Genomic DNA, 249,545 nt, shown 5'->3' with positions numbered 1-249,545 from the left:
GTTTATCTGTCAATTGACAACCCTCCAACGATAATATAAAAATGCTACGATAAATACTTCGTAATATTGAATATTGGAAATATGTTGCAATATATCAATAGTGTCTTACCCCAACTACTTTATTCCCGAGCCTTCAAAACATGATTAACACACAAAGAAAATACTACCAAGCGAACACGAAAAACAACGTAAATTTACGTGAAATTGAATGTTTTCACTGGTTTAGGTAAATAATACGCATATAAATAGGTGAAAACAACGCAAAAGCGTACGAGTATGATATTTAATATCGGTAAAATTCCCTTAACAAAAGTAGAAGAATTGGGCTGTTTAGCTATATCAGTTTTTATATCATCTGAAAGATCTGCATTTTCACAGTTCGCCCATATATCAACTGTCATTGTAGCGATTAAGAGCGATTTTTTATTCTTCATTTTAAAATCGAAGGATAATGATATAAGGTTTTGAAAAATCAAGTTTTGCTCAGAAAATTGCTTTCTTTCAGATGACATGTAAAAACGGAAGACCGTCGATAGCTAAAGAACTCAATTCAATCATTTGAAAGTAAATGTATTTTACATCGAGAACAAACTGTTGTTATTTCTATATGTTATTATGGTATGTTTTTGTATGCTATTGTTTGATCCCACTCTGTTCAAATAAGGTTACCCAAACAGTAGAAAAAAATCTTCAAATCTTCACAAAATCAGCTGTAAATAGTGACAACGGTAACTTCTACTGAAGTAAAATGCGGGGATCGTCAGCAAAACCGATATTTTAAAAAAAAACAAGCTCTTACAACAATACAGTGCTTTTTCGATTTTATCACGGTCAAAAAAACCGTGAATTTGGGGAAATGAGAAAAACCAAGATTATTTTTGTTGAATACCACTAAAATTCATAATATTTTGAGTAGAATAACGCACTTCATTAGTTCAATAATTTTATTATATGTTTAAGATACATTATATAAAAAAATTACTTCATAATATTTTTCTCCATAGCATTTTCACGAATTTTCCTTAATGCAATCATATATTCAATGTCAATTTCATTCTGCTCTGCCCATTTTACAACATAGTTAAGTGAATTAATGCTTGTTTATGTGAAACTGTGGAATCGCAAGATTCGCCAGCATAATTGGCATCGTTTTCACTAGTTTCAATCGGTGACTCACTGACAGTAGCATCGTCAACATCATCTTAAGATTCATCGTTTGATTCTTTTTCTCCTAAAACTATTCTCACGATTTCGCTATCCGTCAATCTTTTATTGCAGAGCCTTTCCTCTTCGCATTCTACAGGAATGTCTTCTGTGTCACAGTCTGATATTCCAAGCCATTCAATCAAAGGAATTTCATCTTTGTCAATAAATTGGTCGCCTCCAATGACCCCAAGTTTTTTTTCCAAGATCCTTCGATACATTTATCACCCACAGCTTCCCAAGATTCGAATAACCAAAATATGACATCTTTTAGGTTCACTTTGTTGATAACTACTGGCGACGTCTGAGCCTAAATATCGAGAGAAATCTCATGAAATATTTAAAAAGAGCACGATTAATTATCCTTGGGTCACGGTGTGTAGTTCCAATTTTCCTCAGTATAATAACTGGATGTTTTGTATGACGCCTTGATCCATAGGCTGGGCAATAGACGTCACGTTAGCAGGAAAGAAAAGAGTTTCAATGAACCCATCGTCTGATACCAACTTATCACGACAATGATGGGCACTACAGTTATCCAGCTATAACAAAGCCTTCGAAGGTATACCCATTCTCACCGAAAATTGTCTGACTGCAGGTATGAAGCAATCGTAAAACCATTCACGAAATAATGAACGATTCATCCAAGCACTACGGGATCTTCAATAATAAATATCTGGAAGTTGAACAATCTTGAAACATCTTGGTTTATGTGATTTTCCAATTATTATCAGAGGAAGCTTGCTAGTGCCCGATATGTTGACACATGGCATAAATGTTATTCGATCTTCCATAATTTTCCCACCTGCAGCACTTGGTTCATCCAAAATCAAATGTGCTGAAATTTTTTTTTTAATCGAACGTCTCACAATAATTTACCAGAATGAACGAGGGTATCACGTGGCAACATCCTAAAGAATAATCCAGATTCATCATAGTTGTAAACTTGATGAATTGTAAGCTGATTTTCTTCTATTTTGGAAAACAAATCTTCTTTGAATTTGTCCATTAAACTTACGTCTGCTGAAAGCTTTTCGCCACAAATTTTTAACACAAACACTTATAACGCACAATGGAAACAAAAACGGATTAACAGTTTTTAAAAACAAGTATAAACACGGATCAGCTGCTTGACAAGGCTGATGTCCCGGTTAGAAAAATTGAGCTTATTTTTTCTTCTGGTAAGATACTAAATTTTTCAATGCAACGAAAAATAAGATCATTTTTTATTTTTGATTGCAAATATTTTCGAATGCTTTATATATTCGTTTATGTTTTTAGCGAGCATAACAACATAGAAACGATGCGAAGAATACTCTAATATGATGAATTTTGGAGGAATGGAATGTTTAAATTAATATAAACGATATTCAATTACATATGACAATTTTTCTCCTATCCAACAAAATTAGCAATTAAATTGAATTCATAAAAGACATGCACTACGAACACAAAACACAAGTGAAAATTATATTTTGAATACATTTTGTACAATTGGAAGGATAATTTTCTTGATTTCGATTTTCTTTTTTTTTGAAAAAGCATGATTAAAACGAAAAAAGCGTGAGAAAATCGAGCGTGAATTTGACAAGTAATAACAAAAACGACTGTTGATAGAAGCGAAAAAGCACTGTATTAAAAAAAAACAAGATCTGTACTATTACAAATTTTGCACGTTTATATACAACCTCTATTTTTTGCATCACAATAGTGAACAACCAGTTTACCAACTGCAAGGAAATAAATAAACTGGGTGAATTCCGATACAAAATCACGTTCTCATCCACACAGGAAGCTAGAAAAGCTAGCGGATTGAATTTAAAGAAACACAATTTGAAGAAAGTTACGTACCATGGAATTGGAAACAAACAGTTGGATTAGTTAAAGGTATTCCACCGGAATATACGGACGAAGAACTATGTCTACAACTAAACAGCAGTATCGAAATGTCTAAAGTTGAAAGAATGCTAAAAAAATAGAGATGGAGAAATAATACCTACGTGGAACATTAAAATTACATTTAAAGGTCGGAACATACCAAATAACGTCGATCTATATGGATGCAAATTCAGAGTAGATTTATATCTGTTTTCAGTACGGCAGTGCCAAAATTGTTGGGGCTACGGACATCGATAAGACAAATGTAGAAGACAAAAAAAAATGCAAAAACTGTGGAGAAAATCATGAAAATGGAGTATGCGAGGAAATTTGCAAAGGAAAGGAAATTTAAATTGCAAAGGAAAACACGATGCTACACACCGTGAATGCCCTGAGTGGAGAAAACAAAAGAAAATAACGGAACTGATGCTTAAAGAAAAAAGTTCATACGAAGAAGCAAAACTACAGTATCGAACACAAAACCAATTTGAAATCCTACATGAATCAGACGAATTTCCAACTCTCAATAATAATAACGAACATAGAAGATGATCTTCTATGTTCGTTATTATTATTCACAAATGAGAACAATCTGGAGACCTAAAAGCATGATGTTCGTTGATTCTGTTTTACCGTGCATGTGCGCAATTTTATGATTTTTTGTGTCTCTCAATCCAATCAATACAAAAATTGTGACAAAACGTAAATGAAAATGCTTGGCTTTTGTAACATGTGGAGAAGATTTGGATCGCGAATTAATTGAAGAAGAGGAACTCAATATTGTTGGCTGCAGTTACTGTCTCGGCTTTCTATGTCGTCGTTATGCGACTCCATCAACAGCATTCTTTTCTAGTTATCTTGTATAATCTTCTTTTCCTTTTAGTTTCAGTTTTTCTTTCAGAAAAATCGTCTCATTAAGAAAAAATGCATTCCTAACAAATTTCTCGATTTTCAATCAATTATCACCAAAAACCGTGACGTAATTAAGGGGGGGGGTCAAGCAAGTTGTGATAGCTTGTGACAAGGGGGAGGGGGGGAGTTAATTTTTTCCAAATTTTGCGTGACATCATTAATGGATCGTCCCCAAGTAGCACAGGTAAAAAAGGAGGACTGCCAAAAAATAAAATCGATCAAATTCGTGGAATTCGTGGAGGTACTGAATAGAAAAAAGGACCACTTTGCACCAGGTTATGATAACATTTCATTCGAAATTCTGAAAAATCAGAAACTAAATATTCAGAGTGAGGTATCCCGCATAATCAATAACCATAAACGGATGATAATCCATATGGTTTAACGATACCCCATACAGTCGGGACTATAACCCGAACTAGTTGTTAGGCACGTTTTATGGTTATTGATTATGCGGGATGCCGCCAACTGAATACAGTCTGGACAAAAAAAAAATTATCCCCGTCAAATGGAGAACAAGCAAACTACTTTTAATTTAAAAACCTGAGAAAGACCCAAATGGAAGAATCGGGAAATCGTGGGATCGCACCCATGAATGTGTTTTTGAAGATAATAAACACCGTAGTAAAAGATCATTTGTATACAATGGCAGAAGAAAATAAGCTTATCCCAAAGCTTTCCTTCGGATTCAGAAAAAATCATTCGGCTATCAGTTGCGTCAATTACATGGTAAATATAATAAAAAACGAAAATAGAAAAAAACACGCAATAGTAATTTTCCTGGACATTGAACGCGCCTTCGACACGGTCGACTGCCAAAAACTGTTATGTACATTAAGAGACAAAGGAATACCAGCTGCATTAATACAGTGGTTACATGAATACCTAAGACTCAGAGTAATTCCACCGTGTCTTGCCAGGCAAGTACCATTGCAACTGTACAAATTCAAGCTCTGAACTGCCCCCCGTTTCTAGAAACACCTGCTTGAACCCGCCGTCTGGACCACGAAATCGCCCCACGGCTACAAAGGTACGGGTGGATAGCAGCAAAGCGGGACTTTCTTCCGATTCAGTCTTCTCTGTGTAATACCAGAATGTCAGAGGCCTTCGTACGAAAACACACGACCCTCGATTACGCCTCTCCAGTTGCGACTACGACGCTATTGTTTTGACTGAAACATGGCTTCGGCCGGATATTCCGGACTGCGAGCTCTCTCAGGACTACCAAATCTTCCGATGTGACCGCAATGAGGCTTCAAGACATCTATCCAGAGAAGGTGGTACACTCATAGCAGTCAAATTACAACACCACAGTACCCTGATTCCGTTGCATGATTGTGATTTGCTTGAGCAGGTTGTTGTCCAGATTAAGCTGAAGAGTCGCCTTATGTTCATATCTGGAATCTATATTCGGCCTACGTCTAGTCCAGAGGTGTACAAGTTGCATACCTCAGCTGTACGGAACATCGTCGAGATGTCCACAAACAATGACATCATCTTGACCCTGGGCGATTACAATCTACCCGATTTACACTGGAACTTAGACGAGGATATCAACGGATATCTACCTTCGAATGCATCAACCGAACAAGAGGAAACTCTCGTGGAAGAAATGCTTGCAAATGGTTTGAGCCAGGTTAATTCTTATGCGAACGCAAACGGTAGGCTGCTCGATCTGGCCTTCACATCGGATTATGACATTGTCTATCTCATAGAACCAGCCGTTCCCTTACTCAATATCGATGTTCACCATAGACCATTCATACTAAAATTCGACGTCGAATCTCGCACACCTGACTGTCAGCATGCCCCTGCTGTTTTGGACATCAAGAACTGTGATTTTATTCTCTTGAACGACCTTCTCAGCAGAGTAGACTGGAACAGGCTCATGAACGGTGACTCAGTGGATGTCATTACTGATAGATTTTACGAAAAACTCAATGAAATCTGTCGCGACCATGTCCCGCTCCGTCGATCTCCCTCCAACGGCACTGAGTAAGCCTTGGTGGAACGTTGAACTTCGTACTCTACGCAATAAACTCCGCAAGGCCCGTAAGCAATACTTCATCTCCAAATCCAAGACAGTCGAAGCTCACTTCGTTTAATTGAAAGTCGGTACAGCTCGCTACTTGAAACCAGCTTCAAAGATTATGTCGAGAGAACACAGTCCAACCTCAAGAAAAACCCTTCGATGTTCTGGAACAGTGGTTTTCAACCTTTTTCAGTTCATGCACCCCCTTTTGATAATTTACACAAGCTTTTCCCCCCTATCGGACCCATGAAAGAAAAGCTGTAGTAATTGAAAAATATAAGGCTTTTTAAACTTTAATTTTAAACAGGTTTCAAGCAGGAGCAGGAAAACACCAATACACGGGCATTTTCAGCATCACTTGTGAAGGTGTGTGTTACGATTTATCGTCAACAAGCATATAGAGCTTTCTGAGCCAGATCTCACCAATACAGGCTTAGTCGTGTATCCTTATAAAATCGATTTGTTTTCAACCAATCAATTAGCTGATATTCAATTTCGAAAAATATTTCACTTATGAATCCTAGTTCATTCGTGTTACCTGTTTCAACAAACTATGTTTTAGTGGAAACATAAATGAAATAAAACTAAAAATCGGCCTACAACTTGAATAAAAGTTCGGGGCATGAGGAAATTTTTTGTTATCACCAGCGTGTTGATTATTTGTGCCCAAAAATAAAACTTGTATTAGTGAAATCGACCACTAATACTAGCGCAGATAGAAAGGTCTATTTGACGTATGCCTATAGAGCAAAATAATGCGCAAAAACCGGTGCATGGGTTTTTTGCGAGCGAATTCATTGGACACTGAAAAAAAATGTCGCACCACCGTCAATCATAAAATCGCATTACATGTGAAATTTTTCCACTCGCGATTCCCCCCCTGCAACGGTCAAATTCCCCCCTAGGGGGGAATTCCCCCCCGGTTGAAAACCGCTGCTCTAGATGGAACAACGGCAAACTCTCCCATCGAGGTGGCAAATCTGTTTGCTAAGTTTTTCCAGTCCATTCATAACGCAAGCACCGCACTTCCTGTGGCACAAAGAGTTAATGGTAACGCGGAACATGACGTGAATTTTCCTCCGCTGAGCTTCACACCAGACGACGTTAAAAAGGTATTAGCCAATCTCGATGCTACTAAGAGCCCTGGACCAGATGGTATCTCTCCGCTCTTCTTGAAACACTGCGCGCGCTCACTTTCGCTCCCGATTTCCTGCATATTCAACCGTTCTTTGTCGGAGAAGTCTTTTCCTAGCCTTTGGAAAACTGCATCTATTACACCTATCCATAAGTCCGCTAATCGTAATAATGTCGAGAACCCTTGATATCGGAGTTCCAACACAGATTTGTGCAGCGTCTACAACCACGAACCTGATGTGCTACACAAATACGTTGTTCCGAGAGATTGAACTACGCAATCAAATTGACTCAATCTATATTGATTTTGCGAAAGCGTTCGACACGGTTCCACACCATCGTGCTTGCGACAAACTAAGAGTGTTAGGTCTTCCTGATTGGCTGGTCGATTGGATTCGTTCTTACTTAACCAATCGATACGCTTTCGTGAAGATACAATCGATTTGTTCCGAATCCTTTCCAATCACGTCAGGTGTTCCACAAGGCAGTGTCCTGGGGCCACTGATTTTCGTATTGTTCGTGAACGACTTGTGTTCTCGTATATCATCTTTCAAGCCGCTGTTTGCAGATGACCTGAAGATCAATCAACGAGAAAATCACAATAAGCAGAATTCGATCAAACCATTGCAAACCAAAGGAACGAAGGTTCCAATGGAAGAAAGAACAAAGTGATTTATGTGAGACATGCAAAGTATCAGAAAACAAAGAACACATTCTGTACGAATGCACAGACAAAATTCTAACGGTACTACGGTACTCAAAAATAAAAAACCTCTTAAAGTCATTTTTGAAGAAAATAAACTAGATGAACTTAAACAGAAAACATGCTTCCTGAAGGAAGCAGACATAACAATATGAAGACAACGCAACATAAAAAACACGAAAAAACATGCAAACAATATAAGAGACAACATAAAACGGCGAGTTGGATCTGTCAGGTCTGAGCCGAGCAAACACACACACACACAAAAAAATATATGGGTGTCTAGCCCCTAGATTCCAACCACCCGTAATACGTTACCTCAACTAGATATCCTTTAACACTCAGTTTTAATTGTTTGTCAAATGACAACATTGCGCGACGTTTGCGAAAACACAAAACAAAATCGGTACAAAAGAGCAAAATAATCAGCTAAAGTAATAAGCAAAGCAGAAACAAAAAAAATCGACTTTGGATTTCTATGGTTCCAGAGTGTGACTGATGGTCATCATCGTCGTCGTCGTTGCAAGTGTCAAAAGGGAAAATTCCTACTGGCAGCAAGATTTTTGATTTCGTTGAACGGGCGCTCGGGAGTGCGACACATTGAATTCAGCTTCGACAGTGCATGTGTTTTGTTTTTCGTCGTGCGATATCCGAATCGGGAAGCGGTGATCCGAGGTTCACGATTTGAACTGTCTGTTGTGGAGGAAAGTTACTGAAAAGTGATAAGTTTGGGTTTTTGTTTCACAAACTGGACGTCGGTCGGGAGTGTTTTTGTTTTGCGACGTCGGTCGACTATCGTCTTGGTCTTATCAAGTGCTGTTTGCGATATTCCGTTTCAGAATAAATCATTCGATTGCACATATCGTGTTTATCAGTGCTGTGTGTGCATATCATTGGTTCACCTGTGCGAAAATTTGCTCTACCGTTCGTCAGTCGGCAGCAGTCACAAACATTGAGCTGGAGAAGGAAATCGATCGCAGACAGTGTGGTAACCGCTGCTAGGAACAGAAAAAGAAAAGCAATCACAAGGTGACAAATTAAATTGTGACTCTCGCCGTCGTCGTTCAGGTGCTAGAGGATACCGCTGGAAATTGTGACTGTTGCTACCTTGTCCAGTACCATCGACGCTGTTCTGTTTTAGGTTTTGAGGGCTCAGCATGGCAGAGCCAGAGGTGGCAACTGCACCGCAGGAACCTGCCGGGCCTGCCGGACCGGATCCGGCTCCGAATCGGAACAACGATGCCAGAGGCGGTGGTCAAGGTGCTGCTCCACCTCCGCAACAACCGCAGCCACAGCCACGAGCTAGGAATAATGCGCAGGTATGAGCTACGCACTGTTGCAGAACAGTTCGGAGAACTTTATTTTCGGTGATGACTTATGCTTTTTTTCTTTTTAGAACCCTCTAATTAATGTTCGGGATCGGTTGTTTCATGCTTTGTTTTTCAAAACTGCTATCGCTTACGCTCAGTCAGTACCGAAGTGAGTATTTTTTTTTTTCATCTATAATTTATTTGACACGGCACAAATACAATTTAATGTTTAACGGCGCCAATTATATCTGGTAGCTTACTTTCTAAAGTATCTTAATAACTAGAAGCAAATTTTTCATCCTCGCTGCCGACTACGAGCTGAAACTAAATGTAACTTAAGGCTATAATATTTTGCATTAAAAGCACTGGTTTACTGTATGATGGTTTTCATTGCCATAGGTAAGCACATGTTCCGCTGCTGGGCCAAGATATTACGGACTGGCATATTGGGTTGTCTTCCTCGGGACCTGAGAGTATCGTGCGGGTCTAGTTGCTGTTTCCGGATCCGGGGTCTTAACGTGTTCTTGTCGTTTGGTTGGATGTAGGCGGAAGGGAATAGGATTAAACTGGGGCGTGGATGGAATTCAGGAAAACGTATATAAGGGACATGTAGGATAGGTCACGGCTCGCCAAGACATCACGAACAGGAACAGCCGGCTGCCTACTTTCGGCCTGCAGGGAAGCTATTAATTTAGACCTGGCGTCACGGTGTACAGGGCAGGGCACAGGCACAGATACCACTTTCCCCGAGCCCAACACGACGGAGATGCGCGTCAAATCTATAGTGATTGGACATAAGCCGGGACATCACGCAAATGAAATCCCGACCTACATCCAACCCCTTGAACCACCGGTTCGTCGACACCTTGGGGATTATGGAAATTAACCACCTTCCCAGTTCCCCTCTGGTCCAAGCATTTTGCCAACTGATGATCGTATTCTGACGCACAAATGAGAAAAATTCATTAAAGGCAAATGGTCTTTCATAAATTCCACCGTTTGTTGCGCCCACCTTAGCCAAAGAGTCCGCTTTCTCATTGCCCGGTATCGAGCAGTGAGAAGGGACCCACGCTAAGGTAATCTGAGTAGATTTTTCGGATAAAGCACTCAGATGTTCCCGTATTTTCCCCAGGAAATACGGAGAGTGCTTAACATCTTTCATCGATCGGAGAGCCTCAATGGAACTGAGACTGTCCGTAAAGATGAAATAATGGTCCGTGGGCAGTTTTTCGATAATCCCTAGGGTGTACTGAATTGCAGCCAAATCTGCGACGTAAACAGAAGCAGGATTATCAAGCTTATGGAAGACGGTTAAATTGTTATTGAAAATACCGAAGCCAGTGGACCCATCAAGAAGTGATCCGTCAGTGTAGAACATATTGTCGCAGTTGATGTTTCGATATTTATTGGAAAAAATTTTGGGGATCTGCTGCACGCGTAAATGATCCGGGATTCCACGAGTTTCTTCTATCATGGATGTTTCGAAAAACACAGTAGAATCAGAAGTATTTGATAAGTCGACACGATTTGGAATATTCGAAGAAGGGTTAATATTATGGGACATGTGATTGAAATACAATGTCATAAAACGGGTTTGAGAATTAAGTTCGATTAACCTTTCAAAATTTTCAATCACAGGAGGGTTCAAAACCTCACATTTGATAAGAATACGAGAAGACAGGCTCCAAAAGCGGTTTTTCAATGGTAGTACTCCAGCTAAGACCTCCAAACTCATCGTATGGGTCGACTGCATGCAACCCAAGGCGATACGCAAACAACGATATTGTATTCGCTCCAGTTTGATCAAATGTGTGTTTGCTGCGGAGCGGAAGCAGAAACACCCGTACTCAATGACAGACAATATCGTTGTTTGGTAAAGCCTTATAAGGTCTCCTGGGTGGGCTCCCCACCATTGTCCGGTTATTGTACGAAGAAAATTCACTCTTTGTTGACATTTTTTCATCAGATACCTAACGTGACAACCCCAGGTGCCTTTAGAGTCGAACTAGATATTTTTGTACCAAAGCCTGAGAAATCGTTTTACCCATTAATTGTGTTTGAAGCTGAGCAGGTTCATGCTTCCTAGAAAAAACTACTATCTCAGTCTTCTCCGGAGAGAATTCGATACCTAGCTGTAAAGCCCAAGCAGACAAATTGTACAAGGTATCTTGCAATGGTCCTTGCAAATCGGCAGCTTTGGCTCCTGTAACAGAGATTACACTGTCGTCAGCAAGTTGTCTTATCGTGCATGAATTTGCCAGACATTCGTCGATGTCATTTACATAAAAGTTGTAAAGAAGGGGGCTTAAACATGAGCCCTGGGGAAGACCCATGTAGCTAATGCGAAAAGTTGCCAAATCGCCGTGCGTAAAATGCATGTGCTTTTCGGACAGCAAATTGTGCAAAAATTGTTGCAAAATCCTTGTCGGTGAAGTTTACCCGAAAGAATGTCAATAGAAACGGAATCAAAAGCCCCCTTAATGTCCAAGATCGCAGACGCCATTTGTTCTTTGCGAGCATACGCCAGCTGAATATCTGTTGAAAGCAACGCAAGACAATCATTCGTCCCTTTGGCACGGCGGAAGCCAAATTGAGTATCTGATAGTAGACCATTTGATTCGACCTAGTGGTCTAAACGACGGAGTATCATTTTATCCATCAATTTCCGGATACAGGATAGCATTGCAATCGGCCTATAAGAGTTGTGATCAGAAGCTGGTTTCCCTGGTTTTTGGATGGCGATCACCTTCACTTGCCTCCAATCCTGCGGTACAATGTTTTGCTCCAGGAACTTATTGAACAAGTTCAACAAGCGCCTCTTGGCATTGCCGGGTAGATTCTTCAACAAGTTGAATTTGATTCTATCTAACCCAGGTGCGTTATTGTTACAGGACAGGAGGGCAACTGAAAATTCTGCCATCGTAAAAGGTGATTCTATCGCGTCGTGACCCGGAGACGTATCACGAACAAAGTTTTGCGCAGGAACAGAGTCCGGACATACTTTCCTGGCAAAATCAAATATCCACCGACTTGAAGACTCCTCGCTTTCGTTGACCGTTACGCGATTCCGCATTCTTCGGGCTGTGTTCCAAAGAGTGCTCATCGATGTCTCCCTCGACGTCTCGTTCACGAACCGACGCCAATATCCGCGTTTCTTTGCTTTAGCCAGGCTTTTAAGCTTGGTATTAAGCTCCGAATACCGTATATAGTCGTCGGGTATACCTCCCTTCTGGAAGGCCAAAAACGCGTCGGATCTTTGCGTGTAGACATCGGAGCACTCTTGGTCCCACCACGGAGTTGGAGGCCGCTCTTTGATCGTTACGCCGGGATATTTCTTCGTTTGGGCTTGCAACGCGGCGTCGAGGATTAAGCCCGCGAGGAGGTTGTATTCTTCAAGTGGTGGGTAATGTTGAATCGACTCGACCGCTTTTGAAATCATTTCCTCGTATAACTTCCAATCGACATTCCGTGTGAGGTCATACGGAATGTCAATTGGTCGCATGCGAGATGAACCGTTAGTAATTGCAATAAGAATAGGCAGATGGTCGCTACCGTGAGGATCGAGGATTACCTTCCATGTGCAATCCAACCGTAGCGACGTCGAACATAAGGATAGATCCAAAGCGCTTGGGCGCGCTGGAGGTTTCGGGATACGTGTCATTTCACCGTTGTTCAAAATAGTCATGTCGAAGTCATCGCAAAGGTTATAGATTAAAGAGGAGCGGTTATCATTGTAGGGGGAACCCCAAGCCACACCATGAGAGTTGAAGTCCCCCAAAATCAAACGTGGCGAGGGAAGAAGTTCTATTAAATCAAAGAGCAACCGTTGCCCAACCTGTGCTCTGGGAGAAATATATATTGAGGCAATACAAAGCTCTTTACCTTGTATTGTCATTTGACATGCGACAACTTCGATGCCTGGAATCGAGGGGAGGTTAATACGATAGAAAGAATAGCACTTTTTAATCCCTAAAAGTACTCCTCCATATGGGGTGTCTCGATCAAGGCGAATAATATTAAAATCATGGAAGTTGAGATCAATATTTGAAGTAAGCCAAGTTTCACAAAGGGAAAATGCATCGCATTTGTTTCTATTTATTAAAACTTTAAATGAATCCATTTTTGATAAAATACTTCTACAATTCCACTGTAAGACAGAGATAGAATCCCTCGTATACGCAGATGAATTAGGCATCGAAGGATACAATCGCTGCAAGGAGGGGCCATTGGGCAGTCAGCTGCCTCAAAAATGATCTAACTGTTGGGAGGAATGCTGTAAGAAAAATTTTGTGCCGTTGACAAGAGACACAGACCGCAATTGCTTGCAATCTATGATCTTTACTTTTACGTCGTGACACAAAGCATTTTTGAAGCAGCCAAAACCGCTTGCCAAGATACACTCGACCGACAGACTCGAATCGGTTATGACACCGGCGATCTCCACGTCTCGTGCGGGTATATAAAGGCGATACTCGCGTGTGAAAAGCTCGGAGCGAGCAATAGCGTTGGCCTGTTCCAGGTTGCTGACCACGACACGGAGCTTGTTGGGTCTGACCATGGAGATTTCGGTCACGGCCTTGTACCCCTCCGTCAGGTCTTTCGAAATCTGCAGGATGTTTAACGGTTTCGATTTCGGTCCTGCTTTTGGCCGAAAGAAAACAGTAAAGCTGCCCTGAGATCCGTCCGGGTAAAGCCTAGGGCGAGTGGGGACTGGAGAATTAACAGAGGAAGGGTTGGCAGGAGGGACAGGGTCGGAGGGGCTCGGGGATGGTGGCACGGGAGGCGAGGGATCTACATCCATCGCGCTAAATTTAACGCACTAGCGCCGACAGAACACGTACCTCTTTACTTCTCCTTTCAGCAGGGTTGGTTGTCCGAACGGTCGAAGCTGCAGCCGTTACAGCCAGCAGCACCAATACAGCAGCTCCAAACAGCCACCAGCAGCGAGCCGGGTGTGTGATCACTCAGCACAGCGACACAACTCGCTGTCAACTGTTGGCTTCTTCTTTTTCCTCCTTTGTGTTGAGATTCTCGTCCACTGCTGTAGCACAAATCACTTAGCAGCCAAATCGGCTTACGCACCAGCAAACAGCCACGATGCGAAACAGTTGCACAAAGGCGAGCGACCTTGAACCTTCACTCGACCAGGCAAACAATGCCAACACTTGCTCGCGCGTCTTCTGTTTTATATTCTATCGGAGCGATCACCAAACACGTCCTATACTGATGCGTGTTCGGCACAGAATCTGAAGTGAGTATTGTTTACATTGTTGATTATCAAAAAGTACTCAGTTCGTAAGGGGTAAGGCAACTTCCATGAGCAGAATACATTAACGTGTGTTTGTTCCGTGGAAATTATTATCTTCTTCTACCAGTGGTTTGGACTTTCTCAATGAGAAAAATCTCTATGTTAGAAAACTCTTGAACTTTCATCGATTTGAAAGTATTCAAAATTTGGGCATAAATTTTGCGTATCGTATCGAATTAAATTGATATGTTCGAATTGAAGACTATGTTTTATTTTTCACATACATTTCGTTCTGATGGAAAGTAAATACTGTGAAAATTTTAAAATAACATACTATACAAAATCATGTTAAAGCTCAGAACCATTTTCTTTTATTACGCTCCAACAGTTTGTACTTTTTCTTCCGCAAACCAGAACATGCACGGAAATTGGTGCTTCTCATCACCATAACAAAGCTTTCATCACAGACAAACAGACGTGCCCCTTTGAAGAAAAATCCTGAAAAATCTTCGTTCTTATTCGAAACGTTACACTCATGCGCCACCCTTTGAGCTTATTGACTACTAACTTATTTCCGTAAAACGGTTTTTGTCTTTGCTAATGGGTGTGCACGCTTGCTTAAATCAACACCAGCGGCGTTACTGGCGGTTTTTGTCTTTGATAATGAGTAATAATGACATTATGTACTACCCACTAAGCAAAAGATAAAAAAAATCGTCATTTTTCTGTTCGATAAAATCGTCATCGAGGGGCACGTCTGTTGTCTGTGCTTTTATCATATATTAATTTTTGACATAATCGGAAAAGTTATGTCCAATTTTATTATGATAAAAATCATGCACAATTTAAAAGCCAATTCTCGAGAACCGCAACCACCTTTACAAGGGAGGTTGTATGGAATTTCTCCGATCAGACTGAAACTTTCGTGGTTTGTTTATCTATATAACAGAACAATGTTTTGCATAATGTCAGATTTTTTGAAAATGGGTAAGTGGGGTAAAAAAGCATGTCAAAAATTGATGTCCAAAAGTTGTTAAAAACGTAAAATTGTTATAACTTTATGAAAACTGAATCGATTTTCATGAAAATTGGCATGTTTATTCTACTATATCAAGAGAACAAAATGAGGGTTATTGGAAGTTGCTATCGGGAATACATAATGAGATATTCGCATTTTTCTAAAAAATGAAGTTTTAAATGTTTCGGGAAAAGAACGACGAGTGTTTTAAGTGCCTTTCTATTTATTTATGCCTTTGTTTTTACTTGTATTTCTCGTTTTTCATGTTTGGTGTTTTCTGCTCTTATTTTACCTTGCTTTTGATGTTTTTTTTTCAAAATTTTTGTTCGTTTTCATTCCTGACTTTTCCTTTTTTCTCTTGTTTCTTTTGTTATTTTTTTTGCTTGCTTTTTTGTCTTTCTTGTCTTCATCGTCTTTCTGTGCCTCTTGTTTTCACTGTCTTTCATGTCTTGTTTCTATTGCACTTCTCATCTGTTGGTCTCTGGTTTTTGTTGCGTTCTGATTTTTCGTCTTTCTGTCATTCTTGTTGTTGTCTAGTTTTCTTGTGAGCTTCGTCTTTCCTAAATTGTTCCTATTGTTATTTATAGTCTTTCGTGCTTTTATTGCCATATTTTTTTTGAGTTGGCCTTTCTTATATTTACATTATCTTTAACTTATTGTATACCTTATATTTCTAGTCCTAAGCTTTTTTCCATCGTCCTTCTTTGTGTTGTCTCCTGTTCTGTTATTTTTTTTTGTTTTGTTTCCTGTTTTTGTCTTGCTTACATTTGTTCATTTTTTTTGTATTTCTTGGCTTTCTTTTGATTCGTGGCGTTCACTTTTTTCATTTTCGATTTTCTTGTACAATCTTGTTTTATGCATGTTTTCTCTTTGTTTCTATAGTTTCTATATTCCCATCCTTCTTGTCGTTTGCCTTTTCAAATTTCTTGTTTTTTCTCAGCTTTCTGTTTTTTTTGTAATTTTTATTTTCTGTACATTTCTTGGGTTGCTCGTCTTCCTTTTATCTCTGTTCTTTTTCGAGTTTCTTGTCTTTTTTTTCTTTTTTTAGTGTTGACGACAACTTTCTTGCGTTTGCTTGCTTTTTTGTCTTCTTGTTTCATTCTAATTCTAGCGTAATTTTTCAAAAGGTCCTAAGTAACAATGAGAGATTCTCTCCTCTCTCATTTTATTTCGTTAATAACGTCGTCATTATAAATATTTTCCAAGCTTTCTTCCCCTTAATCGAGAGATTGTAATACTGTCTTGCATACTATGCATTGAGTGTTATGAAATATAAAAAAAAAAACATTGTTATTAATGAAAGAGAGAGTAAACAAAGAGAATCTCTCAATGTTAGATAGGTCCTTTTGAAAAATTACGCGAGAATTATTGTTTTTCTCTTTTTTTTTTTGTTTTTCTCCAGAAATCTCTCTAGTCTTCCCTGTTTTGAGACCTTTTCATCTATCTTGGTTTATTATGTCTTCCTACTTATCGTAATATGTGTAATATTTTAATTCTCGTCGATCAATTTAGTTCTTGATGTTCATATCATTAGGGTTTTTTTACTTTATTGAGTCTGTATTTTACCTTCTCAGTTTCTTTTTCAGGGTGGCGAAAACCTGGCGAATTAGAGACTGTCGGGGAATTTCTTTTGCGATCAGGGGAATCAGGGAATATAAGGGATAATTGAAAACCAATTTACATTTACACTTGAGATATATGTAGTTATATGTTTTTAAAACGAATTTCTACAAAAACACAGTAGGCACAATAGAAAATCCGGATGTTGAAACTTACATTGAGATTTTTATTCCTGCAGAGTCGGTGCGGTGGCAGATTAGGCAATCCGAAGTTTTTTCTATTGGGTGTGTCTTTGGAAGTTAACACATAATAAATTTGAAATAATTTCAAGCCCCTTTTAAAAACAAACTGGTTCATAATTATTTTTATTGACAATAAACACAAAGTAAGAACACAAAATACTAATAAATATCTCTTCTTCCAGACCTGTTCGTCGCGCCATTGAACTCATACTGCTGCTGAAGGCATTAACGGCATTTTTCATATTGGTATACATTCACGTACGTTTCTCCCAGACTCCAACAACCTGTTTGGAGCACGTCAAAAACGATTGGCCTCGAGATGGTATCTTACGGTACTAACACCCACCAGATTCCTTTATTTTTTAGCAAAATTCTAATGTCATTTTTGTTCGCCTTGCAGCGTTGAAATCCTCCGCCATAATCCGACCGTTCCCCCGGCGGTTGAGTTGAAAAATAAAAACAGCGACCTGGACGAAACCGGCGAAGTTGGCATGCTACGAAATACGCACAAGAACGGCATGATCAGCATCGACCCGTCGACGACGTTACCGCACGAGCAGGAGCAAAATCAAAATCCAGAGTTGCTCCTGGTGCAGAGTTATGCTAACAGCAGCCCATGGTCGGCTCAGCAGCACCAGCAGTCGCAGGAGCAAATGACGTCGGAAGTGTTTCAGTCGTCGAAAACGGAAATCGTCGCCCGGCCGGATGATAGCGCCGTGCAGAAGGTTGAAGTGAACATGCCGATCGAGAGTACGCAGTTTCTGGGTGAACAAACTCGAATGGATGTGCACGAGCAGAAGCTTCCAGATGAAGCCCTGCTGCATAAGGATTACGGTGATAACGTTGTTATCTATACTAACGAGACAATTATGAAGAACTTGGAAAAGATGGAGGAAGATCGTTTACCCAAGAGTGAGTTAAGGACTGATGTACCGGAGATGGAAAAGTTGAAAAATGCCCGTGAGTATCAAAAATTTTTCATTTTATTACCAATTGGACTGACAAACTCGTTTCAGTTTGGAGCGAAGAGCAGTATATTGTGGAGTACTCGCTTGAGTATGGCTTTCTTCGACTGTCGGCGGCAACCCGACAGCGGCTCAATATTCCGGTGCACGTGGTTACTTTGAATCCGCAGGAGAATAAGTGCTTCGGTGATTCATTAAGCCGATTTATTCTAAAAGAGTTTCTTGGCTACGATGACATTCTGATGGCATCGGTTAAGGTCCTAGCTGAACAGGAGGACAACAAAGGCTACCTGCGCAATGTGATCACCGGGGAACACTATCGGTTCGTTTCGATGTGGTGGATGGCCCGTGGCTCCTATTTTGCGCCCTTTTTCATCATGATCTTGTTTGTACGTGACGTAATTCCCACGCTCGTGAAAAATAGAAAAAAAAATAAAACTAACATTTTTCATTTACTTTTGCAGACCATTTCGATTTCTATGTTGCTGAGGTACTCACACCATCAGATTTTCGTGTTCATCGGTAAGTACCCATGGCTTACTGGTAGCATATCGTGCTTCAAGCACGAAACCCGAAGCAGTCAAAATCTCACACAGAAACATAGTCCCAACAAAGTGTGAACATCGTCTCTTATTTCCCTGGAGCTTTTGTCATGCACGAGCACAGAGGAAAAAAAAGCAATTAAGTTTCCTTACATGCTCGCACTTGTTATCGTAGAGATGTTTGTTCCTACCTCGATGAGAGATTCATTTTGGGATTGTCTTTTGAATCGAGCATAGTGATAGGTTGCGTTCGGCTAAACACTGTGTGCACAGCTGTTTTTTAGCTTTCATATGTCCAAAAGGGATTAGTTTGTTACGTTTATGATGAAGTGTTTTTTAAGCTCGCTTTGAAAGTGTTCAGGCGTGACTGATTTTCTGAGTCATGATTATGAATAGTACGAAATCCTTGTGTATGAACTCATGATTTGTTCTTTTGTACAATCTGTATCTGTTCTCTAACCGTAGTATTTATTAATTTCCTCGTTCAAAATTTCCAGTATGAAAGATTTTGCGCCAAATCGACTGAGGGGCTGACAGCACCCTCTTAGAATTCAATGTAATTTTGTGGGTGTGTAGGCCTTACTACCCTCAGCAACTCTGCATATGTTTTTTTGAAAATTTATCTGTGCTAACACTCGAAAAGGATTGAGTTTTTTTATAAATCAATATACCTGAATAACGACAAGAGATACAGTAAAGATGTCAAGGGATGACTTCTAGAGAATTGTCTGAGCCTTATTTTAAAAATATATTGAAAAAAATTGGGGATACTTCACTGAAAAAGATTGTTAAAAAACGAAAACTTCGATATTTAAATGCTGTTTTGGAAAAAATCGTTATTTTTTCAAAAGTTATCTTTTCCTAAAAGTTATTGACTTCATATACCTATTCCAAAAATTTGTTTTCCAGTACGTACACTGATTGTTCAAAAATATATTTATGCATTTTGAGTAGGATTGTTCAATATTTCGTATCCAAACTTGTGAGCAGCCATAGTAGAGAAAGGGTTAAAATCTCATTAGTTTACTTCTCGTATGTGCAGTTTGAATGTGGAGGAACAAGTATTTACTTTCACTCATTCATTGTTTAGTACTGTAATCCATGGGTCAATTAGGATTAGCTATAGGAATAGGCTGTAGAATTTCACACTAACTCTCTCAGTTGTCACTCTCAAAATTGTTATGGATTATTTTTCAGTTAGTAGATGGACAACTGGAAAAATTGAAAGATTATAACTTTAACTATTCCTATGATTTTGGTACTCCTAGCCAAGTCGGAAGTGCGTAATGTCTTCAGATACTTGAATGAAGTATTAAGCAAACGTAGAAACGACGAACCCGGAGAGCAATTACTCTGCGCCTTTTTGACGCATTTCTTTCCTTGCTAGGGGCAGGAAATTTCACAGGAATGGTTAAAAAGCTATATTTCATTTTTTTAATTCAAACTCTAGGGCATTTTTTCCGCTTTGTCGACCAGTGTTATCTGTGAAAAAAAAAAATCAGAATTTAAGAATAATATGCTTTTGGAAAAAATACATTTCATTATTTAACCAAAATTTTGTATATCCTCTAGATTTTGGAGCCGTCCATATTACACGTGAACAGAAAAATCGCAATTTTAGACCCATGGGGATGGGGCCCCCTCGTGGACTTTGATAAAATTATCTCTCCTCCCTCTTTGTTCACGTGGATTCAGTGATTAAACGTAAAAAATATTGACAAAAGAATAACAGAAATAATTACAGATTCAGCTCAAACCACCTAAAAAGCAATATTTGAAAAAAAAAAATCCCATTAAAATTCAGTATAAAAGGGCTGAGAAACGCATTAAAAGATCGGAAAAGGGAAAAAAAGAAATTGATTCTAAGTTTCGCTGTAGATGGTTGCGAAGTTGGAAGAGACTAAAAACAAAAATCATTTGAAATACTGCTGGGAATTTTTGCTAAAAAAGAGCTAAAATAATAATCTCATATTAGTTGTTGCAAAAATCTAATAACCTCTCTTCAAACCAGTTAAGAAATATATATATATATATATATATATATATATATATATATATATATATATATATATATATATATATATATATATATATATATATATATATATATATATATATATATATATATATATATATATATATATATATATATATATATATATATATATATATATATAATCACAAGTTATGTTTTAAATGATTGAAAACACTCCTAAACGCGAGAAAAACAACACAATAGACTCCAAAATCTACTCTAAAATGAGATCTAAAATTGGAAGCCAAACAGAAAATAGCCAAAACTTAGCTTAGAATTCCTGGAACCATGGAATGATCAGAACAAAAATTAGTTTCTAATGTACGAAGAAATCAAATAAACGAGAAAAAAACCAAAAGTATGCAAAAGTAAGTATAATATGGCAAAACGCTGCTGTAGAAGCTGGAAAGATAAAAACTACAAGTAAGAATAGATTCAAAAAATAACAAATACATCATGTTTAACACAAAATGCATAAAAACCCTCCGAGAATCAAACTGACTAGAATTATTTTGAACAGAACGTAAAAATAACATTACTTTAACTTTAGTTGAACTAGTTCTCAGGAGAACAAGAAAATCCAAAAAGTTGAGTATCAGGAAATCGCCAAAAGCTACTATCAAAAATTTATCTCAAATTAGCATCAAAAAACTTCAAAACGTCTCTAAAAGATAGAAAGTAAGCATATAAAAGTTTATGCAGAAAAACATCACTATAACCAAGAAAAAGTCGAGAAGAAAATAATCTTGAATTTAACTTTAAGTGACTAAAGTTGAGGAACGAAATAAAAATTCTAAAAAGCATGGAAGTTACTAAAAATCGAAAATGAAAGGAACTATAAATTTTACTCTAACCCAGTGGTTCTCAATCTTGACGGACAAGAAAAATTGCTTTGTCCGTCATTGCTGATTTTTCTTTCGCGTACCCCCTGAAGGCGTTCGCGTACCACTAGAGGTACGCGCACCCCAGGTTGAGAACCGCTGTTCTAACCGGTTCAAACCTTTTTCAAATAAAGAAAAGTTCTAATTCCAGTCTAAAAAAAGGAAACTACTTTTAAAAGACAGTTGAAATCAAAAACGAAAATTATCCTAAATTTGTTTAAAATAATAGAGTAGGTAATACTAACGAGAGAAAAAGGCCATAAAAAAGCAACTTCAGTTGGAGGACGCTTCTGAATAAAAGAAAAGGCCTACGATTACAAATTGAAATAAAAGTGGTTTCGTAGATGGATGCGATTAATAACAAAACTGATTCTAAATTTAGCCCACAGCTTAGTTAAGAGTGACTAGAGTTAAATCAACAAAGTTGATGAAAAATTATTTCAATTAGCCAAAAAAAAACTTAAAAGTAAATTATCTTATTTTACCTGAAATTCATGGAGGGATCTCAACATGTGCTCAACATGTCTGAAGAATCTTTAAAAAAAAAGAGGCCACGGCTAACATGATTTCACATTCCGCGTCGAACACTCGACAGAAACGGACGTGCAAAGTGGTCGTTCTATTACAATCCGGTCCGTGTGTACGAATAGCCAAACAAAAGAGTGTATTATTCGCGCTAAAGGCCAACTAGATTGTGAGTTGTGTCGCTACGTTCTGTACCCGGCTCGCAACTTTGGCTGTATTGGTGCAAAATACCAGCTGCAGTTTTGATCTGTGCACAGTGAATAGATCTTTCTAATTCAAGGCCATCAGTTTACAGTCGAGTCGCGTCGCTGTGCTGAGTGATCTCACACCCGGCTCACTGCTGGTGGCTGTATTGGTGCTGCTGTACTGGTGCTGCTGGCTACTTTGGGTGCAGCTTCGAACGATCGGACAACCACTGCTGGAAGGAAGAAGAAAATAGGTACGTATTCTTGTCGGCGCTAGTGCGCTACATTTAGCGCGATGGATATAGATCCCTCGCCTCCCGTGCCACCATCCCCGAACCCCCCTGACCCTGACCCTTCTGTTACCCCCTCCCCTGTTCATTCTCCAGTCCCCCCTCGCCCCAGGCTTTACCCGGACGGATCTCAACAGGGCAGCTATACTGTTCATTTTCGTCCAAAGGCAGGAGTGAATTCAAAGCGTTTAAACATACTGCAAATTGCTAAAGACCTGACGAAGGGGTACAAGGCCGTGACCGAAATTTCCAAGGTCCGACCTAACAAGCTCCGTGTCGTGGTCAGTGATCTGGCACAGGCCAATGCTATCGCTTGCTCTGAGCTCTTCACACGCGAGTATCGCGTCTACATACCCGCACGAGACGTGGAGATCGACGGTGTCATAACCGATTCGAGTCTGTCTGTCGAGTGTATCCTAAAAAGCGCAACCGGTTGCTTCAAAAATACCGAAATACAGGCGAAGATTTTGGATTGTAAGCAATTGCGGTCCATGTCTCTCGTCGGCGGTAAAAAAGTTTACACTCCGTCAGACTCGTTTCGCGTTACGTTTGCCGGATCTGCACTCCCTAGCCACGTCTCGATCGACCGGGTTCGTCTGCCTGTGCGATTGTATGTACCCCGTGTTATGAATTGCACCAATTGCAAGCAGCTAGGCCACACAGCTGCCTACTGCTGCAATAAGGCACGATGTAGCAAGTGTGGGGAGACTCATGCGGAAGATTCTTGCAGTGTTAATGCTGAAAAATGTATTCACTGTGGGGAAAACCAGCATGAGCTCTCCACATGCCCGGTGTACATGCAGCGCAGAGATAAAATCAAGCGGTCACTTAAGGAGCGTTCAAAGCGTTCTTATGCTGAGATGCTGAAGAAGACCGTGACCACTTATACCATAACATCGAACCCCTTTGATCTGTTGTCCTCTGATGAAACCGATTCTGACGATTCATCAGCGGGAACATCATATGCCAATCCTGGGGAGTCTAGGAAGAGGAAAAATGTTTCTTCTCCTAAACTTCCCCGTAAAGGTCCTAAGATTTCCCAAAGTGTAATGAAAAGTACGAACAAACCAAACAGTGCAGCGGAAAAACCGAAGCAAACTCCTCCTGGGCTTGCAAATTTTAAGTCCCAGAAGGAGTTCCCAGCACTGCCAGGAACATCTAAAACCCCAGTTGTTCCTTTTGCACATCCAGTTGATGAAACAAACTCTGGATTAGTGAAATTTTCTGACATTGTGGGCTGGATTTTTGAAAATTTCAATGTACCCAATCCAATTAAAATTTTTGTTACAGCATTCCTCCCAACAGTTAGATCATTTTTGAAGCAGTTGACTGCCCAATGGCCCCTCCTTGCAGCGATTGTATCCTTCGATGCCTAAATCAACCGCGTATATGAAGGATTCTATCTCTGTCTTACAGTGGAATTGTAAAGGTATTTTACCAAAAATTGATTCGTTTAAAGTTTTGATAAATAAAAACAAATGCGATGCATTTTCCCTTTGTGAAACTTGGCTTACTTCAAATATTGATCTCAACTTCCATGATTTTAATATTATTTGCCTTGATCGAGACACCCCATATGGAGGAGTACTTTTAGGGATTAAAAAGTGCTATTCTTTCTATCGTATTAACCTCCCCTCGATTCCAGGCATCGAAGTTGTCGCATGTCAAATGACAATACAAGGTAAAGAGCTTTGTATTGCCTCAATATATATTCCTCCCAGAGCACAGGTTGGGCAACGGCTGCTCTTTGATTTAATAGAACTTCTTCCCTCGCCACGTTTGATTTTGGGAGACTTCAACTCTCATGGTGTGGCTTGGGGTTCCCCCTACAATGATAACCGCTCCTCTTTAATCTATAACCTTTGCGATGACTTCGACATGACTATTTTAAACAACGGTGAAATGACACGTATCCCGAAACCTCCAGCGCGCCCAAGCGCTTTGGATCTATCCTTTTGTTCGACGTCGCTACGGTTGGATTGCACATGGAAGGTAATCCTCGATCCTCACGGTAGCGACCATTTGCCTATTCTTATTTCAATTAATAACGGGTCAACTCGCATGCGACCAGTTGACATTCCGTATGACCTCACACGGAATGTCGATTGGAAGTTATACGAGGAAATGATTTCAAAAGCGGTCGATTCGATTCAACATCATCCACCACTTGAAGAATACAACCTCCTCGCGGGCTTGATTCTCGACGCCGCGTTGCAAGCCCAAACGAAGAAATATCCTGGCGTAACGATTAAAGAACGGCCTCCCACTCCGTGGTGGGACCAAGAGTGCTCCGATGTCTACACGCAAAGATCCGACGCGTTTTTGGCCTACCAGAAGGGAGGTATACCTGGCGACTATATACGGTATTCGGAGCTTGATACCAAGCTTAAAAGTTTGGCTAAAGCAAAGAAACGCGGATATTGGCGTCGGTTCGTGAACGAGACGTCGAGGGAGACATCGATGAGCACTCTTTGGAACACAGCCCGAAGAATGCGGAATCGCGTAACGGTCAACGAAAGCGAGGAGTCTTCAAGTCGGTGGATATTTGATTTTGCCAGGAAAGTATGTCCGGACTCTGTTCCTGAGCAAAACATTGTTCGCGATGCGTCTCCGGGCCACGACGCGATAGAATCACCTTTTACGATGGCAGAATTTTCAGTTGCCCTTCTGTCCTGTAACAATAACGCGCCTGGGTTAGATAGAATCAAATTCAACTTGTTGAAGAATCTACCCGGCAATGCCAAGAGGCGCTTGTTGAACTTGATCAATAAGTTTCTGGAGCAAAACATTGTACCGCAGGATTGGAGGCAAGTGAAGGTGATCGCCATCCAAAAACCAGGGAAACCAGTTTCTGATCACAACTCTTATAGACCGATTGCAATGCTATCCTGTATCCGGAAATTGATGGAAAAATGATACTCCGTCGTTTAGACCATTGGATCGAATCAAATGGTCTACTATCAGATACTCAATTTGGCTTCCGCCGTGCCAAAGGGACGAATGATTGTCTTGCGTTGCTTTCAACAGATATTCAGTTGGCGTATGCAGACGACAGTGTAATCAGGTTACAGGAGCCAAAGCTGCCGATTTGCAAGGACCATTGCAAGATACCTTGGACAATTTGTCTGCTTGGGCTTTACAGCTAGGTATCGAATTCTCTCCGGAGAAGGAGAAGACTGAGATAGTAGTTATGTCTAGGAAGCTTCAAACACAATTAATGGGTAAAACGATTTCTCAGGTTTTGGTACACAAATATCTTGGTGTCTGGTTCGACTCTAAAGGCACCTGGGGTTGTCACGTGAGGTATCTGATGAAAAAATGTCAACAAAGAGTGAATTTTCTTCGTACAATAACCGGACAATGGTGGGGTGCCCACCCAGGAGACCTTATAAGGCTTTACCAAACAACGATACTGTCTGTTATTGAGTACGGGTGTTTCTGCTTCCGCTCCGCAGCAAACACACATTTGATCAAACTGGAGCGAATACAATATCGTTGTTTGCGTAACGCCTTGGGTTGTATGCAATCGACCCATACGATGAGTTTGGAGATCTTAGCTGGAGTACTACCATTGAAAAACCGCTTCTGGAGCCTGTCTTCTCGTATTCTAATCAAATGTGAGGTCTTGAACCGTCCCGTGATTGAAAATTTTTGAAAGGTTAATCGAACTTAATTCTCAAACCCGTTTTATGACATTGTATTTCAATCACATGTCCCAAAATATTAACCCTTCTTCGAATATTCCAAATCGTGTCGACTTATCAAATACTTCTGATTCTACTGTGTTTTTCGATACACCCATGATAGAAGAAACTCGTGGAATCCCGGATCATTTACGCGTGCAGCAGATCCCTAAAATTTTTTCCAATAAATATCGAAACATCAACTGCGACAATATGTACTACACTGACGGATCACTTCTTGATGGGTCCACTGGCTTCGGTATCTTCAATAACAATTTAACCGTCTCCCATAAGCTCGATAATCCTGCTTCTGTTTACGTCGCAGAATTAGCTGCAATTAAGTACACCCTAGGGATTATCGAAAAAATGCCCACGGACCATTATTTCATCTTTACGGACAGTCTCAGTTCCATTGAGGCTCTCCGATCGATGAAAGATGTTAAGCACTCTCCGTATTTCCTGGGGAAAATACGGGAACATCTGAGTGCTTTATCCGAAAAATCTACTCAGATTACCTTAGCGTGGGTCCCTACTCACTGCTCGATACCGGGTAATGAGAAAGCGGACTCTTTGGCTAAGGTGGGCGCAACAAACGGTGATATTTATGAAAGACCAATTGCCTTTAATGAATTTTTCGCATTTGTACGTCAGAATACGATCATCAGTTGGCAAAATTCTTGGACCAAGGGGGAACTGGGAAGGTGGTTACATTCCATAATCCTCAAGATATCGACGAACCCGTGGTTCAAGGGGTTGGATGTAGGTCGGGATTTCATTTGCGTGATGTCCCGGTTTATGTCCAATCACTATAGATTTGACGCGCATCTCCGTCGTGTTGGGCTCGGGGAGAGTGGTATCTGTGCCTGTGGTGAAGGTTATCACGACATAGAGCACGTTGTTTGGTCATGCCCTGTACACCGTGACGCCAGGTCTAGATTAATAGCTTCCCTGCAGGCCGAAGGTAGGCAGCCGGCTGTTCCTGTTCGTGATGTCTTGGCGAGCCGTGACCTATCCTACATGTCCCTTATATACGTTTTCCTGAAATCCATCCACGCCCCAGGTTAGTCCTATCCCCTTCCGCCTACATCCAACCAAACGACAAGAACACGTTAAGACCCCGGATCCGAAAACAGCAATCAGACCCGCACGATACTCTCAAGGCCCGAGGGAGACAACCTAATATGCCAGTCCGTAATATCTTGGCCCAGCAGCGAAACAAATTTAATATGCTGCTTACCTATGGCAATGAAAACCATCAAACAGCAAACCTGTGCTTTTAATGCAAAATATTTTAGCTTTAAGTTAGATTTAGTTTCAGCTCGTAGTCGGCAGCGAGGATAAAAAATTTGCTTTTAGTTAAGATACTTTAGAAAGTAAGCTACCAGATATAATTGGCGCCGTTAAACATTGAATTGTATTTGTGCCGTGTCAAATAAACTATAGATGAAGAAAAAAAAAACAACATGATTTCAAATTTATCTCAAATATTTAATGAAATGTGTGCAATTTTAGTGGGGTTAATGTTCAGCAAACAGGGTCATGTCAAATTTCTAAAGCCGTACCATGTATATTTTGTTCATTGGCCCAAAAATGATCTGTGAAAAATTTCAGCTCATTTGGAACCACAAATTGAACAAGACGCTCGTGCAAATGGGTTTCAAGCCATCGAAGAACGACTGTTGTCTCTACGTCAGGAGGAGCGATGGAAAAACCGTTTACATTGCTGTGTACGTTTGATGATTTTGTTATAAAGGGTGATTTTTTTGCTATTTGGTTTTTCGCAGAGGGGATTCACTGCTGTCAAATTTCATATATGTGTGTGTTATCGCAGATCAACTCTGGTCCATGACGTTTGTTGGTCCATGATGTTTGTAACTATGAACAATAATGGGGGAAAAATGTGAATAGCTAAACAACATTCATGAAAGTTTTCCGCGGTTTCTCGAGTTTCGATGAAAAACATTCCAATTCTATAAAATTTCACATCGATCAATTTCATGACCAAAAGGAACAAAAACCAAAACAAACACCATGTTGCCGAATATGTTGGTTACACGATTTTTGACAGATAGATCCCCCCTGGTTTTTCGTGTATTCAGATTTGACAGTTCACGCGGGAGCTCTGACAGCTGTCAAAGTCTAATGTATTCAGTTTGACCTACTGACCTACCTACAGACCTACTGAGCAAGCTATTCAAGCTATTGTGACGAAATTTCAAACAGGTTTTACTCTGTTGGTCATAAACCTACCAACACGTATACATAGAGTGCGTACAGAAGAAAATATTGCTGCCGTATCAGCCAGTGTAGTGGAAGACCGTGAAATGTCAATTCGACGCCGTTCGCAGCAATTGGGCTTGTGTTATTCGACTACATGGAAGATTTTACGAAAGGATCTTGGTGTAAAGCCTTACAAAATACAGCTCGTACAAGAATTGAAGCCGAACGACTTGCCGCAGCGTCGAATTTTTGGTGAATGGGTTTTAGAACAACTTACCGAAAAACCACTTTTTGACCGAAAAATTGTGTTCAGTGACGAAGCTCATTTCTGGTTAAATGGGTGTGTTAATAAGCAAAATTGCCGCATTTGGATCGAAGAGCAACCAGAGGCAATACAAGAATCGCCAATGCACCCAGAAAAATGCACTGTTTGGTGCGGTTTACACGCTGGAGGCATCATTGGTCCGTACTTCTTCAAAGATGATCAAAATCGCAACGTTACGGTCAATGGCGCTCGTTATCGCGCGATGATTTCTGATTTTTGTTTTTTTTTTTTTTTTGGTCACAACATTTATTTGACTCGGCACAATACAAGCTAATGTTTTACGGAGCCAATTAAGTTTAATGCCTTATGGTCTAAAATATCTTATAAGCTAAAGGCAAATTTTTTATCCTCGCTGCCGACTACGAGCTGGAACTAAATCTATTACTAAAACTAACATGGTTTTCTTTTTATCCGAGATTCGTTTCGCTGTTAAATGGGCACCTTGATGCTCTTTAAATAGCTGTAAACAAGTAGCATATATGGCAAGTTTCGCTGAGCGAGGATATCACGAACTGGCACATAGGGCTGTATTTCTCGGGCCCTGAGGGTATCCAAAAGTAGAGATCTGGCGCCGCGGAATTCAGCACACACCTAAACCACGTGTTCAATGTCTTGATACCCCAATCCACAAACGCAATGATTACTGCTCGCCAGCCCAATACGCAGGAGATGTGCATCTAACCCGTAGTGGTTGGACATAATCCGAGACATCATGCGAATGAAATCTCGTCCTACATCCAACTCCCGAAACCAAGGTTTGGTGGAAACCTTGGGGATGATGCTGTGTAGCCACCTCTTCAATTCTTCCTTATACCACGAGGCCCGCCAGTTGACAAGTGTATTTTGACGTGAAAATTTTAAAAATTCATTGTAGGCAATTGGTCTGTTGTAAATATCACCGTTTGTTGCGCCCACCTTAGCCAAAGTGTCCGCTTTCTCATTGCCCTGAATGGAACAATGAGAAGGGACCCACACTAAGGTAATCTGAGAAGATTTTTCGGATAAAGCACTCAGATGTTCCCGTATTTTCCCCAGGAAATACGGAGAGTGCTTAACATCCTTCATCGATCGGAGAGCCTCAATAGAACTGAGACTGTCCGTAAACATGATGTAATGGTCCGTGGGCATTTTGTCAATAATCCCTAAGGTATACTGAATTGCAGCCAATTCTGCGACATAAACAGAAGCAGGATTATCGAGCTTGTAGGAGGCGGTAAAATTATTGTTGAAGATACCGAAGCCAGTGGACCCACATTCTGATTTTTGTTGCTGAAAAGGGAAGAGCCGGGTCTTGTTGACATGTGGTTTCAGCAAGACGGAGCAACGTGCCACACATCGCGCGAATCAATGGACATATTGCGGAATGAGTTCGGTGAGCAATTCATCTCACGAAATGGACCGGTGAATTGGCCGCCTAGATCATGCGATGTAACACCGCTCAATTATTTTTTGTGGGGCTACGTTAAGTCTCTCGTCTATGCGGATAAGCCGACAACAATTCCAGCCTTGGAAGACAACATTACACGCGTTATTCGCGAGTTACCAGCCGAAATGCTCGAAAAAGTGACTCAAAATTGAACTTTTCGTATGGACCATTTAAAACGTAGCCGTGGCCAACATTTGAATGAAATTATCTTTAGAAAGTAAATGGCATAAACCAATTTATCGGCTCAAATAAAGATTTCATACAGTTTTGTAATTTTTATGCTTTTTTTTTAAAGAAAAACTGAATTCTAAAAAAATTACCCTCTATATGTGAGTCTGAAACCCGCCAGAGAGCTGGATCAACGGATCGCAGAACAGCAGGAGGAAGGAGTGAAAGACATGAATGGGCTGTGGGGCAGTATCCACGGCGCCATCGAAACGACTGCGAGAGAGGTGGTAGGTACGACGCGTGGAAGACAGCCTAATGGCTGGTTCGATACCGAGTGCCAGAGAGCGACAGATGAGAATAACCGTGCCAGGAGCCGCATGCTCACTGCGGTTACGCGCCAGAACAAAGAGAGAGGTACAGGGTGGCAAGAGCTGCCGGAAATATAACCCACCGTCAAAAGAAGCGCGAGTACGAGGAGCAGGTGCTCGCCAGCGCAGAGGACAGCTATGCTGAAAACGATGTGCGGAGATTCTAAAGAACTGTCAACAGAGTCAGAAGCAGGAATTTCCCTGTGCATGTCATGTGTAATGACAAGGACGGCAACCTGCTTACTGATAAACCGTCGGTTGCAGCCAGGTGGAAGGAGCATTTTCAGGCGCTATTGAACGGTGAGGAGCCGCATGAGCAGAGCAGGAACAGGATGACGATTATGAGTGACAAACAAGCTGTGGAGCCACCAACACAGGAGGAGGTGAAAAAGGCGATTAGTGAGCTGAAAAACGGCAAGGCCGCTGGGAAGGACGGTATCTCGGCCAAACTTCAGAAAGCGGGAAGCGAGCGGCTGTACTATGCGATCCACCAGATAATACTAAGGATCTGCGCGGATGAACAAATGCCGAACGACTGGTTGGAAGGCCTCATATGCCCTATCTATAAGAAGGGCCATCGATTGGATTGTGGCAACTATCGAGGCATAACGTTACTCAACTCCGCATATAAAGTGCCCTCCCGTATACTGCTCTTCAGATTGAGACCGTTAACGAAACCCTCTATTGGCGAATACCAGGCTGGTTTTCGACAGGGGCGTTTCACGACGGATCAAATCTTCACCCTGCGACAGATCCTCGATAAGTTCCGGGAGTACAAATTACCGACTCACCATCTGTTTGTGGACTTCAGGGCGGCATACGACTCAGTGAAAAGAAACGAGCTGTGACAGATCATGCTGGAACACGGTTTCCCTACGAAACTAATTAAGTTGAGTCGTATGACGCTGGAGGGATCGAAATCGTGCGTGCTGATGAGACATCAGCCGCGTCCGTAACGTTGGATGGACTGAAGCAGGGGGATGCGCTCTCCAACTTACTGTCCAACATCACTTTTGAGGGTGCAGTACGAAGAGCAAACGTGAAAAGAAATTGTACGATCATTTTGCGAACGACATCGATATCATTGGTATCAACCGTAAGGCCGTGGAGGAGGCCTTCGTACCTTTTAAGAGGGAAGCAGCGAGATTGGAACTTGTCATTAACTCTGCCAAAACGAAGCACATGGTAGCTGGCAGAGAGCGTGGGAGTCCCCGTGGTGTTGATGCTGAGGTGGAGATAGATGGGGAACAATTTGAAGTGGTTGACGAATTCGTTTATCTTGGTACGCTTGTGACATGTGACAACGATATGAGCCGTGAAGTGAAACGACGAGTTGCAGCTGCGAACAGGGCCTTCTACGAACTACGTAATCAGCTAAGGTCCCGTAGTTTGCGAACTCGCACAAAACTATCGCTGTATAGGACGCTGATACTCCCGGTGGCCCTTTACGGCCATGAAGCATGGACGCTGAAGGAAGCTGATCGACGAGTGCTCGAAGTTTTTGAGCGTAAAGTTCTGCGATCGATGCTTGGCGGTAAATTGGAAGATGAAGTGGCGCAGACGCATGAATCACGAGTTGTACCAGGTATACAGACATGCTGATACAGTGAAGGTAATACAGCGGGGCAGGCTTCAGTGGACTGGACATGTATCTATCTTCAGTAGAGAACCAGGAAGAGGCCGTCGACTCCGTGGAAGGCCTCGCACGAGGTGGAAGAAGATGCACGATCTGCTGGTGTACGAGGAGACTGGAGAACGGCTGCCCAAGACAGAAGAACTAGACATCTCCAATTCATGCGGCCCTAGACCGGTGAACGGTCCGTTAGCCAACAAAGTAAAGTAAGTATGTGAGTCTGAACTGGAATACGAGGGCATCATCAAGCAGCTGAACCAAAACTTCAAGATAACGTCTCTCGGGGACATCAAATTATTCCTCGGAACCCAAGTTACCAGTTATAACGAGTACGTTACACTCAATCAGAGAACGAAGCAAAGCCGTGTACAATATCATTGGATCCTGGTCACTTGCATTCCAAGGAGAAGATTCCGCTGCCGAATATTCAAGCTTGATTGGAGGATTGCTGTACGTAGCCATGTGTGTCCGGCCAGATATCGCCGCAGCTGTATCTATCCTGGGCAGAAAAACTAGCTGCCCATCGCAAGCTGACTGGGTGGAGGCGAAACGTATTCTGCGGTATCTTGGAGGTACTATCAACCACGAGTTAGTTCACTTGGAAGGGAATAGATTCCACGCACTTGGAAGTTTCCATTGGCCGGTCCATTGGTATCCAAGGACCGGAAATCAGCCACGGACTCTTTGATCCGGTACGCAGGTGGGATGATTGGATGGTGCTCCAGGAAGCAAGATTGCGTAACATTAAGCAGTTCCGAAGCTGAGTATGTCGCTATTACGGAAAGCTGCGAAGAATTCTGCTGGATATTACGCCTATACGACGATTTGGGAATCCACACTCAATTACCTGTTATTGTAAATGAAGATAACCAGAGCGCCATAAAGCAACTTAAGTGCAACTCTAGTGAACGCCGCGATAATAAGCGTTGATACCAAATATCACTATGCACGTCAACTGAAGCAGCAACAGTACCATCCCACGAACGAAATTCTAGATGACCTACAACGTAACAAGCAAACACTGTTTTGTGTTGGAGCTAGGATTCTCCCGTCGTCCCGTGTTGGAGGTGTAAACCTAGCAAACGACGAATAATCATTTTGAAGACATAGAATAAATTTTAATAAACGTTCATTCTAAGTTTGTTAACACGTATTTCCATTAAGTAGTATATTCGATCTACGGCCACCACTCAAGCACAATAAACTATGCAAAATGTACGATAATATTCGAATTGTGCTCAACTTAGTTGCATTTCAAATATACTGTCCACGTGCCACCCTGCTAGAATAAGACGTAGTCCTATATAAAAAATGCGAAGAATAGTAATAAACATTTCCTAGAACTTCTGGCTGCTAAATGCCATATCAACTACTCGCTCCGATTTCTGATAATGGGCGAATCCTTACGGTAATCAGAATATAACGAAAATAAACAACCGCGTCCGTAACACCTCGCCCACCGGGTGCCAAGTTGGCGACAAGAACAACGTATGGAACAACAATAAATTGCTGTCGAACGAATGCGTTCAATTTTGTTGTTTACCTTGGCTTGCGGCTGTCGCACGTTGCAGGAGAAAAAAAGACAGCCCCATTAATAGAAAACTGTATCATGGTCCCGAATCCTGTCCGCCTGTTTGTCCGTTTGCATCCATCGTCACGGATGCGTTCCTTCGGAAGAGCTCTGTCAAGCGGAAGAATCATCATGATTAAATCAAAAGTGCTTCACGGCTAGCATCTTTTCCACATAAGGTCAAACGTGTGTTTTCGGGTAGGTTTTTCGACGGTACGAAAGAAAATATACACTGATGTGAGGAGGGATACCCGTCGGACATTTCGTGCCGTTTGGTCGTTCTGGAACTTTGCGTCTTTATATGCGCCGTCTGGGTTCTGGGTGACATTTCTTGTCGCCTCGACAACGACTTTATTTGGATCTTGGACGTTTCGCTCTGGAAAATAATGATATGATTTTATTTATTCTCGTCTGGAAAAAGTTTAACGCCGATTACTTTCAAGAACCAGTTACCTATTGAATCTAGGGATTTTCGACCGTTCGACCTATCCCGTGTGGATTGATTGTGCAATTAGTGACGGATTCGAATTAACTTAATGATCTCATGATTCATGATCTCTGTTATGCGATTACCGGAATAAGGACCAATTTTTTTCAACTTGTTATCCGGTAGATCTTAAGTTTTTTATGAACACCCTTTTCGAAATAACAACATTTAAAACATCAACTCTAGGCAGTGTTTGTTTAAATTGCCAACAATTTTTGAAAAATATCAAGAAATTTGAAAAAAATGTAAAATTTAAGAAGCAATCGCAAACACTCTGCAACTCTATCAGTGTTGCGAAGCTCGCACTCTTTTAACCTGTACTATTCACACGCGAGCATTTCTTTGTACTACCACACACGCATGAGTATTCTCATACCGATTCCTACCACACATCTTCGCCCGCACGGCAGCGTTGCTTCGAGAACGTGTGCTAGCCAATCAGCCATCGTTCGCACTCGCATACTCGTACTCGCAGGTGGTACTTTATTCGCGAGTGCTCACCATCATGCCACGGTAAAACAAAGACGATATATTGACGAGAGTGCGAGTTGGATTTTATGCACACGAGGCGCTAGGTGCTACGTGAACGAGTAAGGCGATCGTATTTTGCTTTCCACTAACACACCAACCGTATCCATCATTGGCTTGATGGCATGAAATAATATGGGTATTCATGTCGAGCTCGTAAACAAATACCCAGCCGTAAAAATACTCACCTCTATTGACGAGTAATGGAAGATACACAGTTTACGGCTGGGTATTCGTATACGAGCTCGATGTGAAGACCCCTAATATTTCATTCAGGGATACGCAGATTTTTCTGCAAAGTGCAGATTGTTTTGATACCTTTACTTATTTTTTTACAAACGCAATCATTTTTATGAGTCGAATATCTACAGGGTTAAGTGTGTCAGTTGATGGGCAAATGTGTGTTGATATCAATATTATTGCAAATTTCCGCTGAAACGCGAATTACAGACAACTTGCAAGCAAAATGCAAACAACTTGTACGTCAGATTTATCGTATACCAGCATACGAGAGTGAACGCGATAGACTGTATAGATACGATTAACAAAGGCATTCTTTCGCGTTCGCTCTAGTAGATTGGTATACGATCAATCTGGCGTTATCTGAATTTTACTTGCAAGTTGTCTGTAATTCGCGTTTCAGATGCAATCAGCAATATTTAGGTTTAGCAATTACATTGAATGTTTAATAGTGTTAGCGAATATTAGGTATCAAAGAACTTACAAAAAGTTGTTTGTTTAAAGAGTAACTATTTTTTACAATTATTCCATTAACCCGTATTAGCACAGACACCTGAAACTTAAATGGTTTTCATATTTAAAATAATTGAATAATTAAATGTCATCAATTCGATATTTTGCACCTGAACAAATACCGGTACTGTGCATGAAAAAAACGATAACTGTAAAATGGCGGCATAAGACATGATGAACCCCACTGACAAATTTTGCTCACCCTATCCTGTACCTATAAATTCAATTTGGAGCCGACTTTCGTAGCTCACATATGTATTTACATACAGTAGTGTTTTCTAAATAGACATCAAAACACTAATATCGTTATAAATAATATATATATATATATATATATATATATATATATATATATATATATATATATATATATATATATATATATATATATATATATATATATATATATATATATATGTATATATATATATATATATATATATATATATATATATATATATATATATATATATATATATATATATATATATATGTATATATATATATATATATATATATATATATATATATATATATATATATATATATATATATGTATATATATATATATATATATATATATATATATATATATATATATATATATATATATATTTATATATATATATATATATATATATATATATATATATATATATATATATATATATATATATATATATATATATATATATATATATATATATATAAATCGCAGAATTTCGGATTCGAAACACCGTGAAAATTGAAATTTATAACTGTACTACAATTTTACAATCCCCAAGTTACAACATAATGACAACTCCGAACTGCTTTTCAGTAAAAAACAAAAACACAATACTGAATTCAAGAAGACTGCACTCAGAATATTTTTCACGTTATTGTTACGTGAAATTTCCTGTACTTATTCCTTTTCGGTCATTTTGCATGATTTATGTGACAAACTTAACATCTACGTGAAAATCACATGCATACTATGTTTTATCACGTAGCATCTACGTCAACTTGGCAACGTCAAACAGAATGAAGTATCGCATGAACTCTCCGTGCAAAAAAACATGGAAATCAAAATGGCGAAGCTGTTGTCTGATGTTGTCTTTGAACACGAAAGGAATTCCTCGATGACTTCCCAATAAGTGAGCTTAAGAAAAACCATAAGAATCCGGTATCGAGATTTCACACAGATTCGGTTCAAATTGCGAGAAATTTTCTGAACATAAACAATTGCAGCTAACAGTGATTATCACCAGCGATTGTCGCAATATCATTTTGCCATTTTGTAGGTATGTCATTTAATTCATTTACGAATTGGCGATTTTGCATGCCCGTGCAACTTATCAAGCAACATATTTGGATAATTTCTCAAAACTATTCCTAGTCTCTCGAGAATTTGGGAAATCACTATCAGACAATCAGACAATCAAATGCTTTTCACTTTACCGGTAGTTAAATTTTACGTGAAACTCACATGAAATGCATATGTCTACTGAATAAGATTCACAGGTTAAATCATCTCACCAGCTCATGATGAACTCAAATGACAATCGCGTAAAATCTACATGAAAATGCAGTGGAAAATATTCACATAACTGAAAAATATTTTGAGTGTATAATAGCGCTAACAGCATCGGGACTACTTTGTTTTATATAAAATGCATCAAATGTTAAGCGGGTATTACACAAAGTAAATATATGCTTGAAATGATGATTAATATAAGTTTGCCCGTGTGATATCAAAATATTCGCTGGAATTTTTTGTTAAAAAATATTTGCCGTTGTATTTGCTTATGTGCTAGTGATACAGCTCAGCGAATATTTGCTTGAGTTTTTTTGTTCATGCTGAAATTTGGTATTAGCAAAAGGCAGCAAATGGATGTGAATGTGTTACTTACTTCACCTCAAATTTTTTGATTCTATATGATTGGAGTAGTCCTCGTAGTTTTCAGTACATGTACATGAGACTGATAACATTATTCAATTGACAAGTCATTCTTCATTTAATTATTATTATTTAATCTTTCTTATTTTTAATGACTATAATGCAAGTCAAGCTATTTATTTAATTTTTATTCAATTTTGAAGATTTATCGACTTAATCAGTCTGTGTAAAAAAGCTAAAACACCGAAACAAAGAATCGTTTTGGTTTCTATACACGGACTGATTGAGCCGTGAATCTACAAAACGAACCGCTACAGTCGACAAACAAACAAATATTTTTATTTAATTTCTTCGTGGAACTTGATAACATAATAGCAAGGTTCACTTTTAACAATAATAAAATGAAAATTGACCTAAGGGACCATCCATTAATGATGTCACGCGTTTAAGGGGGGAGGGGGTTTCAATTATTGTGACATTTTGTGACATATGGGGGAGGGGGGGTTAGCTTGAGTGTGACATCACATTTAAACTCAAAAAAAAAAATTAATGAACAAAAAGGTAACATACCTAATCACAGAGTTCAACTCAGAACTATTTATGTTATTTGCATCATTCATTCATAGTTCTACGATCCCTTTTTTTTGCTTAAGATTTGCTTTAGATAAAATAAATGACATTTTTTTTCACGTTGAAAAGCATAATGTTCATTAATTCTGTTTTACCGTGCATGTTAGTTTATGAATGACAGCGCAATTTCATTAATTTTTAGTGTCTCTCAATCCAATCCATTCTAAAATTGTGACAAAACGTAAATAAAAATGCTTGGCTTTTGTAACATGTGGAGAAGATTTGGATTGCGAATTGATTGAAGAAGAGGAACTAAATATTGATGATCTTTCAAAAATCAGAAATGATGCTGCAGTTACTGTCTCGGCTTTCTATGTCGTCGATATGCGACTCCACCAACAGCATCCTTGGACTTAGAACTAAACGCCTTTTCTAGTCATCTTCTATAATCTTCTTTTCCTTTTAGTTTCAGTTTTTCTTTCAGTAAAATCGTTCTTATTAAGAAAAAATGCATTCCTAACAAATTTCTCGATTTTCAATCAATTATCACCAAAAAACGTGACGTAATTAAGGAGGGGGGGGGGGTCAAGAAAGTTGTGACAGCTTGTGACAAGGGGGAGGGGGGAGTTAATTTTTTCCAAATTCTGCGTGACATCATTAATGGATCGTCCCTAGGTTTTCAAAAATGCGATTTGAAATAAATACTTTATTTAAACTCCAAGTTCAAGTTTACTTTCTTTCCTATTAACAATACGGATACAATTATATAATTCATCAAAAAAACCGTCGAATGACGGAGAAACCTGAAAGTTCATTACCCAAAACTCCTATACAAAATGCTGCTTTATAATTTATAGAGATACCCGCGCAAGAAGTTTTTGATTTAATAGTGGTACTTCATCAGTTAACCATAGTGTAGCTCTTTGCGCACCCACATGCTATACATTCGAAGACGCTCCTTTCCCGTAGTTGGCAAGCATAACCAGAAGGTAAACTAAAAACATTTTCTCTTTTTTTGCGATGAGCAATTGGTCGATTATTCATTCTCACATCTACTCGAGGTAAGAACGGAATTTTTAACAAAATTGCTCATGGTTCTCACCCGAAACAGAATATATAATATTGCAACGGTAGCCTTTATGAACCAAAACATAGAAATTATATTTTCAAAAGACAGATGGAATATCGCTCGATAATGTAAACTAGATTTGCAATATTTTCTACGCAGTTTATTTTTTGAAAATAATTTGCATCGTGTAATAACCGTAATAACACAACAGCCGGCTAATGGAAATAGCAGCAGTTTTAAAACAAATCACGAAGCTCGTTCTGTTTGTACCTGGGATATGAATCATCGTGTTTACTCTATCATCCAGCCACATGCACTCGCACTCGCACTCGCGAGTGCTAGCGCTCAAGAATCCGATATGCACAAGCGAGAACGAGTATAGATGTGCACACTCGCGCACGGCGCAAGCATCAGCCACTCGCGAAATATTTCTTTCCTTTGTGAACTGTTCGTAGCGGCCGGCAGAAGAGTGAGAGTAAGGGGACATACTTCTCATATTCACATGGGAATGAATAGGACACAGCTGCTTCTCACTCTCTTAGCAACACTGCTCTATTGAAGGTGAATGATTTCGCTACTTTAACAAAATTTCCTGGGCATTTCTCGACCACATTTCATTAATAACTTCACTATAAAATCTTTGTGGTTTAAATTGGATGTCGACGTCGAATAAAATTTTCTGTAATTTAAATATTGCAGATTAGCATTCTAGTATCTCCAAAAAACTCGTTAGATCTTATAAGAAACTCATAGAAAAATCTTCGAGCGGCCACTTGAACAGTACTGACATTGTACGGCGTTCTCACCCCTCCCAGTAACACGGCTTCCATACAGACAATTTATTGCACTGCCGTTGTTTTGTTGCCGTTGTCCTTTCTTCACCTTGTGTAACCTTACACCTATAAATATTACGTTACCGGCCGGGTATACGAAACCATCCCGCACGTATCCGAGCGTAGGGGGGGCGGCTCGGGTTCTATCGTTGCCGGTTTGCGATACATTTCATCACCTCCGCAGTACACACACCCCCGGGGGTTCTGGCGTTCTGACATGGCCGGCCTACAGACCGTGGCATACCTTGTTGTCACGAGATGTGTTGTTTGCTATAATAGGTGAAATGAAGAAGATATTTCGCTCTGTACACCGACCCGGACAGAGAGCGAGTCGTCGCCATTCTGTCTGGGCTCACCGCAGGGCAAGTCAAGCGACACGCAGCAAATTCCAGGGCCGACAATGTGCGTCTGGACCCTGACGAATCATCGCTTCACATGTCACACCAAAGGGCAAACGTAGAGCACTGGTTGTCTGCTGTCCTCATTCGTTCCAGCATTCCCTGCCACTGGCCTGGATTGGATAGTCGGCATTATAAACGATGGGGGATATATGTCTTATCATTTATTAGATATGTATTACGATAATCAGCGTAACAAGTGTCGTGTGCTAGAATTGATAAGGTGAACTAGAAACCCGGTGAGGATTATTCCCAATGCGGCACGTCTATGGGTCTATCGGCCACATAGGGATGGGAAGTGTGAGCGAGGTCTCATGGCAGTTGTCAATATGACACCCACTCAAACTCGTGTGTCGTTATGGTTGCTGGATATACTTTTTTCCGCTCAGCGATAATGATGTTAACAGTGTGACCCTTCCATCAAGCGCTATCATCATCGTTTCGGGCTGCGCGGAGGGTGTCGAAAAGCGAAGGAAATTTGCCGGCACCGCAAAAACGTATTGTGGAGTTTATAAGTGTGTACATGAGCATTCGGCCAGTGCTTTAGCACATTTCAGATTTGAGCCTTCGTTCGGTTTACAAAAGGTTGTCCATTTCTGGTTGGTTTGATTTGATGGAGTTGTTTTCATCTTTGCTGGCAGCGTTTGCATTATAACATTGTTTTTGTTTTATTTGTTACTGTATAGGATGTGTATCCGTTTGTTTGAACTGTCTAGGCTACCCACGTAAAACTCTCCATATGGTGATACACTTTAGCGTATCTTAAATTTTTAAGTCATTCTTGATATCTTGCTCAGGGTAGTGCTTGGAAAAACCTTACACCTTGAAACTTACGATTTTTAGCAATAGAAAATGTGCAAATCAATTCCGAGTTTTGATTCTTTGGTATTGATTGGGTGATGAGCATTTTAAAATTACAAGCCCCCTCTTCACTAATGCATTGGTTGAAGGTCTTGGTTAGCTTCAAATCATGAGGAACCCAAGTTACTTGTTTTCGAATCATTCCCAAAGCACGCAATCGCTTGGCGGATAACGTTCAATACCGAAGTTCCTGCGTGCGAGCAATTCTTTCAATTCAGCATTTTCGAAGGTTTTTTTGCCTTTCTCCATGCGGACAGCTGTCAATATAGAAATTACCGTCTTTAAAGTGACGGGAGTAATTATTATTTCACTTAAAGTAATATTTCCATAAACTTTTTTTCAACTCTCGATGCGTTTCAGCTACTGTTTTCTTTAAATGAAGTAGGGAAAGTAACACTCCTCAGTAACCAAATGATGATTACACAGTTCAACAACTTTTTAACCTTGGCTTCTATGTATGATTTTTGGATGAAGTTTGATGCGAAAATAAATTTACCCAAGTTTGAACATATTTCAACTTAAGGGGCAACAATGTCGCCATTTTGGATTTTTGAGAAATCGGAAATTTTTGATGTTTTTTCGACGCAATTTTGTTTTAAGACAAAATATCAAAATTCTATGACTTTGTCCACATATTAGCATCCTCTTACCCATCTTTAAAAAAACCCAAATTAATCCACCTAGCGGTAAGACCCAGCCTATCTCATTCAAACTTTTTATTTGCTAAAATAATTTCACACGAAGGGACCATTGAGAATGTCGCTGTAGAGAGATTTGTCACTATATGAATTGTCGTAATAGAGAGATTCGACTGTATGTATGAGCATTAATGGTGATGCGCTAATATCTGAAAGTGGTAGTCAAATTATATCTTGTATTGAGTAAAAAAGTCTCAGAAATCGTGTAGCGTAGATAGTTAATAGATAGTAAAATGTAATTAACATTTAGCACAGTGTAGAGTTGGTGACATGAACTTAACATGGTACACCCAACCGAACCATACCAACTTGCTCGAAAAAGAAAGTGATGTAAGAAATTCACGATCAAATCGAAGGCTATCGAAACGTCATCGTATTCTTCCGGGATAGGCACACAAGCGTGAAGCAGCAAACGACAAACGTGTCTCAAGTTTTGGAATCCAGGGAATTACGGGACCCACATCACGAACCCAAAGGCAAATCGCAGCAGGAAACGCCAGAAGCGCGTTATTAGAAGAGCTATTCGAAACAAGCTCGTTCAACTTATTGAGCTGACCCCATAATGGTGAGTTGAAATACTTAGAAGCAAATGGAAAATCGAGCTGAGGTTAATCCTGTTTTCGTAGGGCCCTTCTCCGGGATTTGTTCTGTACTCTGCAGTCCGTTTGCTTGCCCGCATTGGATTAAGTCACGCGATCCTCGAGAGGCGAATAATCCGAGGATCAGACGAATAGAAGGTTCTCCAGTGAAACGAAGAGACCGGTGGAGCACCGAGTCGGAAATCGCTTTGCAGAGAGACGAGTGACACGGCCTCCCGGACGCACTAGTGGATGCATCAAGACAGTCGTGAGTAGACAGAGTTGGAGAGATAAGAAGAAGTAGGGAAAACTAGATATGGCAAGATGTTGAAAGAGTAGCAGTTTGGCATGCCTAGAATAGAGTGGAAAAAGAGATAGGACGAAGGAGGAAAGTAGGAGAAACAGAGTGAAAAGAACGTGCCTGAGAATAAGCAGGTAATGAACAAGCCTGCGATGAGTGTGCAGGAATAAATATGTTAATGTCAAATTTTGGTTACGTTTTGCTTTGTTGAGCAGCCGAAAGCTTTTTAATATTACAATCGGTGTTTGATCTACGTAAAATGTCAGCAACATGTCGATTTTGCCCCGATTCCCCTACAACAGTAAATAGGTTTATCTAGTTGTTAAATTAACTTATTCGAAATCTGTTTAATGTAATATCAAAAGTGTAAGCGGTACCAAAGATGACTAGAACAAGATACCTGACACTTGCAGGATTCATCGGACATGATTGTCGCTGCGCGTGAGCAAAAATCGAACTTATTTATACACTGTTAATATGATGTATACTTAACGTCAGAATCAACTGACGACAAGGCCAAGACATGACCACTGAAAGGTTGAACATTTTTTTCAGTATCCATGTGGACGACTGTACGGTGCTGCCATCCGAAAAATGATAATAATGTGTACGAATGTTTAGTTCTCAAACATGAAGCTTTCCGAAAGAATCAAGAATTATCGGCGCATTATTTAAATTAGGCGTACCCTCAGAAATTACTGATAACCGCAATGAGCACGCTCTACAGCTAAGTTTTTCACTCTTGCCGAGGTTAATAAAGCAAAAATCGGGTGCCCCGGTGAACCGGGCTCCTGGTTTTGATAGAATGGGACCTGAAAATAAATATAACTCCTCAATATAAACCCCGACTCTGACAGTCAATTTCACACTTTTCTTTTCGTACTTTGAAGTGACAATATCATTAATCTGCATGTTATCTTAAGCGTCGAGCTGACTAAACTGTTCAACCTTTTCCATATACAATCTTAAACAACTCAACGATCGATGACGGACTATGCACGACATATCGGTTTTGCTCACAGTGACAATTTTTTGAGAATTTAAGTCATAAGATGGCAGCACTAACCGTCGGAAATCGGTCGTGTTCAAAATGTATGAAAAATATGGAAGTTACGTATCTTGTTCAGGTTATCTTTGGCAGTACTCAAAGATACAATAACAATTTGGCTTCACATGATCCTCTCCTTTTTGCGGGGAGAGGGTCGTATTTGACTTTATTGAAGACGCGATGATTCTGTCTCATAGCTGAAGCGAGATTTTTATGCTTTGACGGGTCCTGGCCAGGGTTGCCACATTTAAATCTGTGTTTTCCCTTAAAAAAATCTGAACATCTGTATCTGGAACAAAAATATCTGTAAATAAAATCTGTATTGTTTAAACACAAAGAGCTTTGTGTTTTTTAAGTTTTTATGATACATAAACCAAATGTTTAGCTTAAAACGTGTGAGGAGTTGAAAATATGTTCAATTTGCTCAATATTTAATGATATAAAATTTGGATTGTTTTTAAAAATTATTGTCAATTTCGAAAAATCTGTAAATCTGTACTATTCGACGAAAATCTGTATATCTGTATATGCAGATTCTGTACCGTTACTTCGGCCAAAAATCTGTAAAATACAGATTAATCTGTACATGTGGCATCCCTGGTGCTGGCCAAAAATGCAACCCCCTCCCCGCAATAAGGGGTGAATCATGTAAAGACAAATTGTTATTGTATCTTTGAGTATTATTAGGTATCTTTGATATTACATTAAACAGATTTTTAATAAGTTAATTTAATGTCGAGATAAACCTATTTTAGTATTGTAGGGGAATTGGGGAAAAATCGACATGTTGCTGACATTCCACGTAGATCAGACATTTACCAATCGATTTCTGAGGCTTTTTTACTCATCATAAGATATATTTTAACTACCATTTTTAGATATTAGCGCACCATTAATTCTTATACATACTCCATATTATTTTGCTCTGTGAAATATACTGAAACCATGCCAAAACCGGTTTCGTACAATCACCGTTTTGAGCCCAGTTTTTGCCCGATCTAAGATCTGTTTTTTTAAAGATGGGTAAGAAGAAGCTAATATGTGGTCAAACTCAAAGAATTTTAATATTTGGTCTTAAAACAAAATAGCGTCTAAAAACATCAAAAAATTTCGATTTCTCAAAAATTCAAAATGTCGCTGTTGTTACCCTTTAAGTAGAAATATGTTTAAACTCGGGGATATTTGGTTTTGCATCGAAATACACAACAAAATTATGTATAGAAACCAAGGCAGAAAAAAAAGTCAATTTTTGTTCCACGGCCTTATTTATAGTAGGATTTTTCTTCTGTTTCAAATATGACATTCTTTTCACAACTTTTGAACCACGTGTTAAATCATCATATTTCACCAGTTAACCCTCAACTAGTCCGTTCATTTGATACCAATATTGTTCAAATCGGTTGTGTAGTTTCTGAGATAATGAAGTTTCGTGATTATCACATTTTGATACATTACAGACAAAGTCACAGACCGATTACAGTGAAATTCAATAGGGTGTTATGGGGCAGCTAGGCCTTTCATTTGACTCTAATTTTGTGGAAATCGGCTCAGCCATCTCCGAGAAAAGTAAGTGAGTCTAAGTAGTCTTCGGAATATGTTTCTTTTCAAAGCTGGATTTCACATTTTAAAACATAACAGGTGAAGTAAAAATCCGATTGCAAAAAAATCAATAGGGTCTTATGGGTCTTATAAAATCGGTCCAGCCATCTCCGAGAAATATGAGTGAGATTAAACACTCTTCAGAACACGTTTCTGTCAATAGTTTTTGAACCACCACAAGTCTAATATTTATGAAATCGAAAAGTTAAAGGTTTTTTATTTAGCCCCTTTAAAGCAGAGCCTTGGTGCTACATTCTGTATCGGAACTCGACCTTCTGTTTATTATACACAGACTTCGCAGCCAACTGTGAAGTGTACAGGACAATTGCGGGGCTAGCACTACGATCCTACTGACACTAACAGTCTCTCCCGAGCCGAGACTCGAACCTACGACGACTGGCTTGTTAGGCCAGCATCGTACCTCGAGACTAGCTGGGAGAGTTTTTTGAATTTAGCCCCTTCATTTTGTTTAAATCGGTTGAGTACTTTCTGAGATAATGATGTTTCGTGATTTTTACATTTTTAAACATAACCTCTAAACTTAAAACCCGATTAAAATAAAATTCAGTAGGGTCTTATGGGAAAACGAGACCTTTCATTTGCAATTAATTTCATGAAAATCGGTCCAGCCATCTCTGAGAAAATCGAGTGAGATTGGGAGAGCGTTACACACACACACACACACACACACACATACACACACATAACACACACACACACACACACATACACACACACACATACAGAAAATGCTCACCTCGTCAAACTGAGTCGAGTGATAAACGACCTTTGGCGCTTTTGAGCACTTCTATACCTTTAGTTTTTGCAGTGATTGCTATACCTTTCTAGGGGAACGGCAAAACAGATCTTAAATCGGAAAAAACTGAGCTCAAAACGGTAATTCTACGAAACCGGTTTTGACATGGTTTTAGTATATTCTAGAGTAAAATAATATCGAGTATGTATGAGCATTAATGGTAATTAACTATTTCAAGAATGTACTGAATACCAAATTGTTTGATATTTTCAAATTTAGTACTGGTGTGCATTGAGCAAGATATTGTCACTACTTCAAAAGTGTAGCATCAGTTCTGCTGTTTTTACAGGTGCTTTAAAATTTTCATATCAATCATCATTCCGGGGTGACTTCGATCACTTCATTGTTTTGATGAATTTGAAGTTAAACTTTGCTGCTTTAACAAATTTGAACAATTCAAAATGACTTAAATGGGATAATAAATATGAAAAGCAATTCAGGGGCTATTCATATTCCACGTCAACAGTTTATTTTGGCGAATGTCCAAGGTTCATACATAATTTTAGAATATACATGAACGACTGTCCACGAAGACGAACGGGGGTCTGAAATCACCAAAAACTAGTCCACATGGAATATGGCTTACTTAATAGTCCAAAGTTGCATGTTACGTGATGTCTTGGGTTGTCGTTAAGAAGAAAAAACATGTAATACACTATTGAGATTATTGGGACTCAACATTTCCTTTGAGATAAAATTAGAAATACAATAACGTAAATTGTATTTTTATTTTTTTTTATCCTAAGAACTAATCTGGGCACAAAATAAATCAACTTTACGTATTGCAGCTTGTTGTTTTGTATCTACTTAAACCGATTATTTGTATGCAATAAAAATCGCTCAAAATCCACTTTATTTTTAAATTAATATTTTAGCACGAAAAACACTCTTTTAATAGCAGGAAATGCATGGATAGTAGCAATGTAGACATATCTAAACACAATCAGTGAAGACTACGACAAATATCAAGCTCTTCGAGCGCTTTTATCACAAATTCAAAAAAGGGGTAGAGTGATCAAAGTCACCCCGCTGATCAAAGTCACCCCAGTTTACGGGACCAAGATTTTTCAAAGTATTGTGTATGGTGCAATTACAAATGATGGAGAAGTTGGAAGTGCAGGACTGCAAGTTGGTCCCTTAAAAGTCACATTTTTCTTCAGCAGTCAATTTTTTTACCAAAAAGTCACTAAACTTACCTTTTTTGACCCGCTGACCAGCTGACTACTTTTATCAGTCCTGCTTTTCAAATGAAATAAATGTTGACACCAAATGTCTTAGAATAGCATAAAACGTCGAAATCTGGTGTTATCTAGAAATCTGTTTTTAGTGAGAGAATCAATCATAAATTCTCATATGTACAATAGAAACTGTTTCAATTTCCAAGAGCAATGCAAAATAAGTTTCACTGTACAATATTACTAACATTAATAGTTATTAGTAGTTATTTCAATAAACAAATATAAGTGGCACACAGTTCTGATTCCCCAGTTTTTCAAATAAATTTTTATTTCAGCTAGTCCTTTAGAAGAAATATTTGGCGAACTCTAGCGAAACTAGCTACCATTTCCGCTTAGAAACTCAATGCTGTTGAAAACTTGGGCTTGGGACGAACTTGCTATGCGGAGCAGTTAATTGAAAAAAACATTAAAAACTTGCCACAAAATAGAGCAAACATTATTTCGGAATTTTTTGAAAAATAAATTTTTGTACATATTTCAAATTCGTATTTTTTTCTGTAAATTATACAATTTGACTGTAAAAAAACTATTTTTGATGTAAATACAATCAGAAATGCTCTTAGAAAACAGCATAATCGTTTGCGAGGTTTTTCAAGAAAATATTTTATTTATTTAATTTGTTTCTGCATACGACTTTTTACATGCTTTTTGTTTTGTAACTGGTCTCGGGTTTGAAGGGTTTCTTTTTTGTTAACAGTGATGACGTAGAAGTCAAAAAACAATGTCCAAAAATCAATGTCCAAAATCAATGTTCGGTACATTTTTTTCAAGAATTTTTCACAAGTTATGACAGTTTACGGCTGAAAATGCCTACCTGCATCGTTGAACAATGCAAAGTACCGTTCAAAATGGCATTTGCTCGTTGACCGAGATCTACGTCACAACCCCAACACGTGCTTCTGTTTACCTTTTTTTCGTTACTAATACAAACAAATGTCTTCTTCTTCCTCACCTTTGGTCTCAGGGTACGATGCTGGCCTAACTAGTCAGTCGTCGTAGGTTCGTCTCTCGGCTCGAAAGAGACTGTTAGTGTCTGCAGCATCGTAGCGCTAGCCCTGCAATCGCCCTGGCTGCTAAATCTGTGGCCAATTAACAAAAATACTTTAAATATTTTAAAATCCAAAATAATTAGCTTGATTGGTGTGATGTTTCCAGCAAACTGTAGATGGTAGTTCTATTTAAAAAATTGATTGAATATCTCAAAAAGCTTATTTTTTCTAAGCTGCCAAATGTTACAACGTTGATTATTTGAACACGGAAGTAGTTGAAATTTCTGAAGATTTTTTTTTCGAAACCAGAACGATTTGTTTGATTGGTGCAATGTTTTCGGCAAAGTTGGGGTTGAGGCAGTAGTTGAATATTAAAAATATTCTAAATTAAACATTTCAAAGAGCTGATTTTTGAAAAATATTAATATATTTTTTAAAAACTGCATAATGTAAACTGAACATTGATGATGATCATGGAAAAATAAATACTAAAAATTCTTTAGAAAAATCCTAATAAAAAAGATTTGGGAAAATATCAGGAATTTTTTTTTAAAAAGTTTAAAAGAAATTAAAAATAAATTTGTTTCTTTTTCAACGGTTTCTGCAAGACATGGTCGTGCAGTAAAAGACTTTTGATTTGTAAAAATAGTAATTTAAGATCATTTTTTCTGATTTCCAGTTTTTTTTTAAAGTTTCAAAATCACCTATTTTGAAATGTTGGTCCCTAATATCATTTTTTTTATCAGTTTGACCATTTTGAGCGCTGGATGCAAACAAGTTGAAGATGTTGGCAGATGACCAGAGAGATGCAACTTTGATGGACTAGCAAATCAAAATGCTAAAAAAGTTGTGAATTCACTTCTGAAAAGTTTTTAGAATCTGTGTAATGCGTGATAAACGAAATACAGTTAAATCGCAGTATTTTTCCTGAACATTATAACATTATCTTTAATTTTAGAAAAAAAAACGCAAATCTATTATTTGTTTGTCGTTGTTATTATGCGTTGAATAAAAACGGTGCTGATGTCATATTTTAAGAAGACAGATAGACAAACATAATGAATGCACAAAAAAGCTAACACGATTATTGACTGCTTATTGGAAGATTTGCAAATTTGAGGAAATCGCAATAATTATATTTAACCTGTCTACCATGGGAAGGCAAAAGTATCATTTTATGTAACTAATCAACTGTTTGTGTAGAATTTCCCGAGCAACATAACCTAGTTACCGTTTTTGACAATCGGGAATTTCTTGCCATCATGCAGGAAAAAGTCGGGAAAAATGCGGGAACTCGAAAATGTAAAATGAGTGGCCACCCTGTAGAGTCGATTTCAGGTCTCTGGGCATTATCTCGATTCCGAACGTACTTATATGAAGTGGTATTTGGTCATTTTCGACTGTTTTACAGAAACCAGAAGTCACCGTCTTGAACATCAAAATGGCGTTTAGAGTTGATTTCCGGCTTCTGGGCTATGTTGGATGATATTTGGCCTTGTTTTCTACTCTGATTGATCGAAATTAGTGTTCAAAACAAGGCTTTTCTACACGTATGATACTCTTACTTAGAGAAAGCTTGTTGTATTTGCTATGGCAAACGCGTCGTCCATATATTTCTGTGCAAACTGGGAAAAGATGAATTACTGAAGCTAAATCGATATTAAGTTGCACCTTTTTCAGAACAAAAGGCAACATTTAAAACACACCTTGTATCTACTGGTCCTTTCTTTTCGCAATCAACTTGTACCAGCTTTTCAACACGTCAATTTAGCTCAGAAGACTCCCAGAGGAAAAGGAAGATCTATATACACGCCACCCAGCCCGGAACGGACCCCATTCGTCCTCGCCACCATAAAACCAGCCAACCTAATTACACACATTCATGCCACCCGGCTATCATGTTTCACTTTCAATTCACTTTGGCCACATTTTCATGGTAACATATTGATACGAATCCTTTTATCGGGCTATTCCTGTTGCGCCGCTCCAGCAGAGGGGGGCATCATCCTGAAATGCGTCGAGAGCCTTGGCCTTCCTACCCCCATCGCGTAAACGGAATGTAAACGATAGCCTGCTCATAGGTGTGTTCCGGAGAAGAAGAAAAAAACTTTTATTCTAACGCAATCCATATACGCTTCCAACGATATTGCTAGTAAGTTACTGGACAGGCTGGACAGACTAAAGAGAATGTCCTGTTGTGTTGAGGTACAGCAAAAAAAAAAACACCTTTTGTGTGGCCGGTACGTTTTTTCGTGTGACGAAGGAAAACAGATCATTGCCTGTAGCAACATATCCTTTTCATCAAACTTTAGCCAGTTTTGGACGAATAGTGGCGTAACTTAACCCACCCGCATCAGCAGCTTTCGGGGTGGTAGTCTTTCGGCAGAGGTGTTGTAATTGTGCCACGATGTGGGCAACATACAGTGTAGAGAGTAGGAGAAGGAGGGTTTCCATTATGTGTGGATCGATTCTTTTATGAGCCGTGTCATTGTCGTAGAACAGATACTATGGTAACTTGTTTGATTGAATATCTATTTCAGAGGTGCTGCTTCCCGAAAAAAATGTTTTGACATTGATCGGTCGCACGCTGTCAGTTACTAGGTTTTTTCAACCCTTAAGTTAGTGCAAAAATGTAATCTTGATTTCGCTTTATATCAATTTTATTATTTTCGTGTCTAATATCAACCAATAAGCTTAATCATTTACCCTAATGTGTGACTCGGACGGCAATTACAATAATCCCTCAATGTCTTTCTCTTTACAGTGGAATTGCTCCAGATGTTGGAATTCAACATTCCGGTCCGTTTCCCAGCGGCGCCACTGTTGACCGTCATACTGGCGCTAGTCGGTAAGTACTGCCGTAGTTGCATTTCGGGTACGCCGGGGCATATTTGCTTGTGATCCTAATTTTCGTCGCTCGCTACCACAAGGCTACAAAAAGAGCGGGCCCTTCTCCCCATCCAAAAAAAAGTGGGCCTACGCGTTTAGCGACTGAAACGAGCCATGAAAAAACGTGTGGCGGCTTTCAGGCAAGCATTTTATCACCTGAATTATGGGACTCGTTAATTCGCCGGACGATTTGTTAACTACATGCACATTATCCTGTGCCGTTTCGACTTTCTTTTTTCTGCTTTTTATTCGGACTGGTATGCTACAGGGAAAAACGTTTTTCCTTGTCCAGGTGAGTAATGATAATTAACTGGTTGGCGTCCCGCCCCACTTTGTATTGAACTTGGAGCGTGTAAAGTTTATGATTATTCGATAGAGGTAACACGCGATCAATAACATACAGTTAAAAAGAGGGGGGCATTAGTTCCTATTTTGGTCTGAAACCCTATATTCAGCGTACCACTATTGTATCACTAAAATGTTGAACTGTATTATTCTGACAATTTATACTGTGTCTAATAGGAACTGCGCTTTAGTCACGCTAGTTAATTAGTTCCCATTTAGCAGTAAAGCCGATTCCCGTCGTACTTAGTTGATACAAATAACACAAAACGATGTCTCTATATGTGGGCGTGTACGAGATGTTATAAAAATACCGTTTGCAGCTGGGCTTCTACTCAACCGAATGGCGTTTTTCGGCTCGCACGTGTGATTTATTGCCGTAGATTTGTGGGTTTGTATGCGTGAATATCAAAGGATAATGGAGGATATTAATTGCGACGTTTATTGAGTGACATTAATGTTGATTATATGTTTGTTGATTTATTTGCCCGGCCAGCTATCTCGTTAATTGACGGGGATCATTGAGGTCATATTTTACAGAAAAAAAGGCACTGAAAACGCGAGGTAACATCTTTATTATCTAATATATAGGTTCAAAAGTGGGTAGACGAAACTGGTGGAATTCTGCTCTAGTCCGAATTGGCTTCGAAGGGTGGGCCCGGAAATGCACTTCGTGAATATGGTTTCGTTCTGGTTGAAATTTCAATCTTCCGACCACAAACCAACGTTGAAACCACAAAACATTTCTCATTTGAAAGCTTGCTTTCCTGGTGAGCATCGCATTTACACCCAAATTTGCTTCTTTGGGTGATGGAAGCGCGTATTTTAGAAAACTGCTGATTGAGGATTGTTGACTCTGACAACTGAATCTTTCGAGTTTACTCGAATAATGCTGATTTTGTTATATACTAACTGAAATTCATTTTAAAATATCTGCAGTATTTCAACTGTAGTCTATCTTTCCAACCTGGAAAAGGCTAGAATTAGGCTTTCGAAATGCTGCTTTTATTGCTGAAGATGAAAAAAGTATTGGAAAAAATAGTAAGGTCACAGCGTTAATTCTTTCAATGCAGGTGATTGAATATTGTCATTTGTCATCCAGTTGGAATATTGCTATCTCGTTGCAGAAGTATTTTTATAGTTTCTATTTCATTTTATTTCAAATGTGCTAGCGAATGATGGTAACAATGGGATAGATTTGTTTTAATTGTTTCAAAGAAACTGAAACGCACCTGAATGTGCTATGAGATAAATAACCGAACTGAATCAACTGTTTCTTATATTCATATTATCATTGCAAAAATCAATTCACTTTACCTGAAAAAAAATGAGAGAGTCCTGATTAATAACACACTTTATATCACTAAAGAACGGTGCTCACACAGACAGTTATTCCGAAAAATGCACCAAAGGACTGAGTACACCATTCGATTCGTAAGGTCATACTGCATCTTTGGTCAGAGTTTCAAAATCGTCGTACGGTATATTTTTGAGTAAGGCTTTTTTGAATGGTGTAAAGCACAAAAAGTGATAACAAAATGACGCTAATCTCATTTGAAGTACATTTTTCAATCACTATTCCAAGAAACTACTTACAAGACGTTTTCTACTCATTCCAAGTAATATATTTCATGTTTTTCACAATTGGTGGAAAGATTTGTTTGCAAATCTCGCAGTGCACAGTGGTCAATTTTCCATATACCAGATTACTTTCTTCAGCAAAGTTGTGAGAAAATTCAAAAGAAAAGTTTTTCGTTGAACACTTCTCCCCAAAACTAGTTTTTTGTCTATAACTTTCTCCGTAATTCTAATATATTTTGCGAAGTTGCGAGTGGGGCTTAGCTGAATGGATATAATCTTAGAACATTTTTAATTGTTTTAACCTTCACAGAGAAAATTATAGACAAAAAACTAAATTTGAGGAGAGGTGAAAGTGAAAATTACAAATTTTCTCAAATACCTATTTCGTTATTCTTATTTTTGAGCTTGAGCTTGAACGACTGCATATTTCGTAGTTGCTCCTCCGTGAAGGATCTATACTAGTGAAATTGTACATAGAACCACATATAGACGGCTATTTGGAATTAATTTACCATCTTCAATGTGCAACAAATTAGTAGCATCCGCTTCGTAAAGATCGACTACGGCGCCGGAAAATGTAACAACAGTTGTTGCCAGAGACCGAGTTTACGTCTGCATCTCTATTACGGGAAAGGATGGTACTTTTTGTCACCGTGATCAGTGGCAGAGTTTTATACTTTTACCTTTCCCTCTACACGCCTATTTTTGAAGATTCTACTGCTATTCTTTCCGAACCTTGTTTTTGAGTTACCCTGCAAAGTATCGGCAAACATTACTGCCTGTAGAGGTTTCATTCAACTGTTTGACTTTCTTTATTTTTCGCCCTGTGGGCCCTGAGGGCGGTTTGTGGGCAGCCAACCACTGAGACACTAAATATTTGAAATCTTGTCATAATCGATCATTTTTATTTACTTATTCACGCTGAGCGAATTATTCTATTAATAGTTTTGCCTTTCTCCTAGAAAGGTATAGCAATCACTTGCAAAACCGAAAGTATAAAAGTGCTCCAAAGGGCCGAATGGCATATATCACTCGACTCAGCTCGACGAGCTGAGCATTTTCTGTATGTGTGTGTGTGTGTGTATGTGTGTGTGTGTGTATGTGCAGATTTTTATTCTCACTCAATTTTCTCAGAGATGGCTGGACCGATTTGCATGAAATTAATTGCAAATGAAAGGTCTTGTTGCCCCATAAGACCCTATTGAATTTTATTGTAATCGGATTTTTAGTTTAGAGGTTATGTTTAAAAATGTGTAAATCACGAAACAACAATATCTCAGAAACTACACAACCGATTTGAACAAAAGAACGGGCTACCTAAAAAACCCTTAACTTTTGAATTTTATGCAGATTGAACATGTGGTTCAAAAGTTATGAAAAGAAACGTGTTCTGACGACTGTTTAATCTCACTCATGTTTCTCAGAGATGGCTTTACCGATTTTCATAAAATCAGTGTCAAATAGAAGGTCTAGTTGCCCCATGAGACCCTATTGATTTGTTTGCAATCGGACTATTACTTTGCCTGTTATGTTTAGAAATGTGAAATCCAGCTATGCAAAGGAACATATTCCGAAGACTACTTGGACTCACTCACTTTTCTCAGAGATGGCCGACCCGATTTCCACGAAATTAGTGTCAAATGAATGGTCTAGCTGCCTCAGAAGACCCTATTGAATTTTACTGTAATCGAACTGTAACTTCATTTGTAATGTACCGACTTTTGAAAATCACGAAACTTCATTATCTCAGAAACTACACAACCGATTTGATTAATATTATTATAGGATGAGCGGGAGTTAAGGGTTTACTGATGAATTATGATTGAACACGTGGTTTCAAAGTTTGGCTGCCCTACACGTTCCCATTTCATTTGATTATAATCGAACTTAAGCAACCGTTAAGTATTAAATTGTTAATAAAATAACGAAAGTCTATTATCTCAAAGATTACATGACTTATTTGAACATAACTAGTGTCATACGAACGAGTCATCTATCAAACTTACAAATAACAAACTTCATAACAATTTGATATGAGGCTCAAAAGTTATGGAAAGAAGAGAAATTCAAAGACTATTTAAAACAATACCTGCTTTGATCGATATATGTGGCCTCAACATAATTTCAATGTGGTATCGTACTATTTGAACGTTCCAAATTCATTGATTCCTTGCAATGTGTTTAAAGTCTGCAAATGCACGACGAATCGGTCATAGGATATGATCGAAGTCAAATAACAAACCGTTTGAAATGATTGGTTTTATTGAAACGACAATATTCTCAACTTTTGGCTTCTGTACATCGCCTTAATTCTGAATATATTCATATTGGGTGGTATTCTGTCATTTTCAGCAGACTTTCTGGCATCAATCTGACACCGGAAATACCCAATTTGGGAGGTATTTTTGGTTATTTTCCAGAAACTAAAAGTGGTCGTCTTTAAATTCAAAATGGTGTCCAGGGTCAATGTTTGGTTTCTATGCATCATCACGTTTACGGAAATATCCATATTGAGTATTATTCGGTCATTTCCGACTGTTTCCTAGAAGTTGCAATCAAGCAATTTAAAATGGTGCCTGAGGTCAATTGTTAGCTACATGCATTATTCTGGTTCCAGAGATACTCATACTGGATAGTATTTGTTTATTTTAGGCTGTTTTTCACAAACCGGTAGTCGCCATCTTGGATTTCAAAATTGTATTTAGGATACTGGTTAAAGAAAAACGCATATTGGGTGATACTTTGTCACTTTGGACTGTTTTTCAGAAGCCGAAAGTCGTCATTTTGGACTTTAAAATTGCCTCTGAAATCAATTTCTGTCATCTGGGCGTAATTCTGGTTCCGAAAACATTCATATTGAATGGTATTTGGTCATTTCCGGCTGTTTGCCAGACACCGGAAGTCACCATCTTAAAATTCAAGATTGTGTCTGTGATCAATTTTTAGCTTCTGTGCATCTTTCTGGTTCCAGAAATACTAATATTTAATGGGAATCGTCCATTTCAGGCTGTTTTCCAGAAACCGGAAGTTGCCATCTTACAATTCAAAATGTTGTCTAAAGTCGATTTGTGGCTCCAGTGCATCATTACGGTTCCGGAAATACCCATATTGGGTAGTATTTGGTCATTTGCCGCTGTTTTTCCGACACCGGAAGTCGCCATTTTGGATTTCATAATGGCATTTGGAGACAATTTCTGGATTTTGAAAGGCATACTGTTTAAAGCAAAACTAATATTGGGTGGTATTTGATCATTTTCAGCTGTTTTCAGAAACCGGAAGTCGCCATCTTAGAATTTAAAATGCTATCTGTGGTCGATTTTAGCTCCTGTGTATTATTCTAGATCCTGATATTATTATATTGGGTGGAAATCGGCCATTTTTGGCTGTTTTCCAGAAACCGGAAGTTGCCATCTTACAATCCAAAATGTTGTCTGAGGTCTATTATGAAACATATCTGTTACCACTAAAAACATTCACCTGCCAATATGGTTCCATTTAGTTGATTAGTTCGCGAAATGTGCAGAAATTTGTGGAGAAACATGTACTTCCAGAAGAGGGAGGGGCGTAAACCATTATGGACATATTTGTTACCTCTAAAAACATTCACATACCAAATTTGGTTGTATTTTCTTGATTGGTTCTTGAGCTGTGCGAAATTTGTGTTTTATTTTCATGGGATCCCTCCCTTATAGAAGAGGGAGTCGGGTGTCAAACCATCATGTACATATTTGTTACCACTAAAAACATTTACCTGGCAAATTTTGTTCCATTTGGTTGATTAGTTCTCGAGATGTGCAGAAATTTGTGTTTCATCCAACTATTATGGACATATTAGTTACCCCTTAAAACATCCACATGCCAAATTCGGTTTCATTTGCTTGGTTTGTTCTTGAGTTGTGCAGAAATTTATGTTTCATTTGTATGGGACTCCTCCTTTCCAGAAGAGGGAGGGGTCTCAAACTATCATAGGAACCTTTATCGGCACCAAAAACCCCTACATACAAATTTTCACGTCGATCGGTTCGGTAGTTTTCGGGCCTATATGGATCAGACAGACAGACATACTTGATTGCATTTTTATATGTAAAGATTACAAAATCAATATTTTAGAACCTAAAGAGTGAATATATATTTATTGGATTGAAGCGGTCATGTAAATCTATGTTTACAAATAAAAAATTGAATGAGAAAGGCTGGGTCTGACCGCTAGGTGGATTAATTTAGGTTTTTGGTTAATTTGTTCACACTGATCATCTGACTTACTAAGAAAATCAGTACAATTTGATCGATGTGCACAATCGATGAACTCAATTAACACTATGATACAGCGATTTAGATCTCCTGGTGTGACCTAGTGTGGTTGTAAGTCTTGTTGAATGTTACACGCTCACACTAGAAATTTTCAAACATCCCTATAATTTGAAGTTATGATCAAAATACTGTAGATCTCAGCGCATACATTTTTAGATATTAGAAACAAAAAAATATATATTTTTTAATTTTGTAATTAATAAATGCAAGATGAAAAAGTTCGAGCTAATATATTTGATGATTATACTGGGCACAATCATAGCAGCGCGCGATACTGTCGGTAAACTGGAGATTTTTTCGCAAGTAAATTATTTTCGAGCAAATCTAAACTGTTTAAAACTTGACCTGAGTCACATTGAACCCGCTAATTTTTACGTGTGGACGCATATGTTTTTCCCGCTGTTTTTGACGTAGGACTACGTCTATCTGAAAGTTGGAGCCACAAGTTGAAAAGCTAACAATTCAACCGAGGAAAAAGTCAGAGTTTGAGCGTTCATATTTGAACTATTTCTTATCAGATTCGCGAGTTTTTGGCATCAATTAATCATAAATTCTTTTACGGTTTAACTCTGGTTACAAAAACCAATCGATTGATTGAGATACACTTTTAAAAAAATAGTGAATTGCATGGATTGTGTAAACCAAAACGATTACCAATTACTAAATTTCTTCCCCACCTCGGTCGACACTAAAATATGCGAACGATTATTGTTTTGCTCGCTTGAGTGCACAATGACGTGCACACCGGAAGTATTACTCTCAATAGTCACGAATAAAAGCAGGCATGCACATCTTTAGTCTTCATTTTTTATCCGATCACTGTTGCAAGAGGATTTTATACTAGAGATGCCCAGAAAGAGAGAGAGAGAGAGAGAGAGAGAGAGAGAGAGAGAGAGAGAGATAGGCGATGAAAAAACGCCAATCTGACAATTGGGTTTCACACGTCAGAGGTGCCAGATCTCTTCTCAAAGCGCAATGTTGGCTAACTTTTCATTCGACTCGAATAATCGGTGGTGACGATGAATGTCCTGGGGAATAATAAAGTGCATCGCAAAAACTGTGAAAGTGTTTAATTTTGAGTTTATGCTGAATTTTATACATTTTCACCACAATTGATCATTATTTCGTCAACCATACGAAAAATTTGTGACCCTCCGGTTAAGAATCACTGTGATAATGCAATTTTGGATTTTTTTGACTTCATTGTTTAGCAATAGAACAAGACGTATGAAAATTAACACGTCTTTTGTTGCACCTAATTACAGTACCTCTCAGTGTGTTACTTTTTTTGTTCGTTTGGCTTACAATATTTCTCTCCGCATATCTAGAAACTGGATCGACCAACAGCAAGCACTAATTACAGCGCAGCAGGTGGTGTTTTCGAATCTAAATATTTGTATGGAGCGATTCCATGCCAAACGACCTATGGACGAAAAAAAACTTTGAAAATAAAAAAAACACTTTGAAACTTAACTTTTGAATAAAATTTGTGTTACAAATTTCTCAACTTGAAATCAAAATAATTAGAGAATGGATGCTTTCACGAAGTTAATTATTATAAACTTTTCGGTTTAGAAAGATAATTTCATTCGTTTAAAATTATTGCATTATGAATATTTTGAAACATACTGAATAAATTTTTTGTAATTAAACTAATTTGTTTTTTATTTCTCCTTCATGATTTTTTTTTCACCAAATACAGGTCGGACTCGATTATCCGGAACATCAAAAATTTTTTCATTCCTGATAATCGAGTTTTCCGGATAATCGAATCACACAAAAAATGCTGAAATTTTGCGATTAACGAACATAAAATAAAAATTTCTTTTCTTTATTTTACTTGTATGATGCAGTGGCGTAAACAGAAGTTACTTCTGAAGCGAAAGGGGGTAAAATCTTAAGAAGCAAAAGAAATAAATTGGACATTGATTATTTTCACTCAATTCGAACTTGTCCCAAACATGCCGGAAGTTACTTAAATGGTAACAAATATGCCAGAAGGGATGGTAAAGGCAAAATTTCGGAATAAAAATTGAAAACGGACACCAAAACAATGTAATTCCGGATAATCGAGTCTAAAATTCCGGATAATCGAATTCCGGATAATCGAGTTTCCGGATAATCGAGTCCGACCTGTATTGCGATATTACTTCAAGTTTCTTAAAAAAAACTAATTCATTTTTTTCATTTTGTAAATTAAAATTTAGTGTTTATGAGAATTTTTTTTTCGTCAAAAAAAAATTTATTGTGCATATTTTTGTTTTGTAAAGCTCTCTTAGTTTCCTACAATTCATTCTTAGACAGTTTTTATGTACAACAATGGCTACAATGCTTTAAATTAAACCTAGGCCAAAATACATACGCCCTTAAAGGAAATTAGTTCATCATCGTCGCTGTTCACTAGTGACATGGTACTGTAGCTACAGGCTATCGCATCATCAAGTGCGAATAACAGTGCTCAATGAACTATTTAGATGTATTCTATTCTTTACTTTTTCTCCTGCTATGCGTATCTCACTAAGTTACCACATTCGGCCACCCGAGAAAAAGTTACTCACCAGCAATTCGACTCACAGCAGAACGAAGCGAATGAAGCGAACGAATTTAACGAAGCGAACGAAGCGTCGGACAAGACCAATGACGTTTATGAAAGACATTGGGGAAAGACACCGTTAGTTTTGGTGAGAATAGATGCGTACAAGACCCACACACACGTCACCGCATAGGGTGGACAAGCGAATTCTCTGTTAATCGGATAGGGTGTTCGATACATCTAAGAAGGGATGTGTTCTTGACAGATTAATTTTTGCGGAATATAATTTAAGGAGTTAGTTTGAATGTTTGCACGTATTGATTGACATGTTTGAAAAAAAAAATGGCGTTCTTTCAATGTATGTTTCTATATTTATGTTTCTTGAAGTCAAATGATTATAGGTTTCTGAAATTCAAAATGAATTATACAAAAACTGTATAGAATGCTTGAAAACATATATATTTTCTTCAAAACTAAAATATTTCACATTATTTATGCTTTTGATTAACTAAAAAAATAATCCGGATTGTAATTATTACGCTCATAGGTGCACTTATCAACATAGGCAAGGCACCGATATTTTACTGCCCCTGTGGCATCAGGTTTTCCCTCTACAACATTCTTCAACTTTTTTGACGTTGGACTAACGTGTACACCGAAGTTAGGCGCCCGAATTTGAAAATCTAGTAATTCAACCAGTTTTTAACGTGCCGCGGTTCATCATTGCTAGACTCTTTTTATTTTCAAAAACTACCACTACACAGCACTGTTGGATAAATGAAGCTAATCGCTTCGGCTCACCCAGAAAGCGAAGACTGACGCGAATGGTACGAATGGTACGAACGATGCGAATGATGCGAGTGATGTGAGTGACGAGATAACCACGAAAAGACCTCTGCCTCCCACTCTTATTGATCTGATTGGATCCGAAGCTAAGATGGTGCGAAGAGAAAAACGAAACGGACAATCAACACGTTCGTTTCATTTATGAGTGCATGCTCTGTTGCCCTTGCACACTGTACTGAGTACATCTGGTTGCAAACGACGTATTTGAGTGTAATGAAGCGATTATCAGCTACACTGGTCTTGAGACCGAAAAATTCCTTCATCTGTCAAAAATACTCAGTTTGCTTAGCCAAACACGTGTGCAAAGTTTCATTCAAATAAAAAATGGTCGATCAAATTTTAGCGAATTTCCAGATCATTTGCCATGGAAGCGCTTTATGGTCTTTGCTTGAACTCCCGCTCATCCGATCGCAGCCTTCCATAGCGAACGGGTCAACTGAGAAAACCGATGATGGACCGCACTGCACAGCAATGTGACCGTTTGGCCACTGCTAATAGTTGGTTGTGCGTGTGCTGGTAGCGTGTGTTTGCTTGTGATATTTGTTGTATGCTTGCTTGCAGAGTGTGTGAGAAATAACAAAATAACTAGAATCATCTAGGATCATAGACAAATAGTGATCCGGATTGACGATACATTTAACAATCTTGCTGATGTCACTATTGTGAAACATGGCACTTTCTAGCGCCCCAAAATAATGCAATTGAAGTAGCTAATATTTTTCTACCACTCGCCAAAGCGTTTGCTTTACTTTTTAGTGTTAAGTTTTCGACCGCGGTGGTAGATACAACTATCGAAAATATGATATTTTTCTTGACATTTCCTAACTCCTCCTTCACTCGAAGTTCCCGAAATTCTGATATAAGAGGTAGCATGCAGAAAATCTACCGTCACTGTCATTCTAACCATACGAACGCTTGTTTCTGAGGCACCCGTCTATATGGAGTACCAGTCTTGTCCACTTACTCATCTTTGTGCATTTATCAACACATAAATTGCATCACATCAATTTTTCAGTAGGCATTGTGATGAGCAAGAAAAAAAGCACAACCTTATTGAGCGATGCCTTTGCGCGTAGGGAGTGTGGAATATAACTACACACATGAGTAGGCGAGCCAAAGCTGCGTGCTGTTGAGTAAATTCACTATGTCTGGGCTAAATTTATCATAGACCTGCACCGTGATGGTGAAAAAACTCAGTGAGCATAGCACAGTGAGTATAGCGCAGAGCCCTACGTAAACGCTACAGAACAGGTAGTTAAAAAAACAGTCAGAAACGTTTCCCCAGCTAGAATTTTCATCATAGTGCACTTATCAATGAGCAATACATGTGTGCTATCTACATTTTATCAGTTGCAATCGGGAAAGTCTCTCTGCGGGAGCTTTATGCGCTTGCTCTTTACAAAACAAGCTTTCTGATGTTGCGTATTTTGCTTTCTTCACACAGTGTGCATTTGCTTTCAATGCGTGAAAAAAATAATCAACTCATCCGTTTTTTTCAACATGCTTTAGTGTTCTGTGCAAATTATATGAGCCTCTTTGTTACACACGATAAGTATGCCAAGACTGTGGAGTACTTGGTAGCTGCAACAGTGCTGGGTACGGTAGGAAACCCTTCCTTTTTTGCCGCTACAGCAATTGTTCACCGACAAAAAGACCTTCAACGTCCCTGACCTTCTAATCATAGGAAACCCAATTTCCATGTTTTTAATCATTTCCAAAATATGCAATCACTTGGAAGTAGCTTGGCGTGTTACTCATAATACCGAAGTAAATTACCGCCTTTAGAAGTATGTAACCAATCATGGCGCATTGTTTCATTTAGAGCAGCATTTCCGTAAACTGTTTTTTTTTTACTCTCGATGCGCTTCAGCTGGCCATAATGTTTGAATGCAATTAGAAAAATGACATTTCCCGCCAATGCCGATAATTTGACACAAAAACAGACATTTTCACAACAACTTTAAGTATATGACACCGCAATGAAATCACTAACGTGTCAAAGCTGTTTGTTTACTATATGTCTCAGCTTAGTTCATCACGTTTTAGATATGCCAAAATCGACCAGCACATGCTGCTGGTGCCATCTATTGACAAAAAGCGAGATTTTATTTCCGCACTAAATATAAAAACCTCAATTTGCTATTTGCTCACCCATTTTTTTTTCATATAAGAAAAAATCGTTTTTAATTTTGTTTTAAGTCTTTTTGAATTATCGATGGTATTCAAAAAGCTTTAAAGACAAACTTTGTGTGCATCGAATAGCAACCACCAGTACGACAGAAAGAGAGTGGGGCAATATGAGGCTCGCGAGTAGTTGGTGCAGGGTAGAACAGTGCTGTTAAAGTCATTTTCCCCAGCAAAATTCTTCGAAAATTACAGCCAATCATTTTCAATTTTCACTTCCAATGATCGCAGCACACTTTCAGATACACTAGATTTTCGTCCTAGTAAGATACTGTTATACTCATATGAAATAGATCGCGCGCATCGTTCACGGTTACGGAATAAAATTTGACGACAAATCCAACCAAATGATCTTCACTTCAAAGCGAAAAAGAAAAACAAACAGTCCACTCAACCAAAATGAACTTCACCGAAACACTTTTTCACTGACACTGACCGATGCCTTGACAATCTTCGTTAACTGATAAACTGATTTTGTTGTCTTGCTTTCATCGCATGAAATATAATGAGGTGTTTTGACAGTTGACTTCCATGCAAAAAGCGGGAAAGGAGAACTCTGAAAGGATTGTAAAAAAATAACTTTTATGGATGCTTTTTTTCACATTCACTCAAGAGTGTCAACAAATATCAACCCTGGGGTAGAATTACAGTTCCAGTGTTTGTCGGCACGTTCGACAGTCAGTCAAGCGTTGCATTGCTAAATATCTCCAGCATAGACGAAACGGTTTGGATATCGTACTGGCTTGTTTGTTTAGGGAAACCGCGAAAACCGAATTATGTTGCCCTCCGCTGGCTGCTGGCTGTTCGCGGAAGGGTTCACCGGAACGTGTGTCAACAAACCACAAGAAATGAAAGTGATATTTAATTTCTGGCAATTATGTGGCCCGTACGGCTGGTGCCGTTTGGCGCACGATCTTTAAGTCAAGACCTAGCGCGGTTGTGTTGCTTTTGTCCCTTCAGAATGCTTAATTTTTGTATATTATACTTTCTATTTCAATATACAATTTTATAAACAACTATCCCAAACAATGGATTACCAGAGTTTCTGCATTCCGGAACATTGACGGTTTTCATAGCTCTGAAACCGTGCCCCAATACCTGGAAACTATCTGTTGCTGTTATACCAAAATACGAATGGTAATTAAGCTACCATCCATTATTATTCGCTTTACCTCACTGACAGCAGGGTAGCCTCCCGTAGGTCGTAAACCGGAGCCGGCTGCTGGTGACTAAATTAACGCGGTCAACTGCCGCTGGTCACATCGGTATGTTCTACAATGATGCGAACGGCAACTACGGCAGCGACTACGACGATGGAACCGATATTGGACACCGGAACAGTGCCAAATGATTGACCAACTAACCGCCTCGGTGCTCCGGTCGGGATCGGTGTCGCTGGTCCCTGTCCACCCAGATGTAATTATCAGGGGAGCGAATTAAATTATAATTTAGCCCCTCTTGATTTCCAGGGAACCTGCGATTGGAATATTCGGCTGTCGCGCTCGCTTCGAACAACCGACAGACGTCTAGCTGGTTCTGTTTGCGCGGTGGAAGAAAACTTGTTTGTGCGAGTGAATATTGAATTATTAGAAAACAGATTGGATTTCCCATCAAAAGATTTATCAGCGGCGACGATGGTGACTGAGGGGGATGATGGGGGTGGCAAATGCTAATTAGTTTGTAGAAATTCGGAAATAGTTTCCACAATCTAATTAGATTTACAGCTCTAGCACCGTGAGTAGAGTCCTTTCGTATTGATACTTTGTTAAAATCAGTTTCAGCGGAAAAAACATTTCCTCCCGAGAGACAGGTCGTGATGGGAGCTTGAACTTCGGCTTTTGTATGGCGGTAGTAGTTTCGCAGAAATTCTCCTCGGTCGACCGCAGTAATCCTACATAGAGGTCGCGATATCTATGGGTACGAGTATGCTTGCCCGAAAAGTACTCTCGATTGAGCTGCCAGGCTGTTACTGTGCATCGATCTATATTTGGTCATTTTCATTTTTTGTTAGCATTGGGTTGATGCGGAATACTGTAGGATTGTGCCAATTTTATAATGCCACTAAAATAGATAAGTTTGCAACCTCCTCGAAAGCCACCTTGGGGTAATGCACATTTGCGACGTTTCAGTTCAGCAGTTCAGATTGGACAATGCAATTACTACTCTTATAATCGTTTATTGCACCGAAGATATTCATACCTTGGTTGCCTGTGCAAGGCTTCGTAATAACCCAAAACTGCTCTGGTCATTTGTGACTTCTAGGAAAAAAGAGGAAGGTTTACGAGTATGCATGTTCTTAAAACACGAGGCCAACACAACACGCGAAAAATGGGAACTTTTTGCTGCACATTTCGAAAATACGTTTAATTCACTCATCGCTTCAGACGCACAAATATACGCTGCTATCGAAGCACTCCGCATGATCTCCTTCAGTTGAATATCTTTCACGTGACCGATGATCTCGTTGAAAAAGCTATAAAAAACCTCAAATATTCGTATTCTGCTGGACCTGATGGGATTCCCTCTTGCGTTCTCAAATATTGCATGGCTGTGCTTATTCGACCTCCGGAAATAATCGTCCATGAAGCGTTGTTTGCTTGTAGCTCCCAATACATTTCTGTGGATGTGGTGATTTTCGAGAGGGACGCTCCACTACGGACCAAATGTTTACCCTGCGTCAGATCCTCGAAAAATTTTGAGAATTTAACCTGCAGACGCACCATCTGTGCATTGACTTCAAGGCAGCGTACGATACAGTAAAGAGAAATGAGTTATGGCGAATTATGGTCGAACAACAAAACTAATTAGGCTGATACGTGCCACTCTCGAAGGATCTACATCATGTGTCATGATAGCCGGTGAGATACCGGACTCCTTCGTGACGTTAGATGGTTTGAAGCAGGGAGACGGGCTGTCAAACTTATTATTCAACATCGCATTGGAGGGTGCTATACGGAGGGCAGGTGTGAAAAGGGGCGGCACCATCATTACGAAGTCTCACATGCTTCTAGGTTTTGCGGACGATATCGACATCATTGGTATCAACCGTAGAGCTATGGAAGACGCCTTCCGACCTCTCAGGAGGGAAGCTGCGAGAGTAGGGCTCATCATTAACTCTACCAAAATGAAATACATGCTGGCTGGTAGAGAGCGTGGTACTCCGACGGATGCTGGTGCTGAGGTGGTGTTACATGGGGAAACTTTTGAAGTAGTCGACGAATTTATTTACCTGGGTACACTAGTGAAATGTGACAACGAGGTTAGCCGTTAGTTAAAAAGGCGGATAGCAACTGCAAACAGGGCCTTCTACGGGTAGCGTAACCAGCTGAGGTCCCGTAGTCTGCAAACCCGCACTAAACTTGCACTCTACAAAACACTAATTCTCCCCGTGGCCCTCAACGACCATACAGCATGGACGTGGAAAGAGGCCGATCGGCGAGCTGTTTGTGTTCTTGAGCGTATGGTTTTGTGTTCAATCCTTGGTGGCAAACTAGAAAATGGTGTTTGGCGCAGACGCTTGAACTATGAAGTGTACCAGGTGTACAAATCGGCGAATATAATTAAGCGGATAATACACGGCAGGTTGCAGTATTATTCGTAAAAAGCTATTAAAAATGGAAGGTTCATTTATTTTCACCAGAGCAAATTCATTTCAAATGACCTGGAAATACGCGAAAATTTAATCGACCATTTTTGATTTGAATGAAACTTTGCACACGTATTTGGCTAAGCAAACTGAGCATTTTTTACAGATAGAGAGATTTTTTACACCCATGAGTTACATTCTGAAAGGGCGTATGCCTTTTGGCATAGGTTTTGTTCAAAGCATTGTAGCCCAGACATCGTTGGTTGTATAGGAAAACTGTCTGAGAATGAGTTGCATCATAAAAAAAATATACACTGTACAAAAAAATTTTTTTGGCAAAAAAAAAATTAAAAATAAACATTAAATTTCAATTTAGAAAAAGAGTAGAATTTTTTAAATTTTTTTTAAAGAAACTTGACGTTGATACGCTACTTTCAAAAAAAGTCCAGGATGGAGGAATGAAAAATAATTTTTCCATGGTAGATTAATTTTTTTATGGAAATTCTAATTCAAACATTTTTCAAAATATTTGTATTCTGATGATTTTAAAAGATGCAGAGAGTCATTTTGAATCAAAAAGCTCTTGGTAGTTAACATTCTAAAGGCTTCGGTTTTCGAGTTATTTCTAATTTAAGCTCGAAAAATTATAATTATTTAGGAAAATACACGTTTTTCTTAATTTGTCCGTGGTTCTCCAGCAAAAACCATACGTTCATTGGAATGCTTAATTTCCAATGAACGTATGGTTTTACACCTGTTAGAAGGCGACACACAGAGTATAAAACACTACACAGATGTGTTTTGCTCTTCTTTTGAGAAATACATAGCGGTTGAAAAAAGAGAGAGCGAGAAAAAGATAGAGAAAGGGATTATGCTTAAACATTCTGATTTAAATATTCTAACATTCAAGCAACTGGTAAAAAAACTCGCTCGGTATGGTTTTTAATGAGCTTTGGAGCTTCCATTTGCACTTGTATATACCAAAATCGGATAATGCGTTCTGTAAGAAAGGTGGGATTTTTTCTTGTTTTTCTTTGTTCGATTTTGATATACCACACAGATCAACAACATATTTACACCTCATTTAGCTTAACTGAGTCGATTGGTATACAACACTTGGCCCTCAACAGATTTATTTGGCGTTTAAAGTTGAATATCCTATGTAAAAAAATACTCTTCGATCAATATCTCGAAATCTAAGCCACTAATCAAAAATCCACTCGGTAGCATTCTGGAGGAGCACAGTAGCTTTCGTTTGCGTATAAGATCATCAAAATCGGATATTGCGTTCTATAAGAAAGGTGCATTAGTATTTTGCGGCACATACATACAACACACATACACACGAACAGAAATTGCTCAGTTCGTCGAGCGAAGTCGAATGGTATATACGGTTCGGCCCTTCGGGCCTTGGATCTATTTTGCGTTTTTCGACCGATTTTATAACCTTTGTTTAGTACAACAAAGGTAATAGTATAACAAAGGTAAAACACATTTTCCATTCTTATTTTTTGCCTTTCTCCTAGAAAGGTATAGCAATCACTTGCAAAACCGAAAGTATAAAAGTGCTCCAAAGGGCCAAATGGCATATATTACTCGACTCAGCTCGACGAGCTGAGCATTTCCTGTATGTGTGCGTGTGTATGTGTGTGTGTATGTGCAGATTTTTATTCTCACTCAATTTCGTCAGAGATGGCTGGACCGATTTTCATGAAATTAATTACAAATGAAAGGTCTTGTTGTCCCATAAGACTCTATTAAATTTTATTGTAATCGGATTTTTAGTTCAGAGGTTATGTATCAAAATGTAAAAATCATGAAACATCACAATCTCAAGAACTACACAACCGATTTGAACAAAATTGGTTTCAAATGAACGGGCTACCTAAAATACCCTTAACTTTTGAGTTTTATGAAGATAGAACTTGTGGTTCAAAAGTTATGAGAAGAAACGTGTTCTGAAGACTGTTTAATCTCACTCATGTTTCTCAGAGATGGCTGGACCGATTTTCATAAAACCAGTGTCAAATGGAAGGTCTAGTTGCCCCATAAGACCCTCTTGATTTGTTTTGCAATCGGACTATTACTTTGCCTGTTATGTTTAAAAATGTTAAATCCAGCTTTGAAAAGAAACATATTCCGAAGACTACTTGGACTCACCCAATTTTCTCAGAGATGGCTGACCCGATTTCCACAAAATTAGTGTCAAATGAAAAGTCTAGCTGCCTCATAACACCCTATTGAATTTTACTGTAATCGAACTGTGTAATGTACCGAAATGTGAAAATCACGAAACTTTATTATCTCAGAAACTACACAACCGATTTGATCAATATTGTTATCAGATGAGCGGACTGGTTAAGCGTTGACTGATGAATTATGATTGAACATGTGGTTTCAAAATTTGGCTGCCTTATACGTTCCCATTTTATTTGATTATAATCGAACTTAAGCAACCGTTATGTATTAAATTGTTAATAAAACAACGAAAGTCTATTATCTCAAAGATTACATGACTTATTTGAACATAACTAGTGTCATACAAAGGAGTCATCTCTCAAACTTACAAATAACAAACTTCATAACAATTTGATATGTGTCTCAAATGTTATGGAAAGAAAAAAAATCAAAGACCGCTTGAAACTATACTCGGTTTGATTGATATATGTGGCCTCAACTTAATTTATATGTGGTGTTGTACTATTTGAACGTTCCAAATTCATTGATTCCTTGCGATGTGTTTAAAGTCTGCAAATGCACGACGAATCGGCCATAGGATATGATCAAAGTCAAATAACAAATGGTTTTATTGAAATGACAACATCCTCGGCTTTTGGCTTCTGTACATCGCCTTAACTCTGAATATATTCATATTGGGTGGTATTCGGTCATTTTCAGCAGATTTGGCATCAATATGACACCGGAAATACCCATTTTGGGAGGTATTTAGTTCGCGAGATGTGCAGAAATTTGTGCAGAAATTTGTACAGAAACATGTGCTTCCAGAAGAGAGCGGGGCGTCGAACCATTATGGACATATCTGTTACCTCTAAAAACATTCTCATACTAGATTTGGCTGTATTTTCTTGATTGGTTCTTGAGCTGTGTGAAAATTGTGTTTCATTTGCATGGGACCCCTCCCTAATAGAAAAGGGAGGGGTGTCAAACAATTATGCACATATTTGTTACCTCTAAAAATATTCACCTGCCAAATTTGGTTCCATTCAGTTGGTTAGTTCTCAGGATGTGCAGAAATCTGTGTTTCATTCGTATGGCACCCCTCCCTTCCAGAAAAGGAGGGGTGTCAAAACATCATGGACATATTTTTTACCACTAAAAACATTTACCTGCCAAATTTGGTTCCATTGAGTTGATTAGTTCTCGAGATGTGCAGAAATTTGTGTTTCATTTGTATGGGACCCCTCCCTTCCAGAAGAAGGAGGGGTCTCAAACTATCATAGGAACCTTTACCTACATATAAATTTTCACGTCGATCGGTTTGGTAGTTTTCGAGCCTATATGAATCAGACAGCCAGACAGACAGACAGACCGGACTGCATTTTTATATATATATAGATTACAACATCAATTTTTTAGAACCTTAAGTGTGAATATACATATATTGGATTGAAGCGTTCATGTAAATCTATGTTTACAAATAATAAGTTTGAATGAGAAAGGCTGGGTCTGACCGCTAGGTGGATTAATGTAGGTTTTTTATTTTAATTCTCACTTTAAAACTGTCTTTGAACGACTTTTAGGGCTTTTTAAGAGAACATAACATTGTGAATATCTTGATTCTACTCATAGTTATTTATATTTTTCATAAAAAAAAATGCCTTTTACTATTGGTTTGTTAGTCTTTTTGGGGCAAACATGAAAAATATTTATTGGTCTCAATTTGAAGGTCACATTTGACTCTATATATGAAGAAATTGCATGTAAAAGATTTATTTTTTTGCTATTTTATTTTCTTAAAAATAGCAATAATTACCATCCAAATCCAAAATTTGATCCAAAAAAATCGAAAATCGGTTCAAAAGTTATGAATTTTTGAAAACAAAATACATCGAATAAAGCCGTTTTTTATGGTCACCGTTTTTCGGAACTAGTCACTTCAATTGTGCTCAAAATTACAGGGATGGATCTTCGTCGAAAATACTGGTCAACACAGGTGCACTCCAAAAGCTCAAACCGGAAAAAAATTAAGGATCATAGCTTTTCAACCATTCCTGCGAATTTTGGTGTCCCTAGTCATTACCGTGTTTTAGAGACTTAAAAGAGTTTCCTCGTAAACACACGGTAAAGCGACGAACCCCGCGAGCACTATATATGTATGACACTCTTACGTAAGTTGACGCGTTTTGGTAATGGGTAGGGAAACCAAAATTCATAGGAATGGTTGAATAGCTATAATCTTTATTATTTTTCCGGTTTGAGCTTTTGGAATGCACTTTTTGTTCGTTTCGACGACCAACCCGTACTTTTTCGTTTGGTCGTTAGGGTGACCAGCTTCGTGATCTTATGCACGAAATGATTTTTCTTTTTCTTATGTTGTTGCATACACCCAACAGCAGCGTAAAAGGATGTTGCGTAACTGAGGCATCTTTTGTTATCTACTCCCATACGACACTAAGCGCATAATCAAGCCTTGAAAATTGTCAATTTTTTTTTGTAGTGGAACTAGACTATTGCGTCCATTACTTAGAACTATTATAAATAGTAACCCCCGTCAAGCCTTAACTAAGCAAACACTGTACAGTCAGGTTTTTTATGCAGATTTTTTTACGTGTTTTTTACGCGGATTTTTTAACTAACGCGGTTTTTTACGCGATACCGCACTAATTCAAAAAAAAAATTCGCAGATTTTCAAATTAATGTGGGCTGGGAACCAAAAACGTCTAAATGTTTATTGTGTAAATGACTTAGTTCCGCCGCCCTCCGCCCTCCGAAAGATCCGCAATGACCGACAAAGAGGACAATCTTGAATACTGGTCGTAGAGCGTCTCGGTTTTTTTCTAAAGCCTTTCTTGGTGGTTCACTTTACGCGGATTTTTGAATTGCCGCGGTTTTTTTCCGTGGATTTTTGAATTACCGTGTTTTTCTTACGCTAATTTCCGAATCAACGCGGTTTTACGAGATATGTAAGCCCCTCGCAAAAAAACCTGACTGTATTATTGAAAATGGTCAAGCTTTGTCAAACCGCTGAGATCTGTTGATCTGATTGGTCGATTAATGCTCGCTTTCCCTAACACGGTCGACAGAAGATCATACCCAGTTGACCGGGAATGTACTCTATATGAGAGCCTGCTTCTGTTCAAACAAATCAGTTTGGTCACTAGGATGGTTCTAGCTAAGTTACAGCGAGTAGCAGCAGTAGCGACAGTGGCAGCGGACATTTTAAGACATTTTCATACAAGAAAGCGGACAAAAATATTTTCATAATTTTTTCAACACTTTTGGTATTTTTTTCTACTTGTTATGATCAAAACAAGTTGCTCAAGATCATTTGTGACTGTAAAGCAAAGTAAAGCCTTGGTGCTATCTTCCGATTCGGAACTCGACCTTCTGTTTATTTATACACAGCCTTTGCAGCCAACTGTTTAGTGTACAGGACATTTGCGGGGCTAGCGCTACGATCCTACTGACACTAACAGTTTCTCCCGAACCGAGACTTGATCCTACCGCGACCGGCTTGTTAGACCAGCATCGTACCTCGAGACCACCTGGGAAACTGTGACTGTATTTTGGTAATTTTTTTATAGAGGCGTGTATATTCTTGTATGAAAAGCGGCAATTATAAATGGACTTGTTCGGTATTTGTCCCCTCCCCCCTTTTAGTGGCTGCCCTCCCATTTCTCATACGCTTTTGAGTACCTTTAATATGTAAGGAACATGTATGTCTAGCTTGGGTAATATCGGTCAAGGCGTTCCGAAGATATGGTAGAAATATTTTTTTTCTAGTGCTTCAATTTCGCTCAAAATTGCAGAGATTGGTCACCAGCCAAAAAAAATAGACTCGTGTTTTTTTTTATTTGTCTATTATGGTGTCCAGTCTTAAAATAGGGTGACAATCTGTATTTCACAGAGGGACAAAATTTTTTAATATTTTTAGCTCTACAGAACTTGTTAGTAGATACCCAAACCTTAAAAATAAACAAGGAGCCCGATAGCTCCTGGTAGTAAAAAGGATGCCGTCCAGGAAAGTTATTTTATTTTTTTATTATTTTTGACGTTGGACTAACACCTATGTCGAAGTAAGGCGCCTGAATCTTAAAATCTAGTTTTTTAACCAGCGAAAGGTGTTTGGTTTTGAGCGCTTATATATCATTCATTTCTCTCCAGAGTTAGGTGATAGGAGGTTATGGTATCAACCGACCACAAAATCTTTTATGCTTTAATTTTTTGTAACAAAAACAACCTATTGTTTGAGATACACTATCGAAAAATTGGTAAATAAGATCGATTGTCTAAATCATACCGAGCAACCAATCACTACCTCTCTTCCCAAGCACAGCCGACATTAACGGATACAATCGATCTGACTTTGTAAACGATTTGTTATTGTTTCACTTTCCATGCCATTCCCTATTCTTCTAAACTCCTCCCTCTTTCTAAATAACTGACGAAACCTTGATATAAAAGGTATCATTCGAACATTTAACACCATCATTTTCATTCCACAACTGTACCGGTATCATACTCACGCCATCGAATTGAATTTCATATTCGTTCGTTGGCCGGCAAAGCAGACGGTTCTTTCTGAAGCAGCAGGATGCTGGTGGTGGTAAACATTGGTCGGTTACGAAAGCGCATGCCATCCCTGCGTGGTTTTGTTTTAGTTAGCACACAGAAAAAAAAACAAACTTGTCTCTATCGTGAAAAATAAATGTCAAATCATAATTCCAGAAGTAATATATTTCCCTGTCACTCTCCAAAACTTTGATAACAACTACGCAAAAGCGTGTAATTGAGTTCTTGCTTTTTTAAGTTATTGAAATAAACGTAATTTCTTAAAATACATAAAGTTATATGCTGGACTGGAGCCAACGTAGCATGAGTCTGATCGGTTTACTGTTGAACAATTTCCAAACTTAGAACTTCCGCTTGAATGCTCCAATTTCCGATAGTCTCGTTGAGTTTGCTTCTTGCTAAGATAGGAAAATTTTACCCAATTAAATTAACCCATTTCCGGCGGGTGATGCCATATAAAATTGCAGACAATACTAGAGTTACAATTCCGTCTACTATTTGTTGTGATGGAATATATAAATACTGTAGTCCAACGCCACGCGGTCGTGTCTTGGATACCACCCTTCTACCTTTTTTTTGCTTTATCTTCTTATTTCCACCTATAAAGTCACTTAACCACACATTTTTTGGAATGCTTAATCAATAACGTTTATAAGAACAAAATACACTAACTAGTTATTCTGTTGTCAAGATCCAAGAAAAACTTGAAAAATGGAACAGGGACCCAGCCCGCAGCAAGCGGCGATTTCGAATATCTCGTTGCCTTCCATAGCAGACGGGCCAACAGAGTAAACAGTACTAGATTTTGGATCTCCCTTCTGTGTGGGAAGCACCGTTGCAATGTTTTGGCGAGTGGCAGAAAAATTTTGTATTCGCTGAATCAAATGATTTTGGGGCGCTAAGAGACTAATTTCTCTTCATTGCAGATTGACATTTACGTGACATGTGAGATTACTCTCGTTCTGTTGTTACTTTGGCAGTATTTTTACCGTTTTCAGAACTTTATCAGCTACTGAGTTGGTAATAAAAACTCGCAGATAGACAACAGAATATAACAATACGCGCAAAAAAGTGGCAAAAAATCTAAACTACTTCACAATTAGATGTTTTTTTTTGGTTTTGTAAGAATTTGTTTATTTCTGACTAGTTAAAAGCTTTAACAGATAATATTTACATTTCAACAATCTAATTCAAACTCTAGTGAAGTTAGGTCAATACCATTAGTACTACAATGCATAATGAAGCTTGAATATTTTGCAAACAATGTCAAAGTTTTAGTTTTTATTGTTTTTCGCAGGTTTCTCAACTGTGGTCTCAAGAGTTCTCCTATCTAAAGTCTGCGTCATCCATTCAGCAGCATGTTCCGTTGTAGTAAACTCCAGGCTGGTTCCACACGCCTGCATTCGCTCAGTTTGTTCTCCAATGTCTCAACTGCGTTATTGCAATATAAGCTATTTTCACCGTCGGCTCTGTTCTTCCGAAACATCAGCTTTCGGTGTTCAAGTTTTCTATTGATCAATAGAAACAAGACGCTCCTTTCGCTTGAATTAATGCCTCGTATGGATATATTTCTCCAAATCAACCGCCAATCTGCTGTGGGGTAGTCATTGGACACCGTGGGTGATTCAGTCTGTTCAACGTAGTAATTATGAAGCGTTTCTACGGATATATTTTGTTGGACATGTGGAGGGAAAGTTCGGAAATTTAAAATTATTTTTAAACAAGGACAATCTATGGGTGGGGTAGGATTTGCTTGGGAAAGAAAGGACATATAGAAAGGGAGGGAATTCATGTCATTTATATGCCGATTGATAAGAAGCGCTTTGCACTTGAGTGCCGGTAAATGTAGTTTCAAACCGCCTGCCTCCTTGCTTCGCGCCAGCTGTTGCATTGGTACACATGCCGTGATACCGCGCCACAGAAACATTCTCATAGTCGAAGTCAGTTTTGCCGTATGGGCGGCAGTTGGAGTGAGAATCGATGCGAGATACCAGATCTTTGACGTTATGAACGTGTTGAGGAGTATAACTTTCTGGTATAAGTTGAGTGTACGGAGTGAGTGTAGATAAATCTGCCTGGAGAAACTCAATACGATCGCATCCCAGTTCAGTTTATTCATCTGCCGAATGGAGTTAGCGAAGGTCACTCCCAACACACGGACGGTGTTTTCGTTTCGCAGCTATGGCACGGTGAGTGGCATGACATCGGTATACCCCACTGATAACGAGGTAGATTTCTCCAGGCTCAGTTTTGCTCCCGAGACGCGTTCAAAGCGTTGCAGTGTTTCTCGTATCTGGTCCATTCTTGTCAAGCAAGTGCATATCACATCGTCGGCATATGCGACAACGAGATCAGACTCACAAATCTCTTCAAACCCTTTGAGCAGTGGGTGTAAATAGATCATGAACAGGTGCATTGAGAGCTGATCCCCTTGGCGAACCGATCTCTGGATGGGGGAGGATGCTGAGTGATGTCCATTTATCAACAAGCGAGAAGACGAGAGCTCTTCGATCTTTTGGAGAAGGCGCACGAGATTCGGGTTAAACCCGAGCGAGCACATGTTACGAAAAAGGAAAGATCGGCTTACAACGTCGAAAGCATGACGAAGATCGAAAGATGCCAGCAAGCCACGTTGTTTACGTTTAATCAGTTGTGCGACACGATCCTTCATAGCGAGAGTGGCCTGAAAAATATTTCTGCCGGTGTTAGCGCATTTATGGCTCTCGGTAAGCACGTGGTGGGTGCTCATGACACTCTCCAGACGCTGTTTGAGAATGCGTGATAAAATCTTGTAGTCGAAGTTTAGTAGCGAGATCGGCCTGTAAGCGCTCGCTGTTTGAGCATTGCCCTTCTTTTTGACGAGCACGATCACACCATCGACGAAATCGGCCGGAAAGTTCCCCGACAAAGCCTCGTGTATGACGAGGGTGAGCTCTCTCCATATCACATCGAAAGTTTTGAGATAGAACTCTCGAGGCAGAGAATCTCCACCGGGCGATTTATTTGGGCTGCTAGATTTGATGGCTGTGTAATTTCACAATCTATATTTGTTGGGTTGATCACCGTGAGTATTTACTTATCCTTTTTTTTATTGGCTTTTTTCGGTGAGAAAATTAAAAAACAGCTATAATTTGCGTGACGCGTTTCGGTCTACTTTGCTTCAACCATCATCAGACGCTAATTGCTGTGTGCAACCTGTCGGTCAAGTCTGAAGTATAGTTTTTCAGACTTGACCGACAGGTTGCACACAGCAATTAGCGTCTGATGATGGTTGAAGCAAAGTAGACCGAAACGCGTCACGCAAATGATAGCTGTTTTTTAATTTTCTCACCGAAAGAAGCCAATAAAAAAAAAGGATAAGTAATTTCACAATGTTTACAACATTTTTTTTCATCTTCCTTTGACCCTGTTAACATAGAAGGTTTGTTCAAGTTTAAAATCTCCATAGCAACAATTGTTGTGAACCGTACGCCTCCATCGATTTTAAGAGAAAAGGAAGCGCTTGTATAGTTCCATCCTTCAAATTTCAGAATAAACCTCTTGTTCCTGAACATTAAAATATGCCAATGCTTCTCTGGTGATATCATAATTGTCGAAACGGATTGACTCACTGGAGTAGGCCGAATCAGATGATCGATATTTCTAGCTCCTTAATCCACTGTTGTTCAGTTTTGCGGTATCGCTGCCACCAAACAGTCAACAACCACCACCCTAACGCATCCTCACAGAACTGAACAGAAAAGCGCCTCCTGTTGCCGTTGACGATGATGAAGCTAATGGCTGCTGGCTAGTCAACACCGAGCCGAGCCAATTTGATGTCCTCGGCCGGGTGGCGGTTCAACGTTTGGTTGCTTGTCAGGATTCTTCTCGTACCCATCGTTTTACGCTAGCATGCAGTGACTGACGATGGATGCGGAACCATGTTTCGTGCCCGGTTCTGGTTACAGTATCCATATAAATGACAATGAAAATGTGTTTCCTCTTTTCAACCTGGCCTCGCGTGTTTGAAGCGGTGGAGGAAAAGAGACAGCGCCCGTCAAGCAGCAAGAGGCAGCTTTCTGTTAACCATGGATCGAAAAAATGATCCGACACACTGCTACACAGCGGGGTAAGTGAAACGGATAGTTTCACGGATCCGGTCGTGGTCATTTGGAAATCTGCAGCATCGATATGCGACGTGCAATCGACACGTTCTGATGTGACATATTGTGAATATGAACTCCATCCTGTGGTCATAACTGAATATTCGGTGTTGGGAATTCCCCGCTGTGGTGCTGCAGAGGTAGAACTCTGGCGGCACAAATAATAGTCATAGGTTCGAAATTCGCATTTTCTTTCGATCGCTACAAAAGGTTTTGAGTAAAATTTAATCCAAATAAAAAAAAATTGATTTCTTACGGACAGCGGATATTTCGAGGGGTTGGTTTATGCTTTGTGCTACAGAACAAACCCATTCCAGCGCCTCACAGTACACGGGACTGTTCGGAGCTTCGTGTATATCTGTGCACATTAATTACAACGCTCAATATTGATTGATAGATGAGTTTTATTCAAATTTATTATCCATCATCCATGTCGAATGAAATATATTTAATTTATATGCAGTCGATGTCTCGCTAGTTCGTTTTGGGTGGTGTGAGGATCGCTGGCGTTGTGTTCAACTCGATTAAGTATGTTATGTATCAGCGCCGTCTGACACTTGTTGATTACCGAAGGCTGTATTTCCAGTATCGCATAGTCTAGGGTACGACAACTTTGTCACTTGAATCGTGTATTACCCGCACGTATTTACCCTACTGATTGGATATACAATTCAAAGCACTTGTGGTAGCTCCAATTTTTGCTTGTTTCGTATCTCTGCTCGGAGACAGGTAAATAATTTTTCAAAATCATTGGCCAAACGAAACAAAACCCTGCACCGTTGAAACCCATAATAATAATCTGCATTGAGCCGAAAAGCCACATTTGCCGAAAACACTTGCAGGTTCATCTAGTTCATGAAGTGAAGGGATCCTACCGGAAGGCTACCCGCATTATCAGCCTCATGTTGCTACAGACCTCTGTCAATTATGCTCCCGGGTAGGTGAGTTTCCGTACAGAAATGTAGCGACCAGGCATCGCGGCTAGAGATGTGGAATTGAAATCGGGAGGCTTTTATTGTGTAGCATTTAGCATTTCCCCCCGAATGCTACAGTGCGGAAGTGATAGTCTCTGGTGGCTATAGTCGAATTGTTTCGGCCAACGCTTTTCATCCACTTTTACCAAGCCGAGGTAATTCTTCTCCATTTTCGGTCATAATGGGAGTAATCTTTAAATCGGATTCCGATGTCAGCGAAAGAGGAGCCCATACATGGTACTGCGCATCGTTCTTCATTCGAAAGACCAGCCGGCAGTGGCCGGATTGGCAATTACCGAATGATGGCATGCTTACTCGTATATAATTCATGTTCGGTTTATTTTATTAATGCCTTTAGTGGGAATGCTTTCATTTAATTGTAAATTTCATTGCTGACTTAGAAGTAAAAAAACATGCTGAAAGCATGTTACGATACGATGTGCATTCCAGTTGGCAGGCTTTTTATACTGGAGGATAAAGTTGCATAGCGGAGCGTCATGCGGTTACTAGTTAGGAGTTGTATAAACTAATTCCGTAACCAATACAACTTTCCATGTCTGTATGAAGTAAAAATGTCATCACTGTAACTTTTTGATTGCCATTTTTCCTTGATTGCATATTGACTTGTGGGGTGCTGCTGCATGTGTCGGGGTGTGCACGCGCTTGCAGGTAATGACAGCTGGGAGCACACAAAGAGTAAATTGCAGCAGGAGTGGTAAAGTTGTTATGGAAAATTAATTTTCTTTCTGATGCAGATGATCAATGCCAGTGAAGTTGATTGCATAGCACAATGTGATTCAAACGAGTTGAAAGGGAAAATAACCGTTTGGATGAAGGGTTACGGATTTTTGAAGTCAAATATCATTTAAAATAATTACGTTCAAGGGCGATCGGGTAAAACAAATTTTTATTATTCGGTATGCAAGGCTATTTTTTTTAAAGATTGCATATTCCAATTGTTCCAACAACGAACTCGGTGGCCGTGTACCGAGAGACTTTAGGTATCCTATGTTAAGTTGGTATGGATACTTTATTATTTGAATCTATTCTAAAAAGAAATGAAATAGGTTTTCCAAGATTGTTCATAATCTCTTTACCAAAAAACTCTGAACATGCGACTGTTCATTGGTTTATCATACAATGTTAATGTTTATGGTCGATCGTAGAAATCATAACTACAGACAGTGTTTCCAGCATCACATGAGCATGAAAGCGATTTTCCAATCTGTTCCTTTATAGTAGAATATTCAGATACAAGAAGATTGTAGTTTATTTGCCACAGTTGCTCGTGGCAGTGCATGTTGATTTTTTTTCATTTCTAAGCTTTTCACTATTCGTGAGGTTCGATTTTATCATCGATTGCTCCCTGGCGAGGTTGGGTCACCCAGGAAACAGCCCCGTATTTTCCGGTTTATGAAACACGGATATTCCATTCAATTTTGTCTCCTCCCCCTGCTTATTCTTCAACGCGGAAAAATATGCTGCTCGCCTAAGTTTGCTCTTTGAACTCTTCAGAGATTATTGTTAAATTTGTTTATGCTTGCAGTTTGCTCTAAAGTCCGTTGTATACTCACACTCACTGGCGTGTATGCAGCAGTTTGTTCCCACCCGTGGTATTCTAGAATTTCCGTTTCTAGAGGGTCAACATTCGCAATAGCAACTCGACCGTGTTCGGTAGTGAACAACAACGGTGGCGGCAAGCGCGTCTCTTCAATCACCTGGCAGCAGGATAATTTATTGGACGATGTTCCCTGCGATTAAAATTATGTTGTTGATTTTTGAGTTTTAATGTTTATTTTTAGTTGGTTGCCGAGCTCACACAATTCATCTGAAGAAGAGTTCGCTTCGCACTCACCATTTTCATCCTAAATCAATAGGAGGAGACTTCTCAAATTAAAATTCAAAAAAATTTTGAGTTCGGCAATTTCAGAAACCTATATTACTTTGAAATGATCAACTTTAGAACTCACTTACATTTTCTGATAGATACGAATACACAATTCGATAGTAACTGCAACAAAATATGACATGTTTTCCCTAAATGCAGTACATGGGTATTAAAAGAAATAAAAGGGTTGTGCGATTACCGGTTTATTAGGCGTCGTACACAAACTACGTAACGCTGAAAATCTAGATTTCAGACCCCCTCTCCCCCCTATGTAACGATAGGTAACGTTCGACATGACTCCCCCCATAAAATTATGTAACGCTAATCAGGCTGACCCCCTCATAATGGTCAGAAAACTGAAATTTCCGGCCAAAATCAATTTTTTTGTGCCAAATTGTTGGTTTTCCACTGTAGATTATTATGACACAAAAGAATAGTTTTGTACTGACAAGGGGCTGTCTATAAACCACGTAAACTGAGGCAAATGTCGTGTGTTTTTGAATAAACGTAAATAACTCGTTACTGGAACGATATGAACGATTACTGTTTTCAGCTAAGATGCACATAATAGTAAAACGCTTCTTATGGCTTTGAGAGTTAGTTCGCGATTTGTCTGCAGAGATGGCGCACGAATCTGACTTATGATAGGAACATCCAAGAGATATGGTTTCTTCAGCAAAGTTGTAAAGCTATTCAATTCAAACAAAACTACTGAAGACGAAACGATTTTGCAAATCTCGGTTGTAGAGTCACCAAATGTTGATAAAGTTTTCTATGGTCTTGTTTGTAAAAAACTGTTTTGAAACGGTGCTTGATCAATTCAATGCAATCATTTATAACATTTTCTTGTCTAGGTTGTATGAACAAACTCACTAAATCGATCTCATTAACTTAAGTATATTTTTGAACCTAATTGCTATGACATACGTCGATCTGTCTCCATAAGTCTCCAAAAAATTACTTAAAAAATTAAAAATTTTAAATTATCTTTTTCTACAAAAACGCAAATTTGACTCAAACTTTTAACATATGTTTTAAACAACGTATATTCTAATAAACCAATTATTCTATTGATTTGACGTTTTTTTAGTGTGTTTTGAACCAAATTGCTATAATATACGAAAAACTTTGTTGATAAATCACCCAAAAATTCAAAAATTGCAAAAATATGGAAAATTTTTAATCATCTTTTTTACCAAAACGCAAATTTTGCGCAAAGTTTTAACACACATTCTTGAAGGGCACAAGTAGGGCTCTCAGAAAAACTATCAGGTGCTGTGCTTACACGTGCTTACATTTAATGTTTTTGATGGTCAAAATGAGGAAAATTACGCATATTTTCAATGTGACCTGCGACTGACTCTGTAGGGTTGAAATCCATTACCCATCCTGTTTTAGGAAACTAATTTAATAAGCTTTCAATCATATGTGAACGTACCATGATAGCTTTAGTAGGTTTTTTTATATTTCAAAATATTCAGAAAAACTATTTTTCTTCGTTTCTGAAATAGGTAACTTTGAAGGCATTTTTCACATGAACCGTTTTTCGTATCAAGATTTTATTCAAAAGTTATCAAAATATAGATAAAATACTACAAAATCATGTGGTCAAAACATCCTGAACATGAAATTCGCATTTTGGTAATTTTGGCCACTCTTCTATATAGGGGCCGTCTTATGTGCCCCCTCCGGGATTTTCAATTTCGAGCAAACATCACAGTTACGTAACTGTCTCTACTACCCCCCTCCCCCCTACGTAACAATAGGTAACGCTGACTCAACCCCCCTTCCCCCCTTCATGCGTTACGTAATTTGTGTACGACGCCTCAGAAGGATGTGGGCCTAGGTGCATCTTATACATCTACAGAAATGACATCAATAGTATTTATTTGACTAGTAGAAGTAGTAGATCTGGAGCTAATGGCGTTAAAGGACAATGCCATTTTCGCGATCAAAAACTATTTTCTTTGAATCTTAAAAGTTTTTAACGGCTATAGAATAGTTTTCTATATTAAACAGAGCAGTAGAGAAGTAGAGTTTTCTATACTAGATTACACTTTGTGAAAATGAAAATGAAACTGGCAAATGTTGCGTCAGATTTCAAACGGTTATAGCAAGCGAACGACTTAATGCATCTTAGTCATTCATATGTCGGTGGATAGATAAAATGTGTAACAATTTTTTGATATTATGTTCAACATTGTTGCTTTACTGCTGAAAAGTTCCGAGGTCAAGCTTTCCCATACATTTCCCTTGTTCTTGGCTTGCTTCCCAAGCACAGATAACAATAACATGGACGCAATAAATTCCACTGCCTACATATGTTGACTCAACAAAGTGTTTTGGTTTGTTTGACTTTGTCTAAGCTGCGTGGCCACGCCTTAATGGTGAAAATCCACGCTGAACTCGATACAAAAGACTGCGTGTGGAAAGTTCAGCTTCAGTTTAGTTTGTTTCACAATAGCGAGTGCGGTGCAGCTGTTAAAGCTTCGCGACATTGAGAAACGAGAGCTGCATACGAGTCAACTTCCATGCACTGCGGAACATGTTACACCTTTATTCTGCATACGGCATCAACAGTTACCATCGTTCGCTGCAGGATATTTTGCTGGCATAGCTACTAGAGGTCACAGCGGAGAGCAAATTCTATGCGCGGCCAACAAAATATTAATGGTGCGATTATCAGCGTTCTGTAGCACGAATTTCTAACTGAATATTATGGAATCGGTTCTTTTCAGAACTATAGATGCTTGAAGATAAGAGTTATGAGAATTTTCGCAACTACTACTAGTGTAAAATTTTCATGTATTCATGCATCGTTAGTTTTAAAATAACGACTATCTAAAATAAACGGTAGTGTTACCTATGAACAGTTTTTTTTTCCTGTTGGGTACATTTTCCACTGCGACCAGAGATTTGATCTTTTGTGGCGGGCCCCTATTTGATGTAAGCCTTATCAGGGTGTCGTACCACTATTAGGTTGAATGGTTTCCACTTGCTGAATATAGGCATCGTCCCAATAAGGTATTATTGAACGAATAAAGTTCACTGCCTTATTGGGAGAAGTCATCCAGATATCTAATGGTTGTATTAAGTGTTTATCAAAGAATTGCTTCCTCTTTTGAGAGAGTGCTTCACAGTCACATAACAAATGTTCCGAGGTTTCTTTATCTAGGTTACAAAAGCGACAGGCATCATTTTGCAATTTACCTATCTGTTTAAAGTGATATTTACTTGGGCAGTGTCCCGTTACAAGGCCACTGTAGGTACATAAGTCTTTTTTGAGATACTGAGCAATCGCTGGGTTACTGTTTTTTTGGGGTGCAATTAATTTTTCGATTGTCGAGCTGAATTATTGTTTTTGCAAATGTTTTCTATCATTGATTGTTCCCACTTCTTAAGTTCCATTTTGAGGGCACATTCTGAGATCCCACAAAACGGTTCTGGCCCTATGAACAACTGCATTGATCCATTTCTCGCCAACAGATCAGCTTTTTCATTCCCTTCAATGCCGCAATGCCCAGGTACCCAGAATAAGTTTACTTTACTATTTCTACCCACCTGCTGTAGCAATTGAATACAATACCATACTGATTTCGAAGAACAGGAAACGGAATTCAGTGCTTTTAGTGCAGCTTGACTATCCGAAAAAATGCATATATTTGTATGTCTATAGTTACGTCGTAAGCAAATTGTAGCGCATTCAATTATTGCCTGTATTTCTGCTTGAAATACTGTTGGTCACTCTCCCATAGGTATTGATAGACTGACTCCAGGGCCTGCCACCCCAGCGCCAACCCTATTGTTTAACCTGGAGCCATCCGTGTAGAACACTATTGAGCCTGGTTGAATGCTAGGCCCACCTGATTCCCATTCAGTGCGACTTGGCTCAGTCACTTGGAATAGTCGTTCAAAGTTGTACTGCCAATCCATCCAGTCTTCCTGAGATAACATTGCACTGATTTTGAAATTTTCAAGTATACTGAGGTGTCCCCTAAGGTCTCCTTCAAGGAACTTTTTTGTTCTTTGTAGCCTTAGTGCGCTTTTTTCTGCTTCTAATTGTACAAATAGATGCAATGGAAGTAAGCTTAACATAGCATCTAGTGCCTTTGAAGGAGTACTTCGAATTGCTCCAGTGATGGAAATTGTGGCAAGTCTTTGCAACTTTTCCAGCTTCTTTTGAGCATACTTGACATTTGTTTTTGGCCACCATACTAAGGACGCATATGTTATTCTGGGTCTAACGATAGCTGTATAGATCCAATAGATCATCTTTGGCTTCAATCCCCATTTGTTACCAAAGGTTTTTTTTACTGATCCATAAGGCACTTGTAGCCTTATTTATTATTTTTTCCATATGTAAGCTCCAGTTTAATTTGCTGTCTAGAGTTACTCCTAAGTAGTTGACTTCTTGCGAAAGTTCTAATTTCGTTCCATTGAGACATAAGTCAGGAATTTTGATTTTTTTCCTGCGTGTAAATAGAATAACGTTAGTTTTCTTTGGATGTATCGTAAGTCCCTCTTTTTTGCACCACATTGTAGTTAAATTTAGAGCATCTTGGAGTCTATCTTTGATTACATGCTCATATTTTCCACGAACTATAACTACTATATCGTCCGCAAAACCAATTACTTCGTAACCCTGTGATTCTAGTTGTGTCAACAGTTCATCAACCACTAATGACCACAACAGGGGTGAGAGAACCCCTCCCTGTGGGCATATGAACAGTTTAGCGCAGCATATAATAATATTTAGTTTAGCATATATTATATATTTAGTCCTACGTCACCATTTCATACAACCCCTAGGGCTGTATACCTTGTAGTATTTGTTTTGACTTATTAAGACTTATAAGGTCTATTGATGAAAAAGTATTAATTAGTTTTTTCCCAATTTGATACCTTTTTATCAAAAAATTATGTAAATTATGTAAACAAACATAAGCTTTTGTTAAATAGTGTATATTCTAAAATTAAAGTTTTACTTTCAGAGATAGCAGTAAAGTAGATATTTCTGACTCTCTTTTACCTTTCACCGTTAGTTGTTTACAAAAATAGTCTAAGGGCGAGTTAAAGGTTCCTTAGCAAGAATGCTTAGGGAAAAGTGTATCCAAAAAGACACACTCCCTTTAAGAAAATTTCTCTTGATTAAAAACTACTCTGGGTCTCCTTGAAAGATTTAACCACACGGAACACGTAAGAGTCCATCGTGGTATTATTGTAAGCGGTAGCAACTTTAATAAAAAAAACTAAAGAAAATGATTCGAACATCTATCAGCCTGACGTGCTTTTTGATGTATTCCGAAGGAGAATTTGTTGATTGCTAAGACAACCGATCATATAGCTGTGTACGCAGAACGAAAACGGTGAATCTTATTTGTATACCTTGAGAAATGCCAAGTGTAAAGGCCGAAACGTCGAATACAAAACAGACTGTATTTACCTAAAAAACTGCAAAATACTTTCGGAAAAAGTATTCCGGTAATATAATGGCCATAATCAAAGCAGTAATTAGAACCGTGCTATGCCTCTAATTACTTCGGTGTTTCTATAAAGTGTCTTGGTCGCCATAGGCCACATGTGGACCTATTCCGGTTGTCTTTTGGACAACTGAACCTAAACCCATCAAGTGACACCTTCAATTTAACAGTAGGTTTCCTCGAAAAAAAAACCCTATGCAAAATTTCGGCTTAATCGTTATGTGCTTACTTACTTTACTTTACTTCCCCAAGTAACACACAAAACATGATAGAAATCAAGTAACAACAAAAGTAGTCATATAAGTGTACTACAAGCGCAATTGAAAACTTGTGTTATTATATTGTGTTTGAAGTTGTTTTTCATCAGTAATACAACCGCATTTCGAAAACAAGCTCGTTTCTTCTGGTTTTGGAGATGTTTTTAATAACATGAGTTCAAGAATGACAATCACTATCACTTGGTCTTTTCGTAAGACTTTACACCATCTAAAAACAACACTACGTACCTGTAAAATGCTTTTCCTAAGTACAATAGTCGTAGCATTCAACACCCAACTTAAAATTACTTGATCAAATTATTATTTAAATTATACGAACGATTTCTATATTTATTCGAAGCGGGTCAAAACGCGTCATCAAAAGATAAACAAAACGCTTGCAGTGTAACCAATATCACTTCAGATTTGTGTTATTGTATATCTAACAACGTTTTCTAGTTTTATATCCAGATAACGTTGAAACTATGCGAAAACAATTTCAATATTCAAGTGAAAGAAAGAACTCTTTTTCAAAGGTTGAATATTACTTTTTGTCATCATTTTTAATCAATTAAAACTGCCACTGATAAAAGAAACTGCCGATCTAGTTGCACTGCGCAGACACAACACATTTGCGCATGCGCTGGTTAACAGTTGTCATAGCAACAGATTTGCGCATTGCCGTATTAGTACTCGAGATGTATTTTGCCACTTAATTATATCAAGTTGGCTTGCTTTCATGCAGTTATCGGTACTTGCTTACTAGCCTTCATGTTTTGCGCTTTTCTGGTGATATTGATGTCATAGAATAGGTAACGTCAACTATTCTATACCAACGTGTGTTACTTGGGTCGTTGGCTAACGGACCGTTCACCGGTCTAGGGCCGAACGATATAGAGATGTCCAGCTTCTTCTGTCTTGGGCAGCCGTTTTCTAGTCTCCTCGTACACCAGCAGATCGTGCATCTTCTCCCACCGCGCACATCCACCGCGTGCGAGGCGCATCCCCCGCACGGAGTCGACGGCCTCTTCTTGGTTCTCTGCTGAAGATAGTTTTGGCGGCTCTCTCGTCAGGCATTCTGGTTACATGTCCAGCCCACTGAAGCCTGTTCTATTGAATTACCTTCACTATATCAGCATGCTTATTAGGGTGGGGAAAAGTGATCGATTTTCCAGAACCAAGTTTTTTTGGTTCCTTTTGGGATCCCAAGCAACCCTAAACTTACCTGAAGTCGATTGGTTTCGTCTCCGCTTGGCGCATTGCATTTCAAATTTGTATGAAATTTTATATGGGAAAACCTACTTTTTTGCATTTACCTTTCTAGAAAGCTCAATAATGCTCTACTAATGCACTACATTATGTAAAAGTATAGTATTTTAGATGCCTAACAACTTTGCAGAAGACACTGAAGAGCTAGAATGTCCATAAGAAGAACTATAGCTGTTCAAAGTTGAGTATGTCGATTTAAATGCAGAAAATCTTATTTTCTGCCAACATTACCAATGTACCGGCGTCAGTAGGATTCCCATCAGAAGTAACTTGTCGTAACGAGTTTATACACTCAGCTGGACCAAGCAAACAAATTTAGGTCAATATTCTAGGCGTAAATAGAATCTACAACGTGATTCAGAGGTTACTTCTGATGAAAATCTGACGGACGCCAGTACACTGGCAGTGTTAGCAGAAAAAATGATTTGCAACTTAAATTTCGACATACTCAACTTTGAACAGCTCTAGTATTTTTTTGGCACACCCTAGCTCTTTAGTGTCTTTAGTGTTGTTAGGCATCAAAAAACCTATCATTTGAAGTCATGAAACCTATGGTTTGAGCCATTTTGAGCTCTTTAGAATGGAAAATGCAAAAAAGTTGGTTTTTCCATACAAATCTCCATATAAATTTAAAATGCAATGCGCCAAGCGGAGACAAAACCAATCGACTTCCAATAAATTCAGGATTGTTTGGGGCCCCTAATAGAACAAAAGAAACTTGGTTCTGGCTTTCTGCTATCAAGTTTCGTTTTTTCCATATAACGATTTCCCACCCTAATGCTTATATACCTGGTACAACTCGTGATTAATGCGACTCCATCTTCCAATTTACGGCCAAGTATCGATCGCAAAATTTTACGCTCAAAAACTCCGAACACTCGTCGATCAGATCCCTTAGCGTCCATGCTTCATGTCCGTAAAGGGCCACCGGGAGTATCAGCGTCCTATACAGCCGTTATATGTTCGACAAAAAAAAACACCCTTACATGCCCGACGGGATACCTGGGTACCCACAAAATGAAACTCTTGTAACTTTGACAATTTTCATCCGATTTCAATACTTTTAGCACTAAAAGATCCATCAACTCATCTACTTTGAAGTCATTGTTAGTGGGGCCCGAGAAAAATTTCTCATTGCTGGAAATCCGATTTTTTTTCGGAGATATGTTCCGAAACTGAAGATTTTTATGAATAGGGGAACTGCTCCATTATTTATCTCAGCCCATATATCCATCTCATACAACATGAAAACAGGGAAAAACGCATATTTTCTTCTTAAACCAATCTACTAATCCATGGAATGGATTCTTCTTAGTTCACTTTAGATTCCTCATAAAGTATAATTCTCAAAAACTCACTTAAAAGCACTAAATTTGATATTATAGTCGGGAATCTGCACTCGAAAACTCATTAAATTCAATAACCTACCTCAGAAAATACAATCCGCGCATTTTTCTATACGGCTACAACGGGACTCGTTCAGCAGCCAACCAAAGTTTGTTCCATCACTAGCGGACCACTTTTTATTTTAATCACCAAACAAAATCACTCACTATACTAAGAATACATCAATCGTTAAAATGTTCACCTCAAATTTCCTAAAACAAGGAGAAACATTTTTTAGTTTATCGTACTGAAGTGCTAAAAACCGGACGGGTTGAGAGTCAGATGAAGTGGTTGCGTGTTTTCTAAATAATTTCGTGAAAAATGAAGGATTGAAGTTGGGAGGAGTGATAGTAACCTTGCGTTGGTAGGATTGGAGCAAACTTGCCGTATGCTGCTTTGGCGGTTCTGGGAGAAGGAGAGTGGATAGGATTGGCGAGTTGTGCTCCGGTTAATTCGTGATGCGTGAAGCAGGATCATCGCTCTGGATGTGCTGCTTCCCGATGACATTCTACTGGGCGACGTGAGTCTAGGGGCTATCTACAGATAAGTATACAGTTTTTTGTTTCTCTATAATTGTGCCAGCGATTTTTTTTTCACTATGGAGAACGCGATGGTGGTGGACGAGATTAGGGACACCTGACCCAATCTAACAACAAGCCGTTCCTCAATAAATATTCTTAGTCCTTATGAAAATATCTAAAAAAGTACAGAAAGGTTCAATGACAGTATCCATCCCGTTTAATTAGTTGATATTGTAGGTGTGTTAATCAATTAATGAGTCAATTAATCATATGCAAACTGTCATTTTTTGTGTTCTGAATATCTATTGTATTTGATTATTTCAACTGATTTTTTTTGAGGCATATGTTTTATGATTTATCTAGCTTAAAAATGAATAGTGTTATGTTCGCAGCTTTGCCTATAAAAGATGGATTTTTTGCCTATAAAAGATGGATTTTTTGCCTATAAAAGATGGATTTTTTTAAATGTTATTCATATTTTGGATTTTGAATGCAAGAAAGTTAGACAGATTCGACATTCAACAGGTAACCTAATATAATGAACCGTTACCTTTAAGATAACCAGCGAGATAAGGACATGTCCGATTGCTTGTCACGGTTAATCCTGATCGGACTGTTAGGTTTCGTATGCATGGGACTTAGCTAGTTTATATATTCAGTAGGCCTCAAATCATAATTATTGTAAGTATTGAAACAAACGGATCTTTAGATTCACATTCGGATTTTAAAACACTATCGCATATGCACACGTATATACTTTTAATATAATTACATGGAATATCTCCAAACAAGTGCACCGACTAAGAAAGTGTAATTGGATTTTGAAATACTTAAAAATTCCAAATGAAAAAAATGCGATGGTTTTATTTTGTTAGATATGTTCTCTTATTTGGATTTCTTTAGCTTTTGAACATTTTTTCTAGCTTCCACGCAAATTAAGGTAAAATTTTTTAAAGATGACACGGGTTCGAAACCATAAAACCAATAATGATATTATTGGCATTTTGCAAATTTATTAGGAATGTAGTATTGTTACCTATGCTTACGCGCTTTTTTATGTTTTTCGAGCTTTGGATGCATGAGTGTTGCCAAATTTAAAATTTAATAGAAATATTCTCTCGTGCGTCTACGAAAATGATAATCGCGTTGTTACTACTTTTTTGTCCTTAGGCCAGTTGCCGTAGTGTGAATGATAATATTCATTGTGATTAACAGTGAAACAGACTTGACAGACTAACCTTTTGCCTACACGAAAAACTGTCGGATTTTCCATCCATCAATCTACGCGAAAATAACGTTTCTTTGTTACCAGTGTGTACGGCGCGCATAGTAATTATGAGATTGATAGCTTCCATAACGGTACGTCGTGTAGAAATCGTATATAACTTGCTAGAGGCTAGCTATCCGGCAAACTTTGTCCCGTTCATTCATACTTTCTTCATCTAATTAACTCTGCCCATTAACGACAGTTTAACCTGTTTTTTTGCCAAATATTCGTGACTTCAGGTGTGTTTTTCGCGGTATCGTAGGGTTTTTTTTTATTTTAGGACAGACGAAGTCTATACCAGAGATGTTGCTACTCGCTCTGTAAGGTAGAAAACTGAATGTCTGGTTGACCAAACCCCTAAAGACTCCGCGCCGATACATTCCATGAGGTCTTATTATCTACAGATAAATCAACTACGCGCAATAGTTTTCGGTATGAAGAGGATCACCTTACGAGGAGATGTCCGATTAAGTCCAGTATCTTTGCGTATGCTTATTACTGTGGTGTTACTTCATCAAACTGAAAAAGTTCGGAACACATTATGAATTTCGTGGCGGATGTAATGAACTTGTAGGCGCGACATTTGGTCTAAAGAACCCGACACTCGAAATCAGTGAATCGTTTACCAAAACGGACCCCGCTGTATACCCTGCCCTTCCTCCAACATCCCAGTGATTTCTCGTGGAAGTGCAGAGGTGTTCTCGGCTTCCAATAAAGCGAGTATCACGTCAACATATTCCCATACAAACTCCATCTTTGACCTGCATTCGGATGCGGCCGGCGCTGGTATTGCCTTACATAAAGATTAAGATCTCCAGTTTTTACACATTGAGGATGCATGTTGGTCCTGAGCATCATCTGTTGGTTCTCTGTGTAATTACAGGTTATCTGGCAATAACGGAGTAGCAACCGCGGGCGGTCAATCATGCTCATGCTCATGCTCATGCTCACCTCAAATTTCCCAAAACAAGCTTGAATTAGCAGAAATATATAAGATGAATTTCTACAATTCCTAAATTTCAACTGTACGTATTTTCATCTGTTTTCACTCTATCACAACATTTTGTAGGGAAATATGCTAACTCAAAGCATCTGCTAAAAATTCTCACCAAGAAATTTAAAGAGTTATCTTTTTATAAGGGTTTAGAAAATCTTCCGGTGCTTTCATGTTTTTGGAGTTCTTGATAATAGATCGTATTACATATAAGTTTTTTTTTCAGTACGTCTCCAGAAAACCTCATTCGGAATAACTGCAATATAATTGAAAAAGCATTAGAAAAAAGTTTTATCTAAATCATAACGTTGTAATGGTTCAAATATTTTAAAATACGTATCATTTTTTTACATTGTGACATAATCTTTGATTCTGTATGATTCAATTAAGAAACTGTTCACCCGAATGCCATAACAGAAAACTTTTTTGTTAATCCTACTCTAGAGTAGTTATATGTATAAGCTTCTTAGGACTGCATTATTTTAATGCCAATAATACTCTCAACTATTCAACATCAAGGTCATTGTTGTCTTGCAAATTTGCACGTCACTATATGCTCTCTAGCTCCTCTAGAGATCACTTTTATAATGTTAAAAAATTGGAAGAAAATAATCCTCCTTCCGAAGATATGCTTTTTTCTCATCGTTTAGTAGACTTGATTGTACGAGACCAATTAGGGGCGATTAATAAAATAGAAGCATTTTGAAGAAATAGACTATCTAGAAATATGATGATGAAGCTTGCCCACACCTTCTCTCTAACAATACTCCTAAATCACAGCTCCCCAGAAATGTGCTCGTGCTGACTTCAACAGACGTTAAGCTGAACTGGCCCAATTGCAAGCTAATGGGAATTCAAAGAGTCGGAAAATTGGCAATATTACTACACACGTTGCTCGTAACGTGTATTCCTTCCTCCCCCGAGTAACAAGAGGCAAAAGTACAATGTTACACACCAAACTGCTTAAATGAGCATGAAAGTTGATGGCATCAGCCATCAAGTTTATAGGGTACGTCCTAAATACCGGCAGGATTAGTGATGTCACGCTTCGACGTAACCCCCGAGGAGCATACTCACAAATATGCATACACTTCGAGCAGATAGGTTCATCAGGATTCTGCAAATAGGGGAATCCAAAGTACTCTTGGTCCTGGTCCGCCTGCTACCATGAACGGAGAAATTTGCATCCTGTGTTCAGATGTGTTTCACTCGCTCTGGCTGCCGACAGTCGGTGACTAACTGCAACTACAAGTGGAGGTGTACTGAATATCGGCCGAGTGTACTATGCCTCAAAGGGAACGATTTAATCGAGGTCTTGTACCCTACGTTCATCCGATTGCTCTGGAACGTAGACCAGAGTTCGCTTCATTCTTCACGCCCTCAGTCAACTCTGTAGTGTGAGCGTTTTCAAACTCTCGATGCTCGGAGAAACGAATCGAAAATATAAAACCAATTAAAAGTTATAATAGTAATCCCTCTTATCGGGCAACTTTTACATGATGCACCTCTTTATACGTTCGACAAACATTGCGAAAGATAAAACATCCGGAAAATGAGGGCGTGGGATTGGCTCGGCTCTAGGTATCGTGCGATGCCAGCTCGCTTTGAGGGGGGAGTAGAGGTGTCTCTGTGCAACAGTTGCGACCAACATTCATGATCTTCCTCGCGAGGCAAACGTCGGCGGCGACGGTCGGTGGCGGTCTTACCGGAAACTGGTAGGTGTGTGTTACTGTTTGGTTACGTTGTGCGGTTTGTGTCGCAACAAGTAGCGCCGCCCGCCCGAATGTACGATTTCCGAGTAACTACACCGGAGCGACGGGGTTTGTGGTCATAAAGCTGCACTATGCTCACTATTACACTGCAACACCACTCTGTCTCTGTGTCTAGTGTGCCTAGTGGCGTATGTGCTACATTAACCTTTATTTGTAGAATTTATAATCCAATTAGTGTTGATTTCAAAAATATTCCAACCTTTCGGCAAACTCATAAGCCCTGCCGGGAGATTCGGATCCTGGCACTAGTGTGCACATTCCGGGAGAAGCAACCAGTTGAGGGTGAATAAACGACAAGTGTGTACCGGGAATGCTTTTTCCACAGCCACAGTTGGAGGAACAGTGAGCGCACGTGTTTTTAGGTGAAATCGCTTCATCTCGATGGAAGCGGTGTTCGTTTTAGGATAGTTTAAAAGAAAAAAAAACTTATTTTAAAATTGTGATATGGGGGCATATTTTTCATTGCCAGAGATGTTTAAGATTACTCGCGAGATTAAAAATTATTCAAATTTTCAAAATGATTCTAGCAACATCAAATCGAAACCCAAAGCATCAGTTTCCGCGCTTATATCTACACTGCAAAGCACGGATTTAACGGCACTAATGTATACCGATCAGCAACTGGCACGATTGAGGTAGTTGTTGCTCCTGTTATTGTTACACGAATTGTGGTTTTGTTCTAAACGCACAGTGCAGGCAGGATAGGCATCATCCTAAGACCTCCCTCTTGTTCGCAGGCGTTTTATGCACGTACGTACGCACGAACGCAAGAAACCGCACGGGCCGCTATTTCTGGTGCTCACACTGAGAGATTTAAGCTTTTGCAAATTTACAAGCTACTGCTGATGAACGGATGGCTAGCACTCAGTTCGCCTGTTAGCCGGGCCTTCATAAAGTATTTTATTCTCCAGGCAACAACCGGACACGCCACGTATTAAATAACTTTGTATGGATTTCGGATTTGTTCGACTAAACACCGAATATCATCAGTAATAGCAACAACTTGTTTTTAATTGGCAAGCATGGGTAGTCAGTATTAGTTTGTTAACATGGTTAACAGTTAGTTTGTTAGTTAAAATTGTGAAGATTTCAATGTATTTGAATGAACCTTAGGCCACACTGTATGGAAAAACCTAAATTAATCCACCTAGCGGTCAGACTCAGCCTTTCTCATTCAAACTTATTATTTGTAAAAATAGATTTACATGAATGCTTGAATCCAATAAACGTATATACACTCTTTGGGTTCTAAAATATTGATGTTGTAATTGAAGTATAAAATATGAAATTTGACGTAATGTTAGTGCTTAGGAAATAAAAGAAATGACTCTTAATTTCGAACAATTTAATCACGAGCGGTACCGGGAACGTTCAGATAGTACGATACCACATTTAAATCAAGTTGAGGCCATATATATTGATCAAAGCAGGTATAGTGTTGAATAGTCTTTGAATTTCTTTTCTTTCCAAAACTTTTGAACAGCATATCAAATTGTTATGAAGTTTGTTACTTGTAATTGTGAGAGATGACTCCTTTGTATGACACTAGTTATGTTCAAATAAGTCGTTTGATACTTGAGATAATAGACTTTCGTTGTTTTACAAATTTAAATATAACGGTTGCTTAAGTTTGATTACAATCAAATGAAAAGGGGGGGAAATGAAAACGTATAGGGCAGCTAAACTTTGAAACCACGTGTTCAATCATTATTTATCAGTTAACTCTTAACTAGCTCGTTCATCTGATATCAATATTGTTCAAATCGGTTGTGTAGTTTCTAAGATAATAAAGTTTTGTTATTTTCACATTTCGATACATTACAGACGAAGTTACAGTCCGATTACAGCAAAATTCAATAGGGTGTTATGAGGCAGCTAGACCTTTCATTTGATACTAATTCTGTGGAAATCGGATCAACCATCTCTGAGAAAAGTGAGTGAGTCCAAGTAGTCTTCGGAATATGTTTCTTTTCATAGCTGGATTTCACATTTTTACCAGGCAAAGTAATAATCCGTTTGCATAAAAAATCATTAGTGTCTTATGGGGCAACAAGACCTTCCATATGACATTGATTTTATGAAAATCGGTCCAGCCATCTCTGAGAAACATGAGTGAGATTAAACTCTCCAGTCTCCAGAACACGTTTCTTTCCATAACTTCTGAACCACATGTTCAATCTTCATTTTGTTCAAATTTTGTTCATTTTGTTCAAATCGGTTGTGTAGTTTCTGAGATATTGATGTTTCGTGATTTTTACATATCGATATATAACCTCTAAACTAGAAATCATATTACAATATAATTCTATAGGGTCTTATAGGGCAACTAGATCTTTCATTTGCAATTGATTTCATTGAAATCGGTTAAGCCATCTCTGAGAAAATCGAGTGAGATTGGGAGAGCGTTACACACACAGACATACACACACACACATATACAGAAAATGCTCAGCTCTTCGAACTGAGTCGAGTGATATACGACATTCGACCTATTTGAGCACTTTTATACCTTTAGTTTTTGCAGTGATTGCTATACCTTTTTAGGAGAAATAGTAGCTATAACTTTGAAGTTACGAACTCTTATGCCACTAGACCTTCCAGTGGGAACGTTTTAGATCATGTTGTCTGTTCGGAATCATTGAGAGGAAACGTGATTAACGAAACAGTTCACTGCGAAATGAGTGATCACTGTTACGTTCTGTCCACTGTAAATCTACGGAGACCAGTGTCGCGCAGAATATTAGAGGAGACTTTCATCAACAAGACTAGGTTCAACGAACGGTTCATGCAAACTGTAAGCAACTTACCTCAAGGATCAGCTCAGGCAAATCTACATTTTGTTGTTCAAACCTATAATACTCTCCGAACTCAACTGTCACAAACTGTTAAAGTAGAGGCGAAAGTTAAAGGTCAGTGCCCTTGGATGACTGTCGACCTGTGGAAACTAATGCGTATCAAGGAAAATATCCTCAAAAGCAGCAAAAAACGTCCGTCGGATACTCGCTTGAAAGATTTATTATCCTATATATCGAATAAAGTGCAAAAAACAAAGGAAAATGCCAAAAGACAATACTACGAGGACCTGTTCAAAAATGGGAACCAGAAGGAAATGTGGAACAATCTGAAAATAATATTAGGAAAGAACAGGAATACAGTATGTACAACAAAACTAGCTATAAACGAACGAGTAACTTTTGATAAACAAACCATTGATAATCACTTCAACAACTTCTTCGGGACAATCGGAACCCAGCTAGCCTCTTCCATTAGCAGCAGTATGAATGCAAATAAGTTCGGCACTCTGACGCATCTTCGTGAATCAATCTACCTTCGACCTACTACCGAAAATGAAGTTATACTGAGCATTAAAGATTTAGAAACAAAAAAAGTGCTGGACCTGAAGGTATACCTGCAGTCTTCATCAAGGACCATCTTCGGATCTTTGCTTCACTGTTACGTGATGGGTTCAATGAATGTATACACACGGGTCATTATCCTGACTTTCTGAAAGTCGCTCGAGTTACACCCATTCACAAGTCTGGAGATAAAACAAATGTGAACAACTACCGGCCGATCTCAATTCTGTCAATGCTTAACAAACTTCTGGAAAAATTGCTGGTCTCCAGGATGCTGGAATTTTTCAACAGTCATAATGTTCTTTATACACATCAATATGGGTTTCGAGCTGGTTCGAGCACATTAACGGCAGTACATTAGCTAGTCGATGAAGTTTATGGTGCTCACGACTCCCGGAAGATAGTCGGCGTTTTGTTTCTGGATCTTAAAAAGGCCTTCGACACGATAAACCATGACATTCTTCTCCAAAAACTAGAGTTCTATGGGATTCGGGGCAACGCTAACAATCTTATAAGAAGTTACCTAACCAACCGATCGCAATATGTAGTGATAAACGGTAGCAAAAGCAGTAACCAAACCATGACAGTTGAAGTTCCACAAGGAAGTAATCTAGGTCCGCTTCTCTTTTTGACCTATATCAATGATATATACAAACTAAAGCTGTTTGGAAAACCGCGATTGTTCGCAGATGATACCTCTTTATCATATGTGTCCTCAAATCCCGACCAAATACATCATATATCATCGTACATCATATGTCAAGTGATTCAAACACACTTCAGAAATTCTTTGCTGAAAACCTCCTGTCTCTGAATCTGAATAAAACCAAATACATGATATTTCACCAGCCCTATCAGAACGTTCCTTCACATGCAGAACTTGTTGTAAATTCAACACAAGTCGAAAGAGTAGAGTCTTTCAAATACCTGGGACTTATATTTGATTCCAACCTAAACTGGAACGATCACATCAAGAAACTTCAACAGGATATCAGTTCAACTTGTGGCTTACTTTGGAAATTGACCAAGATCATTCCCATTAAACAACTTCTCACTTTCTACCATGCCTTTATCCACTCAAAATTAAGCTACATGGTATCTGTCTGGGGTGCCGCAGGGAAGACCAAACTGAGAAGCTTACAATCCCTGCAGAACCGTTGCTTAAAAGCTGTTTATCGAAAACCACGCCTGTTTTCCACACTTGAGCTATTCCGTCAAGCAGAGCCAACAATTTTGCCAATAACGGCACTCAGAGAAATGCAAAGCCTGGTACAAATACGGAACCTGCGGTATAACTCTCTGACGCATCATAACCAATCGTTTCCTTCAATGCCGCACACATATTCTACCCGTAATCAATCTGCACTGCTTTTAAAACGACCAAGGACTGAATGTGGTAAAAAGGCATTTGAATATTATGCCAAAAAGCAGCACAACGATCTACCTGTTTCTATAAAAAACATCCGTAACATCGCAAAATTTAAAGATAAACTTATGCAACACATTAGAGCTAAGCTGAATAGCTATTTAAACTAATGTTAAATGAGTAACGTCGTGCCGTGAACATAGGAACCCCCTTCAAAGAAGACATCTTCACTGGGGGTAAATTCGTTCACTAAGTCCCATCCTCCAAGACCGCCACGATTGATAACTTGAAATCAATTGCTTCTGAATCACCACCTGACCCCTGGAGGCTGCACGGTTACACTGCCAATGAAACGCCTCGTGGACTACCGATAGGCGCAACGATATTTTTGCCCAGTTGCTCCACGATCGATTGCAGCGCCTCGATATTGGCTGTTGTTACCGTCCGTTTTTTCCCTTGTGGCCAACCTCTGAAATCTGCTTCCTGGATAATCGAACTTGCCCTGGCCTGGAGACTGCCCGTAATTGAAACAATTTCTGGACCTTAGCTGTAATTATCGGTCGGTGTATTGGAAGTCGTCACCTTCGGGACCTTTATTTAGACACAAGATCAATACGATAAACAAGACATGTAATTATGGTGATGGGAAAAATAAACGTATAACATTGTTGAAAAAAAAAAAAAAGTACAATATCAAATTTAAATGATGTTGAGGCCACATATTTTGATTGTAGCTGTAGTTTTAAACAGTCTGCGGGTTACGTTTCTTTCTATAACTTTCAAACCACATGTTTAAACAACATGTAATTCATTGTTTAAGGGTTTAAAAGCCCAATAATTTGAATTCAACTATGTTCATAGCTTCTGAGATATAAGAGCGATTTTCACATTCTGACGCAGCTCCAAAACTAAAAGTTTGATTACAATGAAATTCAATAGCAGCCTATACGGCAAATAGACCCTTCATTTGACACCAAGATAGAAAGAATCGGTCAGACCATCTCTGAGAAAAGTTAGTGCGAAAAAAAGGTGCACATACACACGTACACACCCATACACAAACATATACACCTATACATGCATAAATGCAGAAAATGCTCGATTCGTCGAACTGAGTCGAGTAGTATATGACATCCGGCCATTTGGATCACTTTTCTACCTTTTAATTAGCCAGTGATCGTTAGGAGAAAGTCAATATATTTACTTTAATTATGTGATTTCACATTTTTATGAACAACGGACAAAGTTACAATCCGATTGCAATGAAATTCAATAGCAACCTATGGGGCAACTAGACCTTTCATTTGACACTAATTTTGTGAAAATCTCTGAGAAAAATGAGTGAGTTTAAACAACCTCAGGATAACTTTTCTTCACGTAACTTTTGAACCATATGTTCAATCATAACGAAATTTAAAAGTTAAGGGTTCTGGAGACAGCCCAATCATTTGAAACCAGTTTTATTGAAATCGGTTATGTGGTTTCTGAGATATTGATGTTTCGTGATTTTCACATTTTGATACATAACCTCTGAACTAAAAATCCGATTACAATGAAATTCAATAGCAACCTATGGTGCAACTTGACCTTTCATTTGCAATTAATTTTATGAAAATCGGTCCAGCCATCTCTGAGAAAAGTGAGTGAGAAAAAAAAGTTGCACATACATACACACACACACACACACACATACACACATACATACAGAAAATGCTCAGTTCGTCGAAAGGGGTCGAGTGGTATATGACATTCGGCCATTGGGACCACTTTTATACCTTTGGTTTTTCCAGTGATTGCTATACCTTTCTAGGAGAAAGGCAAAAACTTACACTACTTTCATTTCTATGAGTTTTGCAAAAACTACGCAAAAACAGGTTATTTTTGATTCATACATTTCTTATCTCAATCCTATAATAGTGCTGCTGCGATACGAGTACCCTTAACACTTGCGTACCTGACCCCTCCGGAACCGAAAAAAATGAAAATTCTTTTACCTGCCATTCCGCAAGATCTGAACCGATTTTAATCGAACTTTTTCAAAAGATCACAAATTTATCATAGTTTTGGGGACAGTAGCGGACATCTCGAAATTTTACGTTGTTCCGGATTCATCGAGCGGAACCGTGGGGTGAGTACCGTTCCAGAGACATAGGCTAGATTAAAAACGGCAGCGAAACCTTGCTTGCGACATATTAAACTTCAAGTTTTAGCAAAAGAACACTATTAATGATCGAAATTTGACCACTTGGACGACTAATGGCCGTTCCTGTCCGAGTTTTTGATATGCCGCAAGCTAGGTCTCGGAACCATTTCCAGAACCGATTTCCGGAACTCGGCCAGTAGTGGCCAAAACACGCCCAAGTAGCCAAATACCGATCGCCAATAGTGTTGTTTTGCAAAAACTTGAAGTTTGATATGTCGCAAGCAAGGTTTCGCTACCATTTTTAATCTAGCCTGTGTCTCTGGAAGGATACTTACCCCACGGTTCCCCTCTATAAATCCGGAACAACGGAAAATTTCGAAATGTCCCCTGCTGTCCCAAAAACTATGATAATTTTGTGATCTTTTGAAAAAGGTTCGATCAAAATCGGTTCAGATCTTGCAGAATGGAAGGTAAAAGAATTTTCATTTTTTCGGCTCTGGAGGGGTCGGGTACGCAAGTGTTAATCAAGATCAAATTTCAGACTCAGTGGGAGCTTTAGTAACAGGAAAGGAATTTTCGCACGTGACTATTTTCATATTGAGCGGCGTACAACAGCGTCTGATTCATAGTAAGTCATAAAATACAATATCAGGGATGAGGATGGGGGGTGGTGGTAGGTTGACAATTTTGGTTGTCAGCGTTGCCTAATTTTAGAGAGGGGGTTATATTCAACCTTATTTATAGATACATGAGGGGAGATAGAGTAGTCTGAAATCTAGATATTTAGCGTTAAGCAATTTGTGTATTACACCTAAGAACCATTACCGGATTTTGGCATGGCCTCCGGGGCCCCATACTTTTGATTTCCTATGAAAGTTTACTTCATATGACTCGTGATTTAACTCAAAAAAAAAAAATGAAAAGACAAAAAAATCGTGACCCTGATGCAAATGCTTGACGAGCCGTTGGTTACCAATAAAATTTGATTGAAAAACTTCAATCACGTACTTTTCAATGTGAAGAAGAGGAACCTCCCCGCGAAAGGGGGGAGGATCATTTAAACACAAATTGTTTTTGTAACTTTGAGTATCGCTTAAACTCTTGATAATATATTAAAACAATATCGCACGCAAGCCTGGGGGGCTTATGCGGTCTCGATCAACTAGATTAGTTGAGAGAATTCGTTATCGATATTGTTTTCGGCACATTTTGCATGTTGTAGGATAAGTACAACGATACACCGTGCCCCAGTGCTGAGTCGAGAAAATTTCCAGCTCGAAAAGATCCTCGACCTGATCGGGAATCGAACCCGATATCACAACCGTGTGGGAGAGCTAGCCGACCGACATCGCTAACCACAGAACCACGGGGACCACATAATATAATATATTAAACAGATTACAAATAAGCTAATCTAACATCGAGATAAACGAGGGGCAATGGGGCAAAATTGACATGTTGCTGATATTTTACGTGGATCAGACACCTCCGAATCGATTCCTGAGACTTTTCTACTGAATAGGGTAACGGGGGTATTTTGGCCCACATGCATATTTTGGCCCACCCGGTAATATTTTACGCATTTTATCTGATAAATTCAATGAATATTAGAAAAATATGCATGCAACATTGAGTAACACACCTAAGAATCATGCTACACTATAATTTTCGGCGAAAAACTGGCTCTAGGTAGTGTTATTTTGGAATTAGTTCATACATATTCAAAGTCATGGCTGAGTCAACCCAAAGTCATGAGGAAATGGTAATATACAAGTCAACGTCTGGAAGCTATTGTAACCAAGATGTATGCTTTTGAAACGATTCATTGTTGTAGTAACATGATTAAAATGTCATAGAAACAGTTTGTATACTCTAACATGTTGGAAAAAGTTGAAAAAGTGGTGGCCATGCGGAAATATGTTTGCCTCTTTCTGAAGCAAACATATTTTGGCCATGCCAAGTTTTGACATCTCTTTGATTACCGTTCGGCCATTGCACGTGAACAAAGAAGCAGCTTGTGACAATTTACAGGTGATTAATTCTTAATTTATCACATTTAACGATATGAAATTAGATGAGAATGCCTGTCAAACCGCTATAAGCCAAATCATTTCATTTTTGGATGCCTAAAATTTACAAAAAATCACAGCAGAAGGATGTTCCTCAAACCCACTGTTTTTGCTCTAAAAATACCGATGATGATTTTAAATATGATTAGTCCGAACTATTTCCATATACGTCTGTAGATATAAAGGTGGGCCAAAGTAAAAATTTGGTAGACCAAAATATGTTTTTAGTACTTCGTAGAAATTTTGATATTTCTAGGACATTTTTCAATATATTGCATTGTTGAACGGTGTATATTAAAATAGACACTTAGCTTTTAACAATGGTATAATAGAGTAGGTATTTATGTTGAAAAATTGTGTTTGTTTTTAATGAACTGTGCGAACACTTCCCAAAGCTGGCCAAAATACCCCCGTTACCCTATAAGACATAATTTGACTACCACTATTAGATATTATCGCATTACCATTAATGCCGTACTCGATATTATTTTGCTTTGTGAAATATATGTACTAAAACCATGCCAAAACCGCTTTTGTAGAATCACTCAGCTCAGTTTTTGTCCGATTTAAGATCTGTTTTGGGTAAGAAGATGCTAATATGTTGACAAACTCTTAGAATTTTGATATTTAGCTTTAAAACAAAATGGCGTCGAAAAAACATCGAAAATTTCCAATTTCGCAAAAATTCAAAATGGCGCCATTATTGCCCCTTAAGTTGAAATATGGTCAAACTTGGGGAAATTAGGTTTTGCATCAAAATACGAAAAAAAAATTATATATAGAAACCATAGCAGAAAAAAAAGTCGACTTTGTTGCACTGTGTTATCTTCTCAAAGTTCCTTGAGCTGCTGAATTATGATCAACATCGACAATTTCAATTTCGCGTTACCCAAAAATCCGTGTGAAGTAAAAGTCTTTTACTCAATAAACGCTTAGATGTTTTTAGTTCCCAACCCGCGTCAATTTGAAAATCCGCGTAGATTTTTGAATTAACGCGGTAGGGGTCATCCAATTAGTATGTAACGTTCGAAAGGGGAATTGGAAAGCTTGACAACTCATAGAAACAATATTAAGGGTCCAAAAAAGAGAGTGACATAGTAGCGGGGTCGAAGAAGGTAATTATTTGCGTCACGTAATTAATAGACTTCTCTAATGTGCCGTGGGAAACTCACCCAGAACATATGCAAAATGCTTGAAAGGAATTACTTAAAACAATGAAATGGGCGTATGTGTATGTGAGTATATATGTGTATGTGTGTTTGCGTGTGTACGTGTGTATGTGTGTGTATGTGTGTGTATATGCGTATATGTGTGTATGTGCGTATATGTGTGTATATGTGTGCGCGTATATGTGTGTGTGCGTGTACGCGCGTGTGTGTATGTATGTGAGAGAGAGAGAGAGTATATGTGTGACACATTTATTTTTACCCACATACAAATGCTAAGGAGGCATTGAAAACAGCTCCTCTATCTTGTAACAGTACAATTTTTATATAAAAGTTTAAGTGAATTACTTTAAAAGAAATTGTGTGCGTACGATGTAAAATATTTTACGCGTTAGACACGTATACAACCTTCAAAAAGTTCGCTGTTTCGCAAAAGAGGTATTGTTGTTACTGTCTCCTGGTTTTCGGCAGATTTCCCAGTCTATATGGACGGCCCCTTATTAGTGAACCATGTCTAATATATATAACGCTTCATTACGCACAATTTAATGAAAAAAAACATATGAATTTAAAATATGTTTGAAAAAAGTGTGCGTAAAATCGAAGTACGTAAAATCGAGGGTACGTATAATCGAGGGTGTGTATAATCGAGGTATAACTGTATTGAAAAATGTCGAAACAAAATTTTTCAATAGTTCAATAGTTTACGTCATAACATTAAATTTTTGCCGCATATTGATGGACGCGTATCTAATGTTCTTACCGATTGTTGCCAAAACGAAGGATAGCCGTTGGAAACCAATATCAACAACACGCTTCAGGCTTCAAAATCTTGCAATTGAATTTACATGATCGGAATTAAAACAAAAAATCCACCTCCTCGTTCCTTGTCCTTGCTAATGGCACTACTAACGGCACTAATATCTTAGAAGCATGTCCTATACCCGAAAACTTCTAGATACAAATATTAAAATGAATTGTACAACGGTTCAACAACAATAAAGGTTTTTGTATTTCTCCCCTCCGTTTTTCTACGCCAATAATATACAAAAAATCATATCACGGTAATACACCTCGTATTTCAAAACCCATGTATACAAAAAAAAACTTGCACGCCACGTTGGCAAAATTGTTGAATGTGGCCAAATCATCCATCACCAACACCGGTGGGAAAAAAACACTTCTAGCGATTTTGAATACATATGAATCCAGTCTAAGATGCCCTGACATCGTCGTCAGTATGCAAACAAATATGCATCGAATGCCAGAATCCAAAACCGTTGTGTATTATCAAAATGGTTTGTGTGCAGTCAAATGCAGCTACAACTGCAGCTACCACTGTTGTTATCCGCTGCCATTGCTGCTGCGCAGCAAGGACTACGTAAGGACTGTCCTAGTCGGTAGCCAGAACTCATATGACTGGTTTAGGCAGAAGCAGACTCTTATATAGGCCAAATATTATCTTCCCGGTTTACTAGGTTCTGCCCACCGCGCTAGGGAAGAAAGCATCAAACGACCAATCAGAGCTCGAATTCTTTCCGTTTTTTGTTCGTTTTTAGATTTTCATTTTATCCCTATGTAGCCGACATCCTGAGAGACGTAGTTCTACGTCAAAAGGCGTTTCTATGTGACGTTTCAAGTAATGGTAAAAACGAAAGAGTTTCAAGATAGCATGAGGATTTGTTTTAGCAAATTTCTACATTGTAGATTTAAAGCAAAATAAAAATGTAAAACAAGACCAATCTAATTTTTTCGATAAACTGATAATCCCAAATTTTGTGCTCAGCTAATCTATAACAAAATCACTGTCATAGGTCCTTTGATCATTAATTGAAAAAATAAACAGATAATTCTCAAAATCCTCCCACCGAATCGCCCAACAAAGTTCCAAAGCGCAGAACACAATTTTCTTCCGGCAAAGTTAACATGCATTCCTAAAGATATACAATATTCTGTGCTCGATACACAAGCATTCGCAGTCCAACAGAACATCGCTTAAAACGATCAAAATGTCACCACAGCCATCCGCCTTTGCCCGACCGCAGCAAACCAGTGTGAACAAACCTGCCAACAAAGCTATGAATAATAAATTTCCCGAACAGTTGTGTTCACTTTTCATCATATGGCATGAATTTCCAATCCCCGGGATTATGCACATCATCATATTCATTGAAAATCAATTCTTTCAAGCTCTTCTGTGTCTGAGTTTATGCTCCCTCCGACGACGGCGCTCGCTCGCTTACGAGCAGTGATTGCTGTTCGAATCCGTTCCGGAATCGGAAGTTTCCCGAAAGGGTACCACCTTATTCATAAACTGCTTCGAAAAGATCTCCCTCGTGGTCCCTTTTCTTCGGGAAAATTTTCTTTCAAGCAGTTCAACGAGCTGCCGCTTCCACACATATGGCCACCATCGTACGATTCGGAAGAATGAAGGAGGTTAAGCATAGTATTCGTCCGCACCCGTCCCCGCCCTCATCGGAACCCGGAAGACATGGCACCAGAGCTGACGTCTACTCGATTTAACCGGGCGCGAACTGGTAGCAGGATGAGGAAGGGAAAAGCGAAAAGCCGCATATAAAGACAGGTTTGATTCAATTGTTTTACACATGCTGGCTGCGAAAATTGATCAAACGAATTAAATTTGCATAATCTTCGAACGAAATTCCTTGGCGCCAACTTTCGGAGCGTTTTACCGCCGGAAGGACTTGTTGGGCGCCGTTTTGGCAGCGTGCCAGCGTCGGAAGTATTGCAAGCGAGAGTTGCAAGTATCACTAGTGGTTTTTAGTTGCCACAAGATCTGGCACATCATGTCGGCTTCCGGAGGATGGGCAACAAACAAAGTGAAGAGTTGGGTTTGTGTTGTGGGACGATGAAGACGACGTACGGTTTCAACTCGGATTGGGTAAACCGAAGAGGCACAAAAGTTAGGAACAATCGACCTCAATGGTTTTTATTGTCGCTTTAATTAGAACGGAATGGTGAACCTGTTTGCCAGGCGTGATTTCGTCTAAGTTTTTGGGATATTATAAGCACAATGTGATACGTATAATTTGTAGTGTTGGTGATTGGAGGTACCGATTTATCAACGAAAATATAATGTCCAAAACTAAAACTTAAAACTATTGAAATTATATCCAGTTTCAAAACACAAGAAAGAAAGTTTAATAGTTTCATTGAGTTTTTTTCACAAGATAACTTGATGGTTCATACAAAAAGGTTGTTATATCTTATTCCCAAATATTTACATTCCGACACTCATAAAACTAAACTCTAATTGGTATAACGAAGAAATGAGAATGCTTACATTTTGCACCAAGAGCGTGGAATGCCACAGGAGTATGTCGTTAAAACAAGAACAATATGATGCAGTAATGTTTAATGTTTATTTTAGTTTGGATTGCTTCTGGCAACTGAAATGGCTTCTAAATACAAAGTTCTTATTATCAAAATACCAAAACATTCGTTCAGAGTGCTCGGCAACTGTAAGATGTGGTTCCCCTCCAACTAGGCCGAAGATATCAAGTCTCTAAGTAGTCTTTTTTAATTAAGAAATGCAGTTTCGAATTTATAAAAACTTTATCATAGAGTCTGAATGTATAAACTGTGCTTTGCCAAATACTGAAAACTGATTCAAAGCTTCTTAGTTTTATTACTTCATTCAAACACTTTCCTAGCGCAGATGTCGATAAAACATACAATATCATTGGATTGTAGCTGAACTGATAATTGTAAATCGGATGGATCCAATGACACACACTGTGACTTTCTCACTCTAGCGACAAACGCGAAACAAAATGTTCTCTTTTCCATTTTTCTATCGTCAACCAGTTGTTTTCATTTTACAGTTTTGACTCTTTAGTGGCATTTAATAGAAAGGTGATAAAACTATATGAAAGAAATATTACTATTGAAAAGGTTATTAAACTTTTGAAGATTGCTCCAAACAAATTTAAAGTAGTTTTATCGATTTTTTCTAACAGACTTTCAAGGCTATCTTGAAAGAGAGCCGTAAGAAATAAGGATTTTTTACGGTGAACAAAATTATAGAAATACGTAATAGAACCATGTTTAAAATTTTCCATTTTGTGAAGGCCTCAACGTTTAACACCGCTGAACAATTACACAAAAAATGTATTATTTTTTTTTAACTGTCATTTTTGATTTGGCAAAAAAGCCATTTTGTACTATTGGTTTAATTTTTTGGAACACGACATTTTTGAGAAGCTATTTAAAAACGCTATTTTGGGAAGGTATTGTTGATTCTTTCCGAAAAAAATTGCTATTAATTGCTCGTTTTTTGTGGAATTGCACCTCTTTAGTTTATAAAATTAAATAAAATAACGATAAAATCAAACTTATAAAAAACTGAATATTTTTTAGAAGAAATCTAGAGTATTTCATGATAAGGTCGTATGTCTGAACGTAAACAAAACGAGTAAGAGATGATTTAGGCTTATGAAGTACAAGGGATATAACTCTCACTCGTTTTGCTCACGTTCAGACATACGACCTTATCACAAAGTACTCCAGAAATCAATAATACAGTGATCACCCGATTATATCACACCCTGATGATTTTTGGTGTGATAAAATAGGGAGAGTGATAAAATCGGGAAATTTAAAATTTTATTTTTTTTATTGAAGATGTTAAATCAATAACTAAATACGTAAAATCAGTGGTTTTAATGTTTTTTGGAAAATTTATCTGTACAAACATATGAAAAAGCTGCAGTTGTTTTTTATAAATCGATATATCTGAGTAACGACAAAAGATAGAGTAAAGTTGCCAAGGGATGAATTTGAGAAAACTTTCTGCGCTTTTATAAAAAATATTTAAAAAATTCAATTTGAGATCCTGTACTGAAAAAAAAAATTCAAAAACAAAAAGTGACTATAAAAAATCGATCATCACTATTTTTTTAAAACATTTTTTAGATAGATAATTCAGTTGCCTAAAACTTTTCTGAACAAACCTAAAAAAATAAAAAACCTAAAAAAATCGATGTAAAGTTGCAAATAAATTACAATTAAGTTTTTTATTCGTTCATGTTTTTGTTTGAATTAATAAAATTAATTACTTGCTTTTTTGTAGCGCAGTACCATCAAAATATTAGATGTTCTCACAACACTAAACTTTGCCGAAGACAGCATGCTAATATCTCTCACGTATTGCAATCCTAAAATGTAAATAACGATTTTGAATGCCTTCTCATAGAAAACTTCATGTTGCTTGCAATATGTAAGAGGTAGAAACATGATGTCTTTTGTAAAGTTTCTTGTTTTGAGATTACCTAATACTTTGCTTAAGAAACCAAGCGTCTATCTTTATCTAATAAAAAAGTAAATATTCTATCTCACTTTTGGGAGGATTGATCACCCAGATTTCTACATCAAAAGATGCGTTTTCAAATATTTTGAAACTTCTCCGAACATATTATACGGTTATAATAAACATTTGTTTCACTATTCAATTATTCGCACGAAAACAGCAAAATGTAACATTGTGCATCGGTTGAATTTTTAATGTAAACTACATCCAGAATGGTGTTATTCTACACAGAATTATGAAAAAAATCTAAAATATTGAAGCGTAATAGAAAATCAGTTCACCCTGACATTTTTTTAATGAATTGTTTTATGATGATAAAATCGAGTGAAAAATGTGATAAAATCGGGGGCAGATAAAATCGGGGGCAGATAAAATCGGGGGCAGATAAAATCGGGGGCAGATAAAATCGGGTACTGATATAATCGGGTGATTACTGTATTCAAAATTTTATTCACTTCTATTTTCTTAAATTATGTTTCAAAAAACGTGGAATCATTTTTCTTTTGATTTTTATCTTATCTTAGTTTTTTGTTTCGTTTTTCACGCAATTCCTGCCTTTAATTTTTTTGTCATTGAATTTATCTTCCTTTATCTTAAACTTTTATAATTTGACTTGTTTTGTCTTCGTTGGATCTTATTTTTGTTCCGTTTTACTTTACTGTCTTTTTTAACTTAATTTCTTAATTTTTAGTTTCTCTTGTTTCCTGTTTATGTTATCTTTTTTATGTTTTAGTTTTCTTATCATTCGTTATATCTGTATCTCTTCTATTTCTTCGTTTTTTTCTTTCGTGTCTATTTTGCCTTTTGTTCACTACTATGCTTATATTTGTAGTTGTTTTCATATTCTGTGTTTTTTATTCTACCTATCTTTTTTATCTTCCCTTATTTTCCTACTATTTCTGCCATTCTCGTCGTATCTTGTTTTCAATTCATTTCTCGACTTTGCCTTCAAAATTATCGTCATTTTCATTTTCTTTTATTTCTCGTTAGTTTAATTCACTTATTTCTTTTAAATTTGATTATTTTAATTCACTTATTTGACGCGGTAAAATTATTATATTATAAAATTTAATGTTGCTGTTCACTCGCCATTATAATTTTCTTCCGAGAAGGCGAGGCATCCTTTCCTAACACATTTGTTTTTTTTTGTCAGTTTGTTATGTTTTTTTGTTGTGTCTAAACTTTCTTTGTCTCTTTTTTGTATTTCATGTTTTTCTTGTCGCTTGTCTTTTTTGCTTCTCTTGTCTCATTTAAATTTCTTGACTTGGTCATTTTGATTCTCTTACCCGTTTTTCTCTTGTCACTCCTGCCTTCTTTGTCTGTCTTGTCCTTCCAATGCACACTGGGAAAAAACAGACCCAAATTTATTTGTTTTTTTTTTTCATTTTTCTAACTTTGCCATTTTTGTATTCGCTCAAAAGCAGTTTCACAAAAATGTCCCAGTTTTATTATTTTTTTAATTGTCATTTTTGATTTGGCTGAAACTTTGCATAGACGTTAATATGAGCAAAAGAGGCCATTTTATGCTACTGCTGTAATAATTTGTTACACGAATCATTTTTGAGAAGCTATGTAGAAATGCCAAAGTTGTAGATAAGAATTTTATCTTTCTGAAAAAAATATACACTTTAAGAAGTTATTTTTGATTTGAAAAAAGGTTAAAAGAAAAATTAAAAATTAATTATCTAAAAAAGCTCATTCAAAAAAAATTATTTGTTTCTCATAACAATTACAAAAGATTTCCTGAACAATAAAGACTGTCCGATCATGGAGAAATCAAGAAAAAACAATTTGATTTTTTTTAATATTTTCTTAAAGGTTATATTTTTTGGAAAGACAAAATCATTATTTACAACTTCGCCAAAGACACTATGCCAATCAAACGAACCGTTTTGACTATTAAAATATTAATAATTACCTATGTATTATACATATTTTTACAGCCAAAACGGTTTGTTTGACTGGCAAAGTGTCTTTGGCAAAGTTGTAGATAATAATTTTGTCATTCCAAATGAAAAATATGCGCTGTAACAAAACACATTAAAATACATTTTCTTGCTGGATGTCACCACTATCGAACCGCCCTCGATGTTAAGGTAATCTTTTGTAGTTTTTATAAGAAAAATTAGATTTAAAAAAAATGAACTTTCTAGATTAAAAATTTTTCTTTTAACTTTTGTTAAAAAAAAAGGTTTTTTTTCTAGAGTGTATATTTTTTTTCAGAAAGACAAAATTATTATCTACAACTTTGCCAAAGACGTCGGACCAATCAAACAAACCGTTTTGGCTCTCAAATTATTTGTTATCAACACTACCCATTACCACCATAGATTATGATTGCAATTATCTCAGAACGTTTGTGTGCTGCCAACATATAGCAGTTTTTCACTGGAGGAAGTGCCGGCCAATGAGTTTGCTACTGATGCTGCCGCTGCCGCACAAACGCAGCTTTTTAGTTGAGAAAGTGCCGCTACTCCTACCGCCAAATCGCTGCTACTGGCACTGTCAATATGCTGCAGCTAGCGCTGTCATTATAGCTGCTGAAACCCGTTGCAGCAACTGCAGCAGTAGCTATCCGCTGCCACTGCTTAGGTAGGACCGTCCTAGTGGCCATCCACTAGTAATATGATTAACTAAAGCACAAGCAAGCCCAAACAGAACATTCCCGGTTTACTAGGTGTGTAGTTCTGTTGACCGTTGAAGGAAAAGCAAACATTAAACGACTAATTAGAAGTCGAAATCTGCGTTCAGAAAAGGCTTTACAGTTTTCAATAGTACAGGTAGTTTGAATAATCAATTTACAATTATCTGCATTTGGGCGGATGATGATTTTCCAGTCTATTACTGCAAGAATGAAGGAAATCCATTTTAAACTAACCGGCCTATTAGTATTTGAAATGGGACATATTTTTCCTTTTTCCCGTTTTTAGATTTTTATTTTGCATACCCATGTATGTGACGTAGTTCTACGTCAAAACCTTCGAGGCAAGTTTGCAAATCTTCGTCGTATAGGTCATGTGACTGACAATGTGTGAAGCACCAAACCCAAAACCCAACTAACAACCAAAATTCTTTGCCTTTTAAAACCGAGAAAACATTAATTATTAACCTGAAAAATCGGGAATTTAAATTAGAAATCTGCTGGCCACCCTAATATGCAATAGCATATGGGATTGTCCACATCGTAGAAAGCTATCCTGGGAATAGTATAATAATAATAATTTCAAAAACACGTCATCTCTTATTCAAGCTCTACTTAAGTTTCGTTAATGAATCGCAAAAAAACCAGGCTTCATCCGTTCTCCTGATTTTTTCTCACATTTCCTCCTCTACCTGTCAAACGCCTTGGAGAACTACATACGTAGATTTTATTGCCGAGAACTAATCAGCTGATAAATTCAGCGAAATTTTCCACAAGTTTCCGGCAGAATTTTCAAGAACTTCGACAAACAAAATGTCAATACATGCTGGTTTACGGTAGATCGATATATTTGCTGTATGTTAGTCTAAATATATTGCTGACATTCGTTAAAAATTTCGCCGAGCTCGATCAGCAGCTGTTGGAAAGTTTGCCGAGATAAATTAGGTGTGTACACTTTCTCTCATACAAAGTAAGTCACTAACCACATTTAGTTATAGAGTATTTCACTCGCAAAATTCATTTTCACTTTTAATCGTCGCCTTCAAGGGGTAAGCAATTGTTTTCTCTCTCAGCTTGAGAGGGAGCAATTTTCGTTAGCTGCTCCGTTACTAAAATAGAAGTTTCCCAAAGAACAACATATTGAAGTTCACTCTGAAGCCACATCCTAGCCGATTTTGAATTTAATATTATAGGAAGATTCAGAACTCACAATGGGTGCGTATTCTGCAGCACATTCGATTTTATACTGTTTTTGCCGCACCCCAGAGCGATAAGAACGGTAATGCAATTCTCAGTTGTTCGCTAAGCAATTTATTTCACCTATCTTGCGTGTGCGGATGAGCATTTTCCAGGAGTTTCACTGGGCTTCTGCTCTGTCAAATTGAGAGCGTTTATTCGCAAGAGAAACTATAACTCAGCGCTCTCTCTCTCTACAACAGATGGTGTTATGCACATTGAATGTAAGCTGTCCAGCTTTTTTTATTTATCTTTGGAAATTTGTCTACCTGTCAGTAGTTCACTATGTAATTTTACTAAATAATTTTACGCGAATCCACTAGTGAAACGAGAACTGAAGATTCAGCTTTAATGGTGTTACTGGTCAATATCTTACCCTTTACTATCGGGTTCCGTTCTTAGCACGCCACACCACACACACACTGCCTTATAGAAATTATTTTTGTAACTGTGAGAGAGAGTGTCTCCTCACACGCGGAGAATAGCATTTTACCAAATCTACGGCGTGTGGTTGTCGAGACGCTCATTTGTTGGCGTTCCTTCACCGAATGGAAAGCTCCGTTATGCTGAAAATAACTTTTCGAACTAAGTTTATTTTTTTGTTTTATGTCTAAATTTTAATGTTTTTTTAAGTCTACTAAACGAAACTTAAAGTAAAGTTGAAAATAACGACTTTCAAAATGTATCAATCAGAAATGTATAAATTTGTTGTTCAAAAACAGCAAAAATATTTCTTGCCTTGTCTTGTGGCAAATTTTGAACGTTTCTTATCCAAAAAAACGTATATCATCCTGGTTTCAAAATTATCCATATTGGATGTTGTTTGGCCATTCAAGGCTGTTTTTCTTTGTTGAAAAAAAGCCATGGTAAGTGAAGAGACGCAATGCAATTAAAAAGAGCATAAATTAAGGGTTGATAATTGTATCTATGAGACAGCAAATGGTGTTTTATTTGGTATTTCACTGAAGTATAGAAAACATCATCTACCTGGCCACGAGAGAGTTTATTTCCCAGGGGACCCACCATTATCCGCATCCGATATGATCCCTTGAATACACACATTTTTTTTCCAGGAAAATCCGACCGAAGTAGATTTCTTCGGCCAGGCAGCTTAGATCTGTAAGACTATGTACAGAAATATGTCGCCCGAAACGAAGGGAGAACGTGCAATCTTGCACCCACATCGTTGAAAATATGTTTTCCCAAACATAAGGTTTACGAAACAATTCCGTAATCGGTTTTGTCGATTTCACCTCTGCGTTCTTTATTATTCTTCACTTTCGCAGGATATCTCCTGAGTCTTTTTCATTGTGCTGAATTGGCCAGCATAAATATAGGGATTGTGGGGGATTACACTGAAGTGACTACTGACCGGATACCGTCGATTGTAGGTTAAAGCCAACAGTAGGGCTGAGTTGACTAGAACGAAACAACCGCCCAGAATTTCCATCGTTACGCTTTAAAAGTTTGACACATTTAATTACAATTTCTAATGAGGCTGAGCATCAAGAATCAATCTAAAAACGGGGACGACTAGAAGATTTTTTTTAATCACTTGAAACCGAGAATTATCACGACTCAGTGCCCTTCTTGAAAAATGGTTCAAAATGAGTCACGCCTAGAATTAACATTCTCTCGAATCGTGTCCACGCAAGTGATTGCGATCATCAAAGTTGCCGTGCACTGGACGGTATTCCCCCTGGCGGAAGAATCGGACGAAAAACTCTGCCACTAATGAGGTTCAATTTTCCGCCCCTTCGATTTTTATCTAAAAAGAAATGGTGCCGGAATTGACGTCGGTTGTGTCACCCCGTAACTCATGGTTGTGTGTGTGTATGACTTTGAGCAATACTATAATCATCATCAACAGCAATATCCAGACCAGGACCCGCCGAGGTTTGGCGAACATCAATATCGTTAACGCTAGCGGAGAAAACCACACCAAAATGATATCGGATCAAGATTTATTAATCGCAATCAGCTGGCTGAACAAACAACACCCTCCTCGCACGTCGTACCACCTCGAGTGCCCTTGGCGAGCATGCTTAGTTTGTGACGACTAGTATCGCTTGTGTTAGGGTGTTTGCAAATTTTGAATTGCGTGGAGGAAATTGTCCGAAAGTTAAGTACTGCGAGAATTGTTATGATTTGTTGTAACTGTAAAGAGTTATGATGTGATTTGACAATTAATTTTAGAAAAGAAACAAGATTACGAACGATTCATTACTAACAAACTACGCCAAAACACAGCACCGAAATCCCATGAGAGCGTCGATGGCTAGTGCCACTTTCACGCCCTGGTCCCAGTCAAATCATCCAACAAACAACTCGGTTACATTGCGTGAAAAACAACTTACTCATTCGGTTCTGTTGAAACAATATATGACACTTGTATGATGTCATTGAGGAACAATTTGATGTAATAAATTACATTTGGAGTTTGATTTCTCATCCATTCCACCGCATCACATCCGTGCTATCCGAACGAAATAGATGGCATGCTCTGTTCCCCTTTTGTTCTCCCTCTGTCCAGCCGGGCATCTCTTGTTACTGTGCACATCGCAGACACTCAAAACCGAGCCGAGCAGAGGAAGGAAGGCTGCCCTTTCCAGGGATTCGAATTTTCACGACGTGAACTCACTGTCGTCTCCCATATCATGACTAAACACGTGCAATTTATCTTGCGGTACATGATGTGCGGTTCCACGAGTTTTCGTTGCCGCGCTTGCTTTTCCGTAGAACCGTTCGAGCTTTTCACTTGGTGGTTGGTGGTATGTACAATAGAATAGACGACCATCCAACATGCCAACCGTATGTAAGTGTCCAGCTGAAGGAGATGGATCCGATTTCACGAACAGGGTTTGTCGATCAATACGCCGATTGTATTTCCGACGGCTTCATTTACACACTGGACCCGTGAAAGGTTTCTCGGAAAATAATTTTCCAGACCATTAGATTGTTCGAAGGAAGATTTACATCACACATTATGAAATGAGTCTGAAACAAAATTGATTTCAGAAAATCATCAGTCTGACACAAGTCTGGTAATCCTAACAATGGAATTTCTATTAATCGAGAAGGAAGTGTGGATGTCGAGTGCCAATATTTGAATGCGCGCACTGCGGTCACATAATGCACATGGAATAACCACTCCAGGAGCAAAACGGATTGATTGAAGCAATTCTTCCCCCTCAACCGGCCACGTACGTGCGTCCTATTCGTTGTCGTTCAATTGCACACCGCCGGTAAAACGAGTCCTTTTTCGTCGAGCTCTTACCGGGCTTACGCATAGATGATGATCGTAATTCTTTGTAAATTGTTACGACGAAAGTGAGCTCCACACGTGATGGATGAGATGTGCATACATCAAAATGGGTGACTTTTCAGGCTTTTCTGGATGACGCGGACTAATTTTTGCCGTCTCGTACAAATTTGACACTCGAGCATGGAGCCACCGTGCAAAGGAAGAGAATTCGCACAGTCATGTCATCGTCGCCCCGTTAGCATCTGACGGGACGTGTCACTTACTCAAGCTGGAGCGATTATTTGCCGGATTTGTTGGAGCTGGATTTTTTTTCAAAGGGATTTCAGCTGGTGGAAGCTGGATAGAAAATTCATTAGGCAGAAAAGCTGAGCATTTTTTCACATATTCTTTTCTCGGGATACTAGTGCAGTTATAGGAAAAAATAAACACATAAAAAAAAATCAGCTAAATTATGATAAGAACATTAAACGTAATTTTTGACAAAACAATGTCGCCGCCGACATATCTTATCAAGAAAAACTGATATCATGCCTCAAAATCAAACACAAAAGTACTCATGAGAGTTCTTCTTTATAATTTAATCGATTTTTAGAAATTTCCGCTACACAGATTTTTCGATTTTATCAACAGTTATTTATCACATTACTCGCCATGTTCACGCTCGAATGACTACTCCGCGCTTGAAATCACGGTTATCATTTTGATTCTGATACGTTTCTTCAAAATGTTGTGAGTTTAGCATCAAATAATCCTAAATGCAAACAAACTTACGATTATACATTATACACTGGTATATTTTTATCAGGGGCGGCTCGTAACTTTCAAACCTACCTGTTTAAAAATCAAATGAATATTTCGCGCAGCCATCGAATTATCGAACCACGATGAACATTTTCGCTGTCGCTGTGTTTTTTTTTCTTTGCAGTTTTGTGTCCATCGGTTCATTTAAAAAGAAATTGATGACTGTATAAATTAACGGAATGACTGCCGCAAAATATGAATCTTAGCTTTCCATTAGCGTGTCATTTGGAATTAGCATCGCATCATGACGATAGTTTTTGAACGCGTAAGCAGTATTAAATCATTATTAATATCAAATTATATTATGCGTGGAGTTGGAGGGCATGCACTTGCATGCCTCGATCCACTGCACGCTATATGGATGCCTCCTGTTTCCGTTAGCACTCAAAATCTTTTTCAATTGAAAATCGTCAGGCGATAGTGACGCCGTTATCCTTCACTTAGCATAGAAAATCATTTCTTTCCTTTTCGAGCCCTTCGAGTTGTCAAAATCAATGCAAGAACATTCGACCACTTTTCATGTGACTCACGATGAAAATGAGAAAAAAATGATTTTTCAATTGAAAGCGAAGGTTAACAACGTTAGGGCATCTTCAGCGGTGGTGCAAAACGTTGTTTTGTTCTATTTTTTTGGAACAAACTTAAATTCATTGCTGCACCGGTGGTGTAAATTTTGTTTTATACCAGATCTAAATTGAAAAAATTTGAAACTGGTATACGTTTTGGTTTATTTTTGTCACTTTTTGGAACAAGAAATAGATTGTTCTAAAACCCTTTGTACGCTGCCAATAGGTGGGTAAAATGTCATATTTCAATTGAATGCCTCATTTTTGGCTATTTCCATATAAGCGCTTTGCGAGTGTTGGGGATTAAAGAAAACAAAGATTTTTTATGACAACTCACAATTCATTTTTGTGGCTTTTCTGAAGCAGAATATGCACAGGTTTGTCGTTTTTGGCATCAAGGAAACCGACCAGCAAAAGGGGGAATTTTGAAAGACCATAACCGTCGCCTTAATTGTATTGGGACTAGAGGAGAACTTAAGAGGCAGAAAAATGTTCCTAGAAGACACTGAACTCAAAACGTTCAAAATGCTGGGGTGACATTGCGCATTTCGTTTCGAGCAACTCGAACAAAACTAAATGATCGCTGGGGGGCGTTATGTTATTATGGTTTGTTATGTTTCGTTTTTCGTATTTTTCGACTTTGCGGGTTAGATGAGCCGGTTAGATAAGCTTGAAGCATAACTGGCAGTATGTGACCTACTCGAAAATAGCGAAAATCGTTCAAATCGAGCTGCGCAATGCCACCCAATATCCTCAAAATCCAAACCAAGTTTGAAGAACTGCAAGAATTTAAAAGATTGATGAGACGAAAACGGAAGATGAACATCTACGCGATCAAATATTTTTCGCTATCCTTCGAAACCCTACTTGTAGCAGAAATTTTAGATCATACCAATCCATCCTGAGAAATGTCATTGACGCTCGGGTCAAACCGTCAAATCCATAAAGTCTTGTGGATATAAAGTGTATTGCCAAAGTAATCGTTTAATGTGCGTAAAAATTATCGAATTTCCGTTTGTTAAATATTGAGTGTTTTTTATTATAATAAGTCTCAATAACTGATAGCATGGGGTATTGAATTGTTGACAGTGTGACAGATGTCAGCGGTTTAAAACAACAAGATATACAACACCGGTGCGGAGAACGAAAAATTGGTCTATATTAGCTGGTTCTATTTAGGTTTCGCTGGTGTAAATCTAGTATAAAGTTGTTTCAAAAATAGACCACCGCTGAAGATGCCCTTATTAACGCCTGAATATTTTCAACTTAAAAACTTAAGTTACTATTTTTATTTGTAAGCAGGCTTGGGGAGCTTCGTAGCGGTAAGGTTACAGAGCCCGCATTGACAAGCGGGGTGTCATAGGCTCGAATCTTAGTAGAATCAAATCGATATCAAAAAAACTTAAGCATGGGTTTATTCTCAGGCTCCACATGAAAACCTGTCTACAGACTGGAAAGCTCTGGAATATCGGAAATCTCATCCACCCATAGCATGTTATTCGCTTTAGTAACATGCTTGATGCGATTATAAGGTCGATAAAAAAGATAACAGAATAGTATGAGTATGTCTGGGTGAATACAAGCACTGCCCTTCCAAGCATAGTTGTCCCAGCGTGCTTAAGGTTTGTGTAGAGCATGGGACTACTATGATTGGAACGGCAGTATACTATTACACGTAGCAGGTAACTTCCTAATAAATAAATAACTGCAAAAAAGGAAAAAAAAGAGTGCGTACAGCAAAACCCCTGTCGGCTAATATGACAAAAGATCAAAATAACTGGTCGCAGTGCAGTGGGGTTCATATAAAAAAGCATGCATGAGAATCTGGAAAACGGCCATGTTATGTGGTATTCGGCAATTTTGGGCTGTTGTCCGGTAATTCAGATCCGTTGAACTTCAAAATGGCGTCTGGAGTTGATAAAAAAAACCCATATTAGACAGTGTTAAGCCGTGTTTTCAACTCTGATCGGTCGAAATCTACGTTCAAAACTAGGCTGTAAATTTTTCATTTATACAACAGTTCATATAACGAAATCACAATTTTACACATTTTGGTGAATTTTCAATCGATTTTAAAGTAATCATGAAGGAAATTTTCGTGATGTTTGGATTTTGAATTCACACCCTTTGTTAGAGTGTTGCCATAAGACGTAATTCTACATCAAAAATGGCATTTTATTAATGCTCATCTGTAAACGTTTATACATGGTTCCATTCAACCCCACTGTGCAGTCAAATCAAAGCTAACACAGCTCAAACAAGTTCAGTTTTTCAATCATAATTTATGTTCTAGGGTAACGGACCCATAATTCGCCCACTTTATCGATGACTAACCAGTTAAACGTGATACATTTTGATGTGTCATGTGACGATGTGCAGTATTCACTGTATAGTGCACAATAAACATAGTGTTGCACATTCGGGTTGCATTACAGCCAAAATAACTTATCTAGCCGTGTTGAATAAAAATTTCCTGATGAGTGCCCAAGCCCCTTAATTCGACCCCGGAAATCCTAATTTCGCCCACCTAAGGATCCATTTTTCGCCCACCTCCAAAATATGACGAAAACAGCTGTTAAATGAAGCAAATCAACAAATGAAAAGAAAATCAACTTAATTATGCAATGCAACTGGTTGGTTAACAGTGAAATACATTCATTTTGTAAATCACTAGCTCAGTACCCAGCCTTACTCGGGATTCCATGTTAGCTCTTGTTGTAATGGTGGCTTAGAAGTTATTACGGTCTGATTTTCGAAGTAGAATACTTCTCTCAGGAAGTTCGGCTACATAGGGATGTGAAATGAAAATCTAAAACCGAAAAAAGTGAAATATATGTCCAATTTCAAATGCTAATAAATCGGATAGTATTCGATGGATTTCCTTCGTTCTTGCAGCAATAGATTGGAAAATCTTCTAAGATTCTTCCCAAATGCAGATAATTGTAATTTTATTTTTCAAACTATTGTACTATTGAAAATAGTCAACCCTTGTCAAAACGAAAACTTTAGCCTCTGATTGGTCGTTATATGATTACTTCCCTAGCACGGTCGACAGAATCATAGACCTTGCCATTTGAAATGTGCTATTTGGCCTATATAAGAGCCTGTTTCAATCGGAGGCGCTCATTATAATTCTAGAATGCAACAACAGTCCTCCCTTAGCAGCAGCAGTAGCAGTGCGGTGGATATAGCAGCAGTTGCAGTGCAGCGGATAACGACCACAGCTGTGGTATGGCAACGGATAGCGGAGCGCGTCTCAGCAACGATAGCAGGACCAGATGATGCAGGGCAGCGGATACCAATGGCAACGGAAGCGTCCACTACTGTGGCAACGGGGATAGTGCAGCGGTTGACGTTGGTCTCAGCATCTATATAAGCAGGGCCAGCTGATGCAGTGTGGCATTTTAGTGAAATGCTGTCTCTGAGCGATAGCAGGCACACTAGCAAATGCATCCAATGAAGAGAACGTTCTGGAAAGCTTTTCAGTGTTTATTTTCCCCCAAGGAATATTTTATTTGCACTGCCAGTGATAACGCAAAGATGTGATCGGCATCTTATCAGGCATTGAATTGAACAACAAATTGTCCTTTTCAGGATGAAATAAAAACCTAATTGAAAAGTTAATATTTTCTCTTAAATCAATTTACACTTCAAGAAATTTGGAACAGATATATATTTGGTTTCATCTCCGTGTCTCAGAACGTACTGAATTATCTTTTCCTTCAGTCATGAGCACAACATCCGAAAAGCTCTCATTATCAGCATAAAAAATAATTTTTCGCATAATTAAAATTCAAAAATTATCAAGTCCAAATCATGACAAGCAACTACTACTATCGATAGGTTTTTCATCCCTATATAAGAGCCTGTTTCAGCCGAAGCCGCTCATAATAGTTCTAGACAGCGACAACAGCAGTCGTCCTTCCTTAGCAGCAGCAATTCATAGCGCACTAGTTGCAGCGGATCCCAGCAACGATAGCAGCTGGGCCAGCTGATGCAGGGGCTGTGGATACCAATGGCAGCGTATAGCGGCCACAACTGTGGCATGGCTATAGATAGCGCCCTAGTTGGAGCAGATCTTAGCATCGATAGCGGCTGATGCAGTGAGGCACTTTAGTGAAATGCAGTCTCTGTGCGATAGCGGGCATTAGTAAATGCATTCAATGAAAAATTGACTCATTTTGACAACACATGAGCCGTCTAGTTTTGAGTGTTAAATCAGCTTTTCACTGTTTATTTTATCACAAGGAATAATTTATTCGCACTGTCAGTGATAACGCCAAGATGTGATCGGTATCCTATCCGATATTGAATTGAGCAACAAATTAAAAAATGACTGACACGCAAGCAGCCGGGTTTTCTTGTAAAAATATTCTACTTCATCCTTGCGGTCGTGGCTTTGCACACAACCCTCCTGTGATTTTTTGATATTCTATGCTACTATTAATCCTATAATTTCAAACTAGATTGTAACAAGGTCTTGTTGTCAATCATGAGTCGATCTTTGGTTTATTCTTTTATAACAATCAATCTTGAATCAAAAAAAAACCTGTGTCAAGTTTGGTCAAGCTGTTCCGGAGTGAACATGAATGTTGTATTCAAATATACCGTCATTTTTATACAATATAAAAAGATTTTAGAAGCTCTTATCTGTTTCAATCGATGTTCTTGATAAATCTTCAATTTAATAACACATCAGCTTCAGCAAATTTCCTAACGAATTTTGGACTCTCCGCTATCAAATCATTATTATTGTTGCTACATCAAGAAGCGGGAGGTGAAAACAATCGATCAAGGCGAATTTTTGAAGTGCTTCTCTTGAATTGTTTTCATGAAAGTCCAAAAATCGCTGGAAATGCAACATCAGCCAATTCAGATATTGCTAAAACATCCCAATAGTAATCGACAACGGTAGTTAATGTTGTATGCAGAATACCAGAAAACGTCGATTTACTTTTCGTATACTAGAAATCGCCCTGTCGGGGTGGCATCGGACACCAATTCAAAGTTTCTGAGCATAATCTCCTTTCTAGATGGTTATCACTTTCTTTCCTTTTAATTCTATGACCATCAGCTCTGTAAAAAGTACACGTTTACAGTAACACCTATATATAAAGTAATCTCGATATAACGTAACTTTTTTAAATATCTTAAAATTAAAGTACAGCAATTATTTTTGGGGTGTATTATGTTCCGAATAAATGTTCTTAGTAAGTTTTAAAATGAATAAGTTCCGTAAAATGGGGTGAATTGACATTTTTTTTAATGTTTTGTGACTGGTTTATGTTTGTATACGAAATTTGTCTTAAATGGGCTTAATACAGGTTTATATATACTTCTAGGTAAAGGGAAATAAATCTTTGCGCACCTTTGAGTAACCATAAAGAATTTTGCATCAATTGAACATTTTTTTCGTGCTTCGATATTACATAACTCGATATAACACGAAAAAAAGTTGCTTTATATCGAGATATGACTGTATTAAGTTTGATGGAAATCAATACAAGCATTCAAAGGTTATGTTGTATTGTAGATGCATATAAATCTTGATTTTTATATAAAAACATCATATCAAGTCTGTATTGGAAACGATGTTATTATTTTCCACTTAATTGTTGTTGACAGATAGGGCAAAAATTGGGCACACCACATATTCCCAAAACAGTGTACAGAGATTCGCCCAGGGCGAAATATGGAACCGAGACAAGAAATGTGACCCATTTTTCGCCTCGTAATAATTATGAAAAATATTCAGAAAAATCGATATTTTCGTTATAACCAACATGAAATCATTAAAATCACATTCAGGAAATTTCGAATACCTAAAAATTATACAATATGCTCGTAGTCTGTAGTACATTTCCGGTTAGAAATATTGAGCACTCGTTTCTAAAAACCAAAAGAAAATCAGCCCAACTAGCAGACGCTCTATTGATAGCTCGTAAGATAGTAAAATATTATAACCATGAATCACGTACCGGCGTTAAACATATCATGAGATTTCAAGCTTTAGAGTAGCGAATATAAATTCTTTGCTTTTGAACATTCAAAAGCATTAATATCGTGAGGATCCACAGGAGGGCGAAATATGGTGCCCGGGCGGTTCCTCTACCCTACTATAGTAGCGCACGGTGCCCCACGCACCATTATTGTAAAGTAGGAGGTTGTATCCAAGACACGACCGCATAACTGACGTAGAATACGCCCACTTTCCGACAAACAATTTTGTTGATTTTTCAGTTGCTATTAAACGAATTTCGACTGAATCACAGCTTAACAGCTGTTATTCAACCCAATTGTTCGTTGGGTTGGTATTAACAAATGCTTTGTTGAGAGTGTTTCATTAATGAGTCATAAAGTCTCAGTGTGCTCCCACAGACCAATATTAAAACAAGGCACCAAAGAATCTGGGTACACCATTCGATTCGTTATGACGTCCTGAATCTATGGTCAAAATTTCAAAATCATAGTACGGTACATTTTTAAGCAATGCCCTTTCAAAGGGCGTAAAGTACAAAAATGTGATATAAAAACGAAGAAATATATAAAGCTCGTTTTTCAACCACCATTTTATAAAATAACTTCCAAAATAGTTTCTACACATTCTTATTATATTTCAAGTGATGACCAGTTGGTGAAAAGATTTTTTTTGAAAATCCCACAGTGCACAGTGGTCCTAATTCGAAAAATCGGTATCATTTTAGATTTGACTGTGAAAAATTGATTTTATGTACTCAATGTCTTCAGCAAAATTGTTTACTAGAACAAAGCCTAATTCTTGGCGTTTTCGGTTTTTCGATCAATCCACCCAACAGTTAGGTAACAACAATTTTGACGTAGAATACGTCTGACGGCAACAATTACAGGGACCCAATTTCAATACAGGGATCCAATTTCAAAACCGAAAACATCGAGAGCGTCACAAAAATTGTCCAATTTTGAAAGCTTTAAACCCAGTCAGTTTCCAACCGATTTCTGTCATTTTTGCAGCAATCTATTGGAAAATCATTTAAGCACCCGTCCAAATGCAGAAAATTGTAATCTGATTGTTCAAACTATTGTAATATTGAAAATTGTTGAACATTGTCGAAACGCAAATGTCGACTTTTGATTGGTCGCTTGCTGCCTTTCCCTAGAAAGGACGACAGAATGGAGTACCTAGTAAGCCGGGAATGTACTCTTCGGGCTATATAAGAGACTGTTTCTCCTCAAGCAAATCAAGGGACGAATGACCGTTTGGGGTTAAAGTCCCTTCAAAAGAAATCAATCAATCAAGCAAATCAGTTTACTAGCAGCAGGCAGCAGCAGCGGACATCAACACCGATGGCAGTAGGCGAAGTGGATTAGCATCGGGCAACAGCGGCGGTGGTGGTGGTTAGCTGCAGTTCCTACCTCTTTCAGTTCGGCTGCCCTTCGATCTGAGTTGGACCTCACCAGCGGTAATCCGATTCAGATATCTTTGGGTGAATACAACCCGAAACTGAAAGAGACTCGCACCGCCAGGTGGTTTGAGAAGCCACCACCATCCAGCGTATGTATATATAGGGTGTGGGCACATAACGTGTGTGAATATTCGTAGCGTGTGTCCCTAATATATAAGGTGTGTGGCTTGCTATATAGCGTGTGTGTATGCTTATGGCGTGTATGCATGTCTGTAGCGCGTGTGTGCATATTTATAGCGCGTGTGGCACCGCCACCACCAAAGCCACTACCATGAAACGGACCGGCTGTGCTGGTAAGACGGCCCTATGAAAGACTATAGCAAATTTCTTTTCTCTACGGGACGACGCGCTGCGCAAAAAAGCACGTGTTTAAAGCTTACCGTCCGCTGCGCAGATGGAATCATTCACATCATTTACATGCAGCATATTTACAGGCTTTAACAACGTTTCTAATGATGATTTTTATTTCAAATGGGAGTTAATGACTTTAAGTCTCATCTCACGTGCTAAGAATGCTGAAGGAAATAATATTAAATGGTGCTATCGTCGTTTTCTCAGACTGTCCATTTTGCGAACACAACGACTGACCGTCTTGCCCAAGAGGCAAACAATTTTTTGGACCGATGTGATTTCCAAAAAAATCATATTTTCACTAAACTATCTTCACCCACATGTTTCAAATATGCTTAATTATTCCATTGTCATTGAAAACTATATTTTTCTGAAGTTTTACCGCAGCAGAAGCTTAAATTCGGCACAGCAAAAACTACATCACATTACTTTGCTGTTGATGGTGAGCTTATTTTTATTATTTCTCAAATAACTAACTATTGTTTCAATCTACATAATATCTCGAAACTCCCGAAATGCTGCTGGTATGTAACTGGCATAAATGATTTGTGTTTATTTCAATGGTTTATATAGAAAAAACCCGTCCTTAAAATCAGTTTTTTGTCTACAATTTATCAGACACCGCAAGCGGGGCCATGTGAAAGCTTTACACCCGACTTGCCAAGCGCAAGGCCGCGCGCAACTCCCAGCAACAAGCTGCCACCAACTGTCTGCTCTGCTATGCATAACCGGCATTCCACATCAGCCATCCACCAGCCAGCCGCGAGAACATGCAAAAATTTACGTGAATATTTTCCACTGTCATTTTCAAGTAGATTCTACGTGATTGTCTTTTGAGTTCATCATGACCTGGTGAGATGAATTATCCTTTGAGTCTTATTCAGTAGACATATGCATTTCATGTGACTTTTACGTAGAATTCATATACTGTTGAAGTGAAAAGCATTTGAGTATCTGATAGCTATCATGTTCTATGCAACGTATATTTTTTATTTATATCTATAATTTTTAGATCGGAATTGGTTTTCAGAAATTATCGAAATATGTTGCGTAATAAATCGCTCGGGTATGCAAATTCGTCAATTCGTATATAAATAAAACGATAAAAAAAACTGATGAATATTACAACATTCGCTGGCGATAGTTACTATTCGCTGCAGCTGTTTGTGTTCAGGTAACCTCCACCTCTGAACTGAAGCTCTGTGAAACCTGTAAGCTAGAAAATGGATATTATTTAGATTTTCCGAAAACTCACTTATTTGCACGCCATCGAGAAATTCTTTTTTATGTTCTGACACTGAATCAGACAATCAGACAACAGCTTCGCCTTTTTGGTTTTGGATATATTCGCACAGAGAATTGACGCGATACATCCTGTTCTACGTTGTCAAGTTCACGTAGATGGTACGTGATAAACCATGGTATGTATGTGATTTTCACGTAGATGTTATGTTTGTCACATAAATTATTCAAAATGACAGAAAATGAACAAGTATAGGAACTTTCACGTAACAATAACGTGAAAAATATTTTGAGTGTAAAAACCCGCATAATTTACGGGTACTGGCCGTGGTGTTGGCGTTAGTACATCTTCTTCTACGTTTACCACCCACGTGGAAGGAATGTAATCATGAGAAACACGAAAAATAGATGTGAACTGGAACCGATTTTAAAATACACACCTGAATCGCGCGATAGCCAGTAGACGATGTGATGAAATAATCCTGTGCGATTGTCCTAAATACTTGCGGAGAAGTGAAAAATAATAACGCAACAAGTAGGCGGGGCCACGCACACGGTATTGTGGAAGAAAGTAAGTGCGCGTTGTTTTTTAGGTATAAAGACGACTATTGCACGGCAAGTGCATTAGTTTTCCGTCAACTGTTCAACCGTCAACAATCTCGTCATTAAAATGTCATCAAGAACATAAGCAAGCCACGGAGAAGAGGCACAGCAGCCAAGTTTAGCTTCCCGTACTATTGCTGTTACCAGGAGAGCTAGCCGAGAACGCTGGGTTCGAAGCTAAAGCTATTACGAAATACACTAGCTCGAAGTGAATTGTTTCGTTCCTTCTGTCAAGTTAAAATAACAATTGGCTTTTCTCAAGGCCACAAACACGTTCTTAAGTAATACTGAATTTTCTTACCTTGCAAATTGTGAAATATTTAAGATCTACATTTATTTCAAATGTTTGAAAAGTGACGCTAAAATTATTTTTCTCTAAATGCGATCATATTTCAATTATAAACTCTAATTTGAATTATGTTTGGAAATTGTTTGTTATTGTTATTGAGTCGTTTAGTATGTGTAATAAAAATTTAACAGTTAGATTAATGCAACTATACAACTCGTAAAATTCGTTTGATAAATAAGCTAAAAAATACCATTGGTTTGTCACTATATAAAGACAATATAAACACAGTATAAAGATAAATACAAGGAAATGGTGGATAAATTAAAACATTTTCGATCGTTGCTTTTGCCGTCTGCGGTTGAAAAATGAACACTAAGAAGAAAAGGAAGATTTCGAAGTATTTATCAATGTTAGCAACGTTCTGGCGAGTGACAGAATAAGAACTACAGACCTCGTTCGATTTTGGCACGTTTCGTTTTTGGCACGGTTTAATTTTGGCAACATAAAAACTTTGGACGTGTTGCCACCAGCAACCATCCAAGCGTTGAATTGAATTTTCGCTTCAGTCCGGTAGGCATCGAAAGCACTGTTCGGATTGGCTATAGAATTGGCTATTGAACTTTTTATTTAGTCCGGTAGGCATCATAAAAAATTTAGATTTGGACGTGTTGCCAAAATCGAACGGCCTGTACTTCAATTCACCATCCGCTACGGAATGCTGCAATCAAACGAGCGTATGTTACAGCAAAAACCATACAAACATAAAATTGTCGACTGCTGCGCTGCAGCAAGTCTGCTTGCTACTGCAGTGTGTATTTTCTCAGAAAGATGACATTATTATCTACAACTTTGCAGAAATTCCAATCAAACAAATCGCTCTGGTTCTGAAAATATTTGTAATCATCAATACTTTTTCACATAAACCCTTTTCAATAATTAGTCTGGTCATGATTAAAGAAATTCTAATGGCACAAAACGACATTTTTAGCCATGGCTCTCATCTGTGCAAAGCTTCAACCAGATCAAAAATGCCTAATCAAAATGGTTGCCCGTTTGCTGTGGAATTGCACTCCTCCTGCCAAGTGTCAATTACAATCGATCTTTTTCAGAGCTACTAACACATTCTTGAAGTAAAGCTGATTTTTTTACCTTGCAAGTAATGAAATGTTTAGTTCTGCATTTAGTTTAAGCGACTAAATGGCGCTAAAAATCCCAAAAAAATTTCACTAAATGTGATCGTTTATTAATGTGTTTTAATGTGTGTTGATGCACCCACACAATTCGGGAAAATCGTTTGATTACACTGGTCGACAAAAGCAAAAAAAAAATCTGCCCTAAAGCTCGAAATAGCTCCTCTAGAAAGATTATAGCTAACCATTCTTGTGAATTTTGGTGCCACTAGTCATTACCGAAACGCGTTAACCTACGTGATTGCACCCCGGTTCGTCACTTTAACGTTTTGTTTACGAGAAAACTCATGTAGGTAAGTCTCTGAAAAAATGTTGGTGGTTAGGGGCACCGAAATTCACAGGAATGGTTAAAAACCTACAATCTTTCATTTTTTTCATAATTTCAGTTTTAAGGCTACACCTGTGTTGACCAGCGTTTCTAGCTTAAATGAAATGTTCTGCTAGATATAACAAGAAAACAAGTATCATTTCGCGTCATATGCAAATGGCAATTCGTAATTACCAGAAAATTAACGGACTCGCCAGGTGTCACTATTGTGGTAACACCAATGGCGCTTCTTAACACCTCGAAATCATTTATTTGAAGTGGCTAATGTTACCACTTGCCAAAATATTGTCATGCTAACCCGGAAAATCAATAATCATAAAACGTGCCTAACAACCAGTTTGGGGTATTGTCACGACTTATACCATATGGACTATCGTCCGTTTATGGTTATTGATTATGCGGGAGCATACCAAAGTAAGACGTAATTCTACGTCAAAAAATATATTTAGTGTTTGTATGTAAGAGGCCTTTGCCTTCAACGGCGAGTCGGCACTGGCGTTGAATTTCGAATGCGTCAGCGGCTTTGAGACGCGTCAGCCATTTCAGCATTTGCTCTGTAAAAATATTAAAAACTTGTTGTACATATACAAGTTACAAATATAACAGACAAAACCCTTTGCTAGCGACTGTCATTTTGCAAACCGTACCGTCCTTTTTCGAAGTGCATTCTTTCTGTGTCATTGCATTTGAAGAATTTTCAATTTGGTCGTCACTGTCAACGCCGGTTCGGTCAACAATTATGGGCAGTAGAATTTTCCCTTGCTATATTTTTTGCGATTAAGTCACTATCATCGCACCCAAGCCGTACAACGAACAGATGGGATCCTTACTGCTCGGGCCACTTGTTAATACACTTCCCCGGCGAGGAAGCAGACGTCGTATTACACATTTTCAGTCATATTTTGAATATCGTGCATTCCTTGTGTGGCGAAGTCCTTTCAAAGCGAGAAGGGTTACCCGATACGTACGGTTGGTACGTACGGAGGACGACGACGCCGACGAAGACCGTTCGGTTCGATGCTGATGGCGCTGGTGACGGAGCTGTTGAATATAGAGAAGAAGGTTACTGCAGTGTGGGGGATGGGATAGGCCATGTGAGACCACTTCTTCGCTGTTGATTCTCCGGACTTGGTAGCGCAAGCCAACCGGCAGGCGGCACTCACCGAAACGAGCATCGGGCATAGCTAGTGCCCGAGTCGCTTTTGGCCATGTCTGAAAGGATATTGATATAACGAAACATTCATCTTCTATCCTATTTCACATATTATAACGTCCGACGACTCGTTTTACATATAAATTATGACGGGGAAACTTGCCGACGCGACGCGATGGTACGGTACGGCAGCGGATGGCTGAAAAGTCAACGATAAAAATTTAGACATCCGTCGTCGTTTGCTTACACAAGGGTGTGAATATATTCTGCTTTTCGGTTTTCGAAGATGTGAAGCATACCTGCAGTTCCGACTTGATTCTAGCTGCATGCTGCAAGATTCTTTCAAGTCAACTATTGCCGTTTCCTAGTCTTGTGCTACAGACGTGATGCAAAGTGCTATTTTCACTGTGAAAAGAAGTAGAGTCATAAACTTGCATATTTTTATTAGGAAGTTTTTAAAGTAATGAAGTTTGGTCAACCTGTGGTATAAAACAGTACCGAAATGGAATGAGATACTATGCACTGAAAATGGATGAGTTTTCACTTGTCAATTTTTAGGGCAATCAATTTAGGGTATTCATAATCGAAATATTTCCTCATGCACTATCGAGATAAAAAAATAAATTCAAATGATTTATTGCGAATTGTAACTTATGCAAAAAAAAAATCTACAAAAAAATTGAAACAAAAAACAATTTTAAAAAATATAATGGACTAATGCACGAAACATCTACCGAAAAATGGTAGAAATAACTGCAACATCGAGTCAATTTTTCTAAAATCATCTGTGCATCAAATTTTTTATTCAAAATTGTGTAAAAATGTGCCAACAAGAAAAAACCTAACTTTTTAATTCGACCTTTCGTCGCTAAAAAATCTCTCGGCCGTAGAATCCTTGAATTGAATAATACAAACAGCAGTCCGTGCTTCAAATGATCAGTGGTCAACACTTCAATCGTATCACGCGCTCAGGTAGCACCCTGCTGAGCGTGTTAATATGATTATCATTTTCCCACCGACTGATTGATGACTCGGGACCGGACCGGTAGAAGGCCATGAAGGCGGCAGGGAAGGCACTGAGCACTTTTTATTTCACCACCAGCGGAAACGAACCGTGTATGCACGGATATTGAATTTAATTAAACAAATTAATCATATACACATATTGTTGACGATTTTTTTGCTGTGCAATATTGTTTATCACCCAGCACTTTTTTGCTGGCGTTTTGATTCCACCATCACTTCTATCACGCACACGCACCAGAGAGCTGGAAATGGACATCCGGCTTGAAGCTATTCTCCCGATGGATGGATGGATACCGCGGAAAAATTTAATTTCTATATTGATGCTGATGACCATCGCCGTGATACCCGCGCGTCTGACTGTGGCTGGATCGGACGATGTTTCTGGCGATAAAAAAATGCGATGCGATAAATACACTGTTACACATTTGTTATCCATGGTTCCCCAACGGAGGCGGATCACATTCTATAGCGTCTATGCAGATTTTAGGACTCTGACAGACGGATCATGGCATCAAGCTATCAATGAAACAATTCAATTATTCGCTCGATGCGTGATGCGTGCTGTTGTTAATTTTGATTTTCGCAGCTGATGTAAAAAACGGTACTCCATTTAGTCACTTCATTTTTCCTATCATTTTATTCAATTCTTATTGAATCTATGATTTCGAGATAATTACGGGCCCCTAATCGAGCTATTATCGTGCAGTTGATTAAGCTAATGCTCGACAAATGTTTCGGCTTCTACCGAACATTCGAGGACATTTTTTTCGGCCCACGTAGTATGAGTAGGTTCAATAGAAAAAAACATCATTCTAACAATATTCAAATTTCTAACCCTCCCCCGGCGAAACTCGCTTCAGAGGCACCCAACAAGCTTCTAAAAATGTAAATGAATTCGATCCCACTCGCTTCGGGGAAAATACGGCTGTAACCCGATCGGAAAAACTGTTCGAAGTAAAATGGAAATAAATTAATTCATTTAATAATCAAGCGAAGCAGAATAAACAAGAAATTAACCCCATACTGGGTCCGCATCGAAATGAGTAAACATATTCGGACGGCAGCCGACGAGGACGACGGCGTCGGTGGCGGACAGCTAACTTGGGGTGTCGGTTTTTCTACAGCGAATCGCCGGGCCCCGGTATTTGCGCAGCGCGATTGTCCTGGGGATGATGCGGCTCTACCGGGTGGCTTCGCTAGATTAGGTTCCTATGCTGGCGTGGTAGAAGATGACTAACGACGGCAGAAGTGCTGGTATTGTACCGAAAGGCCACTCGGTCCAAGAGGGGATCCAACCACGCCAAGGCGCGGCGGCACAATGAATTGTCATCCCGGCTACGGAGATAATCGTCAGCGCTCTTGTGTTGTTCGATCCGAGACAGTTCGAGTTTTGGATTACAGAAACAGCTGGACGCTGAGCGGCTCTGTTGTTTGGGGGATAAATGACATATGCGAATAGTTTAATTAAAATAAATGGAGAATTTGAACGGTGTCAGTAATCTTCAGTAATTTGATGAGGTAATCTTAGAAGCACATCGGGTTAGTATCATTATTCGTTGTGTTATCATCACATCATGTGTTTATTTACAAAACAAACATAAATCGGCCCTGGGATTTGGACAATGTTTCCCACAGAAATAATACTGTGAAATAGGTTATGGTCGAGCATAACTAGTAGCTTTAAAATGAACTTGAGCATTACTCGGGTAACTTATTCATCTTATAATTGAGTTTCGCCAAGGCGCCAGAAAGGGACTTAAGTGGCTCAAAGCTGGAGTGTAAATTTTAAAGTATAGATTTTTTTGTTGATAATTTTGAATTAATCTTCCAGCAACTGACAAATGAAATTTGGTGCATCAATTAGGACGAATCGAGGAATTTGAAACAAAGACAAAGTTTTAGTTCGTAACTCAAGACCCTAAAAACTAAAGCATTTAGAAGGCAACAGTTTTCAGAACATATTTGTACATCATCCAAATACACAACAAGATAGCTACTACACACACCGAGTTATTGCCAAAATATGCAAAAATGTCTTCGGTAAAGTTCTATGAGGCAACATTATCTAAAACTTTGCTGAGGACACCGTTTCTCTAAAGTGCATTACTGAAAAGTTAAATTTAACATTCTTTGAGGCTTTTTGTATACAAAATTTCTTCTGAAGATAGTATATCAATAAAACCAGTATTTGGAGAATAAATGAAAGGAGCTGACGATTTTGAGCTATCGTACCACTCTGGAACGGTGTAATAGCTGGAGAACATGGCAGGTGAGACTGGACTCCCCATTTGAGCGTTTTTTTATAAGTTTTAACGACTTTGGCAACATGAGGCCGAGCGTCGTCATGTTGTAGAACCACTTTTTTGTTCGTATTGTGGCCGTTTCTCGCACCTGTGATTGACATAATTGCATTATTTGAAGTCGATACCGTTCCCCAGTGATGGTTTCGTTCAATTTTCAACAGTTTACAATAAAAAACACTGACTTGGTGCTTCCGATTCCACAGCATAACCGTGTATACTCAGCGGAGCCGACGACGTGATAAGTGACTCAGCGGAGCCGACAACGTGATAAATGACAAGGAAATCCCCTCGACTTTGTGTTCTTTGGGTTGCTGTAATTAATCTATTTTTCATAAACTGTCACGATGCGATAAGGAAAACCCTTTCTTTATTGCCTCTGGAGCAGTTGTTTGGTCAACGTTCCTTGCCTTCAAAAAGAATCCAAGTTCCTTGTTTTTGAATCATTGCCGAATCATGCAATCGCCTAAAAATGGTTTGGAGGGTAACTCCTAATACCCAAGTAAGCTTCCTGCGTTTGGCGCGGATCCTGATCGAGCAACTCTTCTTCCGCAATTCCGTTCGATTTCCACATTTTTTCTGTATACTTTTCTATTTTTGTAGGGTTATTTTTGAATGTTTTGTATGGTTCAGTTGCATTCAGATATTTGACTCACACAGCCCATTACACGTCGCAAAAATATGAATTTTTCATTATTCAAAACACATATGAAAATTTCATTCGCTTCTCTGATATCATCGAGAAAACAATAACGCTCGATCGAATGAACATTAACGCTTTGTGTGCAGGTGCTACGCGAATCGTTTGTGTTTTTTGGTACCGATTTGACTGAACATTATCCGTTTAGCAGCCGGAGCAAATTCTTCGCGCTGCGGACGCTGGTTACCCTATAGCGGGATAGTAGATTGTGCATTGTGCATTGTGTGCAGACAGTACGTGTGCTGCTTGTGTCCTCAATACCGATGCTGTAACCACAAAAGCCATCAGACAGCCGGAGAAATTCCCCCGCCGCCAGCCGCCGCACAGTAGTTCAATAAGGCAAAAAGTGGAACATAATTCCATAGCGCCTTCATCCTAGCTTAAACGTGTCTTCGGAACAATTGTTTGTATGAATGACCCGCATAATCGCAAATTGTCAAAAAATATGAAAAATTTACTATACTAAAAATAAATAAAAAAATAGAATAAAGATTAGGTGGATTGGGACTGATGAAACTTATAACAGTTCTGAGCACTCGAGCCAAACTTCGAGAAAAAAAATTTACATCATGATTCCCTTGTCCCTTTTGTCCCTTTTTACTTTATACGTTCTTAAAGTTATCGAAAAAATAAGCTAAAACATGCTATTACTTTGTAAGTAAAAGTCTTGGAGATGTGTGGCCTTCAACAAAAACGTGTGTTTCGTATCTCCAAATGCTTCTCTAGAATAACGTTTTTTTGTAAAATGTAACTAACAAAAGTTAATTGCAAAAAATTTACTTTCAAGTAACTTTTGCAGAAAACACTCTGTAACTCTGTACCGAAGAAAGATAGGATTTTCATTTGTTCAGCAATGTTTTATATTTTTTCACGTTCTAAAACTTTGCCGGATAAATTATTCCTCTTTCTCTTAACACAAAAAAGTTAGTATTTTTGATATATGAAAACCTACTGTAACATATGCTCGCCGTACTCTAATATGGGTGAATTGGGATCAATGGAATCTAAAGGAGTTTATAGTACTTCAGCTTAACTTCAAGGAAAAGTATTGACATCATGATTCCACTTGCCTCTTTTTGACCTATGCGTTGTTGAAGTTATCGAAAAAATAAGCTAAAATATGATATAACTTTGTAAGAAAAGTCCTGGAGATTTATGGTCTTTGGCAAAAATGTGTGTTTTGTGTGTCCCAACAATTCCTCCGAACAACACTTTCGCAACTAAAAATGCAACTAACAAAAGTGAAGTACAAAAAACTAACTTTTGAGTAAGTTCCATGTAATATACTTTATAACTTTATACCGAAAAAAGATAGGATTTCCATTTGTTTAACAAAGTTTCATATTTTTGAGTTTTGTACGATTTTGCTGAGTAAACTATTCTTCTATCTCTGAACAAAAAAAGCTATTTTTATTTTATTTTTAGTATAGTAAAAATTTCATATTTTTTGACAATTTGCCATTATGCGGGTCATTCATGCAACTGTTCCGAAGACACTTCCAAGCTAGGACGAAGGTGAAAAGCGCTATGGAATTAAGTTTCACTTTTTGCCTTATTGGAACTTTGTGCGCCGGTTTAATCCAACTATCAGCCACGAGGTCGTGTAGGCATCGGTGAAGTATTCACCTTATTAATATGTATATATTTTTACAATACTATTTGACCAAACTTATTTTGCCACTTTTTCCCCCACTACATTCACATTTTTTTTCGTTTACGTGCGATACAGCAAAACGGTCCGTAGCAAAAGAGTTTTCGGCCCTAACTTAAATTACGAAAATGAAACCGAGAAAAACGTGAGTTGCCGTAAATAGCTTGAAACATGCAAACGCGATTGCTAGCTACGAACTCTTTACGAGGGAATATTGCGTGTACATCCTTGCCAAGGATGTGGAAATCGACGGTGTGGTTAGCGAATAAAAATCTCGCAGTCCATAACATTTGGCGATATGGAGTTGCCTGTTTCAAGAACATCCTGATACAAAATGTAAAGATACTGGATTGCAAGCAATTGTATTCAATATTCGGCATGACCTTTCGGTATGCTCCCCATACAAACAGCGCGAGGAGAAAATAAAGCGTTTTTTAATGAAACGATCAAATCGTTTTTTCACGGAAGTGAACACCGATGACTCGAAATAATCTTTTTGGCGCTTGGTTCGGCTTGGCTGCATGCCGACCATTCAAACTAAAAGGAATCAAACGGAATTGGTTGACTTGCCTCGAATATTGGTTACGATGTCCAGCGTGCATTTTTCGTAAATAGCAAATAATGTAATATCAGGCCTGGAAATTGTCAAAAGATGCTATTTCGTGCTATTGGTTTAATTTTTTGGAACACGATTCATTTTTGAGAAGCTATTGAAAAATGCTATTTTGGTATTGATGATTATAAATATTTTCAAAACCAAAACGGTTTGTGTGATCGATGTGACGTCTTCGGCAAAGTTCTAGATAATCGTTTTGTCTTTCCGCAAAAATATACACCCTAAAAAAATTTGTTTTTTGAAAAAAAAATGAAGAAAGAATAATTAAAGATCAATTATCTTAAAAAGCTCATTTAAAAAAATGGTTCTTTTTTATAAAAACTACACAGGATTGCCTAAACACTGGAGGCCATTTTTTTGAAGGGCATAATGTTTTTTGGAAAGCCAGTCAAACCAAGCCTTTTTGGCTGTAAAAATGTTTTTGATCTACAATAGAGCCTTCGATGGAGAATTAAAAATACTTTTACAGTCAAAACAGTTTGTTTGATTGGCATAGTGTCTTTGGTAAAGTTGTAGATAATAATTTTTTCATTGCAAAAAAAATACTCTGCGAAAAAAATAGTTAAAACAAACCGTTTTGGCTCTGAAAATATTTGCTATCATCAATACCTTTCCAAAATTGCATTTTCAAATAGCTTCTCAAGAATAAATCGTGTTCCCAAAAACTTAACCAATAGCACAAAATGCCATTTTTTTCTATGCAAAGTTTCAATCAAGTGAAAAGTGACAATTTAAAAAAAAATATTACAACTGGAACATTTTTTGTGGAATTGTTCTTATATGGAGGCACTATCCATTCGGGAGAATTTCTTTACCTCTTGTTCTCACATAAAAAATGAGATAGTGCATTCAAAAACAAATGCCTTAGACTAAGCGCAGTATGCATTTCAAAAAGGAATTCATTTTCCTATCTCAATCCCATGTAAAGGCATTGAGTCAGGCAATGAAATTTCTTCTGGTAGCTAGTACGCAGCTAAAAAGAAATCATAAACCGAAAGGGAAAACAAAGTTCACTTGCTGTGAACACTGCTGTGAAGCAAAATGTCACTTGTTCTCGCACGGAATAATGAGCACTTACATTATTCAGGTACTGAAAGTTCCAGGCAGTTGGTTGGTTGTCTCACACCCAGCGATGCCAGATTGGAAGACATTGGCTTACATTCAAAATATTTTTCACGTTATAGTTACCGGAAAAGTTACGTGAATATTTTCCACTATCATTTTCTAGTAGATTCTACGTGATTGTTATTTGAGTTCATCATGACCTGGTGAGATGAATTATCCTTTGAAACTTATTCAGTAGATGCATGCATTTCATGTGAGTTTCACGTAGAATTCATCTACTGGTAAACGACGAATTTGCATACCTGAGTGATTTATTACGCAACATATTTGGATAATTTCTAAAACCCGTTTCCTAGCTCATAAAAATTAGAGAAATAAATGAAAATTGTGCATTTCGTAAAACGTGATTGCTATCAGATATCACTCAGGTATGCAAATTTGTCAATTCGTAAATGAATAAAACAACATAAAAACTGATAAATATTACGACATTCTCGGGGATTGTTATTGTCCGCTGCAGCTGTTTTCGTTCAGGTAACTCTTCCACCTTTGAACAGAAGCTGTGTGAAACCTGTAAGCTCAAGTCTTTCGAAAATTCATTTATTTGCAAGCCATCCAGAAATTCTGTTTTATGTTCAGAATCAGATAACAGCTTCGCCATTTTGATTTCTGGTTATTTTCTCACAGAGAATTCACGCGATACATCCTGTTTGACGTTGTCAAGTTCACGTAGATGGTACGTGACACGGTGTCAAAATTTCGATTAATATCGAATTTTCATGTACCTCTGATTTTTTTTCGCAAAACTGTTGCCGACTGGATAAGAATCAAGGATCGGGAAGTTAAAAAATATTTCATCGGCGATTTTTTGAAAAATTTGGATTTTAATTTTTTCAGCGCAAATCTACAAAAAAAAATCCCTCTAACTTCATTATTGTCAGTCATATTAACATAGTCAGCAACCAGTGCATTTGAGGGTAGTGCAGTGTCATTTAATTTCCAAAAATTAACAATTAAGTCAGTCATTTTACCACAGACAAACAGACGTACCACTCCATACAAAATTCTAAAAAAATGTGGTTCCGATTATTTTGTGCGACACGTACTGGACATATTCCGCAAATGATAAACTTTCAGCCTTTCTGCTGTTTCTGGCAGCACGGCACGCGACTGTCTACTGAGTTCAAAGGTAAAAGGGCTGATGTGCACCACCGCTGCGGCGGAAATATTCCGCGTAATTGAATCTCATTTGAATTGACCGTTATTTTGATCCATGAATATAAATTCAAGGTACCTCTGTTTGTCTGTGATTTAACCATAGGAAACCACAGCAACCAATGCTTTTGAGTATAGTGCAATGTCACTTCATTTCGAAAATTTTACGAATAAACCATGAAGCTAGACCACGAGAAGTGTAGAAATTTGGTTTGCGCCTTGTGCTTCAAAAAAACTAAATTTACAAAGAGAATAGACGAGCAGTGGAAGAAAATGCTCTTTGCTCACTTTCGGCCTATGTATTACGAAAATGATAAAAAGTAACCTAGAGTTTTGTGCAGAAGTTGTTATCTGGGGGTGTACTGAAAGTCCAAAGTTAAGTCGAATGTGATCTAATTATTGTCAAATTACTTATTGCTGACGCACCTTTTCGAACAAGGTCTGAAGCATCGAGATATGAACGTCCACGACTCCAATAAAGATACTTAAATAAAAATAACTTTGAATTTTTCAAAGGAAAAGTGTTTTTGAATGAATTTATTTACCCAATCCGACAAAGATTGAACATGAAGGAAATTTTCTCTACGAAAACATAAAGACAAACTGGTTTGCTGGATTCCCGTACGTTTTTCCTGCATCCCACAAAAATGGTTACATCTTAACTTTTGCGCTGGACGTCTTTTAAATAAATAAATTCAATTCAAATGAGTTTCAATTACGCGGAATATTCCCGCCGCAGCGGTGGTGCACATCAGCCCTTTTACCTTTGAACTCAGTAGACAGTCGTGTGCCGTGCTTCCAGAAACAGCAGGAAGGCTGAAAGTTTATCATTTGCGGAATATGTCCAGTACGTGTCGCACAAAATAATCGGAACCACATTTTTTTAGAATTTTGTATGGAATGATACGTCTGTTTGTCTGTGGTAAAATGACTGACTTAATTGTTAATTTTTGGAAATTAAATGACACTGCACTACCCTCAAATGCACTGGTTGCTGACTATGTTAATATGACAGACATTAGTGAAGTTAGAGGGATTTTTGCCTTTCTCCTAGAAAGGTATAGCAATCACTGGGAAAACCAAAGGTATAAAAGTGGTCCCAATGGCCGAATGTCATATACAACTCGACCTCTTTCGACGAACTGAGCATTTTCTGTATGTATGTATGTATGTGTGTATGTGTGTATGTGTGTATGTGTGTGTGTATGTGCAACTTTTTTTTCTCACTCACTTTTCTCAGAGATGGCTGGACCGATTTTCATAAAATTAATTGCAAATGAAAGGTCTAGTTGCGCCATAGGTTGCTATTGAATTTCATTGTAATCGGATTTTTAGTTCAGAGGTTATGTATCAAAATGTAAAAATCACGAAACATCAATATCTCAGAAACCACACAACCGATTTCCATGAAACTGGTTTCAAATGATCGGGCTGTCTCCAGAACCCTTAACATTTAAATTTCGGTATGATTGAACATATGGTTCAAAAGTTATGTAAAGAAAAGTTATCCTGAGGTTATTTAAACTCACTCATTTTTCTCAGAGATGGCTGAACCGATTTTCACAAAATTAGTGTCAAATGAAAGGTCTAGTTACCCCATAGGTTACTATTGAATTTCATTGTAATCGGATTGTAACTTTGTCCGTTGTTCATAAAAATGTGAAATCATTTAATGAAAGTAAACATATCGACTTTCGCCTAGCGATCACTGGCTAATTAAAAGGTAGAAAAGTGATCCAAATGGCCGAATGTCACATACTACTTGACTCAGTTCGACGAATCGAGCATTTTCTGCATGTATTAATGTATAGGTGTTTCTCAGAAATGGTCTGACCGATTCTTTCTACCTTGGTGTCAAATGAAGGGTCCGTTCAGGTTGCTATTGAATTTCACTGTAATTAAACTTTTAGTTTTGGCGCTGCGTCAGAATGTAAAAATCGCTCTTATATCTCAGAAGCTATGAACATAGTGGAATTCAAATTAATGGGCTTTTAAACCCTTAAACAATGAATTACATAATGTTTAAACTAGTGGTTTGAAAGTTATAACTAGAAACGTAACCCGCAGACTGTTTAAAACTATAGCTAAGATCAAAATATGTGGCCTCTACATCATTTCAATTTGATATTGTACTATTTCAATGTTTGCGGCCTTGCTCGGGATTGAAGTTGAAATCAAAAGTCATTTCTATCATTTATTTTTTTGCCTTTCTCCTAGAAAGGTATAGCAATCACTGCAAAAAATAAAGGTATAAAAGTGCTCAAAAGGGCCGAATGTCGTTTATCACTCGACTCAGTTCGACGAGCTGAGTATTTTCTGCATATGTGTGTAACGCTCTCCCAATCTCACTCGATTTTCTCAGAGATGGCTGGACCGATTTCAATGAAATTAATTGCAAATGAAAGGTCTAGTTGCCCTATAAAAACCTATTGAATTTAATTGTATTCTGATTTCTAGTTTAAAGGTTATGTATCAAAATGTAAAAATCACGAAACATCAATATCTCAGAAACTACACAACCGATTTGAACGAAATTGGTTTCAAATGAACGGGCTACCTAAAAACCCTTAACTTTTGAATTTTATGAAAATTTAACATGTGGTTCAGAAGTTATGTAAAGAAACGTGTTCTGGAGACTTTTGAATCTCACTCATGTTTCTCAGAGATGGCTGGACCGATTTTCAGAAATTCAGTGTCATATGGAAGGTCTTGTTGCCCCATAAGACCCTAATGATTTTTTTTTGCAAACGGATTATTACTTTTCCTGTTGTGTTTAAAAATGAGAAACCCGGCTATGAAAATAAACATATTCCGAAGACTACTTGGACTCATTCACTTTTCTCAGAGATGGTTGATCCGATTTCCATAGAATTAGTATCAAATGTAAGGTCTAGCTGCCTCATCACACCCTATTGAATTTTACTGTAATCGGACTGTAACTTCGTCTGTAATGTATCGAAATGTGAAAATCACGAAACTTTATTATCTTAGAAACTACACAAGCGATTTGAACAATATTGATATCAGATGAACGGGCTAGTTAAGGGTTAACTGATGAATTATGATTGAACACGTGGTTTCAAAGCTTGGCTGCCCTATACGTTCCCTTTTCATTTGATTGTTACCGAACTTAAGCAACCGTTATGTTTTAATTTGTAAAACAACGAAAGTCTATTATCTCAAGTATTACACGACTTTTTTGAACATAATTAGTGTCCTACAAACGAGTCATCTCTCAAACTTACAAATAACAAACTTCATAACAATTCGATATGCTGTTCAAAAGTTTTGGAAAGAAAAGAAATTCAAAGACTATTCAACACTATACCTGCTTTGATCAATATAAATGGCCTCAACATGATTTAAATGTGGTATCGTACTATCTGAACGTTCCCGGTATCGCTCGTGATTAAATTGTTCGAAATTAAGAGTCATTTCTTTTATTTCGCTATTTCTTAAGCACTAACATTACGTCAAATTTCATATTTTATATTTTAATTACAACATCAATATTTTAGAACCCAAAGAGTGAATATACCCCTTGACTGGATTTAAGCATTCATGTGAATCTATTATTACAAATAATAAGTTTTAATGAGAAAGGCTGAGTCTGACCGCTAGGTGGATTAATTTGGGTTTTTTTGTAGATTTGCGCTAAAAAAATTCAAATCCAAATTTTTCAAAAAATCGTTGATGAAATATTTTTTAACTTCCCGATCCTTGATTCTTATCCAGTTGGCAACATTTTTGCGAAAAAAAATCAGAGGTACATGAAAATTCGATAATAATCAAAATTTTGACACCGTGCGTGATTAACCATAGTATGCATGGGATTTTCACGTAGATGTTATGTTTGTAACATAAATCATGCAAAATGGCAGAAAATGAACAAGGAACTTTCACGTAACAATAACTTGAAAAATATATTGAGTGATGATGAAGACATCCATTTTTGTGACGACAGCGGCATATATCAAGATGGCTTGACAACGTAATTTGTTTTAATTCTTTTATCACCAATATTTAGTGGTTAATTTGTGAGTTCGAAATCCAATTTGTGGTAATTTGTGGTTAAGTGGTTTCCGAGAAATTTTCAAAAAACTGAGCCACGCCATCTTGAAACATGTTTTTTCTTTAAATGAATCGGACAACGATGATAGATAGATCAATCGAAACCTTTTAATTTGTGGTTCACGAAAATGTTAATTTTAAAGTCATAATTATCAGTGTTTGTACAGAAATTTATGTTTTATTGTTCACGTAGTTCTACGTTTTATTTATTTGTTGATGACGCTGCTGGCCGCTAATGGCGTTGGCTGTTTGCGGTGTTTGTCACTGCTATACTGAGCGTGCGTGTGGGGATTATGGTAAATATCGAGATTCGGGGAACTTAGCCAACACACTTGCTCTACTACAGGTAGCCCAACAGGCGCAGAATTGTATCAAAGAGTTATTGAACAGATGAAGAAATACGCTCGTATAATTTGTGTTCGCAAAACGGGCAGCGAAACAAATCGAAGAATTTGCAAGAAAAATGATGTAGCAAAATATCTTCAATTTGAATTTTCAATTTGTTGCTCACAGATTATATAATGCCTCGTGGAACTTACGTAGGTTGGAAAAAGGCTTTTGGACGTAGTGTTATTTACCTGGATTATTGATTCTGTGCATCAAGTTAATATTAAGTTAACTTAAATTAGTTGAAGTTCATTCACTTAACTAATCTCATTTAATCTTTGTTGAACTGAAACTCTGTTTTTAGCATGAGGCAGGTATTCGTCAAAATATGTCATGAACAATATTTTTCAAACGGGTCGCAAATGTCAATCCGGACGTTACCGGATGAGATATTTGCGACGATGTGATGTTATGAACTTCCATTCCCCCGATGATTATATGATCGGATTCCGCGAGATTTGATAACTCTTTCAATATTGAAAACGCTCGAAAATACGTAAAAATCACTTATTTCGAAAACTTCTTAAGAGTAGCTATAATTTTTTATATCGGAATTTTTATCAACCGGTTTATTAGCATTGAACATAAAGAATTCATTTGGTGCATAATATTGATCAATTGTAATTTTTTTTTTGACGCCCGGCACAACTTGGTTGGATTCCCAAAAAATGCTTGAAAATTTGTCAATGTTTACAGCGCTCTCAACATATGATAATACCGTTTAACGTTAATCGAGTGATGGTATGTTGTGAAGCATTTATTTAAGCTGCATTTTTTTTTTCTTATTTTGGCCAGATTTTTGTTCTAGGTACTCCTCTGTGCGACCGTGCTACTAGTAGCTTAACAGACACGCGGACAGCAGAAATCTTCTTTATTACTTTGCTCATAAGCTAGCACATATGCACGAAAAAATAACAGAAGAGCAACATTAAGTTGGATCCCGACAGCTTATTTGAACATTTGTTTGAATAGGTGATGAAAAAGTGATAATTATTGTTTGCCATTCCTACTGGTTCTGAAAAATAATCCGTCGAATTTGGATTGCTTTCCTTCGAAAGTACATTTTCGTTACCGGTATCCTTTTTGACAACAAATTTACACATATCCATTCTGCGCCTGTTAAGCTACCTGTAATGCAAGTGTGTTGGCTAAGTTCCTAAGAATCACGATATTTAGCATATTCCCCAAACGCACGCTCAGTATAGCAGTGACAAACACCGCAAACAGCCAACGCCACTAGCGGACAGCAGCGTCATCAACAAATAAACAAAACGTAGAACTACGTGAACAATAAAACACAAATTTCTGTACAAACACTGATAATTATGACGTTAAAAATTACATTTTCGTGAACCACAAATTAAGAGCTTTCGATTGATGTATATATCATCGTTGTCCGATTCATTTAAAGAAAAATTATGTTTCAAGATGGCTTGACTCAGTTTTTTGAAAATTTCTCGGAAACCACTTAACCACAAATTACCACAAATTGGATTTCGAACTCACAAATTAACCACTAAATATTGGTGATAAAAGAATTAAAAAAATACTTTGTCAAGCCATCTTGATATATGCACAACAGCGTGAAGACATTGGAGAAAACATGTGAAGACATTGGAAAATATGTGAACGACCCGAATTTTGCATTAGTGCATTAGTGGTGCCCTTTTTTTCTGCTCGACAGTTTTCGATTTGCCGGAAAGTTTTTTCAGCCTTCGGGCTTCGGGTAGGAAGACATTTTTTCGCGGACCATGAAGACTTTTGAAAAAAATACCTGGCATCCCTGCTCTCACACCAGATCGCAAAAATCATGCGCTCACTGACGTCAGATATCGTTACTGTGAAGCATTCTCAGCTGTCAAAATTCCGTTTGGTAAAAACGGCAAAATTTCGTGAACCTCTTTTTTTTTAAACTGCGTACCACGCTCTACCAAGAAATGATAGCTTTTTCATCTCAAGGTTCTACAGCAAAACGTAAAGCAAAAAAAATATACAAAAATAGGAGGTTGTTTCCAAGACACGACAGCATAACTGACGCACACTACGCACACTTAGTACTAACAAATGCATTGTTGAGAGTGATTTATAAATGAGTCATAAAGTCTACTATTACATGCTCAAATCAAGCAACCTTTTATTAAATAGCAGGAGGGTAGTATCCAAGACACGACCGCATGACGTTCGTCGATATTCTTATATTCCATCAAAACAAATGAGCCGTTGAGAGCAAAAGTGGTACATGTGCCATATTTACACTTTTTGGGTTTTTTGCATAAATTGATGTACTAGAATATCCAAGAAAAATCGAGATCTGATAACCTAAACAAAAGTTATAGCCAGAAAAATTTTTGGTAATTAACATAATCACCATTTCGTTGAGAGCAAAAGTGGTACATATCCAATCTGTGCTTATTAGATGGATTGTAAGTCGATGATCTTAGGATATAGAACAATCATGTCTTCAGCAAAGTTGGTCAAGTGATTGAGTACTTTCAGATGAAGATCTGTCTGTTTTGGAATTTTCTCACTACGTGGCGCTAGTGTACCCGTGACTATTTTGTAACATAAAGAGTTTTATCTATTTCAGTATCAACTCGTATGCTGTGGCCAATTTAGAAGATAACTCTCTGAGGTCTTTGATATAGATATATATTTACACACTGGACCCAGGTTTGGCTTTAGGCAGGCCACCGATAGCCTTCCGGAACATCCAGAAATACCGTAATTGAGGTCAATTTTTTAAACTGATTCTAGAGCTTCCCAATTTTTTCGAAACTGCTTCTGCGGGATTGACTAGAGACGAAACGATTTCACCGAAAGATTCGGAACTAGCGTAAAATGTCAATTTTCAAAAGTATTCCTAAAGCTTCATGTTTTTTTTCGAGACCAATTCTAGAAGGAAAATGATCTTTTAATGAAATATGCTCCAAGATGGGCACCACGTGAACCACCGGTACTACCATAAAAGAGATTAATTTTTAAGAACAGTTCCACTTTTTTTCTAAACCACTCCCAGACGAAAATAAATGATCTCATGACAGAATGTTACTCAAATTTATCATCAGATAGCCCTCCGAACGACCCGGAGTTACCGTAAACGAGATTAATTTTGAAAGACAGGTCCTAGTCCCATCTGGATACGGTGCATAATTTTCCAAGGCTGTATCATATTTTCAGTTCACTCATTTGTCGCTCCTATAACTACATACACTGTCTGCTTTAATGAACAGGTCCTAGTATTTTCCGTGTTTTTTTTTCGAAACTATCACATGCAAAAATATACCATAATATCAAAGAAAATCCGAGATCTGATAACTTATACCAGAGTTATAGCCAAAATAATTTTCAGTTTTCCTTTTCTACTGTATTTCTGGATCCGGAGGGCAACCGGTAGTCTACCGAAAGTTTAATTTGGGTCCATCGTGTAGTTATTATCGACCAAGTAGCAATTCTAAAGATACCAGGGTATTTTCCTTTGAATTGGCCCCAGTCGATCTAGATTATTTAAAATGTCTTCTGTTACATATACCCTAGCGCCACAAAGTGACAGAATTCCTTAACAAACAGATCATCATTCTATAGTACTCAATCACTTGAACAACTCTGCTGAAGACATGAATGTTCTATGTTTTAAGATTAGCGAGCTATAATGCATCCTTCATGCTTGCTTCATCCTTCATGTGTAAGTTTCTCAACCAGAACTCGTTATGCTTTCATGTAACGTCTTTTGAAACCTTTCCAGAATGATTTAGTGCAGTTATGTTGGAAAAAATTGTTGAAAATAATTTAGTATTTGAGTGTTTTCGTTTATCGCGTCTCCTGAAAAATTTACTTAATGGCACATGTACCACTTTTGCTCTCAACGGCTCAAATAGTAGACGGAATTGGAATGCTTGTATTTTCTGCAATTTTATCTAACAGTGCATTTCTGAACGTTGAGATATTAAGGCGACCTAAACAATTTTGTGTACTTAATGAAAGAATATTTAGTTTAGCGAATTCGTGGTCATTTTCCTTTCTTAGCACACAGCAAACTAAACGAAAGTATTTGAAATTGGAGACCAAAGCGATTCAAGCGAAAATTCTCAGATTGGAAATTGTTTGACATTAAATGGATAAAACTTATGCTAGGCTAGTTCCAAGCCGGGTTATAATTTCATCAATCTCATCAATTTATTGGTGTGAAGCTGTAAAATTAATTTATAATTTTGTTTCCAGTGTTCTGGTAACCGTCAGGAGAAGCGTTGATTTTGTATTGTTATTTACCGATGACACGGGATGATTCTACTTCTCTTGTTATTCTTCGCTTCGCACACTACAAGAAAACAAACAAGATATTACGATAATGACACACGCTACCAACACACTCACAGCTATTAACAGTAGCCAAAAAGGCTGTAAGTACACGCGACGCGACAACTCCGAACAAAATTACTAACATATCCGAATATGTTCAGCAATGCTGTGCAGTGCTGCGGTCCGCCGGTTGGTACGTCTGTTGTGGAATGCTGCGATTGAATGAGTCGCCTGATCAGCCTTGCTGAGCTAGAATCTGCTGCTGCTCTAACGCCTACGGACCGAGCCAGTTTCCAGTAAGATTAAACCGTCCTCTTGCTGCAGTAATCGGTTTTACAAAATAGACTAAATTTCTATATGCTAACTTTTATACGTGACCACTTAGAATTAATCTTCCGGTAAGCAAGCCTTTGCGGACTAGAGCGAGTAAAACAACAACAACAACAAATCGGTTCAGATCGGTTGTATATTTCAGTGTCGGCTGTGCTGAGGAAGAAAGGAAGTAATTGGTTGCTCGGCATGACTTAGACAACCAATCGTAAAAGATAGTTTGATGCCAAAACCTCGATAATCTGTTAACGTTTGCGGTAAAAAAGTTGACTTTTTTCAGATGGTGATGAAAAAAAAAAATAAGACAGATAATTGAGTTGGATAAATTTTTCATTAATGGTAATTATATTATCTTATTTGCAGGTACGATGACCATCTGGGAGATTGAAACCAGACCAGCCTAACTAACCAGTCGTCGTAGGTTCGAGTCTCGGCTCGGTTGAGACTGTTAGTGTCAGTAGGATCGTAGCGCTAGCCCCGCAATCGTCCTGTAACTAAACAGTCGGCTGCGAAGTCTGTGTTGAAAAAAACAGAAGGTCAAGTGCCGAATCGGAATGCAGCACCAAGGCTTTGCTTTGCTTTTTTTTTATTAACTCTTAGAAATTCTCGATGGGACGCAGCTGGGGGACATTGGGCGGATTCGCCGACTTCGGTACCACATCGATATTCAGCCGCTCCAGCTTCTCCAATGATCGCTTCGAGTCCCTTCGGCCGACGCCAAATCTGGCCAGAACACCGTGTCATCGCCCTTATGATGAAAGGCGCACCTTCTGGCAGGCACTTCGTACTATAAATTTCTCCGTTCACGGCCAGCCCGGAGCGAAAGAAGAGCAACTTTGAGATATCTTTCTCGCTGATTGTCAGCCACAGCCGCACCTTTTTGGAGAACTTGGTCTGTGAAATAAACTTCACCTCGGTGCTCACTTCCTTCGTGGGGGAGGTGAAATACGAAGTTGCCATCCAGGGTGAGATAGGTCTCGTCGTCCATCACCACTGCCACGTCGCGATTCGCCGGGAAAATCGACTTGACCATCTTATTCAACCGCTGTCGCTGCATCATTAACTGCAGCTACGAGACCAGTGGACGGGACTGCCGCTTCCTGATATGTATTTTCATGTTCTCCAGATACTTCTTCACTGTTTTACCGCATGCTCCAACCTCCCGGCCAAGTGCACGCAGCGATTTAGCCACTTTTCCCTCGGTCTTCCTCTTCAGCATCCTTTGAAGCTTATTGTCGCTCAGGGTCTTTGGCCGTCCGGAAATGGGCTTTTTTTCGATGCTCTGATCGTTGTCCAATAGTGTCAAGATGTTGTAGATGCCGGAAGGGCGTCCACGAAGTGCCGCACGATGTCCGTTTTTGACGCGGCGGGGTACCGTTCTTTGTACGCGCACACTTCTGAACAGAGTAGCTTCACTTTTTTCGCCATCACATTTAGAGTTTGACTGATAGAGTTGCCAATTCTTTTTTTGCTAACTCATGGGTTACTATGATTGATGATGCATGAGTAGTTTCTTCAGATTAAAGGTAAATCCATGAAAAATCGGCAATTTTCGTCCATTTTTTTACCGCAAACGTTAAGAAATGACTGATAAGCACTAAAATCTTGACCCTTTTTTCCATGGTTGAATTTCAAATTCAGATTAGATTTTAAAATTTAGGCAGCGTCAAAAATCTCAACTGCTCAAATTACTATAAAATTTGGGGGCGTTAAGAAGTGCCATTGGTGTTTCGCAATAGTGATTCCTGCAAGTTTGTTTAATCTATCGTCATTGTGGATTTGCATTTGCTGACACGGGATGATTACAGTATTCTTGTTGTTTCTTCACACAAACAAACAATCAAATCATATGGGCTATGAATTTTAACCACCTTACTACGTTGAAGAAACGTTTCAAAAAATTATTCATAGTCTAGAGTAACTTGTTCTCTATCCAACGATGACCAAAATACGTATAGTTATAACAAATTTATAAGCATTTGAAATATTACATTCTACCGTTTCACTCTATTCTTGATTATTTGGGAAGCCACCCTTCTAAAGTTAGACGTAATTCGATGTCAAAAAAAATTGCGTTTTTCAACATTACCGCTTGTTCATCATTGCAACAAAAAATTTGATTTCAGCCTATAATTTGGTAATAATCATCTGCAAGTGCAGTGATTCACACCGCAATGTACGTGTTGCACATTTAATTTGTGGTTTGAAAAAAGTCCTATTAAACCTGTAGCAAAATATACGAACTACAATAAATAGGTTCATAGAATGCATCGGTAATACCGCCTCATCAATAAACTAGTTTTATATCAACCACAAATTAAACATCGGTCATGCAAACATTTCGCGCGTTGAACAATCGTCACTATTGCGATCTGGCACTGGCCGTGCCGCGCCACCAATGGGCAAACCAAAGACAGCCAGCGGAGAGCTGATGTAAATAAATAGACGTTCAATTTAAGGATACAGTCGGCTCACGCTCGCCCCCTGACGGTACAGTGGCAGCCAGCGGGGTGGCGATAGCGAGGACCAGCGATACCAAGGACATAGATCCCCATCGCACAGTGATGATGGTCGAACTCGAACACAATCGATCCGATTGTGCGGTAAACGCGGTGGAAGGGAAGGGAAGAAAAAGCAGAGACACAATCCTCTCGGAAACGAAACGGACACGTTCACGCAGCACCGAGAGAGCACAGTGGGTAACAATTTTAAGCCGTAACTAAAACAGTGTGTCCTTTTCGTTTTCCCGCAAATTCATCCAACCTCCGCTGACAGGAGGAAATTGGCCCCTTCTAGCTTCCAAGCGGCAGTGCGCCATGTCCGATGCGAGAAAAATCCCATCGGAAAAAGGGTCTGGATTTGAAGGAACGGAATTTCGCTTCCTTGCGACAGCTCCGGCCGAAAGTATCATGTACCTTGGATCGAGATAGCGCAAGACTCCCCGGCACGCAGATGGGCACTGCACTGTATTTATGTACGCAGTCAAGCGTTGGCGTTTCCATCGGCAACGGGCGGATCCTGGAGGGGGAGAACCTTCGTGGAAGAGCAAATATGTATGTCGGATATCCACTTTGACGAAAACATAAATTATTTCCCGCTGGGTGGCTGACATCGTCTCAAATTAGTCTGATGAATAAAAATGGACTGTTCGTGTACGTTGTAGATTATTTTTTTTTACGGTTTGGCACAGGATGTCTACAGTAAAAGTTTATCTAGGTTGCCTCCATATGGTACGTGCGGAAAGAACTGATTTGCCTTCCTAAAGATATTCTCACATTGCTCATGATTGTCTGCGTAAAAAATGTTCATTGTTCGCTCTGGGTTTTCGACTGTTTAACGTGTTTTATTCGTTCAATCATAAAGGACAAAAGTCTGAATATTTTGTGTTTTTTCTTTTCGTTTTCGTTTCAGGTATGGAAGCTATTATGTCGGAGTTCTTCAACGATACCACAACCGCCTTCTACATCATTCTGGTGGTTTGGTTCGCCGATCAATATGACGCCGTGTGCTGCCACACGTCTGTCACGAAACGTCACTGGTTAAGGTAGGTGGAAACGCTGTTTTTCTTCGGTCGCTCGTTTTTCTGTTGTTGTGTTGAACCGAGGAGAGGCACCTAATTCGTTTTAAAAGAGCTTCATTTTTCCCGCTCCCTTATCTACCGGCCCCATTTAACCGGGTCTATTTTTCATTTGAGCTTCCGAGAATTCAAGATCCGTGCCTGTTATGATTGAGGATGTAGTTGGGGGACGCGGGGGAAAATGTTTTTTTTTTTCTCCGCAGATGACCGACCTGCACAGGTGCTGTTTGGCTGCCTATTTTTCGCCTGTCCGCCTTTTCCGTGGTGCCACCGTGCTACGCAAGTAGCGTTCAATTCATATCTGTCATAATATTTTTCCGTTGCGTTTTATCTTATCAAAACAGCAGTGCTATTTGTTTCGCTTTTAAGTGCCGCGAAGAAAACAAAATCAAATCATCAAGAAAGTTTTTAACCATTGCTGCCTTCCGTTCTGGAGTGGTTTCAAAAGTTGCACTATTGACTGGTTTTTATCTGATTTGGAACTCGAGTATGGACTCAATGAGGTTTCAACTCAATTTTTGTATCGTTTTAAGACTGTTTTCTGTTTTAGGTTTACCTCAACTATGCTTTGATTTTTGAATTTGGTCTTTTGACTACAGAATGGTAAGACAACCCCTCCCCCCCCCATCCACGGAATAATATTAACTAAAAATGTTGGTGACGGAATCAAAAATAAACGTCAGTAATACGGGATAAAATCATGAAAAAAGAAACTGACCTTTTTTATATTTTCTTTCATACAACAGTAAACTACTTCACTTCAACTCAATCAAATTTTTAAAAGTACTATTAAAACATCATCATCGTAATTTTAGCAAACATTTACTTACTGGCGAGGCATTTCTTTTCCCCTTTTGGGTCGTATCGTTTCTGCAAATATTGAATCATGCCGATCCACTTACAGACTTCGCCAGCCGATACATTTTTTTCAAACCCCTCGGTACGCTGTAACCTTTTTTCCCGCACCTCAGGGACTATGCAGTAATTACGTAAATATATTGCCAATTTCTTTTTGTCATCACATTCCACTTCCGACTTTTCTAAGATGTATTTTTTTATTTGAGAAACTAAAAAAATGCATACGCTTCTCCGCCGTCTTTTGCCGTCGCAATTTGTGCATGTTCCCTCAGGCCCATCTCACATTTCCTCTCCACACCGGACCACACCAATGACTGGATCAAGTCGAGTAGAGTATGGAAAAGGAATTTTTCTAACTTACTTAGTTGGCAATAACGGCGAGGGCTCATAATTTATAAGGCCATCTTATTTCTTTTTTTTTTCTCGTCCGGATCCCGTTCACAGTGACACACCCGGAACAGGAACGACCGAGCCCAATATTTGCTCAGATCGATTCGTCGTCTCTCGAACGTAAGTTTCGGTGCTCGAGTGGGGGTGACGGTAACGCACATTCCGTCATCGCCAGCCCGGTTCGAGTGTGAGGTTGCTTTCACATTACCCATTTAGAACCTCATCATGTGGGTGGAACAAGGCGTGTCGGAATATGGGGCGATAGGTTTTTTCCGTTGAAAATTGGGTTCATTGCGTTGGTAAACAATGACGGGAACAGTGTAGAACAGGCGCTAGCTGCGAATAGCCTTTGGATTGATTCGAAAAATATTGCAAACTTAAAAGCGACCGTTATTAAATGTAAGTTTTTTTATTTAGATTATACATAGCCGTGTACCTTGCCTGTTATTTTTACACTTGTTCAGTCATAATGAATTCTTTTCATGTAAAACCATGGCTGAGAAGTGTCGTAGCGCTGAATCTGGCGGGGATTGGAATCGATTACAACATTTTCCGGAAGAAGTTCCGAAGTAGGAACAAGCTGCAAAAGTTGAACCGTGACAGGCCGTTGGAGCCGCTCCGGCTCGTGGCGAACTATTGCGTTAAATCCGTTACGATCATCGGCGGTATAATCTACGATACGTTCCGTTCCGTCGGACTCCACCACTCGATACTGACCCTGGACGCGGTCCCCCTGGCGACTCTCGTGTTGACTTTTTCGATCTCCAGTTGTTGCGTAGTTGCGCTCTGATTGTTGACTTCGATCCTGATCTGTTGTAATGGATACTCCGCTGGCCATTGCAAACACGGTAATTAAAAACATCAGCTCGTTTCTCGAACTCGTTTCTATTAGGGAAAACTGCAACTTGACCGATTTCGAACAAATCTTACCTTAATCGCCATGTTAGTGAGTGTTTTGGCGAACTTCCGCAGCTAACTGATGCGCATTACATGTGAGACGTTACTTATTTATACCATATCACCGTAACAATCCGCATTCATTAGAACTGTCTTTGCGAATAATAATTTTCATTTTGGTTGCTTAGCGAACTGTAACAACGTCAGCATCGAATTTCTTTTTCACACCTGATGCAGGACAGCAACTGGGCGGAATCGTCACTGAGCATTGAGCATTATCCGATGGTGAAATATTTTCCACGTTAAACTCACGCACGAGAGCAGGAAGTGAATGTGTTAATGGCGGAACTTTGTAACTTGAAACTCCCACTGCTCGAGAACTTGTTCTCGCGAACAACTACGAGGCAAGAGCTCGGTGTTCGAGATTAAGTTTCATAGTTTATTCTCAACACCGGCTCAGTTCTGATACTGCACATTCCGAAACCATGTTCCGCGATAGTTAGGAATTTTCAAGTAGAACGTTGAAGCTCGCATAAACGATTTCTTCCCTCATAGCAGATATGTTGGCGAAAGATATATTCCGCTTGTCAAAATCGCAATTGCTGATGGAAGAAGGCATACGAAACTCCTAAATCCCATCTATCACTCATTGAAATTTGATTGCTTCTTCAAACAATCGATTTCTTGCACTCCCGCGGCATCTCCGTGACATTTTGGAAAGCTATACGGCACCGTGGAAAACAACGGTTTCGTTCGTTCTATCTGTATCGGATTTACCCTCGGCGTTATGCTTTTTTCTTTTTTTCCGCTGTTTCCCTGCTTGCGCTCTATAGCTATCAACAAAACGTACAAACAAACAGATTAAATCTTTGAAACAACGCTGCTCCTTATGAAATCGATTGTTCTTCAGCTGAAGAGTGCAATATATTGTAGGTAGCAGAGATTGAATATCGCCCCGAGAGCAGCAACCATGGGAAGCGAACTGTTTCGTAATATATCGAATGATTGAAATCGACAGTGAACCTTCATTACTAGCGAGATAAGACGGTGTATCTAATACGGTGTTTCTCAAAATCTCAACACTTACACTTAATTTCTGGCAATTATAGTTAATTAACGAGATTCAATTTGAATTGAAGGAATAATCATCGAGTTATTTTACTTATTAGGTCTGGAAATTTGAGCACAATTAAGTCTCAAAAATATCGATTTTCTGTATTGCTTAGATGTAACGTTCACGGAGAATATACGGATTAAACAATAAATTTTTTCTGCCCTTCTCACCATAGGCGTAGTCGGAATCAACCAGGATTCGAAATAAAGAGAGAGTGAGGTTATGTTTTTAAAGTTATTCAGACTTAATTCAAGTTGAATTAAAAAATAGAAATAGAATTTATTTATTCGTTTTAGAACAAAACCCAAAAAAGCTACGCTTAGCTTAGGTAATGTATTATGATTGGAACAGTCTGAAAATGTACCATGATCGGAACATTTTTTATATTCGAAATTACTCCATTAAATAATGGAAAAAAATATTTCAAACATTCAGCAAAATCATCAAGCAACTTCTCCTGAAGGTGTTCAAAGAGATTGTTAAAGTAATACTATTTTTTACTAGTTTTAAAAAATGATCCATTTTCAAACAAAATTTTCCCTTACAATTGCTATTATGCCTTAGGCGTCGTACACAAATTACGTAATGCTAAAAATCTAGATTTCGGACCCCTTCCCCGCCCTATGTAACGACAGGTAACGTTCGACATGACTCCCCCCTAAAATTACGTAACACTGATCAGCCTGACCCCTCCTCCGAAATTTTCAATTTCGAGCAAACATCATAGTTACGTAACTGTCTCTACTACACCCCTCACCCTCTCCCATACGTAACAATAAACGCAGACTCAACCCCCTCCCCCCTCTTCATGCGTTACGTAATGTGTACGACGCCTTATTTGCAAGCACTGATAATGGAATCAAATATCCGAAGATTGCAGTAAATTTTTCCGTGAAATGCTTTCAGAACATTTCAATTTCATGTAGAAACACTTTTTGTGCAAAATATTTGCGTTTAAGTTGGAATTATTGATGAAGTGCGAAGGCCTGGGGTGACATTGCGCATTTCGTTCCGAGTAACTCGATCAAAACTAAATGTTCGCTGTTGGGCGTTATGTTTCGTTTTTCGTATTTTTTCGACTTTGCGGGCTAGATGAGTCGACGAACAAATGACAATGACCGCTACTTTTGAGCTTAAAGCAAAACTGGCAGTATGTGACGTGCTCGAAAATAGCGAAAATCGTTCGAATCGAGCTGCACATATCATGATCAGAACAGTTTTCAATCATAATCGAAACAGCTTACTTCTGAGGCTTTACCGTTTCACTTTGCCTGTTTTTGATATAATGATGGATTTCACGTAGGTACAGTTCATGAAAAAGTTTTTGTTAGAAAAACTTTTTTTTTCCTTGAGAACAATTTTACGTGGCTCCTTCTCGAACATTTGTGAATAAAAAAAAAATCTACTATTAGCACAAAATGACATCATTAACTCATAGCAACATTTGTGCAAAGTTTCTGCCAAATTAAAAATGACATTTAAAAAAATCACAATTGGTACCAGGGATGTTACGGATGTGATTTTTCAGACGTCTGCAGATGCGGATGCGGATGCGGATGTGTGATTACGGATGCAGATGTTGATGCGGATGTAAATTTTCATGCGGATGCGGATGCGGATATTCCGCATTTGCGGATGCGGATGCGGATGCGGATATCCGTAACATCCCTTGTGTTATATTTTGCTTTTTTCACATAACCATGCCCCTCCCCAGTGCAAAAGTTATTTGGGCGAGCAGTAAATACACCAAGGAAAATTTTTCTGCAATATTTTATGAAGCGATATTTTTTTTCAATATCCGCATGGTATGATGCTGATGCGGATATGTGATTCCGGATGCAGATGTTGATGCGGATGTCAATTTTCATGCGGATGTTCCGCATTTGCGGATGCGGTTGCGGATATCCGTTACATCCCTAATTGGTACATATACAATGGAATGGCTCTATTACAAACCTTCTATCCTTACTGACGCCATATCGATGGGACATCAGACTAATACCATATACACGGATCTTTCTACCGCCTTCAATACAATTAATCATGCCCTCACTATAACTAAGTTGCATAGACTGGGCATTGGTGCTAATGTTTTCATCTGGTTTCATCTGGCCTTAGCAATCGTCGGTTAGCAGTCAATATATCCGCTTTTATTTCCGAGAAGTTCTCTCGATTGATTGATCTTAATTTTAACCTCTAGAGTACCCCAAGGAAGTCATCTTGGACTCATGAATTTCTTACGGTACTTCAACTTTTTCCTTAAATGCACATTTGCCATTTTGTGCTATTGGTTTATTTTTTTTAACTAATTTTTGAGAAGCTATTGTAAAATGCTATGTTGGGATGGTTTTTTCTGTTCTTGATGTAATGATGGATTTAATGTAGGTACAATTCATGGAAATGTTTTTGTTAGAAAAACTTTTTTTCCTTGAGAGCGCCCATTTTGGAATGTTAAGAAAAGTTTTAGCCAATTACCTTATCTACCTAAAAATACTTGAATTCAAATAAATCTAAGATAAAAAGGCTGTTCCGATTATGATACATATTTGTTTCCGATCTTGATTCACCCTGTTCCGATCAATGTACAAATTCTATGATTAGATAAAATGAATTCGTCAGGGATTGACTATAAATTAATGTTACTGTAATTAAGACAGATAAATTGTTTCGATAAATGCAATTTGTTCATGATTCAATGCGATATTAATGGTGAAAATGTGACATGAAAATGTATGTACTTCGAAAATATTCTTAATTTTTCCGATCATGATATATTCAGGGTGTTCGGGAAAAACCTGGAAAGTCAGGGAATGTCAGGGAATTCATTTTTCGATCAGTGAAATCAGGGAATATCTGAACTGAAAAATAATCAGGGAAAAATTTTTAATTTAGACGCGATTTTTTTTAAATCGTTCTTTAGCGCGTGAAAGTCTGATGCGGTGCCTTAAATGTTCGGTTTCAGATCAGATCGAACACTTTTTTCACTGGGATTTCAGAGTTGCGTATATCTACGTTGCACTTTTTTGTGCTGAGTGATGAAAAATATCAGGGAAATTAATGTTATGTATTAGGGAATATCAGGGAATTTAATTATGAATATTCATTCACCACCCTGTACATTACCTTACTAACATTACACTGTCGAAAAATTACAGCCCCAATCAACCAATGTGTCCTCTAAAAGCGCACAATAGTTGCTCTGACTCCGCACAAAAAAGGTGTAAAATGCATAACGCAACAGTTGACAACATCCTCGACTTTTGGCTTTTGTACATCACCTCTGTTCCGGAAATATATTGAATGCATTTCAGTTATTTTCGTTGTTTTTTAGAAACTGAAAGTGGTCATCTTCGAATTCAAAATGGTGTCCAAGGTCAATGTTTGGCTTCTATACATCATTTCGATTACGGAAATATCCATATGTAGTAGTATTCTGTTATTTTCGGCTGTTTCCCAGAGGTTGCCATTTTATAATTCAAACTGGTGTCTGAGGTCAATTTTTAGCTCCTTGCATCATTCTGGATCCGGTGATACACATATTGGGTGGTATTTGGTCACTTCAGGCTATTTTTCAGAAACCGTACGTCGCCATCTTGCATTTTAAAATGGCATTTGAGCATGAGCGCATGAGCGTCAATCTGGTTGAAGAAACATTCATATTGTGTGGTGTTTTGTCATTTTTGGCTGTTTTCCAGACACCAGAAGTCGCCATCTTATAATTCAAAATGTTGTCTGCATCATGACAATCCCAGAAATACCCATATTTGCCGCTGTTTTCCAGAAACCGGAAGACGCTATCTTGAATTTCAAAATGAAATGGCATTAGGAGACAATTTTTGGCCTCTGAGCGTCAAACTGGTTGAAGAAACACTCATATTGGGTGGTATTTGGTCATTTGCCGCTGTTTTTTGCAAACCGGAAGTCGCCATCTTGGATTTCGAAATGGCATTTGGGAACAATTTCTGGCCTCCGTGCGTCAATCTGGTTAAAGAAACGCTCATATTGGGTGGTGTTTGGTCATTTTAGGGTGTTTTCCAGACACCGGAAGTAGCCATCTTACAATTCAAAATGTTGTCTGAGGTCGATTTGTGGCTTCAGTGCGTCACAACATTCCGGAAATAGTCATATTGGGTGGTATTTGGTCATTTGCCGTTGTTTTTCAGGAACTGGAAGTCGCCATTTTGGATTTCAAAATGGCATTTGAGCATGAGCGCATGAGCGTCATTCTGGTTGAAAAAACATTCATATTGTGTGGTGTTTTGTCATTTTTGGCTGTTTTCCAGACACCGGAAGTCGCCATCTTATAATTCAAAATGTTGTCTGAGGTCGATTTGTGGCTTCAGTGCGTCATAACAATTCCGGAAAAACTCATATTAGTGGACAGTTTTGGCCCCTGAGCGTCATTCTAGCTAAAGAAACACTCATTTTGGGTGGTGTTTGGTCATTTTCGGCAGTTTTCCAGACACCGGAAGTCGCCATCTTACAATTTAAAATGTTGTCTGAGGTCGATTTGTGGCTTCAGTGCGTCATAACAATTTCGGAAATACTCATATTGGGTGGTATTTGGTCATTTGCCGCTGTTTTTCAGAAACCGGCAGCAGCCATCTTAGATTTCGAAATGGTATTTGGAGATATGCCAGAAGAAGGGTGTCGAAACATTATGGACATGTTTGTTACACCTAAAAACATTCACTTGCCAAATTTGGTTATATTTGCTTGATTGGTTCTCGAGCTGTGCGAAATTTGAATATATTTGTTACCCCTAAAAACATTCACTTGCCAGATTTGGTTCCATTTAGTTGGTTAGTTCTCGAAATAAACAGAAATTTGTGTTTCATTTGTATGGAACCGCTCCCTCACAGAAGAACCATTATGGACACATTTGTTACCTCTAAAAACATCCACATACCAAATTTGGTTGGTTGATTCTCGAGCTGTGCGAAATTCGTGTTTCATTTGTATGGGCCCCCTCCCTTGTAGAAGAGGGAGGGGTGTCAAACCATTATGGATATATTTGTTACCCCTAAAAACATTCACCTACCAAATTTTGTTCTATTTTCTTGGTTAGTTCTCGAGATGTGGAGGAATTTGTGTTTCATTTGTATGGATCCCTTCCAGAAAAGGAAGGGGTGTCGAACCAATATGGACATATTTGTTACTCCTAAAAACATCCACATGCCAAATTTGGTTCCATTTGCTTGGTTAGTTTTTGAGATGTGCAGAAATTCGTATTTCGTTTGTATGGGACCCCTCCCTTCCAAAAGAGGGAGGGGTCTCAAACCATCATAGGAACCTTTCTCGGCTCCTAAATCCCCTACATACAAATTTTCACGTCGATCGGTTCGGTAGTTTCCGAGCCTATATGGATCAGACAGACAGACAGACAGACAGACCGGACTGCATTTTTATAGGTATAGATTTGTGTGTTTTTCCAAAGAAATCTTTTTGTTTCAAGTTGTATATTTTTTTGGAAGGATTAAAATACTGTCTACAATCAAACCAATCGTACTGGTTTTATTTCATTTTCTTCATTTTTCTGGAAAACTTCTGTCTTTTTTCATTTCTCCATGATCGGCCAACCATCAATGTTTAGCTAATCTTGGGCAGTTTTTTTCGATTTTTTGAGAATTTTCTCTTAAAAATTTTTTCTTTCAGCGAGTATATTTTTTCCAGTAAGACAAAATTATTATCTATTACCAAAGACGTCATACCGGTAAAACTATCGTAGCTTCTCAAAAAAGAGTCGTGATTCGAAAATACTACAAGGTATACAGCCCTAGGGTTGCATGAAATGAATGGTGACGTGGGACTAAACACTGTAATTAGGGGATTTTTGTTACAAAATATACAGAGCCTGCAGACAGAATCAAGGTGTTTGCTCAGCGACTGTACGTGTTTTTATTTTCAGCCTCCCCTGGAAATCAATTTTTTGAAATATATTCAACAACACTCGAAAGAAAATCGTATATATTTGGCGATATTAGTATTAGCCTGTAGTATTTTTTTGTGCAAACAACATGTATTTAACAAGGCACATGGATATGATCTTTTTGAAAAAGCATCAAGAATTTCTTGTGATGCGTCAAAGTCAGAATTAACTTTAAAATTAAATTAAGTCGCAACGGTTTGCTCGTTATACCAATTAACGACTTAAGCAAAGTTGTGGACAGTAATTTTGCCTTTAGAGGAAAAAGTAACTTCGCAGGACAAAAAAAAAACAAGAGTGTACTTTTTCAAGAAATCCAATTTTCAAACATTTGATTTTTTTTCTACGGAAACTCCACAATGTTAGCTTAATATGGATAGTCTGTACTTAGAAAATTAGAAAAACTTAAAATTTTCAAAAACCATTATATTTTATGCAGTTTCTACCTATTATGGATAGACAAAACCATTATTTACAATTTCAAAGACACCATATCGATCAAACAAACCGTTTTGGCTCTAACAATATATTACCATTATTCGAAACTCGGCTCAGGGAAAGTTATTCCTAAAGTTAAATATCCGTTAGCGCTTTGTGCTGACCAGGGTTGATATTTGTTGACACTCTTGAGTGAAAGTGAAAAAAAGCATCCATAAACCTTTTTTTTCTACAATCCCTTCAGAGTTCTCCCTTCCCGTTTTTGCATGGAAGTGAACTGTCAAAACACCTCATTATATTTCATGCGATGGAAGCAAGACAACAAAATCACTTTATCAGTTAACGAAGATTGTCAAGGCATCGGTCAGTGTCAGTGAAAAAGTGTTTCGGTGAGGTTCATTTTGGTTGAGTGGACTGTTTGTTTTTCTTTTTCGCTTTGAAGTGAAGATCATTTGGTTGGATTTGTCGTCAAATTTTATTCCGTAACCGTGAACGATGCGCGTGATCTATTTCATCTGAGTATAACAGCACGTTTCTAGGACGAAAATCTAGTGTATCTAAAAGAATGCTGCGTTAATTGGAAGTGAAAATTGAAAATGATTGGCTGTAATTTTCGAAGAATTTTGCTGGGGAAAAAAACAATTTTTACGTGACTCCTTCCCGAACATTTGTGAATAAAAATATCTACTATTAGCACAAAATAACATCTCTAACTCATAGCAACATTTGTGCAAAGTTTCTGCCAATTAAAAAATGATATTTAAAAAAATCACAATTGGTACATATTTAATGGAATGGCTCTATTACAAACCTTATATCCTTACTGACGCCATGTTGATGGGACATCAGACTAATACTATATACACGGATCCTTCTACCGCCTTCAATACAATTAACCATGCCCTCACTATAACTAAGTTGCATAGAATGGGCATTGGTGCTGATGTTTTCATCTGGTTTCAATCATGCCTCAGCAATCGCCGGTTGGCAGTCAATATATCCGCTTTTATTTCCAAGAAGTTCTCTCGATTGATTGTCAGGTTGAAATCAAGGTTTAACCTCTAGTGTACCGCAAGGAAGTCATCTTGGACTTATGAATTTCTTACGGTACTTCAACTTTTTCTTTAAATGCACATTTTGTGCTATTGATTTATTTTTTTAAACTAATTTTTGAGAAGCTATTGGAAAATTATGGGATAGTATCGATGATTACAAATATTTTTAGAGCCATAACGGTTTTTTCGAACTAATTTCTACTTTTAACAACGGCTTTTACCGTTTACATTCAAGTTCATTAAGGCAGTCAATGTGTGCAGCAGAGGAAGCGAAAAATGAGCGAACTGGAAATATGATACAGATTTGGAAAAACATACCGCATCCAGACGGTACTTGAACTTGCAATCTCCCTGTCTCCGGCATGGTGTTTGGACCAATTAAACTACGGGGACTGTGGTACATTCCACTGCCAACTTATTCTATTGCTCTCTCCTAACTACACACACTGCTAACGGTTTGTTTGATCGGTATGACGTTTTCGGCAAAGTTGTGTATAGTAAATTTTATCTCTCCGAAAAAAATATACATTCTTAAAAATATTTTTTTTTTTAAATCTTGGGGAAAATTGTCTTTTTAGGAATATGTGCAGTTTAAACATAAAACTTTTCCGACATGTTCCAGAAAACGAACGAACTTAACTACTCTCAGAGAAATGTACTTTGTTTAAGCCTTTTAAGAAAACCCATATGAGTGGAACACTTTCATTTCATTTTTGTGGAAGAAGATTTAAAAAAAAATATTGTTACTAAAGTATCAGATTTCTTACAAAATAAGATGGTATATAGAACAGTATAAAAAAATAACAAAAAAAACAGGGTACAAATAACAGGTTTTGATTTGGTCATATGGAAAAATACAAAATCGTATCAAAATATGTTATTTATATTTTGTGTTGATAGGATTTTGTGATTTTTTAGTTATGCTCTTCTGATCGGGTAACCTTTTGACGTCAAAAAAAAAAAAAAAAATTTGAATTTTGAATTTTCCATTAATAACACCGTTAAAACAATAATCCAACAAACAATTTGAACTTGAGAGATGTTGTTGTCGAAATTTGGTTCACTAGAACAAAAAAATTGCAGTGTTTAAAAAGCGCGCATAATATGTGAAGATTTTAGGAAGCAGTATTCATTCCCAACAACAAGCGATAGAAACCAGCCAAACAATTTTGTAGACACTTCTTCCGATAATTGTACATTGAATTTTTCTCTCTCAAAAATTGATTGAACAGCTAAGGGAAATAATTAACATCTTTCTAAGAAATAATATCTCTCCTCAACAAACTTATTATGGAAGCGGCTAAGAAAGGTAGGAGTTTGTATTAAGGTGAAACCTCATTGAATCCACAAATGGCCGACTTCGAGTCACCACTTCGAATTTTCGAAAGCACAAGACTCGGAAATAGTTATTGCGTTCCCTGTGAAAATGCTATTTAATGTGTGCTGTAGTGAAGCAAACATAAAATAGAATTTTCCTAGGGAACGCAATGAGTATTTCTGAGTCTTGTGCTTTCGAAAATTCGAAGTGGTGACTCGAAGTCGGCCATTTTTGGATTCAATGAGGTTTCACCTTGTACTGTTGAAGAAAACCCACCGAAACAAACCGCTGCCGAAGTAGGCCGGTACCCATCGTGCACAGCAAAATATTCCAATATTAATTGATTATATTTCAATCAAAGCGGATCACATACCTAAGGAATCACGGAAAATATGTTCATAATGAAAATTTCACTTTTTGCCGATCGAATGCGATTGTGTGAACACGAAGATACACCGAATGGCGGGGTTATTTTTCGCCGCTAACAAAGCAACAAAAGCTTCCGATCGGCTGCCGTATTGCAATTCATCCTTTCACAGAGGGGAATCACGGGATGTCCGACTTATTCGCGCGTGAGTGGAAAAATATGTCAGGCATAAAAAAATTCCTTTCAATGTTTTGAAGCGTAAAGTGACATTATAATCGAAACGGAATAATATGCAATAATTACAACAATAATAAACTGCCGTGTATTGCCTTCTATAAGAAGCTTTTTACTGGCTCATAAAAGTCCGCTAGGGTATGGGTACTTATTGTAATTCTCAACCATAAATCCCGTGCTGTTTCGTGATTGCAGCTTGTCCTAGTCGACAAATGGTGCCTCTTGCAGTTAGAGAAACTTGGCGACAAAAATCAAAGACCCACGCAACTAGCAAAGAGTCACCATTAACAACAAAACCCAGCACCCCACTCAGAGGCAACAAGTGTCACGGTGACTCGCTGCCAGAAAGCGAACGGTTTCATAATACGTGCTTGTTAGGAAAAGTATGACGGTTGGCCCATTGCGACTATTGTTCGGTGAAAACTCGCGTAGCTATTTCCTCATCCCTGGCCAACTCTTGTCGATTTCTACTCGGAAAGCGTCAAGGGAATTTTACCAATATAGCTATTCGACCATAATGACTTTATTGAAAACGATTACTTATTCATCAAAATTGTTACCATTGCTCAATCAGAACAGGGAAACGGAACATGTCGATTGGCTTCCGTCGCACCTCGCCACCACTCTTTCCCTTTCTTCGCCTTTCTCGCCATCGCCCGTGTTATTTGAGCAAGACATATTCTCAAGGGGTTTCCCTAGGCAACGGGTCCGAAATTTCCGCTTTCAAGCCCGAAGAAAACCGTTAGAAGCAATCATGCTTTTCGGTCGACCACCAAGTCGCCACTGCTGCCATTGCTATGTCATCAAACGTTGATTGAAAAAGGTGATTCTGATATAATTTTACGACGGTAAGCAATCAATTAAGGGACGCCCAGAGGTATTCATTCTCGGAATTGAAATTTCAACGCCATCCCACATCTTGCATGCTGCTGGCGGGGTACGGACAGGCATGGGTTACATGATTGCGAACGAACATAATCGGCCTAGGTGTAATCCCTTAATCCATACTCATTAAACACAGGATACCACATTGATTGCATACCAATTTGTTGACTGTGGCATGTACCCCGGCGCAACAACCTAACCTAGCGAGCAGATTTTGCTACAGTCGTCATGAAAGGACGGACAGAACAATCTCTCGATGGCACATCTCATTAAGTAATGCAAACCGTAGGCAATAAAAGTGAATATCTTTCCATTTGGTTCAGTCTTGGACGATTTAGCTTGCTAAATTGAGTTGCTCAAGAAGGAATGTTATTATTTAATATATCGTAAAATAAATCAATTGGAATGTAGAACACTGTTCTCGAAAAGAGAAGCGAAAGGTAGAGATCGAACTTATTTGTTAATATGATTGTTTCTAAAGAAATCAACTATTCATTACTTCACATCTTCGATCACAATAGATCTAATCTCTGGTCGCAGTGATGAGTCCACACAGGATTCATTACTTCAAATAAATATGGAAATTTCTACTTATAACGTTAAGACTAAGACTGGTTGCAATTAAAAAAGGGTTTTGATATGCATTTTTTTCTGAGAAACAGCGTACTTCTGATCTCTAGAACATTTTTGGTGATAACCTGAACGCTGATAAATCCTCCAGAACAACAATTAAAAAATTATGTTATTTTCCGAGAATCGGAAGTCGCCATCTTGGATTTTGGAATAGCTTCTGGGGTTCGTTGTGGGTCTTTTTGCGTCAGAAATTTTAGGGAATTTATTTTTCGATTTTTAGAATTTCCTTCAAATGAAAACGGAAAAACAATTAAGGAAAAAAAATAACCTAGACATGATAATTTTTAAACGGTTGATTAGCGCTAAAACAGAGGCTTATACGGAACATCTACTGTTTGGTTTCATATCCGATCGAACACTTTTTTCACTAGGATTTCAGGATTGCGTTCATCTATAATGCGTTTCTCGTGCTGAATGCTAAATAGTACAAGGTAAACTATTTCGACAAACCGTTTAGATGCAAGATTTATTTTACGTCGGTGCAAGCACGCCTAGCACGAATGCCACAAGTAGACACCAACCGCCTGCTGTGATAAATTCTCTATATCAATATCAGAAAATTTTTTGAATCTCCCCGTCCTAAGAGGTCAACTAATGTTTGCTGCCATGAATCCAGACTATTTTGATGTCTCGAATGTAAAGCTTTTCTGAAAAGTCCGTAACAACTTACTTCATCAGACAATTTAATGATCTGCTGTGAGAATGTTTTTGTTCAATTTGATGTCTTGAAGGAAAACATGCTGGTAAATACAGGCAACAGCAAACTTGATAAAGCACGTACAACACTAACAGCGGTACGTGATTTACCAAGCCGAGCCTAAGACGAGAGTCAAACAATCGGTGATTGGTGCTCGTCTTCGGTACAGCACGCAACGAATAAAGAACAGCATCGCACAGCGAATATCTCTTTTATTAAAACTTTGTATCTAACATTGCAATTCATACTGTTTAGTCCTACGTCACAATTTCATACAACTTCTAGTGCTATACAGGGTGTTAGGGAGCCTACTTAAAATCCTTCAAGGGGTGATAGAGGACCCTATTTGATGAAAAATATCCTTCTACGCATATGGTCAAAATTTAACTACTGCAGAGTTATTCACTTTTTTCAGTTTTCAATTATATTTGTCTTTAATAAGGTCTAGCACAAGAAGTATGATGGCTAGCTCAATACTATTGGTATCGTTGGAAAGCTGAAAATCTCGTACTGAATAGTGTCCTTAAAGTGTCGAATTAGAGAGTATAATAAGCACTTAGAAAGAAACAAATGTGAAATCAAATGTTTTTTGAGAACAAAACTGCAATTCTATCTCTGAAATGTGTGATAAACATGGATATTGTTGTTAACCAAATCGAATATTAAAGTCTATCCTACAAGTTGTTTTTTGACACTAGGTATCTAAGTCTTCTAGTTAAGTTGCTATTCCACTTTAAAAGCAATAAGCTGCGCCCTTATTTAGTGTTGTAAGATTAACAATTTTCCAACAGAATTGATAAGGCTATCATTATTCTTGTGCTAGTCCTTGTTAAAGGCAAATATAACTGACAACTGGAAAAAGTGAATAACTCTGCAGTTGTTAAATTTTGGCTCATTGTAGGATTTTAAATGAGCTCCCTAGCACCCTGTATAGCCCTAGAAGTTGTATGAAATTGTGACGTAGGACTAAACAGTATAATTTATAGTGTTTGATACAAAGTTTTTGTGTAATCGTACGAACGGCAACATGAAAAAGATATTCGCTGTGTGAGGCTGTTCTTCATTCGTTGCGTGCTGTACCGGAAACGAGCATCAATCACCGATTGTTTGACGCTCGTCTTAGGCTCGGCTTGGTGATCACGTACCACTGTTAGTGTTGTGCGTGCTTTATCAAGTTTGCTGTTGCCTGTATTTACCAGCATGTTTTAACAATAACATTCTCACAGCAGATCATTGAATTGTCTGATGAAGTAGTTTATTACGGACTTTTCAGAAAAGCTTTACATTTGAGACATCAAAAAGTCTGGGTTCATGGTAGCAAACATTAGTTGACCTGTTAGAAGGGGGAGACTCTGCCAAATTTTTTTCTTATCAGAGTAAAATTTTTCTAATCAGAGTCGTAAATAATCATTTCGTGATCTTAAGAAATACACTGTAGGAAAACTAAAAAAAGTGTTTTGACAATTTTGTTTTGTTCTTATTTGTTCAAATTCAATTAACTATTATTAGTTAGCTTACAGTGTGTAGTTTTTGTAGAAAGAAAATTAGATTAAAAGATCTAAACATATAAAAATGCAGTCCAGTCTGTCTGTCTGTCTGATCCATATAGGCTCTGAAATTACAGCACCGATCGGAGTGAAATTTTGTATATAGGGGTGTCGATGCAGCCAAACAGATTGCAGGAAACTGATTTTGACAGCTTTTATTTTAACTGAACGTTGTGCTTCAAATCTATAATTATTATAATTGGTATTACACATTTAGTTATTCTTTTTAGCTTACATTCAGTGTTCCTAATTCGTCTCCTGGCTGCTGGGCACGTTTTAAAGTTTTTAAATATTAAAGTTTTTAAAGTTTTAAAATAAATTTATAATTTATTTTAGATAAATTCACTTTATTAGATAAACACGTCTTGCTGCTGTCGCCTCTGGACTTAGAAACCAAGAGGACCAAGAGAGACCGATCACCTGACAGCTCAAACGCTTCCGACGCAGATCGTTAACATTTGAAGCGCCGCTTCGACGGTTGTTAAGCGCCCTTCGGGATCATTATTAACCGGGGTGGCTAGTTCGACGGATCCCCGCTAACAAGGGGTTTTCGGGACCGGGAAAGGTTACTAAGATAGTTCGAAACCCCTCCCTCTTCTGGAAAGGAGGGGTCCCATACAAATGAAACACAAATTTCTGCACATCTCGAAAACTAACGTTCTCGAGAACTAATCAAGCAAATACAACCAAATTTGGCATGTGAATGTTTTTAGGCGTTACAAATATGTCCATAATGGTTCGACATCTTAGTAACAATATTGGTTTTATCAAAGTTTCATAGCGCTTAATACAGCCAAAAGAGCGCTATAAAACTTTGATAAAACCAGTTTTGTTACTTGGGATACCCCTTCCTTTTCTGGAAGGGAAAGGTTCCATACGAACGAAACACAAATTTCTGCACATCTCGAGGACTAACCAACTAAATAAAATCAAATTTGGTTGGCGTGCGAGCAGACCGATCCAAGCGCCAAAAACTTTATTTCGAGTTATCGGCGATCGAAGTTTAACCACCCCGTATATTTCCTGCAAACTGCTGCAAAGAAATTTGGTTATAATACCGTTATAAACTGTTCAAATGATTTCATTTTATCATGAAAGATAGATTATCAAATTTAACATCCACTGGTGTTAAAAACTCAATTTTTAAAAAAATGGCGCTTGGTTCGGTCTGGTCGCACGCCGACCATTTGGCAGGTGAATGTTTTCAGGGATAACAAATATGTCCATAATGTTTTGGCACCCCCTTTCCCCTTTCTTCTGGAAGGGAGGGGTTCTATACAAATGAAACCAAAATTTCTGCACATGTCGAGAACTAACCAAGTAAATGAAACCAAATTTGGCAGGTGAATGTTTTTAGGGGTAACAAATATGTTCATAATAGTTTGAGACCCCTCCTTCTTCTGTAAGGGTGGGGTCCGTACAAATGACAAACAAATTTCGCACAGCAAGAGAACCAATTAAGCAAATACAACCAAATTTGGCAGGTGAATGTTTTTAGGCGTAAAAATATGTCCATAATGGTTCTACACCCCTCCCTCTTCTGGAAGTGAGCTGTTCCATAGCAATGAAACTCCAATTTCTGCACATCTCGAGAACTAACCAACTAAATGAAATCAAATCTGGCAGGTGAATGTCTTTAAGGGTTACAAATATGTCCATAATGTTTTGACACCCCTGCTTCTTCTGGAAGGGAAGGGTTCCATACAAAAAACACAAATATCTGCACATCTCGAGAACTAACCAAGTAATAAATATGTCCATAATGGTTTGAGACCTCTTTTTTTATAAAGAAGGGGTTACATGCAAATGAAACATAAATTTCTGCACATCTCGAGAGATAATCAAATAAATGGAATCAAATTTGATATGTTGAGGTTTTTGAGAGCAAAAAAAATTTTCATGGTGGTTTGACACCCTTCCCTATTCTGGAATAGAAGGCTCATACAAATGAAACTCAGATTTCTTCACAACTCAAGAACTAATCAAGTTGATGGAACCAAATTTGGCATGTAGAGGTTTTTGGAAGCAAAATATATTTTCATGATGGTTCAACACCCCTCCCACTCCTGGGTTGGAGGGCTCTTCTCAAATCAAACATGAATTGCTATGGTGGTTTGACACCCCTCCGTACTCTGGAAGGTTTCTAATATGGGTGTTCTCGGGACCAGAATAACGCCCAGAGGCCAGAAAATGTCTCCAAATGGCATTTTGAAATCCAAGATGGCGACTTCCGGTTTCTGAGAAACAGCGGAAAGTGACTAAATACCACCCTATATGGGTATTTCCGGAATCGTAATGATGCATTGAAGCCACAAATCGAACTCAGACATAGATGTGCAACTTCCGGTTTCTGGAAAACAGCTAAAAATGGCCGATTTCCATCCAATATGAGTATCTCCGGAAACAGAATGATGCACAGAAGCTTAAAATCAATCACAGATACCATTTTGAATTCTAAGACTTCCGGTTTCTGGAAAACATCCTAAAGTGACCAAATACCACCCAATATGAGTATCTCCAGAACCAAAATGATGCAAGGAGCTAAAAATTGACCTCAGACAACATTATGAATTGTAAAATGGTAACTTCCGGTTTCTAGAAAAAAAAAGCCAAAAATGGCCGATTCCCATCCAATATGAGTATCTCCGGAGCCAGAATGATACACAGGAGCCTCAATCGACCACAGACACCATTTTGAATTCTAAAATGACGACTTCTGGTTTCTGTAAAAACAGCCGAAAATGACCAAATATCACCAAATGTAGGTGTTTTTTAAATTAGAATGACGCTCAGGGACCAGAAATTGTCTCCAAATGTCATTTTGAAATCCAAGATGGCGACTTCCATTTTCTGAAAAACAGCCCAAGATAATTAAATACCATTCAATATGAGTATCTCTGGAAAACAATCAAAATAACTGAATACTACCCAATATGATTTTTACCGGAATCAGATTGATGCCAGAAAAACAGCTGAAAATGACCGAAAACCAATCAATGTGAATATTTTCAGAATAAAGATGATGTACAGAAGCCAACAGTCGAGGATGTTGTCATCCCGATAAAACCAATCATTTTAAACGGTTTTTCTTTTGACCTTGCTTATATACTATGGTCGATTTACGTGCATTTGCAGACTATAAACAAACCACAGGGAATCAATGAATTTGGAATGTTTAAAATTATTCAATTAAACCGGGTTAGTTAGTATTATATATAATTTCAGACCCGATTATATAGAGCAGTGATTTTTTTTTTTTAATTTCAAAAATGACTTATCTGTGGCTCATATGCCTTAAAGGAACATCCATAAAATACGTAGGGAGGGGGCAGTGTGGCACAGCGGTTCAACTCAACCGGAAAATTTTGAAGATCTATACAAAAGTAGAGAAGGTCGAAAATACATATTTTTGTGCTACGTAATTATTGGACGTTTCCTAATTGATTCATGAATTAAAAAAAAACTAAAAAAATTAAAAGTTAATTTAAAAAAATTTTCAGCTTTTGTTTATACATGACACTAAAGCTCTTGAGTTAGGCCTTTACCATGCTGAACACCATTCGAGCAAGGGCCTTGCCGCAGGTTAATAAACAGCTCTACTTACGGCTCTCGCTTGATCGCTGGCGTTGGCGTTCAGCCTGGCAAAGGCCTTGCTCTACAAAACGTCATATTCAGATTTTTTCCTAGCGATGTTGAGAAGAGTAGGAAGACCCTTAAAACTGACAATTTTTATAAAAAGCATGCGTTATTTTCGTCATGTTACCTCGTTGCCCCGTACAATGCACTTTGAAGTACTTTTATTGTAGAATAATTGTTAGTTTACACACTTTGTTATTGGACTTTTTGTGATTTGGACGTTATAGGACATATCATCTTTAGGGCTGCTACCTAACCATAATGAAAAAAAAAATAAAATTATTCAAAACTTCCTACCTTGAATAGACAAACAAACGCTGAAAATTTCAGCCCAATCGGAGAACATCAAAGCAACTCGAAGTGCCCTCGAAATGTCAATATTTGCATCCGTTAGGGCGTGATGTCAGCTGTTTAGTAGTACGTGACATATGATTGACAGACGAACACCTGGTATTTTTAACTGAGTAGAGTACCGTCTGCCGGGGTGAGATTAGGTCAGGAGGGTGAGATTGAGCCATAACGGGAAATGTTCGTATGTGAAATTACTTAAGATTTCTAGAACATAATGCCTCTAACTCAATACTATATGAAACATGACATATTTATTCACAATTTAAAATGGAATATAGATAACATTAGTGGACTGCTTTACATGAATAATGCTTCGAAGTACAGGTTGAAAAACACGCGCAAATAACGTTACCAAAACAAGAGCTTTTAAATTGTCTTCTGCTATGAATAATTATCGGTGAATAACGTGGTGAATATGAAAAGACATAATAATGTTTAAAAGGAAAATAATAAAAACCCTCTATCAGATTCGAAGCACATAATGTTCTTTGCAAACAATATTAAAAACAAATATTTCAATTCTTAGAACGAAAAGAGAATGGTTTGCTCCTTTCTACCAGTCGTAGGGTTTTGATCCCACCAGGGTGACGTGAGGAATCTTCTCCACCTAAGCGGATCCTACTTTAAATTTTTACGAACGAGAAAGTTTCCCTACCCTTCCTGTATTGCATTTTCCATGCCATTACATGCATTATACGAGTATCCTGTTGCATTCTTCTGCATAGCAAGAGCGTTAGCAGCGAAAAGTCACACTATTGAATTATCATCATAAAAAAATCTCGCAAATGTATAATAAATTTTTCATATCAAAGCTCACGAAACGGTCAAAGAACAGCGCAAATAGCTCTCCATAAAATTTAGCGTCGCCTGTCGCCCACAGGAAACGTTCCGTTTCCCACGTCCAGTGCTGCTCCCGCTCTCACTAAATGCACCAACATCTCGTTCTAACAAGAGCTGAATGTTGCCGTTGTCATCGGATTTCGCTTCGGGTGATTTGACTCTTTGCTGCCTGCCTGAAGCCATGTCAGCACCCGCGTCAGACAACACCTAGAGTCAACTGGTTGTCGCATAGCCCTGCAGGAACAGTTGGAAATAAGGTGCCCTGTGCCAGGACTGGAAGTTAGCTTGCTCAACTGCACTGATCCCCAAGGTTGAAGCAGTATCGTGTTCGCTACAACAATGACAGTACAGTTTGCTACTAGAGTAACAAGCAACAAGTTGCCGAGAGCAGTCCTGCTTTTGGACACGAACGGTGCACTGACGAAATCTCATTCTACACATTTCCATTCAGATTTCATCTTTCAAAATATGGCATACCAGAGCTGAATGGTAAACAGCTAGAGTGAGTGCCGGCACGACTGAATGAAATGTCCGTTGCTCCGAACTCATACCTGCTGGTTGCAGGCGCAGCATCTGCCGTCGTGCGGATGGACGACACTTTCGGGAAACTCCTTCATTTGTCCCACAACTTACCAGTACGAGCCAGAAAGGTACCCCGAAACGGGTGATGCCAAATAGCTCCACATTCATACATTTATAAACCTGTTGCATGTAAGCCCTTTGGCGGGGAAGCTCAACTGGTTTTCGGAGTCCGTTTCCGGCCCGAAATCATGGTATTGCACTGCAGCACCACCAATCGGCGAAAAAGTGTACTTATGTGTCACTGTGACAGTTCAGTATCAGTTTATGCAGTTAGTGAGTTTAGAATTTTTCTCGCTTCCTCCGAGTGTGGGAAAGATTCTTTGAAATCTTTTACAACGGAACATCTTTGCTAGCACACCGCCGGTTACTTTTAGACGACTGCTTTGCGTCATTCTTTGTCGGATTGGGGAATCGGACGGGGTAGGATAGAGAACACCGAGAGCATCTTTTTTCGTCAGGAGACGAGAAGCTCCACTACAACCGATCCAAACAGGACCAACCGTCCGTCTCGGACGGTGGTGTATCAGATTATGCAGCGTTGAAAATCTAAAATCTCTTCCGGAATACGTAATCAGGGCTAGAAGCTCTTGTGCTGCGAATATCTGCTCCGATGCACCGTGAACTGCCAGACAAATGCTGGATGGTTTCGAGGATTTGAATTTATTTACATATGAGGATTTTCTTCTTTGTCGGGAAATGTATCGGTCATAAAATGTTTAACCGGGAAGAGTAAATATGTTGCATTCTATCTAGAGCCATCTTGATTGCTTCGGTTGGAATTTCATAAAAAATACACTTGATTTCGACTATATGAAACATTAGTTTCTGAAGTATGTCACGGTGAGTACTGAGCTAGATGATTTAAAACTAAAGGTCTATCTAGTTTAAAGCTCTATCTAAGATAAAAAATTAACACTTCAACGCTCTCGCGTGAGATTTGACAATGAAAACGATGATGGGCGACTCGAAGCGAATCATAAAACTGTCAGGAGTAAATCGAATAATTGTTTGACCTCATAAAAGGAGTCTTGTAAAAGGCTGCTGTCGCAAAGCCAGCCCTATTTATTTGCACTTATCGCCCGGGGATGGAGATCGGCAACAAATTACGGACACTTTATCCTATATTTTCGGATGATCCAACCTTTTATCGGTTGAAATATATATATATATATATATATATATATATATATATATATATATATATATATATATATATATATATATATATATATATATATATATATATATATATATATATATATATATATATATATATATATATATATATATATATATATATATATATATATATATATATATATATATATATATATATATATATATATATATCTACTATATAAAAATGGAATTCCGTAACGCTTGATCTTATTGATATTATTCCCTTTGTCTCTGAGGTGTACAGTAACTACGTAAAACATGCACAATTATGACTTTTTGTGCTGAATTTGCTTCTAAATCAAAATTTAAAGCGATGAGATATGATTCTTTTTCAATTAAAATGTTTGTCAATGTTCAAAAAAGACATTTGAGGAAAAATTATTAGTATCTGATCACTAAAACTTGAGATATTATTCACAAAACTACGTAAAACATGCAAAGTTATGACTATTTGCGCTAAATTTGCCTCTAAATCAAAATTTAAAGCGATGACGTATGATTATTTTTTTATTAAAATGTTTGTCAATTTTGATAAAAGACATTTGAAGAAAAATTATTAGTATCTGATCACTAAAACTTGAGATATTATTTACAAAACTACGTAAAACATGCACAATTATGACTTTTTGTACCGAATTTGCCTCTAAATCAAAATATAAAGCGATGACATATGATTCTTGTTTCATTAAAATGTTTGTCATTGTTCAGAAAAGACATTTGAAGAAAAATGATTAGTATCTGATCACTAAAACTTGAGATATTATTCACAAAACTACGAAAAACATGCAAAATTATGACTTTTTGTGCCGAATTTGCCTCTAAATCAAAATTTAAAGCGATGACGTATGATTCTTTTTTGTTAAAATGTTTGTCAATGTTCAAAAAAAAAAAATTCGAAGAAAAATTATTAGTATCTGATCACTAAAACTTGAGATATTATTCACAAAACTACGTAAAATATGCAAAATTATGACTTTTTATGCTCAATTCGTCTCTAAATCAATTCGCGGTGATATGTGATTCTTTTTTCATTGAAATGTTAGTTGATGTCTAGGAAAGACATTTCAGGAAAAATATTAGGTATCTGATTACTCCAATTTGAGATATTATTCGAAAAACTACGTAAAACATGCAAAATTATGACTTTTTATACTCAAATCGTCTCTAAATCAAAATTCAAAGCGATGACATATGATTCTTTATTCATCAAAGTTTTCGTTGATGTTCAGGAAAGACATTTGAGGAAAAATAATAGGTATATGATTACTAAAACTTGAGTTATTATTCACAAAATTACGTGAAACATGCAAACTCATGACTTGCCTCTAAATCAAAATTTAAAGCTATGATCTGTGATTTTTTTACAATGTAATGTTTGTTAAGGTTAGGGAAGTTATTTGAGGAAATCACGTGAAAAATGGAAAACCATGATTTTTAAAATTTGTTTATGTCAGAATTCAAAGCGATATCATGTGATTTTTTTTAAATAAAATGTTCGCTGTTTCTACAACTTTTGCAAATATTTTTCTGCAAAAAAAAAACTCATTTTTTGATTCAGTGCGAGTCGAGCATAATAATTTAATATGTCTGATATTTTCGTAGTTTTTTGGATAGTAACCCAATACCGGATTCGATTAACTTTTTCACTTTCATTTTACTTTTATTCAAACTATATCGTGGGAGATTGATTGGAAGAAAGACTACATTTCATTAGTTTAAACATCGATTAAGGGGCGACTTTAGCATTAAAACTCACGCTTTTTTATTTTCTACGTAGTTTTGTGAATTAAAGCACAATTGTGAGTTATCAGAAAACCTTCACTTCTTCTCAGACGTGTTCCTTGGACACTAACAAACCTTTTTCATTTTGAAAAAAAAAAAACCCATGTCATCTCTTTAGATTTCATTGTAGAGGAAACCTAAGCATGGCTGGTCATGCTCATGTGCAATTCTTCTCACGTTAATTTCTTTCTTTCAAAAGAGACACGAAAAGAGGTTTTACTGTAAACGATTGTGGAGTTGCCCGAATTTCACCCAATATAGGTATAATCGGAACTAGGATGGACCCACTTATTTTCCAAAATGGCGACTTTCGGTTCCAGGAAAATAGTCTAAAGTGGTATTTGACCAACAATTTCAATACTTCCGAAAGTGGAACTCCATACGTCATTTCGAGATTCTAAATGATGACTTAAAGTTTACGTTCTGTGCGTTCTTAGAATATTGGCAGTCCCTCTACAATTATGGGTCAATACACATGTTGCCTAAATGTTGAAAAATGAATATAAAATCGGAAAAATTATCAACTATGAATGTTTTATTTTCCCTTTCTGTATTCTGATGTATACTTTCGATCGACAATTAGTTTCACTGCAGCTGATGCGTGTAAATCGGTTAATAAGAAAAATAGTACTTGCATAGCAAAAGACACAACTATGGGTCACTTTTGCCCTTCAAGATCATTGAGGTTATAAAACCACCAAATCCATCACAAAAGTTATTTTATTGTTGTAAAAGCTGGATAATAAGTTATTTTATTAGATCGTGAGGTATTTTCATGCAAAAGTGATTAAAATAGCCAAAATATGGACTGACCCACAATTGTGCACCGCAAATCGTAACATTACTACAATTACGGGTGATTCACTTATTGCAACCGAACAGAATTATTGTTTTTAGTAACATTTTCAACATTAAATCATTTTAATCGTATGAATGGGGTTACAATTGAGTTATAAAAAATACCACTGCCAATGAAAATTGTTCAGTTTTATGAGAATAGACGTATTTGTGTAAAAGTGACCCATAATTGTAGCTGACCCATAATTGTGGAGGCACTGTATACGATGCGAAATATTTTTGAAGTATGTTGTACTAATGCATCAATGAAATATAAAAAATGATTCTCAATTTTTAAACCTTTGATCCCGAGCATCGCCGGGAACGTTAAACTAGTATATATATATATATATATATATATATATATATATATATATATATATATATATATATATATGTATATATATATATATATATATATATATATATATATATATATATATATATATATATATATATATATATATATATATATATATATATATATATATATATATATATATATATATATATATATATATATATATATATATATATATATATATATATATATATATATATATATATATATATATATATATATATCTCGCCGGAGCGGGAGGGGTTTCGCGACTCGCATGCATCGCTTCGGTTTGACCATTAGGGTGAGTTTATTGACAGGTTAAGGACGATGTAGGTTAAATTGGTTTTTCCTTCTTTGCGTCAGGTTTTTCCGACTGTCTCGAGCCGCTCGTATAGAAGTTATCTTATCAAAAATAGATGAAACCTTTCTGCTCGGCGGGGGTTGTTATGAAAAAAAAAAGAACTTTTCTGTGTGAACACTGAAGTGTGAATAATGCGTCTCTAGGAACTGACTGTTTTCTTTGCATTCCTACAGCCAACATCGAGTCACTGGTCAGTGATATATGCTGGTATGACCTTTTTCTCCATAGAGAGCGAAATATTTACAATTATATTTAAGCAATGCAAACAGGAACGACAGCGTTCTGTTGTGGACTTGAAATTATTAATTCATTGGTTTTTTGTCACACGCTTTTTTTCTCTTTTTTCGCATCAATTAATTCGCCGAAAAGCTGAAGATTGGGCGAAAAAAAACATCTAAAATATGTGCTACGTTATTAAAACAACGTACAGTGTGAAACGAGCAGTATCGTTCCGCTTTTTCGAATATCGAGCAAATATTGCTGTCGATTGTTCACCACTCCCCTCCAACTGGTAGGCTGGGCGACGACGAAATCCAAGGATCATACCAAGCGATGTATACTATAATTAACTTCTAATCTCTTCGGCAAATATTTTGAAATTTAATATCTCATCTCAACCTCGAGACGAGCTGCTGTGCAGTGGGGCGAGGTGTGAAGAACGAAGCTCAGCGAAAACAAAAATTCCATAAACAACTTCAAACGAACGATTGCTACGTAAGTATCTCGGAAGGCACCTATCGTGAGGCGTTGAGCGACGAATCTCAAAGGTGATGATGATGATGACGATGACGACAGGCAGACAATGCTAAGCGTTGGGAAACATTAGGGTACCTTAAATTACGAACTTTCTCGTATACATTTTATCATGTTTCACGAAGGCTGTTAATTTTTGTGTGATGTGTTAGGCGCCGCAAGGTGGAAAACAGAGCAGACGGTTTTATCTTTTGTTTTCTGTGCCACTGGAACGTAACATAAAACGAGTGCGTTTTTTTTTTGGAGAAACAACTTTTGGCGGTACTGTAACAAAATGATACGTTAAAGGAAAGATGTTAATCGCTCATTTTTCTATTTAAAGTTTCAGAGTTGTTATCACTGTGGAACAGTTATAAAGTTACACCTAGCACAAGATGAGTCGGAGCTCGAGTTCCTTTTTTTTTACACATAACCGCAGCCAATTACGGGGCTTTTACTAGAATTTTATTATTTCTAACAGTGTTGCTTAGGAAAAATAGAATTATATGGTGATTTACTTGTTTGATAGTTTTAAACATTTTATATCTAAATTTTTTTTATTACAAGATTGATATTCAAAACCAAAAAGGAAAATTAATTATAGCAATTATAGCATAACATTTCTACGTTTCAAGCGTTTATAACTCATGTGACATTTAAAAAATGGTTTTTATTTCTCTAAAAGTCATCAGTATACTGATTTAGTAAGCAATTTATATTTGACTCCATCTTTACCCGGGATGCTCGTCCGATAGATAGCGAAAAAAAGGTTGGTCGCGATTGAGCTTTATCCTAATTAATACCATACAGAATTGCATTTGTTTATTGATTACTAGCTGACCCGGCAAACTTCGTCCCACCTATTTTAGTACATAATTTAATAATTTCAAACATTTCAAATTCGTTGATTCCTTGCGATTTGTCTATATCGTTTGAAATGATTGGTTTTATCGGAATGACAACATCCTCGAATTTTGACTTTTGTACATCACCTCTATGCTGCTGCCACGCCATCAGCTTTCAACCGCTGAATGTTGAAACGCGTCGTCCTCTTTGTGCGAGATTTCAGCACGTTCGACAATCGTGCGCGGATCTTACAAACGACGAGATAATGGTCAGAGTCAATGTTTGGTCCCCGAAAAGACCTAACATCAGTAACATCCGAAAAGTGCCGACCGTCAATCAGTACGTGATCGATCTGGGAGCAGGCTTCTCCATTTGGATGCCTCCAGGTGTGTTTCCGAATTTTCAAACGTGGAAAATAGGAGCTACATATGGCCATTCCTCTGGCCGCGGCAAAGTTTATCAGCCTCAGGCCGTTTTAATTGGTTGACGAGTGGAGGCCATGCCTTCCAATGACCGGACGGAAGAATTCCTCCCTCCCAACCTGTGCGTTTGCGTCTCCGATGACGACTTTTACGTCGTGTTTTGGGCACTCGTCATAGATTCGCTCAAGCTTGTCATAGAACTCATCTTTGACTTCATCGGATTTGTCGTTTGTCGGTGCGTAGGTGTTGATTAAACTGTAGTTGAAAAACTTGCCCTTAATCCTCAACACGCATATACGGTCATCTACGGGCCTCCACCGGATGACTCTTGTTTTCTGATTTCCCAGCACTACAAAACCGACGCCCCGCTCCGCTGCTTTGCCGCCACTGTAGTAGATGTGGTACTTGAAAGAAGTGCGTGCAATAGGGTCTACTGCACGGAATTCCCTTTCTCCGGAATTTGGCCACCGAATCTCCTGAATCGCTGCGATTTCGACTCCCTGCCGCTGTAGTTCTCGAGCAAGCAAGCCAGCCCGCGCCGGTTCATTGAGAGATCGGACGTTCCAAGTACCCAATTTCCAATCGTTTACCTTAATCTTTTTCCGTGTTCGTAGCCTAGGTCTTTGCCGATTGATCCGTTCCGTATTTCTAAATTCGTTGTTCGTGGTTGATGAAAGGTTTCGGTATGCTACCTTACCAGGGTCGCGATACCTACATCCTGCTGATGGGGCTGCCATCTTAGGTGTAGCTGGCGGGATACAGCATTCCATAATTCAGCCGCCCGCTCCGGGTCAGACGCTGTTGTACGCCGCCCCTATGGGGATACAGCCGCGTACGCATGAATCACGAGTTGTACCAGGTATACAAACATGCTGATATAGTGAAGGTAATACAGCGGGGCAGGCTTCAGTGGGCTGGACACGTAGCCAGGATGCCTGACGAGAGAGCCGCCAAAACTATCTTCAGTAGAGAACCAGGAAGAGGCCATCGACTCCGTGGTAGGCCTCGCACGCGGTGGATGTGCGCGGTGGAAGGAGATGTACGATCTGCTGGTGTACGGGGAGACTGGAGAACGGCTGCCCAAGACAGAAGAAGCTGGACATCTCTAATTCGTTCGGCCCTAGACCGGTGAACGGTCCGTTAGCCAAAATAGTAAAGTAAAGTAAGTACATCACCTCTATTCTGGAAATATATTGGGTGCATTTCAGCTATTTTCGTTGTTTTCCAGAAACTGAAAGCGGTTATCTTCAATTCCAAATGGTGTCCAGGGTCAATACTTGGCTTCTTTACATCATTTCGATTCAGGACATATCCATATGTAGTAGTATTCGGTTATTTTCGGCTGGTTCCCAGAAGTTGCCAATTTACAATTCAAAATGGTTTCTTAGGTCAATTTTTAGCTCCTTGCATCATTCTGGTTCCGGTGATACTCATATTGGGTGGTATTTGATCACTATTTTTCAGAAACCGGAAGTCACCATCCTGGATTTCAAAATGGCATTTGGAGACAATTTCTGGCCTCTGAGCGTCATTCTGGTTTGAGAAACATCCATATTGGGTGTTATTTGGTCATTTTCGGCTGTTTTCCAGAAACTGGATGTCACCATCTTAGAATTCAAAATGGTATCTGTGGTCGATTCTAGCTCCTGTGTATCATTCTGGTTCCGAAGATACTCATATTGTATGGAAATCGGCCATTTTTGGCCGTGTTTCAGAAACCGGAAGTTACCATTTTACAATTCATAATGGTGTCTGAGGTCTATTTTCAGCTCCTTGCATCATTCTGGTTCCGGAGATACTCATATTGGGTGGTATTTGTTCACTTTAGGCTGTTTTTCGAAAACTGAAAGTCGTCATCTTGGCCTTTAAAATGGCATGTGAAATTAATTTCTGACCTACGGGTGTCATTCTGGCTCCGAAAACATTCATATTGAAGGGTATTTGGTCATTTTCGGCTGTTTTCCATCCACCGGAAGTCGCCATCTTTGAATTCAAAATGGTGTCTGTGATCGATTTTTAGCTTCTGTGCATCATTCTGGTTACGGAGATACTCATATTGGATGGAAATCGGCCATTTTTGGCTGTTTTCCAGACACCGGGAGTTGCCATCTTACAATTCAAAATGTTGTCTGAGATCAATTTGTGGCTTCAGTGCATCATAACAGTTCCAGAAATACCCATATTGAGTAGTATTTGGTCAGAAACCGGAAGTCGCCATCTTGGATTTCAAAATGGCATTTGGAGACAATTTCTGGCCTTTGAGCGTCATTCTGGTTAAAGAAACACTCATATTGGATGGTATTTGGTAATTTTCGGTTGTTTTTCAGACACCTGAAGTCGCCATCTTGCAATTCAAAATGTTGTCTGAGGTCGATTTGTGACTTCAGTGCATCATAACGATTCCGGAAATACCCATGTTGGGTGGTATTTGGTCATTTGCTGCTGTTTTTCAGAAGCCGGAAGTCGCCATCTTGGATTTCAAAATGGCATTTGGAGACATGCCAGAAGAATGAAGGGTGTCGAAACATTATGGACATGTTTGTTACACCTAAAAACATTCACCTGCCAAATGTTGTTGTATTTGCTTGATTGGTTCTCGAACTGTGCGAAACTTGTGTTTCATTTGTATAAGACTCCTCCCTTATAGAAGAGGTAGGGGTGTCAAACCATTATGGGTATATCTGTTACCCCTAAAAACATTCACCTGCCAAATTTGGTTCCATTTTGTTGGTTAGTTCTTAAGATAAGCAGAAATTTGTGCTTCATTTGTTTGGAACCCCTCCCTCACAGAAAAGGGAGGGGTGTCGAAACATTATGGACAAATTTGTTAACTCTAAAAACATTCACATACCTAATTTGGTAATTATTTCCTTGAAAAGAGCGTGTCGAGCTAGTATTTTTTTTTATTTAACAAATTAGGTTGATACAACAAAGTTTTAGATAATGTAATGTTCTTTACAGAAAAAAAGTCCGCTCATAGAAAAGAAGTCCTAAAGCTTAAATAGAAAAAATGAAAGACTATAGCTATTTAACCATTCCTGGGAATGAAAGATTATAGCTATAGATTGAACGCGTCAAAAGGTTTCACCCACCCCAATGCGAACGACAACCGTGCGCCTCCTTTCACTGTTGAAGCGGTGGAGACGCTAGGTTAATGTTGCTGTTACGTTAATTTTAAGCAACGTTGTAAAAAAAGTTTTTTCTATCTTTAAAAACAATTAGCTCCTCCAAATCGGTTATTTTAAAAGATATAAACAAAATTCCTACGAACTTGTGCAAAATTGATGAGGCTACTATATTGTAGAACATCGTTCAACTCTGTCTGTAACAATAAAAAAGTTAGATGCTGGATTGAGATGCTGGACGTCGCTGCGCCTAAGCAGTCTAGTTTTCCATGCGTACTTCCATGGTCATCAGCAAGGATGTAACTAGAATTATACACTCCACAAGCATGATACACTATCGTATCCGTACCGCAATGTCACTTCTATGCAAAATGGCGCTAACGTTACTTTGTATTTTTGATATTTCTCAGTTTTTCATCAACATTTTTCAAAACGGCAACAAACATATTGAAGGTGGCAACCAATTCCATAGTAATACATCACAAAAAGGAAATTTTGGCGACGAGAGACTTGCGGCGCTCTTTTCAACATATAGGGGGACAACGGGCAAAAGGGTTACCCTAAGGAAACCATTCATTATTCTGCTCAAATAAACACAATATTTCAATCAACGATATTTATTGAATTAAACGTTGACTGCTGCCTTTCATAGAATGATGCAAACCTTTCCTTTTTATAGTGATTTTATATTAGTTTGCACTACAATAAAATCAGTCTCGAAAACTTCTATTTCACAACGTGCATATGAAACGGCTGTGCTGGCAAGACGGACCTAGGAAAGACTCTAGCAAATTGCTTTTCTACACGGAACGACGCACTGCGAAAAAAAGTACGTGTTCAAATCTTACCGTTCGCTGTACAGATGGAATTATTCATATGATTTACATCTAGTATTTTTAATGGTTTTATCAGCATTTCTAATGATGATTTCGGACTCGATTATCCGAAGACTCGATTTTATTTTTTTGGAGCTCGTTTTTAATTTTTATTCCGAAATTTTGCCTATACTATCCCTTCAGACATATTTGTTACCATATGTCACTTCCGACATGTTCGAATTTAGTGAAAATAATCAATGTCGAATTTAGTTTTTTTTTTGATTCTCGAGGTTTTACCCCTTTTCGCTTCAGAAATAATTTCTGGTTACGCCACTGCATCGAGTCCGACCTGTATCTCGAAATTCACAAAATTCTGTTGGTATGCGACTGGCATGAATAATTTGGAAATGTTTTCTTTAAAAAACATGAGTTTTTATTACGCTCTAACAGCAGGCTCAGAAATTTTTCAAGAGAAACGGGTTGTTTCAATTTTTTCGAAAAATTTTTACCTTCGAGACATCAAATTACAATACAGTATTTTTTCACACGGTTTTTTTACGATGCTTTTACAAATAACGTGGTTTTTTACGTCGGTTTTTTGCATGATTTTTTTGTCCTCGCGTAAAGTTACAGTGAGTAACAGACTATAGTAGGGTTTTTCGAAATAACGCGGTTTTTTACATAGTTTTTTTGCACGGTACGTAGAATCGTGTAAAAAATACTTCACTGTAGTATAAGTTCATGGAAGCAAACATAAATTGACCTTTTGGAAGGGGAAACTGTAATTTTTCTTTGCTATTGATACAAAGAATATCACAGGGTATGGTTGGTGTCCATTCACGTCGTCTGTGCTAGGAATGCTCGCATGTGATTGGTTCATTGTTCGCGTAAATTTGTTATTGAAACTTTTTGTCAATTTTTACCACACAGCAAAGTAATAATAATGATAAATAGCGCTTCATAAAATTGTCCATGTTTTATCTATCCAGCAACATGTTTGTTATTGTTATCCATCATTTGGTTATGCTGATGATAACGTTTGAAATCTGACGTAACATTTGCCAGTTTCTACACAGCTAATAAGATTAAACGTTTGTGAGTTTGAGCAAAATGTAGTTTTATTTTAAAATAAAAATTTTAACATCATCAAAAGGTCCCACCCATCCCAATGCGAACGACAACCTTGCGCCTTTATTCGCTTATGAAACGGTGGAGACGCTGGGGTAATTTTGCTGTTACATTATTTTAAACAACGTTATAAAAAACATTTTTTCTATCTTTTAAAAACAATTAGCTCCAAATCGGTTATTTCAAAAGATATAATCAAAGTTTTCCTATAAAGTTACGCAAAATTGATGAGGCTACAATATTGTAGAACATTGTTCAACCGTGTCTGTAAAGATAAAAAAGTTAGATGCTGGATTGCGTCGAAAATTTGAGTCACTATAATTTCTGTTCACAGAAAAATGTGTACTCCATTATATAGCACAATATTGTAGTAGAAAATTGGTCGCTAGAATATTACTTTCGAGCTCTAGTTCCAAATTTCCACATAAACTCGTTCACTAGAACGTTATCGGCTGGTTAACCTAGCGTCTCCACCGTGTAATAGGGCACGCGGTTGTTGTAAGCATTGGAGTGGATGGGTGAATTTAATTTTTTGCCTAATGACGTTGGGATTGAAAATGAATAATGATAAGAAACGATTATACATTGGGGTCTTTTTTTTACGCGGTTGGTTGTACCGCGTTGAAAAAATCCGCGTATAAAAAACCGCGTTATTTTGAAAAATCGCGTAAAAAAAACTCCATTCAATAATAAGATCCGATTAAAAATAATGGCAGGTAAGTAAATATAAACTTGAAAAATAATATAAAATGGTAACGAAACACACAAAATGAGTTTATAGTGCTTCTGAAATGAAAATTCATTGATGAACATGACAACAACTTTTTTATAATAATTTTGCCATAGTTTAAGCTTTCGTTCCTTTATCGGAAGCTAATCGCAACGACCCTGACTCGTAACAATTATTAATGTAGTTTTGTTCCTTTTTCCCGAATCAACGGAAATTGCCTATCTTTTGATAATAACAGCAAATATATTAAAAATATACATTATTTAGATTAATAAAACAGAATATCTTATTGTCATGAACCATAAGATTTAGGAAACCGCATAAAAATAACCCGCGTAGAAAAAGACCCCAGTGTTAATAAAAAAATACCAGAAAATACACAATTCCCTAAATCAAAATTGTTTAAACATTAATGAGTTTTAGCAAAATGTAATTTTGGTTTAAAATAAAAATTTTAACATCAAATTACATTTTGCTTTTTGCTCCGAATGTAATTTTAGAGTGAGGTTGTCATTGAAAATAACACTGGTCCACATAGGTTTTGCCCTAGAGCTCAGACTGAAGAAATATTAAAGACTATAGCTTTTCAACCATTCCTGTGAATTTTGGTGCCTTTAGCATGCTCGAAAATGCGTCTAAAGGTCGCAGAGTAATTGTTCACCGGATTCGTCGCTTCTACGGGAAAACTTCATTGAAGTTTCTGCAGACTTCACGCACTTCCGACTTGGCTGTTTTGTTCTAGTTTGAGATCTGGGGTAATTTTTTTCTAACTTTTGTCGATCAGTATAATCATAAAAAAGTTTAGTACCAACTTGACTGAGGGGTTGACAGCACATTCTCCACAACCAATGGAACATTGTGGGTGTGTAGGCCTTACTAAACTGAGCAACTTTGTATACTTCATTTTCAAAAGTTTATCTAGACTAACAATTGAAAAGGGCTGAATTTTTTCCTGAAAAACGGTGTAGGATATTCGTTCCATTATTCATCTCATTAAGCCGATATTCAAGAAGAATGCACGGATTAAACACCAAATTTTCACGAAATCATTGAACAAATAAACAAAATACGCTTACGTTCTCTAATAGAATCGCCCAGCATTGTATATTTAGTAAACTGAGCTAGATTTATACTGAATTTTGTAAAACAAACCATTTTTCGCAACACTCCCATATCCATCTCAAAACTAAAATCACTGCTCAATTATTCATCTCACGTCGCCCCCATATTCATCACACTGTTAATCTTGAATGAATCACATTATCATGAATGAACGTAGCCGCAGACCATCGTAGTAGGATTTCTAGGTACTCGCTGTAGTTGTTTACGTGCAAAATTGGTAACAGGTAACCGCTGTAGTGCTGTCGATTTATGTCAATTATGTCGGAATAATTCAAAATTTTCAGTATGATTTTTTCGTATTAACAGAAACTGATTTGGCAACTTTTTATTTTCTTCAACGCAGTGAAAACAGATGAAAATACTTACAGTTGAAATTCAGGAATTGCAGAAATTCATCTCATATATTTCTGCTAATTCAAGCTTGTTTTTTGAAAATTGAGGTGAACATTTGATCCGCTAATAATGAAAAAAACTTTGGTTGGCTGCTGAACGAGTCCCGTTGTAGTCGTATAGAGCAAAGCGCGGATTTTGTTTTCTTAGGAAGGTGATTGAAATAAATGAGTTTTTGAGTGCAGATGCCCGACTATAATATCAAATTGAGAGCTTTTAAGTGAGTTTTCGAGAATTCTACTTTATGAGAAATCTAAACTAAGAAGAATCCATTTCATGGATTAGTAGATTGGATTAGTTAGAAAATATGCGTTTTCCTGTTTTCAATTGTGTTTTCATGTTGTATAGAATGAATATATGAGCTGAGATGAATAATGGAACAGTTTCCCTATCGAATAATAATAAGAAAAATTGAGCACCTATTCAAAAATCAATTTTTCTGAAAAAAGCAATATGGCGACCACCCACTTTGATATTTGCGAAAGGAGGCCCTATCTTTTCCCTTTCTTTTGGGTAACTTCATAGAGAAGTTCAAGAGTTAGAGCAATTTTGTTGAGCCGAGTTTTAATGAAAAACGAAAAATTTGAAAAAGGTATTGATTCCCAGTTGACGGAGGTTTCGTCAATTTGATCAACCAAATGCAGTTTCTTCACTTGTTCAACGTGGGCTTCCAAAAACATAATTTGAATCGTTTTCGATACCATCATGTGAATAGTAGGCCGGTCTCAGTGGGAATTGCTCTTTTCTAAAAAATCTGGTTTGAAAAATAAAATCTGTGGTGATTCAAAACTGTTTTTGAAAAAATAATCTTTGGTTTGTAGGGTAATCGCTCCTATATTCATCATAGTGCCAATATTCATCTCATAACGCCTTTTTTATCAATTTATCGTCAAATTTTACCATATTTTCAACGTAAAACTTTCAACCACTTGACAAAATCGAGAAGCAAATAGATTTATTTACAAGAATTTGTAGAAATTTGACGGTCAAACTGGTCAAATGAGAGAAATAAGATAAATATAGGTGCACCTAGCTGTTGAGATGAATAATGGAGCGATTACCCTAGTCATTTTTAGTAGCGGATTCACAAATTCAAGTTATTTAATATTTTTTAAAATTAAGACTTAGTAAATTTTTCAAAACTTATCTCTTGACAACTTTTCTCTATTTCTTTTCTCTATTTCTTTTTTTTATTATTTAATTTAGTAAGGTAATTTCATTGGATTTTGAAACAACGACTGGGAGTGGTAATCCCTTCTCACTGTGCATCATTCACTGACCCGATTTTCTATAGACAATAACGACGCCAGCCAACTCCTTACTGTCAGGTGGGGCTATCGTCGATTTCGTGCAACACCGACACATCTCACAATTTTTCCATTCCAAATTCACAAAACAAACCTGAGTTATAAGCTGATATATCTTTGGAATTCAAATCAATAACATGCACCTAAGATGGCAAAAAAGAGATTTTAACTTGCTCATAGTTTTCGAGGCTGTGATAAAGATAATTTTAAACGCTAATTTTTCAGCCCCTTTTTTCTTGGAACAATGAATTTCGTGTTGTGCCAGTGCCGCACTGTAGTCTTTGCTTTGTTAGAGACCGAGTATACCTTTGCATCCCTACAAAGACCACGGAAAAGAGTTTTTGTTAGTGGGGTGGGTTTTTGATCAAGACTCATTTTGATAAGAAGACATGATTTAATTTAATTAATGTAACAATATAGGTATAGTCTGGTACATTTCAACGTAGAAAACGCTAATAAATAAAAACGGATTCGAAAAACATATGAAAAGTGTCCGTTATATTGTGTTTCCAAAACAAGTGATGAACTTTTTTTGAGACTAATTCATGACATATCAATAGCTGTTGTTGTGCTCCTTTCTGCGGCTGGAAACATGGATTGAAATAAGTTATCACAAAACCATTGTAGCGTTTGCACAGACGTGTCGCTCTTTTCTACAACCATTCACCGCATAATGTCATCCACACTTTCACGTCAAAAGTGGAAAATTGGAGCACTGAGAAGCGATGATTCACGGATTGAACGAAACAGAAATTACCCTACACGGCTTTAAATCATTTTATGAAACGATCTCGTAATCCAAACGTAATCTTTCCTCGACAACAAGACTTGTTGGTTTAAGAACTTTCTTTTAATCAAACAATCCCATCTGCACGAGTAAATTAAGCTTGTATTCATTAGAAAACGTGAACTTGTGGCCTGTTTACCCATGGCAAATGAGCCCCTCCACATGTTTGGCGTGAAATGTCACTTATTTTTATAAGCAAACGCATAATGAGCACAGGAACAACAGCAGGAAAAAACCCAATATACTAAAGTCGCTTTTTACGCGGGGGATACGTGCCGCGTAAAAAAAACGCGTAAATTCCGGAATCCGCGTAAAAAAAACCGCGTAAATTCCGGAATCCGCGTAAAAAAAACCGCGTAAATTCCGGAATCCGCGTAAAAAAACCTGCGTTAATTTTGCAATCTGAGTGAAGATAAACCGAAATCCGAGCAAAAAAAATACCGCGTAAATTCCGGAATCCGCGTAAAAAAAACGCGCAAGTTCCGGAATCCGCGTAAAAAAACGCGTAAATTCCGGAATCCGCGTAAAAAAAACTGCGTAAATTCCGGAATCCGCGTAAAAAAAACGCGTAAAAAGCGACCTTAGTGTATTGCTATCCACATACGCAAAATTTTCTTGCACTTTCAGTGCGGCGTAAAATAGGGCGCCGATTTTTTTCTACTGGTTATGAGCGCGAATATCAACACATAACAAAATCAAAACAAAAATTTGTTCTTATTTTACTGAATCCATTGAAATTGTTGCATATTCGAGCACCTTTACAGCCTGCAGCAACCACTTACACCAAACACATTAGTTTCAAAATGAAACTGATGGAACAACACTTAAAATGTAAACTTTTACTGAGCAGAGAATTAACACGTGCTGACGATAGCCGTACTGTCAGAGCCCCTCTCCTGTTTTCGATTTTAAATTTTATTCGTGAACTGTTTGGAAATTTTTTTTTTTTTTTTTTTTTTTTTATTTATTTCGTCAATCATAGTAGACTACATCTTAAAAACTATTGCTAACATCACAAATATAGTTATGTAATTCTAGTGTTCAATATTTTTCTAAGAGCATTTCGTGACATCGTTAAATCAATAACTTCACAATATTTATTGTAAAGACTCATCATACTATTAACTGGCCCGGCCATGGCATATTCTGTTCTATAAGAATTTAATACGAAAATTTTTCGCGTTCTTAATGAGCGTGTAGGAGCATAAAAGTTGAGTTTTCCAAGCAAATTTTCCGAACTTATGCGTTGTGAAACTAAATCGTTGACAAGAGTTACCGAAGCAATTTCTCTTCTTTTTTCAAGCGTTTCTATATTAATAAGCATGCAACGCGATTCATAACAAGGGAGAGGAAATGAATTCCAACCTAGTTTTCTTAGTGCATATAACAAAAACTGTTTTTGTACGGATTCGATTCTATTGGAATGGACGTCTTGATAAGGCGACCAAACAACACTACAGTATTCTAAAATAGATCTAACATATGTAACAAAGAGAGTTTTTATAGTGTACGGGTCTACGAAATGATAACTGAACCTTTTTATAAAACTTAGCATACTGTTGGCTCTATTGATGATCGTATTGTAGTGATCAATGAATGTTAACTTAGAATCCATAATTACTCCTAAATCTCTAATTTGATAACACCTTTCTACAACTTGATGTGCAAGAGTGCAACTGGCATGTTCAGGATTTCTTTTTCTTGTGTAGGATATAATATTACATTTTTTTACGTTGAGATCAAGAAGACTTTTTTTACACCAAATGTAGAAAATGTCAACCTCTTGTTGGAATTGTTGGATGTCTGATTTGTGTTTTATTTCCATGTACAGTTTCATGTCATCGGCATATATCAATACTTTGAGACGATTCAACACAAGGGTAACGTCATTAACAAATAAAATGAAGAGCAAAGGGCCTAAATGGGAGCCTTGTGGAACTCCAGATGTCACTTTTACTGGTACAGAAAGGTGTCCCTTAAACCTAACCGTTTGTGTCCTGTTCGTCAAATAAGATTCAATCCATTTAAGTAGGCCTGACTCAAATCCCAGTTTTTTTAATTTGAACATAAGCATGGAAATATCTACTCTGTCAAAAGCTTTACTAAAATCCGTGTATAGAGTTTCCACGAAGTTGCCTCTGTCCATAGACGCAAGAGAGAAATTAACAAATTCAAGTAAGTTGGTAGCCGTAGACCTCCCTTTGTAAAAACCATGTTGGTTACACGTTATGCGATTCTTTACCTGATTAAATATTTTTTGGTTTACGATAGTTTCAAAAAGTTTAGGAATACATGATATTATTGCAATGCCACGATAATTTTTGATGTCAGATCTCTTACCTGACTTGAAAATCGGTATAAGAAAAGATTTTTTACAGACTGATGGAAACTGTCCGGACGTAAGGGATAAGTTGAAAAGCCAAAACAAGGGTTTTACGAAGGCAGGAGCAAGATTTTTCATGAGTGTGGGTGGAATTCCATCTGGACCTGGTCCTTTTGAAGCGTCCAGTTCTTTTAGTGTTGCGAGGATTTCTTGAACAGTTATTTGCTTAATAGATACGTTATTTATTTGTTCATGCAAGTGCGAGAAATACTCAAAGTCCCTGACTTCGTCGCTATTTTTATAAACGGTTTGAAAAAAACTCGCAAACTTGTTGCAGATTTGCTTTGAGTCAGTACTGGCAAAGTCTTCATATTGCATGCGAGATGGGAAGTTATTAGACTTCATTTTATAGTTTGCAAATTTAAAAAACTGTTTTGGGTCTGATTTAATGTTATTTTCCACCCTTGTATTATAGTTCTCATACGCAATAGATATTTTAGTATTCAGTTCATCACAAATGTTCAAATATTTGTCCAAATTTCTTTGGTCTTTAAGTTTTTTGTGAGTTTTATGAGCTTTTTGTTTCCTATTCTTTAAATTTTTGATTTCTCTGGTCAACCAAATGGGATCTTTTGAGCTAACCGTTTTCTTTTTTGATTTTGGTACAGTTGAGTCTAGAACACTATACAGTGATGATAAAAAATTATCAACCGCTTTGTTCATATCTATTTCATTTTTTAGAAGTGATTGCCAGTCGATGTCAGTTAATTTACGATTGATTAGTTCAAAGTTTGCTTTAGTGAAGTCATATTTATATTCAGGCTCATGATCAGAGGGTCGTGATCTCTCGGTATCAATCATTAGCGAGTACTCAATTGCAGTATGAAATTTTTCATTTTTCCATAGGGGATATTCTGCTTTGTCAACACTAAAATCTTCCGTGCAATTGGTGAATAAAAAGTCTAAAAAACAGTTTTGCTCATTCCGGATTGAGTTTACCTGATTTAATCCAAGTTGACTAAAACCGTCAAAAATAAATTGCAGAGTTTCGTTTTCTCCTACTACAGGAAGTAAAAGCGATTCATTATCATCGTTTACAATAAAATCAGCATCATTTTGATTGAAATCTCCATATATATGAATTTTTGAGTTAGTGTGGGACTCATCATTCACTAATTCTACCGTCCTTAAAAATTTTTCATATGATTGCTTTTTGGCAAAGTGGGGTGGAAAGTAAACAGATACGAAAATATGGATTTCACCCTTCAACAGAACTTTAACCCAGACATCTTCAAATTCGGCATGTTTCTGTGTTATGATTTGCTCAGAATCATGCTGAACCCCAACAGCCACAAGCACTCCTCCACCTGATTTCTTATCAGATAGTGATAAATCACGATCGCTCCTGAACACATTAAAGGAACTGTTGAAAACTTCTTCACTTTTAATATCTTCGTTCCAGTTCGTTTCCGTTGCTAAGATGATTGAGTATGAACATCCACTTATTCTGTTATTAATGTGATTAATTTTGAGTGCACTGCGCATCCTGTTGAAATTCTGAGCATAAATCAAAACTTCATTGACTACTGGCGTTGTTTTTTCTTTCTCTGAGCGTCACTGATTTTGAGAACACGAATGCTTACAATAACATCCATCACACGGGAAACTTGCTGATCTGAAATTATTGTTATTGTTATAGTTGTGGCTGCCAGCCAAATGGTAAGGACACGATACAGCTGAAGAGGTCGCGGGAGTCGTTAAGTTGAGCGGGCTCGTTGAAACGGTAGGCATGAAAGATGATTGTGACTCATTATTCGCTGGGTACGGATTAAGTATTTCGCCTCGTTGAAAAGAGATATGCTGGAGATTAGGTGGGGGTCGAGAAAATTTATCCTTCGCTGCAGCAAGAAGCACACGGTCTGGTGGTAGTTGGTTGTAGTAGCTGTTGTTAAGATTCCTGTTAAGATTGAGGTAACGATTCGGGATTTGATTGTTGTTATTATTGATGCTGTTATTGTTGTTGTTGGAGTTGTTAATGTTGCGGTTGTTGTAGATGTTATTGCGATTGAAGTTATTATTGTTGCGGTTCTGGTGGTTGTTGTTGCTGCGGTTGTTGTAGATGTTATTGTTGTGATTGTAGTTGTTATTGTTGCGGTTCTGGTGGTTGTTATTGCTGCGGTGGTTGTAGATGTTATTGTTGCGATTGTAATTGTCATTGTTGTTCAGGTGGTTGTTATTGTTGCGGTTGTTGTAATTGTTACCATTGCGGTTGTTGTTGTTAGTATTGTTGTTGTAAGCCTGTTGTCGTCGATTCCTCCTTCTTCTGGCTGCATCTGCATTCTTCAACTGTACCAAACGACGCCTTTTACGTTCATCATAATCTGTCCAATCCGCTTTCCAAACTTTTTTTGAACCTAGAAACCGCCAACCTGAATTACTGGCATTATCCAAATTAAGTTCTGTTGCCAAACTTGGAAGTGAAACAGGTGAAGCTATTGGGGGAGTGGCAACACTCGCTGACTTAGATCTTAGTTCTTCGATGCAGGATGACAGAGTTTTAAGCTCATCTACAATGTTTATCTCTAACGGATTGGTTTGTATTGTACAGCTGGTTGCTGTTTCTACAAACAGCTGTCCTAACTGAGAAAGTTCGTTATTTATGCTGGTCAGCGATTCCGTTAATTCGTTCCGAAGTTCGTTCTTGAATTCCGAAAAAGCAATGTTAACGAGCTGCGTCAGGTGATTTTTAAGTGTAGGCATAACACCAGCCACACTGTTGGCTTTGATGTTTGACGTTAGCGCTTGGTTTATTTGTATAAGTGACTTGTCGATACCCTCTAGAGTTTCTGGAATTGTGCTTGGTTGTTCGAGTTGGGTCACAAGTCGATGAATCACCTCTGTATTATCATCAATCAATTTCGTCAGCTTATTCTGCTGTTTGGTCAACGTGTTCAATTCAAACGATGCCGTTACTAAAAGTTGGCAGGAATCGCAGCACGGTAGCAGAAATGCAGTTGGATCTACGGCTGGTTTATCTTGTTTGTCTTGTTTGTCTTTTTTAACGATACGCAGAGAACTTCTGCTTTTAGCAACTACTTCGGGGGGGCACGATACTCCCACACAGGAGGCATGGAATTTTCGATTACACCCTCCAACACACGACCAGAACACTTCGGCACCGGAGTCTTTCGCGCAGACTTCGCAAATTTGATTCATTTTTACCGACACAAAAACACAACAAGCAAAATGAAAACTAAGCGAAAAACAATAATTTGATTTAAATTCGCGCGTGGATAGGAGCTAACAACAAACACGTCCAACTTGGTTGACGACTGACGAACTGACTTTGAACTGTTTAAACAGAGTGACAATCGAAACAAACATGTTTTTATTTCTAAGTAATAATTTCGAAACTGTGAAAGTTGATTGTAGTTTCCTGTACTAAATATTTTATGCTTCAATTTTCTCAAACACAGACATCACAAAAAATATTCCGATTGATATTTTTAGAACTATGCACTAACTGATCGTTGTTTTCGGTCTGAAATGTAGAAATAGGAACATGAAAATGTAGGAACAATTTCAATGTCAAAGATTACATCCTTCATTAATAATTTTTTTTTGTTTAAGGGTTCCTCTCCAAATAGATTTCCTCTGAATCAAAATTATAGCCTCAATACTACATCTGACCGAAATGATGTCCTTGGTAAAATCTTAGGTAATTGTACGTTATTTTAAGACTCTTAGTTGTTTTGTGTTGAACAATATAACGGAAACTTATTCCAACATCATCTCTTTTTATTGACTTTGATTTGGCACTTTAAATTACCTTGTTTTTTTCATAAACATTTCCTTAAAATCTTTATTTGTTTTAAAAAATTACTAGCATGTTTAAAATGGTCCATTTAAAATTTTTATATCACTTAGGTCTTCACTATAGTTATTCACATAACACTGTAGCACACACATAGCTCTGATGAGGGAAAGCATTTCTTTTAGTCACTATAGAAAAGTTTTTAGCCTTCCAAATCTTATTCAGCGCTATGTACAGATTAGATATACTTATATAGAATATGTTTCTACAATTGTTACTAAAGTCCTAAAGGCAATAAGTCCCAACAGAAATTAGCCAACATTTCAAAAAAAGCAACAGTACATCACTTGTTTGGAGGGATTATCTACGGGCTGGTCAATCATGATACAGCGCAAATCTCTTTTCGACTGTCAATATCGATAATTGTTCGCATCCTCGATGTAAATTTCGTCTTGCTTTATTTTACCTTCGATTTTTACCAACGAGGTGTTTCGAGGTTCTGATCCAAAGCGGCTGATGTTCTAACCCTCGTACTTTCGATAGATCTATGGCATCGTAAAAAAGAAAAGAGCTCATTCATAAGCTTCTCCTATCGCTAGTTACGAATGGACACGAAAAGCAGCAAACGGTAAGAATAATTCCTAGGTTTGCAGCTTCCAGCAAATACGTGAAGGGGGCGCAAAGCGGAATACGCAGTTGGAAAAGCCTTCGAAAGGATAGTTAGAAATATGTGTATACATTACCATCATTCGTATGAAAGCTTGCGAAACTTTCGGACATAAATGGTAAACAATGGAAGTTCACGTACGCCCTAGTTCGACGGTCAACTTAGGGAAGACGAAGGTGAATTTCCAATTTGATCCTTTCCATTGGGGATACTCATCTCTCTATGACTAGGTATATCTTTTTTTTATTTCCCTTCGGAGGAAATATAGCGCTAGGAAGATTCATAAGTGTTTTACACTATCACACGTAAACGAATGTCTGGCAATTATTGGGCACCCGTTGACTTTTTGAATACCACGAAAGATTTGAGAGCATGTTTTATTTTCGAAGTGACTGGCAAAAACATTGAAGCGTCTCCACCAAATGTAAATTAATGGAGGCGTATGGTTATCTACGCACAATCAGTGTCGAATAAATAGCATATTCACATCCTATTTCTTATCAGAAAGATAACTTTTTAGAGTTTCTTTTTTTGAGATGTTATAAATATTTAAGAAACATACTCACAGTTGCAATGAATCACCCTACCATCAGTGCAACAGTTGAAAACCATCGGAGCAACACCGCGGTGGAAGGGGGAATGTATCAACGCAATTCTGCAGGATACTCTCCGAAATCGACTCACCCCGGCTTGGTGCTGTTGCTGTACGAATAGTAACATTGTTCCAATTCCAGAGCGTTCGGTCGGATTCCCCATTGTTAGCAAACATACATCTGTACGGTGAACCGAAAGGATGAAAACAAACGAATTTTTATTGTTAGGGTTGGCAAGCATGCAACATGCTCTAGCGCGAACCGGAGGCGACCCAATCAACTCTCCGGACGGTGTTAATGGAGTGGGTCACTTTGGCTGTACATTTCTACGGCTGGTGATGATTTTTGTGCGATGCGATATGTGTGGATCCTTTTTTTTTCGTTGTTATCGAGATGGCATTCCTACCACGGTCAAAAACTAACCGGATCGTGCTGATGGACTCTCAAAAGGCACGAAATGGAGTGTACACGCTTTTTGCACAAGTTTGCTGAGAGTGCATTGGATAATTGGAATCTGGTTCTGTATACAATCGACCGTTTTTTTTTGTATGATTAAGATTATGAATTGAATGAATGAATGATTTTTGTTTATATCGTACATTTCTTCCCAATATGTTTTCTCGCACGTCTTGTTTTGATGAAAACATTTCCAACCAAAAAAAAAAAAAAAACAATAATGTCGCCGCGCACACATGTTTCGTCGGTAATATTTTATCGAACATAACAGGGGAAACCCTTCAAGATACACTCTTCGCTCGGTTGCGTCGCTAATAACCTCGCACTTGATTGGGTGCGAAATTTGATTTGTCCATCATTTTACTGTTTATTCGTGGAAACAATTTCCCAAACCAATAATGCCGGGGTAAAATGGAGAGAGGCCGAACGCTGTGTGCTGCTATTTAGCTAAAAGCACAATCTCGGTTCAGTCATCTTCATGTCACGGCCACCCACTCGTATCGGTGAATGCGAATGTGAGTGTGTATGTGCAGTATGTGTCCCTCCGGAAAATGGCAAGCTTTAGTGTAAACAGTCTTCAACCACGTCAGCCAGGCACTGCTTTCTTTTCATGGTTGACGTGGCAAAAGGCAAGGAAACCTGGACTTTCAGCACAATTTTCGATGGTTTCTCTTCTCGCATTGGCAAATCTTTACGGAATCTTTTGCGTAATTGAAGCTATTTTTTCGGCTTTCAAATAATCATAAAACGTAATGAGTAAACAGAGAAAAGATTGAATATGCCTATTATTTCATTTTTTCCAAAACTCGATCTCGAACTTGTGGTTCATTTTTAATATTTACTTTTTATTTTCCATTCATTTCACATTTTTTTTTTTCTTCACATAACATTTATTTGACACGGCACAAATACAATTTAATGTTTAACGGCGCCAATTATATCTGATGACTTAAAAACTAAAGCAAATTTTTTATCCTCGCTGCCGACTACGAGCTGAAATTAAGTCTAACTTAAAACTAGCATGGGATTTCCAATCAGTGTTTTGTTGTTCAATGGTCGTCTGATAATCGTCGAATGGCATGTATGGATTCGTTCTGCTGAGCCACGATGTCGTGAGTTGGGACAGAGGCTCGTAGTCCTTGGGTCCTGGATCTGTTGTGCGGGGTCTGGTTGCTGGTTTTGTGCTTAAGGTTCAAACGTGTTCTTGTCGTTTTGTTGGGTGTAGACGGAGGGGAACGGGACTAGACTGGGGCGTGGATGGATTTCAGGAAAACGTATATAAGGGACATGTAGGATAGGTCACGGCTCGCCAAGACATCACGAACAGGAACAGCCGGCTGTCTACCCTCGGCCTGCAGGGAAGCTATTAATTTAGACCTGGCGTCACGGTGTACAGGGCATGACCAAACCACATGCTCTATGTCGTGATAACCTTCACCACAGGCACAGATACCACTTTCCCCGAGCCCAACACGACGGAGGAGCGCGTCAAATCTATAGTGATTGGACATAAGCCGGGACATCACGCAAATGAAATCCCGACCTACATCCAACCCCTTGAACCACGGGTTCGTCGATACTTTGGGGATTATGGAATGTAACCACCTTCCCAATTCCCCTCTGGTCCAAGCATTTTGCCAACTGATGATCGTATTCTGACGTACAAGTGCGAAAAATTCATTAAAGGCAATTGGTCTTTCATAAATATCACCGTTTGTTGCGCCCACCTTAGCCAAAGAGTCCGCTTTCTCATTACCCGGTATCGAGCAGTGAGAAGGGACCCACGCTAAGGTAATCTGAGTAGATTTTTCGGATAAAGCACTCAGATGTTCCCGTATTTTCCCCAGGAAATACGGAGAGTGCTTAACATCTTTCATCGATCGGAGAGCCTCAATGGAACTGAGACTGTCCGTAAAGATGAAATAATGGTCCGTGGGCATTTTTTCGATAATCCCTAGGGTGTACTGAATTGCAGCTAATTCTGCGACGTAAACAGAAGCAGGATTATCGAGCTTATGGGAGACGGTTAAATTGTTATTGAAGATACCGAAGCCAGTGGACCCATCAAGAAGTGATCCGTCAGTGTAGTACATATTGTCGCAGTTGATGTTTCGATATTTATTGGAAAAAATTTTAGGGATCTGCTGCACGCGTAAATGATCCGGGATTCCACGAGTTTCTTCTATCATGGATGTATCGAAAAACACAGTAGAATCAGAAGTATTTGATAAGTCGACACGATTTGGAATATTCGAAGAAGGGTTAATATTTTGGGACATGTGATTGAAATACAATGTCATAAAACGGGTTTGAGAATTAAGTTCGATTAACCTTTCAAAATTTTCAATCACGGGACGGTTCAAGACCTCACATTTGATTAGAATACGAGAAGACAGGCTCCAGAAGCGGTTTTTCAATGGTAGTACTCCAGCTAAAACCTCCAAACTCATCGTATGGGTCGACTGCATGCAACCTAAGGCGATACGCAAACAACGATATTGTATTCGCTCCAGTTTGATCAGATGTGTGTTTGCTGCGGAGCGGAAGCAGAAACACCCGTATTCAATAACAGACAATATCGTTGTTTGGTAAAGCCTTATAAGGTCTCCTGGATGGGCTCCCCACCATTGTCCGGTTATTGTACGAAGAAAATTCACTCTTTGTTGACATTTTTTCATCAGATACCTCACGTGACAACCCCAGGTGCCTTTAGAGTCGAACCAGACACCAAGATATTTGTGTACCAAAACCTGAGAAATCGTTTTACCCATTAATTGTGTTTGAAGCTGAGCAGGTTCATGCTTCCTAGAAAAAACTACTATCTCAGTCTTCTCCGGAGAGAATTCGATACCTAGCTGTAAAGCCCAAGCAGACAAATTGTCCAAGGTATCTTGCAATGGTCCTTGCAAATCGGCAGCTTTGGCTCCTGTAACAGAGATTACACTGTCGTCTGCAAGTTGTCTTATCGTGCATGAATTTGCCAGACATTCGTCGATGTCATTTACATAAAAGTTGTAAAGAAGGGGGCTTAAACATGAGCCCTGGGGAAGACCCATGTAGCTAATGCGAAAAGTTGCCAAATGGCCATGCGTAAAATGCATGTGCTTTTCGGACAACAAGTTGTGCAAAAAATTGTTCAAAATTGGAGAAAATCCTTGTCGGTGAAGTTTACCCGAAAGAATGTCAATAGAAACGGAATCAAAAGCCCCCTTAATGTCCAAGAACGCAGACGCCATTTGTTCTTTACGAGCATACGCCAGCTGAATATCTGTTGAAAGCAACGCAAGACAATCATTCGTCCCTTTGGCACGGCGGAAGCCAAATTGAGTTTCTGATAGTAGACCATTTGATTCGACCCAGTGGTCTAAACGACGGAGTATCATTTTTTCCATCAATTTCCGGATACAGGATAGCATTGCAATCGGCCTATAAGAGTTGTGATTAGAAGCTGGTTTCCCTGGTTTTTGGATGGCGATCACCTTCACTTGCCTCCAATCCTGCGGTACAATGTTTTGCTCCAGGAACTTATTGAACAAGTTCAACAAGCGCCTCTTGGCATTGCCGGGTAGATTCTCCAACAAGTTGAATTTGATTCTATCTAATCCAGGCGCGTTATTGTTACAGGACAGGAGGGCAACTGAAAGTTCTGCCATCGTAAAAGGTGATTCTATCGCGTCGTGGCCCGGAGACGCATCGCGAACAATATTTTGCTCAGGAACAGAGTCCGGACATACTTTCCTGGCCGTTCATTTCACATTTGTAAGGTACAATTGGCTCAACTATCAACTTTTTTTACTTTTTACCTAACCTACCTATTATATTTTTACCATCAGGCTCGGTAAATAAGAGTAGTAGAGTTGAGCGTAGAGGGAAGGGTAGCAGTAACCAAATCTGTCACTTACCACGGTTGCAAAGTATCCGTACAAAGCGAAAGCTACGGAATTGTTGCACATTGAAGATGGCAAATTAATATCAAACTAGCCATCTTACGGTGGTTCTTTGTGTAGCTTCAGTAGCTCAGAATCGTGACAGGGTAGCAACTACGAAATGTGCGGTCGTTCAAGCTCAAGCTCAACTTTATCTTTTACATATTTACTTCTTAATTTTTTTATCTCTTTTATTTATTTACCTTCTTATATTACTACCTTTTTGCTTTTGTCGCTTCACCTGTACTGACATTTATTTTTTTTTTTGTTTTTTTTTGCCGTTTCTGGGCTTTTATCCAAATTGTCAGGAGTCGAGTGTCTATCAAACATATTTTAGCGTCTAAAAGGTTTGCTTGATTGATATAGTGTCTTCGGCAAAATTGTAGATAGTAATTTTGTCCTTCCAAAAAAATCTAAAAAGCATTTTTGTAAATCATAACTTTCTAGTTTTTATTCTACCCTATTCCAAAAAGCATCAATGTTTAGACAATGAAGTGTAGTTCTTGTGAAGAAAACTTCAGATCTTTAGAAAATAGACTTTTGTAAGGTTTCAATTTATAATGATTCTTTGAACTTTTTCTTAAGAAGATTTTTTTCTTACGGTACAGTCATACCTCGATATAAGGATTTTTTTTTTGTTTTTTTTTCGTTATGTTATATCGAGTTACGTTATATCGGAGCACGATTTTTTTTTTATTTAAAAAAGTTACACTATATACAGGTAAAAGTTACGTTATATTGAGTTATGTTATATCGAGGTATGACTGTATATTTTTTTTTTCTAAAACGACAAAAATGCTACCTACAACTTTGCTTAAGACGTATCATTAAACAAGCAGACCATTTTGACTAAAATAAAACAAATATTTTTTCAAATTCTTTACTTTTTTGTTTTTCATTTTACCATCATCAAATTTTCACAGATTATAGGAAACTTTGTTGTACTTTTTGAGATATATAATATTTTGTGACAATTCGAAACATTTGGCCTACAAAACACCGTTTCTATCAAACAAGCCGTTTTTCTGATATGGCGCCGTACACAAATTACGTAACGCATGCGTTACTTATTGTCACGTAGGGGAGAGGGGGGGTAGTAGAGGCAGTTCCGTAACTGTGATGTTTGCTCGAAATTAAAAATTTCGGAGGGGGATCAGGCTGTTCGGCGTTACGTAATTTTAGGAGGGGGAGCGACATATCAAACGTGACCTATCGTTACATAAGGGGGGAGGGGGTTTGAAATCTAGATTTTTAGCATTACGTAATTTGTGTACGACGCCTATAACATATTTTATCCATCAGTAACATTTACGGGTACGTAGGCCGTTTTGAAACTACAGTCGCAAGTTTATATGCAGAATTGATGTTATAGAATAACCTCTTCATCAAAAAAGGAATAACTGTAAAAAGATTCAGCGAAATCGGAAATGCTAAATTTTTTTTCATTTATTTTCCATGGAATTGCTCTGTTTCATTTCTTAGCCTGATGTATAGCTGTTCATTCTCTATTTTTCATCTTGTACCTCTTTACGTTCTCACCTTTACATCTTTTTTGGTTTATCCCTCTCTTTTACTTTGTATGCTTCTATTTTCCACCTCTTTATAATTTTACTATTTTATCTTTTCATTTCTCTACCTTCCAATCGCTCTATCTTTTATTTTTTTACCTCCTTCATTTTTGTTTATTTACTCACTTTGTACTTCTTTACCCTTTTGACTTTTACTCCTTTACTTTGTTACCTTTTCAGCTTTCAATATTACAACCTTATTAGTTTTCCACATATTTACCTTTTTGCCTTCTTACTTATTTTCCGCCTTGTATTTTTATCATTTTTCTTTTTCTTTCTCCTTATCATTTACTTAACTTAGCTTTATACTTGTTTATTTTTTCCTTGTTTATATTTTTACCATTTATATTTGTGCCAATTCAGTTATTACCTTTTTATGTTTTCACGCTTCTAATTTTTACCTTTGGGATCTTTTCTCTTTTATCTCTTATACTTTTTACTCATGCCTCTTATTTTTTGTCTCTGGTTTTCAACGGTTTTACTTCTTTAGCTACTTTTCATCTTATCACTTTTACCTTCGTGCTTCTTTTGTGTGTTTCTTCTCTGTTACTTTTTATCCCTTTTTATCTCATTTTTACATTTTAAGCCTACTTTACTATTTATCTTTTCACTTTTTTAATTCGTGATCTTTTCATATTTTGCTGTCATCTCTTCATTCATCTCTCTTTGCCTTTCTCTTTCATTTTTTTCTCAACATTTTCATCATTTCAACAATTTACCTTTTTGTACTTTCAATTTTTTATAATTTCTTTTTCGTAGTTTTTTTGTCACTTTCATACTTTTTCTCGAATTAATCTTCTTTCCATTTTACCTTTTTATTTCACACCTTTTCTTTTTTTCACTTCTTCATCTATTAACCATTTTTATCTGTTCACCTTTTTTTTGTTTTTATCATTTTACTACCTTACCTTTTGACTTAATTATTGTCATTCTTTTATTCCCTTATCACGATTTTGCCTAGACATCGTTTTATAATTTCCCTTCCCTCTCTTCTTCTCTCTTTATTTTTTTCTTTTCTACTCTATCTCTTTAGCTTTTTACCTTTTTCCTCTTTCCTCTTCTTACCTTTTCCTTGTGTTTCTGCCCTGTTACTTTATAATCTCCTTTTACTTTTCACCATATCACATTTTGTGTTTCCAACCTTGTTTTTTTTTATTTCTCATTTTTGTCTGTTTATTTTCTGACTTTTAAACCTCTTTTTTAATTTTTCATAATTTTTGATTTTTTTTTAATTTTCTCACCTCTTACCTGTCTACTCCTTTATGCTTTCATTTTATTGTTTCACTTTTTTATTCTTTTACCGTTTCAACATTATATATTTTATACTTTCATCGTATTACTTTTTTCACGCGTTATGTTTCACTTCTTCTTCATTTTCTGACAACTTTACTTCTGTTTCAATTTACCTTTTTGTTGCTTACCTCTTCATGTTTTTACTTTTTCATCTTCTGTTTCTTACTTTACTTCTGTACTTATTTATTTATTGTATTGTTACCACTTTACTTTTTTACCTCAACATTGTTTCACTATTTTGCCATGTCACTTCTCACTTTTTCATTTTTATCGCTTTGCCTTTTTATCTCTTTATCTTATCTTTCTTTCTTGTTCATATATTCATATATTCATATTCATCATTATCTTTCTTTATTCTCCCGTCGGGATGCGGTATATTTTACCAAATCTGTATCATATTTCCAGTTCGCTTATTTTTCGCTATCTTTATTTTACATACTGTCTGCTTAATGAACTTACGTGTTAACGGGAAAAAGCCGTTGTAAAAAATAGAAATTTAGTTCGAAAAATTTCATTCTTATCTTGTTATATTTAACCCACTTTATGTTTCTATTCTGTTATCTCGCTATCTCTTTTTACCTTTCACCTCATTTAATTTTTGCATTTTTATCCTTACCTTACTTTTTTTCTCTCTTAATTTTTTTATCTTGTTTAAAAAAAGTAAAAAAGTGAGATGATACTTTGTTACTTTTTTTAAATTTCTTAATCATACTTTCATTTTATTTTTAACTTTTTACGTTGCACGTATTCAGGCTTCTTTTCATTATTTATCACTCTACCGTTCCAACATTTCACTTTTTTATACTCTCAACTTCTTATCCTCTTTTTTGTTGCACATTACCTTTTCACTTTTTTTAACTTTTTACGACGTTATCTTCTTTTCGTTTTACATTTTTGTTTTTTGACTTCTCATCACTGTGTTTTCTTTTTAGCTTCTTATCTTTTTCTTATATTTACCTTTCTATCTCATTTTTTCTTACTTTTCACCTTGTTATATTTTATACATTTTGTGCTTTTTTTACCACTTATCGTATCACATTTTTGCTTATAACCCTACCTTACTTTTTTATCTCTTCATTTTATCACCTTTTTACCTTGTTTAATATTTCTTTGTCATGTTTCCATTTTCAACTTTCACGTTTCATCTCTCCTCTATTTATTTTACTGTTTTACTTTTTTATCATTTTACGTTTCAGCATTTTACATTTTTATACTTTCAATTTTTTACTATTCTCATTTTCGCACGTTACCTATTTACAACTTTACTTCGTTTTATTTTACTTTTTTGTTTTTATTTATTACCTTTTCATCATCTTACTTTTTATTGTTTCACCTTCTTTTTCTTCTTACCATTTCAAACTTTGCCTTTTTACTCTGTAACTTATTGTTTTACTACCATTTTTAGCCTAACATTGTGTTAATATTTCACTGTTTCTCTTCTTCTTACTTTTTGACGTGGGACTACGTCTTTCTTTACTATACTGGGATGCATTTTGTAAAATTAGAAATGAAACTGGCAAATGTTGCGTCAGATTTCAAACGTTAATAACAGCACAACCAATAACCAATATGTTTTTGGATAGATGAAATGTATAATAATTTTGTAATATGCTAGTTATCACTTTAATTTCATTGCTAAGTGGTAAAATTGATAAAAACTTTCAATAACAAATTCACGCGAATAATGAACCAATTACATGCGAGCATTCCTAGCTCAGACGACGTGAATGGACACCATCCGTTTCCTGTGATATTCTCTGTATCAATATCGAAATAAAAATTGACAGAGTCTCCCCGTCCCAATAGGTCAATTTATTTTTGCTTCCATGAGCTTAGACTAATGTGATGTCTCGAAGGTAAAAGTTTTCCTAAAAGTTTGAAACAATACCCATCCTTGAACAATTTCTAAACCTGCGTTGTTGGTTCTGAAGAACCTAATAAAAACTGATGTCTTGAATGAAAACATGCCGGTAAAAGCAACAGTACCAGTGGAGTAAAGAACCGCAGGTCTCTCGTCGTCTATGATTGCAGTGGTACTCTTCTATTCGTACATTTCAGCGGTACACTTCTATTCGTACTGCAGCGGTACTATTCGTATTGTAGTGGTACACTTTTGTTCGTACATTTCTATTCGTGTGCAGTTGAGGAAAAACTGCAATGCTGCTGTTGATGGTGATTGAAAGTTTATCTAATAAATATGATTACCATAATTTACTCAACAAGAATTGTAAATTTTTTCATCGGATATTTTTTAAATTTTATCTTCAATATTAACTAAATAATCGTGATTGGATAGTATCGAAAGAGTAAATTCCTAAATATATTCATTTATAGAAGAGTAAGAGCCTGCGAATGCTTGTGATTTTATTGTTTGTTTACTAATATTCATACAGAATCTCTTTTAACATTTTAAAATTGTTAGATGATATATTATTATTCTAAGCTTTACCATAATAAACGTATATAAGCTGTCTTCGTAATACATGCGAATGTAGTTGTAGGCAAATGAAAAAAATTGTCAAGCAAAAAATAAAAATGTAATTGTGGATTGCTACGATTTTTTGCTGGAACTTGTTAATGATTTTGTTTAAAATATCTTCTTATGTTTGCCAATTAATGAACCTTTGTTAGGGCTTGCATATTGTTTAGAAAGTAAGATCCATATTATAGATTTGATTTAATTAGAGTTAAATAAGACAAAACCATTCATTATGATAACGTAAGTATTATTGGATTTGGTTTTTGAGGTTATAGAGTTAATTCTGACTTTGACGCATTACGAGAAATTCTTCGTGCTTCTTCAACAAGCACGATATGCTTGTGCCTTGTCAAATACATGTTGTTTAAAAAATACTACATGCATAATATCGTCAGATATAAACGATATTCTTCCGAGTGTTGTTGTATATATATATATATATATATATATATATATATATATATATATATATATATATATATATATATATATATATATATATATATATATATATATATAATTGATATCCAGGGGAGGCTGAAAATAAAAATACGTACAGTCGCTGAGCAAACACATTGATTCTGTCTGCAGACTCTGTATATTTTGAAACAAAAAATCCCCTAATTACAGTGTTTAGTCCCACGTCACCATTTCATGCAACCATAGGGCTGCATACCTTGTAGTATTTTGTTTCACCTCTTTACCTTCTTATTTCCTTACCTTCTTAATTTTTCTTGCCTTTTCACCTTGTCATATTTCATCTATTTTGTGTTTCTGCACTGCTACCTTCTTATCTCCTTGTACCTTTCACCTTATAAGATTTTTGCAATTTAAACCTTACCTTACCTTCTATCTCTTCACTTTCTTATTATTTAACTCTCTTCTGTCATTTCTTTATCATGTTTTCATTTTCTTTTTTATCTCTTAATGTTTCTCTATCTACCCTTGTTTACACATTTTTAACATTTTACCGTTTCAACATTTTACTTTTCTATATTTTCAACTATTTCCTATTTTCTTTTTCTTACGTTAACGTTTTCACTTTTTACATTTTTACAACTTTATTTCCCTTTTTTTTTCTTTTTATTTTTGACCTTTTTATCATCTTATTTTTTTCGATTCACCTCACCTCGATCCCCCTTTTTTCTTTTACCATTTTACTGCTTCACCTTTTCATTTATTTACGTACTGTTTTTTGCCATTTTACCTTTTTACTTGAACGTCGTTTCATAAGTTTATCATTTCCCCTCTTCTCATCTCTTTTTTTTTCTTTTTACTTTCTTTCCATTTCCATTTCACGTTTTTGCTTTGACATCATTTTATAACACTACCATTTGCCTTCTTCTCATCTTTTTTTATTTTATCTTTTTATATCTTCGTCTTAGTTTTACTCTCTTATCCCTTTTTTCTTACTTTTTCACCTTGTTATTTTAACTGCGTTGTGATTATGCCCTGGTAATTTTTTTTCTTTTTCTCTCTTTAATCTTATCATAATTTTGTTATTTAATTTCTGCATCACATTTTTATTTTCTCTTTTAACTTTTTACGTTTAACGTATCTTTTCTTTGTTCTATACTTTTTATTCCGTTGCATTCCGTTGCAACATTTTACCTTGTTATATTGATTTGAATTTTACCCCCTTGTCATTTTACCTATTTGTTTTTCACCGTTTCATTTTTTACCATTTTTCTGCTTTCCCTTTTTACCCGTTTTCTTTCTCTTTTTCACCATTTTACCTTTTTTTCAAATTCATATTATTTTCATTCGTCACATTGTATCTTTGTTTCAGTTTTTTTTACCTTTTTCACTTTTTTAGCTAGCGTTTTACCTGCTTACTTTTATCTATCTTTACCATTTTGCTTTGTAACTTTTTACCTATTTTGGAGCCTCAACCTTCCTATCTTTTTAACCTTGTATCTCTGTTACCGTTCTACCTTTAACATTTCCATCATTTTATCTCTCATCCCTTTATTTTTTTCCTTTAGCTCTATTTTTTACCAGATGATCTTCTACCTCTACACCGTGTATCCTTGTACCTTATAATTTTTTTATCTTTTTGCTTTCTTACTTCCCATCTTTTTATCTTTTATCTTTTTAACTTTTTATATGTTCCTGTTCTTCCGTTCCTGTTATCTTTTTACCTGTAAACCTTTTATCTTTTTATATAATCATCTCTACTTTTTTGTACTCTCAACTCTGTGCTATTCTGCTTTTCGCTTTTGATATTTTTTTATCTTGTTATCTAGTACCATTCCAGCTTCTTATAGTTTTTTAATCTCTTTCCCGTTTTACTTTTGTATCGTTTCGCTTTCTCTTTCTTTTTATAAATTTTCACTTATTTACTCCTTCGCATTACTTTTTATCGTTTGATTCTTTGACTTTAATAACTTTTTACTATTTTATCATTTTCCCATTTCTATGCTATGCGCCTTTCAAAATTGAATCTGTTTACTTATTGCACTTTTGTTCCTGAATTTAAGTATTTCAATTTTAACTATTTCGGTTTCAGACGTTTAATTCTTTATTCGTTCATCAACTTATGACTGGTAATTTGCATCAACTTTTTAAACCTAACTATTGCTCTTCGACTTGTTAGGTAGTTGTATTTTTTATTTCGATTTTTTACTTTCCAAAATTTAAATTTGTCTTCTAACTGTTGGCTTATAGTTCGTAACCTGTGCAACTCTAATTGCACACAACGTATCTATAATTACAAAACTAGCACCCACAACCGATAGAATAAACGAAAAATTAGAGAATTCCCCCTTACATTGCACACAAGGTTTGCCATACCATCGTCAGTTACCAAGCTATGGTCGATGGAAATTAGTACATTAATAATTAGAATGTTACCGCTAATAGTGACCCACAGTTGCTCGCAGCACACACCCCGCCAGCGTTTATGGTCGAAAGCGCGTATTGGCAGACCCACTCCCAATTCTTCCTACACCGCCAAGATCCTTCGGCTAAAGTGGAGAGTCATTTCGAAGGTTGGAAAACAAACAGAGCACTATTAATTCGCCTACACTGGGTGTGTCCCATGAAATAGCAACTTCGTTGGTCCGTTACTTGAAACGAACGGTTGCCACACAAACTGCAGCAGGATATAAAGAAATTAAAATTGATCATATTTTACGCGAGCTGTTGAATTCATATGCCACCCGCTCGCTGTGCTGTGTGGTGCTTCTGTCGAGGGGAGAAACGTGGCAGATAACACACAACATTGTGTCTGTAAATAGCACCTGGAGGACGCCCACCAACGGTGCCACAGTGCCTCGGTCAAAGAAAGGAGCGACCTGGTTCCTTTTGTTTCGCTTTTCGCCTAACGTCGTCCTCCGCCGCACGGATGTGTGCTGCAAGCTATCCACTTAAAAGCCAAAACTATAGCCGGCGGATTAGAAGAACCAAAACGGGTTCCACTCAGACTACCTGTTGAACGGGGCTCAACGAAATGCCGCTATATTTTGCAGCTTCTGAAAGAGGAGGCGCATTAAAACCTCACCCACAAACGAGCAATAAATGTGTACACCGTGTTGGCACACAAACGTTCACCGTACGAGGAATGTTCGCAAACTTAAATTGAGAATGTTTGCGGAATAAGCGATTTACTAGAATAACAATACTTTCGATTTAGCTGGTCTGTTTTAAATACGACGCTGCCCGTAACTATTATTACTCTTTTTATGGGTAGAAATGAAACGGGTTTTCGCGTCGAGTCGTTTGAGAGGATTTTTTGTTGGAAGTATGTTAAAGACCATAACAACTCCATCAGTATTGCGGTACAAGCATGCAAAGCACGACTACCAAATTTTTATAAATGGAGTTGCATGGTTATTGATAGTCAGCATAGTATAATTTTTTTTTTAAACTAGGGCTTCAACTTATGAAAAGTTAGAAATTTTGAGTTCTTTCGTATTTTATTTTTTCAATGCCATAGGTTTTTAGATCAATTCTTGAAACGTGTTATTTGTATTCATTTTTCAAACAGTGCCGTCTTTACCACTACAGGCTCTTAAGTTATTTCTATTTGCCTACCATAAAGGTAGAGCTATAAGCAGAAATAGCAGGGACTCTATCGTACAATTCAATTAAAATTTAAATGCGAAACGATAAAGGGCGGTACAATTATATGCAATTCATATCGATTTTACGGACGAGTACAAAACTTAATTGCGGTGGTTTTTGTTAGTTGTATCTTTGTCGGGGTCCTTCTCTATAGCTTCGGGAGAAAGGGAAAATCGACTACCAATCCGCATTACAGGATTCGCGCCAAATCTGATTTCAGCAGAGAGCAAACAGGCAGTTAGAAAATAAATCGCCTAAATAGGTTTTCCCTTCTCAGTGTGGTTTTATATCAATTAGTAAATCAACAGTGGGTAGGAAACAGGTAGTGATTTTATTCTTTTCGCCGATGTTCAGGTGGCATCTTTATTATTTTGAATTCTGTCTGAAGAAATCTCAAACAACATAAACTGTTTGCTTCCTCATGATACGTAAATGTGATTCCACTAAGTATCTTACAATCATCCGTCTTCGCTAGCTTCATGCCATTACCCACATTAACAATCCAAACAATTCCAAGCATTTCTCTGTTATTCGCGTTAGTCCACTCTGTTCCTGTAATTACGGGATCGAGATTTTTTTTCTTCTTCGTGTTCTTGCTTTCTCTCTTTCCCTCTGAGGCCCGAAGAATTACAAACAAAAAGTTTTGCTGAAAAGTTTTACCCACAATATAGCAGGAAGTTAATGATAAAGGAAACATTCGAGCGGCAAACAAAAATAACTTTAAATCATTAAATACAGCTTACTTTTTTGAACAACTAAGTGAAAAGTAAACGTGAAGAGAGTGCAGGCTCAGCATCATCGAATCAGGAGTTTTTTATCCTGCTATTCTCCCGACGGCTACCAAAGTCGTTTTCTGCGGGAAGTTTCTGAGAAGTGAAGGTCCATCCGGACAAACAATACAATACCAACGTTATCTAAATCATTCTAGCAGCAACATCTAAAGCCCATTCACACTTACACAATGTGCATCGCAACTGATCGAGCAATAAATTCAAATTTGTCTTATTTATTGGTGGCGAACGACGAAGATATTGAATGACCATCCGTCCGCACCAGTGTGGTTTACCGGTGTTTTCCTCGGTTTCTATACCCGAACGCACAAATCCTGTCGATTTAAATCGATCCATTTCTACTGGTCGCCGGGTGCTGCCACCGCTACCGGGAAGCGATAAATTCCAACGCGGGGGTGATAAAGTGATATTGTGTTTTGTCCACTGCGAAGTAATTGGTGCAATTTGTAGTCTTCGCCTGAGTTATGTGTTGTACCCTGCTAGGGAAAATATTTTCCCGCTTCTTAATTAAAATGATTAACAGTGGTTATTCTGAACGGTTTTTTTCTCTCTTGTTTTTCTCTATTTGCAGATTCTTTTACCTGTATCACTTCTCGTTTTACGCCTATCACTATCGATTCAACGGACAGTACAGCAGTCTATCGCTGTTTACATCGTGGCTATTCATTCAGGTAGGTGCTGCATATCCTTATTTTTTATACAAATATTTTCTATTATGAGCGCTTTTCTATATACATGACATTTGATATTAATGACTTTGAATTGACAACACTAACATGATTACTAGTTGTATTGGAGATTTTTGTATTTCAACATAACCAAACTAGCCGAGTTTTTCTGTTAGGTTTCGAAAACCTAAAGAGGAAATATTAGTATTAGCGTCTAAATTCTTACGAGGTGTTATTTATTTAGAATACAAAATTCACCAGGAAAATCCAAATGGTGGTTTTCGATTAGACTAAACAATAACGAAAAACTGTAAAAATACTGAATGCAGTATAAGAATATTTATACAGACAAATTTACATATTACTCATCATTTCAAAGACTTTTAGTGACATTAACCAGAACCAAGTATTTTTTTTGTTCTATTTGGGGCCCCAAACAATCCTGAATTTATTGGAAGTCGATAGGTTGTGTCTCCGCTTGGCGCATTGCATTTTAAATTCATATGGAGATTTGTATGGAAAAACCAACTTTTTTGCATTTTCCATTCTAAAGGGCTCTCAATGGCTCAAACATATGGTAGGTTTTTTGATGCCTAACAACTTGGCCGAAGACACTAAAGAGCTAGGGTGTGCCAAAAAAATACTAGAGCTGTTCAAAGTTGAGTATGTCGAAATTTATGTTGCAAATCATTTTTTCTGCCAACACTGCCAGTGTACCGGCGTCAGTCAGATTTCCATCAGAAGTTACCTCTGAAACACGTTGTAGATTCTATTTACGCCTAGAATATTGACCCAAATTTGTTTGCTTGGTCCAGCTGAGTGTATAAACTCGTTACGACAGGTTACTTCTGATGGGAATCCAACTGACGCCGGTACATTGGTAATGTTGGCAGAAAACAAGATTTTTTGCATTTAAATCGACATACTCAACTTTGAACAGCTATGGCTCTTCTTAGGGACATTTTAGCTCTTCAGTGTCTTTTGCAAAGTTGTTAGGCATCTAAATTACTATACTTGAGCATAATGTAGTGCATTATTAGAGTATTATTGAGCTCTCTAGAAAGGTAAATGCAAAAAAGTAGGTTTTCCCATATGAATTTTCATACAAATTTGAAATGCAATGCGCCAAGCGGAGACAAAACCAATCGACTTCAAGTAAGTTTGGGGTTGTATGGGACCCCGGAAGAAACCAAAAAAACTTGGTTCTGGAAAATCTATCATTTTTCCCCACCCTATTAATTATAGACAAAGTTTTTCAGCAGTTAACACTTTTTTAAACATCATATGGGTCATTCCATACGAAGTGACCACGAAAAAGCACAAACTTGGACACGACCACCACAGATTTTACTCGAAGTTGGGTGAATTATTCATCTACTGTCTCTTTGGAAATATCCCGATTTTAGTGTCGATTGGAACACCCCCCGCTCTGTAGGACCCTTTATTGCAAAGTCACGCAATTTTTGTTAAAAATCTATTTTTTCTTTTTCTTACAATTTGTAGACGTAAGTTGTCCGAAAAATACTGATAAATGATTTTTGAAGAAAATAAACCAAGAAATACGGAAAAAATATAACTTTTGACCGGAAGTGTTGCCAGATAAATCATTTTTGTATTTGAAAACTAAATTTACATTTTTCGGCAAATGCAGCCATTTTCATTTTAAATTTGATAATTTCACGTAAGAAACAACTATCATCCCGAGGTAATATGAGCCAATCTCGAGATATAATATTTTTACGAAGATAGTTGTAAATTTCGTAGTTATTTTTTTTACAATTTATAGACGTAAGGCACTCAAAAAATAGTAATAGGTGAGTTTTGAAGCAAATAAACTAAGGAATTCAAAAAAAAAATATTATTTTTGATCGGAAGTGTTGCCAAATGGATTTTTGTTGTATTTTAAAACTAAATTTGCATTTTTCGGCAAATGCAGCTAATTTTATTTTAAATTTGATGATTTCATCGTATTTCTCGGAAATTTTTATGTAAGAAACACTTATCACTCCGTGGTAATATGAGCCAATCTAGAGATATAGCATTTTTAGTTTTGAATTTCGTAATTAATTTTTGGGTAGTGTTTCACGACAAACATATTATTTTATACAACATTCGGCAAAGGGGAACGTGTAGGTAGACTAAGGTACAGCGCCTGAGTTATTTATGCAATCGTTTTGTTGTCAAAAAATGAATTGTATATTTTTGATCAAGCATTCCAATGAACGTATGGTTTTTGATGGAGAACCACGAACAAATTAGGAAAACGTGTATTTTCCTAAATATTAATAATTTTTCGAGCTTAAATTCAAATTTTTTTAAAAGTTGCGTATTAACGTCAAGTTTCTTTAAAAAAAGAAATTAAAAAAAATCAACTCTTTTTTTAAATTGAAATTTAACGTTTATTTTTAATTTTTTTTTTGTCAGAAATTTTACAGTGTATGTTTTTTTATGATGCATTTTTAATTCCCTACAACTCATTCTCAGACAGTTTTTCTATACAACCAACGATTTCTGGGCTACAATGCTTCGGATAAAACCTATGTCAAAAGGCATACGCCCTTTCAGAATGTAACTCATGGGTGTAAAAAATCTCTCCATCTGTGAAAAATGCTCAGTTTGCTAAGCCAAATACGTGTGCAAAGTTTCATTCAAATCAAAAACGGTCGATTAAATTTTCGCGTATTTCCAGATCATTTGGCGCGATTCTGCTCACCTAATAAATGTGCGATGTGCAATGCACATTTCGTCCCCTTGATGCTAGAACAAGATAACTCGAAATTTTTTGGTTTTGAGTTAAGTATGGCATCATATTTATCGCGTCGAGCTCTATAACATATTCAAAACTCGTTGAAGTACGATTACAAGAAAAAGTGTTATTCATCAATTATAAAAATAGATATCTTAACTTAAAACAAGTGTGTTTTGTGCTAAAACTAAATAACTCGGCTCTTTGTTGATTTTTTCGTTGCTTTAACAGACCTGAAATGATATAGATGCGTTTCAGAAAATCTGAGTCATTCAAAATGGTGTTTGAATCGTCATAACCAAAATAGGTCAAATTTTCAAACTCTTTTTTCTCGTAACGTAAATTTTCGAGTTATCTAGTATAAGCATTGAGAGGACGATTTTTGCTGTACAATTAGTAGGAATTGATCCACAAAATATCATACATAACCAAATTACTTATTATTTCTTCTTTTATTCGTTTGTTTGCTAACATATCTCAATCCCATGATATCTAGTGACAAATTCATCTACAATATATACAACATAAGGAAAAATGCTTTCCATAAAGTTCTAGCAAAACTACACATTATAAAGTTATTTTCTGAAGATTTTCGTTCGTTTCACATCCGAACAATTGAAAAAAAAAAACGAATACAAATCAAATATTACCGCCCAAAACCTTATGGTCCTTAAGGGGTTCACTTCATTCTTTTAATCTCGTAAGTATATTGTATGGCGTTCCACAAGGTAGCAATCTAGGACCACTGTTATTCTTTGTGTTCATTATCGATTTGTCGCACTTGAAACTACACGGACGGATTCAGTTATTTGCGGATGATACAATAGTTTTATTAAACTTTTCTGATGCCCATCTGATTCCCCAATACATCCAGCAAGACTGAATTCTGTCGATCAAACCTCCTACCACTGAACTTCCAGAAAATACTTCCATGAAATTTTATTCATTAGGACGGCCTGGTCCGGCGCTTCCGGTCATTAAAATCCATACAATAGACATTCATAGAGTAGGCAACAAGTATCTAGGTCTCAATTAGGACTGTATCTTGAAATAGGAGCATCACATTCTGTATCTCGAAGCTAAACTTGCAGTCCCGTGTGGAGTATTCCGAAAAATATCGCCGTTTGTACCGATGAAAGAGGTGAAAATTGATTACTATTCTATGGTTCAATAGAAGCTGCAGTATCTAGTCTGTGATTGGAGAAACGCTTGCATATGTAGGCTACAGGACTGCCCATAATTCAAAAATTGGCTAATAGGCCATAGGCATCAATTCGAGAAAAACGCATTTTAAAGTTCTTTGTCGGTGCAACACGTTTTGACTGTCCATGTCAACATTTTTATTGAGTATATCACCCTTCGTATATGCTGGAACCTTGCCGTTGAGTTGAAACAGGGAAATCTGCAGGAAAATTCCACCCGCCAAGTATTTTTCACGCAGTAGCCGTTTTTTCAATTATTAACGAAAAGTCAGTAGACAAACCGGCGTGCAATTTGGCTAATATCCATACGATGTGAGTTATATCGTGCTCGTTGGAAATAAAAATGGCTTTAAATTCAATAAAACAATAAGGAAGCACAAGTGAGGACGAGAAGCACGACGAGACAATTGTTTCGTCCAACAATATAACAATATAACAAAAATATTATTAATTCATGATAATCACACAACCCACTTTTCTATTTTTTCTCATCAAATCCGAAAAGAAATCTGAATCTTCTCTTTGTTATAACCTCTAATCAAAGAGCAAAATAGCAATTCTAAGAATATAAATATTTATGACAGAAGGAAACAGTCACGCTTCCAACGGTCGAGGGTTTTGCGGCAAAACGAATAAATTCTTGTTGCATTAAATATTCTTCGTAAAAAAAATAAAACTTGATGCAAGGGCCTTAAGATCCCTTACCTGAGGCCAGTGACCACCAGGCTACAACACACTTTCGAAAGTGAGACGAAACAAAGTACATTAATAACGCACTGGTTTGTGTACAAGCCACAGGTTGAAACATATTGGATATTAGCCAACTTCTCAATTATTTTGGATATTAGCCAAAATTGTTTCACATTTGCTGCCTTCCCAAATGCATTTTCGACAATCGGTTTTCATAGGGACCTTGTTTAGGGTGTGTACCATCCCGAGAAACTGTTTTCTCGATTTTGATAAAAATGGCATATTAGCCAATTTTTGAATTATGGGCAGAGGAGTTACTGGTTCTACAGAACCGCTGCTTGAAAACCATTCTGAAAAGAACGTATCTTTGTCCAACGGGGAACATTTGTACAATGACTTGCAGGACTCGTTCTTACCTATTCGAAGGTTACATTTGGTGCGGACATCAACACACATGCACAATACTGTAACAAATACAGCCAGCCATCATACCATGAGAATTACAAGGAATTTTTCTTAAGAATAACAAAAGCTTTTGAAACTGTTCGATTGTCCAGACCGAAGGCAGAGTTCGGGAAAAACACTATAAAGGTTTAAACTGTACAATGAACTGCCAGGAGCCACCAAACAACAGGAATAGACCGTTCTGTTCAGGGGGGTTTGAAGCGATACCTCAAAATCAATATCTTGCAGTATCTACGCTGGTACTCTCTCAGCCACAAGCACTTTTTCACGAAAACTCCTCAGATGACATATATTAATTACCATAGTTATTTGGTTTGATGGTCAATTGGTACTGTCCTACATCTCACTGCTTCGTTGTTATCAACTAGTCAATTGGTCAACTTGATAGATTTTCCCCTCTTGTACACCGTGGTCAACCGTTTCGTGGTAAAGTCATCTGTTAGTGACCTATGAATTGAATTACGTAAGCGAGTACGCTTTTCTCAAAGAGATCCTTTTCTACTGGAAGCGTACAGCTTGTAGTAAATAATTAACTTCCTATGGTTTTTCACTACTCCAAATGAATAAATCAAATTAACTTGCCAAGTATTAAACGCAACACCTCACGGTTTAAAATACCGAGCATTCATCGATCAGCTTTCTTTGGCGTCCATGAATAGTAACCGTTAAGGACAACCGTGAGGATCAGCCTCCTATAGAGCCTCATCATTTTCGCCGAAAAAACGTGTTTTAGCATTGTATGCCTCAGCTTATTTTGCTTGACTGAATCGTACGCCGCCTTGAAATCCACAAAGAGATGATGACTCTGCAGGTTGTATTCCTGAAAGTTATCTAGGATCTGTCACAGGGTGAGAATTCTATCCAAACTCAATAACATTATACAGGAGAGCACTTTGTATGAAAAATTTAGGAATGATATTCCTCTATAATTTCTGCATTTGAGTCGTTTGGTATTTGTTCATTTGTTTCGATTTTTGAAATTATCCGGTGGATCACATTGTGCAGCTGCTTTCAGGTGGTCGACCAGCGTTTTCAGTTCTCATAACAGCAAGTGTTTTCCCCACCATCGGTTTATCAGTAAGCAGGTTGCCGTCCTTGTCAGTACACCTGGGAGGTATGGGAATATTTTTGACAATGCTAAAAAAGTTCCACAAGTCGCCTTTCGCATAACTGGCGAGCATTTGCCTATCGTACTCACGTTTCCTCCGACTTACTCGAAGTGGTGACTCGAAGTCGGCCATTTTTGGATTCCATGAGGTTTCACCTTAAATGTTCAACAAAATAGCTTTCGCTTTGTATAGATAGATAACGGCGCCGGCTACGTTCTTACGATCGGTTAGGGATGGAAACAAGGAAATGTTACAATCGTTGTTGCCAAAGAACGAGTTCACCTCTGCATCTCTGACAGTAACTATAACTATCTGAAGTGGTATTTGTCCTACTGTGTGACTTTTTTCTGAAATTTAGCGTGAGAAAAGGGTCAAATAGGGAGCTGGGAGAGAGCCTGGGAATGTGTAAAAGTTCATACATTTAACAAAGTATAACGAATCATGGCACTTGTTCAATCATCAGCTTGTATTAGGAGAATTCCATTTCGTCTATGTTTTTGAAGTCAGCGTGAGGGGACTCCATTTCGTCTATGTTTTTGAAGTCTGCGTTAGGAATATAGGTCAATTCGTCCTTGAAACTCTTCCGTATTTTTCACCACTTAATGAAATTAAAAATTAAAATAATAATAAATAAATTACATATTTTACAATTTTCGTATATTTTAGCGATCCGACAGTTCACTAAACTATAAAAATCGGCACAGTTGTCTGAGAGCTATTTTCATTCAAAAACTTCTATTCTGCCAACCAAAAACGTCACATGTTTATTTCAGTTTTCACATAATGTGCCCCAGTATTGTGAAGAGGGACGTCATCCCATGTCAAAAGTATTGACCATAGTGAAGTCCACAAAAACTAAATGGGTTCATTCTCAAGGTTATCTCCACATGCACTTTTCTTACACTGAATTCTACAATACCTCCATGACTCCTTTCTGATAAAATGAGACAGGCCGGAATAACTCATATTTGAAACCTCTCCAGGCAATGATTGGCAGGAGGAACGAGGCTCGGTATAGTAGAGCAGTATATAGTAGAGAGTATATACACAAGCACAGATAAATAACAAGCGTGTCATTTACGCTTATTTCAGAAGTGTGAAATTTTGCAAGAATTCCGATTTTGGTATCGATTGATATACCCCCGCTCTGTAAGACCCCCTCCCTCCCTTGTTACAAATTAATACATTTTTTGTTCGAAACCTCGTTTTTCCTTTTTATTAGAGTTTATAGACGTAAGCATCCGACGAAAAAACTGATAGGTGATTTTCGAAGAAATTAAACCATGGACTAGATGTTTTGCCAGATAAATTAAGTTAATATTATTCAATATAAATATTTTAAAACTTAATTTGTATTTTTTATCGTTGTGAAAAATTCATATAAGAAACATTTGTTATCGCGAGGTAATATGAGTCAATCGTGAGATATAACACTTTAAGTTTTTCAACAATCAAATTTATTTGAAAATGTCTGTTACCTTTCTAACCCAAAAAATGATTTTAAGAGATTTTTTGGTTATTAAGGAATCAGAACAAATCTTTATTTTTCAGCAGAGTCGCGAGTTTTTCTCCGTTTGATCCGGCATTAGATGTTTCAATCAATGATTTGTTAAGTTTACCGAAAATATTGAAACATTTGGCGGCACTACCACAAGGGGGAAGGGCGAACATGGTTGACCGAAATACTTCTTGTAGCAAAAGGGAGCAGTTCAACAAAATATGTCCCAGTTTTAATATTCTTTTTAAATTGTCGTTTTTGATTTGGCTGAAACTTTGCATACTCGTTTCTATAGGCAAAAGATGCCGTTTTGTGCTATTGGTTGTATTTTTTGGAACACTACTCATTTTTGTTCATCGAAGTCCCCCTCGTTGTTTATTTACGTTTGAAATGACATCCCAGTTAGCTGGATGGCCGATTGCGATAACTGGGAAGTGCTCTTCGCCCAGTTAGCGAACAGTTACTATATTAATAAACGAATACGCCCCTTCGTGGAGTAACTGGAGCCTCCGATGGTTGTGGAGCGGCATGGAGAACAAGAGCGCTGTACGAGTGAAAATAAACATTTTAGTATGTACTATGAAGGATAAGAGGAACACAAAAATAGATGACCTACGATTTTTCATGTTTTGAGCGGTGTTTTGCAGAAAACTGTTCCTGCTATGGCTACGGAGTGCAGCGAGGAAAAAAATATTTAAAAGTCGTTTCAAAAAAGCTGCTCTCATCACTAGAATCGTATAAATGCATACCTATTGCTATATCTTTTACTAACGATTCCGTCCCTGTGAGTTGTTAAAAGGTGTAAGAGGCGTTTGCAAACTTGACCACTGGATAGATCTAGTGGGCGCAGCATATCTGTTGCTAGCGTGATACATGAAACAAACACAAAATCATACTTCTAAAACAGGTATTAGACGAAGCAAATATTTGCTATTTTTGGTACGATTTTTATTTGCAAAAAATTAAATCTGTATTGAAAAATAGCAAATATTTGCTTCGTCTAATACCTGCTTAAAACTTGCCGTCATGGAACAGCAACTTTTACGCGCGCGTTCGTCTTATATTTGTTTTAAAGATGAGGTTATATACTGCGTTGTATCTTTTCGTTGAGGTTCATACTAATGTGCGTGTTTTTACGTCGCAAAGCAATCAATCCACATACGAAAATGTTGCTGTGATGATAAAACTATAATTTTTACAGCGCTTTCTGCAAATTTTGTTATATAAAACGTTATAAAACATTAGATATGTGAGAGTTAATAATATTGGTTATGTAACTGTCAAATGACTCTTTTATTTTACTGCGTTGTAACTTCTGATCGTGTCCCATTCCATCCCTATCAACTACAGTCGCAAAAATAACGCCTGCATCGCAGTGTGTATAGTTGATAGGGGTGAGCAATAGCATAGCTAGCAGTGGATTGTATTACGAATATAGATTCTTGAACAGTACCACCGTCCCAGTAGCTTAATTGGTCAAAACATCATGCCGGTGGCAAGGATATTGTGGATTCAAGCCTCGTCTAGATGAGGTATATTCCTCCAAGTCTGTATCATATTTTCAGTTCGATTATTTTTCACTTTCCCAGTTGCACACACTATCTGCCTTTAATAAACTTGAATGTTGACGGGTAAAAAGTCGTTATAAAAATCAGTTCAACAGAAAGTGGCTATGGGTTCAAACTTTTTCAAAATTGCCGAGAATGCAACTGTAACAAATTTGCGAAAAGTAAACGCCGTAAATAGTAGAAACATGAAAATTCGGTGTAAATTTATAACTGGAGTCGAATCCTCATCGATTTTCGGGAAATAATTAAAGGTCAATCAGTATTCAGACAATCTTTTATTTAACAAAATTTCATGCAATTAGCATTAGCATGCAAGTTGCTGTTACGATGCATCTACGTTGCTAAATTCGATCATGCTTCGTTTACCATGTTGTTATAAATGTCATTTTGTATGTTCTTAAACATTGCTGTTTCATTCTTGACACTTGTGTTGAAACAATGAAAATGTTGCATTTGGCTCTACCTTCTACGTTTTTTTGTCAGTGTATTAACAGAAAACAGAAATGTATCTAGTAGTTAGTTTTGCTTAATAATTTGTTGCTGTGATGCACATGATTTTGATGCTTGGGCAACGGGCTTCACGTTCAAACTAATACCATCAAGCAAAATTAATATGATATGTTATGATTATGATTGTTTATTATTTTCTTTTCCTGTTTGCTCACATTTCATCATTATCAAACAATAAAAATAATATTGTTTTCAATTTAGTATTACCGTAGGATAAAACAATATGAAACAAGAAAAGCGGCGAAGGGAGAGAAAATCTCAACGTTAAATTGAAAATTTAATTTTTTTAAATATTTAATTGAGTATTGATTGAACGAGAAATACTGGCAACACTACTGCAAAAAAAGAATGATTTTTTGGGTCCCTAATATCTAGAAAAATCCAAAAAATCATTTCTTGAGTTGTTCTTTGGGTTAGCAGGTGCAGAGCTGCGGAAAGTCAATATCATACTACTGACATTACGCCAAAATGATGCAACACCAGAATCAGCCAACTACGATGCATGGTTCATTACAAAAGAGTTTGCGATGTTACAATGATTCTCTTAGCGTCAACTCTCACTCTCTTTTTTTTTCTTGCTATCTTTCTCGATCATTCGGGTATGGCTGTACTAAGTTTGAACCAGCAGAAATATCAAGTTCATTTTGACAGCATGATGTTATGAGGATAGCAAACATAAAATCAATGATTTTTCTTCATTTGATATGTATGATATTGATATATGGTCGGCATGCGATCAGACCGAACTAAGCGCCGTTTTCTCAGATTGAGTTATTGACACCCAGTGGATATGAGAAGTAATTATCTATCTATTATGAAGTAACGAAATCGTTTGAGCATTTGATAACGATATTATAACAAAAATTCTCTGTTGTTACACAGCAATTGCGGCGGTAAATGTTTTTCGACGCTTGGTTCGGTTTGGCTGCACGCCGATTTAAAGCATTGTCAATAAACAACTATTACTTCGTTTTGTAACTGAGCGTATTTTAGTTTGGTACATTTTGAATCTGTATGATCATTCATTCTTATTCTCAGTAGAGAATATGCTTCTTCATAACACCAATTGTAATAAAAAGAATTCTTTTAATATTTTTCAAATGATCTCATATCTGAAAAATAATATTGCATTTTTATTTGTTTTTTGACAGCATGAGTTTATTAATTTGATTCTTGAATATTGTGCTTGTTGTAGGTTAAACTAAAGACAGTGTTGTTCGCGGCAAAAAATGAATCGCGGGTGGCAAAACAGAAAACTTTTAAATATGTATGGGTATGTATATTTATATACAGATCCTGTTAAATGTTGGCACGGTTCAACTTTGAAACTGTTCAATTTTGGTTCGGAACGGTTTTGCTTTTCTCCTAGTTTTTATTCATATTTTCTTTTAACGAAGAGGATGGCCGGAGTTAATCGACTGGTTTCGGATATATGACCGGAATATGTTTCAGTAACATGGTAACGATGACCAAAGCAGTGCTTAGAAGTGCTTAAAATCCTACCATGTCTCTCATTGAAAAATGTAAAAATGCGGACCTGTTCCGGTTGTGTTCCGAATACTCGGAGTTGTTGTGCCAGCCCATCAAGCGACACCTATAACCACTGGTTTGAAATTATAAACCGAGTTCATTGGGTGCCATATCTTGAGTTGGGATCGTCACAGACCGCAAAGCAGATCAATTTTAAAAAATCCTGATAGCAACAAACTTCAAGCTAGCACTGACATAATCACGCTACTGAAACGATTTTTGATATTCCAAAAATCACCTTGATTTGCATTGCACTGATATTTCCGAGTGAAAATGGCAACAAAAGAGACAAGATATTGAATCACTTGTCGGAACCTCACGCTTACTGTGATGGTTGCTGGCTATTTATGAGAGAAAGAAACGAGTGCGATGATATTTTCTCTCTCGTCATAGTCAGCATGTTGCTTGGATTAATCGCAGCTCTGAGCAGGTTAACAGACATCTTCACATTAACATGATTGTTTGATGAAAATTGAGTAACTTAAAACTGTTTTTGTAAAAATGTTATATGTACATCGAGATTGACTCATATCATCTCACGTGTTTCCTACGTCAATTTTCTGAGGAATAATATGAAGCTATCAAATTTAAAATAAAATTGGCTGCACTTACTGAAAAATGGAAACTTATTTCAAAAACACAAAAATAATCTATCTGGCAACACTTCCGATCAAAAATAAGATTTTTTGGCTAATTTTTTTGAAAAAATCACACAAAATTTAAATTGTAAGAGAACGTGTTCTTTCAAATATGGAAGAGGGTGTTCTAAACTAAGAATTTGTTCAAACAATTAGGGGAAAGTTATCGTTTAACAACTTTTTTCAATCGACGATTAGATCTAAAATGACTTAATTCTTTTGTCGCTTTTTCATGCTCATAATATATGAGCTTTGAAACCATCGTTAAACGCCCCTACCACGCACGTTTTTTTTTGCCCTCTGTGTTAATTATTTAAAAGCCCTTTCGAAGTCGTGCAGCTACCGAAAACAATTCACCGAATCGCTTAAACCCATTAAACCTCTCTGTCCAGGGAGAATCTACACGGCCGTTGCCACCAGTAACGCGGCATGTTGGGGCCACCGAATGACGGTCCCTAATTAGGTCGAGTGATTCTCTGCCTGCGAGCGTGTCAGACCGAACTCTGTCCGAACCAAAAGCGATCAAAGTGCAATCAAATATTAAACTTGAAAAAGTTTCTACGCCTGCCGGATGGTGGGCGGCGGCGGTGGTGTTGATTGGCTAGTAATGTGCTAGGCCTCCCCCCTTTTACGCTTCTCTACGCATTGAATTGATCTTGAGCTCGTCCTTAGTAGCGGCGTTTCACACATTTTATCCGGTAACCGTGTAATAATTAACGTTGATGTTTAATTTAGTTTTATGGTTAATTTAACTTCAGTTATAATAAATCGCAATTGTGCTGATGGTTCTTAAATAATCGATTCACATTACCCACTAAAAGTTCAGTTTTACTTCATTCGATACTTCAGTCGCGTGGTCTTACCCGTCTGCCACTTGGGCAGCTGTTTTAAACCCCGAAGTAACTGACAAAGTAGGCTCCCAGAGTCTTAAGTAACTCGCTTATGATGTCCATCAGTTGACAAGTGAAAATTTTTCTCCCTAATCCAATTAGCCTTCGGGAGAAAAAAGTGTAGCTCAGAAAGGATGAAAAACAATATCTTCTTTCGAGCAATCTTCGAAGAAGAACCTGCCGGGGCTTCACCGTCCAGGTAAGAGTTCGGCCGAGGAGGCACGGGACGCCAACGAGTTGAATGGATGAGTAAAGTTTCATCATTAATCAAACAATAAACGAATAAAACGGGAAGTGGAAGTTCGTCAATATTCTTTCTGCGCGGTCGCCCCGCAGCGGAATATTTCCAGTAGAAGTGAGGGAAAAAGGCGGAATTGCAGACCTTCTATCTGCAGGAGTATCTTAAAAAAAAAAAGAACGGTGAGTTGGTGGGTGTGTAGCCGGTGTGGATAATACTATTTATAAATTATGTAGCAGCGCTTCCCAATTATAAAACAATACATCATCAGGTGCTAATAAGCTAAAAGTATGTGTCTGCTACTGTGAGGAAAATAAGCTCGCGCATTGACGGGTTGTTTTCTGTTTACGGCGTTGCAGAAAAATTTATCAAGATGATCTTGAAGCTGTGCAAATCCACTACGCCACCGATAGATGAATTTGGAGAGTGCTTATATTTTCCTGCGAGACTAAATATCTGTCCCAATGTGCAAGGAAGCTCTTCGGATGGGCAAACTATAAGTAAGCAAGACGGAAGATCTAGTAAACAAAATTTTTGTGTCATAACGACTAAAGAATTTGGAAAATGTTTTAAATCTAGAAATCTACAAAACTACTTGTTTTTGTTAACAGAATGTAACAGAATTAACCGAATGTAGAAACGATAAACTAAAAATCTCCTTTTTGATCAAGATTTGCGGAAAATTCCATTAGCACTAATGTGTAAATGAACACGGTAGTGTTAGCGACTAAACTATGCTATCGTACGAGAAAGTAAGTTCTCGATTGTTACTATTGTCTGTTTTCGGATGGTATTTCCGATAAATCAAAAAAAAGCAATGGTCGATCGTAAAGAATCCAGTCGAGTTTGTGTTAAAAAATATTACTTTCAACGAAGATTTATTTGGTCACGTAGTATCCTTCAAAATATTATGCAAGAGTGTTGAACCTTGAACTGATCCAACTAGAACTCTTCCCCCTTAAAGATTCATTTCATGATTTTTGAATTATTCAATTATGCAAAAAAAAAACCGCCGAAGAAGGTGTAAATTACGAATCCAACAGAGCACGAACCTCGTTCCAGTCACCATTAGGTATGCACGTCAGAGCACAGATTCATTATTTTTCCATTACAAATTACCGCATATTTTCTCATCAGTCTCTTCACGTTGCATCGCACGAAATCACATCTCATTCGAGCGGCCGGGAGCTGTGTGCTTCAAGCCCAAAAGCATATTAAAAAGAAAGACAGCATGTCGATGCCATAAGAAAGCCCCGTCCGAAGAGAACAAACTCCCATGCAAATGACAGCTCTTTGATGGGAAATACTTCACGTAACCAAAAAACAAAAAAAAAAAAATAAGATCACTCCCCGGTGGGCATCGGTTCCACTCGCCATAACCATAACTCCCACCCTTGCTGCGGAAGGTACAGTTTTTCCTGCCCATCCAGCGCAGCACAGTCATTCGTCTGTGCGGAACTTCTGTATGGGATTTCTGTTCACGTAATCGTCACCCCCAGCCGTCATTCTGTTCCGTGGCAAAGTTGTTGCGGTGCGCAATCCATACCCGCGTTCCAATAATGAGAAAACGAAACGGCTCCTTGAAACTATATACACATAATAATCAATGGCGCAAATCGGTGGCTTCCGGTGCGAAGGCCACGGAGGCAGCTTCCCAAGAGGTTGTGGCTGTCCCGTACACAACACCTTCCCGCGGTGGCAATTGTCGCTCCATCAGGGTATAGTACGTCACGTTGCAGGAACTCGCACCCATCGCAATGCACGGTGCTTTTCATTGTATGCTGTTTTTGTTGTTGCTGTTACAAACACACAACTTGCACTGTGTAACATCGACGATGTTCACCGAGCTATTTGAGACTAATTTTAAATTATATGCCATTGCCATTTTGGGCCCTCATTCGAAGGATTAGTTTGCGTAATGCAAGTTTTCTGTGTGATCAGCATAGGAATAAAATTCAGAATAGTAACACAATCGCATGAATCGGGTTGCATCTGAGGGTGATACTATTGGTATAGTGACTTTCGAGCCCCTTCTTGTAGTGCAGAATCATTCTTTCTGAAACTTTTCCCTTGAGGCACCTCTTGAAGTTAAAATAAACAACGCTCAATCGTAATTGCGTCACCAATATGGAATAGGAATATCTTTGTCTCCATATAGTGCCGTTGGTGCATTAGGTAGGAGAGCTCGTAACCTCAGGGTTAGAAGGGCTATATTTACTCGTAACGATTCTGAAGGGTGTTACGGTCAAGCATTGGTCAACTTCAATCTGACGTAGGCGTGGAAGTAGGAGAAGCAACGAATCAAAATTTTTCCGAACTATTTGCCCGCCAAGTTGACAAAATTGTTGAATATGGCCAAATCAACCGTCACATTCAACGGTTGATTTGGCCACATTCAACAATTTTGTCAACTTGGCGGGCAAATAGTTCGGAAAAATTTGCCCGCCAAGTTGACAAAATTGTTGAATGTGGCCAAATCAACCGTCTACCACAAAAGATCAAAACAATGGTCGCAGTGGTCCAAATCTTACAAAAAAAAAAAAAAAAATTAAAATCAACCGTCACCAATGTAATAACAGTGTTTGGAGAACGTTTGTCGACTGCCAGGAAGACAGGATCGGGAAAACGACGGAAAGAGTCGCACGCTGTTTCAAGCGGAATTCTAACCATTCCTTGTTGCAAGTAAGCTGGGAATGTCATCTACAACTGTGAATCGAGCTTAAAAACGAACCGGACTGTCGACTTACAAAAGGGTGGTGACTCCAAATCGTGACGCTAGCCAAAACAAGTTCACCAGACAACGATAGCGAAAGCTATACGTAAAGATGTTGACGAAGTTTGATTGCGTAATACAGAATAATGAAACTTACGTCAAGGCAAGCTTTGAACAGCTCCCTGAATATGAATATTATATGACAACTGAAAAATAAGAGGTGGCAGAGATTTTCAAACATATTAAGCTGTCGAAGTTTGCAGATGAATATCTCGTGTTGCAGACCATCTGTTCGTGTGGTTTAAAGAGCAAAATTTTCCGGTTCCGTCAATCAGGAAATTTATGTGCAAGAGTGCCTGAAGAGACGTCTGTTGCTTTTCCTCAAGCAACACAGTTGTTCCGTTCTTGCCATTACGGAAAATGGTCATGGAGTCAAGTGGAGCCTCAAAAAAACGCGAAAGACAGTTGTCAACGAGATGCAGTTAAAGGCTAACTGGCGTTCAGTAAGGAACAAAGTGACCAAGAAGGCTATACAAAACTTTATGAAAGGAGTCGAAAGAAAGGTCTGGCAACTCGCATTCGTTAAAAAGAAAGTCAATATGGGTCATTCCATACGAAGTGTACATACCACTTGGACACGACCATCACAGATTTTGCTCAAAGTTGGGGGGATTATTCATCTACTGTCTCTTTGAAAAAATCACAATTTTGGTATCGATTGGAATACCCCCCGCTCTGTGGGAAACCTCTGTTTATTGCAAAGTCACGCATTTTTTGTTCAAAATCTTTTTTTTCTTCTTACACTTCATAGACGTAAAATTTCCGAAAAATACTGATAGATGATTTTTGAAGAAAATAAACCAAGAAATCCAGAAAAAATATAAGTTTCAACCGGAAGAGTTGCCAGATAATTTTTTTTTGTATTTGAAAACTAAATTTACATTTTTCGGCAAATGCAGCCATTTTGATTTTAAATTTGATAAGTTCATCGTGTTCCGTGGAAAATTTCACATAAGAAACAACTATCGTCCCGAGGTAATATGAGCCAATCTCGAGATATAACATTTTTACGAAAAAAGTTGTAAACTTCGTAATTATTTTATTTTATAATTTATAGACGTAAGACACCCGAAAAATAGTGATAAAAAATAGTGAAAAAAGTTGTAAACTTCGTAATTATGTTTCTTCACAATTTATAGACGTAAGACACCCGAAAAATAGTGATAGATGAATTTTGAAAGAAATAAACCAAGGAATCCAGAAAAAATATTGTTTTCGACCGGATGTGTTGCCAGATAGATTACTTTCGTATTTTAAAACTAAATTTACATTTTTCGGCATTTTTTTTTACATTTACCTCGGGATGATAGTTGTTTCTTATGTAAAATTTTCCAAGGAACACGATGAAATTATCAAATTTAAAATAAAAATGGCTGCAATTGCCGAAAAATGCAAATTTAGTTTTCAAATACAAAAATAATTTATCTGGCAACACTTCTGGTCAAAGCTAATATTTTTTCTGGATTCCTTTGTTTATTTTCTTCAAAAATTATCTATCAGTTTTTTTCGGACATCTTAAGTCTATGAATTGTAAGAAAAAGAAAAAAGAGATTTTAAACAAAAAAGGCGTGACTTTGCAATAAACAGGGGTGGGATTTTTTCAAAGTGACAGTAGATGAATATTTCTCCCAACTTTGAGCAAAATCTGTGATGGTCGAGTTCAAGTTTGTGCTTCTTCGTGGTCACTTCGTTTGGAATGACCCATATTGTCCTTCATTCTGTATGAATTAAACTTGACAAAGAAACTTCATTTAGTTTTTTTTGTCTATTTTTTTGAGGCTTTCAGCCGGCAGCTGGTTCACCTCATATCATTTAGTTTTTGCAAATGACCGATTAACACACATTTTTGTTTGAACAATTTTCGACCGTAACACCCTTTATGTACGTGCAAGACCAGAAACCAAGGCACTCCAGAAATTTTCTTTAACATTTGCAGCTGCAAAAATCATCAAATATTTTTGAAGGGAGTGGATCTTGAATAAAAAAAGAAATTGAATTTCCATGCAATACATTTCCATAGAAGTTAATACAACCAACTTTCCACATTCTAGAGTAAAGCAAATCCTTGGTACTACATTCCGATACGGAACTCGACCTTCTGTTTATTATACACAGACTTCGCAGCCAACTATTGAGTGTACAGGACAATTGCGGGGCTAGCGCTACGATCCTACTGACACTAACAGTCTCTCCCGAGCCGGATCTCGAACATACGACAACTGGCTTGTTAGGTCAGCATCGTACCCCAAGACCAGCTGGGATCCACATTCTACAACTTGATATAAATACTGGTTACTTCGACCACTCTCTCCATTAAACACGTAAGAAATTACCTTCACAATTCGATATACTGCCGGTAACCGCAAGTCAGTCTCATCTGTAAAAATATGAAATCGAGAAAACAGCTTCGAAAGATGTTTTATTCACGCTCAGTTATCACTCATTCAACACGAAATCATTTGACAATATTCACGCTAAAATATAGTTTGCATACTAGCCTGCACTTATTACGTTGCAAAAACCACTGAAATCATTGATTTAATGATAAAAACCTCGAGTGTGACTGACTTGCCGTTACATTCTTCATCGAAGAGAAAAGTAACCGCAAGTCGTTCACATTGCCATGTTGATGCTATAGTGCTTGTCGACGTGTTGTTATTCGTTGTCGTAGAAATCCGTCAATCCTTCGCAGTTCGGAAGTGTATGTTGATGTGAACAGTTCCAAAAATGTCGATGTTGGAAAATCTCATGATGTACGGAACCGATAAAAGCTCATACGGTGAGGATTCGGATGAGCTTTCATCGGTTAGCAGTTAATTCATCCGACAAATTCAAGATGATCAAAATCCGTTTGAGGTTCGAGCATCACCTGTGGCGATATCTTGGAACAATTTTCTAGATTCTAAGGGATGCTTTTTCGATACTGAAAATTTTCCGGGAAGATCCATTAAGAAGCGAACCAAGAAAAAAAAAATGTACTTGAACTCATATTAGCAGGAAATTGCTGCACATAAATTCATCACCATTTCAAACTAAAAACTAATCCCAACGATTATTTTTTAACGGTCATATCGAACTTCTCTCCTCCACTTCCCAATCCCCACCCATTTTATTTTGTTTAATTGGGACTGATATTCGATTAGTTTTCCTCTGGGACTGACTTGCGGTTACTTTTCATGATGAGACAATTCGACTTGGTATTGATTTTCACTTTTGTTGAACAAATCACTATTTTTTATCGGTACATCTGAAAATACACTCAATGATAGGCCAAAATCCGATGCTAACTCAAAATTGACAAAATCACAGATGGGACTCACTTGCGGTTTCCGGCAGTATACTTCTCATCCCAATGGTCCGTTCTATATCGAGTCAAAGAGAATTGAATGTTTATCGATTTGTGTAAGGATGTTATGACCTTTTGCTTGCAAAGCATAGATAACGGTGCTCAAATGGACGCAGTATTGAGTGGGTGAGCAAGTGCACCAGTTATATCGCTTAAGCGCAATGGTACCAATTATGGCAATATTCCATTAAAACTTCATAGGCTCCATAATTGGTTCATGCCATAACTGGTACATTTTTGGGGTATTGCCATAGCTTGTACTCCTCCCCTACACTGATCTAGGAGCTGAAAGCTGTAAGATCTGAAAGCGTTCAAACGAGTAGACCACAGAATACTTCGAGGCAAACTCGAGAAACTCGGAGTTTCATCTGCTCTCTTGCAATGATTTGTATCCTGTTTGATAAATCGAAAACTGTTTGAAGATAGGAATTCAGTTCTCTGCACAATTCACAAATGTCTCTCGAGTCCTGCAAGGCAGCAATCTTGAACTATCAAATTCGAGATCTGGTAGTTATTTTGGATAGTGCACTCCCTTTAAAACTGCACTACGCCGAAATTATCTCTAAAGCTTATCGTTAGTGCCATTTTTTCGAAAATAGGTTTTTCATGCCAATTTGTTCATTATTCGAAGACCTAGCTTTCGGTATCTTCCTTTTCGTTTTTACTTATTCGTGCACTGCATTAAATAGAAAAAAAAACAAAGTGAAGTAGGCACCATTTCAATACAAAAGTAACAATAAATGCATTCGCACTGAAAAACTTGGATCTACGTCACAATGTCATCTCACGGCTGTGTAGATGGGTTCCACGATCCAGTTCATAGTAGGTAGAATTTTTTTATATGTACCGTAAAACGGGACGAATAGAAATAATGGGGCAACAACAACAAGTCTTTAACAACATTCAAAAATCATGTAGAAATTTTTTCTCGGATAGTTCAATAGTAAACAGGTCCTCCAAATCCATTCAAGGATTAAAAGCACTGCTGTCAGTTCCTTTAAGGGGTTATATACCTTTTTGGTCGAGAAAAATGAGGGAAGTTTGAATTTATTTTTAAGTGCATAGCACCATTTTCATTGCATCGAAGTGGTATTTTTCTGAAAGTACAGTTTATCAACAACAAGAAAATACGTTTGATTTTGAGATATACCAATTATTACTGGCCGTTTCCTAACTGGCCGGAGTAATGGCCGTTTCCTCGAAACGCTATTTTTTGCAGAGGCTTGCGGTGATCCTGATAGAGACTCAGCGGATCAACCGAAATCAAAAAACTCATATTTTTTCATTAGTTTAGAAGTGTGCCGGGTCCTTGAACGATCGCTTTTATGAGTATTTTGCTTTCAGTGCAAACGGGGACGTTTTTCCCAAAAAATGTACGTTTTGAGCGCAAAAAATTGCATTAAAAATTTTTTTGCGGCAAAATGTAACTGTATGTTTCAAAAAGCGATCGTTCAAGGACCGGGGTATTTTATAACCAAAATTTAAAAAAAAAGATGAAGGAAATCGGTTCAGTAGTTTTCCCGCAATCAGGATCACGAGAAAGTCATTTTCCGGAAAAAACTATTTCGAGATAATCGCGTGTAAAGTTTCAAGTTTAGCTTATGCGGCCGTGGCGAGGCGCGTTGCAAATCGCTCTAACTTTCTTCCTATTGCTCAGATCTTTATGAAATTTGTGAAAATATTCTCAAGATGTTGTATTTAAAGATAATGTAATAAAAATTTTTCCGGTTTTTTGAAAACTAAAAAGGTATATAACCCCTTAAAAAAACCCAAACTGGAGGCTCAATTTCAGAGCGTTTCCGAGTGCCAAAAAACATTTCCTATGGAATCTCTCATCAGAACAAGAAAAACGCAAGCAACTGATGAGTGTTTCTATTCGCCCCATTTCGTGGCTAAAAGAAACATCCAACATTTTTTTTCAATGAAAGAACACATTATTTTTATATCAAAATGGTATTTACACCGTTGATAGAGGAAAGCTAGACTCATGTTTCAAAGCTTTTATATTCATTCTAGACATTGCAGTATTTTTTGTAAGATAAGACATAGTGGAGACTGTTATAACGTTTGCAGTAAAAAAAAATAGACAAAATTGCCGATTTTCATGAGTTTACCTTCAAACGCACTGACGAAACTATCCATGCAGCATCAATCATAGTAACCCATTAGTCAACAGAGAAAATTTCACAGGTCTATCAGTCAAACTCTAACCGTGATGGCGAAAACAGTGAAGCTATTCCGTTGAGAAGTGTGCGCGTTCAAAGAACGGTACCCTTTCGCGTTGAAAATGGACATCGTGTGGCAGTTTGTGGACACTGGATACGCCCGTTCCGGCATCTACAACATCTCCAACATCTGATGATGGACGGCAAGACCTATCTCACCCTGGATAGCAACGACTGGGAGGGTATTTTGTATTTTACTTCCCCCACGAAGGAAATGAACACCGAGGTTATAGGTTATTTATAGTACAAAGTGCCTGCCGGAAGTTGTGTCGTTCATCAAGTTATATCATACGGCCGAAGACGCGGTGTTTTGGCCGGATCCCGCGTCGAAGCGATCGTTGGAGGAGTCGAAGCGATCGTTGGAGGAGATGGAGCGGTTGAATATCGATATTATACCCAAGTTGGCGAGCCCTCCCAACGTCCCCAAGTTGCGTCCCATCGAAGATTTCTGGGCAAGCCTGAAGCGTAAGAGCTACTCCAACAATTGTGTCGCGAAAACTGGGGAGGAATTAATACACCTTGCACACCTTGCTCGTCGCTCGTATTCCTTATCCTGTTCCTGTTTTGCAAGTCGTTTCTAACAAAGTTGTCTTCTGCGCTGGCCAGCAGCTACTTCTCGTGCTCGGGTTTCTTCCGACGGTGAACTCTATTTTCGGCAGCAAGGTTCTTCTCGTCCGCCGCTCTCTGGCACTCAGCTATGCTGTCTTCCAAGCGTCGTACCTACCTCTCGCAGTTATTGCAACGACACCGTGAATACTACTTCACAGTACATTTATATCTTCACTCGTTCCTCTTGTTCTGCAATCCGTTGATCCAGATCTCTGGTGTATTTCTCAGCCACCCTATCAGCTTTCAACCGCTTTAAGTTCAACTGTGCGAGATTTAGGCACGTTCGACAACCTTGCTCAGAGTCAATTTTCGGTCCCCGAAAGACCTAATATCAGGCTTCCGTTCTCTTTATTTTTGCTCAAATTTCCTTTTCTACCTGCCAAACCCCCTGGAGAACTAGACTTTCTCTCACAAAGAGTGAGTAATTATCCACATTTAGGTGTAGAGTATTTCAGTCGCAGAGTTCCTTTTCACTCTTTATCATCGCGTGTTAGGGATAAACATTCATTTGCTCTCTCAGTTTAAAAGGGAGTAGATTTCGTTAGATTCTCCTTTACTAGAAGAGAAGTTGGCCAAATATCAAAACATTTAGGTTCACATTGAAGCCACATCCTAACCGTTTTCGAATTTAATATTATAGGAAGATTAACAACTCACCATGGGTGCGTATTCTGCAGAAAATTCGATTTTATACTGTTTTTGCCGCACCACAGAGCGATGAGAACGGTAACGCAATGCTCAGTTGATCGCCGAGTAGTTTATTTCATTTTTCTTGCGTGCGCGGATGAGCAATTTATAAGAGTTTCACTGGATTTTTGCTCTGTCAAAGTAGGAGCGTTTTTTCGTCAGAGACTCTATTACCCCGCGCTCTCTCTACAGCAGATGGTGTGATGCACATTGAATGTAAGCTCGCAGTTGTTAAGAGGGAAGAAAACTGTTTTCTCTTTAAGATGAAGATGAGCAAAACAAAGCCTGCCTAATACTTGTAACATCCGAAAAGGGCCGACCATCAATCAGTACGCGATTGATCTAAGAGCCGGCTTTTCCAATTGGATGCCTCCAGGTATGTTTCCGAATATTCGAATGTGGGAAATAGTAGCTACATATGGATATCTCTATGGCCACGGCAAAGTTTATAAGCCTCAGGCCGTTTTCATTGGTTAACGTTTGCCTCTTCGATGACGAATTTCATGTCGTGTTTTGGGCAATTTTGATAGGTTCGTTAAAGCCCTTAATCTTTGACGTCATTGGATTTGTCGTTTGTCGGTGAGTAGGTGTTGAATAAACTGTGCCACCTCAGCTACTCAACTAGGTGAGCAATGTCTCTCCACCTCCTCCAAGGTTATTAAAGGTTCTCAGGGTCGGCTGATAGGACGAAAATAGCAGTTGGCATGCATTGTATATTTCCGATAAGGGGAGGTTTAACCTGACTCTCCTGTACCACGTGGCACACTTAATGGAATCTAAGTACATGCATTTTTATCTTAGATCTAATCACAGGCTAATTACATACAATATCTTGGAAGATCTCTGCTACCGATGCTGGCTGTTCGGTAGCTCGGCAACCTATGCCGTCACGCCGACGATTCCGCCGTCTCCTGGCTGTTTCCGCATCTCTCCTCCTCCCAGGCCGCAACCATTGGGGAATTCAGCGAACCTTCGCCGTCCTACGGCTCGTTCGTTCGTCTCTTTTATCGGTCCGGCTCCAAATGACTTCGCCGACTGACGTACTGTCTACCATGGGCGTAGCCAGAATTTCAAATAGGGGGGGAAGCTCTTCAAAATTTTAGAAGTAAAAAAATGGTTCACTAAGATCGCTTTTTACGCGGTTGTTTTTACGTGGATTTTTTACGCGGCTTTTTTTACGTGGATTCCGGAATTTACGCGGTTTTTTACGCGGATTTCGAAATTTACGCGTTTTTTAACGCGGATTCCGGAATTTACGCGGCACGTATCCCCCGCGTAAAAAGCGACTTTTGTGTGTTTTGAAAAATAGTAATAAATACTAATCTTTAGTGATTGTTACATCAAGGCAACCAGTGAAAAGTTGTCCTTGACATCAGAGTGGAAAATTTGATAATTCTTTGTCCAACCTCGAATATAAATAGATGTTCTTTACTAAAAACTCTTAAGTTCATTTAAACCTTTGGACATATTATTTTGGCGACAAGGATCTCAAGAATCCACGAACATGGCAAAAGATAGAGTTGATCAGCAGTCGCAACCGGGAATTCAAGATATGATTCACAAGATGGCCCAAATTTTACAGCGGATAGCGGTCCAGCAGCGTCAGTATCAAACCCCGGAGCAGATTTTGGAGTCCCTCTTTTTGAATATCATCGAGTTTGTCTTCGACGAAGAAAACGGAGTTGTTTAACCGCTACCAGGACCTCTTTGAGAACGATGCAGGCCAGCTGAATGATACGGCGAAGGTGCGTTTACTTCTCCGAAAGCTGGACATCCATTTGCACAGCCGCTATCTCAACTACATTCTGTCAAAGCTTCCCAAGGACGTGAAGATTGAAGACACAGTCGAGATTCTCAATAAAGTCCTCGGGCATCAAACGTCAAACGTTCCGGAAGCGGTTCATGTGTCTTTTCACGATTGTTGTTGACCATCTGCCGATTAACACTCAGCAAGCAGAGAGCACTCAAACGCTGTTCAAATATTGTTGACCTCAGCCAGGTTTTTACCCGACATAATGCTCTGAACGAGCGTTAAATCGTGCATGTTTCCATGGTAGAGCAAGTGCAATTTTAACTGCTTTCTCAGTCGCAGGGAAGAAAGAAAGGGCTTAAGCTAGCAGGTCTATAAGATCCAACTCTTCCAAGTTCTTACAGTCTGCTCTCATACTGCTGCAATGTTTATACAAAACTTCCACCTCAAAACAAAATTGTCAACTTCAAAAAAAATTACGAAATTTTCGGTTTTGCGCTTGAACTCTTTCAACGACATGCGTATTACGTTAGCGGGATATAGCAAGGATCGTAAGTCGATTGGTTTTGTCTCTGCTTGGCGCATTGCATTTCAAATTTATATGGAGATTTGTATGGAAAAACCAACGTTTTTGCATTTTTCATTCTAAAGAGCTCAAAGTGGCTCAAACCATAGGTTTAATGACTTCAAATGGTAGGTTTTTTGGTGCCTAACAACTTGGCCGAAGACATCAACAAGCTAGGGTGTCCCAAAAAAAATGCTGGAGCTGTTCAAAGTTGACTATGTCGAAATCTATGTTGCAAATCATTTTTTCTGCCAACACTGCCAGTGTACCGGCGTTAGACAGATTTCCATCAGAAGTAATCTCTGAAACACGTTGTAGATTCTACCTACGCCTAGAATATTGACTTCGATACTTCTGCTTAATGTAGTGCATTATTAGATCATGATTGAGCTCTCTAGAAAGGTAAATGCAAAAAGCAGGTTTTCCCATATAAATTTTTATACAAATTTGAAATGCAATGCGCCAAGCGGAGACAAAACCAATCGACTTCAGGTAAGTTTAGGGTTGTTTGGGGCCCCAAAAGGAACCGAAAAAACTTGGTTCTGGAAAATCGATCACTTTTCCCCACCCTAGTCAGCATACTTCGAAAGTTACTCCCAGGAGTTGGTTTCCCGATCTCTAGGGATACTCGTATCTCGGTCAGCACCTCGGGATAGGAGTTGCAGGACAGAAGTATTACACGTTTCGAGCTATTCACCAATCAAAAGGTCTGATTATCGAAAAGAAAGCCGGATATAGCAACAAAAAAAGTGAAAAGGTTGTGTATAAAACCCGACCGCAAGGTTAACGTACAATTACAACAGTTTGTCGAGGGTTAATGTCTTTCTTGCAATAAATAAGGGGATATACTCGATTGGAGTAAATCATTTTGATGGTATGGAACGGGTAATAAAAAAAAATTGATAATTTTGAAAGGAGCGTTGTTTAATTGGTTTAAAGACATAAAACATTTTAAAAAATGTAAGAGGTTGCCAGAATACGTTTGTCGGTAGAACACCTCTTCACCTTTGAAAGAAAAAAAAAACAGAATGAGTGAAATCGAATTCTGCTCGAAGAGAAGGTTATGTAAAATTTCGCATTTTAATTAGAGGCAAAAAGATTACTTTCGAGAGAATCAATCAGGCAAGAGTAGGGTACTCGAGGGTTTAATTTTTTTCCAATATTTAGTAATAGTTGTGTTATCAAACACAATAAACTGTTTCGTAAACAACTGATTCAATTTAATTCCGAGAGTAAACTAAAGATCAATGTTTACTTACTGAAGTTGTGGGTACCTAGGTGCGTGTCTAGAATAAGTGGTGAAGCATCACTTGCCTCAGTTTCTGTTGAATTAGCTTGCATCGTTGCTTCTAAAAATTATTAAAGGGTCTATTCCCAATCCCGATGAAAACTGAACAAGTGACAATCGTAATAAGCATGACGATTGGCGATTTTCACCGTGAGGTGAGTCCATATTACGCCGCTAAATAACAAAAGTCGATAAAAACGGAAAAAATGCTGCTCCAAAGCTCAAAATAATTGCCCTTGAAAGATTATAGCTTTTTGATCATTCCTGTCAATTTTGATTTCTCTAGCCATTGTCAAAACGCGTCAACTTACGTCAAAGTGTCGCATATTTATGAGTTATAAACATTTGAAATTGGACAATTTTCGTGACAGTCTTGACGTTCAGATTTTCTTTTTACACCTTTCCTCATAATGTTGCCGTAAGACGTAATTATATGTCAAAAAAACACCACAAGTCTTAGGGTTTCTCTAAGCGGAACGGTGCTCCAAACAGCAAGATTCTAAACAATCTTGTACTTGTTCGAAGATGCCTTTTTGATTAATGTCTGAAGTATCCGTTATTGACGGCTTTGCATCATCATCATCAGATTTCAGTGCATAAGTTGCACTCCATAACAATTACCAACCTGATCACATCATCACTTTGACTTCTGTATTTGCCGGCATTCCTGTATCCAATGCATGGAGAGAAAATGGTACGAGCTATTGATGATTATTCGAATAAAATAAACATAGATACATATATATCTCGAACATGTTTCATAAATACTCGTTATGGAAGTTCCGTCTACTGTGAGACCCGAGCGCAGTCACGTGAGCTTTGCATAAAATTCCGTACACGTGGTAATATAATTGAACCACGTGACATTTTTCCTGTACCGAAGGTAATGTATTCACTTCCGAGTGGTGCGAAAAGGGAAAGCAGAGAAGGCCCCCAGCGTAACACAACTTACCATGTTGCGGTAACAGGACGACGGTGCGTGTCACAACTGCACCCAAAACAACCTGTCACAACGGTTTCGGGCACAATCGTACCGGAGGTTGGGAAATTAGATGCATCGAAGGGGATTAAAACCTTATCAGTGCTGGCGGAGAGAAATGTTTGCGCTACTCTGCTGAGGTCTCCAGAAGGCGGCCTTTGGAATCTGTATGCTGTTTCAATAACTTTTGTATAGATCAAACCAATTTGTCAATTGTTTGCAAGGAAAATTTACCTGCTTTAAATTAGAGGGATTTTATGCCAATTCATCTGGCGGTAGCATCCTACTGAAATTCAGTGCAACTTTGTGAGTGTGATGACATACGTAATTTTTCCCAATTTTTGCGGGCATAAACTACAAATTGATAAACGTGTATTAGTTACTCATGACGGGTTATCAAAATATAATTATAATGCTCTTGGTAAATCTTCTGCGAATAAATATAAGCATAGTTTTATAGTTGTTTTAGAAATTATTTTAAAGCACAAATAGTTTAAACCTTAATGAAACAAAACACAGTTGAAGTTTTTACAGATTTTTTCACGTGAACTTTTATTTCTTTACCCCACAGCACTCGATGGTCTATTTCTTTCATCATTACGAACTACCAGTCATAATACAGCAGGCCCAACTGCAACAGATCCTACTACAAACACGTGACGGCCAAGTACCTCCTGTAAACTTAGCCCAACCGACAAGACCTCAACAGCAACAACAAGCTCAACGCGCTCGTAACGGTAATCCACAACAGCAGCAGCAGCAACAACAACAACCGCAGCAACAACAGCAGCAAGCGCATCACCGGGCGGCGACAGTTCTGGATGGGTTCATCAACGCTATGCGCTTCCAGCGACGGCCCAACGACAATAACAACAACAATCGAAACATTCTGATCAGTATTCCCCGCTACTACGGACTGTTGGCGATGAATGGGAACAACAACGACAACAACAATGCAGCTCCTGCTTTCGGTGAGGGAGGAGTTAATGCGACGGTGCGCAATATTGCGCACAGCTTAGTGCAAAGTCTCCGGGCCAACGTGGCCGCCGGTATGGAGCTGTTGGGCAACATGAACATCAACAATAATAACATTTTCTCCAACAACATTTTCGCAAACAATATTTTCGCCAACAACATTTTCGCCAACAACATTTTCGCCCAAAGACCTTGGTTTGGGTTTGGCATTCCAGTGCAGTTCCGTCGGAATGCGAACGGTCCTGCGATCGGAATACGAATAATCGGTCGAATGCAGTTCGGCACGGGACAGAATACCAACACGGTGGCATCTGGAGCGGATGTTGGGAATGCAGCTGGCAGAACAGGAGCTGCCTCGATGGCGGCCGAAAACATTGCAACGGACTCTGCGGTAGATCCGCGAACTAACTATCAGCGTAACTATGAAGCGAATAACTTCATATTCCCGGAAGCAGTACTTACAAATCATCAGCAGCAACAGCAGCAGACGTCTGAGCCACGGTTAGAGATAACAACGACTGCGACTGCCGTTGTCGAAGCTGACGATACGGAGAAAATATACAGCATTGAAGCTCTGGCCCAGGATAGCAGCGACATCAGCAGGTCTGAGCGGAGTTTTGCTCACGCTTCGGGATCCAGTACTAGCAACGTTCCGGAGCCAGAGCAGCGCAGTAGTATGAATAGTATAGCGGAACCGTCCGGTACGGTCATCGCCGATCGGGGTACTAGTAGACCCCCGACGGAAGCATCTTCAGATTTCAACGGTGGAGAATCTTAAGCGATTTTTATTCTGGTATTTTTTTTAGTCGCGAGTCAATGTGTCTACACCCCGCTTATTTATCCTGCGAACTTATTTTATTGAACAGAAGCTTAGCAGTTTGTCACGAAACTGACGAGATTGTGCTTTAGGGTAGAAAGCGTGCAAACGTGTACCGAAGTGTGTGAAGTAGGGACGAAGCGTATTTCTCTGTATATAGGCTGAAGACGGTGAAAATAATTTTGGCAGTTGTGAAATTTTAAGTTGATCGCCGGCGATTTCGTTTGAACCGTAGAGACCAAGAAGCAGTTCAAATTAAATTAATAATGATTATTAAAGTCAGTATCGTTGGTTCACTTGTTTTTTGAAAATGAAAAAAAAAGTGTTATTGATCCTATCCGAAGGCAGAAGATAAACTATTTTTATTTTCACCGATAACAAGCAGGTAACGTTGATGGAAAATTCCAGTATTATTTCAACCGATTAATCCGTATTCACCAATCGCCACGAAATGACTCTTCAGGAAGTAGCCAGAAAACGTTGTTTTGGGTGTACGACAACCTTGCTGCTCAACGTTTATTTAGCAGCACTCGGTGCGGTTGAACTCTATGAAATTAGCGTCCACAGATTCACACTTTAGTCAAAGCGGAAAGGATCGCAGCATCATGTTTGAGCGCGTCAGTATGTTAATCTGGTGCTGAAAACCCGCTCAATGAGCAATTAAAAATAATCACCGCTGAATTTTCTGCTTCAACTGTGTGTGGAAGTGATTAAAAGTGCATTTCGATTGAAAATTTAAAAACGTCGAGAGAAAAAAAATTAACAGCATTTCCAAATGCAAACTGTCCGGCTATTTAACCGACAGCCGCTCTAGTGAGAGAAAAGCTAAGGCAGGATATGATGTTTTCGATAATTGCACACAGCAGATTAATTCGAAAGTACACACATGTGTCGGCACTGTTTCACACGGATTTACGTTGATTATTTATATCGTTACGTGCACCAGAATCTAATTGTTTTGATTGCAATTTGCTGAAAAAAAATCTTCAATTGAATAGTTAGCGTCCTGCAAAATTTGTGCTACCATCAGTGTTTTAAATCTATTGAAAGAAATATGGTTTTTTAGTTCAGTAAACTTACTACACTTTATTTGTAGTCCTAATGTTGTTAACGAAAGAGTGAGAATCGTTAGAATATAGACCATCGCACGCATCTGAGTTTGACAGCTACTGGTAACTTTGTTTACCTCCGGGGGATGCAGTTTAGTTCTCAATTATAGCAAATCTTTTCAATTGTGACCAAAATGTCCTTTAAATGTTGTACGTGAGGTGCCAGTACACTACGAAGAATTATAAATTAAGCAGCATTTCCACTACGCGCACGATTGCTTCATCAGAAAAAGCACAAGGTCCAAAACGTAAACAAAGTTACCACTAACTGTCAGAAAAGTGAGGTTAAAGAGATTCGGTGAGATAGTCCATATCTATCAATGCTGCTGTCTTTCAGAGTGAACTTATTTAGAGCGATTTCGTTTTAATTCATCCAGTCGTTGGTCACCCTCTTTCAAATTTCAGTGTAACTTTGTGAGATTGGCGATATTGGTAATTTGGGAGTTGCATACTTGAAATATCAAATACCAAATTCAGATATCTTTTCGAAAAAGATTTGCTTAGCGTGGAACTTATTCTTTAAAGAATGTCAATACAGATTTAAAATGAAAATTTTAAATTGGAACAGGAAACAGTGGTTTAAAACATGGATGGTTTCCTTAAGCGGCAACATTTGATGCAAATAGATTTTTGATTATTCCACCTAAAAGTGAGAAGAGAATATTTTTTTTGATTACTTGTAAAGTCACAGTGAAGACTTTAAAAAACTAGTAGGATATCTTTTATTAAAAACATCGCTTAGGACGCTTTGGCTCTATCTATTGACAATCAATATATACACTAATATTCTCAAAATTTTAAGTACCGTGAAGGTGCCATATTCTGCGCAGTTAAGACAATTTCAAAAGTTCAACCCTAGTTCGCAGATTTTTTACATGCATTCAAACAAATAATAGGTCCCACATGTTGTATGACTTTCGAAAATACAGAAAAAAAAGTTAGACACATGTACAGCCAAAAACAACAGTATGAGAAGAAAATTTTGCATTTATGTTTGGTGCCTAATTCTGCGCACTTGCTTGAGCATGTTTCTAATTCTGCGCAGCCAAAAAATAACATTGATTGTTTTAACAAAATTGTTTATTTAAAAGGAAAGTAATTTAAACATTTTCTGTAGAAGTTTTTCCATCATTTGAAGCCTTCGTTAATGTTTGCTTTTGGCGCTTCTCCATCTATGAAAAGTAAAATGGGAAGAGCTACCTTGTATCGCAGTAGCCATGGGTGGAGAACATTTTTTAAATATTCATAAAAAATCTCATGCCACCGATACATTTTTCTCAATAGACCAACCATCCGGAGTACTATTGACGTTTTCTGCAGGCAGACGGGTTCCACCGAAACTAGGTCGCCCAATCGATTTAAGGTAATGTGCCACAGATGTCTTTAACCTCTGAGAATCCACCCGAAATCCAGCTCTCGCTATCTGAATAATCCAATCGACAATCCGGCCTTCCACTTGCGTTGTGAACGCTTTTGGCCTCCCGAAACGCGTCGCAGAGTTCAACTAAGAGTCTGTTCAGCTCTTTGGCTTCGCCGATGACATTGATATTGTAGCACGAACCCTTGAAAAGATGACGGAGACGTACATCAGACTGAAGGCTGAAGTTGGACGAATTGGACTGGCCATAAACGCATCGAAGACCAAGTACATGAGAGGAAGAGGTTCCAGAGAAGACAGTGTCAATCTCCCGCCACGAATTCATATTAGCGGTGATGAAATCGAGGTGGTAGACGAGATCGTGTATCTGGGCTCACTGGTGACTGCTGATAACGACACCAGCAGAGAAATTCGTCGACGCCTTATGGCAGGAAATCGTGCCTACTTTTCACTCCGGAGGACGCTCCGCTCGAATTAAATTTCGCCGCCTCACGAAGTTAACCATCTACAAAACACTGATCAGACCTGTAGTCCTCTACGGCCACGAAACCTGGACTATGCTCGTGGAGGACCAACGCGCCCTTGGGGTTTTCGAACGAAAGGTGTTGCGTACCATCTGTGGTGGAGTTCAGATGGAAGATGGATCATGGCGGAGGCGGATGAACCACGAGTTGCATCAGCTGCTGGGAGAACCAATCATCGTTCAAACGGTGAAAATCGGGAGACTACGGTGGGCTGGGCATGTCGTTAGGATGTCGGACGACAACCCGGTGAAAATGGTTCTTGATAACAACCCGACTGGAACAAAGCGACGGGGCGCGCAGCGAGCAAGGTGGATCGATCAAGTGGAAGACGACCTGCGGGGCCTCCGCAGACGACATGGCTGGCGAGCTGCAGCCATGGACCGAGTTGAATGGAGACGACTTCTTCGAACAGCAAGGGACACTTCGGCCTGGAGCTGATTGGTAAGGTAAGGTAAGTAAGCTCAGTTCGTTGAAGTAACTCACCACAGCCATGCTGCTTGGATAATGGAAGAGCCAGCTTCAGCTTAAACAATTCTCTTTTCTAGCGGACGATGCGACGGATCTGACTTGCCGTTTCTGTCAGTGTATATGCGAGGGGGTGTATGCTTTTTGCTCAATCAGCGTAGAGGAACTGCTCCATTATTCATCTCAACCCATATATTCATCTCATACAACATGAAAATACAACTGAAAACCGGAAAAAAACGCATATTTTCTAACTAAATCAATGGAATGGATTCTGTTTAGTTCACTTTAGATTTCTCATAAAGTAGAATCCTCAAAAACTCACTTGAATGCTCTAAATTTGATATTAGAGTCGGGCATTTGCACTCGAAAACTCATTTAATTCAATCACCTACCTCAGAAAACAAAATCCGCGCATTGTTCTATACGGTTACAACGTGACTCGTTCAGCAGCCAACCAAAGTTTTTTTTATCTCTAGCGAACCACTTTATATTTTAATCACTAAACAAAATCACTCACTACACTAAGAATACTTTAATCTTTAAAATGTTCACCTCAAATTTCCAAAAACAAGCTTGAATTAGCAGAGATTTATGAGATGAATTTCTACAATTCCTAAATTTCAACTGTATGTATTTTAATTTATTTTTATTGCGTTGAAGAAAATCAAAAGTTGACAAATCAGTTTCTGTTAATACGAAAAAATCATACTGAAAATGTTAAATTATTGCGACAAATTTGACATAAATCGACAGCGCTACAGTGGTTACCTAGGTTACCGTTTTTGCACGTAAACAACTACAGCGGATATCTAGGGAACCCACTACAACGGGCTGCGGCAACGTTAATTCATGATAATATGATTCATTCATAATTAACAGTGTGATGAATATGGGGGTGTCGTGAGATGAATAATTGAGCAGTGATTCATGTTTTGAAATGGATATGATAGCGTTGTGAAAAATGGGGTAAAACTAACTAAGTTTACTAAATATACTATGCTGAACAATTCCATAAGAGCACGTATTTTGTTTATTTTTTCAATGATTTCGTGAAAATTTGTTGTTTAATCCGTACATTCTTCGTAAATATCGGCTTAATGAGATGAATTATGGAGAAGTTTCCCTATTTGTTTTTTGATGAAACAACAAACTAAGGACAAACAAATGAATGTTTGAAGATTGAACATTGAAAAAAAAAAAAAAACATAAAAAGACTTGTGTTATACAAATTTTACGTCTCTTTTTAAAAACTTCACTTAGAACAAAACACGGAGTTCAAAAATAAAAATTACTATGAAATATTTTTACTAGAATTCGTTATTTTAAAATTATAAAATCAACAAAATTGCGGTGGAAAACTAAAATTTGTTAAAAAAAATGGACTAGAAAAAATTGGCTTCAAGAAGAGCAATTCCACTAAAAAACGGGCAATCATTTTATTCGACCATATTTGATCTGGCTAAAAAGTTGCCCAGATATTCCCTTGGACTAAATCAGGAATAATTTGTGAAAAGGGTCTATGTCGAAATGAATGATTACTAATATTTTTAGAGTCAGAACGGTTTGTTTATTCGGTGTGACGTCTTCGGCAAAGTTGTAGATAATAGTTTTGAGTTCATTAAGCAGACAGTATGTGAAGTAAAGAGAACGAAAAATAAGCGAACTGGAAATGTGATATAGATTTGGAAAAATATACCGCATCCCGACGGGACTTGAGCCCGCAATCTCCCTGTCTCCGGCATGGTGTTTTGGTGTTGGTGTTGTTGATGTTGACCAATTAAACTACGGGGGACGGTGGTACTGTTCTACATCTATATCGTATCACATTCCATATCACATTAATCACGATTAATTTGTGAAAAGGGTCTATGTCAAAATGAATTATTACTAATATTTTTAGAGTCAGAACGGTTTGTTTATTCGGTGTGACATCTTCGGCAAAGTTGTAGGGGGACTAGGGGCATAATGAGCACACGGGGCGAAATGGGCACCCCTCTTTCATGCGAAACTACACATTTTTTAATACAATATGGTATGTGGAACTCTTCCGTAGTTACTATAGTATCTCTTTATGTAGAACAGAAGTGATTGGTCTGCTCAAAATATGGAAATATATTGAAAAAATCAACTTGGTTCCCGGATGTTGGAAAAATAATCATTATTGCGCACTACAAAATTAGCTTCTACAGTCGTTTGAATGGCTCAATCAAGTACCCCAAACTTCACCATCATTGAAGTTTTTATTTTAAGTTATAATTAGTGTTGAAATCTCATGTTAATTTTAACTAATTCGATAGGGGCGAAATGGTCACCTTTAAGAGGGGTGAAATGGGCACACCTTGTCACATAAACTTACCTGAAGTTCATCTTAGTAGACTTGTGAGTTTGTCTGTTTCCATAGTCAGTGTTTGTTTACAATGATGTTGCGATCATATATTAGAAAATCTTTGAGACCGAATCGGTCAGAAGACGGGACTGCAGGCAGAATTGGCCACCGTAAGGCGCGACGGGACATTCACGAAACAAGCCAGTATCACGGCATCTCGCGACAAACGTTGGCCCATTAATTGTACTTCTACACAGTTTCAAGATATGTTCTATAAGAGCAAATATCTTAAATACCAATATAGTTCACTTACGTGAAATTATAAAGACAAATTGAAAATGACAGAAGCGTTAGTCACCTTTTCGACCGCTAGGTGCGCCACTTCCGATTTTGTTCTACACGACATGCGAAAAAGAGTAACTTTTGACAATAATATTACCCTAATGGGTACACTGAAAAAAATGCACATTTTATTGTGAAGTGGACTCGGCCGAATATTTTATAATAATTAAGTTCGCCTATGTATGAGGCAATCCATGGGTGGTGTTCCACGGTTTGTACGTTTGTCGACCTCCGACAATATTTTGAGTTGTAAAATGGCGACTTCCAGTGATTGGAAAAGGAGACGAAAATGACCAAATATCACCTAATATGGATGTTTCTTTAACTAGAATGACGCTCAGAGGCCAGAAATTGTCTCTGAATACCATTTTGAAACCCAAGATGGCGACTTCCGGTTTCTGAGAAACAGCGAGATATGACCAAATACCACCCAATATGGGTATTTCCGAAATCGTGATGATGCACTGAAACCACAAATCGACCTCAGACAACATTTTGAGTTGTAAAATGGCGACTTTTGGTGACTGGAAAACTGCCGAAAATGACCCAAAAACAACTAAATATGGGTGTTTCTTTAACCAGAATGATGCTCAGAGGCCAGAAATTGTCTCCAAATGCCGTTTTGAAATCCAATATGGCGACTTCCGGTTCCTAAACAACCGTGGCAAAAGACCAAATAACACTCATTATGGGTATTTCCGGGATTGTTATGATGCACTGAAGCTACAAATCGACCTCAGACAACATTATGAATTGTTAAATGACGACTTCCGGTGAATGGGAAACTGCCGAAAATGACCAAATACCACCCAATATGGGTATTTCTTCAACCGGCCGATTTCCATCCAATATGAGATGCTTCGATACCAGAATGATACACAGGAGCTAGAATCGACCGCAGACACCATTTTGAATTCTAAGATGGTGACTTCCGGTTTCTGTAAAACAGCCGAAAATGACTGAATAACACCTATTATTGGTGTTTCTTAAACCAGAATGACGCTCAGGGGCCAGAAATTGTCTCCAAATGACATTTTAAAATCCAGGGTGGTGACTTCCGGTTTCTGGAAAATAGCCTAAAGGGACCAAATACCACCCAATATGAGAGTTTCTTTAACCAGAATGTTGCATGGAGCTTAAAATTGACCTCAGACACCATTTTGAATTGTTAGATGGCAACTTATGGGAAACAGCCGAATACTACTGCATATGAATATTTCCGTAATTAAAATAATGTATAGAAGCCAGGCATTGTCCCTGGACACCATATTGAATACGAAGATGACCACTTTCAGTTTCTGGAAAACAACGAAAATAACTGAATACCACCCAATATGAGTGTTTTCGGAATAGAGGTGATGTACTAAAGGCAAAAGTCGAGGATGTTGTCATTCCGATAAAACCAATAATTTCAAACGATATAAACAAATCGCAAGAAATCAATGAATTTGGAATGTTGAAAATTATTGAATTAAACACAAAAATAGGCGGGACGAATTTTGCCGGGTCAGCTAGTAAATACATAAATATGCTGGTTAAAGCAAAGCTGCAAGTGATGAATACGAAGATTAGAGCTCGAGAGCAAAAAATTCGGAGGGATAAGAAAACAAAAAATATTTTCAAAACGAAGAAAACTAAACATTAAATAATAGTTTTTGCATAACAGTTGTTATCACTAATTATGTTTGTTTTGTTGAATATCTTTTATATATAATATAATAAAGCTTTTAAACCAATTACAACATGATATGTATCCATACTTAAATTGTTAAATTGATAGAACATTCAAGTGTTATCTAAGCTAAAAGTTGCACAACAACCATATACGACTATTGACAACCATTGTGCGGTTTCTCCTTTTATCTTTTCCACGAGGTAATTGAAACATTCATTTAATTGTACACTTCGTGGCCTGATTATTGAGCTTGAGCTTGACGGCCGCACATTTCGTAGTTGATCCCCGTGATGGATCTGAGCTAGTGAAGTTACACAGGGAACCACGTCTATAGCAACTTGGAATTAGTTTACCATTTACACGTAGTGGCCTGATTATTTGAATATTTTTTCTTCGTGCTCCGATAAGCTACATCTATGATATTATCAATATTTAACTCCCGGAATGGCATTAGATTTACATACAAACAATATACGCACGAAATCTACAACATATTTTTTTCTGTGAAAGTATGAAATTGAGTCAACTAAAGCTAAAATTGAGTAAATTCAGTTTCGTGTGTGAGAATGTCACACGCTCACAGAAATTCAATAACAATGCACAGTGGTACAGTAAGGCAATGTAGGCGGACATGAGTTTTTCGATACGATTTTGTGGTTTTAGAGTAAAATTTTTTCTCTAAAAACTTGTTTCTTATATTTAGGCTATTTTTTATGTGCAAATGAAAATTAGGGTGGTCCTGAAATCGACTAAATAAAAAAACTAACTTTTTTATTTGCAGAAATAAATGTATACATTCATCGGCACAGTTGTAGATCAACTAACTTTAAGCAACTTCCGGTATTTTTTTACAATAAT

General features: G+C 37.9%; 1 protein-coding gene across 1 annotated transcript; it reads left to right on the top strand.

Moving 5' to 3' along the window:
• The first annotated feature begins 8,271 nt into the window (after window positions 1-8,271).
• On the top strand, window positions 8,272-241,180 carry LOC129722725 (uncharacterized). Its single transcript, XM_055676415.1, has 10 exons — window positions 8,272-9,181; window positions 9,259-9,341; window positions 17,423-17,572; window positions 17,641-18,200; window positions 18,257-18,594; window positions 18,670-18,727; window positions 51,467-51,550; window positions 151,282-151,414; window positions 211,671-211,770; window positions 239,645-241,180. Exons 1-10 carry the CDS (start codon window positions 9,020-9,022, stop codon window positions 240,824-240,826), a joined length of 2,850 nt encoding a protein of 949 aa, XP_055532390.1. The 5' UTR covers window positions 8,272-9,019; the 3' UTR covers window positions 240,827-241,180.
• The last annotated feature ends 8,365 nt before the right edge of the window (window positions 241,181-249,545 follow it).

Source organism: Wyeomyia smithii, chromosome 2 (genome assembly GCF_029784165.1).
Source record: "Wyeomyia smithii strain HCP4-BCI-WySm-NY-G18 chromosome 2, ASM2978416v1, whole genome shotgun sequence".
NCBI classification, from domain to species: domain Eukaryota; kingdom Metazoa; phylum Arthropoda; class Insecta; order Diptera; family Culicidae; genus Wyeomyia; species Wyeomyia smithii.
This window is presented reverse-complemented; position numbering and strand designations above follow the sequence as displayed.

What these genes read in the sequence shown, in the direction of transcription:
- LOC129722725 (XM_055676415.1), top strand. Translation starts at nt 9,020, where the DNA reads ATGGCAGAGCCAGAGGTGGCAACTGCACCGCAGGAACCTGCCGGGCCT. An exon ending in GAGCTAGGAATAATGCGCAG is followed by an intron (nt 9,182 to 9,258) that starts GTATGAGCTACG and finishes TTTTCTTTTTAG; the next exon opens with AACCCTCTAATTAATGTTCG. An exon ending in ACGAAACGTCACTGGTTAAG is followed by an intron (nt 151,415 to 211,670) that starts GTAGGTGGAAAC and finishes CTCTATTTGCAG; the next exon opens with ATTCTTTTACCTGTATCACT.